The 261,578-nt window shown below is 41.2% G+C and overlaps 10 protein-coding genes across 10 annotated transcripts; 5 read left to right on the top strand and 5 right to left on the bottom strand.

Moving 5' to 3' along the window:
- Positions 1-76,767: 76,767 nt before the first annotated feature.
- On the bottom strand, positions 76,768-85,021 carry LOC308283358 (uncharacterized protein). Its single transcript, XM_080723781.1, has 3 exons — positions 84,963-85,021; positions 77,623-77,924; positions 76,768-77,495 (listed from the first exon to the last, which is right to left on the bottom strand). The coding sequence occupies exons 2-3, from the start codon at positions 77,888-77,890 to the stop codon at positions 77,374-77,376; spliced, it is 390 nt and encodes a 129-aa protein (XP_080579907.1). The 5' UTR covers positions 77,891-77,924; positions 84,963-85,021; the 3' UTR covers positions 76,768-77,373.
- A 3,312-nt stretch (positions 85,022-88,333) lies between these two features.
- LOC308282984 (nuclear factor 7, brain-like) lies at positions 88,334-89,734 on the bottom strand (the record flags this gene model as incomplete). Its single annotated transcript, XM_080723371.1, has 1 exon — positions 88,334-89,734. One exon carries the CDS (start codon positions 89,732-89,734, stop codon positions 88,334-88,336), a length of 1,401 nt encoding a protein of 466 aa, XP_080579497.1.
- A 2,167-nt stretch (positions 89,735-91,901) lies between these two features.
- Positions 91,902-99,594, bottom strand: LOC308284410 (uncharacterized protein). The gene is made up of 3 exons (XM_080725014.1): positions 99,559-99,594; positions 94,113-94,414; positions 91,902-93,980 (listed from the first exon to the last, which is right to left on the bottom strand). Exons 2-3 carry the CDS (start codon positions 94,378-94,380, stop codon positions 93,859-93,861), a joined length of 390 nt encoding a protein of 129 aa, XP_080581140.1. The 5' UTR covers positions 94,381-94,414; positions 99,559-99,594; the 3' UTR covers positions 91,902-93,858.
- Positions 99,595-104,619: 5,025 nt separating this feature from the next.
- On the bottom strand, positions 104,620-106,020 carry LOC308282985 (nuclear factor 7, brain-like; the record flags this gene model as incomplete). Its single annotated transcript, XM_080723372.1, has 1 exon — positions 104,620-106,020. One exon carries the CDS (start codon positions 106,018-106,020, stop codon positions 104,620-104,622), a length of 1,401 nt encoding a protein of 466 aa, XP_080579498.1.
- Positions 106,021-110,389: 4,369 nt separating this feature from the next.
- On the top strand, positions 110,390-201,790 carry LOC308284416 (histone H3.2-like; the record flags this gene model as incomplete). The annotated part of the gene is made up of 2 exons (XM_080725020.1): positions 110,390-110,441; positions 201,372-201,790. Coding segments are annotated over 2 exons (471 nt in total), but the record flags the coding sequence as incomplete, so codon positions are not given.
- Positions 193,673-193,984, top strand: LOC308284414 (histone H4; the record flags this gene model as incomplete). Its single annotated transcript, XM_080725018.1, has 1 exon — positions 193,673-193,984. The coding sequence occupies one exon, from the start codon at positions 193,673-193,675 to the stop codon at positions 193,982-193,984; it is 312 nt and encodes a 103-aa protein (XP_080581144.1).
- Positions 194,993-195,367, top strand: LOC308284413 (histone H2B-like; the record flags this gene model as incomplete). The annotated part of the gene is made up of 1 exon (XM_080725017.1): positions 194,993-195,367. The coding sequence occupies one exon, from the start codon at positions 194,993-194,995 to the stop codon at positions 195,365-195,367; it is 375 nt and encodes a 124-aa protein (XP_080581143.1).
- Positions 196,908-197,513, top strand: LOC308284405 (histone H1-like; the record flags this gene model as incomplete). Its single annotated transcript, XM_080725009.1, has 1 exon — positions 196,908-197,513. The coding sequence occupies one exon, from the start codon at positions 196,908-196,910 to the stop codon at positions 197,511-197,513; it is 606 nt and encodes a 201-aa protein (XP_080581135.1).
- On the top strand, positions 198,638-200,611 carry LOC308284116 (ruvB-like 2; the record flags this gene model as incomplete). The annotated part of the gene is made up of 2 exons (XM_080724653.1): positions 198,638-199,977; positions 200,242-200,611. The coding sequence occupies 2 exons, from the start codon at positions 198,638-198,640 to the stop codon at positions 200,609-200,611; spliced, it is 1,710 nt and encodes a 569-aa protein (XP_080580779.1).
- Positions 201,791-221,034: 19,244 nt separating the features above from the next.
- On the bottom strand, positions 221,035-243,474 carry LOC308284403 (uncharacterized protein). Its single transcript, XM_080725007.1, has 11 exons — positions 243,419-243,474; positions 238,290-238,635; positions 235,661-235,704; positions 234,421-235,520; positions 229,733-229,895; positions 229,443-229,517; positions 228,491-228,652; positions 227,812-227,861; positions 225,155-225,308; positions 222,211-222,273; positions 221,035-221,902 (listed from the first exon to the last, which is right to left on the bottom strand). The coding sequence occupies exons 4-11, from the start codon at positions 234,597-234,599 to the stop codon at positions 221,612-221,614; spliced, it is 1,137 nt and encodes a 378-aa protein (XP_080581133.1). The 5' UTR covers positions 234,600-235,520; positions 235,661-235,704; positions 238,290-238,635; positions 243,419-243,474; the 3' UTR covers positions 221,035-221,611.
- Positions 243,475-261,578: the final 18,104 nt, after the last annotated feature.

The raw sequence follows: 261,578 nt of genomic DNA on the forward strand, positions 1-261,578 counted from the left end.
CCTTAAATTATTATCCCATGATTTTGTAACCCACTGACCTCATGCTTCCTTCTATGCATGAGGAGCCCAAGTTGTTTCTTTTCGCATTGCTATGCATTTGATGTATTTACCTTGTGCCTGTCCTTGCTTATCATAAACTGCTCTGGATTAAGAGCCTTTGCTATAAATGCCTAAATTGGAAATTGACAGCAATGATTGCTATCTGAATATAGAGCTTAAACATTTTACAAAAATTGTTTTAAACGAAACAAATATCACGTACTGTATACCACCTTGAACAGCAGGACACAGTGTTCTTATTAATATAAAATACTATACAACCATCCTCCCATCCATCATTGGGGTGCATTGTATTCAATCTTTATTAGTTTTCCATAGAAATACATTTGCTTCTTATTAGTAACGTGCCAAATGTTTTGTCGTCCTCGGAAACCATACAGTGCCACTATAATGTATAGTATCTTAACATTATTAAATTATATCTAACATTATTGTTATACTATATTGTATACTATCTTACACTATTATATTTACTATTATTGTTACCCCTACTAATTGTATCTCCCTCTCTGTCTCTCCCCTGAAACATGCAATGAGTGTCTTTTGATTGAATACTTTATTAACAGTTCGCATAGGAAAAGCACAGGACAGTACAGTGCAGATCCGAGGTCTACTAAAAGGATTTAACCCCAAAGCACAATGGCTTGCTTATATTGGGGTCCTTTTGTACTAAATTCAGAGACATAAAATGACAGACAAATATACACAGTAATATGCAAAAAAAAAAGAAAAAGAATATCATATAACATTCACAAACCAGGAATAGATTATTATTATTATTATTATTATTATTACCCTTATATTATATAGTAGGGTTAAGATTTGTCTTTTTATCCGTTTCGAGTTGTAGCCACCTGTAAGTGTTAGTTCAGAGTGCTTTTAAAGGAAGGTAGGGATTTTCACTCCTCTAAGGCCGTTGGTAGGGCATTCCACATTGTTTTGGCATAGTAGGAGAATGAATTTGACCCTATATTGTGCAGAATCTGGGTTGAGCGTGATTAATGGAGCTGCCTCTGGTGTTGTGATTTTGAACATTTTGGAAGTAGTTTGATGGGTATCTTAGAGGTGTAGTGTATCTTGTATACCAGGCCCATTAGTAGATGCTGTACTCGGTCTTCTGTCCATGCAACAACACCGTTGAAGTGTCCTTGAGCAAGGCATTGCACCAGTCATCGTTCATTTACTTTGATGTTGCTCTGAATGATCATGTAATTAAAAAGATACAAGTTAAATAATGATTAAACTGCAACCAACCAACTTGTGTTTTGGCCTACAGAAGAAAATACGAATCAGTTGCCTGGATACTGAAGGTATTTTAAGTACATCATTACAGTTCTACATCAACCCAAGATGTTTAGAGAGTACCGTGTCCAGAATACAGAGAATCGATATCATGCTTAAACTAGCATCAGGTCCTTTGCATCTCACTGTATCAATGACAAAACGTGCCTTTTCTTTTTTCGCCTGCATCTCAGCAGCCATCTCCCGCTCAGCATCAGTTAACACCTTCTTTGTAAAAAGCTTGTCCAGGAGATCGTTGAGATTGGGAAGAGAAACACTGTCAATGAAGCTGCTCCTCACAGAAAACAGTCTCTCTTCTGCTGGAAGATTTAGTGTGCGTTGAACTTGTTGCCTTCTTAAAGCAGGAGTTAAAAGGTCTACATACCCTTTCCATATACATATGGATGTGTTACTTTCACTTAGAAGCAGCTTAACCCTTAAGTTCTGTTCGGGTCATTTTGACCCGTTTTACATTTTCATTTGGAAAAAAAAAGGTAGAAGTTTAAATTTTTTCCACCTGAAACTCACTGGCCTTAAAGATTCTTCTGAGATGAACGTGTAAAAAAAAATATTTTTGCACTACACCCATGCTACACCCCCCTCATATTTTTTTAACCTTAAGTGCTGTTCGGGTCATTTTGACCCGGAAGCACATCATTATGCACAGAAATACACAGTATTGTGCCAAAACACAGACACACAGCCCCCCACCTTCTAACACCCCCCTTCCGAAGCCCCCCTGTCTGATTTTCATTTTTTCCTATAAGCATGAGCAATATTGCCCAGTATTAAATAAAGTTGTTTTTTTACATGAATTCCAGCTAAATCAGTAAAAACGACTAGCTCGTTCAGTGTTTAATGTGATATAACAAAGCAGAAATGCAAACATTTACCATATATATCATATGAATTGTTTGGTATTGAGTCAAAGTCAATGTATCATGATGATTTGTTAAGTTAAAATTTATATTAGTGTTGTTTTTTTTAAACCAAATATCCCCCGGGTCAAAATGACCCGAACAGAACGAAGGTGTAGTGAATCTGAACAGAACTTAAGGGTTAACATGCTTAAACCTTCCCAATTGTGATAGGATGATTCATCAACTTCAAATTCTTTACTATCTGGTTCAATTATAATGGAATTGGAATCATCTTCAGGTTGAACAGAGAGGCTGTATTCTTGATTTGGAACTAATTTACAGGGAGGCTTTTCTATGTAAATCTCTTCACTTCCTCGCATCCTCCGTATGTTCTGCACTTCATCCAGTACAACGTTCCCAGGTAGCAGCAATACTCTCAGGGTTGATCTGGGGTCATCATTATCAATCGGTGGTGTATAAAACAGTGACACCAATGCTGCCTGCTTGGCGCTGCCAATATCATTGACAAGACCATGGGGAGAAAATCCATTTACATTTATGATAACATGTGTTTCTGTGATCGCGACCATTTTGATCAGCTCAATGAACCCATCATCCATCACATGGAGAACAGACAAGGATTTGCCTCCGCCCATGGAGAGGATCTCACAATGTGGAAAGTGTAACTGACACACAGACTTCTGAGGACATGTTATGTCAAACAATGGTCCTGCGGGCCTCTTGTCATGCTTGGATAGAAGCCCTCGATCCCAGGGGACTGTCCTGTAAGTCACATCTCCCTCTGCCTTCATCCTAAACACCAGTTTGGTCACGCTGCATTGGAACAGTCCTGCCTGAGTGCTGTGGAACCTGTAGCTTTTCTTGTTTTCTACAACAATGATATCAGGTGTAATTTTCTGTGTTTTGGCCAGTAGTGTAACATCATTTAAGCTGTGTGAGCGCTTTTCTCTGAAACCTGCCTTGCTCTCTATACATGGAATTTGGCTCAAGCTGTGAGAGCGAGGCAGAGAGATGGATTCTTCTATCCTGAAACCATAGAAGCATCTACCAGTTTCATCTTGGAGCTCCAGAGAGGGATGTGGAGAGGAGGACAGTGACTCTGTAACAGGATGGGGTTCCATCTCACTATGCAAAAGAATAGTTCCCTAAAAACAGAGAACAGGGGAAATACAAATCAATATTAAATCAAAATAAGAATTTTAACAGACTGTTCCTTAACATAGTTTGAAATTAACTTTAAGTGTATTTCCAAAATATAAGAATGGAGAGATCAGAGCCTCGCTAGGTAGGCCTATACAAGAACAGTTTAATGTAAGTAGAATACTGTTAATCTCATGCATCATAGCTTCCCCATTCTGAGGCAAACATTCTGTTAAATAAGCAGATCTACAAGATCATACTGAACTTATAGTTCTATGGGACTGTAGAAGGACAAATAGCTGAGTGTAGAGGAACTAAGAATAGACCCCTGAGCCGAGGAACCCCATTCAATATAAAAGGTTTTTAAACTGTTAATAAAGCTAGCTAGCCTGTAGATCTGCTATTTTCACTACTTTTGAGTGACAGTCCTCCTGTATGATGAAGTAGGCATTTATTTACAAATGAAATAAAATAAAAATATTTGAAACATAGAGATATGAGGTTTCTGCCCGACACGACAGCAATGATAACCACTTTATACATAGGCCGGGGTCCCCCAGGGCTCTGTAATAGGTCTGATGCTTTATTCTCTCAACACCAAATAAAGTTTTCCAAAATGGTTGATCTAAAAGTTCACAGCATTGTAAGCCTGTAGATCTTCCATTTTTGTCAAATGTTTACATCAGAATAAGGACGCTAGGGTTCATGTGGTGAATAGTTTAATCTTGGACATTAGTTTGGAATTCACCCTTTGTCAAGTCCCGCCCATTGTCCTGCCCCTCTCCACACCCATTGGTTGCTGTGTCTTGGTGGGACATTCAGTGGGACATTCCATCCACTGCCATGTTAATTCAGTTGCTTCATATTGTTATTCTGTGGGCTCAATTCTAATTTCAAACTTTGTTTCAGTCAATCGGAGCTGCTCAGTGGCAGCATAGTGAATCAGCATGTTTTTAAATGTTTTTATTTCTCTAAAAATTATGTTTTAGCTAATTCAACATAAAAAAGGCGGAACCAGGGCGGGACAAGGCAGATAGAGCCTGCTGGTTGGTCAGTCAGGGACCAACCAGGAGGCTAACAAAGGGTGAATTGCTCATGTTCATATTGCTCATATTGCTCATGTAGTTGCCAGTAATTAGAACATGTAAATACATGTAATGGAGAGACTACAAAGCTATTAGCTGACTTTGTTCCTCTCTATTGTCTTGTCTATGTTCTGAGCATCAGTCACCTGGTCCTCGGCTGGTCTGGGTCTGAGAGAAAGACGATGATAAAAAACAAGACAAAGAAACATAGAAAGAGGAGTGAGAAACAATGAGGAAGAGTGTAGATTTAAAAGGCAAAAATACCTCAAAGCAAAGAAATTACATAGAAATGAGGCTACTACTGTGTGTGTGTGTGTGTGTGTGTGTGTGTGTGTGTGTGTGTGTGTGTGTGTGTGTGTGTGTGTGTGTGTGTGTGTGTGTGTCTCTCTCTTACAGAATATTTTTCCATTGGCATCCCCTCTTCTCTGCTTTTTCCAAGTCTTCATAAGATGTGAGCTTCTGATCCTGAAATAAATAAACTCAGCTCAAAAAGAAAGGAAACTCGACTTTGCTCTATTATGTTTCCCCTTTAACAATCCCATTTTATCGTTGATTCGTCACATTTACAACGAGGTACAGCTTGTAAGCATCGGGCATTCGAGGCATGAGCTACACAGCCAAACGTGTGGGTAGCGCCGACCAACATGTTGCCAAAATGGCTTGCAATATGTTCTGCTGGCATTTACTCTCGTTTTGGGCTTCCCTGACACTGAGCTTAACATTAACAAAGTGTAAAAATTGCCAATATGTGTTTTTTCTTTTCCTTATTACTGTGAGAGAGTGCAATCATTCAATGCTCCAAGCAACAAAGGTGAACACCAAAAGAACAGTAGACCTGCCAGGGCATTTTGACCATTTTTGGAAGGGCGCTACCCACACATTTGGCTATGTTGCTCAATCCACGAATGTACTGTACCTCTATGTAAAGGTGACAAATCAACAATAACAATGATATCAAAAACAATACCATTTGGCATAATGTTTGGCCGAATGTTGGCAAATTTTGGATCGGCGCTACCCACACGTTTGGCTGTGTTGCTCATTCAACGAATGCCCGATGCTTACAAACTGTACCGCGTTGTAAAGTTGATGAATCAACGATAAAAATTATATAAAACACAATACAATTTGGTATTATTAAAGGGGAGATATAATGGACCGAAGTCAAGTTTCCTTTCTTTTTGTAACTGTAAACTGAGAATAATATTAAGATGTTATGATAATGGTTGTTCCTGTTATTCATTCAGGTATATTTCCAATTACAATGAAATTGAATCCTGATGAGGTGGCATGCAAGTATTTTGAAACAATTCACTTCCATCTATGACCCTTTCGCTAAGCCCCACCCACTTCACCCTGCCAGCCCAAGGTCTGGGAAGCTGTGCTTCTCGCTCATTTTCTCACTCATTGAAATACATGTTATAAGACGGATTTTCCCCGTATAAATAACCGATCATTTAAGGAACAAGAGTATCAAAAAATCTCTTCTAAATCTATTCAAACAAAGCCTGCATTAAACTATGCACAGGAATAATGTGCATGACATTATTTCGATTAAAAATACAAGAAAATGTTAGAGGGAGAAACAGTAGCCTATCCAACTCAATCAAGTCATTTATCACCGGTCCTTTTCATGTAACCTACCGCACAGGAAGACCACATGTAGGCCTAGCAGTTAATAGACTATACATTAATTTATCTGAAACAGACAGCACTGCACTGTGATCTGACCAGCATCCCAAAATGTAAGCCCAGTATGGGCAATACTGCCATTCAATTTGGTATGAAATTCCATGCTCCCTGTGTAGGCTAGCCTATTTTTCATCATGCCAAACTTTGAATGAACAACCTGCGAATTGTATTGGCATTGGTGGAGTGCTGCACTCATCTCCATGTGCATTCTTATGTATATATTTACAGACCTATTTATTTATAAATGTTGAAATGTGGATGTTTAAAGTAGGGTAGGGTTAGGTATCCTATCATGAATTAGTTAGTCCGGGCGTTTCGGGCAATATTCTGATGGAATCGTGCACTTAACTATAAAAGCATGACATTTGGCACACAGTTAGAACATGCCAAATGGAACATTTTTGGCAATAGGGGCATCACAGATATGTCTTGGGAAACTTGTGGGAGACAATCAAAGTTGGGGTCTCACTGACTTAAAAAAAAAAATATATATATATATATATATATATATATATATATATATATATACTTTTTGTCTCCCACAAGTTTGCCAAGAGAAATCTCCAATGTCCCTATAGCCATAAATGTTCTATATGGCATGTTCTAACTGTGTGCCAAATGTCATGCTTTTATCTTAAGTGCACAATTATTGCCCGAAACGCTCGGACTAAGTTTAGGTTACCTTAAGAAAATTCCGGCTTCGCAGGCAATAAGGATGTTCAATCTTCTGGATAAGCATATCCATCTGAAAGTGATTTTTTGAACAGTTAAAACATATCTGTTCAAAATGTTAGATTTTATCAAATAAAAATAGACTTTTGCCAGGTCTTTTGATCCAATTCAAGAAGCTGTTTGACTGTCCGTTGTGCCACTATACTACTTCACTGTGTTTGATTTGGTTCAGTCCAAACGTTACTGTCATAATTATAGAGATCACTTCACACATTGAGCATTGACATTGACTTGCTTCACAGCTCATTGTCTCCACCAGCCGAAGGCAGGGGGAGAGTATGTTTTCGCTCCTGTCCGTGCGTCCGTCCGTGCGTGCGTCCGTCCGTCCGTCCTCCGAGTTTGTTAACAGCTAATCTCCGGCGCCGTTGGCCCGGTCGCTGCCAAAATGAACCTCTGCCCCACATTTTTCAAATGGCCCTATTCTAGCGCCACCATGAGGCCGATGTTTGCAAAACACATTTCTGTACACTACTCCTACAGATTTTCTCATGTGATCGACGCGGATCTGTCTGATTGTCCATATTCCATCCTGATTGGCTGATATTGGCTTTCAAAGTTTGTAAGATTGGTCCATTTTGGACAAAATGCCTCAAATCACAAACGCAGAGTGCAATTAACATGAAATCGCGCACACACGTTCCCACTAGGCCGAGGAAGAAATGCCACTTCACATTTTTGAAATCAGCCTCATGGTGGCGCTATAACAGGCCGATTCGTGGTTTTACCTCTAACTCCACCGATCAGTTTCAAACTTTGTAAGCGCACTCCCTGGTTGCCAATTCAGAACCTCTGCCCCACATTTTTCACATGGGCCTGTTCTAGCGCCACCAGGAGGACAATTTGTGCAAAACTACCTTTTGGCCAGTACTCCTACAGATTTGGTCCAAATATCATGCAAATCAGTAGACAGTATCTCTACAGTCATGTGATCAACATGGATCTGTCTGATTGTCCATATTCAATCCTGATTGGCTGAGATTGGCTTTCAAAGTTTGTAAGATTGGTCCGTTTTGGACAAAATGACTCAAATCACAAACGCAGAGTGCAATTAACATGAAATCGCGCACATTCGCAAAAGGCCAAGGAAGAAATTACACTACAAAATGTTCAAATCAGCCTCATGGTGGCGCCATGAAAGGTCTAAGATTGGTGAAGAACACATGCCACCCTTTTTACATTTGCCTATTATAGCAACACCAAGACGCGTGGCCTGGTGGAGACATGTGCTCGGAAGAGCACTTCTTCTAGTTTTACTTTCGGTTTCGGTTTTAGCAACACAACGTCTAAATTCCATGCTCAAAGTTTGTCAGTAAAAGAAAGGTGGACCGCTGGCCTGAAAATCGGCATTTGCCTGATTTTACCTGTCATCTCAGATAACAGGAAAAATCAAGCAAATCCCACTTTCAGATTCCAAAGCAGTCAGTAGAACTGGGATATTTGGCTGGTGGTTTAATTACAAATATTTGTGCTGTAATAAAAAAAAAAAAAATCCCACCACTGATAATTCTTATAGTGACTCTCATGTAAATTAAGGACACATAATTAGGCTTATTAACTAAACAAAAAATAGCACATACATAACAAGACAGTATAGGCTAATTATAAGGGAATAAAACAAAATTAATCAGTCCTTTGGTGTCGCTAGCCTCATCTAAATGAAAGAGGCGGTGAGTGAGAGTCATAGCTGTACATTATAGTAATTCTGTAAAATCTAATTGTCCTATCTTTGGCAAAATGTTGTAGCCTACCAGTCTCTAGTCTAGTCCTGTAGCCCGCTCATAATCAAATGAAAAGTGATAGGCACGCCAGCAGATAGCCTAATGGCGTGCACGTGCATGCCCACGAGAAGAATGGTCAGTTGATGGACTTTGGCACGGTGTGTGTGTGTGTGTGTGTGTGTGTGTGTGTGTGTGTGTGTGTGTGTGTGTGTGTGTGTGTGTGCGTGCGTGCGTGCATGCGTGCGTGCGTGTGTGTGTGTGTGTGTGTGTGTGACCATTACAACAAGTAATAAAATAAAAATAAAAAGTATTAAGCAGAATGTCCTATTTCATTGAAAATAGCAGATCACTACTACAAGCTCACAACGCAAAGTGTTGTGAGCTTGTACATCAGTTATTAGCCAAATAGCCATTATATATGGCTGGAGTGGTTATTTTAACCTACAAGTTTTTGAAATCAGCCTCATGGTGGCGCTATAACAGGCCGATTCATGGTTTTACCTCTAACTCCACCGATCAGTTTCAAACTTTGTAAGCGCACTCCCTGGTTGCCAATTCAGAACCTCTGCCCCACATTTTTCACATGGGCCTGTTCTAGCGCCACCAGGAGGACAATTTGTGCAAAACTACCTTTTGGCCAGTACTCCTACAGATTTTGTCCAAATATCACGCAAATCAGTAGACAGTATCTCTACAGTCATGTGATCGACATGGATCCGTCTGATTGTCCATATTCCATCCTGATTGGCTGATATTGGCTTTCAAAGTTTGTAAGATTGGTCCATTTTGGACAAAATGCCTCAAATCACAAACGCAGAGTGCAATTAACATGAAAGAAGAAATGCCACTTCACATTTTGGAAATCAGCCTCATGGTGGCGCTATAACAGGCCGATTCATGGTTTTACCTCTAACTCCACCGATCAGTTTCAAACTTTGTAAGCGCACTCCCTAGTTGCCAATTCAGAACCTCTGCCCCACATTTTTCACATGGGCCTGTTCTAGCACCACCAGGAAGACAATTTGTGCAAAACTACCTTTTGGCCAGTACTCCTACAGATTTGGTCCAAATATCACGCAAATCAGTAGACAGTATCTCTACAGTCATGTGATCAACAGCTAATTATAAGGGGATAAAACAAAATTAATCAGTCCTTTGGTGTCGCTAGCCTCATCTAAATAAAAGAGGCGGTGAGTGAGAATCATAGCTGTACATTATAGTAATTCTGTAAAATCTATTTGTCCTACCTTTGGCAAAAAGTTGTAGCCTACCAGTCTCTAGTCTAGTCCTGTAGCCCGCTCAAAATCAAATGAAAAGTGATAGGCACGCCAGCAGATAGCCTAATGGCGTGCACGTGCATGCCCACGAGAAGAATGGTCAGTTGATGGACTTTGGCACGGTGTGTGTGTGTGTGTGTGTGTGTGTGTGTGTGTGTGTGTGTGTGTGTGTGTGTGTGTGTGTGTGTGTGTGTGTGTGTGTGTGTGTGTGTGACCATTACAACAAGTAATAAAATAAAAATAAAAAGTATTAAAAGTATTAAGCAGAATGTCCTATTTCATTGAAAATAGCAGATCACTACTACAAGCTCACAACGCAAAGTGTTGTGAGCTTGTACATCAGTTATTAGCCAAATAGCCATTATATATGGCTGGAGTGGTTATTTTAACCTACAAGTAACTAAATAAAGTTTTCAAATAATTGTAGTGGAGTAAAAGTACAATATTTGCCTCATGACATTGTGGTTGCGTAGTGGAATAGAAGTAAAAGTAGGCAACACACATTTAAATCAAATGTGTATACTTAAGTACAGTATAGGCCTACTACATGCACTTAATTACTACTTTCTACCACTGCTAATATTACTATGCGGGGCTCCAGAACAGGTGAACCAAGGTGAAGACACAGAGGAGGAGGCAGGACTGGTTGATGAAATGCTTCATTAACAGTTTGACTAAATTCCGTAAGTAGGCCTACAGGTTATAGGCTACAATAATGATAACACACACACACACACACACACACACACACACACACACACACACACACACACACACACACACACACACACACACACACACACACACACACACACACATGCACATGACAGCACATGACAAGACAGTAGGTTAATTATAAGGGAATAAAACCAAATGAATCAATTAATGTAAAACGTATAGTCCTTTGGTGTCAGGCCGGATTGCCGGAATATCAGCAAAGTTAATTAACAATAGCCTCGTCTAAATAAATCAGAGGCGGTGAGTCAGAGTCATAGCTACATTATATTAATCATTCTGTATTGTAAATATCCTACCTTTGGCAAAAAGAAAGGAGAAAAAAGCCTAGCGGCCCCTCTAGTCCAGTCCTGTGTAGCCTGCTCAAAATCAAATGAAAAGCTGTAACCAACAGGCACGCCAGCACTGGTAATGGCATGCACGAGCTTGACCGCGAGACTGCGTGCCTGCTGCATGAATCGTCAGTTGATGGACTTTTGGCACGAGAGAATTTAGGCGCTTTCATGCGGAGACTGAGTGACACCACTCCACTGGTGACTGGTTCAGCACCACAGACAATGGACAGCGACAGGGCAGATGGACACACTCACACACAGGGGATGTTTTCTGGGGTCACGTGCTGAGTTGATTTATGAGGTGACTGAAGCATTTCTTTTTTAAATTAGTGCGCCCTATCAATCTTTATTCCAAGAATAATACATTTGATTTAACAGTGAGCGTGCCCAACTGCCCATGTGAAAAAAAGGGAACTACAACACCATCATGACAAAAATTCACAAAAAACTTTGCCTATTTCTTATAAAAATAAAAAAGTCCCGATGACACATACATTTGGTGGCCTCCCTACAGTAGATCCCCTGGCCTAGCGGTCCTGGATTAGCCTCATGTTACCAGATTTGAATCCACCGGTGCCACTGTCGCAGAGAACAAGCAGCAACAGACGCAAATGAGTTAAGGAATCTAGTGTGCAAGATATTCATCGTAGTAGGATGAGACTAGTCTCGCAAGCCAGACTGTGCCTCCCACAATTTTCAAATTGTTCTGGTCATGCAGTCTGGAGTAACGGAAGCTCTGTAAATGATTAAGCGCTATAAAGCGGATGTGAAGCCTCCTGCCTTTCCGTTTTGTCTTTACAGTCTCGCAAATGTATCCCAATATAAATCAAAATCACTGTGACATACAGTATATACTGTAGCTCACTGCTTAGCTGAAATGGAAATGGAAATTAAAAAATAAAATGTAAAGATATTTTGAAATATGCTTTTAATATACTGGTAAATGACGGAACAGATGACAGCTTCCTCGGATTTCAAAAAAGTGTAGTTCCAGACTCTATATGCCATTGTGGAGTAGTTGACTGGCTAGGCGAGACTAGGATAAGACTGATATGTGGCTCTGAAGTTGTGTGTGTCTCTATTTATTAAATGTACTATTCATTCTGTATCTGTTCTAATTGCTTATTTTGTGTGTATTTATTTAATAGCCTAAATGTTGTAACCAACCAGGTGTGATCTGCTGTTACTGTGTGCGCTCACTGTGCTGCAAAGATAAGGATAGGATGAAGATGAATGGAAAAACCATGTATAGACATTTAGCTACATTAACAATATGGGCAGATTGTTTATTGATCCCATGCTGGAAGAAACCAGAGGCAGAGACAGCGCAGCAGTTAAGATACAGATACAGAGTAGGAGCAGTACTGTTAGAGCAGGGTAAAACACCATCAATAATGAACAATAGTATATACACCCTCTACACCAGGGGTGGGCAACTTTGATGATGGAGAGGCCCACTATATTTTCACATTCACTCCATAGGACCACAATGCATTTATAGTCAAAAATAGCAAAATATTGCCGATCTACAAGCTCAAAACATGTCGCAGTAGATCTGCAGATTTTGCTATAATGGACTTTAATTCAAATACATTTGACATAAAAATAGACTATAGTGCTAAGTCATTAAGCTACTAATATAGACTGAAGTAATTAAAGCGGGTCATGTTTGCATGGTTGGAATTGGAATGGTTGGAACAGCTGATGAAATCAATCAATAGATCAGTATTCCTATATTAACCAGTGGGCCACATTAAGTGAAGGTGGGGGCCGCATGTGGCCCCCGGGCCGCCAGTTGCCCATGTATGCTCTACACCAGGGGTTTTCAAAGTGGGTGACGGGGCACCCTGGGGTGCCGCGATGGCAGTCCAGGGGTGCCGCGAGATAATTTGATAATATTTGGAATTTATTTGGACACTTGAAACAATATTCAGTTCTAACCAAAATGGCTATTATCTCAACGTTTTCCTCGCAACATAATCACTAAAATATCGTCACTGTCGGGCAGAAACCTCGTATCTCTTCATACCGGTATGTGTGCGTCTTTTGGTAAAGCAAGGCCCTGCTTCATCATACAAGACTGTCACACTAAACTAGTGAAAACAGCCTCGCGATGCGAGGCGTTGTGTGCTTGTAGATCTGCTGTTTTCACTATACTTTAGTATATTTTATAGATGATAAATACATAACGAACGGTTTTGGACATACAAGGTTTCCACCCGACAACGACGATCTGCTATAAATATAAGGTGCTGGGAGTGAAAATTATAATGTAGGGGTGCCTCGGATTTAAAAAAATATTCATGGGGTGCCCTGAGACAAAAAAGTTTGGGAACCCCTGCTCTACACTATGCAATAGATCTATTTGGGCATGATGGTCGACCGTTATGGTGCCGTTATGGTGCACAGGTAGATGTCTTCAACAGACAGATCAGGTAAACTCCAGTACTCCACTGTGTCTGATCTGGATGTAATTGTTAACTTCTGGTCTATGTTGTGGCTCCACCTGCTGTTCTGACAATATCATGACAATATAAATTGGCCAGATCATAATTCATAATTCTTTTACAAAGCACCAAGCCAACAAATTAAAATGATCTACATTTAATCTTTTAAACTTCCTTAGTATGCCAAACTTTGTCTAGAGGAGTGTGATGTTATCAGCACTATAGTATTAGTAACAGGCAACAACAACAGCATTGTTTGTTTTAAAGAAGTGATTAAAGTTAAATGGCTCTACCGGTATATCCTGATTAGTAGTGTTTGCTCAGTAAGATACGTCTTCCTGTCTCTCCAGTTCTGTAACAGAACATGCATTTTCATACACCATTTTTATCCAATCAGTGTAGAGAGAGCAGAGAGCTCATACAGGATAGAAGATATTGAAATTGGAAGTGATGAGCAGACACAATTTTAACTGAAACAGTATACATTTCAAGTTGATGAATAGGTACTCTCTCCTGATTGGATGAAATTGGCAACCTACTTGAAAGTGGATTATTGCAATATCAAAGTAAAATCAAAGAACTAAACTACTATATATATTTTTATAATAAACGTGTATTACTTACAAATAACCAAAAGCCAAACACAAACAGCACAATTGAACAAAAGTTATAAAGCATTATTATTTGTTTTTACACATCTCCAGCTGCCCGTGTCTAATGCCTAATTTATGCTCCATCATACGTCTGTGGCAAGGGGGACACACACTGGCTGCCGACGGCGCACAGACGTTTTTCACCGCACGGCAACACCTGGAAAATAGAACAGTGGCGTATCGGTGCAGCATGAGGCATGAACATGCGCCTGCGCGCGTCTGACACCGCCGGTGTGGGTATGTTCACGCCGGACTACACCAAGGCTTTTCAACACGCGTCTGTGCGCGTCTGTGCATAGAATTTACTGGGTGCGCAGAACGTGTTTGGATAGATCCAATATCAATGAGTCCCGGATACTTATGCTGTAAAAATGGGATTGGTTCTATTTTGTACACACGCGTATGCGTTTTGTACACAGCCTCCTCAGGTCTCCCGCACAAATACTCCCTCCTTGGTGTAGCCAGGGGCTTTTCGCACACGCGCACGGACAGCGCACGCGTGCTCGCACATTTTCTGGTGTAGTCCGGCCGTCATTAGAAATAATGGGGGCGGCTGTTTTGGTGCGCGCCGTCCGCAGCCGGTGTGTGTCCCCCTTTAGGCTCCATGGCTCAGCTACTGTACATCCCTGGCAATGGTTGTACATAAAACTATTAAACAATATTAAAAATGGGTGGGGTAAAACTTAATGTCAAGGTCTTTACTTCTTCTTTGAGGTTGCCTTCCTTGGTTTCACTGCCTTGGGCTGGGCTTTCTTCTTTGCTGGGGCTTTCTTGGCAACTGTGGTTTTCTTTGTGGCCTTCTTGGGTTTCTTGACTGCAGGTTTCTTGACTGAAGGTTTCGTAGCTGTTGGTTTCTTGACTGTAGGTTTGTCGGCTGCAGGTTTCTTGGCTGCTGGTTTCTTGACTGAAGGTTTTGTAGCTGCTGGTTTCTTGACTGTAGGTTTGTCGGCTGCAGATTTGTCGGCTGCAGGTTTCTTGACTGCTGGTTTCTTGGCTGCTGGTTTCTTAGCCCTTTTGGGAGACTCCTCAGCAGCTTTAGGCTTCTTGGCCATATGATGTTTCTTGACAGACTTCTTTCCCTTTGCAACTTTATAGCTTGGCGTACCTTTATTATTAGCTTGGACTAGAATGCCCATATTTTCCATTCTCTTTGTAGAAAGCTTGACTTGTTTTTTTGTCATGCTATGCTCAGCAGCGAGAGTGTTAACAAGGATGGGCAGGTGGACGCCACTACGTTCGTTGGAGGCAGCCACGGTGTTGTAGATGTTCACATTAAGGACTGTTAGGGATAAGATAACATACAATAATGTAATCAGGGGTTTTCCTCTAACATTCAGGCATTCAGTCATTACACAAGTGTAGGTCTACTCCTATTTCATTTATTTATTTAAATTAGTAAGTACAGTCTATTTGTATATGATTAAGTTGGCTCTGACTCTGTAGTGTTCAAATTGTTAATAGATAGAATCCATACAACTAGAACGACTGAAATCTTATGAAAAGGGATTTAGGGTGCAGTTAGACAGAACTTTGATTCTGCCTACAGTATGCAGTGGATTCTGTGTTTTTCAATGGGAACAGATATATATTATATAGTCACTGTCTGGCCAAAACCTCTCAACTCTATTTTTGAGGTTTTTGATTTTTTTTTTTGCATAAATCAGGGCTATTGAAAAACCTGACCCTTTACATCTGAGTGTTGGTTAAAATAATATTGAACCAATGGAAAGTAGTAAAAAGTGCTTGGGACAAAACCTCCTAACTCCATACTTTCTGCCAAAGGGTTAGCTAACTCCACCCGATTGGCCCTCTCTTTTTTCATGAATATGTGCTATTAATCACCCTTTACGTCTGTGTGTTGGCTAAAATAATATTGAACCAATGAAAAGTAGTAAAAAGCCCTTGGTCAAAACCTCCTAACTCCACTTGAGCTCATTTTCCCGAAAATAGGAGGTTTCGGCCCGACAGCAGAGATATATATATATATTTGAATTAACTATATCATTGACTGCACCCTTAGGGTACGGTCACATCGATGTTTTCTTCTTTCTTTTCATTCAAATTCATAAATGGCAACGAACCGTTCCATTTCCTTTGAAAAGCATTGTCAGAATCTTCATAGGAATAAAACTACAGTGTAAACGCACCCTTAGAGTGCAGACACAAGAAAGATGCTTTGGTGTGTGTGACTGCACCCTTCACACAAACTTTAATTCTGGCGGATTCGGCTTATGCTTTTTTCAATAGGAACGGTGCAGTTGCCATTTGCGTATTTCTGCAAAAAAAAAAAGCATTGGCAGAATCCACCCGCATAGGCAGAATTAAAGTTTGATGTGACTGCTTTCTGTTTCCCACATGAGACCATTTTTACCTTCTCGGGACCTACCTTTGGATTCCGACATTTCTGGAGTTGAGCCAGCAGCACCTTTAAGAAAATATGGGGGGAGAGATTTATATTTAATAGTAGTATTTTAACTATATCATATTACGTTATGTTTATGACAATCTTTGTGTGTTGCCATTGATTAGTTTAGATCAATTTGAATTGATTATGTCTGAAATGAAACCAGTAAAAATGCTCAGAATTGCAAGTTTGTGGAATAATAATTTTAGGTCAGCAACTTCTAGAGTTGTAAAACCACAGTGACCCCACCACCTGAGGTGTGTGTGTGTGTGTGTGTGTGTGTGTGTGTGTGTGTGTGTGTGTGTGTGTGTGTGTGTGTGTGTGTGTGTGCGTGTGCGTGCGCGTGCGTGCGTGCGTGCACGTGTGTGTGGGTTGTGACGGTTGCCTGTATTATTAGAGAGAGAGAGAGAGAGATTCACCTGTGAATCCATTGTTGTGTGTGGTTGGCCTGTCAATCTCATCTGCAGGTGCGGACTGATGCAGCTGTTCACAGAGTTCAGTGTCCAGCTGACCAACGATGTCAATCAGTTCGGAACACGCCTTGTTTCCCTTTTGCCGCACCAAGTCGATCATTTCCCGTGCTTTGTCTGACCTGAGCTTGTGACCTGTACCTTTAACCGACTCCATCTCTGCCTCATTGATCACTTTCCTTAACAGGAGTTCGTCCAGCAGAAGGTTCAGGTTGGCATCGGAGATTCCTTGAATGAACACATTCCTCTTTGACCGCAACTTCTCTCGAGCAGATTTGTCTTCCTGCGTCTTTGTCTTAGTCTGAGTTGCAGAAGCACCTTGAAGACAAGATGGGGGATTAATAATAATAACAATAATAATAATAACAGCAAACAAGTATATAGCCTAATATATTCTGGTAAATGTTATCCTTCCGTGCCTTTGCTGCCCCCACCCACGCTCTATAGAACAGCCTACCCCATCCCATTAGAAGTGCTCAGACCATGGGGTTTTAAAACTCTCCTCAAGACTAATTTTCTCTAGCTTTTAATGTTGTTTCAGTCAGTCTTTTATCTTGTTTCATATGTTTTTATTTTTTTGCATGTCCTATGACTATGTTGTTGCACAGGCCTGTTCTATTGATGCCTTCCATGTACAGTACTTTGGTAAATTTTGATTGCTGTTAACTTCTACATCTATGACAAATCATTTAATGTAACCAACAGCTACAAGGCCTTGATGGATTTGGTCTTTTCGCGTGGCACTTTCGCCGTGGAGGAGAGCCTTTTCACCAGGCCTGTCTGGTCGATTCACCACAGTTGAAGAGCCATTTCGCCTACCCTCAGTCCCTCAGAATGTCCATGTTAGCCTCACCTGTCGGCTGTCGGTGACCATTACACTATCCTATGCACTCCATAGAAATCAAATTAATACAGATTAGAGCTATTGGAATCAGGTGCCGCTCTCTCTCTCTCTCTCTCTCTCTCTCAACCCCCCCCCCCCCCCCCCCCCCCCACTTATTGAACATGGAGGTGATGAAAAACTTAGATCAGACAGGAGAGGAATGTACTAGCGCAAAACTTCTGTCGTGCGCAAAGAGTATGGTCGTGCGAGGGGGGGAGAGTGCAGGGTTCTCAATACAATACAACAATCTTTGTTAGGCAGCAGCTTGTGGCTACAGGGAGACCGCGCTGCATTTTGGGAAATGTAGTGTTTTTCCCATATTGTTGGTTTTTGATCACCGTGGTAGATCCTTCATTGCGGTAGCAAAGTACAGTAACTACAGTACAGTATAGATATTGTAAAACGCGGCAAACGCGTCGTGGGCCTCCAGAGACATCAAAGAGATTGGCATGTAGACACCTTGTGGGCATCCTATGTGTTAACTATATCATTGACTGCACCCTTAGGGTACAGTCACATCGATGTTTTCTTTTTTATTATTATTATTATCTTTTTTTACAGAAATTCATAAATGGCAACAAACCGCTCCATTTCTTTTGAAAAGCATTGTCAGAATCCGCCTTCATAGGTAGAATAAAACTACAGTGTAAACGCACCCTAAGGGTGCAGACACACGGAAGATTCTTTGGTGTGTGTGACTGCACCCTTCACACAAACTTTAATTCTGGCGGATTCTGCTAATGCTTTTTTCAATAGGAAGGGTGCAGTTGCCATTTTTTGCAGATTACTGCAAAAAAAAATTAAAAGCATTGTCAGAATCCACCCTCACAGGCAGAATTAAATTTGGTGTGACTGCTTTCTGTTTCCCACATGAGACCATTTTTATCTTCTCGGGACCTACCTTTGGATTCCGACACTGTCATTTCTGGAGTTGAGCCAGCAGCACCTTTAAGAAAATATGGGGGGAGATATTTATATTTAGTAGTAGTATTTTAACTATCACTCCATAGAAATCAAATTAATACAGATTAGAGCTATTGGAATCAGGTGCCTCTCTCTCTCTCTCTCTCTCTCTCTCTCTCTCTATCTCTCAACCCCCCCCCCCCCCCCCCCTCTCTCTCTGCGTCTTTTGTGTGAGGGATGCTGCGCGCATTTACGTACACAGCTGCAGGGATGCATTTAAGCGCATGTCATCTCCCCGCAACAATTGACAAATATTAGAGACAGAAATTGTGAAAATAGCTGATCTACATGCTCACCCCAGTTAAAATATGCACTGCACCTGCATAGGGCATATAACCATGCAACCATGCGCTTCACACTGCATATTTCCCATATGGCTAATTAATTCTTTGGACGCACCTGACCTGATTCCAATAACTATATGTATTGATGTGATTACTATGGAGTGTATTGCATAGCCGTGCGTAATGGTCACCGTTTAACAGGTAACACCCACTGTCACAGTCACTATAATATTTAAGGGATAATATGCCAGGACAGACTGACAGCAGAATTGAGCATAGACATACAGATTAGAGCTTTGGAATCAGTGTCCAAATAATTAATTAATTGATACGTGCACTGCTGCGCAAGGTCATGAGTCATGATGTCCTCCTGATATACATCATAACATCTGATTTGGAAGATAGCCTACTACTGCTGCTTTATGGTGAAGAAGGTTTGTAAAATATATAGGATATGCAGCAAAATTGTTCTGGTGGGAGGCGTGCAGATCCCCCCGCAAGCATAAACTTTCTGTGTCTGGTTCTGGTGCGCTCTCCTCTGCTCTGTGCCAAATTCTGTCTGTCTGTCTACCTGTCTGTCTGTCTGCCCACAGTGTGGCAGCCCAGCCATCCATGTGCGCTGCATCGCGTGTCATCGTTGCTTAGTTAAAGACACCCAACTTAAAATTTTAAGCCAGGCAAAATGGATAAAAAGACAGACCCTAGAACATTTAGGCGAAATGGCTCTTCAACGGCGGTGAAAAGACTCTCTTCCACGGCGAAAGAGCCAGGCGAAAGGACCAAATCTGGCGAATAAGTTATAGGCGAATAGGCTGGTGACCCAGTAGGTGTACTTAATTAAGTGGCTGAGTATAATGACTCCCATAGAAACATGCAACTATAAAGATTGAAATATTATAATATCCCTCTTATAGTATTTCAATCTTTATAGTTGGCATATATGTATGTATATATGTCACGGTTTGTTAGAGAAACAGTACGGTCGAGAAACGGAGCACTCGCCGTGCGGCACGGGGCGGAACAAGCGGTCGCCACAACAACGTCCTCCAGGCGGAGCCGCTCGATTGTCCACGACATTGCAAGCGGCGCGAAGGCCAGCGGACCTTGGTCCTGCTCTTCGCCCCCGAGCGCCGCAGGCGCGAGTGGCCGCGAAGAGCGGCCGGCCGCGCGAGTTACGGATCCGTGGTGAATGCAGTCGTTATATTTATGCCCAGGCCGTAAGGCCTGGGCAAGCCCACGATAAACGCCCTGTCCAAGTGACTACAATGGAGCTAATGGCTAATGGCTAAACACTGCCGAGCTAGGCTAGTAAATAAAGAAAGAGAGTCGCAAACGAGTGACGTCAGCGCCTTCACTAGTGAATGGCTGTCGTCGCCATCTGGTGGTGATTGGTGTGTGGTGAACGACAAAACAAGCGCTCTTACAATGAACGTACTGAGTTACCCAAACGTACTGTAACATATATATATATATATATATATATATATATATATATATATATATATATATATATATACAGTATATTGATCCTTATTTCATTAGATAATTTGTATCTTCTCAGGAATAAACTTTGGATTCTGGCCCTGTCAGCATGGGGGGAATGATATGATATGATATGATATGATATGATATGATATGATATGATATGACAATTACATATTGCATTAAATTACTTTTGGATGCTGAATCTGACCCAGTGTTTGAAAGGTTCTTCACTAGATCATTCCTTGCGATCTTTTTCAGAATCCTTTTCGTGACCTCCAGAACTTCATCGCCTTCATATGTCTGGACCATTGCATCTATTGTTTGCTCCCTGTCTGCATTGTCCAGCTGGGCTTTTTTTAAAACGCCCTCGTTGCGCAGTTGCCATTGGAATTTCCCGAATTCCTTACCATCCAAATCATCAAAAATAGATGATAGACGATCTTTGTGGTCTGCCATCGCTGGTTAAGGTGTTGGAAGAAAGATTCAGGATCTGAAAAGAAGTCAGAAGAAAAGGTTATATTCAAATTCTCAATCCTAAAAAAACATTAGTATGACATCAAATCATTCTAACCTTTTTTATAAATACCGGTACTGTATTTCAGAAAACTCAGATATCAGTTTATATAACAATGAATATTGTATATCAACAAAATTATCCACAGTGAATCAAAGACAAGGAAGGTCCTTCAAAGAAAGACTCCCTCGTGTGTATGGTTATGTAGGGGCTTGTTCACTTAAGATGATTACAAACAATTTCTCAACTGGGTGGTACAGACCACCAGGGAGAATACAGAGAAGGGGCAGTTTAATATATACATGTGCACATTTTGCACTATTTTTCATTAAATCAGTATATCAGTATCATTTTCATTATCATGCCAGTATCATGTCAGCCCTGTCAACAGGGATGTCAGCGCTGTCGACATGGTGATATGGCCCCCGGTAAAAAAAAAGGGAATTTTTTTGAGTACTTTATTTACAGTTTAGTAGTGGTACGCACTGTACAGCTTTTTATGACGCAATCATGACTTTTCAGCATGTTTCAAAATGTCACAAGATCTAACAAAGTTGGCCCTATTAATACATGGCATTGCACCTACATTAACATGCTACAAGCAGAAGCAGAACGCTATTCTTTTTAGATCTTTGTCTATTTTAATTGTGGAGGAAATAGGGATGGGACGATATGAACATTTCATATCACGATTATTGTGACAAAAGAAATCGCGATTTACAATATTATCACGATAATCAAATCCATTATCCTGGGGTGGAACATTTGCCAAAAAATAGCAGATCTACAAGCTCACAACCCGTTACAACGTGACGTGCTGTGAGCTTGTAGATCGGCAATTTTTTGGCAAAGACATTTGATAGAGAAAGAAAAAAAGACTATCAAGGATGTATATTACAAGTATCTTTTACCAATTCTAGAGGGCAAATAAAAGGTGAATTGATCCCAGTGCATGACAGAGGACGATATCACGATGAATTAAATCTCCACGATACGATTATCGTGAGTGTTTGTCCCATCCCTAGGAGAAACTCTCTCTTCCTCCCTCTGTCCCTCTCTCTGTCTCCGTCACTCTCTTGCTCGGTGCCTGCTGCTATTTGTGCATCATGGATTTCAAAATGTACTTAAAGTACAAAAAGTAAAAGTACTCGTTATGCAGAATGTCCCATTTCATGTTTTCAAAATGTGACTCACATTTGAGCAAATAATATCAAAAATATATTCAGCATTATGTGAGCTAATATTTTGAAAATAGCACATGCACATCTACAAAGTAAGCTTGTAAATCGGCTATTTTCATGTATATATGTATGTATATATAGGGCTGAAGTGTTAGTGGTTAATCTATGTTTTGTAATAAAAATCCAAAACTGCAAGGACCAAGGTAACTAGTAACTAAACCTTTCAAATAAATGTAAAGTAATAAAAGCACAATATTTGGATCTGAGATGTAGTGGAGTAAAAGTGAAAGTATTGGAAATTGGAAACACTCAAGTAAAGTACAAATACCTTAACATTTTACATAAGTAGGCTACAGTATTTCAGTAAATGTACTTAGTTACTTTACTTTCAGTCTTTATCACAGTATCTACTACGAGAGTGTGGGGGCTGTGCCGCTGTGCTTGTTCCCCCCAACAAAAGGACAAAGGGAAGGTGTGAAAATCTGTCCAAGTTGTGGATAAGTGAGAACTGGCTATTGTAATGGGTTGCCCAAGCTCTCAGGCACTCTTTACAGTATATCTCCGCCAATGCATGGTAACATGATAACAAACATCAACGTGGTACCATGGTAACATGACTGGGCCGGGGCCAGGGCATGACAGTCCTGCCATTAAGCACTGTGAGAGGGGCCTGATGTGACATGGCCTGATAATTGTAACAGCCTTTTTTAAGTAGGCCTAAGTAGGCTAGTAATTACATAACAGTCACATATTAACAGTCCAATTTAATGTCAAATCTGATATTTGGAAATCGATTAGATGTTTTTTAATTATATAAGCAATAGGATAAAGGAAGTATTCGCACATCTACTTAATTCGGATGCAGGTGCATTGGACAGTGAATAGCCTACTGATGAAAAACTATTTAACCCATTTAGGCCTAGAATTATTGAATGCTTTAACCAGTGAAAAATAGCAGATATACAAGCTCACAGCGAGCTTGTAGATCTGCTATTTTTGAAAAAGTTGTGAAAATGTGTGCAAATCTTTGAATATATGTATTTTCAAAGTGAACGTTTGTAACTCAAATTTTGCTTCTGGGGGGGTCCCTGGAACTAGATATTTTGAAATGCGGGTCCGTAGCCAAATAAATATCATTTTGAGGGTCCTTCACATGAAAAGGTTTGAGCACCACTGACATAGTAGTCTCTCAAGAACAGGCTGACTGAGCTCCAGTTAAGTGAAAAGGACCTTTTCTTTGACGATGGCTGGCCAGATTGCTGACATAGAAACATAGGTTTTTTCCAAAAATCTTAGAAGGATTCAAAAGACACTTATAGAATCGGGTCAAAATTCTAATTTTCACAATTTTTCAAAAATAGCAGATCTACAAGCTCGCAGCGCGGCACCGAGTTTGTATATCTGCTATTTTTTTATATTTAAAGCATAAAATATTGCGTCATAATGTGTTCAGGCCAAAATCCCGCACACTGCTCTTGCTCAGCAGCTCCTTTTTATTAAAGGGATATTCCACTTTCAACAGGGAGCAGTGGTAGGGCTTCTCTCCACATACACACCCATTGTAACTTCAAACTCCATTTTAACCATGATAGATTCATTAAAAACACCCATTGTTTTTTTCTGGAGACTCATTTTACCTTCCTAATACGTGAGCAGGCCATGTTTTTTTCGATAACTTTTTTCATTTATTTTTAATAATTATTTGGAAAAATGGAAAAAATGAAATACAAAAAAAATATTATTAAAAATAAAAAAAATTAAGTTTGAAGTTACAATGGGTGTGTGTGGGGAGAGGCCCTGGGCCTGGAGGGCCTGGTAACATTTACATCAAATATCTATAATCAAGCTAATTAAAAACTGTTCAGGGTGTTCATAAAAGCCTGATTAGATGATAAAATTACCAAAAGTTTTTTTGAAAGTGAAATACCCCTTTAAGTTGACAGACGTTTCGGTCCCACTGGACCATCATCACGACAAGAGTGTCTTACACTAGAATTTCGCCCGCCTTCGGCGGGCTCATCCTAGTGCTCACATGCACACACGCACAGCTGCTCCAAGCCATGTTGCCCACAAAAAGCACAGTAATGCTTCTCTCTCTGTGTGCGCGCTTCTGCACTGACTGTGCCTGTGAGGGGCACGTGCCTCTCTCTCTCTCTCTCTCTCTCTCTCTCTCTCTCTCTCTCTCTCTCTCTCTCTCTCTCTCCACGCGCTTCTGCACTGATAGTCTCTCGGAGGGGCTGCGCTCTCTAGGGGCTGTGTGTGTGTGTGTGTGTGTGTGTGTGTGTGTGTGTGTGTGTGTGTGTGTGTGTGTGTGTGTGTGGCTACGCCCCCCTCGGTTGAAATAGGATCCGCCGGTCCCATAGCTGGGAATGAGCCAATGATGGGCGGTCACCATGGCGACGGGGGGCGAATCAGCGGACGGCTGTGCCGTGCATTCTACCGAAATCTGAGCTAGCTATGAGTTGAAGTCGATGTAAAGGGGGCATGAATGGGCTTGGAAGTGGGATGCGGCTCTAAGAAAAATGTAATAGTAGATGCATGCGTGAATCAAAACACCGTTCCGGTTGAGCCAAGGGCGGAGCTACCCACACTTTTGGCTGTGTAGCTCATGCCTCGAATGCCTGATGCTTACAAGCTGTGCCTGTACCTCGTTGTAAAGGTGACGAATCAACGATAACAATTATATAAAACACAATTCGAATTGGTATTATTAAAGGGGAGATATAATGGACCGAAGTCAAGTTTCCTTTCTTTTTGTGCTGATGAGATGTGTGCACTATGGATGTGTAGGACACTTGTGATGAAGGTCCAGTATGTGGGACCGAAACGTCTGTCAACTAAAATAAAAAGGAGATGCTGAGCAAGAGCAGTGTGCAGGATTTTTGTTCATGAAATAGTTATGATTGCTTTTATATAAGCAACACAATAAAATACGCAATAAAATGTAAAGCTTACATTTTATGTCTTGGGCAGGGGCCTGCGTAATGGATAAGGTGCACTGGCCCAAAATAGGTTGAGAAACACTGCTTTAGACAATTTAATGTAATCTCAATCTAAACATCTTTTCGTATAGGGTCCCTTGACTGAATCATTTTTAAACGGGGTCTTTTTTTACTCATGTCAATAATGAGTCATTTGGGGATACCATTTGGAATTGGGGCTCTGTGACGTGAACGCAGTAAATATAAAATACTGGTAGGCCTATGAAGAGAATTACAAACTTGTCTTCCGGTGTGCCTATACCAGAGGATGCAATGAAAAGATTTCATAAAATTAGGAATTAGTCAAATGTTAATTAGCCTACTAGAAATGTACCTGATGTGTAATAGCAGAAAACAAATAACATTAGCCTACACCATCTAATATCCTACCACAATAATATTTTAGGACCTCCAACGGAAACAAGACCGCTTAGGGCTTTTTTGAGGTGTTTCTTTTAGGCAGGGTGTTTTCAGTTTGACTGCACCTGTGTCCTGTGCTGTACTTTTTCCTTTTCTTTTTTTTAATGTAGGCTACTTCCTAGAAGTTCCTACTGTTCTTAATTTTTGTCTAATAAATTATAGGCCTATATTCAATTCAAAAACGTTCTCTCTCTCTCTCTCTCTCTCTCTCTCTCTCTCTCTCTCTCTCTCTCTGCTCTGCACTTGTGCGTGCGTGCGCGCGTGTGTGTTCAAAACCCATACGCATGAAAGCCTTGCAATGCAAATCACACTCACAGCTTCCGTGACAGTCCTCAAAACTGCCAACAATTTGCCATCACCCTTGTGCCAGCATTATCCACAATTTGTCATTGCTACAGGCTACAAACGACCGGAGGGCGCTTTTTTCCCCCAGTTGATTTAATCGAAAACCACTTAAGGCCCTCTTATCTAACAACTTTGAAAAGATTTCTCAGTCGTAATAAAATCGGGGCTATTTGCGGCGCGCTCCCGTGACTCAGTCGTTACTCAATCGTTAAATGTGAGGTAGTGGTCCGACTCGATTTTTACCCCAACTTGAGAGCCAGATTCTGTTACGAGAATATCAAACTGGTTTAATATTTTCACAAATCGGGGCTGAGTCTGAATGAATACAATGACGCAGCCTAGCCTACAACCAAAACAGAACAAGCCAAAAGCCAAGCCATTTATTCCTCAAAAGACGCTGCCTGAGCTGCCAGCCTGGTCGTTGTTGGTGCGGCTACTACCACAGCCCTGTATTTCTCCGCGTTTCCATTATTCCAAACATTCAACGTTGATAATACGTTGATAGGATTGATCCGCGCCGGCTGAGAGGAGAAAACTAGAGAGGAGAGGGCTGGGGGAGGAAGGCGGAGCTCGGTGTGTGTGTGTGTGTGTGCACTGTGCAGTGATGTAAAAAGTAATCAAGTAAAAGTATCAATACTGCAATACTGTGATGCGACGCGCTGTGACTGAGCTTGTAGATCGGCTATTTTCATTTATGGTTAGCCTAATGCTTTATAATAATATTATAATTTATTTAGGAACATATAATAGGCATATTTCAGCAATTAAAAGGGAATCTTGAACCAGTCTTTACAAAATCTTTAGAGGCATAGCCTACACATCTAACAACTGAAATCTTTGAAAAATCATCCTACAGTCTTTGGGGAGTCTTTTTCAAATCTTATAGTGTGAGGGGTAGTCTTTAAGAAATCTTTCCCAAATCTGTCCACAATCTTACCAAAGTTGTTAGGTGTAAGGCTAGCTTTAGACGAAAACATTTCAGCTCAAAGTAACTGAGTTTTTTATGAGCACGTTGTCATCTCGACTAGCATAGGCCTACCTTATTCCGACATTGAAATCATTGAAATCAGCAAAGTTATGGAATTATAGATTAATAGCCTGTTGCATAACTTGCATTAATGTCCCCGTTAGTAGGGTTAGAGGTAGCCTCGTAAAGAGGAGTCAGTTTACTAGGCTAGGTTAGAGGTATTAATTTATTTACCTTATTATAGCCACGCAGAAGTCGCCTCCTCGCGCCAATGAAAACGAAAGAAACTTTGCGTCACAAAGGCTTTGACTACAGGACAATGGGACCTCCCCATTATGACTTCACGTGGGTGGATCACAAACTTGATCATTCACGTCATCATGTCATAGTCATAGAGCATTGATACTCAAACTCAGACTAACCATGCAATCAATCAATCAATCAATCAATCAACCAATCAATCAATCAAAACATTAAATAAATAGCCTACAAAAATTAAAAACAAAACTGTTTTAGACAGTGTTTTAGAAGTTATTATATTTAGCCTTACATTACTATTGATCATCCAGAAACTGCGTGCACAGTGTGCACTCATTCAGAGCAGCAGCAAATCCATAATTTGAACAACATCATCAGAACAATTTTTCTTTTGCAACACATTCAAGTTTATGCTTCAACTTCTTTGCCCAAAATGATTGGATATGCTGGTTTTGAAGCAATTTGTAGCAAATGTAGAAATATTAGACCTTAACCCTTAAGTTCTGTTCAGATTCACTACACCTTCGTTCTGTTCGGGTCATTTTGACCCGGGGGATATTTGGTTTAAAAAAAACAACACTAATATAAATTTTAACTTAACAAATCATCATGATACATTGACTTTGACTCAATACCAAACAATTCATGTGATATATATGGTAAATGTTTGCATTTCTGCTTTGCTATATCACATTAAACACTGAAAGAGCTAGGCGTTTTTTACTGATTTAGCTAAAATTCATGTAAAAAAAAACTACTTTATTTAATACTGGGCAATATTGCTCATGCTTATAGGAAAAAATTTAAATCAGAATGGGGCTTCGGAAGGGGGGTGTTAGACGTGGGGGTGACTGTGTGTCTGTGTTTTGGATTAATACTGTGTATATCTGTGCTTCCGGGTCAGAATGACCCGAACAGCACTTAAGGTTCAAAAAATATGAGGGGGGTGTAGCATGGGTGTAGTGCAAAAATATTTTTTTTACATGTTAATCTCAGAAGAATCTTTAAGGCCAGTGAGTTTCAGGTGAAAAAAAAATAAACTTCTACCTTTTTTTTCCAAATGAAAATGTAAACCGGGTCAAAATGACCCGAACAGAACTTAAGGGTTAAAGGACAACTTTGTTTTTTTACAACAAGGGTAAATATTTTAGATCGTAATGGGAGAAAATGAAAAGTGAGTGTTAAAATGTTTTCATTTGCTTCGTTCTATTGTTTTATCGCGTTTATACCGTGCTAAAATGTGGGGCATGCGTACGCATGCATGGGGGCATGCGTACAAGTGGCTAAATATGTCTTTTTAGACACAGTAAGCCAGCAGTTTCTTTATTGCTATTTACAGTAATATGTCTAGCCCCCATAAGTCACATCCAACCATGAAAGGTTGCGTTGTATCTTGGGAATGGGCTTATTCTGTGTAAAATTACATATTTAGCCACTTGTACGCATGCCCCCAACCACTGAAATAAGAATCTCTAAAACAATAGAAAGAAGTAAATGAAATGATTTTAACACTCATCTTTTATATTCTTTAATTAATCTAAAATATGAACCCTTGTTGTAAAAAACTAAAGTTGTCCTTTAATGGTCTGATGTCCAACCATGTTCTAATCAGGCCTATACTTTACATTAGACCATTATCCCTTCTTTACATTTTGGAAAGAATTTGACAGTTTTACATCGATGGCCCACTCTTGCTTTAGTGGCCATGCAGTGCCCACTCTTCCCAGAGCTATCCAACCAGATATCTTAACCTGTGTCTCCCGCATATTTCTATGATGAGCTTCAAGATGCTGCCTACTTGTCATGACAAGTAGGCTGTGGGCTATGTTGTGTCATGTCTTACCATGATGATACCAACTTTCTCAAATTATAAAAGCAGGAAAGACTGCATACTTCAGACCACTGCAAATTAAATGAAAATAATGTTTTATTAGGCTATTATCCGGATTGATGAGAGAAAGAGAGAGAGAGAGAGAGAGGGAGAGAGAGAGAGAGAGAGGGAGCGAGAGAGAGAGAGAGAGAGAGAGAGAGAGAGAGAGAGAGAGAGAGAGAGAGAGAGAGAGCAATCTATTATTTTAAATCATAAAATATAGGCCTCATGGTGGTTGTGGAGGAGAGAGGGGCTCAAGAGAGTGTAATAATTTGTAGTGTGTAGTAATTTGAATAGCCTAATATTGAAATGTTGTGTTTCATGACACGAGTATAGGTCGCTAGTAAACCTAGCGGAGGGAGAGGGTCCAAATGGAGCTCTGCCTGTAGTCCATATGCCTATAGGGGCCAGAGCTAACTCAGTTCACTTTACACTTTACAACATTCAAGTTGCCTCTATTGTATCCAAGTGTATTTTGGGTCAAATCGTCATGCAGCATCAACAAAATCGGTGAATATAAATTAAAAATCTAACTAAAATCATAAAAAAATAGGGAATAAGCAATCTAAAGCCCACATTTGGATGCATAGGCCTATTTTGAATGTGTTGCTTGTTGCAACTCCAGTGTGAGACTTGAAATGTAATTTGTACTAAACATTCTGGCTATTGATAATGTATAGTAGAGAACACCTGTTGGGACATTGGTGCAAAAAAACAAAACAAAAAAAAAACATGTTTCTTTCACCGACACAGCCATGGTGGTGATGGGGCATGGGGCCTTTATAGATTCTTCCAAACTAACTGTATTCTAGATGAGCAATGAGAGAAGTATATTTTGCTTGTTTGTTTCACAATTTGGGGACATGGGTCCCAAGTAGCCCTGAAACATGACTGTCATATTGTGACAGACAACCGTCATGTGAACCATGGCTATTGGCTAGGTCCCAAGATGACATGACCGCTGTCCGTGGTGCTGAAGTCTTTACTCTCATGCTGAACTGTGTGAAAAAGAATGTAGAGGCTCTAAATTAGAGCTGGGTGTGTATATGTTACAGTTAGTTTGAAAAAAAAAACAGTTAGATTGGGAAATGAGCGCTTGTTTTAGTTCACCTATAAGTGGAAGAAGCCCACGTCTCAGTGGTCCCACGTCTCATTGTTCCTCCATTGTTCCCATTAGTCCCACGCTGGTGAATGCTAACCTGGTGAATGCTACTATGCCTAAACCTAACCCTATAACCTCAGTAAAACTATGCCTAAACCTAACCCTAACCCTGACCCTAACCTCAGTAAAACTATGCCTAAACTTAACCTAACCCTAATCCTAACCTCAGTAAAACTATGCCTAAACTTAACCTAATCATAACTCTAACCTCAGTAAAACTATGCCTAAACCTAACCCTAATCCTAACCCTAACCTCAGATTCCTAGTTCCCAGAAGGAGCGGTTGCTCCACCTTGTGCCCAAAAACGAGCACTCCTGTTCTCAATCTAACTGAATCTCAAACAAACTGTGACACATATACAGTATATTATTACACAAATAACAAGCTTTGAAACGTATACTGCCATCATGTCTCTTTCTGAACATGATTACACAATATAATTAAAAATAGAATTATTATTGATACATATCAGAAAGTAGGAGAACATTTTAGGAAACGTCAAGAGATCCATATTAAGGGAGCGCGGTCTCGCACCGCGCTACCGAGGAGTTGACCCGTAGTTGGACAGGCCGACGCGCCTATGGTCTATTTGATATCATACTGTTTGCTCAACTTCGCTGTGTCGATGTTCAATGATATAAGATGCAGGCCAGTTCTTCATGCATAAGTGTATTTATTACTTCACCGTGACAAAGCAAAAACGTACTGGGCTCCAAGCCTCCAATAGACAGATCAGGTGAATATAGTAATCAAACATTTACAGCAAATAACTCGCGCCGCAGCGACTTGAATAGCAGTATGGTAACTTGCGGTCAAAAACCTTTGCCCTTCCGGGTCAAAACCTCCCACAGGTGCCCTTGAACTTGGCCCTTTTATAGCGCACAGCGCCACCCCAAGGTCACACCAATTAATGGAACATATTTTAACGATTTGGCTCTTACACACCGGCCCCTAATTGTTGAGGCCGGCAGCCGAAACAATTCAACAATAAACAAAACAAAATAAAGAGCCAAAACATGTTAGAGATTCATACAAATTTCTTGAACCAGACAGGTACTGAGCTTTCAATAGCTCAGCCTATAAGTCTGCAATTTCACGGAACGTGCCATACTTTATACGTCTGAAAAGACCTCCAGATCCCGGCCATGTTCTCACGCAGGCTCTGCAGACGATTCTGCAGAGAGGTCACTAACCCGTCTCTCCTTGACACCTCTGCTTCGAGGCAGCTGCTCTCCTCAATAAGAAGATGCTGGATGCGCTTGAGGTGAATCCCCTTCTCTGAATGCATACGCTTGTATTCTTCTGGAGCTGTGTCTTTCTGCCGTCTCACCATGACCTGAGTATGGTTCTTCCAGTGTTTCATTTCTTCTTCCAGAATCTTGCTCCCAGCTTGCATCATACTGCTCCTCTCCCTCGACTCAGAGTTTGCCTGCTGCCTCGGCATGATGTCAGCCTCCAGCTTAGGCACCCTGGACTGGGCCTGTTGAAGCTCCTGCTCCATCCCGCCCTTTTCATGCACCATCTCGGTGGTCTCCATCAGGACACTCATTTTTTCTGTGTTCCTCTTCAGCTCGTCGTGCTGAGCCAGCGCATTGTCCGTAACCTGCATTCTCTCCTGCACTGCATTCAGGCTGTCCTGCACTTCTTTCAGTTCTAGCTCCAAGTGCTGCATCCTCAGACGGTGACGCAGGCTCTCGTTTGCAGCATGTTGCAGATTAGCAGCCATGTCGCTGCACAAGGTCTGGATCTGCTCATGCAGGAGTGGGTCCTGTCGCTGCAGCTCCTCAGAGTGAGTCTCCAGTTTTGACAGCTCTTCCTTGAGGCTCTTGTCCTGCACCTCCCAAGACACCTTAGCCTCCAGTAGCTGTGCACTGGCTTTCTGTGCCCTCTCCTCTTGAAGCACAGACAAACTTTCCACCTTTTCTAGAAACCTTAGGTCTTCTCTGGACCTTTCCTCCGCCTTCACGGGTACCTCATTGAAGTCCTGATTGTTCTGGTTGCCCAGCATTTCTTCCAGTCTACCCACTGCAATTCTGTTCACCATGGCAGAGCAAGATTCAGCCCCCACACCACCACCGGTTCCACTCAGTGGTCCATTAACGACCCAACCCAGCACTGTTCTTATCGCATACGGGCCATGCCCGTGGCTGTTACAGACCTCCCAAGGTTCCAATAACTTGGGAGCACTGGTTCCGATTAACAGGTCGACGTTTGCCTTTAAGTGTGGGATGTGTACACCGGACAAGTACGGCCATTTGACCAGTTCCTCAGGCGTCACCATATTTTCAGCAGTAACTGGCATTTTCCTCTGCGTAAGAACTTCCGGCAGAGCGTAGAAATTGCTGCTTTCCAACCCAGCTACCTCCAACCCTGTCAAAGAGTAAGCTGGAACAACAGCCTCCTGCCCCATGGTGCTCAACAAGATGTTAGTTCTTCTGCCTGTAAGGTTCAACCTCTGCATTAGGTGTTCTGAGCAGAAAGTGGCTGAGCTACCGGGGTCCAGGAAGGCATATGTTTGGATGATGTAATTTCCTTTCGCTACTTTCACTCTGACAGGGAGGATGGGCAATGCACACCGGTCCTTACCGGCCCCTGTATGTCCACATGTTTCCTGTGAGGTTGGTTTGCTGTCGACTGGTTCCTTGTGTTCTGGAGGTGATGGTTTGATATGAAGAACTGTGGGGTGAGTTTGACCACAAACCTTGCATGTCAAGCGCCTGTCGCAGTGACGGCTCATGTGACCAACACATAAGCAAGCAAAGCAAACACCCCTTTCCCTCAGAACAGCAATCTTCTCCTTGTGAGTCTTCTCATTAAACTGTTTGCACTCCTCCAATGAGTGACTGCAAGCACAGCACAGGCATCCAGCTTCCCCGACATTGCCTGAACCTGCTGATAATGATGTCAGCTCATCTGCTCTCTCAGGTAAGTCCATGGATGTTAATGTGGTGGCGACGATATTTCCTTTCAATCTGTTGGAAGAATATGCACTGAACCTTGTGAGAGTCTTTGTGCCGTCAACCACACCAGAGGTTGGATCCTGGATGTCCCCAAATAGAGGGTCAGACAAAATACTGACATGCCGCTCCACAAACATAACCAGATCCCAGAAGTGAGCCCTTTCCTGTGTGTTTTCCATAATGCCATGTGCCGTGGACCTCCACTGCTCCCTCATTTTGTATGGCAGTTTTGCTATTAAGGCCCTCATGTGGACAGGCATATCCAGCTCCAGCATGTACTGCAGCTCCTCCATTGTGTTGCAGCATCCACGTAAGAATAAGGAGTAGGCTTGGAGTGCCTCTACATCCTCCGAATTGATTGACTGCCATGCCAAGGCCCTTTGCATGTATGCATTTGCAATTTTATATTTGTTTCCAAAATGTTCTTGGAGAAGACCTTTCGCCACTGCGTAGCCACGCTCAGCAGCCATATGCTGGCAGCTACGGATCAATTCCTGTGGCTGTCCTCTTGTGAACTGCTCTAGATAATATAAAGCATCAGCTTCTGTGGCCTTTTCCTCCACACCTTGTTCAAAGGCCTTAATGAATGCCCTATATTGGAGAGGGTCACCTGCGAATACTGGAATCTCCCTTGGTGGTAAAGATCTTAACTGTTGTTGCTGCACCAGAGCAGCAGTTATTTCATTCTGTTTCTCCATAATGGTAAGTAGAGTTGTGGATTCTTTTTGATTGAATTGAACATTGTTTTGGTGATTTATTGATTGCTTTTTCCCATTGAATTGGACGGTTGCAGATGGTTTCACATGTTGTGGTGTTTCCATTTTGTTTGTCTGTTGTTCCTTGGGGGTGTGGTTAGATGGATGCTTGACGGATGGTTTGTACAATTGGCCACGTGCCTTTGGTTTCACATCTATTGGTTTGGTTGTTGGGATTGACAGTGGTGGTAATTTATTTTGGTGACTTGAATTTCCAGGTTGATATGAGTTGGCCATAGGATTTAATGCATTGACATTGGAAACCCTTTTCCTCTTTTCCTTTTCCAAATAGGAGTTAATTGCATTGGAAGGTGCTTTAGATTTATTTTCAGAGTGCAACACATCTATCTTCGCGGCAGTTGCCGCCAATTCTGCTTCCAACTCCAATTGCTCTCTTTTTCTCCTCAGTATTTGCTCTTGTTCCTCCAAAGCGTGTCTTTCTTTTAGAGATGCTGCACGTGCCACGAGTGCAGCTCTCTCTGCTTCCGCTATTCTCTTTGCAGAGGCAGTGCTTGACCTGCCACTTTTTCCACTCACTTTTGAATGCCTACTTGGCACATTGGAAATGCTGTCATGCGGAGTAATACCATCATCCATTAAATCAACACCACCTCTTGTACCATCATGTTCGTTAATTTCATTTCCAACCTTGATTTCAATTCCACCATTGAGTTGATTTGTAATTGGACCATCGATTTCATCATCATTACCACCTTCATCAACAACCTCATCATCATTACCACCTTCATCAACAACGTCATCATCAGCATCATCACCACCTTCATCATCATAATCTTGTGAAACCCACAACTTTGCATTTAACATGCATTCATTGTTTGATAACATTTTTGCTTTAAACCAGATTTCTTGCTTTTCCCGTTCATCACCTGGCATAAAACCCAACATATGATCATGCATGTATTTTGCCTCATTGCAAACTTGAACCAGCTCAGCAAGAGCATTTTGAACCTTGTCTTTCTCATTATTTCCCATGAAACCTTGGATTGAATCCCTTATTTTTGCTGCCATGTTCAGCTTGGCTTTTCTGCCCGTTTGCAACCTTTCATACTTATCGGAAAGCCCCTTTGCAGTCATTTTCACCACACGCTTTTTGGTTAGAATCTCAACCCTGTCCGTGACGTCACCGCTAGAGCCAGAGCGCACAGAGCGCACACGGGTGTCCATGGCAACGTCAGACGCTGCTCGGCGCGTCTCCATAATAAATAGTCAGTGAGTCAAAACGACAACAGATAAAAGCCAACAAAGTCAGTGGGAAGAAAGTCAACGCGACAACGATAAAAGTCAATTGTCTCCTCTTCAGCAACCATGGATTTACGCTCACCCCCAGTTTAATGTGCGCGCACAATATGAATGGCCATGTTTACCAGTAGCGCTACGTTTTTGCATACCTCGGTGCAGCCGTTGGGCGCCGTGCGGTGATGACGTAGCCGTCCACTACTGTTCCACAGCCGTCCTCCGGATCTCCGCCGCTCCTCCGTTCACCGCGGATGGCTGGCGACGTTCCCGTTCTCCCAACGCAGCAACAAACACAGTGGAATCCAGGGACGTTGAAGTTTCAAAATTGAGCTGGGTGCTCGTTTTTGACCCCGCCCCTTTTTAAGTAGGTATTTGTACTTTACTTGAGTATTTCCAATTTCCAATACTTTTACTTCTACTCCACTACATCTCGGATCCAAATATTGTACTTTTACTCCACTACATTTATTTGAAAACTTTAGTTACTAGTTACTTTTCGGATATAAGTTATAATATTTTAAAACACACATTAACCACTTTAGCCATTATACCTAGGTTGTTTGAAAATAGCCGATCTACAAGCTCCAAACGCATCATATCACGACGCCTTGTGAGCTTGTAGATCTGCTATTTTCCAAAAAATTGTACTTTTACTTTTGGTACTTTAAGTACATTTTGATGCCAATACTTTCGTACTTTTACTCAAGTTCATTTTGAATTGAAGTACATCTACATTGCAGTATTGATACTTTTAAGTAAAGAATGTGAGTCCACTGGTCTTTGCCATCTCCAGGCAAACGTCACAATGCAGTGTCAGCCTGGCTTCATCAAAGTCGTCTCCATAGAATTGCACCATGCGTTTGCGGGCGCTGTTTCCGACACACAATCCTCCACATGTGTGTTGACCATTTCCACACGTGAGAAAAACTAATCATGCAGAATAGCATGATTCTCAAAGCAAAAAAACGTGCTAAAAGTGTCTAGCTGCATACGCAGGCCACGGGCTGAGTGCAATGTAGTTGGAAGCAATGGACTGCAGTCTGCAGCGATGCCGTTTTAGTGGTCCAGCGTGTGGGGCACAGGGGTCGCAGAGACGGTGCGTCTTCGTCTTGGTAGGCTACAGTATAACAGAGCTACATCATACAGCCAGGATGTGGGGCGGTCTTTGACGCTGTGTTAGCCCTATACTCTAATTGAAAGGGACAAAGCCAACATGTGATATCGGCCGAGTGCCAGGAATGCAGTTTGGCCAGTTTGGGAAAACTTGTGAAAACGACTGAGTGCTAGGAATTGTCGGCGAAAAATCAATGGGCTCTCATAACTGTACGCTCAAGCTCTCAGGCGCCCCCTATGATTCCGCCCCTGGTGGAATCCTCTTCAATCCCCGGCAACAGCAGCTCCCTCCGTTCGTCCTGTTGCCGCCGCCTCCGCCACATCCAAACGCAGCGCAGCTCCCGCAGCATACAAAGCCACAAAGCTCCAACTGGTGCTTCGGTTTTTGACTAGTATTAAGGGAGCGCGGTCTCGCACCGCGCTACCGAGGAGTTGACCCGTAGTTGGACAGGCCGACGCGCCTATGGTCTATTTGATATCATACTGTTTGCTCAACTTCGCTGTGTCGATGTTCAATGATATAAGATGCAGGCCAGTTCTTCATGCATAAGTGTATTTATTACTTCACCGTGACAAAGCAAAAACGTACTGGGCTCCAAGCCTCCAATAGACAGATCAGGTGAATATAGTAATCAAACATTTACAGCAAATAACTCGCGCCGCAGCGACTTGAATAGCAGTATGGTAACTTGCGGTCAAAAACCTTTGCCCTTCCGGGTCAAAACCTCCCACAGGTGCCCTTGAACTTGGCCCTTTTATAGCGCACAGCGCCACCCCAAGGTCACACCAATTCATGGAACATATTTTAACGATTTGGCTCTTACAATCCCTTTTACAGGACATTATGTAATTATATGTGGATATAATACTAGAACTGAAAGCAATGACTGAATTGCAAGTACACATTTTAGATTTGATTCAGAAGGAAAATGTTTGAAGGAAGTATTTACAATGTTACAAAGTTTCTCTAGATTGGATAATAGTAAAACAATAATTGATAGATAGTAGATGAAGAAGCGCTGTGTGGGTCCGTGAGTATGGCAAACTGCAAGCAGGTGCTCTTTGGATAGGGTTTAGTTATTTAGAGGACAAAATAATCCAAGTTCCATTCCGTTATAATGGGTAGCAAAAAAGTGCACAGATGAGGTGGAGAACTTAGAAAAGATCCAAGGCAGCTCTGTTCTGTTCAAAGTAGAAAAATATTTTATTATAATCTCATGGCAAGGAAAATGTAAAAAACGCAGATGACCAAAGCGTTTCGGCCTGAGGCCTTCATCAGGGTCAACTAACAATTAACAGTGATAGAGATCATAAGTAGTGCCTGCAATCATCAAACAATAAGACATCAACACAATGCATCAATCTATAATACATTAGAAAAACTGCCAAATAGAAAAGGTAAAATACATCAGGATGGGTAACAGAGCCCCAATGGAAAAATAGAAAAGAAAATTACAAAAGATTAAATACATGGACCCCAGTACAGGCCGAGAAGCAGTCGGTACCAAGGAGGAGGAGTAAAATGTGTCAGATCAGACGTTAGACGTTAGACCAGGAAACAACCTGCTGAACCCTGTGGCCTCAGTGCAGAAGTAACTGAGTCCTCCTGCTACCAGCCCTTAAAATTGCCAGGTGCAAAGGTATTTGGTATTTTGGAGGTATTTCGAGAGAAAAATGAACTCATGGACAGACAGGGTGTAAAATGCGGGCTGGCTCTCACAATAACATTATTGTCATAATTATCTTGCTCGTCATCATCATCCCCCTCCTCATCTTTGTCTTTGTTGCCTCCCTGAGAGATTTTACGATATTCCACCATATCCTAGACAGACAGACAGACAGACAGACAGACAGACAGACAGGCACGCACGCACGCACGCACGCACACACACACACACACACACACACACACACACACACACACACACACGTAAATGGAATGTGCATAACAAGTGTGTACATTATGACCTCTGCTGAACTGATGATGAATTGTCATGGTCAAAATTTATGAATTCACTTTAATTAAATAAAAGCTCAGATTTCCCAGCTCAGATTTTGATCTATCAATCAATCAATCATAAATACCATGTAATATTTATCTCGTCGTTCTTGGGCTTTCTTTTCATATGGTTGTTTATCAGATGGGGTCAGTTTTCTCCACATCTCTCCCAGTATCTTGGCATGGTCTTGCGGAGACAGACCTGGGTTCTGCTGCTTTACACTGAGACGACACTCAGAGCAGAACGAAATGTATGCAGACCTGCACATGCAATACATAACACGCACGCACGCACGCACGCACGCGCACGCGCACACACACACACACACACACACACACACACACACACACACACACACACACACAAACAAAGAGACAGGTTAGTAAAATGCTACTAGTAGTTTGGGTGTGTTTGATATATATGTATGATTTCAGAGGTTGTTTGGGTGCCTTTGGGTATGCTTGTGCTTGATATGTAAGTCTTACGGAGGTCGTTTGGGTGCATTGGGATCTTTCCTTTTGCGTCCCCTCTTGTCTGCTTTGGCCAAGACCTAGAATAAATAAATTAATGAATGAACAAACAATAATACGACTATAAACCGATATCGATTGCTCAGAACAATATTACGATGATATGGAATTTTGTCCAAATGAATGGTTGTCTTACACATGTACTGTACAGGGGAGAGGGAGGGGAAACATATTTGATAGATTAAAAATGGTAAATATATCTGTACAGGGTTTGATCGCGCCATTCAGCTCTTGCCAGTGGGAATAGGATACTCATTTCAAATTCTACACTTTATGTCTGAATGACCACTAGAGGGAAGAGCTTTACTAGAATTGGCCCTCCAGAGGCTATTCAGAAAATAGCCTTATTCTTCAATCACTCACTCCCTCTGCTTGGAGACCATGGGAATAAGTTCACAGCCTCAGAGAACCAGCATGGCTGTGAACAAAAGGTTACTGCCCAGCAGGGGTGTTGAGAGCTTGTAGATCAGCTATGTTTGTCGAATGTTCGTCCCCAAAATAAGGATTCTGGGTTTCATGTTGTTAAAGGCCCACTTCACCTCTGGGACAACCAGATCTTATTTTATGCAGCATGATGCAGCATGATGCATCATATGATGCAAAATGCATAGTCATGCTGAAATACTAAAATATTTCAAAACACAGATTGAAAAAAAAAAAAAATAAATAAATAAGAATTGTGTTGATCGTGACCCAAACAACAATAACATAAGATCTGGTTGTCCCAGAGATGAAGTGGGCCTTTAAGTTGGTGGTGTAAGTGATATTATTTTTGTTCAAATAAGTGTTCATGTGTTTGTCTAGTAACAGGGGTCTCTATAGGTCTTTAATAAACAGAAAATATATTATCGGGCAGGGATATGAATTATATCCAAGCAGGAGAGCGAACTTTACAGTGTAGATTTCCATATCTGTTCCAGATAGTCAGATCTCCATATCTGTTCCAGATAGTCAGATCTCCATATCTGTTCCAGATAGTCAGATCTCCATATCTGTTCCAGATAGTCACTACAATAATTCTACATCAATAATCAAGGAAGGTGTGATTTTAAACTATATATTCTTGGACCCAGGGAGGACGCAATTCTAAATTGTATACATAAAAGTATATGCTCATTCACCATACTTCTACTGCTATTACCTTAGGGGGCAGTTTTCTATTTGGATCAATAGAGCTCTGCGGAGCAGTTTTCAAATCCATTCTGAAAAACAAAAACATCAAAAATATCAAGTTAAACGATTAACGATTAAACCACCCAAAACTAAACTACTAAAATATTTTGGGTCAGGGTTACTTCTAGGGGTGTGACTCACCCACTTCACAATCACCCACTTCACAATAACATATTGATTATTCATATAATGATTTTATATTTATTCATTTCATACATTTAGCCACAATACACCAACACGGAGCTAGAAAGGAACGCCCATAAACGTCACATCCGCTTTGAGCGTGGGGGAAAACAAACCGCCTTTCCCCATTGAGTTAATACAGCGTAAACAGTACACTATCGTTTTAATCACGTTCAGAGCGATTTTTTTGGACGATAAAACACTCGACAGCCAAGAAAAATCCATCAGAAGGACTTCTGGAACGCAATCGTTCACTCGCCGTCGTAAAGTTCACTTATTATTAAGATAACAAGCCTATTATGGATGACTGATGATTGATTGAACAGACCGCTGTGCAGCACGGAGCTACTGTACCTCGCCACCTCGTCTAAACTACTACTCCTGCCTCATCAAAACCTCTGGAATAAAACGGGACCCAATTTTACTCTTTATACGTTCACATATTCAGTCTACTACACCAAATCTATTTTTGCCAATCTATGCCGTGCCTGGCATATAGGATATAGAAGTCGGAGTTCAAGTGGTTTGTAATCAGAGTCAGATTAATATATTCCCCGCAACACCCGCTTCGAACGTTATCAGAACATAGAATGTCCATTATCAGCCTTTATTAACTGCATAGAATGCGCCCATTATGGCCATATTGCCCATACTGAGGAACTCATTATGCTGTTATCAGACATAGTCTCCGTTGATGATGTTCACGTCCCATGGAAAATGCCCATACTCTCGTTCAGGCACTATGTTTTAATCAGACATTCTGTCTGTTGATAATGTAATCACATCGGCCGATATGTCAGTCACGTGACTGCTGTTTTTTTTTTGTTTCGTTTTTTTCAACACTGCTCCCATAACCTTTATTCTCAGTGTTATATGCAATATTTTACGAAAGTTTCTGCATTATATTGTTCACTGATACAAGACTGACAGTCTTATTATAATTATCTTCAAAATAGCGTTGGTACTTTCTCCCTTTTTAGTCCTTACGTCAACATAAACATTCAGATTTCAAAGATACGGCGTTTGCTCAATAGCCAAGGATGTTACAATTATGGACGGCCCCTCACATGTACGCATAATGTTCCGTGTTGTTTAATAATAATCATTTTTGATCCGATCGGTGGCTTTTAACAACGCGACCCCATCGGCCGTTGGGGTGTATTGCACCTTATAACTCCTATCACTGATCTGATTAAAATGCTTTTTTACTAAACAATACAGAATGCACTCGTGCCGAGGTTGGGCCGTATATAATTGTAACATCTGTAGCCCCGGGGAAATAACTCTATATTTGAAATCTGAACGTGGTAGTAGTGGAGGCGGAGCACAGATTCCCCTCCGCCGAGGGTTTCCAAGGAAACAATATAAACAGCCGAACCGCCATGTTCTTTTTAACGCTGTATTCTCTTGGACTTATTAAACACTCTCAACGTCTTTTTGTGGCATGTGATTTACTGCTAAGAGATTTTAGGATAGTATTTATTTATTTGAACGTCATATGTGCGGTCAATTCACCTATTTAACGTTTCGCCCTGACGTTGTTGAAAATAAAAGCTCATCAGGTTTTATTTTGATATTTTCAAGCTTTTATTTTCCTAAAATATTAACCCAAGCAAGAAGGTGATCCGGTGTCAGTAGTGAATACTGCATCCGCCTCCTCACCCCATTATTAAGGTCCCCATCAAGAAAAGAAGTAGTTTGTTTCCGTTTCCGCTCTTGACGTTATGGATTCTTTTTCTTTTTTTTTCTTGTTTTGTTTCGTTCAGATATAGCTGCAGCGTCATGGATGGATTTATGAACAATATCTGCACATAGACATAGCGAGTCCATACAGGTAAGATACAATATCAATATCTTTACATCTGCGTTTAAAACATAGAGCCTCGCAGCGGAGCTTTTGTTGTTGTATTGTATTGGTGTAGAGTTCTGTATTTGCGACATTAGCTAAGCTAGGCTAACACAACAAAACATCGGACCCCCAGTCCCCAGGGACCCCTTAGCTGAGAGAGATGAAGCAGGGACCCCTTAGCTGAGAGAGAGATGAGGACCCCTTGTCTGAGACAGATGAAGCAGGGACCCCCATAGCTGAGAGAGATGAAGCAGGGACCCCTTAGCTGAGAGAGAGATGAATCAGGGACCCCCCTAGCTGAGAGAGAGATGAAGCAGGGACCCCTTAGCTGAGATGGAGATAAAGCAGGGACCCCTTATCTGAGAGAATTGAAGCAGGGACCCCTTTAGCTGAGAGAGATGAAGCAGGGACCCCCTAGTTGAGAGAGAGATGAAGCACGGACCCCCTAGTTGAGAGAGGTGAAGCAGGGACCCCTTTAGCTGAGAGAGATGAAGCAGGGACCCCCTAGTTGAGAGAGAGATTAAGCAGGGACCCCCTGGTTGAGAGAGGTGAAGCAGGGACCCCTTTAGCTGAGAGAGATGAAGCAGGGACCCCCTAGTTGAGAGAGGTGAAGCAGGGACCCCTTAGCTGAGAGAGAGATGAATCAGGGACCCCCCTAGCTGAGAGAGAGATGAAGCAGGGACCCCTTAGCTGAGATGGAGATAAAGCAGGGACCCCTTATCTGAGAGAATTGAAGCAGGGACCCCTTTAGCTGAGAGAGATGAAGCAGGGACCCCCTAGTTGAGAGAGAGATGAAGCACGGACCCCCTAGTTGAGAGAGGTGAAGCAGGGACCCCTTTAGCTGAGAGAGATGAAGCAGGGACCCCCTAGTTGAGAGAGAGATTAAGCAGGGACCCCCTGGTTGAGAGAGGTGAAGCAGGGACCCCTTTAGCTGAGAGAGATGAAGCAGGGACCCCCTAGTTGAGAGAGGTGAAGCAGGGACCCCTTAGCTGAGAGAGAGATGAATCAGGGACCCCCCTAGCTGAGAGAGAGATGAAGCAGGGACCCCTTAGCTGAGATGGAGATAAAGCAGGGACCCCTTATCTGAGAGAATTGAAGCAGGGACCCCTTTAGCTGAGAGAGATGAAGCAGGGACCCCCTAGTTGAGAGAGAGATGAAGCACGGACCCCCTAGTTGAGAGAGGTGAAGCAGGGACCCCTTTAGCTGAGAGAGAGATGAATCAGGGACCCCCCTAGCTGAGAGAGAGATGAAGCAGGGACCCCTTAGCTGAGATGGAGATAAAGCAGGGACCCCTTATCTGAGAGAATTGAAGCAGGGACCCCTTTAGCTGAGAGAGATGAAGCAGGGACCCCCTAGTTGAGAGAGAGATGAAGCACGGACCCCCTAGTTGAGAGAGGTGAAGCAGGGACCCCTTTAGCTGAGAGAGATGAAGCAGGGACCCCCTAGTTGAGAGAGAGATTAAGCAGGGACCCCCTGGTTGAGAGAGGTGAAGCAGGGACCCCTTTAGCTGAGAGAGATGAAGCAGGGACCCCCTAGTTGAGAGAGGTGAAGCAGGGACCCCTTAGCTGAGAGAGAGATGAATCAGGGACCCCCCTAGCTGAGAGAGAGATGAAGCAGGGACCCCTTAGCTGAGATGGAGATAAAGCAGGGACCCCTTATCTGAGAGAATTGAAGCAGGGACCCCTTTAGCTGAGAGAGATGAAGCAGGGACCCCCTAGTTGAGAGAGAGATGAAGCACGGACCCCCTAGTTGAGAGAGGCGAAGCAGGGACCCCTTTAGCTGAGAGAGATGAAGCAGGGACCCCCTAGTTGAGAGAGAGATTAAGCAGGGACCCCCTGGTTGAGAGAGGTGAAGCAGGGACCCCTTTAGCTGAGAGAGATGAAGCAGGGACCCCCTAGTTGAGAGAGGTGAAGCAGGGACCCCTAGCTGAGAGACAGATTAAGCAGGGACCCCTTATCTCTCTCTCAGCTAAGGGGTCCCTGTTTGGGGTCCCTTAGCTCAGCGGTCCTCAAACTGTGGGTCGGGACCTCCAGGGGGGTCGCCAGATGACTAACCTAATTTCTCTCAACAGTAAACAAACCAACATAAAGTTTAAGTGTATAGCAGGTATTTGCACATTTCTAAATTGACAATTTAAGGACTTTGTAATACTTTTTAAAATGACAAATCAAATGTTGGCCAAATTGTCAACTACATACAGTATTAGAGGCAGAAATTGTGAAAATATATTTGTGAGCATGTAGATCTGCTATTTTCACAATAGAGCCATGTTATACAACATGCCTCAACTGTTAGTGCTCATCAGGGGGGGGGGGGGGGGTATATCAACCACTTGAATCCTAGCGTCCATATTCTAAGAACTTTAGCTCACAACACCTCACAGTGAGCTTGTAGATCGGCTATTTTTGGCAAAGAGGTTTGGTGTAGAGGGGAAAAGAGCAGACTAAGTACGATATATATGATAGATGGCTTTATTGCCATTCAACATATACATGAAATGCATAAATGAACGAAATTTCGTTTCACTGGCTCCTAGTTAAAAGAAGTTAAAAATACTAAAAACTAGAAAACAGCACTTAATCAATAAAAACACAAGTCAAATTCATGGAGATATGTCCCACAGGATTCTTAAGTATTATATGGAGAAAGGTCAGGGGATGTGCACTTTTTAACTCTCTCTCAACTAAGGGGTCCTTGGCCTGAAAACATTGAAGACCCCTCGTATAGATGGTATCTGCAGTTATCTGCAGGTATCTGCACATTTCTAAAGTTACCTCTAAAATAACAAATGAAATGGCCAAAACGTCAAATATTAGAGGCAGAAACTGTGAAAATAGTTGATCTACCTGCTCATGTCGACATGTTACTAATACAGCCTTTATCTTTTGTTCTGCATTCAAGTGTCACCAACCAGAAGAAGCTGAAGAAGACCAAAGATCTCACTAATCCGACTAGCTGGGATGCATCTGGCACTGTGCTCCCAATCGAAGCAAACTCTGGTTGCCATAAACAACGCTCTGGGGACCATAATCGGCTGCTTGGAGCATTGGAACATTTTGGACCTGACTGCTTAACGTTTGGATTACGATTTGTGGATTATTTATCATTTTTTCAAACACATTTTTGGAAAAGAATTTGCGACCTCCCAATTAGGGAGTCTTACTGGTTTTATTCAATACTTCTTTTTTAGGATTAGCCTATCATATGCATTATGGATGTTTTTCCATTGACCATTGACATTTTAGGAGAATATGAACTGTCTGATCTATGAACGGACAACGGTCCATTTGGTTTTTGGATTTGCACATCCACCGTTTAGAACGGGTACACATTATAGTCTATTATTATTTTATGCTTTAACTATTGAAAAATAGCAGATATACCAAGTGCCGCGCTGCGAGCTTGTAGATCTGCTATTTTTTAAGAATCGTGAAAAAGTGTCTTTTGAATCCTTCTAAGATTTTTTGAAAAACCTATGTTTCTATGTCAGCAATCTGGCCAGCCATCGTCAAAGAAAAGGTCCTTTTCACTTAACTGGAGCTCAGTTAGTCTGTTCTTGAGAGACTACTATGTCAGTGGTTCTCAAACCTTTTCACGTGAAAGACCCCCAAAATGATATGTATTTGGCCACGGACCCCCATCTCAAAATATCTAGTTCCAGGGACCACCCAGAAGCAAAATTTGAGTTACAAACGTTCGCTTTGAACATACATATATTCAAAGATTTGCACACATTTTCACGACTTTAAAAAAAATAGCAGATCTACAAGCTCGCAGCACGGCACTCTGTGCCGCGCTGTGAGCTTGTATATCTGCTATTTTTCACTGGTTAAAGCATTCAATAGTTCTAGGCCTAAATGGACTCCTAATGTGCCATAGTCATAGTACATCAGTGTCATACTTAGTCAGCAGTTCAGAGGTCCGGTCCAGGGTTAGCTCTGGTCCAGAGTGTCAGCTGTCAGTGAAACCTCTCAGCACCCCACCCTCTCTGTAAAATACATTATTTTTGTCATGAAATAAAATGCAGCCACCTCGAGCCGGAAATAAGCGGCAGTCGAGTTGGATGCATTTTATTTCATATAACAATAATGTATTTTACAGAGTGGGTGGGGTGCTAAGAGAGGTTTCCCACCGCGGAGATGTATGTCCATACATAGACGAATGTGTCCCTGGCAAATCTTTGATTTCGTTTTTAAACACCATTGTAATCTCCAGACTTACTCTATAAATGATCTAAACTAACTATTTAAGAAAGGACATCTTTGTGAAACGTGTTAATAGTGTTTGTTTTAAGGGAAAGTCTGGAAACACTGTGATTCTCTTGCAAATACATGGACATTATATCCCCCCTTTAATTATGCCAAATGGTATTGTGTTTGATATCATTGTTATCGTTGATGTGTCACCTTTACAACGAGGTACAGCTTGTAAGGCAAGCTGTAACCACACTGAGCAACACAGCCAGACGTGAATGATTGCACTCTCCCACAGTAATAAAGAAAAGAAAAAAACAACACATATTGGCCATTTTTACAACTGTCATGATACCGTTTATCTGCATTTTTGTAAAACAATACGATACACAGCCAAACGTTACGATATATATATATATTTTGTAATTCTCTGTTCTCTGTTTACTCTACTGTGTGGAACGACTTATCCTTGTGAAAGACCTGTCTTGAATGTTGTGTTTTATAATTATAATTCAATCCTTCCTTCGTATTTTGTGTAAGAAATAAATATGCCGTGTTTTTAGGCTAACTTGGATCCCTGTGTGTCTAATAAATACTCTACATTAACACACACACACACACACACACACACACACACACACACACACACACACACACACACACACACACACACAGCCTTTAATAAATAGTGGGTAATACTGTGTAATAGCCTAATTAATAGTTAATACACAATGACAATGATCTTGTGCCACTAATCCATAGTTTCTACAGTGTTGTTAGCCAAACTGTTGCGCCACAGTGCATCTACGTAGGTGGTGCGCTTCTTGCCTCCTGGCTTTACCCTAGGTTGGCTTCCATAGTGTCAGTTTGCTTGCCTCTAGTTCTGGGTGCCTTACTCAGTGTCCATCCAACCTCATCGTTCTGTCCTTGTCACAGATGGTAGGTCCCCAAATAGAGGTCCACATTTCTGATGGTGATGGTGGTCCCTTCTATAAGACTTTTTTGAATGCAGCTTTAGCACCACACTACACAACACTACACTGCACCACACCACCACACTACACCACATCAAAATATAAAAAAATGCCCACTAAACAAAAGTACCCCTGTCGGTAAGAAACAGATTAACCCTTTTAACTGTGATTATAATAAACTGTAAAGTATTAATGTATTACTATGATAATTATACACTATAATAGATAATAACAGTGATTATATCACAATAGAATCTATTATCATGTATTACAACTATATCCTGGTGGTCTAAATGAAAAGTCAGTGAGTCATTATGAAGTCTTTGGCCCTGTTTGGCCTAGCTCAGACCTACTCTTTCACCCACTTTCACAGAGTGCTACCCAGGTCCTTGTAGTGGAAAACCTGGCACAAGTGGGTGGTGTGGGATGGTGTGGTGTTGGGCCATGTCAGTCGAAAAGGGGCTTATGTGAAACCTACATGGGGCTGAGACATGTACCCTCACGGCAAAACAGGAAAGATACCTGGATGAAGTCTGCACAAGAATGCTACTAATGTCACTAGGTGTCAGATAGTGGTCCACATTACTGATTATGTCATGTGGTCCCTCACCAAGTGACATTTGCATCATCTCTCCTATCCTATCCTTGTTACTAAAGACTGAATCACCACCAACACCACAGCTGACAAACCCAGACACATTAAATGGACCTTATTCTCCCAGCTGGAAGATCTTGATTTCACTGACAATCTTGCTCTCCTTTCAACCAACCACAACAACATACAGGAAAAACGGACAGGCTTAATAACTTTGCCAGACAGGTCGGACTCAGTATCAACACCTCCGATAAACAGGTGTTGTGTGTAAACTCCATCCCCACAGGACCCAGAAATATTTCCCTTATAGACAGACAGACAGACAGACAGACAGACAGGCAGGCAGGCAGGCAGGCAGGCAGGCAGACAGACAGACAGACAGACAGACAGACAGACAGACAGGCAGGCAGGCAGGCAGGCAGGCAGGCAGGCAGGCAGGCAGGCAGACAGGCAGGCAGGCAGGCAGGCAGGCAGACAGGCAGGCAGGCAGGCAGGCAGGCAGACAGGCAGGCAGGCAGGCAGGCAGGCAGGCAGGCAGGCAGGCAGACAGACAGACAGACAGACAGACAGGTAGATAGACAGACAGACAGACAGATAGATAGATAGATAGATAGATAGATAGATACCCTTATTATCCTAAGGGGGAAAATCAGTTGCCCTGAGGCAGCACAGCAGTATAAGGTCATTTACAAAGTTACAGAGAAGTAAGAAAAATATAAAATGAACTGTACAAAAAAAGAAAGGAGCCAGAGCATACCAAGGAAATAACACACATACACCCGAGATGGCTTGGACATGTGCTTAGAATGGAGCAGGGCAACATCACAAAGGTGGCCTTGAGATGGACTGGTGCAGGACTGTGACATGAGCTGGAACAGATGAACCTGTCATGGGGAGAGGCACAACATGCTGCCAGGAACTGAATGAAATGGAGATGGCTCATTGAAGCTGTATGTCCCATAGGGGACGAAGAGGAGCATGTGGGAGCTATTCAGTATTTTGCTATTTATTTACTATATTATTTGATTTCTATTTGTTATTTAGTTTTGCTTAATTAATTTAGTTACAAATGTCATTATTTTCAGTTAATTTAAGTTAATGTTAAATATTTAAGTTCATGGGTGGAGTTCAAGTTCATTGGGGAGCACAGCAGGGGTTACTTAGCTAATGAGCACACAGAGGCAGCCAGATTTCAGTTTCAGTAGCACCGGGAGGGTATATGGTTTTTTACCAGCAGTCAGGGACATGTTTGAGCAGACAGTTTTTACATCTTTTATACTGTAATCCGTGATCCAGAGCTGAAATAAATGAAACAAACACCAATGTACTTTCTGGCTGGACAATGGACTCCTTCCCTGCACTCTGTGTAAGATTCGCTCATCCTGGTGCTCTCAGTGGCCCTTTTGATTTTATTGTTGTTTAGCCACTACAAGCAAGTTAGTAAGACCTCACTCTCACCTCGTCCAGCCCTTCTTATTCAGACTGGCAGCCTTTGATTACAATGGCTACACTGAAGCGTCACTTTACCATGATAATTTGTTTTATTAAAAAGGTATCAGGCCTACTAGTTAGTTGTGAGCTATGATTGGCACAAGATTAAATTAATAGTTTAATTAATAGCCTAATTAAACTATTAATTAGGCTATTACACAGTATTACCCACTATTTATTAAAGGCTGTGTGTGTGTGTGTGTGTGTGTGTGTGTGTGTGTGTGTGTGTGTGTGTGTGTGTGTGTGTGTGTGTGTGTGTTAATGTAGAGTATTTATTAGACACACACAGGGATCCAAGTAAGCCTAAAAACACAGCATATTTATTTCTTACACAAAATACGAAGGAAGGATTGAATTATAATTATAAAACACAACATTCAAGACAGGTCTTTCACAAGGATAAGTCGTTCCACACAGTAGAGTAAACAGAGAACAGAGAATTACAAAATATATATATATATCGTAACGTTTGGCTGTGTATCGTATTGTTTTACAAAAATGCAGATAAACGGTATCATGACAGTTGTAAAAATGGCCAATATGTGTTGTTTTTTTCTTTTCTTTATTACTGTGGGAGAGTGCAATCATTCACGTCTGGCTGTGTTGCTCAGTGTGGTTACAGCTTGCCTTACAAGCTGTACCTCGTTGTAAAGGTGACACATCAACGATAACAATGATATCAAACACAATACCATTTGGCATAATTAAAGGGGGGATATAATGTCCATGTATTTGCAAGAGAATCACAGTGTTTCCAGACTTTCCCTTAAAACAAACACTATTAACACGTTTCACAAAGATGTCCTTTCTTAAATAGTTAGTTTAGATTATTTATAGAGTAAGTCTGGAGATTACAATGGTGTTTAAAAACGAAATCAAAGATTTGCCAGGGACACATTCGTCTATGTATGGACATACATCTCCGCGGTGGGAAACCTCTCTTAGCACCCCACCCACTCTGTAAAATACATTATTGTTATATGAAATAAAATGCATCCAACTCGACTGCCGCTTATTTCCGGCTCGAGGTGGCTGCATTTTATTTCATGACAAAAATAATGTATTTTACAGAGAGGGTGGGGTGCTGAGAGGTTTCACTGACAGCTGACACTCTGGATCAGAGCTAACCCTGGACCGGACCTCTGAACTGCTGACTAAGTATGACACTGATGTACTATGACTATGGCACATTAGGAGTCCATTTAGGCCTAGAACTATTGAATGCTTTAACCAGTGAAAAATAGCAGATATACAAGCTCACAGCGCGGCACAGAGTGCCGTGCTGCGAGCTTGTAGATCTGCTATTTTTTTTAAAGTCGTGAAAATGTGTGCAAATCTTTGAATATATGTATGTTCAAAGCGAACGTTTGTAACTCAAATTTTGCTTCTGGGTGGTCCCTGGAACTAGATATTTTGAGATGGGGGTCCGTGGCCAAATACATATCATTTTGGGGGTCTTTCACGTGAAAAGGTTTGAGAACCACTGACATAGTAGTCTCTCAAGAACAGACTAACTGAGCTCCAGTTAAGTGAAAAGGACCTTTTCTTTGACGATGGCTGGCCAGATTGCTGACATAGAAACATAGGTTTTTCAAAAAATCTTAGAAGGATTCAAAAGACACTTATAGAATCGGGTCAAAATTCTAATTTTCACGATTCTTAAAAAATAGCAGATCTACAAGCTCGCAGCGCGGCACTTGGTATATCTGCTATTTTTCAATAGTTAAAGCATAAAATAATAATAGACTATAATGTGTACCCGTTCTAAACGGTGGATGTGCAAATCCAAAAACCAAATGGACCGTTGTCCGTTCATAGATCAGACAGTTCATATTCTCCTAAAATGTCAATGGTCAATGGAAAAACATCCATAATGCATATGATAGGCTAATCCTAAAAAAGAAGTATTGAATAAAACCAGTAAGACTCCCTAATTGGGAGGTCGCAAATTCTTTTCCAAAAATGTGTTTGAAAAAATGATAAATAATCCACAAATCGTAATCCAAACGTTAAGCAGTCAGGTCCAAAATGTTCCAATGCTCCAAGCAGCCGATTATGGTCCCCAGAGCGTTGTTTATGGCAACCAGAGTTTGCTTCGATTGGGAGCACAGTGCCAGATGCATCCCAGCTAGTCGGATTAGTGAGATCTTTGGTCTTCTTCAGCTTCTTCTGGTTGGTGACACTTGAATGCAGAACAAAAGATAAAGGCTGTATTAGTAACATGTCGACATGAGCAGGTAGATCAACTATTTTCACAGTTTCTGCCTCTAATATTTGACGTTTTGGCCATTTCATTTGTTATTTTAGAGGTAACTTTAGAAATGTGCAGATACCTGCAGATAACTGCAGATACCATCTATACGAGGGGTCTTCAATGTTTTCAGGCCAAGGACCCCTTAGTTGAGAGAGAGTTAAAAAGTGCACATCCCCTGACCTTTCTCCATATAATACTTAAGAATCCTGTGGGACATATCTCCATGAATTTGACTTGTGTTTTTATTGATTAAGTGCTGTTTTCTAGTTTTTAGTATTTTTAACTTCTTTTAACTAGGAGCCAGTGAAACGAAATTTCGTTCATTTATGCATTTCATGTATATGTTGAATGGCAATAAAGCTATCTATCATATATATCGTACTTAGTCTGCTCTTTTCCCCTCTACACCAAACCTCTTTGCCAAAAATAGCCGATCTACAAGCTCACTGTGAGGTGTTGTGAGCTTGTAGATCCGCTATTTGTAGCTAAAGTTCTTAGAATATGGACGCTAGGATTCAAGTGGTTGATATACCCCCCCCCCCCCCCCCCCCCTGATGAGCACTAACAGTTGAGGCATGTTGTATAACATGGCTCTATTGTGAAAATAGCAGATCTACATGCTCACAAATATATTTTCACAATTTCTGCCTCTAATACTGTATGTAGTTGACAATTTGGCCAACATTTGATTTGTCATTTTAAAAAGTATTACAAAGTCCTTAAATTGTCAATTTAGAAATGTGCAAATACCTGCTATACACTTAAACTTTATGTTGGTTTGTTTACTGTTGAGAGAAATTAGGTTAGTCATCTGGCGACCCCCCTGGAGGTCCCGACCCACAGTTTGAGGACCGCTGAGCTAAGGGACCCCAAACAGGGACCCCTTAGCTGAGAGAGAGATAAGGGGTCCCTGCTTAATCTGTCTCTCAGCTAGGGGTCCCTGCTTCACCTCTCTCAACTAGGGGGTCCCTGCTTCATCTCTCTCAGCTAAAGGGGTCCCTGCTTCACCTCTCTCAACCAGGGGGTCCCTGCTTAATCTCTCTCTCAACTAGGGGGTCCCTGCTTCATCTCTCTCAGCTAAAGGGGTCCCTGCTTCACCTCTCTCAACTAGGGGGTCCGTGCTTCATCTCTCTCTCAACTAGGGGGTCCCTGCTTCATCTCTCTCAGCTAAAGGGGTCCCTGCTTCAATTCTCTCAGATAAGGGGTCCCTGCTTTATCTCCATCTCAGCTAAGGGGTCCCTGCTTCATCTCTCTCTCAGCTAGGGGGGTCCCTGATTCATCTCTCTCTCAGCTAAGGGGTCCCTGCTTCACCTCTCTCAACTAGGGGGTCCCTGCTTCATCTCTCTCAGCTAAAGGGGTCCCTGCTTCACCTCTCTCAACCAGGGGGTCCCTGCTTAATCTCTCTCTCAACTAGGGGGTCCCTGCTTCATCTCTCTCAGCTAAAGGGGTCCCTGCTTCACCTCTCTCAACTAGGGGGTCCGTGCTTCATCTCTCTCTCAACTAGGGGGTCCCTGCTTCATCTCTCTCAGCTAAAGGGGTCCCTGCTTCAATTCTCTCAGATAAGGGGTCCCTGCTTTATCTCCATCTCAGCTAAGGGGTCCCTGCTTCATCTCTCTCTCAGCTAGGGGGGTCCCTGATTCATCTCTCTCTCAGCTAAAGGGGTCCCTGCTTCACCTCTCTCAACTAGGGGGTCCGTGCTTCATCTCTCTCTCAACTAGGGGGTCCCTGCTTCATCTCTCTCAGCTAAAGGGGTCCCTGCTTCAATTCTCTCAGATAAGGGGTCCCTGCTTTATCTCCATCTCAGCTAAGGGGTCCCTGCTTCATCTCTCTCTCAGCTAGGGGGGTCCCTGATTCATCTCTCTCTCAGCTAAGGGGTCCCTGCTTCACCTCTCTCAACTAGGGGGTCCCTGCTTCATCTCTCTCAGCTAAAGGGGTCCCTGCTTCACCTCTCTCAACCAGGGGGTCCCTGCTTAATCTCTCTCTCAACTAGGGGGTCCCTGCTTCATCTCTCTCAGCTAAAGGGGTCCCTGCTTCACCTCTCTCAACTAGGGGGTCCGTGCTTCATCTCTCTCTCAACTAGGGGGTCCCTGCTTCATCTCTCTCAGCTAAAGGGGTCCCTGCTTCAATTCTCTCAGATAAGGGGTCCCTGCTTTATCTCCATCTCAGCTAAGGGGTCCCTGCTTCATCTCTCTCTCAGCTAGGGGGGTCCCTGATTCATCTCTCTCTCAGCTAAGGGGTCCCTGCTTCACCTCTCTCAACTAGGGGGTCCCTGCTTCATCTCTCTCAGCTAAAGGGGTCCCTGCTTCACCTCTCTCAACCAGGGGGTCCCTGCTTAATCTCTCTCTCAACTAGGGGGTCCCTGCTTCATCTCTCTCAGCTAAAGGGGTCCCTGCTTCACCTCTCTCAACTAGGGGGTCCGTGCTTCATCTCTCTCTCAACTAGGGGGTCCCTGCTTCATCTCTCTCAGCTAAAGGGGTCCCTGCTTCAATTCTCTCAGATAAGGGGTCCCTGCTTTATCTCCATCTCAGCTAAGGGGTCCCTGCTTCATCTCTCTCTCAGCTAGGGGGGTCCCTGATTCATCTCTCTCTCAGCTAAGGGGTCCCTGCTTCATCTCTCTCAGCTAGGGGGGTCCCTGCTTCATCTGTCTCAGACAAGGGGTCCTCATCTCTCTCTCAGCTAAGGGGTCCCTGCTTCATCTCTCTCAGCTAAGGGGTCCCTGGGGACTGGGGGTCCGATGTTTTGTTGTGTTAGCCTAGCTTAGCTAATGTCGCAAATACAGAACTCTACACCAATACAATACAACAACAAAAGCTCCGCTGCGAGGCTCTATGTTTTAAACGCAGATGTAAAGATATTGATATTGTATCTTACCTGTATGGACTCGCTATGTCTATGTGCAGATATTGTTCATAAATCCATCCATGACGCTGCAGCTATATCTGAACGAAACAAAACAAGAAAAAAAAAGAAAAAGAATCCATAACGTCAAGAGCGGAAACGGAAACAAACTACTTCTTTTCTTGATGGGGACCTTAATAATGGGGTGAGGAGGCGGATGCAGTATTCACTACTGACACCGGATCACCTTCTTGCTTGGGTTAATATTTTAGGAAAATAAAAGCTTAAAAATATCAAAATAAAACCTGATGAGCTTTTATTTTCAACAACGTCAGGGCGAAACGTTAAATAGGTGAATTGACCGCACATATGACGTTCAAATAAATAAATACTATCCTAAAATCTCTTAGCAGTAAATCACATGCCACAAAAAGACGTTGAGAGTGTTTAATAAGTCCAAGAGAATACAGCGTTAAAAAAAACATGGCGGTTCGGCTGTTTATATTGTTTCCTTGGAAACCCTCGGCGGAGGGGAATCTGTGCTCCGCCTCCACTACTACCACGTTCAGATTTCAAATATAGAGTTATTTCCCCGGGGCTACAGATGTTACAATTATATACGGCCCAACCTCGGCACGAGTGCATTCTGTATTGTTTAGTAAAAAAGCATTTTAATCAGATCAGTGATAGGAGTTATAAGGTGCAATACACCCCAACGGCCGATGGGGTCGCGTTGTTAAAAGCCACCGATCGGATCAAAAATGATTATTATTAAACAACACGGAACATTATGCGTACATGTGAGGGGCCGTCCATAATTGTAACATCCTTGGCTATTGAGCAAACGCCGTATCTTTGAAATCTGAATGTTTATGTTGACGTAAGGACTAAAAAGGGAGAAAGTACCAACGCTATTTTGAAGATAATTATAATAAGACTGTCAGTCTTGTATCAGTGAACAATATAATGCAGAAACTTTCGTAAAATATTGCATATAACACTGAGAATAAAGGTTATGGGAGCAGTGTTGAAAAAAACGAAACAAAAAAAAAACAGCAGTCACGTGACTGACATATCGGCCGATGTGATTACATTATCAACAGACAGAATGTCTGATTAAAACATAGTGCCTGAACGAGAGTATGGGCATTTTCCATGGGACGTGAACATCATCAACGGAGACTATGTCTGATAACAGCATAATGAGTTCCTCAGTATGGGCAATATGGCCATAATGGGCGCATTCTATGCAGTTAATAAAGGCTGATAATGGACATTCTATGTTCTGATAACGTTCGAAGCGGGTGCCCGCAAATTACACAAGCACTGACTGAGATGGAGATCTGTCGTTTCTGTAGGCTATCCAAGTTACACAACCATGAGATGAGATCGGAGATCTGTTTTTCTCTCCATCTACTCTACTCCCTGTGTTACAAAAAAAACATGTTTGCACATGGCATGCAGTGTTCATTTCAATCCTGGTAGAGACACTAATATTAATATGAGATATGATCAATTAAACGTGCCACAATATAAATCCAACAGCCAGGCCCATTAGTCGTCAATAGATTTGAAACGTGAATATGGTCTAAATCCATTCCCATTGCCTAATACACTTACAATGGCATCCTCCTCCTGTGTCCTTCCCGTACGTGTTCCATGAACATCATTGCTGAATTAATGGCCTTTGTTTTTTGATATTGTGATTAGTGTAATTGATCATGTTCATGAAAATGTGAAAGTGTGTCTCTTACCAGGTGATTAAATCAGTCAGATAACCATGGCATTGATCCGACCAGTCCTATAAGGACAACAATTGCAGATAGTTTTTTGTCCAGGCATTTGCAGTAAGGAAAGTGGTTTATAATCAGACTCAGATTATCCCCCGTGCATGTGTCAGAGTTGCACAATATAAGCACCCGTGGTCCCCCTCTTCCCTCTATGCTACAAAACCTGTTTACATTATGTCTTTAATCACCTGGTAGAGACACAATTACAATATATGATCAATTAAACTTAATATCAAAAAACAACAGTCGTTAAGTCGTCAATGTTGTTTATAGAACACATCGTAGTGAGTTCAAGTAGGATAGAGACCTGATCTTTGAATATATGGCAGGATCGACGCCAGTTTAAAAGTATTTTCTGCAGGTTTGAAACTATTTAGGATAGGATTGTGTTGTGTTGTGTTGCGTTGTGTCAGTGTGTAAATCCTTGCATGATAACAAGCTGTTAATGGCTGTAGACAACTGGAATTCATTTAATGTGCTCTATAACCATCATTGATTAATTAATGCTTTTCGTTTTTTGATACGATAAGTTTAATTTATCATAAAAAAAAAAATGTAACAGTGTCTAATACCAGACGGATAGTCTAGATAACCCATGGTCTTTGATGATGCGACCTGTCCTTAATAATATCAGACAATATTAATCCCAAAGCTGTTTAATTTTAAATGCATCATTTTTTGTCCATTGGCAACCAAGGAATCAATGTAAGACATTGCAATTAATTAAAACATCGCTATACTATTAAAAAATCGGATTTGAAAACACGGAAAACCCCATTCTACTAATGGGGGTTGTTAAATATTTCCCCCACCCTTGACTCCGCCCCCAGCTATGACGCGCTGATGACAAAGCTCCGTGTTGGTGTATATGACGAAATATATATCACACACACACACGCACGCACGCACGCGCACACGCGCACACACACACACGCACGCACGCACGCACGCACGCACACACACACACACACACACATTTCGATTCAGGGACCTATACATACCTATCTGAAATTGTTCTTCAATGTTTTATGTTTTTATTTTTCTGCTTTATTGTATTCATGTGTATTTTATTTTTTTCTGTTAAGCACTTGTGCTTCATTTTCTGCTCTGTAAAGCACTTTGAGCTGCATTTCATGTCATGAAAGGTGCTATACAAATAAAGCTTTATTATTATTATTATTATTACAATTGAAATGAGATGATATCATTTCATTTCATTCATCACTGAATGTTATTACTAGAGCTATACATTAATGATTGTCTAGACTCTAGATTAGAACATTAAATCACTGTCATGTAATTAGTCATGTAATTGGTACAATTAATAGCCTTTTCACTCAGCTCGCAATGTTGACAAAGACATTTATAGTGTTCTGATATTCCATTACAGACACTATCTAGCCTTTTTTTTTTTGGCGGGGGTGGAGGGTGTCTTGACAGAACAGTGGAGAGAGTCAGGAAACAGGGACAGAGAGAGTCAGTAAGCGACATGCAGAAAACGGTCTACAAGGCCCAGGCCAGGAATTTAACTGAGGACTGACTGTGAGGCATCATATTACCTTAACCACTCGGTTATTGAACACTCTATTACTTATGGATAAAGTCTGAAATCTTTAATTCACTGTATAGCATAAATGTATTGAATTGTAATGAATAAAAAGTATATTTTGCATGTGGATGCTGATTAGCACTATCTGCCTTCACATTGACAGGTCATTTCTATTATTTTGCTTCACTTGACCTCGGATTTGACCTCATCAACCGCCCACTTTTTGACTCTGGCACAGGAAGATAATTTCCCATGTGTTTACTCCGTAGACATAGACATTTTCTGAAAATCTTTATTGTAATATTAAGAGTTTGAAAGAGTTGGAAAACGCAAAAAGGCAAAGGTTCAAGACTGTATTTTAAAAGTGATGGAACTACTCTCCCCACTGCACATGCGTGTACAATGGTGTCAACCAAAAGATTGTTTAGTTTGCTTCATCTTAATTTTATTTACTTCATTTTTAACTGTTATTATTATTATTATTATTACCCTTATACTTTTTATATTAAGTTAGTAGATTAAGTTATTTTCAAAACAATCAATCCTGTTCATGTATGGCTATGGATCACATAACACAAGCTCCACCAATCAGACATTGTTTCAAGGCTTTAGGATTGCACATAGTGAACTATTCTCCATAATCTCATGAATAAAAGGTTTTAGGAGCATATAAAAACTATTATTTTACATGTTTAGCATGCTTTTATTTGTGAACCATTTAATTATTATGTTGTTTTATAGTTTGCTAGCTTAAACAAAAATTAGGACATCGATGTGTTTATCGTGGGAAATCCGAACATGAAAAACCTTTTGCTTAACCATTTATTGAAGGTGCTTCAGCGAAAGGTTAAGAGTAAAAAGTAAGATTAAGATGTTTACTTCTTGGAGATCGCCTTCCTTGGTTTCCCTTTCTTGGGCTGGATTTTCTTCTTTGCTCGAGTTTTGTTGGTTGATGGGAGCTTCTTTGTGGCATGCTTGGTCGCTTTCTTGCAGTTGTTGCCTACAGGTTCCTTCTGTGGTGCTGGTTCCTTTGCCACAAACATATGAACATCAGTGACATAAACAGACCACAAAAATCGGCTGTTTATTGTTCTAGCTATTCTATCAAGACAGACAAACTTTGTTACCTTTGCTAGTTTATAGCCTGTTTTCCTCTTAGCTGAACCAGGACCTTCAAGACAACATGGATGGGTGGGAGGGTGGGGTACAATTATTATTTGATTAGAGGTACATTAAGGTTTTGTTTTTAGATTTGATTAGATTAGATTATATCTGACAGTAAATCAGAAAAAAAGATCTTAGCAAGATATGTAGTATTTAACGTCTCAGTGACTATACTACTAAAGGTGTACAGCCACCTCCTGAAACAATCATTCATTGGAGTACTGATTTTATGAGGCTTGAGTTGAGAATAGCAAAATAATGAGAGTTGCTCATCAGTCTGTGGCTGTGCAAGCTCAAGAGCATGTGCACGTATTCTTGGATTTTGAACATCTCAGTGATAGAAATACAAAGAGAGTGAGCTATGAGCTTGTAGATCTTTTCATTACAATTTTGTGTGACACGGTCATACAGCGGAAAATAATGTGTAGGCCTACATTCATTCATGGAAAAAACATACAGAGATACAAGGTTTCTGCAGCGACAATATATAATATTATTGTATTATAATTTACTCTTTTGCTAATATTATTAGCGAAAGAGTAAATATGAGATTCTGGTACAGTCTATCCTGGCTTTAATTTGATTACCTTTAAATCCTGACCCAGTGTCTGGACGTTTCCCTGCCAGGTCATTCCTATGGATCTTCTTCAGAAGCCTTTTTGTGATCTTCACAGCTCCATCACCTTTATGTGTTTGCACCAGCAGATCTACTGTGTCCTCCCTAGTGTTTGCCTCTTCTAGCTGGGATTTTTTAATTTTGCCACCGGGGTCATGGAGCAGCCACCATTTGAATTTATTGAATTCTACAGAATTAAGCTCCTCAAGAAGCCCAAATAGAAAATGGTGTGCCATCATGGATTAAGGAGGTGCATCTGAAAAGAAGTCATAAAAAAGGTAAAACTTTCAATAAAACTATTTTACAAAGATAAATGACCACATTAGAGGATCAGCTTTGAATGTTTGGGGATAAAACAAGAAAGGCGAGGTTGAGATGGTTTGGACCAGAGCCATCTATTGTAGAGTATAGTGACAAAGCGCTGAACCGAAAGTTCATAGAATGCATTGGAGTCCATGGGGAAATATTGACATTTCAAGTTACATGCAATGGGCACTGTTTTCTACCCCCGCAATGGTGCAACTCTTCAGTAGATGGCTCTAGTTTGGACATACATGTGCAAAGGAGGGGTGAGGGGTATTAGGAGAAGGATGCTGAAGATGGTGTTTACAGGCAAGATCATAGGAGGAAGGCCAAAGAGGAGGTTTATGGATACAGCAGGAGACGACATGTAGGAGAAGGCTGGAGTGACTGAGGAAGATATCAGGTATAGTAAGTAGTTACATTGACTATTTCAATATCAGCACTACATGTATTCATGATGTAGGATAGAATAAAGTCTGCAAACTGGGCCATGCTCCAAAGCTTAATAAAAAAAAAAGTGTGTGTGTGTGTGTGTGTGTGTGTGTGTGTGTGTGTGTGTGTGTGCGTGCGTGCGTGCGTGCGTGCGTGCGTGCGTGCGTGCGTGCGTGCGTGCGTGCAGCGTGCGTGCGTGTGTGTGTGTGTTTGTGTTACAGTTAGTTTGGGTAACTCAGTTAGATTGGGGTAAGAGCGCTCGTTTTGTAGTTCACCACACCCCCCTACCACCACCTGGATCAATTCACTTTGATAGTCACTTATCAACACACCTGTGTAATTCTGCATAATGACCACAAGATTGCGACAACACCGCCATTCACTATGCCACTATATGTGACGTCGGTGACGTCTCCTAACCCTAACCCTAACCCTAACCCTAACCCAAACCCAAACCCAAACCATAACCCTAACCCTTCTTTGTTTACCTACTACCAGCCTAGCTCAACTGTGTTTAGCCATTAGTTTACTATGCCTAACCCTAACCCTAACTCTAACCTTAACCTCAGTAAAACTATGCCTAAACCTAACCCTAACCCTAACCCTAACCCTAACCTCCGTGGGGTGAGGCGCTATCCTGCCAACACTACGTTGTCTCGTTGTCGTTGTTGTGGATCAAAGCGACCGCTTGCTCCGCCCCGCGCTGCACGACGAGCGCTCCTGTTCTCAATCTAACTTAATCTCAAACTAACTGTGACATATATATATATATATATATATATATATATATATAAAACAAAAAAACATCGCATGGATGCACCTGGGACATATCCTCAGTGATGTAGCCCAAGCTCATCTGGGTTTCGGGTCTCGCAACATCATACCCCTCACCTAGGTGACCCTGCCGGGGTTGATCAAGTCCCGATTTACGTCCCAGTAGCTTCCCACGATCAGTCCCATTAGGGAAAGACAGGACCATTCACTCCACCACTCCAGAACTACTCTGCCAAGACTAGGAAAGGAAGTCTGGCGCTTGGAAGGACTAGGCTCGGTGGATTTACTCCTGTCCGGGCCCCTCCTACGTCTCACCAGGTCCACTCCTGCTCTCACCAGGTCCAGGACCTGTGCGTTATATATGTAAGCAATTTACCCCGAGTGAGAGGACATTATGCTCTCATAATGTCCTGAGTGCGGGTGTTATCGGACGAGGCGCAGCCGAGTCCGATAACACCCGCACTCAGGACATTATGAGAGCATAATGTCCGACCCCGAGTGGTAAATAGCTTTTCTACCACTTTTTCCCGTATACATGAAAGAAAACACATAGTTGTAACTTGCAAGGATCTTAAGTTACAATCATTATTGCCTATAAAACTTCCGCGACGACAGCAAATAGTTCCACAAACAACATCTTCTACTCACCACCAGATGACGCCAACTCCATGCAGAGAAAGATGTCTAGCATACAGCTAAGCTAACGTCAGTTAGAAGGACCGTTCCGGCCGTAAATAGAGGCTGTTCGCTTCCAGAAAGGCATAGGTTCAGAGAAAAGGGGCTTTAAAGTTGGCGGATTGCATTGGATCCAAATAAATCGGCGACGATAGTACGCACGTTAGTAAACATAGGACCGCTGCGACCTTCATTTGTTGGTTGGGGGAAAGTCCCCGGATGTACACTGAGGCGCATTGATCTCGGACACACAACTTTGCGGCAGTGGTCCTCTCATAACCTCCGGAATTTAGCCAATCAGAATCCAGTATTTGAACACGTGACTCGAAAAAGTGGTAGAAATATATATATATATATATATATATATATATATATATATATTTATTTATTTATTTATTTTCACCATCATAAAAAAGAACCACACTTTTTTAAAACTTTGGCCCAGTGTGCAGACTTTATTCTGCACACTGGATTCTTTCTGACCTCAACCCAGCACCTGTTTTTTAGGGAGTGGATGTGTGTGCTTTATAGTTTGTTTAGCCCTACCCTCCCCTGCCCCCTCAAACAAACCTAGCCGAGCCCAGCCCTACCCTCCCCTGCCCCTTCTTTGTATATACTTATTGTTTGTATTGACTTACTGTATTTTGTTCTTTAATTAAAAAAAATAATAATAATGTACTGACTATATCTACTGCATAGTACTGTGTTCTATTCGTCTGTCATTCAATGTTATATGAGATACTTAAATGGTTTCCTGTCTTTTCTAGGATCTCCTTTTAGTAGACCTTGTACCAGTGAACTGTACTGTGATGAAACTTTACCTATAAAAACTTCTAATAAAGTCTTCAATCAATCAATCAATTGTACTGTATTCCTACTTTTATTGGAGTCATTGAGAGTTTAACCATGGCCAGACTGTTCCCGGCTCCGCCCACAACAATTCAAATTCAAATGTTCCTGCCCACAACAATTCAAATTCAAATGTTTCCGCCCACAACAATTCAAATTCAAATGTTTCCACCCACAACAATTCAAATTCAAATGTTTCCGCCCACAACAATTCAAATTCAAAATTCAAATGCTGCACACACATTTACTTTCGTTTTACTTTTGAGGGCAATCTAACAATAGTAGAAGTCTAGACTTTGAAATAAAAATGACATGGACAAAATTTGTCAGTTAAAGGAAGATGCATGGACCCTGAAATCTTGAATCGGCATTTGCTTGATTTTAATTGTCATCTAAGATGACAGGTCAAAACAAGCCATTTTACCAATCATCTCAGATGATCAAGCAAATCCCACTCTCAGATGCCAAATAAATCAATAGAACTATGATATTTGGCTGGTGGTTTGATTACAAATATTTCCGATGTAATTAAAAAAAAATAATAATAATTTTCTTAATAATAAATAATAATTTCCAGTGTATTTAGCTGCGGTTGAGTCTGACATCACTGAAATCTTGTGTAAATTAGGGACACAAGAATAAAACATATATATTTTTTTGTCTTCTTTCTTCTTCCAGGCCTAAAAACAAAACAAAATAGCTCATAATAAGGGAATGGGATAAGGTAAATGAATCAATTCATATATTTCCTACCTTTGACAGAAAGTCCTCCCGGATTCCCGGTCGTCTCATCAAAATCAAAAAAGTAACTGGCGTTCACATGAATGAGTCAGTTTTATTATTGTCACATCATAAAAACAGTGGACTTTGGCATGTGCATGCAGGTAGAAAGTAGGTGTGGCACAGTTATGTCTATAACACACAATACAAACACAATAGGTCTTGCACATGCATCACATTTACTGTAACATGGTTGTAACAAGTTATATTTATACCATAATCACAAGGAAATTAAATACAATGCTTCAGCCATACACCAGATGTATTGTTTATGTATGTTACATTGGCAGTTGTTTGCAAAATGTGAAAAAGTAAATAATAAAAGTATGCTTTGAAAACGGTATGCAATAATGTCAAATAGGCTATACATGATTGGAACCTCCAAAATGTTCACTTCAACTTATTGTTTATGCCATATGATATCCACCGGTTTTATAGTAGCAATTGTTGAAATTAGGCCGTAAATGTGAAATACGTGTTCTACAAGCATGTTAGGGTTCCCCAATTAGTTTTCCCCAAAGGCCATATTATGACTAGGGTACAGTGCAGATACTTCTGTTATTGGTATTAATAATTTAGCCCTGGGATTCCTAAATCCTGTGTTGAGGTTCACACAAGGAAAAAATGCACTCTTGGAAGTTGAGAACCAACCATTTATTTGCAAAAAAAAAGTATGTAGGTCGAACCAAATGAAGACTGAGGGACAGGGTTTCTGAACATGTCTATGCTATCAGATTCAGGAAGGGTAATGAGAAGTACCCTATGGCAAAACATTACATACAGACTGGTCATGTCAGCCCTATAGTGATGGCTATTGAGGTGGTCCCCAATTCCAGGAGGGGTGGGGATAGACTAGCCTGATCTCAGACTCAGCTCAGAGAAAGAGTCCACTCTGAGAGTGGGCGGGGTCTATGGTCTGGAAGCAGGCTAGCACCTCTTACAAAGGGAAACCTTTTGGATTTTTAAACTTAAAGCTATGGAGTTTCCAGGTCTCAATGAGGAAATAGATTATTCACCCTTTTTTTATAATTGTTTGTTCTTCTAAGTGATTTGGAGTTATTGTAAAGTGTTTATTTTTTTTTACAAACTGTATATTTGTTTATTTGTTCTTTTAAAGTGGTATTGGGAACATTGTTCTGTATAAGTCTACATCTTGTCTTGGTGTGGTTTTGGCCTCCCAGACGTCCCAGTCAACCTGCATATGAGCTTGTGATGTCATATCCTGTTTCCTATAAATGTTTGCCTATAAATGCCATGTTTGTTCAATTTTTGTTTAGTTACCCTGAAGAAGGCATTATGTGCCACAATGAGTATAGGTGCATTTTTAATCTTTTCTTGCTGTGCATTAGCCCTAAAATAAAGGCTTTTTAACTTTCCCCCGAGAGTGCCTTGGTCTAACTTTTTTGCATCATTTGTGTCACCTGGCCACCAAAGAGCATCTTGTGTGGGAGATTTTTGGAGCTGTGTGGAACACAAGCTCCCTATACGTGGCCGTGTGTGTGGGTCTGTCTGTCTCCGTCCGTCCGTCCGTCCGTCCGTCCGTCCGTCCGTGTAGCCTAAACTTCGGCGCGTAACTAGTGCCGCACCATTTACGCCACTTGCGCAATATATACATCAAAACGTGCGGCTCGGCCGGGAATGGTGTAGCCTAGTAAACTGACTCCTCCCATCTTCAGTTCGAATCTGCAGAGATTCCTTCGCATTCGAATGAAGGCAGGAAGAGAGACTGGTTTACGAGGCTAGGAATGGTGTTCTATTACCTTTCGTTCCGATCCGCCATACCATGCCGACGTAATCGGCAAAAAACGACGCTTAATTGTCCCCCACACACTTTTTGCTCCTTTTCCTACATATTTTCTTCAAATGTCACAAAAATCGGTACACATGATCCTGGGTGACCAGAGAGGTGCTGTTGAGTCTAGCCTGCCCTGAGCATCAACTGCAATACACACACACACACACACACACGCACGCACGCACGCACGCACGCACGCACGCACGCACACACACACACACACACACACACACACACACACACACACACACACACACACACACACACACACACACACACACACACAGCTCCACTTCGAACAGAGGTTCGATTTTACTATACAGCCAAACAGATGCACTCCTTACTCTCTGTCTTTAACCATTTATTTGGTTGTTACAGTCTGCTTGAAAAGCCACCCAGTGTGGTAGCCTACAATGGAACTAAAAATAATTCAAGAACAAAGAACCAACGATTTACTTTAAAGAGGTGGACAGTGAGTCTGTTTGAATCATAATGCAGATTTATGACTGCATCCAGCAAGCTTGATTTGTGCTTTGGCGTACACTGTATTACTTTTATTGGAGTCATTGAGGGTGGCCATGGCCAGACTGTTCCCGCCCACATCCCACAATTCAAATTCAAAAATCAGATGCTGCACACACATTTACTTTCGGTTTTATGCAGCCAGTTGTACATACTGTACAAGCTTGATTTGTGCTTTGGCATACAGCGGGTTGTGCGTCGAAAATAACAGATCTACAAGCTCACACTGCTTCAAGCTTGCTATTTTCGGCACACTACACCGCCCTACGACAACGTAGGCCTATAGGTATATTCGACGACAACTAACATGACAGCGCGCTGTCAATGAACGGAGATGAGACAATGGGACTCTCTTTCTGCTCCTGACTGTGCACCTCTAACTCACAGACCAAAACTTGTAAAACATATGACTTCCATTGGATATTCTTTTCAGGGACCCCTGCGAAGGCCCTGAGGCCAATCATTTTTAGAGTACACTTTTTTGAGAAAAAAATAATATTACTAATAATAGTCTTCCTCATACATTTTCATGTAGTGCTTCTGTTGTAGCTACAGACAGCTGAAACATTTGAAAATTGTGTGAGCCAAATATCAGTCCAGAGACCAGCTCCAGAGTGGGATCCAAGTGGGTCTGGGGATCTTGTGATCTCCCACATGGCACAAACAACGTGGATACACTTAGGCCCCTCTCCCCGGTGTCACAGGCAGAGATTATAATAGTGCAATCTCCATCTTTACACCAAGGATGTGGGCATGAGTCATGACTCCATCTCGTTTCATGATTACGGAGATTTCTTATGCTAGTGCCACCATGCACGTTTGTAAAAGGAAAGTAGGGTTTTTTTTTTGTTTTTTTTGAGCGGTGGTTACACCGTCTCCTATACGTGGCCGTGTGTGTATGCGTGCGTGTGTGTGTGCGTGTGTCCGTGTCTGTATGTAGCCTGCAGAGCCTGCAGTACCTTTTCCGACCACACATGTTAAGGGAGGGGCGCTGTTGTTCAGGCCAGAGACACACACACACACACACACACACACACACACACACACACACACACACACACACACACACACACACACACACACACACACACACACACACACACCGACCACCGCTCAGTTCACACGGGTGTGATTTTTTTTTTGTTGTTGCATATACTACATTGAATGAGCAGCAATAACAGACTGGATAAGATATTTCCCCAGTAGGGCAGACCAAATAAATAAATAAATAATAGAAGGCACCTCCACAGTCCACAACATTTTGACATCAAATTATTGGGTCTCAGCATGAAAACTGGGATGATGTTGTTTGTTGCGACCGAAGGTCGCATATACTCTGAAGAACCGTGTCGCTTGAGTGTCCTTCCTTCCTTCCTTCCTTCCTTCCGTAACCTCTGTGATGTCAGTGTGATGTCAGCGAGTTGTGACATCACTTCTTGTACAGGGCGGCTACACGAAATGTGGATAACACTATATATGGAGATAGTCCAGTCCATCATGTCATATGGGACTACCGTCATAGAAAGCTCAACGTTGGGCATTTGGACATATACATGGAGAAATGGAGCGAATCTGTTTGGCCTAAACATGGTGATGTGGATAACACTATATATGGAGATAGTCTAGTCCAATATGTCATATGGGACTACCGTCATAGACAGTAGCCATTGTTAATCCGGAGTCAATGGCTGACTGTCTGTACAGGAAGTGATGTCACATGACATACTTTTTATGCCCATATATGAGTCCTAACATGGAGATGTGGATAACACTATATATGGAGATAGTCTAGTCCAATATGTCATATGGAACTACCGGCATAGACAGTAGCCATTGTTAGGTCGGAGTCAATGGCTGTCTGTCTGACTGTCTGTACAGGAAGTGATGTCACATGACATACTTTTTATGCCCATATATGAGTCCTTCTGTACCAAATCTCCATGTTTAGGCAAACTCCACACAGAAAGGCCCTATCGCCAACCCAACCTAGGGTGTGAACGATAGGGCCTTTCTGTGTGGAGTTTGCATGTTCTCCCCGTGTCTCCTAGGGTTGATACCCTCACAAAAACATGAACAAACTCCCCCCAGAATGACAACAACTAGAATCGTCAGAGAAACGCTGTGGTTGGCCAGATGGTCAAGAATTGGCGCGACCTCGCCCTTTAGGGCGAGGTTGCATGTCACCCTGAGGTCGCATTCCACCCTCAGGTGTCTTACTAGTAGTTTACAAGTAAAAAAAAAATTACATAATCCTTGTAATGTGCAAAGAAAAAAAAAGAAGAAAAAAATCTGCTGCGATGTGTTTGACGTCCATCTTAAAGTGGGTAAAAAGTAAAAATTTGTGAATTTTACATCAACTTTAAAATTATGACCATAATCTAAACAAATTATTTGGAAGAAGAAATGGACATAGAACTGTGGGAAAGAAATAATAAAAGAAAAAGGACTATTGTTATTTTTTTTTAATCAGGATTTGGTTTGATTGAATACTTTATTAGACAGTGCAAACAGTACGAGTACACTTGGTCTATAAGGACAACCCAAAAAAGGCCTGAGGACCCACGGTATGTATTCAATTCTTCAACATAGCATAAAAAATAACACCAAAATATATCATCAACAAATATAAAACACTATAGGGCCCTATTTTCATCCATGCTTTACCCCTTATCCCTAAACTTCTTTGACTTTTTTTCCTCCACTATTTTGAAAAACATTTTTAAATAGTTCAAATAGCTGATCTACAAGCTCACAACATGTCGATGTAGATAGGCTATTTGAAGTATTTTAAAATGTTTTTTTCAAAATAGTAAGAAAAGGCAAAGAAGTTTAGGGATAAGGGCCGGGGTAAGGCATGGATGAGAATATAGCTCTATGTGTATAGAGTGAAAAGGGGAGAAGAAGGGGGTAAAAGGGGGGTTGGGGGTAGAGGCCAGAGTGCCTTCAACTTTCTATGGAAGAAGTGAAATTTAGGATCAAAGGGGGAGACCCACTGACCTCCTGAATGGTGGATTTTCAGGCCCGTATTGAAGGAAGCCACTGAACCACATTTTAAGGGATGGTGTCAGGGCATTCCACACTTTGGTGGCAGGATTGTAGAAATAGAATTTGCCCATGTTTGGGTATTACCAGATTGTTGTTGTTGCTCCCTCTAGTATTGTGGCTGTGGATGTCACTCACTGTTGTGAGGTATTTAGTCAGATATGAGGGTAATGAGGGCAAAGCCCCATTGACTATTTTGAAAGCTAATCACATTTTTTGTTGCTTAACCCTGTCTTCTACCCTGAGCCATCCTAGGCTAGCAACATTGAAAAAAAAGGTGGGTCATGGACCCCAGGCCGAGAAGTAGTCTGTACCAAGGAGGAGGAGTAATATCAAAACATGTGTCAGATGACATGTTAAGACGTTAGACGAGGAGGCAACCTGATAAACCCTGTGGCAAGACTCCGTCTTCTCCTGTTATTCTCCTCCTCCTGAAAAGCAGGTTGGCGAAGAAGCCGATTGGGTGGATGGGGAAAAAACTGAATGGGTGGATGGGGAAAAAACTGAATGGGTGGATGGGTAAAAAGCTGAATGGGGAGATGAGGAAAAAAACGAATGGGTGGATTGGGAAAAATTCGGAATGGCAAATGGGGAAATAACCGAATTGGCAGACGGACAGGGTGTAAAATGCGGTCTGGTAGAGACCATAAAATTGTTAGAATTATCATCGTCGTCTTCGTAGCCTCCCCGAGAGTTCTTCTGATATACCACCATGTTCTAGACACACACACACGCGCGCGCGCGCGCGCACACACACACACACACACACACACACACACACACACACACACACACACACACACACACACACACGTAAATGGAATGAGCTTATCTACAGTAAGTATCACCTCTGCTGAACAGATGATGACCTCATTGTCCGCTCAAACTTAATGAATTCACATTAATTAACTAAAAGCTCAGATGCACTATTTCCATTGACCTCACCAATCCATCTGAAATTATCTGAAGAGAACTGTCTACTTCTATTATCTATCTATTAGTTTGATTTAACTTACACACTTAAAGCAGCACTCTGTAAGTTTTTTTAAAAGAATAAAATGCAATTGTGTGCATCCTGTATGGTATAGTATGTTAAAACTCAATTGGGGTGGTTGTATTTTGACTCTCTGCTCTTCTACACAAAATTCAATGTATCCCCTGACACACACACACACACACACACACACACACACACACACACACACACACACACACACACACACACACACACACACACACACACACACACACACACACACACAATGTACTGTATATTATTTAAACTAAATAAATACGTAGTAATATAAGTAATATAAGTTAAATCAAACCATTAAAGGACACAAAACTAAACTGCTAAAAGTATTTTGGGTCAGGGCTACTTCTAGGAGTGTGAATCACCCTCTTCACACAATGCATATTGATTCTTCAGGTAATGATTTTATATGTATTTATGTATACATTTTGCCACAATATGATAAAAATGTGATTTAGATTCAGTGGCCTATACAATTGAATTCATGTACAATCGTGGCTTTACTTACGGCTATGGATCTGGTAACACAAGCTCCATCAATCAGTGCTTCTACTCTTAGGATTGCGGATAGTGAACTATTTCTCCATGATATAGTAAATAAAATATTTTATCTTTACAGGAGCATATAACAATTGTTTTAAAAGGGGCCTCGTGTTTTGCTTGCTTTTATTTGACTATTTGTGAATCAATTAATTATTATGTTTTATAGTTTGCTAGCTTTTACAACAATTTGGACATCAATGTGTTTCTCGTTGATAATCCGAACAGGAAAAACCTTGTGGTTAACCCTTTATTGAGTGGAAGTGTGCTTCAGCGAAAGGTTAACATTCTGACAGATATCATCCATTATCTACAGTACAGTATACTGTCTACACTGGTTGTACACACTATTAAACAGAGGTACAATTGAGGATGAGAGTGGAGTAAAAAGTACTATTAGGACGTTTACGTCTTTTTGGAGATCGCTTTTCTTGGTTTCACTTACTTGGGCTGGGGTTTCTTCTTTGCTTGAGCTTTGTTGGTCGTTGTGGGCTTATTTGTGGCTTGCTTGGTCGCTTTCTTGCTGTTCTTGACTACAGGTTTCTTCGATGCTGGTTTCTGTGCCTCTGGTTCCTTTTCAACACATGTATGAACATTAGTGACATCAACAGTCCACAAGAATCTGCTGTTTATTATTGTTGTTAGCTATTCTATCAGGACAGACAAACTTCTTTACCTTTCCTAGTTTATAGCCTGTTTTCCGCTTAGCTGAACCAGGACCTTCAAGACAACATGGATGGGTGGGAGGGGGGTACAATTATTATTTTGTTTAGAGGTACATTAGAGTTTTAAAACATAAAATATGTAGTATTTTATGTTATTACTGAGTACTCATTTCATGATGTCATGTTTCAATAATGTGAGAGTTGCTCATCAGTGTGTGTGTGTGTGTGTGTGTGTGTGTGTGTGTGTGTGTGTGTGTGTGTGTGTGTGTGTGTGTGTGTGTGTGTGTGTGTGTGTGTGAGAGAGAGAGAGAGCATGTGCATATGTTCTTGGATTTTAAACATCTCAGTCAATGATAGAAATACACAGAGTGAGTAAGCTTGTTTTTGTTTTGTTTTTTCATTACACTACTTCTGTGTGACGACATGACATGACATGACAAGTGTGTGTGTGTGTGTGTGTGTGTGTGTGTGTGTGTGTGTGTGTGTGTGTGTGTGTGTGTGTGTGTGTGTGTTTAATTATTATTGTAGCCTATAACCTGTAGGCCTACTTACGGAATTTAGTCAAACTGTTAATGAAGCATTTCATCAACCAGTCCTGCCTCCTCCTCTGTGACATGACCCAGTGTCTGGACGTTTCTCTGCTAGATCATTCCTATGGATCTTCTTCAGAAGCCTTTTTGTGATCTTCACAGCTCCATCACCTTTATGTGTTTGTACCAGCAGATCTACTGTGTCCTCCCTAGTGTTTGCCTCTTCTAGCTGGGATTTTTTAATTTTGCCACCGGGGTCGTGGTGCAGCGACCATTTGAATTTATTGAATGCTACAGAATCAAGCTCCTCAAGAAGCCCTAATAGAAAATGGTGTGGCATCATGGATTAAAGAGGTGCAATACAAAGTCAGGATCTGAAAAAAGTCAGAATAAAAGGTTAGATACTCAATAAAACTACTTAAGTCTTAACCCTTAAGTTCTGTTCAGATTCACTACACCTTCGTTCTGTTCGGGTCATTTTGAACCGGGGGATATTTGGTTTAAAAAAAACAACACTAATATAAATTTTAACTTAACAAATCATCATGATACATTGACTTTGACTCAATACCAAACAATTCATATGATATATATGGTAAATTTTTGCATTTCTGCTTTGCTATATCACATTAAACACTGAACGAGCTAGGCGTTTTTACTGATTTAGCTGGAATTCATGTAAAAAAACTACTTTATTTAATACTGGGCAATATTGCTCATGCTTATAGGAAAAAATGAAAATCAGACAGGGGGGCTTCGGAAGGGGGGTGTTAGAAGGGGGGGGGGGGGCCTGTGTGTCTGTGTTTTGGCACAATACTGTGTATTTCTGTGCATAATTATGGGCTTCCGGGTCAAAATGACCCGAACAGCACTTAAGGTTCAAAAAATATGAGGGGGGTGTAGCATGGGTGTAGTGCAAAAATATTTTTTTTACACGTTCATCTCAGAAGAATCTTTAAGGCCAGTGAGTTTCAGGTGGAAACATTTTTAACTTCTACCTTTTTTTTTCAAATGAAAATGTAAAACGGGTCAAAATGACCCGAACAGAACTTAAGGGTTAAACAAAACAGAAATTACTACTGTACATTAGAGGATCAGCTCATCTTACAAGGTTTGGGGTTGAAAGAAAGGCGAGGTTTAGATGGTTTGGACATACATGTGCAGAGGAGAGTGAAGGGTACATTGGGAGAAGGATGCTGAAGATGGAGATGCAAGTGGCTGGAGTGACTGAGGAAGATGCAGAAAACAGAAGCAGATGGAAACAGATTACTGTATCTGCTGTGGCGACTCCTGAGTCCTGATGGGAATGAGCCGAAAGAAGTACACTCAGATATCAGGTAGTTGGATTAATTATTATGTATTTAAATGTCAATGTCACCACTACAAATCTATTAATGTAGAGTAGGTTTAATCTAAACCAAAACAATGTGGGGAATAAATATTGAATAAATATTTGATGTTTTTCAGAAAACAGGACAGGATTTAGAAGGCGTTTTCAGAATTGCCTTCAGGTCTAAATGGGTTAAGAACTGTCTGAGTCAATCACCTATAACCAGAAGCGGGTGCTCCTTGTCACTATTATACTAAGTTGTAATAATAATAATGGTCATATGCTTCTGTAGGCCTAAGTTTGTTTGCACCTATTTACAAAATACAATATGCAGAGGTTGATGCAATGAGGATGTTATTATAGCACTCAGTTAAGTAGATTTTTTTTGCTAGTAAAAGTATCAGTACCACCTCAGAACTTATAGAAACTTAAGTAAAAGTATTGGCACCAAAAGATAAAAGTAGGCTACGAAAAGTAAAAGTAGGCTATAGGCCAACTCATTATTTTCAAATAAATGTTGACAATTTTTTTTTTTAAAGAATTGCAGATAAACCATGCAGAAAGTTGCAGTGTTAACAGGTAGGTTTTCCTACAATACAAAAGTCGGTAAAGTCGGTCGCTATATAGGCCAGTAGGCCTATATAGTATGAAATTAGCATGTTCAGCATAGGATCATGCGGTTTAAAAAATAAATGTGGCTAATCTGGGATGAGGCGGTACAGTGTTAGAGTGAGAGGGTGAAATGATCATTATTAGGCTACTTATTAGCATGTTTAATCGGAACCATCTAGGCATCAGGCATCAATTAAATCAAGACGGAACATGTTTTAAAGACAGTTCAGATTATTAGATTATTAGAAGACCTATAGCTAGCAACAACAACCCGATCGGAGTGCTGTGGAATCTCTTGATAAAAGTCGATTGACAGACTGCGCAGGTCAGAAAATCTGTTTTAAATTAACAGCAGCCTCATCTAAATAATAGTGGCGACGAGCCTTCTGACTGTAGAGCTATATTAATTGTAATTGTAAATGTGTCCTACCCTTGACAAAAATAAACAAGGAGTCCTCTCGGTCGTCTCCGAGTCCCATGCAGCCCGCGCTCCAAAATCAAATGAAAACATAAGTACATAAAGTAGCCAATGCTGCCAATAGTAGCCTAACGGCTGCAGCCTGCGGGAAAGGCGTCTGCGAGAGCAGACCCGCGTCTGCAGACTTCCCGCAGGCTGCAGCCGTTAGCTTCTCTAGAGCATTGATACTCAAACTCAGACTAACCATGCAATCAATCAATCATTCAATCAATCAATCAATCAATCAATCAATCAATCAATCAATCAAAACATTAAATAAACACAAAAAATTAAAACAAAACTGTTTTAGACAGTGTTTTAGAAGTTATTATATTTAGCCTATTATTACTATTGATCATCCAGAAACTGCGTGCACAGTGTGCACTCATTCAGAGCAGCAGCAAATCCATAATTTGAACACCATCATCAGAACAACATTTTTTTTTTTTTTTTTTGCAACACATTCAAGTTTATGCTTCAACTTCTTTGCCCAAAATGATTGGATATGCTGGTTTTGAAGCAATGTGTAGCAAATGTAGAAACATTAGACCTTAATGGTCTGATGTCCAACCATGTTCTAATCAGGCCTATACTTTAGACCATTATCCTTACATTAGACCATTATCCTTTCTTTACATTTGGGAAAGAATTTGACAGTTTTACATCGATGGCCCACTCTTGCTTTAGTGGCCATGCAGTGCCCACTCTTCCCAGATATCCAACCAGATATCTAAACTATGTCTCCCTCTTTCTATGACGAGCTTCAAGACATGCACCCTACTTGTCATGACAAGTAGGATGTGGGCTATGTTGTGTCATGTCTTGATACCAACTTTCTCAAAGTATAAAAGCAGGAAAGACTGCATACTTCAGACCACTGCAAATTAAATGAAAATGAAATGTTTTATTGGGCTATTATCCGGATTGCTGAGAGAAAGAGAGAGATAGAGATAGATAGAGAGAGAGAGAGAGAGAGAGAGAGAGAGAGAGAGAGAGAGAGAGAGAGAGAGAGAGCAATCTATGAAATCATAAAATATAGGCCTCTGGTGGTCGTGGAGCTAGAGGGGCAAAAGAGAGAGTAATAATTTGTAGTGTAGTGTGTAGTAATTTAAATAGTCTAATATTGAAATGTTGTGTTGCACGGCAAGTATTGGTTTATTTGCACTCTCAAACTTATCTCCAATCGGAACCTCTCTCACCACTAGTAGGCCTATGCCTATATAGCGGTGCATGTACAGTAGTCCATGGGCCAGAGCTAACTCAGTTCACTTTACAACATTCAAGTTGCCTCTATTTTCTCCAAATGTATTTTGGGTCAAATTGCTGCAGCATCAACGGAATCGGTGAATATAAACATCTAACTAAAATCATAAAAAAGAGGGAATAAGCAATCTACAGCCCAAATTGGATCCAAATTTTGAATGTATTGCCTTTGCAACTCCAGTGTGAGACTTACTTGAAATGTAATTTGTACCAAACATTCTAGCTATAGATTGCGACCGAAGGTCGCAGTTTACCATGAGAAATGTTGCAGCTTGTCTCTGTCTGTCTGTGTCAGTACACATTTTACAGGGTTGGTTCCCATGTCACGTGACATCACTGGTTATATCACAGGTGACATCACCTATGTAAAAGTCCATATATGGGTATTCCCCAGAATCCCTTTTATACCCATATATGTAGATCCCTGATGTCATCGATATATATCAAAGGCCAGATGCCTGGCCAAGACATGGCCCATATCTGTATGGCTGGTTTAGATAAGGATCTCCATGTATGGGCACAACATATATTGTACCGGTATATATGGATACATATTATCATTAATAAAGTATAAAATAAAATAAAAAGTCCATATATGTGCATTCCCAGAAACAAAATCTCATTTATGCCCATATATGGAGATTTCTGATGTCATCAATCCCAGGCCCCAACTGGCCTAAGAGCCTGCTTTGCTCTGATTTACACCCTACCTTCCCCGAAAACGTTAATAGTAAGTCCATATATGGATATATATTAATAAAGGATAAAATTAATAAAATGTCCATATACAGTATCCCCAGATGATGCCCTGTTAGGGTACCCCCTTATGCCCATATATGGAGATCGTCAGGCATCAAACCCAGGCCCTAACTCGCCAAGGCCCTGCTTGGCTTTACTAATTAACATACGTTTTATGCCCATATGGAGATCCCTGTTTCAAAGTAATCAATACTAAGGACATCTGGGAATGCCCATATTTGGTAATGCCCATATACCGTATGGGCATGTTTTGTCATGACTATCATGCAGAGGTCTCCATATATGGGTAACTGGTCCAATATACATCACTGGCCAGATGGCCAAGAACATGCGACGAGGTCGCAAGTCGCCCTGAGGCGTCTTACTAGTAATTTACTTTAGAGAACCCCTATTGCTCATTAGATACATTTTTGGACATTGGTACAAAACAAATGTTTCTTTCACCGACACAGCCATGGTGGTGATGGGGCATGGTGGCTATATAGATTCTTCCAAAATAACTGTATTCTAGACGAGCAATGTGAGAAGTAAATGAAATTGCTTGTTTGTTTAACAGTTTGGGGAAAGTAGCACTGAAACATGATTGTCATATCGTGACAGACAACTGTGTGTGAACCATGGCTATTGGCTAGGTTCCAAGATGACACGACTGCTGTCGCTGTCCGTGGTGCTGAACTCTTAACTCTCATTCTTCGAACTGTGTGAGAACAAGAATATAGAGGCTAGTAGAGCTTGGTTATTTATATCTAAAATTTGTATATAATATTACAGAAATAACAAGCTTTGAAACATATACAGAATCAGAATCAATCTTTATTGTCACATCACATTACAAGTAAAGTGGGTGAAATTCTTGATTGTGTAGGCTCCTCGTTGCAGTTAAAAGATAGGGGGTAAAAGGGGGGTTGGGGGTAGAGGCAGTGAGTGCCATCAACTTTTTCAGGCATGTTTTGAAGGAAGCCAGTGAACCACATTTTAAGCGATGGTGTCAGGGCATTCCACACTTTGGTGGCAGGATTGTATAGAAAGAGAATTTACTCATGTTTGGGTGTTACCAGATTGTTGTTGTAGCTCCCTCTAGTATTGTGGCTGTGGATGTCATTCACTAGGTATTTAGTCAGGTATGAGGGTAATGAGGGCAAAGCCCCATTGACTATTTTGAAAGCCAATCCCATTTTTTGTTGCTTAACCCTGTCTTCTACCCTGAGCCATCCTAGGCTAGCAAAATTGGAAAAAGGTGGGTCATGGACTGATGGACCCCAGGCCGAGAAGTAGTCCGTACCAAGGAGGAGGAGTAATATCAAAACATGGGTCAGATGAGACGTTAGACGTTAGACCAGGAAACAACCTGCTGAAACCTGTGGCTTCAGCGCAGAAGTAACTGAGTCCTCCTGCTACCAATGAAATCGGCCTCCTGAAAAGTAGCCGGACGGGGAAGAAACCGAATTGGTGGAGACAGTAAACTTGTTATTATAATTATCTTGGTTATCATCATCATCTCCCTCCTAATCGTCGTCTTCATCATCTCCCTCCTCCTCATCGTCGTCTTCATCATCTCCCTCCTCATTTTCGTCTTCATCTTCTCCCTCCTCCTCATCGTCTTCATCTTCTCCCTCCTCCTCATCGTCTGTCAGCATGGGGGGAATGATATGATATGATATGATATGATATGATATGATATGATATGATATGATATATGATATGATATGATATGATATGATATGATATGACAATTACATATTGCATTAAATTACTTTTGGATGCTGAATCTGACCCAGTGTTTGAAAGGTTCTTCACTAGATCATTCCTTGCGATCTTCTTCAGAATCCTTTTCGTGACCTCCAGAACTTCATCCCCTTCATATGTCTGGACCATTGCATCTATTGTTTGCTCCCTGTCTGCATTGTCCAGCTGGGCTTTTTTTAAAACGCCCTCGTTGAGCAGTTGCCATTGGAATTTCCCGAATTCCTTACCATCCAAATCATAGAAAATAGATGATAGACGATCTTTGTGGTCTGCCATCGCTGGTTAAGGTGTTGGAAGAAAGATTCAGGATCTGAAAAGAAGTCAGAAGAAAAGGTTATATTCAAATTCTCAATCCTAAATGAACATTAGTATGACATCAAATCATTCTAACCTTTTTTATAATTACCGGTACAGTATTTCAGAAAACTCAGATATCAGTTTATATAACAATGAATATTGTATATCAACAAAATTATCCACAGTGAATCAAAGACAAGGAAGGTCCTTCAAAGAAAGACTCCCTCATGTGTATGGTTATGTAGGGGCTTGTTCACTTAAGATGATTACAAACAATTTCTCAACTGGGTGGTACAGACTAGCCTAGTAAACTGACTCCTCCCATCTTCAGTTCGAATCTGCAGAGGAGTCTAGCCTCCAAGCAACACAAGTCATTCGGGCGGAAGCAAGCGCTCTTCCTCGCCAATCAGCATTCGAGCTCAGGAGCTCTGTGATTGACAGTGCGCTTTGGCCAATCAGGGAATTCTATGACGTCGCTTCGGTGCGGAAGCGATCTGTTTGTTTTTCTCTGCAGTCTGCAGTCACCGTTAACACAGTAGCTTTTTTGATACACTCGGACTGAACGACCTGCACAAAACACTCTCCCGTTTTTCTCTATGGATGTTTTTCTTCAGATGAAAGGCAACTGCAACAACGTTTAATTTCGAAAGGTACAGTAGACTAATAATATGTATGGCTTTGCAATCTCGGTTCTCTTGCTAATGTTTTCGGTCTGAAAATGATTTAATGGGACAGACTGTGCTAACAGGTAGCCTAGCTATTCTCCTGTGTACTCGTTGTATTTTTGTGGAAGGAACTAATCATATCATTTTTTGCACTCACCATAGCTTTGGCTTAATCTAAACCATTTCCATATAGAGACAGTCATTCTGGCAGGAATATCGCCTGTGACTTGTGCTGTTTGTCCTTAAATATATCTGTAACATACATCTAGCCCTGAAGCATGGTCACTCATGACCGTCATGTTTCAGGGCTACTTTATATCAAACCTAGTTTTTAAGCCACTATACTGTTTGCATAATGGTGGATGTTCAGTTTCTGTTGTTGAATACTAATTGATTGGGCAATAGGTCCTGACACATCTGTGATCTAAATGCACGTATTCACAACTTAAATCACACCAAGAACTAGGCTACAAGTTAAATTTAAAAGACCATTGTCTGTTATTTTTGTTGTGATTGGGCCGTTCTTTGTAGATGAAAATACATGAATTGACCCATACAACTAATTAAATGTATCCTTTAGCAATGTAAAACATTTGTGATAGAATTGTAACTTTTGTGATACATCATTAACAAAAACGTATGACAATCAATCTTGTCTCTTTCTCCTCTAGGAAATGGAAGCTGGCGGATGACTGCATCAATGGACAGAGTTTGATCCACACATGCATTGGCTGTCATCAAGTTTATTGACAATATTTGTATGGTCTCAATAAAATAATAAATACAATTACAGAAATCAATTATAGGAATCATTCGTTCCTCTTAGGAATACACAGAGATGATGTCTACTTTCTAATTTCATAAGAAGTTGACTGTATCTTTGCTTTAGTGTCATTTATTAAACACTTTTTTATAATATCACAGTATTAGAGGAAAAGAACATCAACACAGTAATCAGTCTTCTAAAGAAATTATTCTGTTTTGTTTAATTAATTTTCTCAGTTATATCTAAAGTATTCATCACTTTTCTGCTACTTCTCTTCAGCATGTACATGTACAAACCAGTATACATTGTATACACTTATTATCTGAATACCCACTGATGGACTGTAAACATGTGTAAATATGCTGCTAACCTTATATCATGGTTGACAAGGTTTAAATGATTATTTTGATCAGCTGAAAATTAAATGTATATGTAATGATCCTGTAGTGTTTACTACACAATTACTTTGTCCTCGGCGTGTGAAACATTTACATTAGAGGAACCATAACTATTTAAAATAAATGCAATAAGGGAGATGTTGCACGGAGGTCTGGAGTCTTCAAGTACAGCAAGAGGATGAGCCATTAAGATGGACGACAGACAGCAAGGAGATGTGTGCTCTCTCCAGTTCCATGTATTGGTGTTGACCTGTTAGAAAAATAAATAACAATGGGTGTTGTTACTCTTAAGGCAAAACCATTTTCTTAGATCGGTCATGTTGGCAGGCATTTCGCCTGTTGCTTAGGCTTTGTTATTCGTGTCCTTTATATCAATCTATAACAAACCATTATATAATTATAACCATTATAGATTTTTAAACCACTGCTGTGTTTATATTGGTGGACAATGGACATACAGTAAGTAGCCTCGTAAACCTAGACATACAGTTTCTGTTGAGCAGTAAAGGAGTTGCATAAAACACAGTGGTTGATATAATGACTAGTTAGTTATTTTACATTGATAAAAATAGAAAAGGAAACCCGCACACTCTGCTCCAAATGACGAGCGTTTATTGACGACATTTCGAGCTACAAGCTCTTCATCTGGTCTGGATGAAGAGCTTGTAGCTCGAAACGTTGTCAATAAATATTCAGTCATTTGGAGCAGAGTGTGCGAGTTTCCTTTTCTATTGTGATATTTCTCACCCAGCACCTCATTAAGAGATGTGCGTAATATTTTCTACTTTTGATCACATTGATACAAATGACATGGTTAACAAAGCGAAGTATACACAGGGAAGTTAGCAATATTAGCATTGCTAGATTCCATTAGCCACATCTTGTTGTAAAATGCAAAAGACATAACCTCAGCAAGGCAAAAGATCGCAAAGTTACTGTCTCTTGACTATACCTTTTGAAATGATGTTGCCTTGGTTTCATCTGGAGAAGTCCATGCCGGTCAAACAATATAAACATTAAAACGAAATGGAGGCGCAGGAGGGAGAAAGCAGTGCTTCAGCGTCTTCTTGCAAATATATCCGGCTAAACTAAGCAGACAAACACCAGGCGTCCCTGATTGGCTGAAGGGGTTGTCTGTCAACGCTCTACTCCCGCCCATGCTCCCGCCCAGCCCAATCGCTCTGACACTGCTGGAGGCCAGTCTCTCCTGCTCGCATTCGAATGAAGGCAGGAAGGGAGACTGGTTTACGAGGCTAGGTACAGACCACCAGGGAGAATACAGAGAAGGGGCAGTTTAATATATACATGTGCACATTTTGCACTATTTTTCATTAAACCAGTATAACAGTATCATTTTCATTATCATGCCAGTATCATGTCAGCCCTGTCAACAGGGATGTCACAGCGCTGTCGACATGGTGATATGGCCCCCGGTAAAAAAAGGGCATTTTTTCCTTCATTGAGTACTTTATTTACAGTTTAGTAGTGGTACGCACTGTACGGCTTTTTATGATGCAATCATGACTTTTCAGCATGTTTCAAAATGTCACAACATCTAACAAAGTTGGCCCTATTAATGCATGGCATTGCACCTCCATTAACATGCTACAAGCAGAAGCAGAACGCTAATCTTTTTAGATCTTTGTCTATTTTAATTGTGGAGGAAATAGGGATGGGACGATATGAACATTTCATATCACGATTATTGTGACAAAAGAAATCGCGATTTACAATATTATCACGATAATCAAATCCATTATCCTGGGGTGGAACATTTGCCAAAAAATAGCAGATCTACAAGCTCACAACCCGTTACAACGTGACGTGCTGTGAGCTTGTAGATCGGCAATTTTTTGGCAAAGACATTTGATAGAGAAATATATATATTACAAGTACCTTTTACCAATTATAGAGGGTTTAAGCTGTACCGGATATGCAGCTCGGCAAATAAAAGGTGAATTGATCCCAGTTCATGACAGAGGACGATATCACGATAAATACAATCTCCACGATACGATTATCGTGAGGAAACTCTCTCTTCCTCCCTTGGTCCCTCTCTCTGTCTCCGTCACTCTCGTGCTCGGTGCCTGCTGCTATTTGTGCATCATGGATTTCAAAATGTACTTAAAGTACAAAAAGTAAAAGTACTCGTTATGCAGAATGTCCCATTTCATGTTTTCAAAATGTGACTCACATTTGAGCAAATAATATCAAAAATATATTCAGCATTATGTGAGCAAATATTTTGAAAATTGCACATGCAGATCTACAAAGTAAGCTTGTATAAATCGGCTATTTTCAAAGGGACAAAATGTATCTATAGGGCTGAAGTGTTAGTGGTTAATCTATGTTTTGTAATAAATATCCAAAACTACAAGGACCAAGGTAACTAGTAACTAAACCTTTCAAATAAATGTAAAGTAATAAAAGCACAATATTTGGATCTGAGATGTAGTGGAGTAAAAGTGAAAGTATTGGAAATTGGAAACACTCAAGTAAAGTACAAATACCTTAACATTTTACATAAGTAGGCTACAGTATTTCAGTAAATGTACTTAGTTACTTTACTTTCAGTCTTTATCACAGTATCTACTACGAGAGTGTGGGGGCTGTGCTGCTGTGCGTGTTCCCCCCAACAAAAGGACAAAGGGAAGGTGTGAAAATATGTCCAAGTTGTGGATAAGTGAGAACTGGCTATTGTAATGGGTTGCCCAAGCTCTCAGGCACTCTTTACAGTATATCTCCGCCAATGCATGGTAACATGATAACAAACATCAACGTGGTACCATGGTAACATGACTGGGCCTGGGCCAGGGCATGACAGTCCTGCCATTAAGCACTGTGAGAGGGGCCTGATGTGACATGGCCTGATAATTGTAACAGCCTTTTTTAATTAAGTAGGCTAGTAATTACATAGTCACATATTATATTAACAGTCCAGTTTAATGTCAAATCTGATATTTGGAAATCGATTAGATGTTTTTTAATTATATAAGCAATAGGATAAAGGAAGTATTCGCACATCTACTTAATTCGGATGCAGGTGCATTGGACAGTGAATATAGCCTACTGATGAAAAACTATTTAATGAACAAAATTCCCGCACACTGCTCTTGCTCAGCAGCTCCTTTTTATTAAAGGGATATTCCACTTTCAACAGGGAGCAGTGGTAGGGCCTCTCTCCACATACAAACCCATTGTAACTTCAAACTCCATTTTAACCATGATAGATTCATTAAAAACACCCATTATTTTTTCTGGAGACTCATTTTACCTTCCTAATACGTGTGCAGGCCGTGTTTTTTCGATAACTTTTTTCATTTATTTTTAATAATTATTTGGAAAAATGGAAAAAATGAAATACAAAAACATAATTATTAAAAATAAATGAAAAATGTTATCGAAAAAACACGGCCTGCTCACATATTAGGAGGGTAGTATGAGTCACCAGAACAAAATTATGTGTGTTTTTTTATGAATCTATCATGGTTAAAATGAAGTTTGAAGTTACAATAGGTGTGTGTGGGGAGAGGCCCTGGGCCTGGAGGGCCTGGTAACATTTACATCAAATAATTAAATATTCAATCAAGCTAATTAAAAACTGTTCAGGGTGTTCATAAAAGCCTGATTAGATGATAAAATTACCAAAGGTTTTTTTGAAAGTGAAATACCCCTTTAAGTTGACAGACGTTTCGGTCCCACTGGACCTTCATCACGACAAGAGTGTCTTACATGCGTGAATCAAAACACTGTTCCGGTTGAGCCAAGGGCGGAGCTACCCACACTTTTGGCTGTGTAGCTCATGCCTCGAATGCCTCGTTGTAAAGGTGACGAATCAACGATAGCAATTATATAGCCTAAAACACAATTCGAATTGGTATTATTAAAGGGGAGATATAATGGACCGAAGTCAAGTTTCCTTTCTTTTTGTGCTGATGAGATGTGTGCACTATGTATGGATGTAGGACACTGTGATGAAGGTCCAGTACGTGGGACCGAAAAGTCTGTCAACTAAAATAAAAAGGAGATGCTGAGCAAGAGCAGTGTGCAGGATTTGTGTTCATGAAGTAGTTATGATTGCTTTTATATAAGCAACACAATAAAATGTAAAGCTTACATTTTATGTCTTGGGCAGGGGCCTGGGTAATGGATAAGGTGCACTGGCCCAAAATAGGTTGAGAAACACTGCTTTAGACAATTTAATTTAATCTCAATCTAAACATCTTTTCGTATAGGGTCCCTTGACTGAATCATTTTTAAAAGGGGTCTTTTTTTACTCATGTCAATAATGAGTCATTTGGGGATACCATTCGGAATTGGGGCTCTGTGACGTGAACGCAGTAAATATAAAATACGAATTACAAACTTGTCTTCCGGTGTGCCTACCAGAGGATGCAATGAAAAGATTTCATAAAATTAGGAATTAGTCAAATGTTAATTAGCCTACTACTAGAAATGATGTTTAATAGCAGAAAACAAATAACATTAGCCTACACCATCTAATATCCTACCACAATAATATTTTAGGACCTCCAATGGAAACAAGACCGCTTAGGGCTTTTTTGAGGTGTTCCTTTTAGGCAGGGTGTTTTCAGTTTGACTGCACCTGTGTCCTGTGCTGTACTTTTTCCTTTTCTTTTTTTTAATGTAGGCTACTTCCTAGAAGTTCCTACTGTTCTTAATTTTTGTCTAATAAATTATAGGTCTATATTCAATTCAAAAACGTTCTCTCTCTCTCTCTCTCTCTCTCTCTCTCTCTCTCTCTCTCTCTCTCTCTCTCTCTTCTCTCTCTCTCTCTCTCTCTCTCTCTCTCTCTGCTCTGCACTTGTGCGTGCGTGCGCGCGTGTGTGTTCAAAACCCATACGCATGAAAGCCTTGCAAATCACACTCACAGCTTCCGTGACAGTCCTCACAACTGCCAACAATTTGCCATCACCCATGTGCCAGCATTATCCACAATTTGTCATTGCTACAGGCTACAAACAACCGGAGGGCGCTTTTCCCCCTAGTTGATTTAATCGAAAACCACTTAGACGAAAACATTTCAGCTCAAAGTAACTGAGTTTTTTATGAGCACGTTGTCATCTCGACTAGCATAGGCCTACCGTATTCCGACATTGAAATCATTGAAATCAGCAAAGTTATGGAATTATAGATTAATAGCCTGTTGCATAACTTGCATTAATGTCCCCGTTAGTAGGGTTAGGTATTAATTTATTTACCTTATTATAGCCACGCAGAAGTCGCCTCCTCGCGCCAATGAAAACGAAAGAAACTTTGCGTCACAAAGGCTTTGACTACAGGACAATGGGACCTCCCCATTATGACTTCATGTGGGTGGATCACAAACTTGATCATTCACGTCATCATGTCATAGTCATAGAGCATTGATACTCAAACTCAGACTAACCATGCAATCAATCAATCAATCAATCAATCAATCAATCAATCAATCAATCAAAACATTAAATAAATACAAAAATTAAAAACAAAACTGTTTTAGACAGTGTTTTAGAAGTTATTATATTTAGCCTATTATTACTATTGATCATCCAGAAACTGCGTGCACAGTGTGCACTCATTCAGAGCAGCAGCAAATCCATAATTTGAACACCATCATCAGAACAACATTTTTTTTTTTTTTTTTGCAACACATTCAAGTTTATGCTTCAACTTCTTTGCCCAAAATGATTGGATATGCTGGTTTTGAAGCAATTTGTAGCAAATGTAGAAACATTAGACCTTAATGGTCTGATGTCCAACCATGTTCTAATCAGGCCTATACTTTACATTAGACCATTATCCTTTCTTTACATTTGGGAAAGAATTTGACAGTTTTACATCGATGGCCCACTCTTGCTTTAGTGGCCATGCAGTGCCCACTCTTCCCAGATATCCAACCAGATATCTAAACTATGTCTCCCTCTTTCTATGACGAGCTTCAAGACATGCACCCTACTTGTCATGACAAGTAGGATGTGGGCTATGTTGTGTCATGTCTTGATACCAACTTTCTCAAAGTATAAAAGCAGGAAAGACTGCATACTTCAGACCACTGCAAATTAAATGAAAATGAAATGTTTTATTGGGCTATTATCCGGATTGCTGAGAGAAAGAGAGAGATAGAGATAGATAGAGAGAGAGAGAGAGAGAGAGAGAGAGAGAGAGAGAGAGCAATCTATGAAATCATAAAATATAGGCCTCTGGTGGTCGTGGAGCTAGAGGGGCAAAAGAGAGAGTAATAATTTGTAGTGTAGTGTGTAGTAATTTAAATAGTCTAATATTGAAATGTTGTGTTGCACGGCAAGTATTGGTTTATTTGCACTCTCAAACTTATCTCCAATCGGAACCTCTCTCACCACTAGTAGGCCTATGCCTATATAGCGGTGCATGTACAGTAGTCCATGGGCCAGAGCTAACTCAGTTCACTTTACAACATTCAAGTTGCCTCTATTTTCTCCAAATGTATTTTGGGTCAAATTGCTGCAGCATCAACGGAATCGGTGAATATAAACATCTACTAAAATCATAAAAAAGAGGGAATAAGCAATCTACAGCCCAAATTGGATCCAAATTTTGAATGTATTGCCTTTGCAACTCCAGTGTGAGACTTACTTGAAATGTAATTTGTACCAAACATTCTAGCTATAGATTGCGACCGAAGGTCGCAGTTTACCATGAGAAATGTTGCAGCTTGTCTCTGTCTGTCTGTGTCAGTACACATTTTACAGGGTTGGTTCCCATGTCACGTGACATCACTGGTTATATCACAGGTGACATCACCTATGTAAAAGTCCATATATGGGTATTCCCCAGAATCCCTTTTATACCCATATATGTAGATCCCTGATGTCATCGATATATATCAAAGGCCAGATGCCTGGCCAAGACATGGCCCATATCTGTATGGCTGGTTTAGATAAGGATCTCCATGTATGGGCACAACATATATTGTACCGGTATATATGGATACATATTATCATTAATAAAGTATAAAATAAAATAAAAAGTCCATATATGTGCATTCCCAGAAACAAAATCTCATTTATGCCCATATATGGAGATTTCTGATGTCATCAATCCCAGGCCCCAACTGGCCTAAGAGCCTGCTTTGCTCTGATTTACACCCTACCTTCCCCGAAAACGTTAATAGTAAGTCCATATATGGATATATATTAATAAAGGATAAAATTAATAAAATGTCCATATACAGTATCCCCAGATGATGCCCTGTTAGGGTACCCCCTTATGCCCATATATGGAGATCGTCAGGCATCAAACCCAGGCCCTAACTCGCCAAGGCCCTGCTTGGCTTTACTAATTAACATACGTTTTATGCCCATATGGAGATCCCTGTTTCAAAGTAATCAATACTAAGGACATATCTGGGAATGCCCATATTTGGTAATGCCCATATACCGTATGGGCATGTTTTGTCATGACTATCATGCAGAGGTCTCCATATATGGGTAACTGGTCCAATATACATCACTGGCCAGATGGCCAAGAACATGCGACGAGGTCGCAAGTCGCCCTGAGGCGTCTTACTAGTAATTTACTTTAGAGAACCCCTATTGCTCATTAGATACATTTTTGGACATTGGTACAAAACAAATGTTTCTTTCACCGACACAGCCATGGTGGTGATGGGGCATGGTGGCTATATAGATTCTTCCAAAATAACTGTATTCTAGACGAGCAATGTGAGAAGTAAATGAAATTGCTTGTTTGTTTAACAGTTTGGGGAAAGTAGCACTGAAACATGATTGTCATATCGTGACAGACAACTGTGTGTGAACCATGGCTATTGGCTAGGTTCCAAGATGACACGACTGCTGTCGCTGTCCGTGGTGCTGAACTCTTAACTCTCATTCTTCGAACTGTGTGAGAACAAGAATATAGAGGCTAGTAGAGCTTGGTTATTTATATCTAAAATTTGTATATAATATTACAGAAATAACAAGCTTTGAAACATATACAGAATCAGAATCAATCTTTATTGTCACATCACATTACAAGTAAAGTGGGTGAAATTCTTGATTGTGTAGGCTCCTCGTTGCAGTTAAAAGATAGGGGGTAAAAGGGAGGTTGGGGGTAGAGGCAGTGAGTGCCATCAACTTTTTCAGGCATGTTTTGAAGGAAGCCAGTGAACCACATTTTAAGCGATGGTGTCAGGGCATTCCACACTTTGGTGGCAGGATTGTATAGAAAGAGAATTTACTCATGTTTGGGTGTTACCAGATTGTTGTTGTCGCTCCCTCTAGTATTGTGGCTGTGGATGTCATTCACTAGGTATTTAGTCAGGTATGAGGGTAATGAGGGCAAAGCCCCATTGACTATTTTGAAAGCCAATCCCATTTTTTGTTGCTTAACCCTGTCTTCTACCCTGAGCCATCCTAGGCTAGCAAAATTATATGAATCCCCTAATTTTAATTATATCATTACCTTTCAAATTCAAATAATCCTGTTATTATTGTTGGCACTAGTACGATTACTGATGATTAATATATCATCATCATCATCATCACCATCATCATCATCATCATCATCATCATCATAATCATAATCATCATCATCATCATCATCATCATGTCTAACTACGTGGTTCCAGACTTACACTGATCTTCCATGGTAACATCTTCAGAGGGACAGTACGACCAGTGTCAATGAATGGAAAGAGTGTTTCAGTGAAAGTGTGTGTGAAGGTGTGTATGTGTGCGTTAGTATTAGGATCAGAGAAGGACAGCTTTTCTCTGTTCCAGTCCAGCTGGACTCTGATCTTCTTGGGGTTCTGCTTCACTGAGAGAACAGTGGTTGACCCTGAGGAGACTGCTATGAATTTACCTTCATACAACCATATGCTCCAGTATCGACCCTCTCCCTTCCCCTTCCTCTGAAAAGACTCTGCTAACACACCCAGTACCCAGAATGTGTTGTCTCCAACCTCAACATCCCAGCTGTGAGTCCCAGAGTTAAAGCCCTCAGAACCCAGGACACGGAGCCGTTGGTCAAACCTCTCTGGGTTGTCAGGAAGCTGCTGTTCATCTCCAGATCTCACACTGGTCAAATCATCAGACAGGATGCGTTGTGGATGGGCAGTGTTGGGGTCCAGAATGACAGGAGTGTAGGAGACAATGTCCTTCATCTTGTCCCAGACTCTGAAGGTCAGGTTCTTCAGGTGTTTGGCCTCGTCTATCCGTGCTCCTGAGACCGGCTGTGGGTCCTGCAGTGTGAGCTGGACTCTTTCCACTGTGGTCTTGTAGTTCTGCAGGAATGAGATGTGTCCAGCTCTCAGATCCTCCTCTATGGCTCTGATTATGTCTGAAAGGGTTGATATCTCTCTGTTCAGGGCATCAGTCTTCTCCTTCACCATCTGAGTCTTCTGCAGCTCTTCCTCCCTCAGTGCAGTGATCCTGACCTCCTCTTCCTCTTGTAGAAACTGATGCATCTTCTTAAACTGTTCCTTCATCTGCGTCTCTGTGTGCCGGGCCCGTACCTTAATGTGTTCTGCTGTTTGGTCACAGTTTGTTTTAACTTTATTAAAGACCTCCAGTTTCTCCTGTAAAGTCTTCAAAGATTTCTGGACGTTCTCCTTGTGATGCAGTGCAGCTTCATCGATGGGTCTGAATCTGTGGTTGATGTGTTTTTTTGAATCTCGACACACAAGACACGCTGGCTCTTGACACTCCAGACAGAACAGTTTGAGTTTCTCAGCATGCAGACTGCAGAGAACCTCAGACCCTGTTGAAGCTCTCTGATGTCTCTCCTGTATGAAGGCCTCACACAGGTTCTTCAGAGCCAGGTTTCTGGGTGGATCCACTGAATGTCTCTCCTTACAAACTGGACATTCTTTTATTACTTTCTCTCTCCACCATTCCTGCAGACAGGCTTTACAGAAGCTGTGGCTGCACGACAGGAGAACAGGATCTTTAAAGATGTCCTGACAAACCGGACACGAAAAATCCTCTTCTGAGAAAGACGACTTAGATGCCATTTTGTCCGTGAATGAAGCAACAAACACTCTGCTCAATAAAGGAAATGAGCCACTCCCTCGAGTCTAGAATGTTCCCTGAAGTTTACTTTCACTTTGAATCGTGGTTCTTGTTAAAGTCCATTCAGCTGACAGAGTCAGCAGCAGGTTCCAGTGGTCTGGGTCAGTATTCCCTCCTGGTAAGACAGTCTGTCCTCCTCCACTGGAAGTTGTGTTTGATCTGAACGTGAATCTTTTGTTTTTCTCTCTGTCTGTGTTGACAGACAGGAGTGTGCAGTAAGTTTCTGTTTCCTGATTTCTGAGTCAGATACGGAGCTTTGACACCACAAAACTGTTGCAACACACACACGCACGCACGCACGCACACAAACACACACACACACACACACACACACACACACACACACACACACACACACACACACACACACACACACACACACACACACACACACACAATGCCGGAAATATTAATTGCAAAAATAGCCTCTAAACTGTAGAGGGAACAAAGCAGACCAAGTACAGAGCCAACAGTGAAGGTTAACTGTCTGGAAATGCACATTAAAGCTCTTCTGTTCCGGATTTGAACCCGGTTTCATGCGCAAGTGCTGCCATTATTACCATTGAACCATGAGCTCAATGGTAAGCCGGCCTGCTTGCTTAGGGGATCAATTGAATCTTGACTATCAGGTCGATATTCGATGTCAGATCCTGTGTCTAGGTGAGGTGACCTTTGACACCATCTAAATGTCTCAATAGAAGAGCACATAAGCTCAATATCATACTACCTCCCCAATTGTATAAGTTATATTATATTAACATACTCTAGATTGGACAAAATACATTTGTATTCATAAAAAAGTGACATAGTGTCACTTTAACATGAATCCAACAATAGAAAAGATAATATGAGAATAATAATACAAAAAAGACCACAACACTGCTGTCTATGAAATGTATGAACAAGTTTAATCTGCAACACAATTTTATACAATATGTAGTGGGGGTCCCTGCTTTATCTCTCTCTCAGCTAAGGGGTCCTTGGCCTGAGAAATGTCAAAGACCCCTGTTCTAGGGTATAGAATGTGACTGAATTTGGAAACTTTCTTGAACAAAGTACTGATATAATACATGTTTTGTATAGTTGTATATGTTGTATAATAATTTGTGGCTGACACACCTGGGCTTGTTTCAAGGCAGGCCAGTGTTCCTCGTTTGGGAGACACTGTAGACATGTCATCATAATTCATTCTCTAAACACCACCAGCACAGCGGTGCAGTATTGACAAAGAAGTGCTGAGCTCCCTGTACGAGCTAGTGTGTTTTCTTTTTATCACTTTTTTTTGCATGTCCATTGTCCATAGTAAAACCTAACCAACATAATTGTGTGTGTGTGTGTGTGTGTGTGTGTGTGTGTGTGTGTGTGTGTGTGTGTGTGTGTGTGTGTGTGTGTGTGTGTGTGTGTGTGTGTGTGTGTGTGTGTGTGTGTGTGTGTGTGTCCACAGCTTCCAGGGTCCAGTTCCTGACCTGCAGACTGTCAAACTGCTGGCCTTCCAGAGCAGGGACGTTCCTGTCACCTTTGCTGTGGTGGACCATTGGTGACATCTCCTTCTACACCTTCAAAGACTTCCATCTGCCCACTGACGTGTTCCACTGAGGACAACAATCCTCTGGGATGTTCTGCCCACATTGACTAGGAGTACTGTACACATGCACTGTACATACACATTGCATCTGAAATAACAGCTCTTTATGTCTTATTCAGGATATACTGTATGCAGTATCTTTATATACTGTATGTACCTTTAACAGTTAACTACTTTACGGGATATTTCACTTTCAAATAAAAGAAACCTGGAAAAACCACAGCCCTCACGCATTAGAAGGACATTCTAATGTGTGAGGGGGGCATGATTTTTCCATTACTTTTTCCATGTATTTTTTTATATATTCTTTTAAAGCTTATTTTATTTGAAAGTGAAAGATCCATTTAAGACCTACTCAAAAATGTTCACTTTGAAAACCTTTGAAACTTTTCCAAAAATACTTTTTGACATGCAGTCTTCGTCTATAATGACATGCCCGAAATACAGACATCACTCCAGGGTGAATAATGGTTAATATCCTACTTTCTAAAATCTCCATTTGTATCTGCCTACAACTGTATAGATTTTCTAGTATATAATAATTAGGAGTCGTAGTTTGTTACCTTTGTTTAAACTCGGGAATATAATTGAGGGCAGGCCCTTACAATGCAGCAGAGATACAACAATGATCAACAAAATATATACATTTACATACCGGAACATCAATATTAAAATATAATCAGGAAACATAATCCTTGAAAACTGAAGAAAGTTCAAGGAACTAAAATCCGAAACAAAATTAATTAAAGCATTTACAGTCTAGAACAAAGGTGTTAGTTAAGCTGTCACTGTGTAAAAAAAGAAGAGAAAAACGCTTAAAAATAAAGAGGGCCTTGTGGTTTCTGATTGAAAAGAGAAGAGTTGTTCAAGAAATGCGTTCTGAAATGTACAGGAAAAGGTTTTAAAAAATATCAGAATTTTTTTGAAGATATTCATATTTCATATTTCAAATGATATCACTCCTAGTGAAATTACAAAAGAAGTGGTTCAAATTATTTTCAAAAAATCAATCTCACTGCAGCTTTTAATCAAGGGATTAAGAAAGGAAGATTCAGCTAACTCATTTTACCATGGAGTGATGGCGATGTTGCATAAAACAGGAGTTCGGATCAATTCAGATAATTATAAACATTTGACATTGAAAAATACAGATTACAAAATACTGGCCAAAGTAATAATGAATGGATGTATTAACAGTTTAGAACACATTTTTGAACAACAATGTGCCATAAAAGGCTGTGTTATAGAGCACCGAAGTCTGACATTACGAGGGTGAGTGCTTTCCCCCCTGGATCACAGTGTTATTTTCTCTATTGGAATTCCATAGGCATATCTTAGATAAAGTCATGTCTGGACATAATATGCTCGGTAAGAATTTGTTAAAAACAAGCTCCTCGGAGGCTCGGAGCACTGGTCTCCGCCAGGCCAGTTGATTATTGTGGGCCATAAATCTTTTTGAAAGACATGAAATTGAATGACCTAAGGTGTACTGATTTGCAAAATCAGGATTTGGTTGATTGAATTGATTTGATTTACAGTCATACACTTGATCTAAGGACAACCTAAAAAAGTCTGAAGGATCTATGTATTCAATTCATCAACATAGCAGTAAGAAATAACACCAAAATACCATATCATCAACAAATATAAAACATTATTAGGGCTCTATATTCATCGATGCCTTACCCCTTATCCCCAAACTTCTTTGCCTTTTTTTCTCACTATTTTGAAAAACATTTCTAAATAGTTCGAATCACTGATCTACAGCTATTTGAAGTATTTTAAAATGTTTTTCAAAATATTAAGAAAAAGCAAAAGTTTAGGGATAAAGGCCGGGGTAAGGCATGGATGCAATATAGCTTTATGTGTACAGAGTGAAAAGGAGGGTTGGGGTATAGGCCAGAGTGGGGAGATCCATTGACCTCCTGAATGGTGGATTTTCAGGCCCGTTTTGAAGGAAACCACTGAACCACATTTTAAGGGATGGTGTCAGGGTTGTAGAAAGAGAATTTACCCATGTTTGGGTGTTACCAGATTGTTGTTGTCGCTCCCTCTAGTATTGTGGCTGTGGATGTCATTCACTAGGTATTTAGTCAGGTATGAGGGTAATGAGGGCAAAGCCCCATTGACTATTTTGAAAGCCAATCCCATTTTTTGTTGCTTAACCCTGTCTTCTACCCTGAGCCATCCTAGGCTAGCAAAATTGGAAAAAGGTGGGTCATGGACTGATGGACCCCAGGCCGAGAAGTAGTCCGTACCAAGGAGGAGGAGTAATATCAAAACATGGGTCAGATGAGACGTTAGACGTTAGACCAGGAAACAACCTGCTGAAACCTGTGGCTTCAGCGCAGAAGTAACTGAGTCCTCCTGCTACCAATGAAATCGGCCTCCTGAAAAGTAGCCGGACGGGGAAGAAACCGAATTGGTGGAGACAGTAAACTTGTTATTATAATTATCTTGGTTATCATCATCATCTCCCTCCTAATCGTCGTCTTCATCATCTCCCTCCTCCTCATCGTCGTCTTCATCATCTCCCTCCTCATTTTCGTCTTCATCTTCTCCCTCCTCCTCATCGTCTACATCTTCTCCCTCCTCCTCATCGTCTGTCAGCATGGGGGGAATGATATGATATGATATGATATGATATGATATGATATGATATGATATGATATGATATATGATATGATATGATATGATATGATATGATATGACAATTACATATTGCATTAAATTACTTTTGGATGCTGAATCTGACCCAGTGTTTGAAAGGTTCTTCACTAGATCATTCCTTGCGATCTTCTTCAGAATCCTTTTCGTGACCTCCAGAACTTCATCCCCTTCATATGTCTGGACCATTGCATCTATTGTTTGCTCCCTGTCTGCATTGTCCAGCTGGGCTTTTTTTAAAACGCCCTCGTTGCGCAGTTGCCATTGGAATTTCCCGAATTCCTTACCATCCAAATCATAGAAAATAGATGATAGACGATCTTTGTGGTCTGCCATCGCTGGTTAAGGTGTTGGAAGAAAGATTCAGGATCTGAAAAGAAGTCAGAAGAAAAGGTTATATTCAAATTCTCAATCCTAAACGAACATTAGTATGACATCAAATCATTCTAACCTTTTTTATAAATACCGGTACAGTATTTCAGAAAACTCAGATATCAGTTTATATAACAATGAATATTGTATATCAACAAAATTATCCACAGTGAATCAAAGACAAGGAAGGTCCTTCAAAGAAAGACTCCCTCGTGTGTATGGTTATGTAGGGGCTTGTTCACTTAAGATGATTACAAACAATTTCTCAACTGGGTGGTACAGACCACCAGGGAGAATACAGAGAAGGGGCAGTTTAATATATACATGTGCACATTTTGCACTATTTTTCATTAAACCAGTATAACAGTATCATTTTCATTATCATGCCAGTATCATGTCAGCCCTGTCAACAGGGATGTCACAGCGCTGTCGACATGGTGATATGGCCCCCGGTAAAAAAAGGGCATTTTTTCCTTCATTGAGTACTTTATTTACAGTTTAGTAGTGGTACGCACTGTACGGCTTTTTATGACGCAATCATGACTTTTCAGCATGTTTCAAAAGTTGGCCCTATTAATGCATGGCATTGCACCTACATTAACATGCTACAAGCAGAAGCAGAACGCTAATCTTTTTAGATCTTTGTCTATTTTAATTGTGGAGGAAATAGGGATGGGACGATATGAACATTTCATATCACGATTATTGTGACAAAAGAAATCGCGATTTACAATATTATCACGATAATCAAATCCATTATCCTGGGGTGGAACATTTGCCAAAAAATAGCAGATCTACAAGCTCACAACCCGTTACAACGTGACGTGCTGTGAGCTTGTAGATCGGCAATTTTTTGGCAAAGACATTTGATAGAGAAAGAAAAAAAGACTATCAAGGATGTATATTACAAGTATCTTTTACCAATTCTAGAGGGTTTGAGCTGCACCGGATATGCAGCTCGGCAAATAAAAGGTGAATTGATCCCAGTGCATGACAGAGGACGATATCATGATAAATTAAATCTCCACGATACGAGTAGCTTATACATTTAGAAATTTATTTATGGGACATATCCATGACCCCCTGCACTCCACACGCAAGAGTTCACTCCAGGTCTTTTTCTAAAATAGCAGCAGAGCAACAGACAGAGAGAGTGAATGGAGGGCCAACAGGACATTTAAGTAAACAGGGATGATATTCTGCAAACAGAGAGAGTGAATGGAGGGCCAACAGGGCATTTAAGTAAACAGGGATGATATTCTGCAAACAGAGAGAGTGCGTTGACCTTGTTGGAAACACTCTGCTAGAGATGAGGAAGTCAGGAGCTTATACAAGCTCACAGCGAGCTTGTAGATCTGCTATTTTTGAAAAAGTTGTGAAAATGTGTGCAAATCTTTGAATATATGTATTTTCAAAGTGAACGTTTGTAAATCAAAATTTTGCTTCTGGGGGGGTCCCTGGAACTAGATATTTTGAAATGGGGGTCCGTGGCCAAATAAATATCATTTTGAGGGTCCTTCACATGAAAAGGTTTGAGCACCACTGACATAGTAGTCTCTCAAGAACAGGCTGACTGAGCTCCAGTTAAGTGAAAAGGACCTTTTCTTTGACGATGGCTGGCCAGATTGCTGACATAGAAACATAGGTTTTTTCCAAAAGTCTTAGAAGGATTCAAAAGACACTTATAGAATCGGGTCAAAATTCTAATTTTCACAATTTTTCAAAAATAGCAGATCTACAAGCTCGCAGCGCGGCACTCGGTGCCAAGCTGTGAGCTTGTATATCTGCTATTTTTTTTATATTTAAAGCATAAAATATTGCATCATAATGTGTTCAGGCCAAAATCCCGCACACTGCTCTTGCTCAACAGCTCCTTTTTATTAAAGGGATATTCCACTTTCAACAGGGAGCAGTGGTAGGGCTTCTCTCCACATACACACCCATTGTAACTTCAAACTCCATTTTAACCATGATAGATTCATTAAAAACACCCATTGTTTTTTTCTGGAGACTCATTTTACCTTCCTAATACGTGAGCAGGCCATGTTTTTTCGATAACGTTTTTCATTTATTTTTAATAATTATTTGGAAAAATGGAAAAAATGAAATACAAAAAAAATATTATTAAAAATAAATGAAAAATGTTATCGAAAACACACGGCCTGCTCACATATTAGGAGGGTAGTATGAGTCACCAGAAAAAATCACACCCGTGTGAACTGAGCGGTGGTCGTGGAGGCTGTGCAACAGCACTACTGGGTGGGTGCAGCGGGGTTAGTGTGCTTTACAATGCTGTAGTTTCTTCACACACTCTAATTTATTTGACCCTATAAAACATTCAGTTTGTTAATAATAATAATAATACTTGACCACACATGCTGACCCACCCTTCCCCCCTGTGTGTGTGTGTGTGTGTGTGTGTGTGTGTGTGTGTGTGTGTGTGTGTGTGTGTGTGTGTGTGTGCGCGCGTGTGCGTGTGTGTGTGTGTGTGTGTGTGTGTTTGTGTGTGTGAGAACAGCGCCCCTCCCGGCCGGACACACACACGGCCACGTATAGGAGACGGTGTGACCACCGCTCAAAAACAATAAAAAAAACAGTGGTTAAGTGGTTACGTTATGAGTAAAAAAAATCAAACCTCGTTTGAAGTGGAGCGTGTGTGTGTGAGCTTGCAGATCAGCTATTTTCGCCGTGCAACACACATGACAAAGTAGTCAGGCTTTACTTGCGAGAGGAGGAGATTCACAGTGCAGCTGCAGACAGCACCGCATAATCAACGTTCACGAGGAGCTGCTTGAAGTGCGTACTATTGGAGCATGTGAATGAAAAGAGAGACGAGAGGACAGACGACCGCACGGAGGCGCGGACCGCCGCATGAACGACCGCCGAACGACCGCCGAACGCCGACGAACGCCGTTCACGGGCGTCAGAATGATCGTGTTCGACAATTCGTTCATCAAGCGAAAACAAAGGACGTTCAGTTCATGTTCGCCCTTCACTGCGTGTGTCTGTGTGGAGCTGCTGCTGCTGCTCTATATCTCTTGACTGAGTCTGTGTGTGTGTGTGTGTGTGTGTGTGTGTGTGTGTGTGTGTGTGTGTGTGTGTGTGTGTGTGTGTGTGTGTGTGTGTGTGTGTGTGCGTGCGTGCGTGCGTGCGTGCGTGCACGAGAGAGAGAGAGAGAGAGTGTGTTGTCTGCCTGCCCTGCTCAATAGCGCCCCTCCTTTAACGTGTGTGTGTGTGTGTGGTCTGTGTGTGTGGTCAAGAGAGGTATGGCAGGCGACAGACATACACGGCCGGCCAGCCAGCCAGTAACATCTTGAAAGCGAATCACAGGAGCGGCGGGACCACCGCTCAAAAATAATGTGTGTTTTTAATGAATCTATCATGGTTAAAATGAAGTTTGAAGTTACAATGGGTGTGTGTGGGGAGAGGCCCTGGGCCTGGAGGGCCTGGTAACATTTACATCAAATATCTATTCTATAATCAAGCTAATTAAAAACTGTTCAGGGTGTTCATAAAAGCCTGATTAGATGATAAAATTACCAAAAGTTTTTTTTGAAAGTGAAATACCCCTTTAAGTTGACAGACGTTTCGGTCCCACTGGACCTTCATCACGACAAGAGTGTCTTACATGCATGCGTGAATCAAAACACCGTTCCGGTTGAGCCAAGGGCGGTATTATTAAAGGGGAGATATAATGGATACGCAATCAAATGTAAAGCTGTTATATGTTATGTCTTGGGCGCGAGTATTCCTACCGTAGGAGAGTTCGTTGAGGCGCGGCTTGTGATTGGCTGGAGCGGAGGTCTGGAGCGCTCGGCTGTGGTCACTTGGACTGCGCGGGCGGGTGTGAATGCGTTTATCGTGGGCTTGCCCAGGCCTTACGGCCTGGGCATAAATATAACGATTGCATTCACCACTGCTTCGTAACTCGCGCGGCGCTCCGCCGGCCGCGCGGCCCTGGCCCGCTCTTCAAGGTCCGCTGGCCTTCGCGCCGCTTGTAATGTCGTGGACAATAACTGTGACATTTAACCATAAAACGAGCGCTCCTTCAAACGAACTCTCCTACGTTTGGATTATCAGCGTCTTGGGCAGGGGCCTGGGTAATGGATAAGGTGCACAGGCCCAAAATAAGTTGAGAAACACTGCTTTAGACAATGTAATTTAATCTCAATCTAAACATCTTTTCGTATAGGGTCCCTTGACTGAATCATTTTTAAAAGGGGTCTTTTTTTACTCATGTCAATAATGAGTCATTTGGGGATACCATTTGGAATTGGGGCTCTGTGACGTGAACGCAGTAAATATAAAATACTGGTATGAAGAGAATTACAAACTTGTCTTCCGGTGTGCCTACCAGAGGATGCAATGAAAAGATTTCATAAAATTAGGAATTAGTCAAATGTTAATTAGCCTACTAGAAATGTACCTGATGTTTAATAGCAGCAAACAAATAACATTAGCCTACACCATCTAATATCCTACCACAATAATAGTTTAGGACCTCCAACGGAAACAAGACCGCTAAGGGCTTTTTTAGGTGTTCCTTTTAGGCAGGGTGTTTTCAGTTCGACTGCACCTGTGTCCTGTGCTGTACTTTTTCCTTTTCTTTTTTTTTAATGTAGGCTACTTCCTAGAAGTTCCTACTGTTCTTAATTTTTGTCTATTCAAATATTCAATTCAAAAACTTTCTCTCTCTCTCTCTCTCTCTCTCTCTCTCTCTCTCTCTCTCTCTCTCTCTCTCTCTGCTCTGCACTTGTGCGTGCGTGCGCGCGTGTGTGTTCAAAACCCATGAAAGCCTTGCAAATCACACTCACAGCTTCCGTGACAGTCCTCAAAACTGCCAACAATTTGCCATCACCCTTCTTGTGCCAGCATTATCCACAATTTGTCATTGCTACAGGCTACAAACGATTTAATCGTTAATCGTTGATTTAATCGAAAACCACTTAGACGAAAACATTTCAGCTCAAAGTAACTGAGTTTTTTATGAGCACTTTGTCATCTCGACTAGCATAGGCCTACCGTATTCCGACATTGAAATCGTTGAAATCAGCAAAGTTATGGAATTATAGATTAATAGCCTGTTGCATAACTTGCATTTGTCCCCGTCGTTAGTAGGGTTAGAGGTATTAATTTATTTACCTTATTATAGCCACGCAGAAGTCGCCTCCTCGCGCCAATGAAAACGAAAGAAACTTTGCGTCACAAAGGCTTTGACTACAGGACAATGGGACCTCCCCAATATGACTTCACGTGGGTGGATCACAAACTTGATCATTCACGTCATCATGTCATAGTCATAGAGCATTGATACTCAAACTCAGACTAACCATGCAATCAATCAATCAATCAACCAATCAATCAATCAATCAAAACATTGAATAAATACAAAAATTAAAAACAAAACTGTTTTAGACAGTGTTTTAGAAGTTATTATATTTAGCCTATTACATTACTATTGATCATCCAGAAACTGCGTGCACAGTGCACTCATTCAGAGCAGCAGCAAATCCATAATTTGAACAACATCATCAGAACATTTTTTTTGCAACACATTCAAGTTTATGCTTCAACTTCTTTGCCCAAAATGATTGGATATGCTGGTTTTGAAGCAATTTGTAGCAAATGTAGAAATATTAGACCTTAATGGTCTGATGTCAAACCATGTTCTAATCAGGCCTACTTTACATTAGACCAACCTTTCTTTACATTTTGGAAAGAATTTGACAGTTTTACATCGATGGCCCACTCTTGCTTTAGTGGCCATGCAGTGCCCACTCTTCCCAGAGCTATCCAACCAGATATCTTAACCTGTGTCTCCCGCATATTTCTATGATGAGCTTCAAGACGCAGCCAGTAGGCTGTGGGCTATGTTGTGTCATGTATTACCATGATACCAACTTTCTCAAAGTATAAAAGCAGGAAAGACTGCATACTTCAGACCACTGCAAATTAAATGAAAATAATGTTTTATTATTAGGCTATTATCCGGATTGCTGAGAGAGAGAGAGAGAGAGAGAGAGAGAGCAATCTATGAAATCATAAAATATAGGCCTCTGGTGGTCGTGGAGCTAGAGGGGCTAAAGAGAGAGTAATAATATAGAGTAGTGTTAAATAGTCTAATATTGAAATGTTGTGATGCACGGCACGAGTATAGGTTTATTTGCACTCTCAAACTTATCTCCTATCGGAACCTCTCTCACCACTAGTAGGCCTATAGCCAACCCTATATAGCCTATATAGTGGAATATAAACATCTAACTAAACTCTAAAATAAAATAAAAAGTCCATATATGGGCATTCTCAGAAACAAAATCCCATTTATGCCCATATATGGAAATTTCTGATGTCATCAATCCCAGGCCCTAACTGGCCTAACAGCCTGCTTTGCTCTGATTTACACCCTATACCTTCCCCGAAAACGTTAATAGTAAGTCCATATAATGTATATGGATATATATTAATAAAGGATAAAAGAAGTAAAATGTCCATATACAGTATGGGCATTCCCAGATGATGCCCTGTTAGGGTACCCCCTTATGCCCATATGGAGATCCACAGGCATCAAACCCAGGCCCTAACTTGCCAAGGCCCTACTTGGCTTTACTAATTAACATACGTTTTATGCCCATATATGGAGATCCCTGTTTCAAAGTCATCAATATTAAGGACATATCTGGGAATGCCCATATTTGGTAATGCCCATATATGGGCATGTTTTGACATAACATTGTTGACTATCATGCAGGGGTCTCCATATATGGGTAACTGGTCCAATATACATCACTGGCCAGATGGCCAAGAACATGCGACGGGGTCGCAAGTCGCCCTGAGGCGTCTTACTAGTAATTTACTGTAGAGAACCCCTATTGCTCATCTTTATATTACAAAAGAGTAAGTGATCTACTTCCGGGTCATGTATCGCTAACTTAAATACCAAACCACTTGGCCAAGATGTACTACATATGTACTAAATATAGCTTAAAAATTCAAACACCCATGTCACCTTTGCAAGATGTCGTTTCCAAACCTCTGTATACAGTTGTATTCGTTATTACCCTCATATTTTGCCTCTGTATAAAATAGTCCGCCGGTCAAATATGTCCGACCGGAAACGTGCGCTGCGGCACAATAGTTCCGACACAATAGTTCCCCCCCCCCCCCCCCCCCCCCCCCCATTTTTTTTTTTTTTTTTTTAACGTTTTTTCTTTTTTTCCTTTTTTTTTTTTTTTTTTCTTTTTTCTTTCCTTTTTTTTTTCTTTTTTTTTAAACTAGATGTGAGCGGCCCGAAGGGCCGCGACCCTCTAGTTAGATACATTTTTGAACATTGGTACAAGAACACGTTTCTTTCACCGACACAGCCATGGTGGTGATGGGGCATGGTGGCTATATAGATTCTTCCAAAATAACTGTATTCTAGACGAGCAATGTGAGAAGTAAATGAAATTGCTTGTTTGTTTCACAGTTTGGGGAAAGTAGCCCTGAAACATGATTGTCATATCGTGACAGACAACTGTGTGTGAACCATGGCTATTGGCTAGGTTCCAAGATGACACGACTGCTTTCGCTGTCCGTGGTGCTGAACTCTTAACTCTCATGCTTCAAACTGTGTGAGAACAAGAATATTCACCATATTCCTGGCCATTCTATGGAGGCTGCCATTTTCCTTTTACAGAGGGCGCTGGAGCATTTTTCTTTGTGTGCTGCTTCATAAACATCTTTTCACTTCCTCCCAAGTAAGGAAGTGACATATTATTGTCTGTTGCCAGATTTTGCCAAAGAAATAAGCCCAACAGAAGCAACTACAGTAGGCTATACTACTTTACATTCACATTTGAAAATAGCAGATCAGCAAGCTCACAATGTGTCACATTGCGACACATTGTGAGCTTGTATATTTGCTATTTAAAAAATATTTAATATTGAAAACATTTTTTTTGTGAATATTTTTGAAACATTTTAACAACATAAATCTGTGTGGAGGTCCCTGGCACCACATATTTTCAGATGGGGGTCTGCGACTGTGGACAAATATGTAATCTGGGGTCCTTGATATGAAAAGATTTGGGAACCACTGGTTTAAAAAATATTAGAAAGTAAGCCCAATAAGCAACATTTTTTTAAAGACACAAATTGCTTATTATAAGCAGACATGGCAACCCGGGTACATTCAGAGCCCAGAGCGCCTCCACTGACACTTTAATGCAAGGACAACAGGAAACCAAATGATGTTTTTCAGGACAGCTTTTTCAGCCTCCGCCTCTTTCAGGATATGAACAGGAAGCCGGGGGCGGGGCCAGGAATAACGTGAATAGAGGCTATGGTTATTTATATCTATATAATATTAGAGAAATAACAAGCTTTGAAACATATACATAATCAGAATCAATCTTTATTGTCACATCACATTAAGTAAAGTGGGTGAAATTCTTGATTGTGTAGGCTCCTCATTGCAGTTAAAAGATAAAGATCAATGTTCTCAAATGCATACATGACAATTGCATTTTAATACAATAATATGTGGCAAGTCAGATCACACTTGCAAACGAATTACGTCCTTGTCCGTTCTATGACCATATATGGAGATCCCTGTTCCGATGTCATCAATATTAAGGGCAATGCCATTATTTGGTAATGCCCATATATGGGCATGTTCTCAACAGTGCCTGTTGAAATTGGGTAACTGGTCCAATATACATCACTGGCCAGATGGCCAAGAATTGGCGCGACGTCGCATGTCGCCCTGAGGCGTCTTACTTATATATTTAAAATAATATTATGCACGTATGCACTGTCTCTCGCTAAACATGATTACTCAATAGAATTAAAATTAGAATTATTATTGATACATATCAGAAAGTAGGAGAACGTGTTTAATTAGGAAACTACAATAGGCCTAGATCACCTTTACTGGACATCACGTAATTGTATTTGGATATAACACTAGAACTGAATTGAAAGCAATGACTTCATTGCAAGTACCTTTTAGAGTTGATTCAGAAGGAAAATGTTTGAAGGAAGTATTTACAATGTTGATTTAGTGGCTGTAACGACAGGTTTCTCAAGATTTTATATAGTAAAACATATAATATATATTTTTCATAAACTGTAATACCCTCAGATAATTCTGGTCATTTGGTAATTATGTCCTTTTTGGGAGAGGGAAAAAAGGTTACTGGAAATCTAATGTAAAGAAAAGTTGAACAAAGGATTTGGAAGAGGAAATGGATATAGAACAGTGGGAAATAAATAATGAAAAAAAGAATGCAGGACTATTGTTATTTCATGTCTAAAGAGATTCACTTTGAACGCAATTCCAGAAACGTTTCCTAGAACTAAATCTTTTAAATATATTGAGTGAGTGAGTGAGTGAGTGAAAAGAAATGTAATAATTACAATGAGTTTTTGTTTAATCCTACAATAAATGCGAGAAGTCTCTGTGAGTCTATCTGTCTGTCTGTCTGTCTGTCTGTAATCCGCGTAACTCGAGAACCGTTCGTCCCACCGGTCAGATTCGGCACACGCGTTCCCCGCCACGGCACAGAGTGCCGGGCCTCGACCCGACCCGATTTGCGTTTTTTCCTGAACCGGCGCGAAACATTCGGATTCTCCATATGCGGAGATGATTGTTGACATCAGGCTGTTTCTGAGGAAACCGGCAGAGGCGCTGACTCATTGTGACATCACATCATAAAAGGCTCTGACATCACGTACCCCACATGAGTCAACAAAAAATGCAATGGTTACGTATTGAATGTCATCAGTATGACATGTTTTGATGTTCCTATATGGGCATAAATGGACACAGGCAAATGGTCAAAAGGTATAATGGGGTTTGCAGGGTAGGGCATTCACAGAGATCTCCATATACTGTATAATGTCATAAAGAGATTCATCCAACGTGATGATTCTATATTAGGAAATAGTGTAAAAAGTAAAGTACTGTGCAAGAGTAAAAGTATCATAATAATAGGCTGATACATTTTAGAGTAAAGTATCTCGATGTTTAATACTGAGATAATTACATTATATGAATCCCCTAATTTTAATTATATCATTACCTTTCAAATTCAAATAATCCTGTTATTATTGTTGGCACTAGTACGATTACTGATGATTAATATATCATCATCATCATCATCACCATCATCATCATCATCATCATCATCATCATAATCATCATCATCATCATCATCATCATGTCTAACTACGTGGTTCCAGACTTACACTGATCTTCCATGGTAACATCTTCAGAGGGACAGTACGACCAGTGTCAATGAATGGAAAGAGTGTTTCAGTGAAAGTGTGTGTGAAGGTGTGTATGTGTGCGTTAGTATTAGGATCAGAGAAGGACAGCTTTTCTCTGTTCCAGTCCAGCTGGACTCTGATCTTCTTGGGGTTCTGCTTCACTGAGAGAACAGTGGTTGACCCTGAGGAGACTGCTATGAATTTACCTTCATACAACCATATGCTCCAGTATCGACCCTCTCCCTTCCCCTTCCTCTGAAAAGACTCTGCTAACACACCCAGTACCCAGAATGTGTTGTCTCCAACCTCAACATCCCAGCTGTGAGTCCCAGAGTTAAAGCCCTCAGAACCCAGGACACGGAGCCGTTGGTCAAACCTCTCTGGGTTGTCAGGAAGCTGCTGTTCATCTCCAGATCTCACACTGGTCAAATCATCAGACAGGATGCGTTGTGGATGGGCAGTGTTGGGGTCCAGAATGACAGGAGTGTAGGAGACAATGTCCTTCATCTTGTCCCAGACTCTGAAGGTCAGGTTCTTCAGGTGTTTGGCCTCGTCTATCCGTGCTCCTGAGACCGGCTGTGGGTCCTGCAGTGTGAGCTGGACTCTTTCCACTGTGGTCTTGTAGTTCTGCAGGAATGAGATGTGTCCAGCTCTCAGATCCTCCTCTATGGCTCTGATTATGTCTGAAAGGGTTGATATCTCTCTGTTCAGGGCATCAGTCTTCTCCTTCACCATCTGAGTCTTCTGCAGCTCTTCCTCCCTCAGTGCAGTGATCCTGACCTCCTCTTCCTCTTGTAGAAACTGATGCATCTTCTTAAACTGTTCCTTCATCTGCGTCTCTGTGTGCCGGGCCCGTACCTTAATGTGTTCTGCTGTTTGGTCACAGTTTGTTTTAACTTTATTAAAGACCTCCAGTTTCTCCTGTAAAGTCTTCAAAGATTTCTGGACGTTCTCCTTGTGATGCAGTGCAGCTTCATCGATGGGTCTGAATCTGTGGTTGATGTGTTTTTTTGAATCTCGACACACAAGACACGCTGGCTCTTGACACTCCAGACAGAACAGTTTGAGTTTCTCAGCATGCAGACTGCAGAGAACCTCAGACCCTGTTGAAGCTCTCTGATGTCTCTCCTGTATGAAGGCCTCACACAGGTTCTTCAGAGCCAGGTTTCTGGGTGGATCCACTGAATGTCTCTCCTTACAAACTGGACATTCTTTTATTACTTTCTCTCTCCACCATTCCTGCAGACAGGCTTTACAGAAGCTGTGGCTGCACGACAGGAGAACAGGATCTTTAAAGATGTCCTGACAAACCGGACACGAAAAATCCTCTTCTGAGAAAGACGACTTAGATGCCATTTTGTCCGTGAATGAAGCAACAAACACTCTGCTCAATAAAGGAAATGAGCCACTCCCTCGAGTCTAGAATGTTCCCTGAAGTTTACTTTCACTTTGAATCGTGGTTCTTGTTAAAGTCCATTCAGCTGACAGAGTCAGCAGCAGGTTCCAGTGGTCTGGGTCAGTATTCCCTCCTGGTAAGACAGTCTGTCCTCCTCCACTGGAAGTTGTGTTTGATCTGAACGTGAATCTTTTGTTTTTCTCTCTGTCTGTGTTGACAGACAGGAGTGTGCAGTAAGTTTCTGTTTCCTGATTTCTGAGTCAGATACGGAGCTTTGACACCACAAAACTGTTGCAACACACACACGCACGCACGCACGCACACAAACACACACACACACACACACACACACACACACACACACACACACACACACACACACACACACACACACACACACACACACACACACACAATGCCGGAAATATTAATTGCAAAAATAGCCTCTAAACTGTAGAGGGAACAAAGCAGACCAAGTACAGAGCCAACAGTGAAGGTTAACTGTCTGGAAATGCACATTAAAGCTCTTCTGTTCCGGATTTGAACCCGGTTTCATGCGCAAGTGCTGCCATTATTACCATTGAACCATGAGCTCAATGGTAAGCCGGCCTGCTTGCTTAGGGGATCAATTGAATCTTGACTATCAGGTCGATATTCGATGTCAGATCCTGTGTCTAGGTGAGGTGACCTTTGACACCATCTAAATGTCTCAATAGAAGAGCACATAAGCTCAATATCATACTACCTCCCCAATTGTATAAGTTATATTATATTAACATACTCTAGATTGGACAAAATACATTTGTATTCATAAAAAAGTGACATAGTGTCACTTTAACATGAATCCAACAATAGAAAAGATAATATGAGAATAATAATACAAAAAAGACCACAACACTGCTGTCTATGAAATGTATGAACAAGTTTAATCTGCAACACAATTTTATACAATATGTAGTGGGGGTCCCTGCTTTATCTCTCTCTCAGCTAAGGGGTCCTTGGCCTGAGAAATGTCAAAGACCCCTGTTCTAGGGTATAGAATGTGACTGAATTTGGAAACTTTCTTGAACAAAGTACTGATATAATACATGTTTTGTATAGTTGTATATGTTGTATAATAATTTGTGGCTGACACACCTGGGCTTGTTTCAAGGCAGGCCAGTGTTCCTCGTTTGGGAGACACTGTAGACATGTCATCATAATTCATTCTCTAAACACCACCAGCACAGCGGTGCAGTATTGACAAAGAAGTGCTGAGCTCCCTGTACGAGCTAGTGTGTTTTCTTTTTATCACTTTTTTTTGCATGTCCATTGTCCATAGTAAAACCTAACCAACATAATTGTGTGTGTGTGTGTGTGTGTGTGTGTGTGTGTGTGTGTGTGTGTGTGTGTGTGTGTGTGTGTGTGTGTGTGTGTGTGTGTGTGTGTGTGTGTGTGTGTGTGTGTGTGTGTGTGTGTGTGTCCACAGCTTCCAGGGTCCAGTTCCTGACCTGCAGACTGTCAAACTGCTGGCCTTCCAGAGCAGGGACGTTCCTGTCACCTTTGCTGTGGTGGACCATTGGTGACATCTCCTTCTACACCTTCAAAGACTTCCATCTGCCCACTGACGTGTTCCACTGAGGACAACAATCCTCTGGGATGTTCTGCCCACATTGACTAGGAGTACTGTACACATGCACTGTACATACACATTGCATCTGAAATAACAGCTCTTTATGTCTTATTCAGGATATACTGTATGCAGTATCTTTATATACTGTATGTACCTTTAACAGTTAACTACTTTACGGGATATTTCACTTTCAAATAAAAGAAACCTGGAAAAACCACAGCCCTCACGCATTAGAAGGACATTCTAATGTGTGAGGGGGGCATGATTTTTCCATTACTTTTTCCATGTATTTTTTTATATATTCTTTTAAAGCTTATTTTATTTGAAAGTGAAAGATCCATTTAAGACCTACTCAAAAATGTTCACTTTGAAAACCTTTGAAACTTTTCCAAAAATACTTTTTGACATGCAGTCTTCGTCTATAATGACATGCCCGAAATACAGACATCACTCCAGGGTGAATAATGGTTAATATCCTACTTTCTAAAATCTCCATTTGTATCTGCCTACAACTGTATAGATTTTCTAGTATATAATAATTAGGAGTCGTAGTTTGTTACCTTTGTTTAAACTCGGGAATATAATTGAGGGCAGGCCCTTACAATGCAGCAGAGATACAACAATGATCAACAAAATATATACATTTACATACCGGAACATCAATATTAAAATATAATCAGGAAACATAATCCTTGAAAACTGAAGAAAGTTCAAGGAACTAAAATCCGAAACAAAATTAATTAAAGCATTTACAGTCTAGAACAAAGGTGTTAGTTAAGCTGTCACTGTGTAAAAAAAGAAGAGAAAAACGCTTAAAAATAAAGAGGGCCTTGTGGTTTCTGATTGAAAAGAGAAGAGTTGTTCAAGAAATGCGTTCTGAAATGTACAGGAAAAGGTTTTAAAAAATATCAGAATTTTTTTGAAGATATTCATATTTCATATTTCAAATGATATCACTCCTAGTGAAATTACAAAAGAAGTGGTTCAAATTATTTTCAAAAAATCAATCTCACTGCAGCTTTTAATCAAGGGATTAAGAAAGGAAGATTCAGCTAACTCATTTTACCATGGAGTGATGGCGATGTTGCATAAAACAGGAGTTCGGATCAATTCAGATAATTATAAACATTTGACATTGAAAAATACAGATTACAAAATACTGGCCAAAGTAATAATGAATGGATGTATTAACAGTTTAGAACACATTTTTGAACAACAATGTGCCATAAAAGGCTGTGTTATAGAGCACCGAAGTCTGACATTACGAGGGTGAGTGCTTTCCCCCCTGGATCACAGTGTTATTTTCTCTATTGGAATTCCATAGGCATATCTTAGATAAAGTCATGTCTGGACATAATATGCTCGGTAAGAATTTGTTAAAAACAAGCTCCTCGGAGGCTCGGAGCACTGGTCTCCGCCAGGCCAGTTGATTATTGTGGGCCATAAATCTTCGTTTGAAAGACATGAAATTGAATGACCTAAGGTGTACTGATTTGCAAAATCAGGATTTGGTTGATTGAATTGATTTGATTTACAGTCATACACTTGATCTAAGGACAACCTAAAAAAGTCTGAAGGATCTATGTATTCAATTCATCAACATAGCAGTAAGAAATAACACCAAAATACCATATCATCAACAAATATAAAACATTATTAGGGCTCTATATTCATCGATGCCTTACCCCTTATCCCCAAACTTCTTTGCCTTTTTTTCTCACTATTTTGAAAAACATTTCTAAATAGTTCGAATCACTGATCTACAGCTATTTGAAGTATTTTAAAATGTTTTTCAAAATATTAAGAAAAAGCAAAAGTTTAGGGATAAAGGCCGGGGTAAGGCATGGATGCAATATAGCTTTATGTGTACAGAGTGAAAAGGAGGGTTGGGGTATAGGCCAGAGTGGGGAGATCCATTGACCTCCTGAATGGTGGATTTTCAGGCCCGTTTTGAAGGAAACCACTGAACCACATTTTAAGGGATGGTGTCAGGGTTGTAGAAAGAGAATTTACCCATGTTTGGGTGTTACCAGATTGTTGTTGTCGCTCCCTCTAGTATTGTGGCTGTGGATGTCACTCACTGTTGTGAGGTATCTAGTCAGATATGAGGGTAATGTGGGCAAAGCCCCATTGACTATTTTGAAAGCCAATCCCATTTTTTGTTGCTTAACCCTGTCTTCTACCCTGAGCTATCCTAGGCTAGCAAAATTGGAAAAAAGGTGGGTCATGGACCCCAGGCCGAGAAGTAGTCCGTACCAAGGAGGAGGAGTAATATCAAAACATGTGTCAGATGAGACGTGAGACGTTAGACCAGGAAACAACCTGCTGAAACCTGTGGCCTCAGTGCAGAAGTAACTGGGTCCTCCTGTTAACAAATACATCGGCCTCCTGAAAAGAAGCAGGGCGGGGGAGAATCCGATTGGGTGGATGGGGAAAAAAATGGATGGGTGGATGGGGAAAAAACTGAATGGGTGGATGAGGAAAAATTCGGAATGGCAAATGGGGAAATAACCGAATTGGGAGACGGACAGGGTGTAAAATGCGGGCTGGTGGAGAATATAAAATTGTTATTAGAATTATCGACCATGATGACATGGTCGTCTTCATCATCTCCCTCCTCATCGTCGTCTTCGTAGCCTCCCTGAGAGTTCTTCTGATATACCACCAGGTCCTAGACACACACACACACACACACACACACACACACACACACACACACACACACACACACACACACACACACACGTAAATGGAATGAGCTTATCTACAGTAAGTATCACCTCTGCTGAACAGATGATGACCTCATTGTCCGGTCAAACTTAATGAATTCACATTAATTAACTAAAAGCTCAGATGCACTATTTCCATTGACCTCGTCAATCCATCTGAAATTATCTGAAGAGAACTGTCTACTTCTATTATCTATCTATTAGTTTGATTTAACTTACACACTTAAAGCAGCACTCTGTAAGTTTTTTAAAAAGAATAAATGCAATTTTGTGCATCCTGTATGGTAGAGTATGTTAATACAAATCAATTGGGGTGGTTGTATTTTGACTCTCTGCTCTTCTACACAAAATTCAACTTATCCCCTGAGCAAGCTGGCAGGCTCTATTAGTCTATTAGCTCAATGGTAAAATTCTCAGCTCTTGCGCAGGTAACCGGGTTCAAATGTATGTCTATCTGTCTGTCTGTCTGTCTGTCTGTCTGTCTGTCTGTCTGTCTATCTATCATAATTACCATGTCATATTTCTCTCGTAGTTCTTGGGCTTTCTTCTCATATTGTTGTTTGTAATACTGGTTCAGATTTCTCCACTTCTCTCCCAGTATCTTGGCATAGTCTGCCGAAGACAGACCTGGGTTCTGCTGCTTCACACTGGAACGACGCTCAGAGCTGAACAACAAGAATGCAGACCTACACACACACACACACACACACACACACGCACGCACGCACGCACGCACGCACACACACACACACACACACACACACACACACACACACACACACACACACACGATCACAGAGGTTGTTTGAGTGCCTTTGGTAGGTGTGTATGACTTATAGAAATATTTTGGGTGCCTTTGGGTGTGCTTGATATGTATGTCTTACGGAGGTCGTTTGGGTGCATTGGGATCTTTCCTTTTGCATCCCCTCTTGTCTGCTTTGGCCAAGACCTGGAATAAAGAAATACATGAATGAACAAACAATAATACAACTATAAACCGATATTGATTTCTCAGAACAATATTAAGATGATAATGGTTGTCTTACACATGTAAGTGCGCACATCATATTTGATCATATTTACATTATTTTCTACAGAGGGTAACTTTACAGGTTTCGATCGATGTATTGTCTGCCAATTAATAGGGACAATGTTTGCATCAATCCTTATATGGGGCATTTTCATGTCTGCATTTGCCGCGACCGCAGTTTTCCCGGTGAACCTGAGCACAACCGTGGGGGCCGATGGGCAAGGAGGGTTGCGAGCTTATGAGAAACAACTAAAATAAGACCTTAAAACCTGGCGAAAACAGTTGCTTGCATTAGTGCTAGTTGACGATAAAGGAAATCATTAAATAGAAAACATTAAATGAACTTCTGAAAAGCCTACTAGGCTTTATGGCAAAAGCAGTTGCGTAAATTAGCACAAGATTAGATGAGGATAAAGGAAATCATTAAATGGAAAACATTAAATTAACTTCTGAAAATGCTTCCTAAGCCTACACTAGCCTACAAGTAAAACTAGTGGAACCGCGATCTTGCCACACGTGAATAATTGTCGTTGTAAACAATAACACAGACTGAATATAAATCCTTAGTCTAGTAGTGGGAAGAAGAGGTAATCTTCGTGGCCCCAAATATCTTTTAAATATCTTGCAATTGGCGACGAGAAATCAGCAAGAGTGCCTCTCAATACATGAAGCTATATAACCTCTCCATCATGGGCAATAATATGTGGTGTGTTCCCCACACTCCCGCGCCCCCACCGTTTGCGCTCAGGTTCACCGGGGGAAACTGAGGTCGAGCCTTTGCCAGTGTCAAGAGGATACTCAGTTCTACTAGTTATTTTCTGAATAGCCACTAGAGGGTAGACTTTTACTAGAATTGGCCCTCCAGAGGCCATTCAGAAAATAGGCTTGTTCTTGAATCACTCACTCCCTCTGCTTGGAGGAGACGGGTCCGACTGCAGTACCCAGTAGGAGGCGGGCATTGGAGGAGGCGGGCATTGGAGGAGCGGGAGGCGGATTAGAAAGGTTCATAGTATCCAATAGAATCATGGCAATAATGTCACGTGCACGCTGCTCTGTCCCAGGTGGGCTTTGAATTCCTCTTCAAACCTTTATTGAACACAGAAACCAACATTCCCAAAAAATAAAACGTTTTTTTAATAATGAAAAGTAACTTTTAATAATAAATAACTGTATTGCATTCATTCTTATTGCCGAAAATGACTCTTCAAACCATTATTCAACACTAGAAAATAATATTACAAAAAAAGAAAACGTTTCCAAATGAAAAATAACTTTTAATAATAAATATTAGCGGCGAGGGATCCCCCCTGAGGACCGGCGGTCCGCGAGAGACACCCCGGTGGAGGGTTGACGTGAGTCGGCCACCCTGCGGGAGTGTGGGGGTCTCACGCCGCTGACCACGGGGTGACCGCAGCGGAGGTCCGTGAGTAGTGGTCTCCCGGTGGTAGCCGTGAGTCAGCCGCAGCGGAGCCGCAGCGGAGCTGCAGTGGAGGTCCGTGAGATGTGCGGGGGTCTCGCTGCTGATCCCCGCACGGTAGCCGTGAGTCAGCCGCAGCGGAGGTCCGTGAGAGGTGCGGGGGTCTCGCTGCTGACAGCTGACCCCCGCACCTCTCACGGACCTCCGCTGCGGCTGACTCACGGCTACCGTGCGGGGATCTGTCGACCCTCCACCGGGAGACTACTACTCACGGATCTCCCGGCCACGATCTCCCGACCACGGTCACCCCGTGGTCGGCGGCGAGAGAACCCCGCAGGGCGGCTGACTCACGGCTACCGTGCGGGGATCCGTCGACCCTCCACCGGGAGACCCGATGGTCACCTCGCCTCGCCGATGACCGTCGCCTCGCCGGTGACGGTCAACGGCTCAACGGCTCTGCCGGGGCTATAGCGGCGGGGGCCTCGCTGCCTCTCACCGCTGATTTATTATTAAAAGAAACTTACATATTATTAATATAGAAACTATTTACTGTATTATTATTATTACTATATTAAAATAAACGATTTACTATATTATTAATATAGTAAATCGTTTCTTTTAATAATATTCTTAAAGAAACGTGTTATTTTCCTGTGTTCAATAAGAATTAATAATCCATGTCGTTGTAGTATTTTAAAAACGACTGGGCACCGGTGGCTGTGTTGGGTGGCGAAAACAGCCGATCTACAAGCCCACAAAGCGTTGCGCTTGCTTGCGTTGTGAGCTTGTAGGTCTGCTGTTTTCAGCACCTCCAAGGCCCGCCTCCTCCATGATTCTATTGGATACTATGAACCTTTCTAATCCGCCTCCAGCTCCTCCAATGCCCGCCTCCTCCAATGGCCGCCTCCTACTGAGTACTGCAAGCGGACTCTTATGGAGAGGAGACCCTGGGAATAGTTTGTTGACAGCCTCAGAGAACCAGCATGGCTGTGAATAAACGGTTACTGCCCACCAGGGGTGTTGTGAGCTTGTAGATCAGCTATGTTCGCCGAATGTTCGCCCCCCCCAGATTAAGGATTCTGGGTTCATGTTGTTAAAGGTGGTGTAAGTAAGTGATATTCTTTTTGTTGAAATAAGTGTGAAAGAAATTATACTGTATACAGTAGGCTAAACACAGGATACAGGATAAAGTGAAGTAATGAGACAGAATTTGTACTGGAACATATATTCATTTTAAGATTGTTTGTTATAAATGTTTACAGTATAATTAAGCATAACTACTTATAGTTTATTTGTGTCTGGGTAGCTCAATAGGTACTGTAGAGCGCATTTAGACCACAATATCATACACTCAAAACCATTAAAATCCAAATACCTTTCGGCCAAATGATTGGTCTCTCCCTTCTCCCCAATGTCCAAATGTCAGGACCATCTGGTGAGGCCGTGGCAAATCATTTTTAATTCTACTGACCACGTTTGCAATCCAAGGAACTAACATGACGTGTAGGATCTCACCTTCCACAAATCCAATCACTCGCTGTCTTATTAGTCTCATGTAGCCAGAGAATTAATGTACTGTATATTATTTATCCATTATTTTCGGTATATTCTACCACACTTCTGCTACTATTACCTTAAGGTGCCGTTTTTTATGTGCCTTTTTAGGGCCCTCCAGAGCAGTTTTATCCATTCTGAAAAACAAAAACATAAACTAAATAAATACAGGTAATATAATAAAATCAAACAATTAAACTACACAAAACTAAACTGCTAAAAGTATTTTGGGTCAGGGCTACTTCTAGGAGTGTGAATCACCCTCTTCACACAATGCATATTGATTCTTCAGGTAATGATTTTATATTTATTTATTTATCATACATTTTGCCACAATATGATAAAAATTTGATTTCGATTTAGTGGCCTATACAATTGAATTCAACAACGATGTACAATCGTGTCTTTACGTATGGCTATGGATCTGGTAACACAAGCTCCATCAATCAGTGCTTCTATTCTTTAGGATTGCGGATAGTGAACTATTTCTCCATGATATAGTAAATAAAACATTTTATCTTTACAGGAGCATATAACAATTGTTTTAAAAGGGGCCTCGTGTTTTGCTTGCTTTTATTTGACTATTTGTGAATCAATTAATTATTATGTTTTATAGTTTGCTAGCTTTTACAACAATTTGGACATCAATGTGTTTCTCGTTGGTAATCCGAACAGGAAAAACCTTGTGGTTAACCCTTTATTGAGTGGAAGTGTGCTTCAGCGAAAGGTTAACATTCTGACAGATATCATCCATTATCTAAAGTACAGTATACTGTATATACTGGTTGTACACACTATTAAACAGAGTTTAAGTAAAAAGTGGAGTAAAAAGTACTATTAGGACGTTTACGTCTTTTTGGAGATCGCTTTTCTTGGTTTCACTTACTTGGGCTGGGGTTTCTTCTTTGCTTGAGCTTTGTTGGTCGTTGTGGGCTTATTTGTGGCTTGCTTGGTCGCTTTCTTGCTGTTCTTGACTACAGGTTTCTTCGATGCTGGTTTTTGTGCTGCTGGTTCCTTTGACACAAATGTATGAACATAATGACATCAACAGACCACAAGAATCTGCTGCTATTATTGTTGTTACTTGTTAGCTATTCTATCAGGACAGACAAACTTCTTTACCTTTCCTACTTTATAGCCTGTTTTCCGCTTAGCTGAACCAGGACCTTCAAGACAACATGGATGGGTGGGAGGGGGGTACAATTATTATTTCGTTTAGAGGTACATTAGAGTTTTAAAACATAACATATGTAGTATTTTATGTTATTACTGAGTAGGCCTACTCATTTCATGAGGCTTGAGAATAGCAAAATAATGTGAGAGTTGCTTATCAGTGTGTGTGTGTGTGTGTGTGTGTGTGTGTGTGCGTGCGTGCGTGCGTGCGTGCGTGCGTGCGTGTGCGTGGTGTGTGTGTGTGTGAGCACGTGCATATGTTCTTGGATTTTAAACATCTCAGTATATATATATATATCTATATATGATAGAAATACACAGAGTGAGTAAGCTTGTTTTTGTTTTGTTTTTTCATTACACTACTTCTGTGTGACGACATGTCATGACATGACAATATAATGTAGTGTCTTTGATTTGATTACCTTTGGATCCTGACCCAGTGTCTGGACGTTTCTCCGCCAGGTCATTCCTATGGATCTTCTTCAGAAGCCTTTTTGTGATTTTCACAGCTCCTTCACCTTTATGTGTTTGCACCAGCAGATCTACTGTGTCCTCCCTAGTGTTTGCCTCTTCTAGCTGGGATTTTTTAATTTTGCCACCGGGGTCGTGGTGCAGCGACCATTTGAATTTATTGAATTCTACAGAATTAAGCTCCTCAAGAAGCCCTAATAGAAAATGGTGTGGCATCATTAAGGAGGTGCAATACAGATTTAGGATCTGGAAAAAAAGTAAAAAGAAAAGGTTAGCTTTTCAATAAAACTGCTTAAGTCTTAAACAAAACAGAAATGACTACATTAGAGGATCAGCTCAGCTTAGAAGGTTTGTGGTTGAAAGAAAGGCGAGTTTTAGATGGTTTGGACATACATGTGCACTGGGAGAAGGATGCTAAAGATGGAGATGCAAGTGGCTGGAGTGACTGAGGAAGATGCAGAAAACAGAAGCAGATGGAAACAGATTGTCTGCTGTGGCGACTCCTGATGGGAATGAGCCGAAAGAAGATCACTCAGATATCAGGTATAGTTGTATTGATTATTATGTATTTAAATGTCACCACCACTACAAATCTATTAATAGTTGATTTAATCTAAACCAAAACATTTTCAAAATAGGGTTGCTTAAACTGATCTAATTTGAAATGGGGTCCGTGGCCTAATGAAAGTCACTGTGGGGAAATGGCTTTCCCCATATATACAAAAGACCAGGCAGGAACCCCTCATATGTAACGATACCTTTCAATCAAGGACCCCCTTTTGGGGTAGTTGTTATGTATATAGCAACATATGTTATTATTTTTTGAGAGGTGCTCCTGGAAGGAGCTAAGCTCCAATATCTGGCTTTGTCAGAGCCCCCAAAAAATAGCACCACTCACTTCACTTTTGGTGTGATTTTTGAATAAATATTTGATGTTTTTCAGAAAACAGGCCAGGATTTAGAAGGCGTTTTTAGAATTGCCCTCAGGTCTTAATGGGTTAAGAACTGTCTAACTGTCAAACACCTATAGAAACATGTCAGCAAAATCCTCACTTATAGGCTACTTGTCACTAGTACACTGTCACTAAGTTGTAATAATAATAATGGTCATATGCTTCTGTAGGCCTGTGCGTGAACTTGGGGTGAAATAGTGTTTGCACCTATTTACAAAATACAATATGCATAAGTTGATGCCATTAGGATTATAGCACTCAGTTAAGAAGGCTATATTTGTTTTTGCTTAAGTAAAAGTATCAATACCACAATATAAAAATACTCAGTTTGTAAGTAAAAGGCTATATTTAAAACTTGAGAAAAAGTATTGTCATCAAGGCTAAAGTAGGCTACGAAAAGGCTAATCTGGGATGAGGCGGTACAGTGTTAGAGTGAGGGGTGATCATTATTTAATAGCATATAAGCCTCATCTAAATAAAATAGTAGCGACGAGTCACATAGCCTTCTAGGCCTACATTAATTGTAAATGTGTCCTACCTTGACAAAAATAAACAAGATCAAGTCCTCTCGGTCGTCTCCGAGTCCCAGCCCGCTCCAAAATCAAATGAAAACGAGGAAGTACATAAAGTGTGAGAACGTGTTGATAAAGTAGCCAATGCTGCTGCCTCTCGTCAGTCAGTCGTCTTGCCAGTATTATAGGACCGTTAGACGTGTCACGTGACTGTTGATCAAAAGCATGGAGCTATCAAATTTCATCGTGGTGTGTAGGCCTACCATAGGGGTCTACTATTTATTTATTTAGCCTACACACTGAATTAAAAATATTACTTTGGTTCACACTATAGGCTACATCTTATTGAATATAGTAGGCTAATAACAAGCACACAAGAATATAACATCATAACCTTTCTATAAATTAACACAAATATCAATAATAGCCTAATACCATTCGGAATGATACAAAATATAGTGTATAGCTAAGCCTATCATGATCAACATTTAAAGTCAATATATAATGTTCTCTGAAATATATAACTTCAAATTACATAAAAATCACACCCGTGTGAAGTGGAGCTGTGTGTGTGTGTGTGTGTGTGTGTGTGTGTGTGTGTGTGGATCATGTGTACCGATTTTTGTGACATTTGAAGAAAATATGTAGGAAAAGGAGCAAAAATGACACAATTATCTTTTATTTAATCCTTGAAATCATTATGAACCTCCTCTCCAAGTCTTGAAACTCTAGCCCCTATGGTTTGCGAGAGACAAATAATTGAATGTGAGTTTTTGCGATTCCCATTATAAGTCAATGGGGAAAATTAATTCACTAATAAATTAATATCAATTAAACTATAGAACCTTTCTCTTAGAAAAGTAATAGCCCACGATTCCCGAGTAAGCCGGTCGATTTGACATATGGCGCGAGTGTGTGGTGGCAAAACTGTGGGACTAGTGGCGTGCCGAAGTTTAGGAAGTTCAGGCTACATACAGACACACACACAGACAGACAGACAGACACACAGACAGACCCACACGGCCACGTATAGGGAGCCTGTGCTTCACACAGCTCCAAAAAGAAATGTTTTGTTTGTGTAGAAATGAAAAGAACAACAAGAGTGGAACAACACAACTGGGTCTCACTCTCAGCACAAAAACTTGGACGCTGTTATTTTCAGTTTAAATTAAAATAAAATAAAAATAAATAATTGACACAATCCTTATAATAATTATGCAAAAACATACACTTTTTTCTTTTTTGCTGCGATGTGTTTAATGTCCATCTTAAAGGGGTCATGACATAAAAAATAAATAAAACAAATGTGTGGCTTTTTTCATGTTTCCTGACCTCAATTACACCTAAAACATTCAACATTCAGTGATTTTTCCGTAATCTGTAGTTTTATATATATATATATATATATATATATATATATATATATATATATAATAAGGCTCAGAAAAGTGAGTTAATTTTCCTCCGGACTAACGCATCATCATCCAGGGGAGGATGTGGTTGTAGGGGAGGGTGTATCACCTTTGATGTTACTTTCCACTGTGTTTGTATCGTTCCAGTGCACCATTTACCATTTACCATTTACCAGTTCAGTTGTTGCTTTAGTGGAGTTCTCCCTAGGGGGAAATCCACTAACGCTATGGACCAGAGCTAAGCAGCCACTCAACCATGTTTATGTTTATGTTTAGTTTATTTTACACCGACAACTTTGTTTCATTGGTGTCAGTCATAGAATAGATTTTATGAATTGAGTACAAAAAGGACACCAAAACAAGCTTTATCCTATACTGTTCTGCACTTTTCCTATGCAAACTTCTAATAAACATTCATTCAATCATTTATAATTCCATCAATTCATTTGCTTATGTTTTTGATGTCATGACCCCTTTAAAGTGGGTAAAAATAAGTAAATCCAGGAACATTTGTGAGTTTTACATCAACTTTGGAATTATTACTTATGACTTAGAATTATAATACAAATATGTAGACAAATAACACAATAACATAACACAAAACACAGTGTGGATGCTAATATAATGTCCAATCAGTGAGGATTGGTCATGCTTCACTTGACATCACAATATATTATTTAAATGGTAGACGGAATTCATTTCCCAGTGGATTCCTCGCGACTCGTGTCAGTGCAACCACACTTGCAATTTCTCAGAATTGTAGGGTTAGGGTTAGGGTTTTAGCTTTTGTAATAAAAATAATGTTAAAAAATAATCTGAAATATATACAAGAATATACACTGCAATACACAGCCTTTTTTACATGGGGATAAAATACACAAGAGTGCAACGCACTGTGAAGATTTTGCCAAACACAAATGTATCTTTAGACTCAAAACATAAGATAAAGTAGATAGTTAAGGTTCAAAGGACAATTTGTCTACCTAAAACAAATGGTAACCAGAAGAGTGGGCACCTCGATGTTCACTATTCTTTCCAAAATGTAAGAATATATAATAATGGAAATATTTAAGAAATGTCAAGTATGCACAATTAAAACATGCTTGAACAATAGGCCTATTATTTACAAATTGCTACAAAACCTAGCCTATAATAGCCAGTCATTTAAAAATAAGTTGAAGTGTGCATTTAAGTCTGACAATGATATTACTTTGCATTACTTAAAGGAGGACTTTACCACTTTTCAACCTATCTTCATATAATTGGTCCTCACTAAAAAATAGCTTTTTTTTTCTCAGAGGAGGGCTGTGGGCAGGTCAGAAACTTCTTGTGACATCATCGATTGGGAATCCAAGCTAATAGAAACTGCAGGCTTTCTATTCCTGAAAAGTTGCAATGTTAAAGTGGAAGCCATTGTTCTCGCGATAATAAAAATCTAAATATCTTTTTCAAAAATATATATATTTTTTGGGGGAAAATGATGATGTCACAAGACGATGGATTCTGAACTTCCCACAGCTCTCCTAGGAGACTTGGACCGAGTAGAAAAAAATGCGCTATTTTATTATGAACATTAGTGAGGACCTATTATATGAGGATTGGTTGAAAAGTGGTGAAGTCCTCCTTTAAGACCATTTTCCAATTGGCGAACAAAATGCCAATTTAACATCCTTGGTGTGGTGCCCACTCTTCCTTTATCCAATAAAATAAGCAATACACTGAACTAAAGCTAATTTCAATTCCAGAAGGAGATAAGAAGGTAGATAGACAGAAGATGAGGAGAGAGGGAGGCAGGGAGCCCACATGTTTTGCATGAGTGTTGACTTAACCTTTATGACAGGTCAACATAAAATACTTACTTGTGTGTAAACATCACAAGCTTAATATGTCTTGGGCCTATTTTCTATTAATCAAATTAAATCCATATAACACAACTTTTACCCAAAGAGAATGTGCCTACTTGATTCCAAACTAAAACGTAATTAAATTGAATCAAACTGAATTCAGAACTGACATGAATGTAATGAAGTTGATGTTGAACATGCCATGGTCTTATGGCATGTTATCCATTATAGTTAGCATAGATGTTGTCCTGCTCGTCTTCATCACACTGACCCTCCACTGCTCTCCATCCAGGGTTGAGGTGTTTGTTGGTGCTGCTCTCAGGGTACATGTCTGTATTGGCATAGATAGCATCATTCTCCTCCTCTTCCTTGTAGTCTCTGAGGAAGACAAGAGAAGACATGAGTTCGGTATGTACTGCAAGTTGGTGAACAGCAAAGTAAACGGGAACACACTTTGCCCGCAACTTGAATTTCAAAAAGAAAAGACAAGACAAGACAATAACGATGATGTTAATAACGATCTTAACCTCTTAAGCCCCAGGGGGGTCCAGGGGAAAAATCCGCCTAAAATGTATGCCCAAATTGGAACAGTTGTGGACACAAAACTACAATGATTGTGGCTAATCTTGTCCCACCAAATGTCAGCTAACCCCTGACAATTCACAAATGCAGTGTAAAACATCACATTTCTCTTACCAAATTGTCCTGCTGTGATTATTTAGCTAGGAAAATAGGATTGAAAAAGACCTCCGCCTATGGAAAATTTGCCTTCTGAATAGTGAATGAGCCTCAAGACCTCATTGAAAACATAAATATTGAATAGAGAAATTGTTCACCAAGGTGTCATCAATTGATAGGCAAAATTGTATGAATATATTCCAAACTATGTAAACTCTACAGATGTTTTAGTGAGAGTAGTGCTGTAATATTAGTAATGTTAAAGTATAGGGTGAAAAATGATAAAAACGAGTAACAATAAGTAGTAATAATACTGTAATATGAGTAATGTATGGATGAAAAGTACAATGGCAGCTGATTACTATACTGTAGGACCACTGTAACAATAATCAACAATGAAATTGTACTTTTATTTGGTCTCTATTGATTTATTGACATTTATTGACAGCTGTTCAGAGGTCAACACCTTTTGCCCCCGCCGGCGGGGGCAATGGGGTTCGATCGATCTAAAGTTCTTCAAGTTACCAATGACAACTACAAAGGTCCAACACTATGGGTACTGATCATAGACACAATTTGCTTGAGTAAAAGTACAAAAGAATATCTATCAAAATGTACCAAAAGTAAAGGTACTCAGTACGCAGAATGTCCCATTTCAAATCTTCAAATGTATAAAAATCTTTTGAAAATAGCTGATCTACAAGCTCACAATGCATCCCATTTCGAGGCATTGTGAGCTTAATCGTCTATTTTCAAATGGCCCAAATGTATATAGGGCTGAAGTGATTCATTTATGTTTTGTAATAATATTCAAAATCGACAAAGTAACTAGTAACTAATGTGTTCAAATAAATCTAGTGGAGTAAAAGTGCTGTAATGGAGTATAAGTATAAGTATTGGAAATACTTAAGTAAAGTACAAATATCTAAAAATTGTACGGTACTTAAGTAAAAGTAGTTACTTTACACCACTGGACAACAGTGGGTAGCCACCCACGCCCCTCCTACAGCATACCCTACTTTATCATCAATTCTAAAATAAATGGGACCAAATTTAACCAAAATGCATATCATATTGAATGAAACAAGACTTTAAACTATAGACTGGTATTTAAATGATGACAATGTCCGCCAAAAATCCATTCACTTGAATGGATAATCATTTTGGTACCAGCAGGGCGGAAAACAGCAAAACTATTGGCCATTTGTAGGAACTTCTTTCAGGATTTGTTTCATCTTAATTCTGTGGAACTATCCCCCGATACTGACCCATCATCTTTGCCATCACAGGTGGAGACACCTGTATTGACGTAGTCTGCTTCGTCATCATCATTGGCTCTTCCTGTGTTGTAGGCATTCAGCACACCTGGGAATACATTTTACTGGTTGGGAGGTAACAGGTGTTGAGCAGTAACAGGTTCAGAGGCAACAAGTTGAACACTGCAAAAGGGTTGATGCACCAGATGGAATGAGAGATGTTGATAATATTCATGACATTTCTTTTATGATTATCTCAAACAGCGAAGAAAAAGCTACAATCAATATTTTCAGCAAATATATTGGGGTTTAATTCACCCTTTGTTAGCCTCCTGGTTGGTCCCTGACTGACCAACCAGCAGGTTCTATCTGCCTTGTCCCGCCCTGGTTCCGCCTTTTTTATGTTGAATTAGCTAAAACAACATTTTTGGAGAAATAAAAACATTTAAAAACATGCTGATTCACTATGCTGCCACTGAGCAGCTCCAATTGACTGAAACAAAGTTTGAAATTAAAATTGAGCACACAGAATAACAATATGAGGCAACTGAATTAACATGGCAGTGGATGGAATGTCCCACTGAATGTCCCACCAAGACACAGCAACCAATGGGTGTGGAGAGGGGCAGGACAATGGGCGGGACTTGACAAAGGGTGAAGGTTGAGGGTGCAGTCACACCGAACTTTGATAATTCTGCCTACATATGCGGGCGGATTATGCCAATGCTTCTCAATTGGAACGGAGCGGAAATCCTCTAATGGCAACGAACTGATTTGTTCCTTTTGAAAAGCATTGGCAGAATACGCTTGCAAAGTTTGTGTGACTGCACCCTATTAAGGTGTGATAATAAACTCTGTGTGGCATCATCTTTATGAACTGCGTTTGAATCAATTATCTAGCACTCTATCAGACACAGTCCCCATTAGGACTATAATGAAAACCATCAGTTATCCGCAGCTAGAGGACTGGAGTTGGAAATCTGTGGATTATATTGATGTATCAAGATGAAGATGATTGGATTACTCACAGGCTGTGGGATCAGGATCAGTCTTGACTGCTGGCCTTCTGCGTCTCCGCCTCCACATCAGACAGAGACCAATCAGCAGCAGCAGTAAGAGCAGGAGAGCACCTCCTACAGTCCCACCCACTAGCAGAGGGATTGGAGAGGCTGAAACAAACAAACAAACAAACAAACAAACAAACATAAGTAAGTGTACATAGATCTACATGAAGATGTGTCTTATCTTGACCCTTTACATTAGTCACTTACTGTTGACTGAGACAGTGAGCAGCTCTGAGCTGTTGGAAGTGAACGTGCGTGTGGTGACGACTTCATAGACACAGCTGTAGTTGCCCTGGTGTTTGTACTCTGCTGCAGGGAACTGGAAAGTTGCAGAATGGCTGACATTCAGTGCTGACTGCTGCTTGATATTACTGTTGGAGCCAAAGAAGTTTAGGTAGAAGTTGCCTCCTCCCCACTGGGTGAAAATGGAGCAGGTGATGGAGAAGCTGTCACCCCTGGTGACCTCTGAATGACCAGGACCCCAGACCAGCTCTGTGTGTGGAGTCGTCAGGGAGATGTTCGGCTGCGGAAGCCTCACTGATCACACGGGAAAATAAAATATAAATATTTCATGTACAACAAAGACAAAGTTCACCCACTTCGGAATGTGATCGTGACAATAAAGTCTGGCATAAAAGAAGTATAGATTGTCTGTCATCTTTTACTGTAGAAATGGTGTGTAAACCACTGCAAATGTTGAGACAAAAAAATACAAAAAACTCTGCATATTGTTTGGCTGGATTACTATCAATTCTGAGGACGTACGGTAGCGAGCTGTGCGTTTCTTCATAATGTTGTCCATTTTAATTATTGGTATTGTATATATTTGAGAAATATGTACAACATGTGTAGTTTATAGAAGCATATCAAGCCAAATTTCTGGATTTTTATGTCACTTTTACAAGTGATGTAGGACAGATGTGTCTTGACCCTTTACATTAGTCACTTACGGTTGACTGAGACAGCGAGCAGCTCTGAGCTGTTAGAAGTGAACGTGCGTGTGGTGACGACTTCAAAGACACAGCTGTAGTTGCCCTGGTGTTCATCCTCTGCTGCAGGGAACTGGAAAGAGGCAGAGTGGCTGACATCCAGTGCTGACTGCCGTGTGATATTACTGTTGTTGGAGCCATAGAAGTTTAGGTAGAAGTTGCCTCGATACTGGGTGAGAATGGAGCAGGTGATGGAGAAGTTGTCACCCCTGTTGACCTCTGAATGACCAGGACCCCAGACCAGCTCTGTGTGTGGAGTCGTCAGGGAGATGTTGGGCTGTGGCAGCCTCACTGATCACACAAGGGGAGAATAACATATTTCATGTACAACAAAAACAAAGTTCACCCACTTCTGAATGTGATCGTGACAATAAAGTTCATTCCGACTCTCAAATCTGTCATAAAAGAAGGACTAGATTGTCTGTCATTTTATACAGTAGAAATGGTCAGAAATTTTGTTTTGCGACCGTAGGTCGCAGTTTAGTATGTGAACGTAAAATGTACAGTATAACATTTGAACTTAATAAAAGCATATCAAACCAAATGTCTGGATTTTTAATTCACTTGGATACAAGTACAGGACAGTTTGACAGAAGAGTGACGCAAATTGTTACAGTATTTTCCATTTTCCTCTCATTTCCATCAAAAGGCAAAAATACTTCATAACTAATGCTCTCTTCGAAACCAAACTTTTCGTCGGAAAGGTCCGGTTCAATGGAGCAATGGAGCGTCGGCAGGTATCGCTACTCACCCCACGGAGGTTAGGGTTAGGGTTGGGGTTAGGTTTGGTTGTCGAAAAGATGACTTGTAGAAATATCGACAAGCTCCCCAAAATGACGTCACTCTTCTGAAAACCATTACCCCGAATTAAAGTTCGGAAAGCTGCACGTCGGAAAGTCGGAACTCTCCGACGAAAAGTTTGGTTTCGGAGAGAGTATGGACTGGCCTATTAGTCCCACTCCAATTAATCCCATTTGTAATTTACTTGGAGTTGGAGCCTCACTGCTTCAGCACTGTGGAAAGTAAAGTTTCTACCAATTCTATGACTTTTGGCTTCAGAAAAGTTCACATAAAAACTCATGACTTACCAACAAAGATGTATACTGGGCTGCTGTAGGGGCCGTTGATGCTTAGAGTTGAATATTGACATGTATAATCTCCCTGGTCGGAAGTGTTAACATTGGACAGTGTTAACATCCCACCATTGGTCTGTTGGGGTTCTAAATAGGTGTGACGTCCAATGGAAGATCCATCCTTGTAAAAGTTAAAATTAAGTGTTGTACAGGGCTGGGGTGAAACTGAGCAAGTGAGGATCAACTGCTCTCCTGGAGAAAGAACTGAATTGGATGCAGACAATCTAGGAGATGGTCTAGCAGATGGTCCAGTAGATGTTTGTCCTGCGGAAGAAAACATCTCACATTGAGCGACTGCTGCTTCAGATCACTGTTTGCAGGAACTGCAATCATGAATTACTGTGTTACTGCTTTTGTGAAGATTGAACTCCACTTGTTCAGTGAATTGGAATGAAATATTAATCCTGGTCCTACCAAAAGTGATGCAATCTCAACAAGATAATTTCTAGTACATTTTACATTATCTTACCTGAACAAACAACACCAACATCTTTTGAATGGCCACAGTTATGGGTCCCAAATCCTGGATGTGAGCACTGAGTCACAGAGCATTCACTACCAGAACAAGCAACATCATCCATCCAAATCGGACCAGTGCCTTGTCCATAGTTCTTTGTGACAGTGGTTGTAACTCTCCCACAACCCAGCTCTCTACAAACCACCTCAGCATCATTGCTGTCCCAGCCGTCATCACACACCGTCCCCCACTGACTACTATGATAGACCTCCACCCTGCCAGAGCACCGTCCACCACCTACTAGCCTCACCACTGGACCTAGACAGAAAGAAGGAAAGAATTTCATTTTATTAACTTTTTCTTTTTTCTGAAAATTATGTTTCTATTTTTTTCAGAGAAGGCGCTGACCTGTATGTGAAGGTGTGTACAGGAAAGCAGACACTGTAGAAGGAAAAACAGAGCATACTGAATTACTTTCCTGTTTTTCTATGTCAATATATCACATAAAAACATAAGGTTACAGTTACAAAGGCACTTTGCTGCTCATCTTTGTATAAAGAACAAAATATATGTCACAAATACTCTGTGATAGGTGCCAATCAAAGCCGGTCTCTTTCTCTCTCTCTCTCTCTCTCTCTCTCTCTCTCTCTCTCTCTCTCTCTCTCTCTCTCTCTCTCTCTCTCTCTCTCTCTCTCTCTCTCTCTCTCTCTCTCTCTCTCTCTCTCAAAGCCGGTCCAAGGACCTTTATCTCATTAAATATGCACATATGTTTGTACATTTTTTCCCCCCTAAAATGCAATTGACAGAAGGGGGCACGGTGGCGCAGTTAGTAGTGGTGTTGCCTCGCAGCTAGAAGGTCCTCGCTGGGGGTGCAGGCAGGAAGGAAGGAAGGAAGCAACATCAGCAAGCACATCAGTGCAGGACAGGTGGTTTCAAAGAGTTAATTCTCTGAAACAAGAGTTACAGTTAGAATTTCTCTTTACTCTTACTCTTACTTTTAGTTACGTACATTTAAAAGCATGTACTCTTGACTACTTGAGTACATTTTAAAAAGTCTTTATCCCACGATTTTTGTAACCCATTTTTCAACCAGTGCCAATTGCCTAAGCCAGTGTTTCTCAATCTTTTTTGGCTAGAGTACCCCCTTTCGCAGATTTTTTAATCCAAGTACCCCCTTTACCCGACAACAACATTTTCCCAACTGCAATTAAAACCATAACTAGCGGTATATAACGGTATAACCCCCCTTTTCAAGAATCTAACATCACAAAAAATAAAAAAAGGGAGTGAGAGTTTCAACACTGTGGCCATAACATCTTAGTCGGGAGTTAGACATGACAAAAAAAAAACACAACAAGCAACCAGGTCTATAAAAATAAGCCAAAAATAAGCAACTAGGGCTTGTGAAATGTGAAAGAATTGTGGTGTTTCTCTGGAGGAGAGTTTCGCAAAATACCTAAAATATCTCAGAATAGGGAAGAACAGAGAAACATAGCCCACAAGTGAAGATTCAAGTGCAGATAAACAATTTCTTTCATAATTTTTGTCTCACAAACATTCAGCTATCAGACACATTAACGTTTACACCCTTCCTGTCAATTTGTCTGCAGTTTTGTAAGCTAAGCCTCTCTTCTAACTTGAATCTCACACCTGCCTTAAATACAATTTGTACTTTGCCTAATTTGACACTGACTACTGACAAACTACCGGTACTATTAGTCCCATTTAAGCTAACTGTTCTGTCATGCTGATCTCACTCTGCTCATTGATACTTTTAGTATAACATGTGAGTACTTTTTTTGAGTAATCCTGGGCGCTGCTCTCCCTCTGCCAACCTGGGGAGATCCCCGAACTGAGATCATGCTTCCTTCAGTGCATGAGGAGTGAGCAGGCTGCTTCTTATCACCTGAAAGGGGAAAGCTTCCCCGGTTGGATGTAGCGCGGGGAAGGATCACGTTATTCCAACCAGTTACCCTCCTCGCGGGCCGCCCTCCATCAGGCGCCCCCTGGTAGTTATAATGTGCTGTTCCACTGAGTTTACCATGCATTATATATATGACCAACATTTAAACACGTTATAAACGTTGTTATAAGTTGTCATACATGATTATAATATTTTTAATGAGTGTTGTTATAATGCCCTATAAGCGCATTATAATGCATTACAAATGCGATTATAATGCATTATAAAAGCGACCTTTAAGTAAAGTGTTACCAATATTTTGTTTGTGAAAATCACATTTTTTGTTAGGGGTCCTAGCAGCAAAGCTCCAGGAACCCTATTTTGGTTTTGGTTTTCATTATTATTTTAGCACCGGCTCTGTTAGGACCACAATGGAAGTCCCAAGGACTATTTTGTATTATCTTATTTGGACCAAATGTCTGACTGTACCTCGTGCTGTTTGCAGTTCTGTAATAAAGTATCCAATCAATCAATCAATCAATCAATCAATCAATCAATCAATCAATCAATCAATCAAACTGTGTTTGAAGACAAGAATAAATATGTTTATTGTTTTATCAATCTAGCTGCAGGCAAGGCACTACACAGATACCGGTATACTCTTCCAGTGATCTTTGTGAAACCACAAGATACCCATGTAAGTGGAAGTACATATTTTGGAAGTACAAAATACTTCCAAAATGTCAAGGATGTTCACAATTACAACGCCAGAGGAAGCTCCACAGATTATGTCCAACCCAGATTTGGCACAAAAAAAGTTCTCCTGCTATGCCACTAAAATGTGGAATGCCTACTATTTGACATTTGAAGCAATACTCTCTTGTCATTATTCAGTGCAACTATTCTAACTTCTGTCATCTTCCTCTTTTCACAAGATTATATTCATGATGTCATGGTTATGAGGAAATCACCACATGGCCGGCCACAAAAGGAGCCCAATTCTCATCTGTAATTCTATTCTACAATATTATTCTATTATGTTGTCACTCATAAACAGTATATTGAAACGTCATAATCAATATAGTAATTCTGCTAATTCTGTGATGAGGCCAATAACCTATTTAAGATTTATGATTGTTAACATTAACATGTTTTACTAACTGCAACTGTATTTTTGGAGAGACTACATGGGTACATGGTGAAGCAATGTAACCATGCTCAACAGCTGCTGTCAAAATGATCAGACCATGTTCTACTTAATGGTGCAGCACAGTCTATATGCAATATTAGAGGACAGACAAAGTCTAAAATCACAGCAGATTATATATATATATATATATATATATATATATATATATATATATATATATATATATATATATATATATATATATATATAATACAATGTGTTTGAATACTGTACAACTACATACAGAGTAAAGGGCTGTCCTGTCTACACCAAGATTGACAGATAAGGATAGATGTGAGCATCCGCACTGATGAATGATAATGATGTTGAACGTGGGTGATGTGTCAAACCAAAATCGCTCTGATTTGTTACTGTTCTATCATTGTTGGTGTGTAACTTAAGCATTGTGTTCCCAAGCCCACGACCAGCACACAATATCAATGTCACAATGTATTTCTGGGATCTATCAAACAGCAGACAACACTGTGCCGAAAATATGGGCTGTGAATTGGCTTAATATTCATACGTACTCAAGTCAGTACCAGCTACTATACTATCATAAATACTTCTAACTTATTTAGCTATACAACAGTGTTGATTTCGTCGACTAAAACAATGACGAAAAATGTTTGTCGACTGCGTTTTTTTCACTGACAAAAACTAAATAAAAACAAAATAAAAACTAAGCTGTGATGACTAAAACTAAAATATATTGACAATTTCATCAACAAAATAAAAACTAGACTAAAACGTTAACGAGGGACTATTGGTAATTTTATGTTTGGTAGCTCTCAGGTATTGCGCTGCGACGCGTTGTGAGCTTGTAGATAGAGCTATTTTCAGCACGCAACCACGTGTAAAAAATCAGTCATTACGATGCCATCAAGGCCCGCCAAAATACATTTCAGTTGACAAAATCAACTGTAGATTAAGTTGCCTAAAAACGTATGATATTTAGTTGACTAAAATTAGACTAAAACTAAAACTTTTCAGGTGACTAAATTATGACTAAAATTAAATGACAATTTATTCAAAAGACTATGACTAGAACTAAATCAAAATGTGCTGTCAAAAACAACATTGCTATACAATACTTCTCACTTCAACAAGATTACAATAGAAACTTTAAGAAGAGTCATACCATTATTTTCATTACTGTATATTAATAATGAATACACAGGAAACATCAGTTGATGGAATAATAAAACCAGGCACTCACTCATGTTCAAGTATAGGATCTTTCTCCTTATTACGAGTTCCATGGTGAGAGACTGATAGTCTTCTCTGTCAGACTCCGCTGGAGTTGAAGACTGAATTAGGAAGATGCGGTGAGCTCTACAAATACATACCGGTATACTGTATGTGCAGGAAACCATGAACTGAGACTTCCTCTTGACATCCATTGACATCCAGTTCTCTTCCATTTACATTGTCTATAGTTATTTAGTTCATAATCATTGATCACCAATAACAAACAATGAACAGTATGTGTTAAAGGTTGTCAGATCAAACTGATTGTGAACAAGGTATAGAAGGCAAAATGTAGTTTCTACTGTTCTGGGAGAAAAGCCATGATGACACTATAAGTAACAATAACAAAGTATTATCAGTGTATTCCTGTTTGTTGAAGGATGTTTTTTATTGACAGCATTATGCTCACAGTGATTCCCAACCTTTTTTTGACATCCTCAAGCTACCATGACATGCAAAGACACTCTAAAAGTACCGGTAGTTTGTGTGGTTATGTGGCTTACAGTCTTGGGTCTGTATACTGCCTACTGTCAATTTCACAGCTCAATGCAATAGCCCATGAGGAAGTGAGAAACACATTCTCAGCCATAAACTCCTAATGAAATGTGCTAAGGGTATTTGTTAGCAAAGCTAATGAGTGAGTGTATTTTGGATATGAAGAATGTGAAGGAAAAGGGAAAATAGACACACAAATGTGATTCCTATGTTGTTGACATCGATGTTCATCTGCTGTGTATATCCAGAGACTTCACTTTACAAACTGTCACTGCCATTGTTTCCCTCAAACTCACAGCAACTTGGTTTGCCAAGGTATTACTGAAGACATTAATTAGTCAGCAGCCAGAGTAGAGTAAGCAATCCTCATCATGCGTTGCACTCAAAGCTCATCCGTTGCAATATTAGCCAGCATTTTGTAAAATGTTTTCTATTCACAGATCCATCCGCCTAACCTTTCAATTATCTTTATGCTATGTATTTACAAATACATTCATTGTATTATTTGACACAATGTTTGCGTTTCCAACATTCACTGAAGTTTGAATTTTACATAGCTACCCATACTAAATAAAACTATTTAAATGTGAACACAACAGGGTTCCATAGCAGAGGAGCAGGGTGCACAGGGCCGGTTCTAGCCGTTAGGCGCCCTGGGCGAACAACCCTTCAGAAATTCCCTGGTAGTAGCCTGTATAGCTTACAAACTACAGTCAGGGTGCCCATTCTAACAAGGTAAGTAGACCCAAACACTGATGTGATGTGCTAATGATGTGAAAAGATTATTTTGTAATTAATCCCCATGTGTTTTCTTAAACACATGTGTTGCTATAACATCAGTGGTTCTCAAAGGACCCCCAAAAGTCGATTTGATTTGGCCGCGGACCCCCATCTCAAAATATTGAGTTCCATGGACCCCCAGTAGCAAAGATTTGAGTTTAAAAATGTACAGTATGTACAAATGATTTGCACAAATTTTCACAATTTTCACAAAATAGCAGATCTACAAGCTCATAGCGCGGCACTCGGTGATTAAAGTGGTTAAAATCTAAAGTGACAGAGATGGTCTAAATGGGTTAATAACGACAAATCTGCTCCTCACAACTGAAAATGACAAACATGTCATGTAGGCCTATATTCTATTAATCAAATTAAATCAATACATACAACTTTTATATTAGAGAAAATGCCTACTTGATTCCAAACTAAAATGTAATTAAATGTAATCAATCTGAATTTGGAACTGACATGACATCTAATACCAGTAAGACTCCCTAATCGGGAGATAAGCGACCGTTGGTCGCTTATCTCCATAAATAGAGCAAAAATGTGTTTTTCCAAAATCTTCCTGATCCATGTTGTTGACATGAGTGTAGACATACTGTGTAGTGATTTTCGTGATTTTAGGGCAAAATCTGAATCGGCCTCATGGTGGCGCTAGAGGGCCATGTGAGAAATGAGGGGTGGGGTCTCCGCGCCGCCAAGGCGGACGAATAGGTACCGGCCCCGGCTCTCCCGGTCGCTCCTAGCCCGAGTTACGGCATTTTATGTGAGCTGCAGTGGCAGGGGGTCCTCCACTGGGGGCGCCACCACTTTTGCATCCGTTCTGGAGCACCAGGAGTGGGTGGTCCCCGGGAATGCCCCGTGAGCAGCCCCGTTGGGGTGGTCATTTGGTCATTTTTGCACATTTGGTAATTTTTTACACCTGGGGGTCCCCCAGGGACCTGGGGGTCCCCGAAACTCCGGGGGTCCTTGGAGGTTGTAGTTTGGCAGGCAAGGAGTGTGTGTGCAAAATCTGTCATGGATCGGGGCAACGGTTGCAGAGATATGAGCAGGGCAAAAGTGTGACGTGTGACGTGTGACAGAGGGAGTGACAAAGTGACGGAGGGACAGCCGGTGGAGGTTTGGATAGTGTGCAAGTAACTGCGACCTACGGTCGCAATCATGTTATTCATCACAGTAAGCATAGATGTTGTCCTGCTCGTCATCATCACTCTGACCATCCACTGTTCTCCTTCCAGGGTTGAGGTGTTCCTTGGTGCTGCTCTCAGGGTACATGTCTGTATTGGCATAGATAGCATCATTCTCCTCCTCTTCCTTGTAGTCTCTGAGGAAGACAAGAGAAGATATGAGTTAAACGTAATGTCTGTAAGTTGGACCGAGCATGGAGATGGGAAAACATTTAGCTCCCATTAAAATCAACTTGAGCTTTAAAAGAAAAGATCTGTACATCTGTACTCAATCTTGAGAAGAAGGAAAAAATCTCTACTCTAAACTTAAAATACACATCATCCGCAGAATTTCCTAATATATTTAGCCCCAAACTTTATATAAATAATGATAAAAGTGTACATTATCCGTTTCACCAGGCCTGGGATTTTCTCGTTTCCATTGATAAATCAAACACACAAATTGCAGCTTCCAGATCAAACACCTGACAAGACATACTCATTGTACTGACCCATTCTCATAGTCATCGCTGTCATCATCATTCTCCTCCTCGTCCTCACCAGGATTGTAGGCGTGTTTGTGCATGTTGCTGGCTCCCTTGTAGTCTCTGAGGTCGACAAGAGCAGACATGAGTTCAGTATAAAAATTGGTGAACAGCGAACAAGTAAATGGGAACTCACTTAGCCTGCATTAAAACCAAGATATATTATAATTATTATCTCTTAAACCGTTCTTCAAATGAGGTACAAATACTAAGGATACAGACCCATTCTCATAGTCATCACTGTCAGCATCAACATTGACGTAGTCTTCTTCTTCATCATCTCCGTCATCATCGGCTCTTCCCACTGTGTTGTAGGCGTTCATCACACCTGGGAATACATTTTACTGGTTGGGAGGTAACAGGGTTGAGCAGTAACAGGTTCAGAGGCAACAAGTTGAACACTGTAACAGGGTTGATGCACCAGATGGAATGAGAGATGTTGATAATATTCATGGTCAAGGACATTAGGGATTTTCTTTTATTGTTTTGAGTTTCTAAAACAGCGAAGTGAAAGCAACAATCCGTACAATATTTTCAGCAAAGATATTGCATTCACAACAAACTTTGCTTCTCAATTGGAACGGAGCGGAAATCCTCAAATGGCAACAAACCGCTTTGTTCCCAATGAAAAGCATTGGCAGAATTTGCTTGCATAAGCAAAATCAACGTTCGGTGTGACTGCACCCTATTAAGGTGTGATAATAAACTCTGTGTGGCTTCATCTTTATGAACTGGGTTTGAATCAATTATTGATTGATTGAAGACTTTATTAGAAGTTTGCATAGGAAAAGGTACAGTTTCATGACGGTACAGTTCACTGGTACAAGGTCTACTAAAAGGAGATCCATGAAAAGACTAAGCTTATTTCCACTGGAAACCATTGAAGTATCTCATATAACATTGAATGACAGACAAATAGAACACAGTACTATGCAGTAGATTTGTAAAGAAAAACAAAAAAGAAAACAGTAAGTCTAAACAAACAGTATATACAAAGAAGGGGCAGGGGAGGGTAGGGTTGGGCTAGGTTAGTTTTTACCAGTTGCGAACGGCTGCTGCCTGTAAGTGATTTTTCAGGGCAATTTTAAAGGATGCTAGTGATCCACACTCCTTTATGACCTTCGGTAAGGCTTTCCACATTTTGGTGGTATAGCAGAAAAAAGAGTTTGACCCTTTGTTGGTTTTGACTCTGGGTTGAAAGTGATCTGTGGCGCTGCCTCTGGTGTTGTAATTATGGACATCCTTAATGTTTATAAAGTATTTTGACAGGTACTTGGGTATCATAGTGGTGTAGTGTATCTTGTACACCAGGCCCATTGCAAGTTGCTGTACTCTGTCATCTACTCTGAGCCACCCCACTCTTAACTGGTGAGTAGCGGTGAGGTGAGTCTGATAGGGAAGGTGAAGTAGGACCCTAATTAGTTTATTTTGGGCTGTTTGGAGTTTAGTTTTCAGGGCTTGTGGGGCGTCACGATACCATACATGGACTCCGTAGTCAAAGAGGGGCTGGATTATTGCACCAGCTATGGTCTTCAGTGTGTTGAAATTGACCATTGGGGCGATCCTCTGTAGGAAACGAGTTCGTTGGTTGATTTTATTTATTACTTTAGAAGTCATCTTTTCACTGGAAAGATTAGCTTCAAGGATACATCCTAAGTAAGAGATTTCGTTTTTTCGTGTTATGACCTTGTCACCCACTTTGATTGTGAAGTTATCGACTTTTTTGAGGTTATGATTTGATCCAAAGAGGATGGACTCAGTTTTTCCCAGGTGAATTGATAATTTGTTGTCATTAAGCCATGTGCAGATCTTACTTAGTTCAGAGTTAAGTGTCTTTTCGACCTGCAAGTGGTCCTTGCCCGAGACTAGCTCTCTATCAGGCACAGTCCCCATTAGGACTATAATGAAAACCAGCAGTTATCCACAGCTAGAGGACTGGAGTTGGAAATCAGTGGATTATATTGATGTATCAAGAATGAAGATGATTAGATTACTCACAGGCTGTGGGATCAGGATCAGTCTTGACTGCTGGCCTTCTGTGTCTCCGCCTCCACATCAGACAGAGACCAATCAACAGCAGCAGTAAGAGCAGGAGCACACCTCCTACAGTCCCACCCACTAGCAGAGGGATTGGAGAGGCTGAAAGAAAGAAAGAAAGAAAGAAAGAAAGAAAGAAAGAAAGAAAGATGTAAGTGATCTCTGATCTACATGAAGATGTGTCTTGACCCTTTACATGAATTAGTCTCTTACTGTTGACTGAGATGCTGAGCAGCTCTGAGCTGTTAGAAGTGAACTTGCGCGAGGGGACGAATTCATAGACACAGCTGTAGTTTCCCTGGTGTTTGTACTCTGCTGCAGGGAACTGGAAAGTTGCAGAGTGGCTGACATTCAGTGCTGACTGCTGCTTGATATCACTGTTGGAGCCAAAGAAGTTGAGGTAGAAGTTGCCTCCTCCCCACTGGGTGAAAATGGAGCAGGTGATGGAGAAGCTGTAACCCCTGGTGACCTCTGAATGACCAGGACCCCAGACCAGCTCTGTGTGTGGAGTCGTCAGGGAGATGTTGGCCCGCGGCAGCCTCACTGATCACACAGGGAAAAATATATATTTCACGTACAGCAAAATCGAAGCTTCTTTCTTTACACTTGTAATGCGAATGTGATCGTGTCGATGAAGTCTGATTATTTGTGATCTCAAATCTGGCATAAAAGCAGTATAGGAAGAGAGGAGGAGACCCTTGCGCTGCTGGTTGGTCTAGCTGTAAAGTCAGTCATGGTGTGTAAACCACTCCAATTGTATTTTGTGATTATCATTCATGTTCAGTTGACTCTGAACATTTTCCGCATTCCGCTTGTTGTTTTGTTTGGCTGAATTACACTCAATTCAGAGGACGTAGCGAGCTGTGTGTTTCTCCTTAATCCCAAACGCAAACGCAATGTCTTGCAATACTGTTTATCCATGTTTACTGATTTGAATGAGCCTGTAACTGTATGTTTTGTGGGACATAGGGACTATAGGCCTATGTTGTCCATTTTAATTATTAACGCTGTAGATTATTTTACTAGTTTGACAAACATGTAGTATAACACTTGTAGTTTATAAAAGCATATCAAGACAAATGTCTGGATTTTGATATCACTTGGATACAAGTGATATAGGATAGTTTGACAGAAGATTTTTTTTTTTTAAGCATAGATTTAGAATGACACAATTTGTTACAGTACTTTTTATTTTCCTCTAATCTTTCCAAAATTACTTCATAACATCTACTTGGAGTCAGCACTGTGGACAGTAGAGTTTCTACTAAATCTATCTCTGGCTCCAGAATAGGTCACATAAAAACTCCTAACTTACCAACGAAGATGTTTACTGGGCTGCTGTAGGGACTTTGAGTTGAGTATTGACAAGTATAACTTCCCTGGTCGGAAGAGTTAACACTGGACAGTGTTAACATCCCACCATTGGTCTGTTGAGAATCTAAATAGGTGTGACGTCCAATGGAAGATCCATCCATGTTAAAGTTAACATGAAGAGGTGTACAGCGCTGGGGTGAAACTGAGCAAGTGAGGATCAGCTGCTCTCCTGGTGAAAGAAATGAATTGGATGCAGACAATCTAGGAGATGGTCTAGCAGATGGTCCAGTAGATGTTTGTCCTGAGGAAGAAAACATCTCACATTGAGCGACTGCTGCTTCAGATCACTGTTTGCAGGAACATGCAATCATGAATTACTGTGTTACTGCTTTGTGAAGATTGAATTGGAATCAAATATTCATCCAGGTTCTATCAAAAGTGATGCAATCTCAACAAGATCATTTCTAATGCATTTCAAATATCTTACCTGAACAAACGATACCAACATCTTCAGTATGTTTGCAGTCATGTCTCTCAAATCCTGGATGTGAGCACTGAGTCACAGAACATTCACTACCAGAACAAGCAACCTCATCCATCCAAATCTTACCAGTGCCTTGTCCATAGTTCTTTGTGACAGTGGTTGTAACTCTCCCACAACCCAGCTCTCTACAAACCACCTCAGCATCACTGCTGCCCCAGCTGTCATCACACACCGTCCCCCACTGACCACTATGATAGACCTCCACCCTGCCAGAGCACCGTCCACCACCTACTAGCCTCACCCCTGGACCTGGTCAGAAAGAAGGATTGAGTGATTTTTCCATATAGAAGCATTTATTTGAAATGAGTGACACAACAACGACTCTTACCTGAACAGGTGACACCAGCATCCTCACTGTGACCACAATTATTTACACCAAACCCATTGTGTTTGCACACAGTCACAGACATTTCACTTCCTGAACAACCCACATCATCCATCCAGATTGGACCAGTCCCTTGGCCAAAAGTGGCACCTTCAGGAGCACTCTGTGCCGTCCCACAGCTCAGCTCTCTGCAAACCACCTCAGCATCATTCAGGTCCCAGCCGTCATCACAGACTGTTCCCCAGCTGTTGTTGTGATAGATCTCCACCCTTCCAGAGCACAGAGAAGACCCAACTAATCTAATCTGGGCACTATCTATAAACAAAAACAAAAAATAAATAAAGTTTCATTTCATTAACTTTCAATATATATATATATATATATATATATATATATATATATATATATATATATATATATATATATATATATATATATATTGAAAGTTAATGAAATGAAACTTTATTTATATATTTATTTTGTTTATAGATAGTGCTCAGATTAGAAAAGGTGCTGACCTGTATGTGAAGGTATGTACAGGAAAGCAGACACTGTAGGTCAAAAAACAGAGCATGCTGAATTACTTTCATGTGTTTCTATGTCAACATAATCACCAGTGGCATTACACTTTGGAAATTGGAATACATTGATAAAAATGAATTTCACCAGGGACAATAAAGGAAAAAATATGGTTACTACGGCACTTTGCTACTCATCTTTGTATAAAGAAAAAATGTTTGGAATAACTACTCTGTCATAGGTGCCAATCAAAGCCTGTCTAGGGACCTTTATCTCATTAAATATGCACATTATGTTAAGTCATACCTGCCAACCTCAGACCGTCAGAAATTATATTAATGACCACGGGTGGTCTGGGGGTCCCCTCCCCCCGGATTTGTTGATACTTTTATCAGGCCTGCTTCACTAGCATGGAAAATGATGGGTACAATTTAAGCCATTAAAACACAAAAAGTAGGCGTACAGAAATTGATTTGATGACTTGATAATAATGCAGTCATGACAGCCCCACCCCTTAAGCGGGGGGTCTGGGAGTCCTCCCCCCGAAAGATTTTAACCTAGTAGATGTCATTTTTCCAGTGTTCTGGTGAATTTTGGGAGTTTGACAACTCCAGGAGAAATTCCCACAATTTGAGCTGATTGTGGGCAGAGTTAAACAATCAACCGCTCCCATTGGGGGCAGTGTTGAAGTAGCTAGTTTTAAGTCCCCCCACAACAGTTTATTATTTTCTGCAGGCAAGGCACCATACAGATATACTCTTCCGGTTACAGCATTCTTTTTGAAACTATGAAGTTGTAGGCTAAGTATAGTATTCTATTCAAGGGCAATACTCTCTTTCGTTTTGTCGACTTCTGTCATCTTCCTCTTTTCACAAGTTGATATTGATAATGTCATGCTTATAAGGAAATCCCTACATGGCCGACACAAAAGGAGCCCGATTCTCTTCTGTAATTATCTTATAGTTAAGTTAGTAGGCCTATATAGTATGACAAAAGTGTGTCAGTTATCGCTCATATACAGTATATTGAAACTTCATAATAGTAATTCTGTGATGAGGCCAATAAGTTCTTTAAGCTTTATTAGTGTTAACATTAACATCTTTAACTGTAGGCCTAACTGTATTTATTTGGAGAGACTACGTGAAAAGGGCAAGAGGGCAAAGGCCTCAACAGCTGCTGTCAAAATGATCAGACCATGTTCTACTTGGTGCATACATGTACACTGTGCAATGTAGATGTCTAAATTCACAGCAGATTGAACCCGTCTTAGGAAATATATGAAAAAAATATACAGTATATATTTTTAAATCCTTTTTCACAATGTGTTTAAATAATGTAGCCAATATACAGGGCTGACATGCCCTGTCCACACCAAGATTGATATATATTGATAATGATGTGAGCATCCATACTGATGAATGATAATGATGTTGAACATGGGTGATGTGTCAAACCAATTCGCTCTGATTTGTTACTGTTGTATCATTGTTGCTGTGTAACTTAAGCATTGTGTTCCCAAGCCCACAACCAGTAGAGTCGTTCACTCTGTGAATTTGACCAAAGGAATATCAAGACTGAAACAGTCTAGCAATTTTAACACCACACGATATCAATGTCATGATGTATTTCTGGGATCTATCTAGCAGCAAACGACACTGGGCCGAAAAGCTGGGCTGTGAATTGGCTTAATATTCAGACATACAATGATGCCCTCAAGTCAGTAACAGCTACTTTACTATCATAAATACTTCTAATAGTCTAGAATGGACAGGGGGCATAGGGGTGGATTTTTTTTCTTCTTTTTCTTAATCCTTGAAGGGTATATTTTAAGATTCTGCCCGGTACCAAGCTGAAATATGTTCTCATGGGGTTCATTTTGAATGATTTCTTGACCCATTCACCCATTCACTTACTATACAGGAAAAAAAGACCCCCATAAAAATCTTCTTTAAGTAGCATGTGAGGGGTCTAACTAGGGTTTTTTTTTTTCATGATTCTGAATCCATTGCAAAAATCCACCCTATGCACGCGGACCCCCTGTCCATCTAGACTGAGATTACTTCTCACTTCACCAAGATTTCAATAGAAACTTTAAAAATCTGAAAGCACACCTATAGTCATACCATTATTTTCAATATATTAATGATGAATACCTGTATATTGAGCCAGGAAACATCAGTTGATGGAATAATAAAACCAGGCACTCACTCATGTTCAAATACAGCATTTTTCTCCATATTACGGGTTCCATGGTGGAGAGACTGATAGTCTTCTCTGTCAGTCTCCGCTGGAGTGGAAGACTGAATTATAGGAAAATGTGGTGAGCTGTATGTGCAGGAAACCATGAACCAGACTTCCTCTTTATCAACATTCAGTTCTCTTCCATTTACATTGTCTATAGTTATTTAGTTTATAATCATTGATCACCAATAACAAACAATGAACAGTATGGGTCAAAGGTTGCCAGATCAAACTGATTAGGAACAAGGTACAGAAGGTAAAATGTAGTTTCTGCTGTTCTAAACTGGGAGAAAAGCCATGATAAAGCCAAACATGACACTATAAGTAATAATAACATTGTATAAATCAGTATTCCTGTTTGTTGTTGGACATTTTCTATTGACAGCATTATCTGCTCACAGTGGGTCCCAACCTTTTTTTCCATGACGTCCTCAAGTTACCATGACATGCAAAGATACTCTAAAAGTAGTTTGTGTGGTTATGTGTCTTGGGCCATACTGCCTACTGTCAGTTTCGCAGCTCAGTGAAATAGCCCATGAGGAAGTGAGAAACACATTTTCAGCCAAACTCCAATGAAATGCACTATCCATGGTGGAGAGACGGATAAGAGTCTCTCAATGGTCTCAATGGTTTGGCACCTTCGTACCTCTATGACTGCCTGCCTAGATACGTTCCAAACCGCCCTCAGGTCTTCTAGTGCACACCTGCTCGATGTGCCTAAAATGGCACATAAAAAATACAGTGAAGCAGCATTCTGCTTCTACGGGCTGACAGCTTGGAATGGATTAACAGCAACTGAATATGTTTCCCAAGCAGGGAAATGTACAATGGAAGGCATTATAAGTAACACAATGAATTAAAAATGTGAGTTCAAGCTACAGTTTATTGAATAGTAATAATAAACACATAACAAGAATATACATTTGTAACCTTTTTATAAAACATCATCAACAGCAACAACACTCATGATGTTATATAGGTCTATCATGAGTGTTACTACTAGTGTATGTGTAGAAATTAAAACAAGAAAAGAGATTCCCTATTTGGTCACAAGGGGGCTCCCTTGGTCTTTTTAGAGAGCAATGACATCATGCAGCACACATAGAATTCAGTCTCAGTCACATAACATTTTGACATCAACACCAAAATCAGCCACCAAATATGTAATTGATATCGACAACTTGAAAATATTTTTTGTGCAATGTCATCTTTGAGACATTAAAAAGCTTAGGTTCAGATTCAAGTTTTCATCCTAATACATATTTAATTTCCCACAGTAATTGAGTGATACATTGAAATGGAAGTATGGGGTCTCATGCACAGTCAAACTTTTGGGCCTCATTAGAGAATCTCATAATATCTATAAAGTACATAAACTAAACACAAGAAAGCAACAGCAGCAGTAATAAAAGCACAATTACAACCAAAATCAATTCCTTTTGAACATTTGTGATTCTATCAACTTTAATATGATGTACTGTAGATCATAAAGTTTCCTGAAAATGCTTGCAACCTAAATAACAGAAACCTTTAATTTACATCTTCCAAGAGATTATACTAGCCTATTTTGGTCAGCTCTCAAATATTTTGCCGTTCCATTAGCTCATTGTAATCAAGGTTCAGTTCATAATTTTCTTTTTATCAGAAAGAATGTTTCAAAATATAAAAACCTGAACTAACTGGAAAGTTCTACCAGAGGAGATCCAGACCATCTCCTTACATCCATATGTCTTCATAACTCAAAATAACAAACATGTATGGTACAGTAGTGCTTTAAATCTGTATAATTGTAACTCACATTTGAAGCAACTAAATGAACTGAATTTTGAAATCATAGTTAGCATAGGTGTTGTCTTGATGAACATCACTCTGACCCTCCACTACTCTCCTTCCATAGTTGAGGTGTTCCTTGGTGCTGTTATGGGGGTACATGTCTGTATTGGCATAGACAGCACCATTCTGCTCCTCCTCCTCTACCGCACAAGGGTTGTAGACGTATTTATGCATGTTGCTGCCTGCCACGCAGTCTCTGCGGTCGACAAGAGAAGACATCATTTTAATGATGGCTAAAATGAGGTGCTAAATGTTGCACGCCTCTTGTTCCTAAGGTGACTGGCTGTATTGGATCCCTCAAAACCAACCTCAGAAACCTTTGCATCGGTTTTGATTAGATGCAAGTTGGTGACTGACCCATACATGTTTTTGTTCCATCTTAGGAACATTGCAAAGCTCAGGTTGCTTGTCTCACACCCTGAGTTAGCCTCCATTAATACCAACTTAAACTTCAAAAACTTACCTCATGTGCTGATACTGATGATGCTGATGATTATTATTAGGGAATGTTATCAGTATAGTATTGCATTGTTATCTCATTTCACTAAGGTTAATTGCGACCGTAGGTCACATTTAGTATGAAAACCTGCAGCTCATGTGGGTGCGTGTGCCAGTCAGTCAGTCAGTCAGTCAGTCAGTCAGTCAGTCAGTCAGTCATGCTCCATATATAGCCCCTTTATGCCCATATATGGAGATCCATGATGTCATCAATATTAAGCCCATATCTGGGAATGCCCATGTATGGACATATTGTGTCAGGCTCTGTTGTTTCAGTACAACTTAGGGTGAGGTCGCTTCTCACCCTTAGGGCGTCTTACTGGTTATCTTGGTTGAAGGTTAATTTCAAACCCTCAGTGAACTGACCTGTTCTCATAGTCATCGCTGTCATCATCGTCACTTTGGTGACAGGTGAAGGCCTCTGCATTTCCTCCATCATAGGCTCTGCCCACCTTGCTGTATGTGTTCATTACACCTGGGGAGAAATACATACTGTGGAGTCTCTGCTAAAATAAACCAAACAGGTGATCACAATACTAATAGTGATGTGTCCGTTTCTCTGAAATCTGGAAAAATGAACGTCAAATGTTTATGGAACCCCATTGTGAAACTAATGTTTTGTTGAACGGGAAGAACTTTATTTAGATGTCTCGAACTGCCCCTTTGAATAAAGCAACACAAACTGATGAACGCCCCGGCCTCTACGGAGCTGTTATGTATGTGGCCAGAAGGACTACATTTCCTGGGCCTGCCTGCACCGGGACCGGGATGTCTCCATGTGCTCCGTTGCCAGCTCGCAATATCGACACGCTCCCAGCGCTGACACCCCCGGTGTTACGATCACGCTACCCTGTTAGTAAGAGTCTGCGTCATCGACACACACGCCCTGATCGACTCGGTGTTGCAGTGTAGTCACATTGGTGCGTGCCGACCATACAGCCACCATCACCTCGATGACCGTTCCAGTGACATGACGCCACTGGGGTCGAGACTCCTCCGCTCGATGTCGACCCCTTTGCAAAGTTCTCTTGGATCGCAATGGACATTGTGGGACACCTGCCAATCAGCACGTGGCAACAGCTACATTCTGGTAATTGTTGACTATGTTACTTGTTACCCTGAGGCCATCTCATTGCGCATGAACTGATGATGTGTAGCCATTTGGGCATAGACAATGAGATCTTGAACCTGTTTTATGTCCTGAGTGATGACCACCCTGTATAAATGGTTGAAGGTAATATAATGTACATACCTCTGTTTACCACCCTCAGATCGATGGCACCAGCACCATCCCGCACGACATAGAAACCCCGCCAGCCCGGGTTGTGAGGCAACGGCCCTACCGAATCCCCGAGGCATGGAGAGACGTGATCCGGGAGGAGGTAAAAAAGATAAACAATACATACATAATGCATATAAGTGTTGGTGTCGGTGATATAGGCTTTATGTTATATCAGCTTGATCTCATGGAATTCCAAGTACTGGTAACTTATTTGTTAGCTCCCAGAAAGAGCAAATCTTAGTTACACAAAACTCATTCTTTCGAGACAGAGTCATGATAGCTTACGCAGAGGGACAACCCGAGTGGGTGTTCCCTTTTCTTTGACGATGGCTAGCCAGATTGCCCAAAACGTGATACTTGGGCCGGGATCTAAACCCAGACCTTACATTTCAAATGTGATATTTTGAAGACATTCATATTGATTATTATGAAGTGGCCTATTATATCGCCATTTTGAAAAAAAATCAAACCTCAGTTCGAAGTGGAGCCGTGAATTTGAGCAGTTCCAGGTCTATGTTTTTGATTGAAGTGATTTGTAATTATAATCAAAATCTACAAAGTATTTACAAAATAAATAACTTTTGAACGGCTCTTTGAAAAGAACGGATCCCAGAGATTCGGCTCACTTCAAAGTGACATAAATCCCATCCAAAAAATCGGCTCACTTCAAAGTGACATAAATCCCATCCAAAAAATCGGCTCACTTCAAAGTGACATAAATCCCATCCAAAAAATCGGCTCACTTCAAAGTGACATAAATCCCATCCAAAGAATTGCGCATGGGCAGATCCTGTTCATTCTTGACTGGACACAGACTCTGGTGAGGACACACATTGCCACTCACAGGGAGCTCATGTGCTTTGCACACGGCTCCAAAAAAATGGTGCCTTCTTTGGCCTACTGGGAGTGTGCATGCAAAGTTTCACGTCAACTGGTCCAGCTGTGTCCGAGGTTCGTTGCTCACAGACACACATATAGGCCTAGGCCCTACACGGACAGGGTCGAAAACATGATCTATGGCGGAGATAATTACTCACGGGCTGTGGGATCAGTCTTAGGCTTTCTGTGTCTCCGCCTCCACATCAGATAGAGACCAATCAGTAATGGCAGTAAGAGCAGGGGCACACCTCCTGCAGTCCCACCCACTACCAGAGGGATTGGAGAGGCTAGAAGAAGGGGAAGGAAGGTAGAAAGAAAGATGTTTTTGAAATATACAAGTAACAGAGATCTAGTTTGTGAATGTTTGTGCATTTGCTGATCCTTTAAATAAATAATCTTCTTACGGTTGACTGAGACACTGAGCAGCTCTGAGCATGTAGAGGTGAAGTTGCGTGTGGAAATGGTGACTTCATAGACACAGCTGTAGTTGCCCTGGTGTTCGTACTCTGCTGCAGGGAACTGGAAAGAGGCAGAGTGGTTGACTGCTGTCTTCATGTCAGTCATGTTGGAACCAGAGAAGATGAGGGAGAAGATGCCTCCAGGATACTGTGATAGAATGGAGCAGGTGACGGTGAAGCTGTAACCCCTGGTGACCTCTGAGTGACCAGGACCCCAGACCAGCTCTGTGTGTGGAGTCGTCAGGGAGATGTTGGTCTGCGGCAGCCTCACTGATCACACAGAAACATATTTCATACTTTTATGTCTGTAACTCTAAGAAAATAAATGTCTTAGTTATCAATTCTTTCGTTCATCATCTCACCTGTAACAGAGAATCTAACGGTGTCACTTTGAGGAGAGTTGAAACGTCTTCTTGAAACAGTTTTTTCATAATGACATCGGTAGGACCCCGCGTAAACAAAGTCCACATGAGGGATGTTGAAGGTATATGATGAGCTACTGCTGGTTTGGATGTTTCTAAATGAACCGGAGGTCTGCCGCAAAATGAAGGTTCCACCCAAATGCTGAGTTGAGAGGGAACAGGTGATGTCAACTGTGTTACCCCAGGCAACCTCACTGACAGGATTCATCGAGATGCTGGGCTTTGGGAAACTCACTAAAAAAATGGGGAAGAAAAGAAAAAGCATTTCATATTATTAGCGGCTGAGCAGCTATGCTGCCAGTCATTCTTGATCTTTTCTCCTTTCTTTCGCCTTCCCATGGGGACCGTACCTATGTTCCCCAGGTTCTATGTTCTCCAGGTTCTATGTACCCACTTACCCCCACAAAAAAGGTTCTATGTTCCCCACTTACTCCCACAAAAAAACGTTCTATGTTTCCCGCTTACCCCAAAAAGCTTGTATGTTCCCCAGGTTCTGTGTTCCCCACTTACCCCCACAAAAAAGGTTCTATGATCCCCACTCAATAAAAAAAGGGTTCTATGTTCCCCGCTCCTCCAAAAATGCAGGAAACATTAATTTCTAATTATTAATAACAACTACATTTGTCATGCAATAGTTATCTCCTTACCTGTAACAGAGACTTGAACGGGGTCACTTTGGGGAGATTTGAGTTCACTATAGAACCTAGTTAATGTAGTTATATATATAGAACTATACAATCTTTCGAAATCCGAGGCAAGAAGCTGTCATCGGTTCCGTCATTTACCAGTATATTAAAAGTATATTTCAAAATATCTTCAAATGTATTTCTTTTTTAATTTCCATTCCCATTTCAGCTAAGCAGTGAGCCATATGTCTCAGTGATTTTGATTTATATTGGGATACATTTGCGAGATTGTAAAGAAGAAACGGAAGGGCAGGAGGCTTCACATCCGCTTTAGTGCTCGATCATTTTCAGAGCTTCCGTTGCTCCAGACTGTATAGGCGGTATTGCATTATAAGGAAAAGTGCTTAGAAAATGAATTTCGTTCCCACGTCTGGGCACTACTCATTCAATGCATTTTTGCATAGACAATACCCTTGTGGACTTTGGGTTAAAAGTTCTCCGCACAAAACCTGCACGACTTTTGTCACCAGCCAGAATTGTATATAAAAGTGAATATCAAAAAAAAAAAAAAAAAAATCTTGTGCTGCTGTTTTTTCTTATAAAATGTACTATATTGATTTTGGCAACACAAAATCTTTCTCAAATGTCATAAATACATCTACCGTACTTAACATCTGAAACAAGTATTGGTGCCTTGGTATCAGGCCTAGATTTCTATTTCGTCTTTTTAGGGGCAAGGACACTTTGGTGTTGTACATTTTTTGAGGGCGCAAAGGCCAAATGCTAGGGCAGGAAGGCCATCAAATAAAACAAAGTTTAGTCCACTGAAATAATGAATTGAATTTAATCGAATTTAAGGGTTAAACTTACTGCATTGGTTTAAAGATGATGTCTTAAAAAATGTATATATCAGTTTAGTTTAGTTCAATATCATTAAACCTTTCTTTCCTTTTTTTACTATTTTGAAAAACATGAATATTTGAATATTGAATATTTCAGATAGCTGATCTCACAACATGCTGATGTACAGGGGTCATCACCATGTCAGCTTGTGATGGACATATTGATACATATTTTATTTTTGTCACAGACATACAAAATAACTGTCCAATAATTTTACAAAAGAACATATATACAGTATCATATTTGGCAAAATGGTTGAAATTTCAGTTCCTTAGTTTATTTCTTTTTCTCAGTTCTCTGTCTGCTGGAAATGTCTCGTCAAATGATGTGTGGTTTGTCCACAAGTTCTCTTTCTTCACCATCTTGCTGATGAGACAAATACTTGACAGAGCTCCATCCAGTTCCATGTATGGTACACAAATACCACAAATATATCACTTCCTTCTAGTAGTCAAATGATTTGTGGTTTGTCAGAAAGAGTCTTTCCAAGTTCCCTTTCTTCACTATCACGGCATAGTTTTTGCAATTCATTGACCCATCAACAAATATTGTTTTATTCTTTTGTCTTTTGCCAAACTCATTCTACTGATCTCTTGTCTCATAAGTTGTGGTTGAAAGATAGTAGTAGCTTAACAAACAGGTAACAGTCCACTAAAATGTATATGCTGCCAGGGTCAATCCTCTGTTAATTTACACGGTGAACAAGTATTATATGATGATGAGAAAGACAGTGCGTAAGTGGTGTGATGTAAGGTATACCAGTGGAACCAGTATTAGCAAACATTACTTCTCTCTCTGTCTTGTCTTGTCTTGTCTTGTCTTGTCTTGTCTTGTCTTGTCTTGTCTTGTCTTGTCTTGTCTTGTCATTGCATCCTCACTTGATGCAATCATGTAGCCAACACAACATATTAATCATCCTGACACTTATCATCATCCAAAATAATTAAAACAAATGCTTTATTATTATTATTGAATATTTAGGATAGATTATGTACACATGATAACCAAAATACTAAATGTGCCACGGACATGGACAAGTCTTGCCACGGACCCATTTGTCCGTGTACAGAGTACAGACATGTTGATGACCCCTGCCGATGATCGGTTATTTGAAGTATTTTAAAATGTTTTCAAAAATATAAAAAAGAAGTTTATAGGGATAGGGGTACAGGTAGCTGCAGTAAGGCCACTGTGGCCTCAGGTCATGCCATTGGTTTGAGGGGCACAAGGCCAAACTGAGGGGCAACGACGGCCATGGCCTTCATGGCCTCCCTGAAATTCCTGCCCTGCTTAGTATTCTCATATGTGAATTTAGGTCATGAAATATAGCTAATTTGTTGAAGAAAACGCCTCAATGTACGTGATTGGCACCCAGCAAAATGAAACATACACATTGTAAATTTAGCTAAACGCTTATGTCTCATACATAACACATCTCACAGCCAACTGTGTAATGAAAGGTACCTTGGCCAGAAATGGATGAAAATCAACCAAACTGCTATCACAACCCCCTAAATTGGAAAAAAAATCCCAAAATGGACAAGACTATAATAAATGCACAAAAGGTCATGTCAGGTATAAAATATGTATTTAAGTACCACAGAGTGTCCCAACATCTGTCATTTGTAGGCTACATCAAGACAACCCCCAACCAAAACAAAAACGCATACACATGTTGGCAGCATAAGTAAACATAAGGCTGTGCTGTGACAAAATACAACAAATGCTAAGCTTTTTCCTCCCACATGTATGTATTGCATTTAAATGTGATAAAAGCAAATCTTGAAATAAAATTAGTATTTAGCTAATTTTACATGCTGACATGGTGCGTATATTACTCATCCCTATCACTTTCATCCAGGGGTCATCAATATGTCTGTACTACGGACAAAATGTGTCAGTGGCTGAATTTATATATTATAATGTCTTGTTTTTGATCATAAGACCCAATTACTGAATTCGAAGTCGACAGGTTTTCTTCAGAATATCTATGGACATTGTGACATTTTGGCATATTAGGAGTCCAACCAGTACTAGTACGCCCTTAACTCTGAGATTGTACAAATGGAACCAAATGGTTCTCAGAGTTACTCAGATGTTATGGTAATTCAGGGCTTGCTCTTCTATGTGTTTCTGGTATATATTATTGTCCACACAAGTAAAAGGTCTTCAGCCAGGCTATCTGATGAAGTCTCTAGAGTCTCCAACTTCCCAGTGCTCAGAAGACCTGGACTTCTGTCTGTCTTTGCTTGCTGACAAGAAACACTTGGGAGTAGGTGGTTCAGCAATGTGATGAATTAAAAATTACATCTTTAAGATACATTTAGCTGTATGTATGTTTTCTCAGATTTTTCTCCACAATCATCCCCACAACTCTTGATAGAATCTGAGGTAAAACTGACCAAATGTGTTCATATTGCTTTTGTCATAACAGCCAGCTGTCACTGTAAAAGTCATAGTAAAGCTCATTTTCGGGTGGCATCCATCTTGGAAATATGTAAATTATAGATCCAGACACACCCAATCATGAAGATAAGTATTCCATTGAGTTTCTCTTGATGTGAATGAAATAGACACCAAGTTTACGTCATTATAACAAAATTACAGTCACTGACAATCACTTACATTGAAGCGTTTCCTTCAACAAATTTACTACATTACATGATCTAAATTTGCATATGAGTATACTAAAGCACCAATACTTGTTTCAGATGTTAGGTAGATGTATTTATGACATTTGAGAAAGATTTTGTGTTGCCAAAATCAATAGAGTGGAGTAGAAGTGAACATGGACTTTAAATGATTTTGAGATGGAAGATAAACACAGTAGGTCAGTAGTGGACAGTTCATTGAAATGAAATGTCAGTTAAACATTACCTCCACAAATGATAGGACTTAAAAGTTACTGAATCAAACACATCACGTACAGCAGAATGTTTTATTTTATGGAAGAAATACACACACAAATGTGGCACCGCTTCAATACAGCATGGAATTGTGGGCAAAATCTTCATCCAATAATGACAAAATATTCTCTGAGAGGCCTGAGAGGCTAAATCTCATCAAATGGTGGTCCGTGGCTCAAATTCAGAATAATGGTCCTTGATTGGTTGGAAACCACTGCTCTATTTCAACCAGTTCAACCACCATGATGTTTAGTCTTAGGCAGTGCTCTCTTTTGACGTTACTGACTAAAATATATATATATATATATATATATATATATATATATATATATATATATATATATATATATATATAAAATATATATGGTCTCCATATATGGTCCGATATACATCACTGGCCAGATGGCCAAGATACAGTATGGCGTGAGGTCGCTTGTCGCCCTGAGGCGTCTTACTAGTAATAGTAGAAGTAGTAGTAGTAAGTAATATTGTGGGGCCTCCAAGAAATGTCAAACGTCACAGAATGAATATTCTTTCTCATATTAAAAATTATTGTTATTTTGATGCATTAATAAAATGCACTTGCTATCCTCAGGTTCTGTGTCTGTGTTTTATTTTGTAGTGTCATTGGTTCCTGTTTTTATTAGAAACCATAAGGTCTTTGCTGAAGAAGATCACGTGTCATGATGGTGTAGTTCCCTTTTTTCACATGGGTATAGACTTACTACAAACCTATGTTTTGACAGAGGTTTAGGTCCAGCTGACGAACTATGTCAATCATATCTGAACTCGCGTTGTCTCCCTTTGCCCGCACCATGTCAATAATCTGACGGGCTTTGGCTTTCCTGCCAATTTTGTCTATGACTTCGTCCATTTCACCATCGTTGATAACATCCCTCGACAGAAGCTCATCCAGTAGAGCAAGCAGGTTGGCCTCTGAGATCCCTTCAATGAAGCCACACCTCACAGCCCTCAGCTTCTTGGCGCTTTCAGTTGGCACATTTGGGAGGTTTGGCAGATTTGTCACATTTTGCAGAGGTGAACCAGGACCTTGAAGACAAAATGAGGAATTAATTGTATTAGTAAATCTATGACAACACATTTTATTTGTTATATTAATATTATATTTACTGCATGGACATCACCTTAATTCAATCCATGCCTCAAATACTTAATTAGCACAAATAAGTACAATAGGTGTGCTCAATTAGAATACATTATCCCCAGTGTTGAAAATACAATAGTTAAGAAAAACTAGAAAGGTTGAAATATGAAAAAGGGAATGAGAAATTGTTTGATCTTAATCTTATTAGATAATTAGTTTCTCCTCATGAATTAACATTCCATGATTCTGACCCCACAGCTGGGTGGAGCTATATATATGATATATTAGATATGATATGATATGATATGATATGATATGATATAAAATGTAATATAATTTCATTTAATTACCTTTGGGTTCTGAATCTGACCCAGTGTTTAGGAGTTTCCTTGCCAGATCATTCCTATGGATCTTCTTCAGAATCCTTTTCGTGACCTCCAGAACTTCATTGTCATCGTATGTTCCCCCCATTGCATCTATTGTTTGCTCCCTGTTTGCATTGTCCAGCCTGGCTCTTTTAACTTTGCCCTCGTTGCGCAGTTGCCATTGGAATTTTCAGAATTCTGTAGCACCCAAATCCTCAAAAATATCTAATAGCAAATATGTGTGGTCTGCCATCACTGGTTATGGTGTTCGAATAAAGATTCAGGATCTGAAAAGAGGTCAGAAGAAAATGTTAGATTCAAATTCTCAAAACTCTAACTTGAAGTCTTTTTTTTTTATTTTATTTAATTTTACATTGAACCCTATAGCATTCCGTTATTCTGTAGGGGGACATGTGTCAGGCTGTGAGCTTGTAGATCTGCTATTTTGAGTTGAGATGGAAAAAAAAGAGCAGGCAAAGTACAGAGCCATGGTTCAAGAGTATTATTGAGGGTTCAAGTGGTTAAATGTTTGAAATACTCCTGGAGAAGAACATATTAATCCAACATTTTAATAGGAACATTATGCAAAACAAACAAAAACCATTAATTTACATTGATGTTGGTTCTTCAAAATCTATGAAAATGTTGAAGCTCCAACACTCAATACAATGTAATGGTGGTCTCTAAGGGGGCCTTGGCCTGAAAAATGTTGAAATGTTGTTCTGACCTTTATATATTTCAGATATCAGTGTGTATGGTCATGTACTGTACAGGTAAGATTTTTTCACTTGAGATGAACAAATAATATTTAGTATTGACAGTTATATATTCATCACGTAAAGAATATGACATTTAATTCAATTTAAATCTAAGCATCTTTTCGTATCAGGGTCCATTGAACTGAATATTGACCTGATATGAAAGTCATTTTGGGGTCTGTGTATTAGGTCTGAAACATAACCAGAATGAGACAAAGTGTACATAGTTTGCACTTCTTCTAAATAAAATAAAATCTGCTAATCATTTATGATTAGACCCACTGACCGAGCAAGCATGAGACTTTGTCTCACTCTCTAGCAACTTACCCTAGCCTAGCCAGACTACTCTATAGGATGTGCGAAGTTGCACTTTCACAGACAATAAATAGTCCTACGACATATTTGTACAGACATAAGGTTATAGTCTATTATTAATAAATATAGTTAACCAAGGAGGATAAATATAGTTAACCTGGTTAATGCCACCTGAATTTAAACACTATCCCCTGCTGCCCTAACGGAGGTTTGAATATTAAATATTGTATTTTAGGCTTTGTAGGTAATCTATGCAGAATAAAACAAAACTTTACAAATCATATAACGCCAAAGTTTGATAAAGCAGGACAAGGTTGCCTAGTTTAGGTTTGCCATCATATTTAGAAGTTAGAACAAGAAAAGAACACCCAGCCAAAATATCTTTTTTACATCGTAAATCAGCAGCCTGATCTAATGCGTCATCATAGCATTCTGCAAAATGTAATTGTCCTCTTACCTTTTAGAATAGAAAGAACCACGTCGTCGTTGTGCAAACGCCAAGTGAAACCCAAAGCACTCAAAAGACAGAAATGATGCTGCTATTTATGTGGAGCTCAGGGTGAGGGGCGGTCACATGTGACGTAGGCTATAGTTCTCATCTGGATCCAGTCTTCCCAGTTCATTCTCACATCAGCTTTCAGATGGTAAATACCTCAGTATTGGTTTCTAGAGAGAGAGAGGGAGGGGGGGAGGGGGGGGGCGTTATTTGGCTCCCACATCTCTAATTTTTAGGGATATCCATATAAAACCTACCCAGACAGCACAGCGGCGTCGCGCCTATTTAGCTTCGGCGCACAATTGGTTCTAGCGCGACTTGGACGCAATGGGCCTCATTGGACCTCGCTACGTCCGCGATCGAGACGCTGTGCAGCAGCGCTGTGTGATGCTCATTGGGAAGATGCATTTGCTACGTCGCTGGCGATGCGGCAACGACATATCTACGCTCTCTGCGCGATATTAATGCCTACGGTTCGACGCTTATTCTCCCTCCCCCCTCTCTTCTCCCTCCCGTCACCCCTTCTCCCCTCCCCTCACGCTCCCTTCTCACCCCATCCATTCTACACTTGCAAATGATGTTACTATGGTTTGTATTCTTACCTGCTAACTGCTGTCCTTACTGGCTGCTGCACCTGGTAATGGAAGACTTTCCTATGTTCAGTTAAAACGCAACCATAAAAACCCTAATAAAAAGGGGCATTGTTGTGTCTGTGAAAAATCAGACCATCACGTACGTCCTAATAAACTTTAACTCCAAGTGCAGAGCAGCACCAACAGCAGCAGTACTAGTGTGAAAACGTACATCAATCGATCCCAGAGCATCACAACAGGGCAAAAAAAAACATCTTAGCCGACTTATGCAGCAAGCAACACTGTGACGTTCTCTGCCTGCAAGAGACGCACAGAGGGAGTGAAAACAACCGCCCCACCATACCTGGAATGGTCCTGGCCACTGAGCGACCTCACCGGCAGTACGGCAGTGCTATATTTGTAAAAACAGGCTTAGCTATAGAAGCTACAGACATGTCAGATGACCATGATATTGAAGTCCTATCTGTTGAGCTAAGCAGTGTTGTAGTAACATCTGTCTATAAACCACCACCTGTAGACTTTATATTTCCCCAGCCAATCCCCAAAGTACACAGCAAACCACAGATCATTATTGGTGACTTCAACAGCCACAGTACCCAGTGGGGGTACTCTGAAATGAACAAGGATGGAGAAGCAGTAGAGGACTGGATGGATACCAACCAACTAAGTCTTATCCATGACCCCAAGCTACCACCCTCATTTTTCAGTGCCCGCTGGAAACGTGGCTACAATCCAGATCTCACCATGGTCACAAGTAACATCGCTGGACTGTGTAAAAAGGCTGTGCTGGACCCTATTCCATCAAGCCAACACCGTCCCATTGGGATCCTAGTCAATGCGGCTGTAGTCCCAACCATCGTGCCCTTTAAGAGGCGTTTCAACTACAAGAAAGCAGACTGGAAAGGTTTCACCAACGAGCTGGAAGAGAAGATCAAAAATATAATGCCGGGTAGCAAGAACTACGACCAATTCTCTACCCTGGTGCTGAAAACTGCTCGGAAATTTATCCCACGAGGCTGCAGAGTTGAATACATTCCAGGACTTTCAAAGGACTGTGCAGGACTATATGACGACTACGTCGGTATGTTTGAAACCAATCCCTTCTCAGATGAAACAACCGCCCAAGGCGAGAAGGTGATGGAAAGCATTGCCCAAGAGCGAAGCAAGACCTGGAATGCTCTTATTGAGTCCACAGACATGTCCAAAAACAGCAAGAAAGCATGGACACTTATTCACAAGCTACGGGGTGATCCCAAAGCAGCTCCTCAGCACCCAAAAGTCACTGCCAACCAAGTCGCCAACCAATTGCTCGAAAATGGAAAGAGTAGAAAGAGAGGCAAAAAGACCAAGCTGAACCGTAAGAAATACAACGAGGACCCTACCTTTACAAGGCCGCTCACAATGGAAGAGCTGGAAGGGGGAATCTCTCTCCTCAAACCAGGAAAGGCAATTGGATTGGATAAAATCGCTACTGAACAGATCAAGCACTTCGGTCACAAGGCAAAGACTTGGCTTCTACAGCTATACAATGAGTGCTTAACAACACACAAGCTCCCTAACATCTGGAAGAAAGCCCACGTTATAGCACTGCTGAAACCTGGTAAAGATCCATCCGCTCCCAAGAACTTCAGACCAATCTCACTTTTGAGTCACACCTACAAGCTCTTTGAACGTCTGATCCTCAACAGAATTGGTACCTTTGTTGATGAACACCTCATCCCTGAACAAGCAGGTTTCCGCCCTGGCAAGTCGACAACTAGCCAAGTACTCAACCTCACCCAGTACATCGAAGACGGTTATGAGGAAGGGATGGTAACCGGGGTCGTGTTTGTTGACCTCTCAGCTGCTTATGACACAGTCAACCACAGACGTCTTCTCAGCAAGATCCTGGAGATCACAAGAGACACCCGTCTGACAGAGCTGATTGAAAGCATGCTTGAAAATAGGCACTTCTTTGTTGAGCTTGGAGGAAAGAAAAGCCGGTGGAGAAGACTCAAGAATGGCCTTCCACAGGGAAGTGTGCTTGCACCACTTCTCTTTAACATCTACACCAACGACCAGCCAAAAAGTGCAGACACTCGTCGCTTCATCTATGCAGACGATCTTGGCATAGGTGCACAAGCCACCGATTTCAAAGTTGTGGAAGACAGACTCTCGAACGCTCTGGCAGAGCTAACACCGTACTATGAAGAGAACCACCTTCGTGCAAATCCATCTAAGACACAGGTGTGTGCCTTCCACCTGAGAAACCGGGAAGCCAAGCGCCAACTGAAGGTCAACTGGTCAGGAACCCCCCTTGAACACTGTGAGCACCCAGTCTACCTAGGGGTAACCCTGGACAGATGTCTCTCTTTTAAGACACACATTGAGAAGACCAAGTGTAAAGTGAGTGCGAGGAATAACATCATCCGTAAGCTCACTGGCACAACCTGGGGTGCCAACCCACAGACTCTAAAGTCAACCGCACAAGCTCTCTGCTACTCAGCTGCTGAGTATGCATGCCCAGTATGGGAACGATCTGCCCATGCCAAGAAGTTGGATCCCGCCCTCAATGCTAGCTGCCGCCTTATCACAGGCTGCCTGAAATCTACACCTACAGACCGTCTGTACATCCTGGCAGGCATAGCCCCGCCAGAGATACGACGAAATGCAGCAAGCAAAAAAGAGCGCCAACAGCAGTCTAATGACCAAAGACACCCTCTCTTCGGCCATGTGCCAGCCAAAAGCCGCCTTAAATCCAGGAAAAGCTTCCTGAAGAGCGTCCAGCCCCTCGGAACACAGAGCATCAGCAGTGAAAGAGTCACTCAGTGGGAAGAAAGACTAAACAACCTCCCACCAGCAACAACAATGGAGCTAAAGGCGAGCGAGGCACTCCCCCCTGGAGCAGACACCAACTACGCAGTGTGGAAATGCCTTAACAGAATAAGATCTGGTGTTGGACGCGCAAAAGCCACTCTCGCTAAATGGGGATACTTAAATGACGGGGATGCTGTGTGTGACTGTGACACTGAACAGCAAACCATGCAGCACCTCCTGATATGCCCCCTGCTGGAACAGCCATGCACAGCATCGGACTTGGCAGAGTTTAATGAGAAGGGACAGCAATGTGTTCAGTTGTGGCTGAACCACATCTAGCCAAGCCTTGTAACTGACTGTCTTGTGGACACGACAAGAAGAAGACAACAGGGCAGGCAAAGCTAGTCAACAGATGCACACATCGAACGGAGGATCTAAACAACAGTGAGACATGATGCAGTATTCAATATTTCATATTTATTTAACTGTTATTGTATATGCAGCAATAAACCTTCAAGCAATTGATAGAAAACAGATAGGCCTACATTTAAAATTGCCCTATTTAAGTTCCTATCACACAAACATTTGGAGGACCCCCGGTAGTAAATCTGAGGACCCCCTGTTGAAGACCCCTGATATAAGTTTAAAAAAAAACAGTATTCAAACATTTATGTACCAGAACAAATGTAGGCTATATACCATAATTATATAATGCACTTAACCATTTCCAATCAAATTTGAATGGAACAAGAACTCTTCACAGAGTAAAAACATTCACTGAAAAGGTAGGCCTTATGTTGGTGAAATGATCAGGCCATCACATAGTTTCGCAATGAACTTTACTTAACTAGCAGCAGCAAGAGAACGATGCCCCAAAAAAACCCACAGAGCAGAATAGAACACCAGTCAGACAGTAAGACTTAACAGGCCTAGTAACATTATTAAATTAACTGAAAAATGATGCTTATATTGTGTAGCTCATTAGGTGTTTAAAACTCATTCCTCATTTTGCTGTGGGCCGCTTGACAAACCCCTCCAGGATCACTGCATGTCACCGGACCACCAGGCACATTTTGAGAACCACTTCCTTACGATATTCACATAAAGAATACAGCCTGTTCTAAATGAAATGATCAAATATCTATAATGTCTATAATAGAGACACAAATTGCCTTCGGTATTCTGTCCTCCCTTATTTAAATTATGTATTTACCCAAGTGCTGCTTGGGTTCAGTGGCTGGTTAATTACAACATATAGCCTTCTGTGAGCCCATCATTATGAGGGTAAATTCATGTTCCTGGGTCAGTAGCTACGATGGTGGGGCCATCAGAGATCTTGAAAAGGCACCGGCCCAGAGGACCCTTAATGTCTAACCCTGATGTATTATCCTCATATCTCCATATTTCAAGAAAATATATTTCAAGAAAATATTTCAGAAAAAGAATGACCTGCTAAATCATATACAACTATATATATACAAAGCCAGCCCAGTCTGTGTCTCCGGTCATACACAGCTTGCTAGCCATGGCGGGCCAGAGGCCGGCTCCGGAAGACTGCAGGGGGACTTGCAGCACCCCATGCTGCGGTGTCGTCCATGTGTTGATGGGGCGCACAAGCTGGATCTCACCGAGAACGCTAGCAGTCGCAGAACCAGGGGCTGAGGGCCAGCTGCACACAAGTGCAGACCGTGTGCAGGCTGCTGAAGATCTGGGGGAACGCACACGCCACACACGCACGCACGCACGCGCACACACACACACACACTCACCCACCCACAGACGCACACACACAGAGAGAACAGTGATATTTAATTATCTGGATAAAATAAGAGTTAAATGGCTCTATATTGTGAAAGTGATTTTGATCGGCATTAATACAGAGAGCATTGATGGACTTGATCATTACACCAAAGGACAAAGAGATGGAGAATGAGTATCTCTTTAAGGATTGTAGCACAGTATTCAAGATCAAGTGTTTGTGTGTGTGTACCTGATAGATGTGGTTGAGTTTGAAGTGTTTGAGAAGCAACAGCAGGATGGCAGAGATGGCCTTCACGATGATCTCTTTGTGGCGATTGACATCAACACAGAGATTCATGTAACAGCCCCCCGGATTGATAGAGGACGTTAATGATGAGACAGTAGAGTTCCAAACAGATGCTGCTTTATTGTGGTGAAGCACCTGGTAGCACCGTGAAACTAGACAAATATGACAAAAAGAAATATGCATATTAAAGTGAGTCTAGTTACATAAATAATACAAAAGGTTGTCAAACAGTTGACCAAAGAAATAAACTACAGTTTGGCCTGACAACAGACAAGATGCACTTTAAACTGTACAAATTGGACCTCTTAATACAATAAAACAATATTAATATGAAATTCACCATGAAAGTAAACAAACATAACCCTTAAGACAACCTGCAAGTTGCATTCATTTAACATGGCATAATTGGGTTAGGGTTTGTAAATGAGTGAAAACACAGAAGAAATGGGGGTACTCTGCCACCTAGTGGACCTTTTAAAACACTACATACCAAAACTGCAGAAATCAGATCAACAGTAATTAATCAATAGAAAAAAGGACAACTGTGACCGCAAGCAAATAGTAATAACCTTTAGTTGGTGGTCATATACAATTCATGCTCTGCAACACTGTGGTTCTGCAGCCACAAATACATGTTCCCATAAGTTCTACAGTTTCACTGGGATTGTGAGTGCATCACATTATCAACAGGCATATTAACAACCATTTAGGCTTGAGGCTGATTCTAAAACACTTTCTAAAGCCTGACCTAAGTTTTCTGAAACCACAAATAGTATTACAAATTTACAAAAACAAATGTTGCTACATACTGTACAGTACATGCACTACACAACAATGTGTTCCCATCCATAATGGGTTAAATCCATAAAAGACTGTGTCACCACTTTAACCATTATTTTTTGGCTACTGGTATTCAAAAATAGCAGATCTACAAGGTCATATCTGGGGGTCCCTGGAACATATTTTGAGATGGGGGTCAGCTGCAAAATACATATAATCTTGGGGGTCCTTGACATGAAAAGGTTAAAACTAACTACTATTAGGCAGCAGAAATTAAAGGAAAGGTCCAGCCAAGTTTGTGTTTACATATTCAGGTCTTTGAGCAATGGAGTATTTAAGTTTAAATCACACCCAAAACTATGTCTTGAATGCCATGGCCTCTTGTGTATTATTGCTTTAATTATTACATTGCAAGGAGCTCTCTACTGGAACCGTTGACTCCCCCCCCGACCCGACTCTGGATAAGCGGAATATGGGTGTGAAACGAATCAATCAAAGATTAAGTCATCTTTTTACTGGTTCATTTTAACATTGGTTGGAGAGGTGGTTGCTGACATTACATCATTATCTTGTATTTCTGTATTATAGCTGTAGGAAAGAAAGAACTTAGGAATACACTTGCAGTGGAGTGTTATTGGTCCAACTCTCAGAACCTCAGTCTGTGTATTTTTTTAAAATATATATTTAGGGGGGCTTTTTCCGCTTTTATTGGTATACAATAGACTGATATGACATGGGGAGAGAGAAGCTTGTTAGGATCTTTACCAGCCTAGGTGCCCTGACTGCTACGCCAGCTGTCTGAATTAGGAGTCCAGGGCAGCCTGACGGAGGGTGTGGGATGGGTGGAGACATGACCTCGTCCCTCTCCAGGGGGAATGGCTCTGCCTCTATGGAGTTGCCGTTGTCATCTTTATCCTCGTGGGGTCGTCGGCCTTGTAAGGGTCTTTATCGTTGAATGTGTCCAGGTTGTCTTGCTTTATCAGGGACTGTAATTCCAGAGGACAAGGTGATGAGCACTGAAAACAGCCTGACGACATGTCATCAAAGCTGTTCCCGTACGGTTCTTTGTTTTGAGACCGGGGAGGAGGTGCAGGAGTGACGCTTACCTTGTGCCTGTTTCTGCTGCTGTTCTATGAAGTCTGAAGCAGATGCAGGGGGAGACGCAGCTCCCATGCTCCTCACCACCCTGATGCTGTCCTCCAGCAGTGGAGGCAAGCCCAGCCCCTGGCGCTTAGGCACCTTGATGTTTTGGTAGCCATACAGCCTACCAGAAATTGCATAGATTGAGGCTTTAATGTTTGCTTTTATGAAATATCTGAGATAATTAGGGTTTTCTGGAAGATTTAATGTATATACCAGTTTGACCTCTTAGAATACACGTTCATCCCTAAAATAACTAATACCTGTTGGGTTGTAAGCTTGTAGATAGCCTATTTTTGCTGCGCAACATGCTTCCATAGAAGGCATGCTGCTATGGAAACCAAAAGAGAAATCTGTCGAGGCGACCATGGGGCTTGATAATGGATTTTCAATGTAAGCAAAACGGTAAGAATGTCAATGGCATCTCACCAGTATACGTTTCCAAAGCAACAGTAATGCCTTCTTCATGGCGAAGTGTGGGGCGTGACCACTGTAGAACTTGATGACCATCCCAAAGAGCATGACAGAAATGGGCTTGTTGTACAGCGGAGACCCTGGTTGAAGAGAGGAAATGGTCGAATTAGATTTAAAATGGGACTTGGACACAGTCAAACATTACACACAGTATTGAACATCACACATAATCACACCATGATGTGTGCATCCACAGCATATACTGTTATTGAAGCTAATCGTCTCCCTCTCACACAGTCACACACACCTCTCTAGTTGCATAGATACCATTTGTTTTATTTAATTGAATTACTTGTTATATGATAGCTAATGCTCTTCTTGATTATTATATCCACCCGTTTCCGCAACAATATACTCGAGCATTATCTGTAGGACACTTCAGGTTAACAGCAGACCTCCAAGTCCAAGCACACATCGCATCTTCAACAAGCTGTGAGCTTGTTGCATGTTCAATGATGTGTCTCACTTGACTGGAAAAATAGCGCCACGACTGCTTATTTCAAACTATATCTCCCAAAAATCACATTTTATCAGTGGATGGAAACAGGCTAAATTAGCTTTGCCTTTTTTTTTGATAATTTCTGATAATTTGCTTCCTATTTTCAAAAAAAGCTTTATGGAAACGCAGCTTATGTCTATGGTCCAGGGTGTGTACCTGTCTGTCTGTCTGCCCCCCTCCCACAGTGTTTACCTGTCTGTGTGCCTGTCTGTCTCCCTCTCACAGCAGTCCTCTGGTATCCAGGGTATGGATGAGTCTTGCAGACAGCTTGATGTTGTTGTGGAGTACCGGTTTGTGGTGCGTCAGACCGTTGCTCACAGTCACGCAGCTATGCACACGCACACAAAAAAACAGGTTGAGAACCACTGTCCTAGTACAGGGGTAGAGCAGACACAAGGCCCGGCAACTTTATTCATAGAGCACCTTTGGTACATTGAGGTAATTCAAAGTGCTTTACAAAATAACAATGCAATCTAAAAATAAATTAAAAATACAATACATACATTGAAAACGAGAAAAGAGTATGGGGACAGTGAGCCCCCTTTGATGTCTATGTGCCTGGTGTTCAGACTCACAGCATATTCACGTCCTTGGACACCTCAGGACAGATGTTCGAGGTTCCTCCTCTCTCTCCTTTCCTCGCTCCTTCCCACACACACACACACACACACACAGAACATTCTATTTCACTAATGCATATTCGTATCATCTCTCTATATATTTCATATGTCTCTGCCTGTGTGTCGGACCATAAACTCAACAACACACCAGAGATTCCATGCATTGGGTTGTGTTTCATACATAGCGGTGCAATTTGTATAGATGGTTTCAGACATCCAGACAGTTAAAGCTGTCACGATTATGACATTTTACATGACGATTAATTGTCACTCAAATAATGGCGATCATATTTTTGTCGTTGACAATTACATTACTCTTTGGCTTTTAGGCTTTGAAGTTGCACATGGCAAATATGACACCTAACCTAAATATACAAAGAAATTACGACATATTTGACAACTTTATACTTAAAAAAGAACACGGATGGTTGAAATAGCCGATCTACAAGCTCACAAGTCGCGATGCAACGTGTTGCAAGCTTGAAGATCTGCTATTTCCACTATTTTTTACTTAAAAATATATGACAATTTTTAAACATGGAAACGATTATGACGATTATGAAAAATAATCACGATTATGTCAAATAATTGTGATTTGACGATGTAATAATTGTGACAGCCCTACCAGTCAGTCAGACATTCATTAATTGACAGATTACTTTTTGATTGACATACCGTCCTCTTCCTCCTTCTCTCCGTCATAGTGTGAGGAGTCAGAGTCAGAGCCACTCCCCTCCCCGCTGTCCGCCGACACGCTGCGCTTCCTCTTCCTGCCCTGGTAGGGATGGGAGGATGTCACAATTATTGTGACCAAAAAAAATCACGATTTACGACATTATAGCAATAATCAAACTATCCCCATCATCAATTATCCTGGGGCGGAACATATGCCAAATAATTGCTGATCTACAAGCTCACAACGAAGGATTTAGAAGACACTGTCGAAATATTCAAAGAATTTCAAGGTTTTTCAAAAATAGCAGATTTACAAGCTCACAGCGTTGGACTTGGTGCCGCACTGTGAGCTTGTAGATCTGCTGTTTTTCAAAAGTTAAAGCATAGAATGATGTTTAAAGTAATGCGTTCCAGGTCTAGATGGGTTTATACTTTAGCTAATCAAAAATAGCAGATCTACATGGAATTCTGGGGGTCCTTGACATGAAAGACATTTATAGAATGGACCTCTGGTATTAAAGGGTTGTGCTTTTCCTCCAGTAGGTTTGTTCCAACACTTACTTTCTTTCTCTTCTCTCCTCCTTTTCTCCTACCCTTCCTCTCCTTCCTCATCCTCCTCTTCCTCTGCTTGCTGCTCCCTGTTCTCCTTCTGCGCCTCCTCTGTCTGCAAACACACCACATCATTATTACATCACTGTAACACCACCTTCTGCTGCTCCTCTGTCTGTTCAGCCTGGAAACACAACATGACATCACTAACACCACCTACTGCTCCTCCTCTTGTCTGCTCAGGCTGGGCTCCCGTTGCATTGTATTCATCCTAGCTGGATGAATTTTATATTATATGTGGATATAAGAAAGACGCAGGAGCATAAAGCAACAACGAGCTGGCCAGATGTATGGAGAACCGGGACGACTGGAAGCGACGATGAAAGGCTCGTCTCGTCTGAGGACGACCTAGACAGAAAGCTTAGACACGGATCATCGCGGTTGTATTTTTTCTTGTCCGCGTGAAAGTCACCAGTGCCACAGAAAAACTTTGACAAGGGAGGACTATTACTCCAGGACAATGAGCTGAAACGCTAGTTTTTGCTGTTTGTAAAGTACGTTCCCCTAGTTACAAATGTAGCGGTCCCCTTGTGGTCATGTATTAAGGGGGGGGCTTTTGAGTTCTTTTAAATATATTTAAAGCTATACTGTGTAAGATTCTCAACTAGTGGTCAGTAGCCATATAGCAAACCGCGGTCGCGTTCGCGTCTTTCGCCCGTTTTTCGTACCTTCACACCCCCGCGTCTGCCTCCACAACGCCGAGAGCTATCTTTAGAGGGGTCCCTGGTTCCTGTGCGTTCAGGCATTCCGGAGAAACGGACTACTTCACCCTGCCTGGTAGGCGAGATTAGCTTTTGAGTAAAGAGACACACGGGCGACTACAAATATGGCGACCCCACTTCAAGATGCGCTGCATTGGCCGGTAGTGTACCATGTGTGCATGATCGGCGATGTGATTGGGCAACGTATACACAACGTATACAGATGATGCAGATTACGTCATCATGGCGCGAAAACCGGTCCACGGCCAGGATCATAGAAAACATATAAAGAGAAGGCTTCAGAAGCTGAAAATAACGGAGTGGGTGTTCTAAAACTTTAGCGATTTAACAGTTAGGACAATTTTAAGATTTGTTTTATAAAAAAAGTTACATAGTAAAACTTTAACTTAACTCCAATTAACTCAGTATTAATTAGCTTGGATCTCTTTTTAACTAATAAACGCACAAGCAGTGTTTTAAAGTCACAATATCAATGAATTACCTTTTTAAGTACTTTTATATTAAAATTATATAAAATGAGTATTTACTGGCCTTAGATTATAACCAGTAACCATGACTTCTAATCTAGTAACCAAATGGACCCTTTAAATACCAGAAAAGGGTACACAATAAATCCGCACAACTCAATAATTCTCAATTATTTAGTTAGGATCTTTTGTGCAATGATTGTGCAAAAGTAGTAAATATGAATATGAATAGAAAATAATAAAATAGAAAATGTAAACAACAGTTTAGCAGATTGAAAACCTGAAATGTGAACCATAAACCTCTTCTTTCAGGAATACTGTCACTACTGTAAGTGCAAAAAATAATATTACCTTCTCAAAGTTAATATTCAAAATAAAGACCCTTGAGTTGTCACCCTTCAGTCACTTAGAAACCAATTAAATAATTTGTGGGCCCACACACTCACACAGTCCCTAAAAGCCGGCAAAATTAACTACTACCTAAAGTAATTAGTTAACCCCCAAAACCTCCTCTTTGTGTCCTCCAGTCGAAAACAACAGACTACCACTTAATCAGTCCAACTGTGGAAGTTAAAACTGTGTCTAGAAAAACGTCTGCTCATGAACTGACTATACTCACTGAGCTTGTTAGCTTAGCGTTAGCATGTAGCACAACAAAACAGTCTCTTGTCTGAACCTCGTGGAGAAATTCCTCTTTTCTTGCAAACTGCAGCTTGTCCTCCTCTCAGAACGTTGTGTAAACACTCACAGGACTAAAAACTAGGGTTTCAGCTCATTAGTCCTCCCTTGTCAACGTAACTTAGCATGGCACGGCTAGCAGCATCAGTAAATTACAACATGTAAACATAGCTAGCTAGCATGTCAAACCAGCAGAAAGATTAAGGTGTGTTTTCAGCTCGATATAACATTAAACATAAAAACCTATTTGACATGTCATCAATGAAATTATGAAGTTTAGAAAATATCCTAACTAGTTCTAGTGCAAAATGATGTTTTACATATACAAACCTGTTTGAAACGAGGGGAGCCAACGGTGCTGCTTGGGGAGTTGTTGTGTCGAGGCCAGCTGAGCTGTGAGTCAGCTGTGAGTCATGTGACGCAGCTGAAAATAGTCCTCGGTCTCGCCAGAGAGCTCCCTGTGACGCGAGTTACGCTACAGAGCATAGACGCAGGCGCTATGCAAGAAAAATGGCTCGCTCTTTTCATCTCAAAACGACCCAAAAGCTATGAACAAATATAGGCAGCAACCCTAACGCTACGAAGCTTCCTAAAAGCGACCTCGCGAAGACCAATTGTGCTGTCTGGGTATCCTAAAGTAACTAAAGGACATTTAATCAAATAGCCTACTTTACAATTTTGAAGTACTTTGCCTCTTTGATCTTCACATTGCTAATTGGATCTAGATACTTTTTGTTATTATTATTATTAACTGTTTGCACAAAAAAGCACAGAGGTACAGTTTCATACAGCAGAGGTAAAGTTTCATACAAAAGGATGTTACAATTTGCTCTTTTCGAACGGTTTTGTACAGTAGAAGGGTAAGGAGTCACACTTTTGTATGCCTGTTGGTAGAGAATTCCACATTCTGGTGGCAATAGAACAAACGTGACCCCATTTTTGTGCCGAAACTGGGTTCAGTGTAGCCTCGTAAACCAGTCTCTCTTCCTGCCTTCATTCGAATGCGATTCGAACTGAAGATGGGAGGAGTCAGTTTACTAGGCTAGGTTCAGTGTGGTTCAGTCTCGTCTGACAGGTAATGGGTATCCCCGTATTCTCGCGTATATTGAAGACCTGGCCTATTGCAAGTAGCTTTTGTCCTCCATCCTGAGCCATATCCCACCCTAGCATAGTGGGCAGGGGTTACTGGGGGGGCGCTCCATTCCGACATGTCGCCACTCCGACAGTGACTTCTTATTGTCGGAGTGGCAACACTTCCACAGAGGTTATGGTTAGGGTTAGGGTAAGAGATATGGTTAGTGTCGGAATGGAGACATGTCGGAAAGGAGAGATGCACTCGGGTTACTGTAGGTGAGTTCTGGGTGTAAGGCCTGGTAGCGGTGACCGGAAGGGCTAAACACTCTCGCCTCCTGTTTAGGAGCAGACCACTCACCCCAGGTCCGGTACCGTCACCCAGGGCCGGATCTACAATATGGGCACTTTGGGCACATGCCCAGGGGCCCTTGGCATCAGGGGGGCCTAAAAAAATATATATATATATACCGGTATATATATATAAAATTAAAAATTAAAAATTAAAAAAGAAAAAAAAAAAAAAAAAAAGAGAGAAAGAAAACCCCCGGCCATTTAATTGTTATCTAATCCAAATGAAATGAATTAAATTATGCCCCCAAGGACCCCAATTTGGTGGTCACAAATGGTATTTTGTAATTTTTTGGGGGAAGGATATGGCTTGTTTTGACCATATAGTAGTACTATAATAGTACATTGTTATTTATTTTGATTGTCAGTGGCCACACTGCCACTGTTTCTTACCTCAGACTGTTATTGTCTTAACCCTAATTGTGCCTATCCCGAACAAGTCCGGGATATTTTCAATCCAATACAATATTTTATTTGCTATTTTACTTACCCTGAGCTGCTTGGACCAACGTGGGTGGTCCTGGCTCGTCCAGCGCTTACCAACGAGAGCCGCTAGATGGTCCGACGATTTATTCCATTGAAAATGGTTTAAAATAAAGTTTAGAGCCCCCCAAAAAAAGCTCAATCTATACTGTCGGCGGTGCGACGTATTCCGGGGTGCCTATCCCGATCTAGTCCGGGATATTTAATAAAACTAATTAATTAATCGGAGGCCTCAACGAAGCCCCGGTCTAAATGTCCATCCATGGCCCGGGCCGACACTCGGCCATCCACGGGCCGTAATCGCGCAACGGCGCCGCATCGGGCCGCCCACTCCAATAATAAGTCACATCTTTAGAGAGGATTTTCTCTGATTTGTGTTCCCAGACCAACCAGAACGTTTTTTTGCGACTGAAATAGCTTTAGATCGGGCTTCTAAAAAATAAAAAAGTGAATGGCTAAGTGTAAGCTAACTTCCTCCTCTCGTCCCCCATAGCAGTGGCTGCAGTGAAAACAAAAGGCAGTACTGTCTTCTTCTACGGTAGCTAGAGCGAAGGCCTATACAGATATTTCTGGCACTCTAGCGGCCACTTGTGGCCCGGGGCACTGTATGAGTTAAGTGTGATCACTGGCTGCTGATATCGTTAAGCTACTTTTTAAAATATTGAAAAAGGTTAGTCTACTCTGGAGCCCTGTAGCGCGTACGTAGAGGGGGGCCCTTGGGGCTTCAGTGCCCAGTGGCCCTCAGAGGTGGCAATCTTGGCCTGCCGTCACCCTCAACCTCACCCACTCACCACGCCGGTACTGAACCCTCGCCCAGAACAGCGGAATGCTCGCCCCTACAATTCACATCATAGGGTCCATGGTTGTGCACAAAACAACATTAATCTAAAATATGGTGTAATTTGCATAGATAGACTACAGCTATCGTGTTTTACTATAACAGGACACATTCGACCTAGAATGGTTTTCGTTTACCATACGAATACCTTTGCATCTGCTCCAAGACAGCTCATGGTATGCATATTGTTACACCATGCTTGGCAAGAATTGCTAAGTTGATGATTCAGTTGATTGATGATGAGCCCTAAGACAAGGTGAAGAGATTCTAATACACACATGACTTCTATTCTATGTTTGGGCACTTGTGGCCAGTGCTGAACAGTGAGCACCTGTATCTTCTCTCTTGTGATGCATTTGGCAATAAAGTGTTTCTGAGGTTCTGAGGTTCATACATTAACCACTTCAGCATGCAGCCCTATTGTAGATCTGCTATTTTATTAAAATATATATATGTCACGGTTTGTTAGAGAAACAGGACGGTCGAGAAACGGAGCACTTGTGGTGCCGCACAGGGCGGAACAAGCGGTCGCCCACAACAACGTCCTCCAGGCGGAGCCACTCGATTGTCCACGACATTGCAAGCGGCGCGAAGGCCAGCGGACCTTGGTCCTGCTCTTCGCCCCCGAGCGCCGCAGGCGCGAGTGGCCGCGAAGAGCGGGCCAGGGCCGCGCGGCCGGCGGAGCGCCGCGCGAGTTACGAAGCCGTGGTGAATGCAATCGTTATATTTATGCCCAGGCCGTAAGGCCTGGGCAAGCCCACGATAAACGCTCATAGTAAGCTAATGGCTAAACACCGCCCAGCTAGGCTAGTAAATAAAGAAAGAGAGTCGCAAACGAGTGACGTCAGCGCCTGCACTAGTGAATGGCTGTCTATGGGCTGTCGTCGCCATCTGGTGGTGATTAGTGTGTGGTGAACACAAAACAAGCGCTCTTACAATGAACGTCCTGAGTTACCTAAACATACTGTAACATAAATATATTTGAAAAGTTGTGAAATAAAGAGTACTTTCTACTTTTAATCAAGTAGCCTACATTGAGAATTTCTGACTTTCACTTGTAACAGAGTATTTCTACATTGCAGTATTGACACTTTCACAAACTGTAAGTAAAAGTCTGAGCAGGTAGTAAGGGAAAGTTAGCTGAGTGCTGGACCAATCTGGGAACTAAATCATTACCAATAGCTTTCTTCACAAATGTGTTCATAAAGATGTCTACTATCACCTCTGAACTTTTTCATTCACAACTCCCTTGGGAAACTTTGTGGGAGCCAATCAAAGTTTGGGGGTATCCCGAGGGCCCAGGATTAAAGCCGGAAAAATAAAAGATGGCCAATATGAGCATATGAGGTGTGTAATTAGGGTATTTTGGGGCTGCTGAATCCATTCCAACCATTAGTTATCTGTAAAAATGACTCCTTTGCCATACAATAGGCCACACCTACCGGTACTTTGGTGTGTCCACGAGACGTAGGCCTAATATTGGCATAAAAAAATGGTTGGAGTAGGGTTTGAATTGATGAAAACTCTTCAAGATCAGGCAGACACGTACAGGATAACATGACACAGGATAACATGATACAATCTGACAAGGAACACTCAAACACAGGGTTTATAGGGACTAACAGGACACAGGTGAACTTGGCTAAGGCTAAGCCTTGCTTAGTCCCTGCTTCATCTCTCTCTCTCTCTCTCTCTCTCTCTCTCTCTCTCTCTCTCTCTCTCTCTCTCTCTCAGAGCTCTGGTTCCCAAATGGGACCCATTTGTGGTTTTGCAAAAAAAAAAAAAGAAAAAAGAAATCATTCCCCAAAGCAAAGCTTAGATTCTTTTCATGAATAGAAAAATCTATTTGTACAGGAATCTATTACTAAACTAGAAGCAGTGCTCTTCCGAGCAAAGGTCTCCACCAAGTCAGGTAGGTTATTGTGGGCTCCCGGTGGCGCTATAATAGGCCAATGTTAAAATTGTGCCATGTCTTCTTGGGCCTTTCACGGTAATCGGATGCTGCATGCATGATTTGAGTAATTTTGTTCCAAAAATGTATTTTGCTAAAGTCAATCTGCTGGTGGTGCTATAAAAGGCCAATGCGAAATGGTCGCATTTGTTCCCTGACCTAGTGGAAATCACAGAATGCGTTAATGATTTGAGGCATTTTGTTCAAAACGGACAAATCCTGCAAACTACTTTGGAAGCCAATGTTAGCCAATTAGGATAGAATATGACATTTTGGAGAAATCTGCCTTGATCACATGACTAGAGATGACTAGAGATACTGTGTACTGATTTGCAAGAGTTCTGGATAAAATCTGATGCATGGTGGAAAAATCAAAAGGTCATGATGATAGGAGATCCCTTTTGGCTGCTGTGAGAGCCTTTTTAGATTCATTTTAAAGAGGTTGTGCCATAGTATTGAACTGTTTCTGCTTTGTATGTGCCTATGGAGTTAACATTACTCTAATAGACCCACAGGTATTATGCAAATGTGTCTTCCCTGTGTATTTTTGGTTACTTTCTAAAAGTTGAAAGCCAAATCTCAGATTCACTGCCTGAAAAGGTTGAGAACCACTGAGCTAGAAGAATACAGGACATGCATTGTAACTCGCCACTCCTGGTTTCAACACACAGAAATAATAAGGAACACAGACGTTTGAGTGCTCCTGCTGTCTGCTTTATATTCACCTGGAGTAGAAGTGTACATGGAATTTAAATGAATTTGAGATGGAAGATTAACCAACACAGTATATGTCAGTTATATTACAACCTATAGAATAGTAGTGGATAGTTAATTGAAAGTAGTTTGTATAAAGGTAAACACTTTATGTCAGTTACACTTCCCACCTCCCCTCCCCAAACGATTGGACTACAAGGGTTACTGAATCAAACACATCAAGTACAGCAGAATGTTTTATTTTATGGAAAACATACAAATATAAAAAGTAACTGTTGCTATTAACACAAACATGCAAGACAGGCACAGATTATCCCACTTAGTTGTTGTTGGGGCATTAGTCAAGGACAAATGCTTCCTCTGCATATTCTTATACAAGGTTTTGAAGGTTTGGGTCCAGCTTATAAAGTATGTAAATCATATCTGAAATCTCCTTGTCTCCCTTTGCCCGCACGATGTCAATAAGCTGACGGGCTATGGCTGACTTGCTAATGAAATTGTTTCTGACTGCCTCCATTTCACCTTCGTTGATAAGACCCCTCGACAGAAGCTCGTCCCCTAGAGCATGCGCGCTGGCCTTTGAGACCCTTTGAATGAAGCGCAACCTCACAGCCCTCAGCTTCTCAGCTTCATTTTGCAGAGTTGCACCAGGGCCTTGAAGACAAAATGAGGAATTCATTTTATTAGTAAATTTATGACAACACGTTTTATTTGTTATAGTAATATTATATTTACTGCATGGCCAGAACCTTAATTCAATCCATGCCTCAAATATATCAAGAGCACTAATAAGTACAATAGGTGTGCTCAATTACTATGAATTACTCCCATAGTGTTCAAAATACAATTCTTAATAAAAACATGAAATGTGCTATAAAAAAGGGACTGAGAAAGTGTTTGATCTTAATCTCACAAGGAATTAACATTGGATTCTGACCACACAGCTGCGGGAATTATGATATGATATGATATGATATGACGACAACAACAACAACAACAACAACAACAACAACAATAATTATATTATTATATTGCATTAGCAAAAGTGTAGCCTATATATTATAATCTTGCTATCCTTGTCCTTCCATCTAAATCAATGAAAAACCTTTTATTTAGCCAACCTTATGCTGCAAGGACAGCAACTATTAATTTAATCCACAAAATACACATTGGAAATATGGAGATGCTCGAGTTTCTGTCGGACAGCGATGGACTAGCTCTGCACTGCTCATTCAGGACTAGTATTGAAATAATGCATAATGAATTGTCATGGATGAAAGTTAATGAAAGACTAGCATGTAGCTTGATTCTGTTCTTTAAAAATATATATACTTTACATGAACCTGTTTATCTGTATTCAGAGTTATTGCTTGCTAGTGATAGCCATAACTATGGCACCAGGCATGCCCTGAGAAGTGCTTTCACGGTTCACCCAGCTTAAGCCCAAAAAAGTGATGCTTTGAAAAAAACTATTTTTCTATGTATAGAAAAATAGATTATTGGAACATACTTCCAAATTATTGTCGTTTTAATTCACAGCAAAGCTAGGTTTCTGATATGTTTATTTTGAGTTGCACATGAATCACTTATTATAATCTGTTTATTTTTATTTTTTTACCTATTTTTTATGTAAATTAATTTGTTCTGGGTATGTGTATTTTTAGGTACTTGGGGTATGCGGCCAGGTTTAGGCTTCGCTCAGGGAAGAGGACTTGCATAGTCCAACATGAGCACATGATGGGCACTAAATAATGTACTTTTTATTAACTGTTTTCTATCGTATGTAATGTAAATGTGTATGTAGTCATTTAATTGCTATTTTATTTGTGCTTGTCATTTTTTATTTCACTGTAATTATGTAATATGACCCCAGGAAGAATAGTCACTGCTGAGTCAGTGACTAATGGGGATCTAAAGCAATGCAATGCTAAACAATGTGATATAATATTATAATATAATATATATTATGATGCAATATCATTTAATGTAATTTAATTACTGTTGCCTCCCGACCCAGCGTCTGAAAGTTTCCCCGCTAGATCATTTCTCTTGATCTTCTGCAGAATGGTTTTTGTAACCACCACAGCTGCATCACCAGGATAAGTTTGTATTATCAGGTCTACTGTTTCCTCCCGCCTGGTTGCAGCTTCCATCCTGTATTTCGGAATGGAGCCATTGGAGTCATGTTGCAGGTGCCATTGGAATGACTTGAACTCCTCATTACCAAGCTCCTGAAGGATCCCTATCAGACGATTATGTGCCATGATTAAGGGGTGCAATGCAGATGCAGGATCTGAAAAGAGAAAAAGATGGGAGAAAATGTCAAGTACTGTATGATAACAAACCATTTATCTAGTCACACAGTAGGCTCTATGTATATCATATCAAATCAGTCAGATATCAGGTGGTCAGATATCAGGTGATTCTGCATTCTTGTTTGATTTAAAGGCCCATATTAAATATTGTATAATAATACATCACATTATGCTAGGCTATCTGCAGTGAATTGAAGACTGTGCGGTTGTAGGGGCATGTTGTTCACTTGAGATTATAAATTAGTAATATTAATTGATATTAATATTACCAAATCTATGCATCATGTAAAAATATTACAATAGTTCCAGTGTTTTTCAACACAGTTTACATATGTTATAAACCTTTACTCCTTTAGGCAATTACTCTGCAATCAGCATGCGGTGGTGGAAAGTAATACATTTACCAAAATACTCTACTTAAGTACACTATTGAGGTATTTGTACTTATTATTTGTATTTGTAGTATTTCCAGTATTCCAGCTACACTAACCACTTCACCTAGTGGTTAGCTAGACCGTGCCCCATAGCAGCAAATGCAATTGCCTCTGTACTCGCTGACAATGGAAGATGGAAAGACCGCTCATCTGAGGCAAAGGCCTTCACCAGAGAAGTAGTCGCAGATATCAGGAAACTCACCCGAACAGTTCCTCAGTCCAGCCACCTCTCCCAGCCCATTTCGTCAGAAGAAATCATTGCAGCTCTGAAATCCCTTAAGGAAAATAAGGCCCCTGGAAATGACAACATCCACACAGAGTTCCTGAAGAACATGAGCCACGAGTCACTGACCTGGGTCCAGCATTTCCTCTCCAACTGCCTGGAAAACCTGACCATACCATCCAGATGGAAGCAGGCAAAGGTGATGGCCATACTTAAGCCAAACAAGACACCAGATGAACCAAAGAACTACCGCCCAATATCCCTTCTGTCACACCTTTACAAACTGCTTGAGAGGGTCATTCTATCAAGAATAAACAACATCATTGAAGAGAGTCTTCCCCATACTCAAGCTGGTTTCCGTAAAGGTCGATCAACAACAGATCAAGTGACCAGGCTGGTTCATGACATCGAGTGTGCCTTCCAGAGGAAAGAGAAGTTTGGATCAGTCTTCATTGACCTCACTGCGGCATATGACACCGTTTGGCACAGAGGCCTCTACCGTAAGCTCCTGAAGACTTTGCCTGATGTTAAGCTCGTGAAGTTCATCATGCTGCTTATACAGGACCGTACCTTTGTACTGGAGAACTCAAACGGCCAACGCAGCAAGAGGAGAAGACTGAGGAATGGACTCCCTCAAGGCTCTGTTCTCGCCCCAACACTTTTTAACATCTACACCGCCGACATGCCTGTTGGAGAGTGCTCGCAGTACACCTATGCCGACGATTCCGCCATTGGATTTGCTGACAAAGCTTTCAGTGTGGTCGAGAATGCCCTTGAGAAAGATCTCTCACTACTGAGCAGGTACTTCCACAAATGGCACCTAAAGCTGAGCCTGCCCAAGACAGTATGCTCTGTTTTCCATCTTGCCAATCGGTGTGCCAATACCACGCTCAACGTTACACTCGATGGGACCAACATCAAGCATGACCCCAACCCCAAGTACCTTGGTGTCACACTTGACCGAAGCCTCACCTTCAAGCCACACATCCAACAAGTCGCTGCCAAGACTGCTGCTCGCGTAAACCTCCTGAAGAGACTTGCTGGCACGGGATGGGGTGCAAACTTCACCACCCTACGCACCTCTACCATTGCACTTGCATACTCCACGGCTGAGTACGCCGCCCCTGTATGGAGCCATAGCAGCCATACAGCCTCCATTGATGTTGTGCTCAACACCGCCATGAGGCTAATCAGTGGTGCCCTACCATCAACCCCTGTCGAGTCCCTCCCCATACTGTCTGGCATTCCACCTCCAGAGCTCCGTCGTAACTTTCTGACCCTGAAGCTGGCCTGCAAGAGTGCAGATGAGCCAACAAGTCTGATCCCCCCGCCTGCTGAATTTGGCGACCAGAGACTCAAACGCAGACACTTTTCCACCGAAGCTAGGAGACTCCTTACCACGAGCCCTCCACACCCTGGATGGACCCTTGACCACTGGAACAAACAGTGGTCTAAGTCAACATCTACGTTGAGGAAGTTCATCAACTCTCCTTCAACCAATCCTCCTGGGTGCGACTTACCAAGAAATGCCTGGGTCAATCTCAACAGACTTCGCTCTGGAGTAGCTAAGACCGAATACTATCTGCACATGATTGGAGTGTCTGCCACTGACCTCTGTGAATGCGGAATACCACAGACTGTTGAACACATCATTGACGAATGCCCAATCTTCAAATCACCACATGGAGTCAGTGGCCTAATTGAACTGGATGACGATACCACTTCTTGGCTGATGTCTCAATTGCCTGTGTAGTCCTACACGAACGAACGAACGAACCACTTCACCAATTGTTGATTTGTGTATGTGTGTTGGCAGTGGCTGCTAACTTTCACTAGGAGTAGCTGGATGTCCCTTAAAATCACTTTAACATATAGGCTATCTGGTCTTTATCCAGAGTTACTTTAATATAGGCTATAGTTAATTAATTCAATTACACTCTGCACTCGCTCCATTCCACTCTTCGGAGCTACCCCCCCCCCCCCCCCCAACTCCTCCTCCTCCTTCCTGCCAGCGCCATAGACGGACTATGAAGAAATGGGCCCCTGGGCACCAAAATGCAAAGGGCCCCCCCTTCTTACGACCACACGGTGACGCAGCGGTGGTGTGTGTTCCGTGTGCACGGCACAGCCGCGCCAAAAAATATTTTTCGTTTTTGAAGTCACAAAAAAGACCCCCTAAAATGTATAGAATAGTTATAACTATACACAATATTGTGTAGCTTATGTATGCTTTGCCGTTTGAAATTGGCAATTTAATTGTTTCCAAAATAAGAAAAAGTCAATTGTATGAAATAATGTAAAGTATGCATGATTTGAACCTGCTACTTCAACTTATTGTTAAAGCCTGTCCTTGCTTAAGCAATCACCTTAACCCTAACAGATAATTTCTGCAGAAGTAAGATTGAGAAACAATGTTACCATGACCACATCATCATCTCAAAGGAAAGTTGTGTCACCCTTATTAGGAAATGTGCCCACAGGCAGTGGCATGTCTGTGCTGGCTCACATAACGTACGTTGCAATTAATCACTTTACATTAGTTTAACACACAGAGTGCCCATGATGAAACAATATTTAATCGCCCAGTGCCCAATTTTGTATTGATTTGACCTTTTTCCGGAGGGTAGGAGTAAAAGTAATCAGTGCTTTTGTAACGGCCGGTAGAGAAGGGCTCGTTTTAAATATGAACGTGATTTAAAAGTTAGATTAGGAAATGAATGCAGTTCAAATATGATTATTTTAGGGGGGTCCCCTGTTCAAATATGATTGGTATGTGGGGGAATCCCCTGCAGTTCAAATATGAAAAAAATGGGCCCCTGGGCACCAAAATGCAAAGGGCCCCCCTTTCTTACGACCGCACGGTGACGCAGCGACGGTGTGTGTTCCGTGTGCACACACTGCGCCAAAAAATATTTTTAGTTTTTAAAGTCCCAAAAAAGCCCCCCTAAAATGTATAGAATAGTTATTGTTGGCGACTGCAGGAGAACTAAATTAAAAGTCGCTGAGAGGCGGTGAGGTGGGCCTATTGTCAGACGTGCTTTCCAAACAAAACAAAGAGCTGGATCCAAAAGCGTACGTTTAAGGGGTTTTATTAAAGAAATGTAATAGACCGTGAGCTAGCACAGTACATATGGGGTCATCGGTACCATCTGGGGGGATTAATTCTCATAGTGATTTTTGGGAAGGTATACACCCCTAGTACTAGGAAAAATGTGATAGCCTTGCAGTGGAGGTAGCTTTTTGTGTGTTATCACTCCTTTTATAACCACATGCCAAAACACAGTTTTCAAAATCCGAATGGAACATTCTACTTCAAACTGATGGTTCTCTCTTAATATTGACCCTATCTCTTTGAAAAATGGTTGGGATAAAGCTCAGACTATACATTCTTCACTAATGTTGTTAACATTTGCATATCTATAATTGTTTTTTATTACAGGCAGTGACAACATAGTGACTATAATTATGACATAATCCTCTGTGAACCATGGCTCCACATAGTGATAGTGATTTTTGGGAAGGTATACATTCCTAGTATTAGGAAAAATGTGATAGCCTTGTATCTGTGGTAGCTTTCTGTGTGTTATCACTCCATTTATAATAACATGCAAAAAAAACTTTTCAAAATCCGAATGGAACATTCTACTTCAAACTGATGGTTGCTTCTCTCTTATTATTCATCCTATCTCTTTGAAAAATGGTTGGGATAAAGTTCAGACTATATATATATATTGTCCAGTAAGGTGGTTAAAATTAGCATATCTAGAATTGTTCTTTATTACAGGCAGTGACATAATAGTGACTAATTATGACATAATACGCCATATTGACTTTTGGGAAGGTATACATCCCTAGGACTAGGAGCTAGGAGCCTTGCATCTGATGTAGCTTTCTGTGTGTTATCACTTCATCTATAATCACAAAATCCAAATTAAGCATTCTACTTCAAACCAATGATTCTCCCTTAGTATTGATGCTCTGTCTTTGATAAATGGCAAGGATAAAGCTCAGACTATATGTTTTTCATAAAAGTTGTTAAAAGTAGCATCTCTAGAAATGGTATCTATTACAGGCAGTGACAACATACTGTAATGTAGTGTAGTGACTACATTACATAAGATGTACTTTTGTTTTCATGAAAGATGTAACACAAAGGGTTCCTTAAACCATGTTTACATACATATATTCTAAGGAAATGTATTGTGAAATTCATTAAACAAAATATAGTGCAAGTGTGTAAGAACATATCCAAAATGCCCACTATTTGATCCACTTGTCCTAGTATAGAAAACCTGGGTACTCTAATTTCTTGGTTTTCATATGTGTAGAATCCATACCTCACATGTTAAAGGTCAGGTCAAGGTAACATTTGACCTCTGCGAGAACAACAAATAGAAATATTCATCTTTCACTTAATAAAGTGTTTGTGAAAACTGTCATTGGCATGACACAGAACTGGCATTAATAATAATAATAGTAACATTATATAATAACATGGAAATATGTATCTTTGGCAACTACATCTGTATTCTCCAACTCATAATCAGGACCAGAAAGTCCACCCACCACAACCTCCTGGCCTTCACCCTCCTGACAGGCACACAGTAAGGATGTAAGGATGAGGTTCCAGATGTGGCTGCATCAGGGTCATAGGAATTTAGGAGGTCTTTGTGATGTCTGCCTAATCATGACTAAATGCAGTTGCCTATCTATCACCAGCACTGAAGGTGTCCACCATGCTCAACAGCTTCTGCTCTGTTCTTGCTCTTCAGGATGACATCTTATGTGGTTAAAGGATATTACCATGCACATTGTTGGGGACATTTACCAATAATGGGATTGAAGAGATGATGGCAGTGATCTTTCTGTGTGTGGATACACCCCGATATTTTACAACCAAGACACACCAGTGCTTAGACTCCCTACTACTGTTACTGCACATTTTGGGTAGGCATCAGTCAACTCTACCCACATATGTCATGACAGCATCATTCCTGCTCTTTATGGCAGTCTGCTCCCCAGACTGGTGAGCAGAGACAGTGATCCAGAATCCATTATGGTGCTGACAGCTAAGTTCTAGCTTAGCCTCTATGGCATGGAGACCATGCATCTCAGCAGGCACTGGGTGAGATATCAAGCATATTGCACATGGCCAGCACGGAAGAAGTACTTCATCATGTGAGTCATGAGAGAAAAGGTGACAACCTATTGACAAGGTGTCTCCCTGCATGTTCAAACTGGTGAATGGGAAGTGTACAGTAGGAAGAATTAAGTTGTCTACCCAAAGTCAGCTAGTCGGATGCACAGTGTCCAGGTAGACTGCTGCTGTATCTGTTCAAATGTCTTTGGTCTAGTTGATACAAACCACTTCAGAGTGCAGCTGATACACTCAAGACTATTACCACTGAACTTGCCTGTCAGCCCTCCATATGCAAACACATGCATTTCCAGTGCTGAACTTTGCAACAGTATTACAATGCAGCTGAGGAATGACTGTATAACATGTCAATCGTGAGGTGAACACTCAACATGTCAACCAGTGACCATAGCTGCTGCCTGCTTGGACACCTGGATAAGGAGTGATAAGATGTGAGAGACCTTAACCTGACCTTTAGCACATAGGCCTAAGCCTGAATGGCAATTGAATATACGTATAACTGTAATCTACAGTACACCTATGCCCCCCAGGTACCCATATGAATCACCATAAATTCACAGATTCCCTCACACAACTGCAATACAATTTGTTATTTTTAACAAAATGTTGTACAATCATTGGATCATTGCAATACAATGGATTTGGCAATAAATAATTAACTGATGGTAATTTCACTGATTGAGCCACATTTATTGAACTCTAAAACCTTGGGTTAGATAACCAATACCACCTTTCTATAGGTTGAACAGTATCATAACGCTATTTAAGCTCCAGGCAGCCATCTTGGACGCCATCTTGAAAATGATGGCTTTATAAGACATATAAATTCCTACATCTTTAGTGTGTTCTTAAGCATGCCTAGATGTACCAGAACTAGTTGAAAAACCTTTTATATAGGGGGGTTAAGTAGTATGTTTTCATATATTGACCCAAGTAATTTTCGCCTAGTGTTATAAAATAAAATGCATGATAGCACCCATAAAGCTACCTCTGGTGCAAGGCTATCACATATTTTCTAACTCTAGACATGTATACCATGACAAAAATCACTATGAGCATTAATCCCCTCAGTTGGTACCGACCAACCCCAGTGGCTTACGGTCTATAAGGGAACTTAATGGTACTTAAACTCATAACAACAGCAAAACAAATAACGCAAAATAACCGAAGCAACTAAGGGAAAATAAGGCAAAATAAAGCGGTCAACGTAAATGTGGCTTCCCAGTCACCCACCCCCCTCTCTCTCTCAGTGCTCAGGTGAATAGGTGGCAACTTTAAGGTAACCAGGACCGCCCCTATGCCCGTCACCCAATCATCCACACACACTCCAGTGACAGTACATTCATTGACCAAGTAAATATAATAATAAACCAATTCATGGCTCCTACAGTTATAATAACTATACACAATATTGTGTAGCTTGTGTGTAAAATGTCTTTACCTAACCTACACTATGGGACCACTGGCTATACAGTTCAGTTATGTACCCCTACACCAGTACGCTGATTAGAGCATAAGGACCAGACCATTTAGCATTTGAAGCTGTTTATTGTAGACATGAGAATGGAGATGAGGATGATGATGCTTTTGACTGCATAGAATAAAAGAAAACAACAATCAGTGACTCAAGCAACCAAACACATACACATAAACCAGTGTAAAGAAACTTAACAAATACATCAAGGAAAACAATATCTAATGAACTGAAAACAAACAAACTTACTATAATGCATCATGTCAAACTCCTAGCCGTGGGTCCCATAGTGTGGCTTGTGGCAAATGTTTGCTCTGTGGAGCTGCCTGAGCCTATATGGGCTCACCACAGGTGAGCAGCCTGGTACCAATCACTTGGGCCACACCCACTACTAAGTGAAACATGATCAGCAAAGTAAGAGGTTTTTTACAGTCGCCCCATCAAATGTAGACTTAGTCTAATTTGATAATTAATAATGAAACAAAATAATCGACAGTTCAAGGGTTATTATATTTGTAAGCAGGCTCAGGGTTGGCTAAAGTCTGGTGATGCTTCCACTTGCAACAGCCAATAAGTTCTGAATTGTTGTATGCCACCTGAGGGAGAGAAGCATCTTGTCGCCCCACGAGGTGGTGGTTTGGCGTCACAGGGTCAGCCGGATATCCTTCCCCCACACTTCCATGTTTAGCAGGGTCCTGAAGGTGTTGGTAGGTGGCCTCCACGAGCTCTGACCTGAATTTTCTCGGGTCAGGGGGGTCAGGCGGTACGTTACTCTGTGGCACATCATCCATTTCTTGGCAGTAGAGTTGGGCCAATTCGGATTTTTGGGCAGGGCATCGCACAGTCTGGCGCAAGAGAGGCATAACAGCATCTTGGGGAGGTTGCAGCTTCGGAGCGTTAGAAATACAGGCACAGCGTTGAAACCCATCAACTTCCACTTTGAGGGTTTTAGCTTCCAGCCAATTCATGGTCCCTTTGTCCTGTTTGGATCTTCTGATTAATTTCTCGTTCTTAACGGGGAGAGCGGCAGAGGTAAGGAGAGCTTGGGCAGCGCTTGAATGTACCTGGAAGGAAGTTGGCCCTTGGAGTGTCCAGCCTAGCTGGGTATGGAGGGCTATGGGTGTCCCTGGTGGCCCTCGCCTGACTCTCTTCGTTGGGGTTATAAGGTGAGAGTTATCTGCTCCTATCAGAAGAAGGGGCTGTACATTTGCAAAGGACTGGAGAGGAAGGCCCTGTAGGTGGCGATGGCAGATTTTAAGTTTATCCACTGGATAGCTCTGCTCCAGCAGTGACAACTTAGCTGACGTGAATGCGTTCGTAATTGAGAATGTTTTCTGGGGGTTACAGGAGGGTGAGATCTCAAAATTAACTGAAGTGCCGTCTAGTGCCTCAGTTTGTTGTCTGATGGTGCGTACAGCCAGCCGTTCGGGGTCTCCTTCAAGCTTTAGTTGCTTGCCTGCTGCTGGTAAAAGCATTGTACGCTGAGATCCATCGTCAAGAATAGCGTAAGTATCCAAAGTATGATGTTGATTACGTAATATCACCTTAACAACCTTTAGGAGGACTTTGGGGGAACTAGGCTGGGGGCTTACGTACAGGACCTTGGATTCTGTGTCCCTATTATTAACATGGTGTAGAATACCTAGATGTTTACCTTTACACTGGGGGCAAGGTGTTCTCAGGTTACAATTCGTGGCCATGTGAGGTCCTGCGCACCTCCAGCACCTCCTTTCTTGCTTTATCCATGCCGTTGCATCTTCCATCTTCAGCTCTTTAAACTCTTTACAATGCATAAATGGGTGATCAGGGGAATTGCAGTACCGGCATGCTCTAAATGTACTCCGTTTACTGGTAGGGGATGGTGGAGGGGGATCGTGGCTGGTACTGTGCAGTATGGTAGCTGTAAAAGGGGGGGACTTCGGCACTGACGGAGGCTTCGGCACTGACCTCATGGCTGGTGTAGGAGCGTCAGTTGTCAGGTTCTGAACCTGAAGAGCTACTGACTGGCATTCAGCCTCACGTTGGAGCCATGCAGCAAAGTCCACTAGAGTGTAGTGAGTTCCTGGCCGAGTTGAGCGTGTATGGCGAATGAAGTTGGCCACGAAATCTGCTGGTAGCTTGCTCAGAAGATGCTGCACATGTGATGAACAGGCAAGCTCGGCCGCACCCTCACTCTGACCCATGGCTTGCAGCATTCCTACCAAGGACTGAACCCTTACTGCAAAGGCATGGAATGCTTTAGGGTCCCCGGGTTGAACCCTTGGGAGGCTTGTTATCGCTGTAATCTCTCTTAAGGCCAGGTGGTGGGGCTGCCCGTACTGTTGGTCTAAAGCGGCTAGGGCCTTGGTATAGGGCTTGGGGTCATGAGCGTAGGCCAGTGCTATATGGCGTGCTGAGGGTAATTTTAGGTGATCTAGCAAGATATGGTATTTGTAGGTTTCAGTTTCCCAAGGGGACAGTAGGTTTGAAAGGGCCATCTTAAGCATTATGTACTCATGAGGGTCTTCTTTATCTAGGTTGGGAAATGTAGGTCCCTCAACCCTAGAGGGCGTGTGCCCGAATGGTTGGCCCGTGTACATTTGTGGGACGTACATTAGGGTGGGGAGAGGTACTGGATGAGTCCACTGCTGTGGTGGGAAGGGCATTGAAGGTACCTGATGGGGAGTGGTCACTGGAAACTGCTGTAATGGTGCAGGGGACCACAGCTGTGGCTGAGGGGGGTCTGGTTGAGGCCAGGCAGTTGGTGCTGGAGGGGGTGCCGGGGTCCACAGTTGTGGCTGGGAGGAGGCTGGGGGCCTTGGTTGAAAGGAGACTGGGGGCCACTGCTGAGAAACTGGGGGCCATGGTTGGGAGGGTGCTGGGGGCCACTGCTGCTGCTGAGAAACTGGGGGCCATGGTTGGGAGGGTGCTGGGGGCCACTGCTGCTGCTGAGAGACTGGGGGCCATGTTTGGGAGGGTGCTGGGGGCCACTGCTGCTGCTGAGAGACTGGGGGCCATGGTTGGGAGGGTGCTGGGGGCCACTGCTGCTGCTGAGAGACTGGGGGCCATGGTTGGGAGGGTGCTGGGGGCCACTGCTGCTGAGAGACTGGGGCCCATGGGTGGGAGGGTGCTGGGGGCCACTGCTGCTGCTGCTCAGAGGAGGCTGAGGTCTGCGACTGATAGGAGGCTGAGGGCCATGGTAGAGAGGAGGCTGGAGACCACTGCTGCGACTGAAACTGGGCTGGGGGGCACTGCTGCGACTGATAGGAAGCTGTGGGCTGCAGCTGATGGGAAGCTGTGGGCTGCAGCTGATAAGAGGTCGGGGGCCAAGGCTGCTGAAGGGAGGAGGCGTGTGGCGGCGCTTGCTGGTTGGGGGGGCCGGGTGGCAGCGCATGCTGGTTGGGGTGGCCGGGTGGCGGCGCATGCTGGATAGGGGGGCCGGGTGGCGGCACATGCTGGTTGGGGGGGCCGGGTGGCATCGCATGCTGGTTGGGGGGGCCGGGTGGCGGCGCATGCTGGATGGGGGGGCCAGGCGGTGGCACATGCTGGATAGGGGGGCCGGGGTGGCGGCGCATGCTGGATAGGGGGGCCGGGTGGCGGCGCATGTTGGTTGGGGGGGCCGGGTGGCTGCGCATGCTGGTTGGGGGCGCCGGGTGGCAGCGCATGCTGGATAGGGAGGCCGGGTGGCAGCGCATGCTGGATAGGGGGGCCTGGTGGCGGCGCTTGCTGGATGGGGGGGCCTGGTGGCAGCGCTTGCTGGATGGGGGGGCCTGGTGGCAGCGCTTGCTGGATGGGGGGGCCTGGTGGCAGCGCTTGCTGGATGGGGGGGCCTGGTGGCAGTGCTTGCTGGATGGGGGGGCCTGGTGGCGCTTGCTGGATGGGGGGGCCTGGTGGCAGCGCTTGCCGGTTGGGCGGGCCTGGTGGCAGTGCTTGCCGGTTGGGCGGGCCTGGTGGCAGTGCTTGCTGGGTGTGGGGGCCTGGTAGCCCACGTGGTGTCGTTGGCTCGTAAGAAGGGCTAGATGATGACACCAGCTGGTAAGGTGTTAGCACCCACGGGCTCCGGGCAGGTGACGAGGGAAACCTGGCCCGAGGGTCCAGGAGGGGCTCTGGGGAGTGGAGGACTAGTTCCAAGACACCACTCCCGTGTCCAGTGCTCGTGCTTGTATGTGGGATGGGCTGGTCATTCTCTTGTCTGGTCTGGTCCATATCTGGTGGCGGGGTACCCTGCTCGAAGGACCATGTAAAATGTCTTTACCTAACCTACACTATGGGACCACTGGCTATACAGTTCAGTTATGTACCCCTACACCAGTACGCTGATTAGAGCATAAGGACCAGACCATTTAGCATTTGAAGCTGTTTATTGTAGACATGAGAATGGAGATGAGGATGATGATGCTTTTGACTGCATAGAATAAAAGAAAACAACAATCAGTGACTCAAGCAACCAAACACATACACATAAACCAGTGTAAAGAAACTTAACAAATACATCAAGGAAAACAATATCTAATGAACTGAAAACAAACAAACTTACTATAATGCATCATGTCAAACTCCTAGCCGTGGGTCCCATAGTGTGGCTTGTGGCAAATGTTTGCTCTGTGGAGCTGCCTGAGCCTATATGGGCTCACCACAGGTGAGCAGCCTGGTACCAATCACTTGGGCCACACCCACTACTAAGTGAAACATGATCAGCAAAGTAAGAGGTTTTTTACATTGTGTATGCTTTGCCGTTTGAAATTGGCAATTTAATTGTTTCCAAAATAAGAAAAAGTCAATTGTATGAAATAATGTAAAGTATGCATGATTTGAACCTGCTACTTCAACTTATTGTTAAAGCCACAATGACATACCGGTACATATTTCTTGAACATTAAAGAAAAAAGAAAATCTAACAATACTTTATATAAAATTGGGTGCTGACTTATTTATTTTAGATATATTATTATTATCTATATTTTAACTTTTTCCCTGCCAGATGTTGTTATTTATTATTGGGTTTTGTGCCAGCAAAAGCACCTTACCTTTGCGATGATATAGACAAAGATGTATTCATTTTTTTTTTTTGAATTTTCTCTTAAAGAGGTGTACCGTGGTTCTACCAGCAGTAGGGGGCAGCCTCATGCAAGAATTAATGTGAAAATGGTTTCAGATGGGCTCTCACTTGTCAAGGCTGCTCAAGGCTGTGCAGTCGCTACAGAGCAATAGATCCAGAGAAAAACACATGGTGTGTTTTGTTACTCCATTGATGCTAACGTCCAGTAGGATTTTGAGAGTACTTTTACGGGAGCTGTTTCAACGGTACACACCCGCGCGACCCCTCATCAGGTTACAGACATCAAACCAAGGTACAAAAGAACGAGCCAAAGAACGTACAATTGGCGTTCCGCCGCCGTCAAAAATGGGGCGAACAGGAACGTTCAAAGCGTTGATAGAGTTAACTCATACAGTGCCTCTCCCGAACTAGTTCGGGATATTCGGGATCAAAAACAATTTTTTATTTGCTATTTTATTTACCCCGAGCTGCTTGGAGCAACGTGGGTGGTCCCGGCTCGCTAGCCGCTAGCCAGCAAGCCATTCTACTCTGTCCGACGATATATTCCATTGAAAATGGTTTAAAATAAAGTTTAGACCCCCCCAATGTTCACCCAATGTTCATTGTAGGCGGCGCGACGTATTCCAGGGTGCCTATCCCGAACTAGATCGGGATATTTAATGAAATGAATAAAAATGATAAGAGGCCTTCTGAAGCCTGGCTTGATTTTTGTAGCTACTAGCCGAAAGCTAACAACGTCCCGGCCGGCCGTAATTTGCGAACGCAATCGCCAATCTCCGCCTAATCCAATGAAAGACCGCATCTTTAAAGGCTTATATCTCTTTTTTGTGTTTTAGGGAAGCGGCGCGAGGTTTATTTACGGCGAAATCGCCCAAAAATGATCTTTTAGATGACAAAATGGGAATAGCCATTCTGTTAGCATCTTCATCCGGGACATTTCCATGCCGTGCATGAACGTGAGCACGTCAGGTCCTGGAAGCTGAAGTCCTGGAAGCTAAAGCGCTCGCCTATGAGAGATGCGCTGGCATTCTTTGGCCCCTAGAGGGCGCTGGCACTCAATGAGTTAATAATAAATTATTCATTATACATAGAGTACATATAGAGTTTGGCTCCTATACATTTGATAGGGCTTTTTATGTTTATGCAAAGACTCTCACTTGTCCCAGGCAGCCAGGTAAGGCTGGTGGTAACACATACTTAAAGGACCATACAGTCAAGTGTTATATGATGCTATGAATGAGGGGGCACATTTAGATTAATCGGGGTAGATAACATAACAGTTATGTTAATGGCCCCTTCATTGTTGTAATGTGTGGACATTAGAACATCAAATGTTGTTGTTTTGCACTTGCTTTTTGGATCCCTCACTCTGAAGTCTTATAGATAAACTGAGGAGTTAAACACTTACATTAACATGTATCATGGTGGATTAGGAATATTTGGGGTTATATTATTGACATGAACGAATAAATTCGTATTTGGCAAAAAGTGGAACGTTAATAACAGGGCCCCGGCACACGGTGGCTCAAGCTCAGGGGCCCCCTAGCTCAGGGGCCCCTGGGCCTGGGCCCACTGTGCCCGTTAGGTAATCCATCCCTGGCCAGCACTAAAGTTCAGCCCTAGGACTACGCATTCTGTTATTTGAAAATAGCCGATCTACAAGCTCACAATGCATTGCAATGCCAGGCATTATTGCAGACAGTATAGGCCTATTGCAGTATTGGTACTTTTACTCAAGTATTGGTAGCCTACTTTTACTCAAGTAAGAAAATGTTGTAGGCCTACTTTTTCCACCTCTGCTCAGCTGTGGTGGTGTCTGTGGTGGTGTCTGTCTGTAGCCTAGTAAACTGACTCCTCCCATCTTCAGTTCGAATCTGAAGGCAGGAAGAGAGACTGGTTTACGAGGCTAGTCTGTCTGCGCTCTGCGCCGCACTTCCTCGAGCGCAATTACGCACGACTAAACACCAGCCTAGTGTCCTTAGATGTTCTCTTCTTACAGTTCTTTGAATCATCTGTGCAATTCGCAGCGTGACATGATCGGAGTATCGTTGTCTTTAAAAGTTGCACCAGCTACGTTATGCATATTTATGCAAGGCACGGTGTTATTTATTGTCTAATATTAATAAATAATAACGCATTGTGACAAATCAGGAATAGGCTACCAAGAATGCAGAAACGCCCTAAACCCTACATGTAGACTAGACATACGCCTAACCATTCTGAAAATAAGCATATAGTGACCTGTGGTGGAGACTATTAGGAATGATTAAAATGTGTTAATTGGCTTCCATTAGGTCTAAAGTAGCCTATAACATTAACAACAACAATAGTCCATGGGCCAGACGGGTTGTCGGTATCAAAAAGGTGGCAAAGGTTACCATGCATTTTTGAAAAGCTCTATATCTGTAGATTATATTTTGGTATGATAACCCTTTCTTAGACACAGCTAAATTGGTGTTATCAGCCGCTGGAGTTGGTGTCCCATTAACTTTACATTACAAGGAAAAAAAGCAAAAAAATAATCTGTTTTTAGTAGCATAAGAGGGGTCAAACTAGGGGATTTGTCATGATGCCGAATCCATTGCAAGCATTTGTTTTGCACAAAAAACATTCCTTGGGCTAGAAAACGGACCAAAATAACGGTGAAAAGTGATGACTCATCACTTTTCACAGGTTTGAGAGGCTGAAATCTAGCCCAAGGAATGTTTTTCATGCAAAACAAATGCTTGCAATGGATTCGGCATCATGAAAACCCCCTAGTTTGACCCCTCTTATGCTACTAAAAGCAGATTAATCTTTTTACCTTTTTTCCTGTAATGTAATGTTAATGGGACACCAACTCTAGAGGCTGATAACACCAATTTAGCTGTGTCTAAGAAAGGGTTATCATACCAAAATATAATCTACAGATATAGAGCTTTTCAAAAATGCATGGTAACCTTTGCCACCTTTTTGATACCGACAACCCGTCTGGCCCATGGACTACAATGACTACCTTTCCATTAAGGCACTACACGTCCCCTGGCCCTGCTGCTGCCTTGACCGAGGTTTGAATAATTGGCCTATAAAAAATTCATTACAAATAGGCCTAATAGCCTATTCAACTTTTGTTTTGTAAAAGTTTGATAAAGTAAAGAAGGCATAACTGGGTCGTCTAGTAGGCCTAGTTTCGTTTTGCCAACATGTTGAGAAGTTAACACGAGAAGAGAAGACACCGGCACTATAAATGTAGGTTATATATAGGCTAATAATCAGTATTGTTAAATTAACGCAAGCCTGATAGCTTAAAATGAAATATACAGTGAATTATCATAGAAATTGTCCTCTTACCTTTAGCAAAGGTCTCACGTCGTTGTTCTGCAAATGCAAAGTTGAAAGTGAAAACAAACACGGAAATAATGCAGCTATTTATGCTATGTGGGGAGAGAGAGAGAGAGAGGGGGGGGGGGGAGGAGGAGGAGGAGGTGGTGGTGGTGGTGGAAGAGGAGGAGAAGGATATCAAATGGAATTCAACCACCTTAAAGACTACTGATCATGGTGGATACTTTCCTGCACTGTCTGCGTTGAGTAATCTCGATACATGAAAACTGTTTCACCCCGTTCAATTGTACATATTTTATTTGTGATTGATTGTATTGTAGCCTACTTTCATGCCAATAAAACCCTTTAATTGAATTGAATAATTGAATTGAGATAATTGAAAGAGAGAGAGAGGTAGAGAGACACACACACACACACACACACACACACACACACACACACACACACAGATCTAGAACACATAGAATCAAAAACATAGATCTAGAACACATACAATTTATAGATCTAGAACATAGAATTAATAGATCTAGAACACATAGGAGCTACAAAATAGTCCTAGAACACATATAATGTATAGATCTAGAACACATAGTTAATTTATATTTTTTCAATACTATTTTTTGGGACGGTTTACATTCATTTGGGGACGGTTACATTTGTATTTTGGGACGGTCCTGGGACGTTTGTTAAAAAAGTTAGCCTGGAGCCCTGCTGGCACCCACTTTATTCACTTCTTTTTTTGCGACGCTTCTTCTTCTGAGTACAGAAGAGTAAGTAGTAAGACGCCTCAGGGCGACATGCGACCTCGCCCGACCTCGCCCTAATGGCCACCTGGCCAGTGATGTATATCGGACTAGTTATACCATATATGGAGATCCATGTACTGTATATAGTGCATCCCTTTTATGCCCATACATGGAGATCCCTGTCTGAACCAGTTGCACAGATATGGGCTGTCTTCCTCCAAATATGGGCATTCCCATATGAAGTCCTGTTAGATATGGGCTTAATATTGATGACATCAGGGATCTCCATAATGGGCATAAAAGGTATTCTGTTAGAGTGGTTCCCATGACATCACAACATACAATAGCCTATATGTTATGCCCATACATGGAGATCCCTATCTGAACCAGCCACACAGATACGGGCCATGTCTTGGCCATCTGGCCAGTGATATATATATTGATGACATCAGGGATTTATCTTCATATATGGGCATAAAGGGACTTCTGGGGAATACCCATACAGTATATGGACTTTTACATAGGTCACCTGTGATATCACCTGTGATGTCACAGTGATGTGTGAAGGGAACCAACCCATATACTGTAAAAATATGTACACACACACGGCTTCACAGAGACAGGCTGTGACATTTCTCATAGTAAACTGCGACCTTTGGTTGCAATTATTTGGGTAACTATAAAAACAGTAACAGATTGAGAAGGGCACTGTTGCGCAGCCTAGACACACACACACACACACACACACACACACACACACACACACACACACACACACACACACACACACACACACACACACACACACAATGATTTTTATTTGCGCATTAAAAAAAAAAATTGAAACAAATTGACTTGGGTTGTGCAGGTGAGATTTAGAAAACCCAGTTGGGTTTATAAGGTTAATCTCACCTCATTAAACAGCATAGTAAAAAATATAGAAATACAAAGAAATAAAAATAACAGACAACATAGCGACATCAAATAATACAATAAATGAATATAGGCTAGCCTACAGTATGAAAAGTAAATTTCATTAATAAAAGAAAGAAAAGAGTGTGGGTGTGGGAGACTACGTGGATTTTTATTTCATCAAGTGGGTTCTAAGCTTATATTTAAATTGATTGAGTGACCAAGTAGACTTTGATGAAATTAATTGCAATATGGTATTTACCATCTGAAAGTTGGTGTGAACTGTGAAGACTGGATCCAGATGAGAATGTGACCGACCCTCCCTCCACATAATTAGGCTATATAACAGCATATTTGTACGTCTTTGTAAGGCTTCAGAAGCTGAAAATAACGGAGTGGGTGTTCTAAAACTTTAGCGATTTAACAGTTAGGACAATTTTAAGATTTGTTTTATAAAAAAAGTTACATGGTATAACTTTAAAATTGTCCTAACTGTTAAATCGCTAAAGTTTTAGAACACCCACTCCGTTATTCTCTCTCCCTGGCTGGTAGCATCTGTAACAGTTGGGCTACTGAGAGTTTAATGACTGCTTTAGTAGGCTACACTCGTTACTGTGGAAATTAGCGGACAATACCATAATGTTTATTATTATGATGATTATCCAATGTCTATACTCTCCGCTCCGCCACACTGTGTGATCATCATTATCACCTCTACTCTACCGCAGCAGTGGTAGAGCAGTTAAACTTAAATAAAAAGTATCGAAAAAGGTATCGAAAAGGGTATCGTATCGATTCCCAGGTATTGAAAAAGATATCGTATCGATTCAAAGGTGAACGATACCCATCCCTAATTATAATTAGGATAGTGGTAATACAAATGTATATTGTATTATAATCACAGTTAAAAGAGTACATTTGTTTCTTACCGATAGGGGTACTTTTGTGTAATGGAAAATATAGATATTTGTATGTGGTGGGGTGTGGAGTGGTGTAGTGCCGTGTAGTGTGGTGCTAAAGCCGCGGTCAAAAAGGGGCTATATGTGTGTGTGGTTAAGGTGACATGGATAAATGCTTGAAACAATCTACACAGTGGAAAAAGCGCCATAATGGACGAAAGCCATTGTGTTACAACGCAGTAATAATAAGAATAACAATAATAATAAGCATCGGCTGTGATGTGAGTTTTAGATCCTGATAAGGCCCATGCTTAATAACATTTTTGTTAACAGTTGTATTAATAATGTATCAATTATTAATAGGCATGTTTAATCGTTAATGGACTCTATGTGTAGATGCATGTTGGTATGTTAGGTTTTATTTAGCTTCCCCATTAATAATGAGCCAATGGCCATACTTAGCAATTAGTAATGTGATGATGTCACCATCAATAAATGTGACCTGATTGTGACCGAAGGTCGCAGTTTAGTATGTGAAATGGCGCATGCTGATTCCGTCTGTCTGGACACGTACACTTTTTTAAGGTCTATGGGCTCTGACATCATGCTCTGACATCACTGTGGTGTCAGGGGAACCACTCTAACAGAATGGATTTGCTGCTCTGACATCACGCTCTGACTTCACTGTGATGTCACGGGAACCACTAACAGAATCCCTTTTATGCCCATATATGGAGTTCCCTGATGTCATCAATATTAAGTCCATATCTAACAGGACTTCATTGGAATGCCCATATATGAGAACAGAACAGAATATGAACATAATCCATATATGGCCAAGACAGATGGCCAAGACAGCCCATATTTGTGTGGCTGGTTCTACAGACAGGGATCTCCATGTATTGGCATAAAATAAATCGTATGTATGATGTCAGATGTCATAGACGTCATAGGACCTTTACATAACGAATAACTGAGTAAGCATGTTTGGGCTCTCACAGCTTATCTCCATATAGACTACAGTACATGGATCTCCATATATGGGTACAAGGGGTCTCCATATATGGGTAACTGGTCCTATATACATCACTGGCCAGATGGCTAAGACATGGCGCGTCCTCGCCCTTTAGGGGCTTGGGGCGTCTTAGTTGGCCTATATGATCATATGAGCTATGCAAAGCTTTGTATGGCTCATATGACGTCATGATCACCATCAACAGCTAATGAAGGATCAGCATTCAACAGCCAATGTGGGATCGGCATTCTTGGTCTGACTACAGGAAGTGTAGATGGCCAGGTGTCATGTGGCCCCCTGACCTATTTATGATCGAATATCCAGATTGTCATGTGAGGCCCCGACCAATCCTCGAGCTAGCACTCCCCATGGACTTACTTTTAATAGTCTGGATTGTTTATCTGGGAAAATAAGAAAGCTACACTATAGAACTAGTGTCCTGTAGGCAACCACACTAATAAGATACACTTGCTTAAGCATTGTTAAGTTACAATTTCGCCAGTGTATCTTTATTATGTATAAAAAGCTATTTCCAAATGCACAAAGGTTAGTCACATATTGCACTTGATTAAAGAACACATTGAAGGTAGTAAACAAGGAATTATGTGACTAAAACGAGAGCCAGGGCAGCCATTATATAGCCTATTTTACAGAAGTGTTTGTGCGTGTTTGGGTGGGCTGCAGTTTTGGGCAACGCCCATGAGGTCTACCCTGTGTTCCCTCACTTGAAAATAAAATGCATAATATAATAATAGTAATAATAATAATATATTTGTTATGTTTACTGCTTGGTGGAGATACATTGTACCCTTATTCCTGGCTCACTGATTTATAATATGGTATTCTAAAAAAGACACATACTTGAAAAGTGGGAATCAATTCAATACTTCCACCAACCAAGTCTCTCATCTGTATAAGTAACCATGGCCAGCCCTATAAACCGTTGGAGAGGTCATTGTCATGCAGAACCAAGAAGGGGGTGGGGTCGGGGCTGCAGCTTCTTTGGCAACGCCCAGTGTAGAGCAGGCTGCCTGTTCTCCCTTACGTCCTCAGAACGCGGATATAAAGAGAGGGCTCTGGGTCCAGTAGGCATTCAGTTTTGTATCTACACACACAGCTGCAGCAAAATGTCAGGCCGAGGGAAGGGCGGAAAGGGACTTGGAAAAGGAGGCGCCAAGCGTCATCGTAAAGTGCTTCGTGATAACATCCAGGGAATCACCAAGCCCGCAATTCGCCGTCTGGCTCGCCGTGGCGGTGTGAAGCGTATCTCCGGTCTGATCTACGAGGAAACCCGTGGTGTTCTCAAGGTTTTCCTGGAGAACGTGATCCGTGACGCCGTCACCTACACCGAGCACGCCAAGAGAAAGACCGTCACCGCCATGGATGTCGTCTATGCTTTGAAGAGGCAGGGACGCACTCTGTACGGCTTCGGAGGTTAATAATTTCGACTTTATCTACCAACAACCCAAAGGCTCTTTTAAGAGCCGCCCACACAATTCTTCAAAGAGTTGATTCTATGCCAATGTGTTGTCCTGCACAAGTTTAATGTAAGTAAACATGGATGTGACAGTAAGTACAACTGTTACATGGCTGGTCAGTAAGCACGATAGTGCATTAAAGAAATCATTTGCATTTAAAATCACGAATACATTGTATTGAATCTGATTAAATGTAGACCAAATTCACGCCCACTTTTGCCAGCACTCTCTCACTCCCTGACTCACACTTTTATATAAATGAATAAAAAATGAATAAACTAAACTACGTTTACTTTTTACTGGGCTTCGGCGCCTGGGTGAAAACCATAGGACTGTAGAATGAGTCACCTTTCACCTAATTTCATCTCAAACGATTACACACATCTTTCCGTTGGTGTTTGAAGTCAGACAGCGGCAGCTACACATAATAAACGTGATTAAAGTATGTGGTTAAAAAGAACTGGAAGGGAAATGGGAATCAAGCTAAGCAATAGTCTGCTTTGCAGTTATAGTGACACTAATTTACAGATGAACACAGACCGTTCTAATTAATTATTATGTTCTGCATTGAAAGACACTGTGTTACAACTGGAATTGCCTATGGGCGTGTTGCATATCATTATTCAATGAAATAATAAATATACCCTAAATGTATATAATATACTTTGTCCCAACCTGAGACTTTCCACATAGGAGGGAAAATTTGTCCCGCTCATTTTGAGGGACAATAGAGCATGTTGTAGGGCTGGGCTAGCCTCGCGTAGCCAGGCTTACTCATCTCCGAAGAGAAAAGGGGCTGGGCAGTAAAACATTTTGCAGAAACTAAGACACCTCCCTCCTTGTGGCAGAATCACCCAATCCTGTGCAGGGATGTGAACCCTTCATTTACATGGGGTTGGTATAAATAAGGGTGCAGAGCCACATTCGGGGTCATTCCTTCTTCAGTATATCTACTAGAGAAAGAGCGAAATGCCTGAGGTAGCGAAGCCAGCGCCCAAGAAGGGCTCCAAGAAAGCCGTCTCCAAGACCGCCGCAAAGGGCGGCAAGAAGCGCAGAAAGTCCAGGAAGGAGAGCTATGCCATCTACGTGTACAAGGTCCTGAAGCAGGTCCACCCTGACACCGGTATCTCTTCCAAGGCCATGGGCATCATGAACTCCTTTGTCAACGACATCTTTGAGCGCATCGCCGGTGAAGCCTCTCGTCTGGCTCACTACAACAAGCGCTCCACCATCTCATCCAGGGAGATCCAGACCGCCGTCCGCCTGCTGCTCCCCGGTGAGCTGGCCAAGCACGCCGTGTCTGAGGGCACCAAGGCTGTCACCAAGTACACCAGCTCCAAGTAAACTGTCCTGCCTGCTCTAAACACAACGGTCCTTTTAAGGACCACCCATCTTTTCAACAAAAGAGATTAACCTTTTACTGGCGAATGAACAGCATTTCTTACAGAAGAGGCTTTAATTGAGTTTTTAAATGCAGTTTATGTGTTTGTTAGCCTTTACACTTGCAAAATACAGGATACCCCTATCGTAAACTGTTTTGTCTAGTATTGTAAGGCCAGAACTGAATTTAGCTCATGGCACCGAGTTTGTGTTGCACTGTGGTTGTTCTTGACAATCATGCAAATGTTTTTTATGTTCGAAAAAAACTCATTCATATGCAAATGTCATACTTGTCTTGTTTTATTTTTTATTTTATTACTGACAGTCAACAAGTATGAGCATGATAGTAGCCTCTGATCTGACCTAAATATTCTTCCTTTTTAGCTTGTAGTGAGGTCGAATCCATAAGCACTGATCATGGTGTGTATAATATCCTATATTTTGTGTATATTACCCCCAAACTGATAGAGAAAAAACAAAACAAGAAAAAGAGACGTTGCCAAGTTTTTGAATAGTCAAAGTATGCAAGTGGTTGAAATAATTGTGATACTATATTAACTTATTTTGCTGGGGAGTGGTCCCCAGACCCCTCTTGGCCACTTGCACTGTGCAGTGTGAAACTCAGCCTACAAGCCAAGGCCTACAACGCTACAAAAGTGCCTTGACATACAACCATGGATTTGGGGAGGGGGGGGGGGGCATAATATATAGGCTATACTGTATGTATATTGACAAATTCGTTTTGCTACATCCACAAACAACACTGACATATAGACGTATAGACATATCATACAATTTGAGTATAAATGTGGTACATGTACACAATTAAAGTGTGTCTTGTGTGTTTGACCTATGTATTTCGTTGTAAATGGCACCATTGGAAAACAATATATAATTGGACTTTCTTCAATAATTACAGGTGTGAAATGAGTCAAAATTAATAATAACAAAAAAAGAGCTTATGACCACAGTGTCCTCTCATAAGTTGCCATGCCACTGGACAGGTGTGCTTGCAGACACTGGGAAATGATGATTTTAAAACAAAACACTTTGACACAGATTACTTGTTTTACTTGTAATACATTGCCAGACATCTCCCCTTGCTGTGCAGTGAATATTTGCCAGGGTAGTGTATGTTGGAAATATTTTAAAAGACAAATAACAAAGGAAAGTTGGTCAACATCTCTCCATGTAGCGAGGTTATAAACGTCCCAAAACAAAACTCAGGAGTCCCTAGGGCTCTACATGATTTTATTAGGACGTGGAACTAGTCTGCTATCTGCTCCACTTGTTCTTTTGACTTAAAAACTTTTATTCACTTGTGTTTTATGTGTTTTTTGTTGAGGAGAAAACACAACTGTCTCAGTATTCCAGCACACAGAGCACTGACCCAGTGGGTTGAGTCTACATGGTTCTCATGTAGTGTTTAAATCCAGCCCCTTCAGCGCGTTCACTGTCAGTTTGTCAGTGTCAAGTTTCGAGAAGACAGGACTAAGTTACTATAATGGCAGAAGTCGCACCAGCTCCAGCTCCGGCCAAAGCAGCCAAGAAGAAGGCAGCCCCACGACCCAAGAAGACCGGCCCCAGCGTCGCTGAGCTGGTCGTCAAGGCCGTGTCCGCCTCCAAGGAGCGGAGCGGTGTGTCCCTGGCTGCGGTCAAGAAGGCTCTGGCTGCCGGTGGATACGATGTGGAGAAGAACAAGGCCCGCGTTAAGATCGCCGTCAAGAGCCTGGTCGCTAAAGGCACCCTGGTCCAGCTCAAAGGCACCGGTGCGTCTGGTTCTTTCAAAATGAACAAGAAGTCTGAAGCGGTGAAGGCGAAGAAGCCTGCTGCTAAGAAAGCCGTCAAAGCTAAGAAGCCCGCTGCCGCCAAGAAACCCGCCGCGGCAAAGAAGCCCAAGAAGGTGGCAGCAAAGAAGCCCGCAGCCGCAAAGAAATCACCGAAGAAAGCCAAGAAGCCTGCTGCCAAGAAAGTAGCAGCAAAAAGCCCGAAGAAGGCCACAAAGAGCCCCAAGAAAGTGGCGAAGAAGCCCGCAGCAGCCAAGAAATCTCCCGCCAAGAAGGTTGCCAAACCCAAGGCAGCGAAGAAAGCAGCCCCCAAAAAGAAGTAAACTGTCAGTTCCAATTTATACCCACAAAGGCTCTTTTAAGAGCCAACCACCTTGTTTTATAAGAGTATCCTCAATTGTACTTATGCGCCACGGACCACGGTCACATGTGAGATGACACAAATGGGGCCCCTGCTAAAATATATTTAATGTGTTACAAGGTTAAACGTTAAACATCGTAGCTGGCCTGTGTTCTAATCCAAATCACCTTTTCCTTGCCTTTTCCTTACATGCTTACAAACCCAACCACGTTAGATATTGTGTTAAACTTAACGACCTTTTGGTTCAACATGAAAACGACATGAATAGTAAGTACCATTACACATAATAGGATTGGATATACATCAATTCAACTCAAATGAGCTTTATTGGCATGAGAAAAGATACGTTTATATTGCCAAAGCAAGTGTCAAAAATAAAATAAAAACAGATGAAAATGGGGAACAATACAGTTGGAGAGGGTACAGCATTCTATAAACAGACTAGAGCTACTGTATGTTGCATTGTGTCATTTCATACAGGGTTTAAACAAATAGCACTGTCCTCATATCAATTTAGATAGTATAAGAACATAAATAAAACAAAGAGAAAGACTCATATCATATCGATAAGAAAAGTTGACTAGTAATATTACTGTAAACTGCCGTGACCAAAAACGAATAGGGGATTGAATTGAATCGTGTGTGTGTGTGGGGGGGGGGGGGGGGGGGGGGCTGCTGATCTGCCTGTCCTCCCTTACGTCCTCAGACTCAGAGGAACCTCCTTCTTTGTGGGCCGGGATGAACCCAAAGTTTTTAGACAGGGGGCAGGACTCTGGGAGGAGCCATAAGGAGGACGATGATGCTGATTGGAGGGGAGCTCAAACACACTCACCCCGCGCTCTCATTCTTTGTTGTGATTGGTTGGGGCGCACCCAGACTCTCCTTTCCTTTCTTTAGTCGAAGATATAAAAGGTCTCGCGCGCCTCTCAACCAGCACATTTCTTTGAGCTACTACTCCAGAAAAACCAACTACACGATGTCAGGACGAGGCAAGACCGGCGGCATCTTCAGCTTGGAGGAGCACAGTGTAACACACTAGATGTAAAGTCTTTTACTGTTTAAGGGCACATCGTTGCTTGGATCATCATGGACATCGCGCTGTACCTGATCGCCGCTGCGATTCTCATCGTGCTGTTCGTGTTCGCGGTGAAGCGGCGCGGTCACACCAAGAATGAGGGCAATGCTGCGGAGGAGGTGGCGGCTGCTGTGGCCCATGGGAAGATGGCACCACCGGATCCGGAGGTCCGGGACATCACACGGATTGAAAGACAAGGTGCACATTCTCACATTCGTGGCCTTGGTTTGGGTGATGATTTGAAGCCAATAAAGGAGTCTCAGGGGATGGTTGGCCAGTTGGCCTCCCGTCGGGCAGCTGGCATCATCCTGGAGATGATCAAAGACGGAAACATCGCTATCGCTGGCAGGGCCATACTGATCGCTGGCAAACCTGGCACAGGAAAGACTGCCATCGCCATGGGTATTGCCCAGTCTCTTGGCCCTGATACCCCATTCACAGTGATGGCCGCTAGTGAAATCCTCTCCTTGGAGATGAGCAAGACGGAGGCACTCACCCAGGCTTTTAGAAAGGCCATTGGAGTGAGGATAAAGGAGGAGACAGAGATCATTGAAGGAAAGGTGGTGAAGATCAAGATTGATCCAGCCACTGCGGTGGGCAAACTTACTCTAAAGACAACAGATATGACGTCCATCTATAACTTCGGCAACAAGACGATTGAGAGCCTCACTAAGGAGAACATTAAGGTTGGAGATGTCATCACCATAGACAAAGCCACTGGTAAGATTAGCAAGCTGGAGCGTCCCTCCACCAAAGAACACCAGCTTCAAAAGAGGAAGGAGGTGGTATCCCTCCATGAGATGGACGTCAACATGAGCCGCCCGCAGAGCTTCCTGTCCCTCTTATCTGGAGACACCGGAGAGATCAAGCCTGAAGTCCGTAAGCAGATCAATGCTAAAGTGTCTCAGTGGAGGGAAGAGGGCCAGGCCGAGATCATTCGAGGGGTGTTATTTATTGATGAGGTTCACATGCTGGACATGGAGTGCTTCTCCTTTCTGGACCATGCCCTGAAGAGTGACCTGTCCCCTGTTCTCATCATGACCACCAACAGAGGCTTCACTCGTATCCGCCTAGACCGTCTCATCATCATCCCCACCTACCCGTACACAAAGAATGAGACCCAACAGATACTCAAGATCCGGTGTGAGGAGGAGGATGTGGAGCTAAGCGATGAGGCTCTCACGGCCTTGACCAATATTGGACTGAAGAAGTCCCTGCACTTAATAAGCACTGCAGGGATGGTGTGTCGCAAACGCAAGGGGACACAGGTGGAGGGGGATGACATCATCTTAGTTTCCTCCCTGTTCCTGGATGAGTCTCTCCTCTTCAATGAAACAGAGCAGACCCATATGTGCTGATGAACGGCTCATCCCGTCAACTTCACACTCAACACAGCACTTCCATGTGTGTCCTGAGCAGTACGCCTGCATGGTGTGAAGTTTGGACAAACACAGATATCTCAAGAACAGGCATACATAGAGATTCCTTGAATTCCCAGATATTTAAGTTTATTGAAACAGCAAAGACGATTAGCTGGCATGGTGTTGACTGCTTTATTGTGACATTTACTGAGAAAACTAATAAACGGTTTTGCCTGTAAAAAAAAAAAAAAAAGCAAGACCGGCGGAAAGGCCAGGGCGAAGGCAAAGACCCGCTCATCCCGTGCTGGGCTCCAGTTCCCCGTGGGTCGTGTCCACAGGCTGCTGCGTAAAGGCAACTATGCTCAGCGTGTCGGTGCCGGCGCTCCCGTCTATCTGGCGGCTGTGCTCGAATACCTGACCGCTGAGATCCTCGAGTTGGCTGGAAACGCTGCCAGGGACAACAAGAAGACCCGTATCATTCCCCGTCATCTCCAGCTGGCCGTCCGCAACGACGAGGAGCTCAACAAACTTCTGGGTGGAGTGACCATCGCTCAGGGCGGTGTTCTGCCCAACATCCAGGCTGTTCTGCTGCCCAAGAAGACCGAGAAAGCCGCCAAGAAATAAACCTGCTTCATTCGTTTGACAAACCCCACAAAGGCTCTTTTAAGAGCCACCCACTGTTTCAGTTTAAAGATGTTTTCCCCAGTTCTTGAACATGCACATTTTATATAAGCTCATTTAGTCATGAGCATATTATGATATTGGCATTTGTAGGCAATGTAATAGGTCTACATTGCATGGATCGTGCCACGTTAATTCAGCATTGAAAGCTGATTTTTATCTAACACATTAATTACATTCGTGTTAAATATTGAGACAAGATGCCTTCTCAGTCAACAATTCAATATAACTGCATAGCGGTTTATACTGGTGTATTTATTTGTAGGATTAATTGACTTTCTACAAAAAAATAAGCATAATACATGGTCCATGATGGCAGATCTTTGAGCACATTGATATACTTGGAAAAATGAATTAGAGTATGATTTTACTATATGCATTACATATTCTTTATACAACAAAGCATCCTTGTGTCAAGTGTTATTTTGTCACTCAAGTAGACATGTTTGTTTCTTGGTCATATCATCTCATATGACACACAATGTATTTTCAGTTTGCTGGAAAGTGGTATTCCATAGTATTATCTATTACAGCAGCTCCAGTGTGAAGTGTTCCCCACCAATCGGTAGAAAGTGACTTATGGTACCTCCCCAAAGAAGGAGGTTCCTGACGACTGACCAATCATAGAATGACGGCGTCTTGCAGACACTAATAAAAGGCAGCCGTTTGCGCTGTTCTCACATTCTAAACTCAACTAAGTTAGAAGAAGCCATGGCAAGAACTAAGCAGACTGCTCGCAAATCCACCGGCGGTAAAGCGCCCAGGAAGCAGCTCGCCACCAAGGCGGCTCGTAAGAGCGCGCCGGCGACCGGTGGAGTGAAGAAGCCTCACCGTTACCGCCCTGGTACAGTGGCTCTGAGGGAGATCCGTCGCTACCAGAAATCCACCGAGCTGCTGATCCGCAAGCTGCCCTTCCAGCGCCTGGTGAGGGAGATCGCCCAGGACTTCAAGACCGACCTGCGCTTCCAGAGCTCCGCCGTCATGGCTCTGCAGGAGTCGGCCGAGGCTTATCTGGTCGGTCTGTTCGAGGACACCAACCTGTGCGCCATCCACGCCAAGAGGGTGACCATCATGCCCAAAGACATCCAGCTGGCCCGTCGTATCCGTGGAGAACGTGCTTAATCTTTCCGTCGCTTGTCAAACCCCCAAAACGGCTCTTTTAAGAGCCACCCATCTATTTGTAAAAAGAGCTAATCTCTGCTATGCGATGAAAATGTGTATTTTAAATGCTTATAAAAACTATGAATCACGGCCACTATCTATCCATTTTTGAGCGGTGCTAACTGCTCCTATAGACCGCTTAAAAAAAATGATGTCACAAATGATGTCACAAATGATGATGACATGAGTCCGCTAGACCAATGAAACACTTCGATTCTGTTGATCTGTCCATGATGTCATAGTCACATAGGCACCCGATTGGTTAACTCTGATTTAGAACGCGTTTAGGCCGCCTAAATTACGTCATAAAAAATTATTGAGCGGTGCTAACATTGAATTTCAAAATAGTTCATTTGAATTTCTCAATTGTATGAGTCATGTATTATCTATAATACATGAAAACAAACCACACTTTTAGACAGAGCGCTTTAATCACAGGGCCCTGTCTAAAAGTGTGGTTTGTTTTCATGTATTATAGAGATATCCAGCTCAAGACAATTTTGAAATTCAAAGAATATAAATAAACAGCTTATCACAAATGATGATGACATGAGTCCACTAGACCAATGAAACACTTCGATTCTGTTGATCTGTCCATGATGTCATAGTCACATAGGCACCCGATTGGTTAACTCTGATTTAGAACGCGTTTAGGCCGCCTAAATTACGTCATAAAAAATTATTGAGCGGTGCTAACCTTGAATTTCAAAATAGTTCATTTGAATTTCTCAATTGTATGAGTCATGTATTATCTATAATACATGAAAACAAACCACACTTTTAGACAGAGCGCTTTAATCACAGGGCCCTGTCTAAAAGTGTGGTTTGTTTTCATGTATTATAGAGATATCCAGCTCAAGACAATTTTGAAATTCAAAGAATATAAATATTCTTGTACTTCAAGAAAGCTTGTACTTCATGTAGATCGAAGTACAAGCTTTACCACGCCTAACCAACTCCATATCCTGGACACTTCATGGGAGCGAAAATACAGTAGAACCTCCTTCTCCTCTTTGGATCTGCAACTACTGTTGAATTTTGTACAATCGGTCTCTCATCTTGCCGGCCTTCTGGCTAAACTGGGACAGTGATCATGAAGGTGATACCTATAATAATGTCATGTTTGGCAGATCCTTGCGGATGTCAGCACTGAGTGACAGAGAGAATGTTTGCAAGATGTCTAGAATGTCTAGAACCACTCCACAGCAGATGTGGGAAAGTCTCGACCAAACAAGTCCAGTATTTGTCTGCAACTCTACAGATCCTTTTGTCATTGTGGTTAAAGTAAAGCAATAGAAACTGTGCATGACATTCCAGCTGCTCTTCATGCTCTTTGGTCTTGGGCTTCTCAGCCATCATTTGCAAGAAGACATCAAATATCGTCCCAACAGAAATAACACATGCCAGACTTGTCTTTTCGAATGACTTTGTCTTCAAAGTATCTTAACATGACCTTTCAGGGTCATTAGAATGCACTATCCTCATGTATTCTAATATTTAGGTACCGGTATGTAGACATGGCAAAGTCCAGCTTATGGTCCTTATAGTACCAGTACTCATCCAGACACCACAGCTCCACACAGAACACCTGGAACACAAAGAAGGGGGCGGTGGCTCTCTCCCTGAAGAGCTCCAGGAAATCAGGCACCATCAACAGTTGGGTCTCTCCTTAGGTCCTCTGTACAGGTGGGTCTCTCCTTAGGTCCTCTTCCTCAGGTGGGTCTCTCCATAGGTCCTTAGGTCCCACTTCTCCAGGCTCACGGGGAATTCCTGGGGACCACCCACTCCTGGTGCTCCAGAACGGATGCAAAAGTGGTGGCGCCCCCAGTGGAGGACCCCCTCCACTGCAGCTCACATAAAATGCCGTAACTCGGGCTAGGAGCGTCCGGGAGAGCCGGGGCCGGTACCTATTCGTCCGCCAAGGCAACGCGGAGACCCCACCCCTCATTTCTCACATGGCCCTCTTCTAGGGCCACCTGCAGGCCGACTTTTAAAACACATTTTTGGACACTGCTCCTACAGTTTTTGCCCTAAAATCACACAAATCGCTACACAGTATGTCTACACTCATCCCATCAACATTAATCTGTCCCATATAGCGCCACCTTCAGGCCGATTTTTAAAAAACACACTTTTGGACACTGCTCCTACAGATTTTGCCCTAAAATCACGGAAATCACTACATAGCATGTCTACACTCATGTCATCAACATGGATCAGGAAGATTTTGGAAAAACCCATTTTTGCCCTATTTGTGGAGATAAGCGACCATCTCCCGATTAGGGAGTCTTACTGGTACTCCCTAAATATTTCTGCACCGCTCACTTCGCACGGGTGCGATTTCAGGTTCAGATTTCAGATTGTGAATACTAAACTGCTCATGTTGAATTCGGCTAATTCATGGTTAGAACAGTTATTGAGCGATCACGGCCATTTGATTGAAGACACACAAAGCATTATTATTATTATTATTATTATAGATTATTTAAAGAAAAACAAGGCTTGAAAATTGTCCACAATGTATCTCCCTAAATATATTTGCACCGCTCACTTCGCACGGGTGCGATTTTTAAATAAACTATTGAATTTTTGCAGGGTTTACAATCATCCAGCATGTACAATAAAGTGACAATAGTCATACAAATACAACAAACGTAATAGAGCAAGTACAAGGAGTATATGTATATATGTAATAAGAGCATTACTTTGTTTTTCTCTTTTCTCCCCTCTCTTTACCTTACCTCAACGCCACAAACTGCCACAAACGGCCTTTAAATATTAATTACAAATGAGTATAAATAGACAAAATACAAAAAAAAAATATGAACATGGACAGATATTACAATAATAAATTGTTTCTTTTTTCTTTCTTTCTTTTTTTTTTTCTTCACAGTGTCAACAGGTGCCATGGCTTTAGTCTCTTTTGTCGGGAGTCAAGTGTTCTTTGCCTTTTAAGTTCAGTTTTGATTTGCTTGAGAACCACCTCTCCTGGGATGAACTCCTGTTTAATAACTATGGCACATCTTGTGTTCCAGATTTTGTTCACAACAGTGCACACAATGGACCACATGAACTTCTGGTCCATGGCAGACAGCTCTTCTTCAAAAACTCCATACATAGCAGCATTATACATAACCTTCACATTAAGACAACTCTGCCATCTAGAGGTAGACATCATGATCTGCTCAAAAAACATGAAGCAAGCTTCTGCAAAAATAGGTCTATGCTTTTACAGTGGTTCTCCACCTGTGGGTCGGGACCCCCAGGGGGTCCCCAATGAAGTGACAATTTAAGGACTTTTTAAGACCTTTTTAATGCTTCAATAAATCCTCTATAAAAACTGGTCAAACACTGGCCGAATTTTCAAATAATATAAGAAAAAGGCACGAAATGTGAAAATAGCTGATCTACAAGCTCACAAGCTTCACAACGCAAGGTGTTGTGAGCTTGTAGATCGGCTATTTTGACATGAGGTGGACTTGATTCTACATCATGAGCCATGGTTAAGTGACACCCAAATGCTGGACACTAATAGTGACAGTTTAAGCACGTTAAACACAACCTTTTCCCAAATGTGAATGGAAGGACAAATCTTAATCATACATAGGATATCACATTAATAATACATTTGGTAAACTCAACTGTTTAAAAATTACATTCACCCATCCCCACGATGCATAACTAATTCTGTTTAAAGATCACAAAACAACCAAAAACGTTTATAACAACAAATTACTGGCCAGTGACCAATTGATGCAAGAGATCATGGAATTTATGTTTGCATTGTATGATGTCCATATGCAAATTCTATGGTTAAAAAAAAATAACAAGAAAAAAGAATAGCATTAATTATGCCAAAATAAGAATATGGATTTCTCTTTAAATGGTCATAATTATTTGTCTGTTTGCTTGTTATAATATGTAGTAGTTCTCATTCCTACATAGGAGGACTGCGTACAATCACAGCTGTTCACTAAGAAGAGGTTCCAGTAGACGGACAATATCAAGCATTTCGGAACAGGCCTTGTTTCCCTTTCTCCGCACCATGTCGACAAGTTCCCGTGCTTTGTCTGACCTGACCTTATGAACTGAACCTCTAACCCACTCCATCTCTGCCTCGTTGATCACGTTCCTGAGTGAGACTCCTTGGATGAACACGTTCCTCCCAATCCTCAGCTTCTCCCCTGCAGATGTGTCTTCTTCATGGGTCCTTGTCATAGCCTCAGTTGCAGTTGCAGAAGCACCTTGAAGATAAGCTGGGGGATTCATAACAATAATAATCAGTAATCACCATCATCATCCTCATGTGTTGTATTATAACAGCAAAGGGGAACACGTTATATTCTGAATATTCTGGTAATTCTTCTATTCCTTCCTTCAAAACAATGTATTGAGACAAACAGCACATAATTTAATGTGTGTCCCAAATACTTCATGTCATGAGCACCCTGAACCACCCTGAACCACCCTGAAGCATGTGAACCCCCACAATCGGCTACAAGAACATTTCGGTTACTCAAGTCTTCCCGACACGGTCTGACTTTGCACCGCGCTGTTATCACAGGTTACATTTGAGAATGGCACTTATCTGTTCTTTTCAAATCTTGTGGGTTTTGCACAGAGAGTAGCAGACAGTGATGTGATTGACACTGTTACTATATTATTTGCAGAGCAGAGATTTTGTACCTGGCAGTGGCACTGTGGCATACACTAGGCATGTGTTATGTTTATTCTTTTTTGAGATCTCAGAATTGCACTGTATTTTTCGTAATCTTTTTTATTGTGACCGAGTAACAGACAGTAGAAGATAATGACTTGTTCAGAGTTGTGTCTTTATATTTAGCCTAAAGGACTTAGCCTAAAAGATGAACACTAAAAGACCAGACTAAACCCAAAAGACTAAGACTAAAATATTTTGATATTTAGTTGACTAAGACTAGACTAGACTAAAACAATTTCAGAAGACTAAGACAGGGTTAAAATTTGCTGAAAAGATTAACACTGACTGATGTTGGGAACCACAGGTGTCCAGCTGCAGGTGATTCCAACAGGGCTGAGAGGCTCCAGGGGTGGGGGAGCAGAGCTGTGACCAGCGCCTCAATGTCTTTGTCTATCCTAGTGCTGTTTTACAAAAACATTTTAAAAATAAATGTAACCACTGTTTTATAAAGGCCAATTTGTAATTTTAAAATGAAGCTACAAAGGCTCTCACAGCAGCCAAAAGGGCTCTCCTATCATCATGACCTTTATCTTCCAGTCTGTAAAGGATGCAGTGAATCCATCTGCTATCACCTTTCTAGTGTCTTCGTGCAGAGATGTTGTCTATTTAACTTCATAATAGTAAAGCAATCAACAATTAAATCATACATTTTGAAAACAGGTTTTGAATTGTTAGAGGTTTCTTTGATCCCCTTCTTTGTTGTGATATAGGTTAGAGCGTATACATATCCTACATGCTATCATTGTTTGGTATCTCTAGTCTAGCATCTACTGTATCTACATCAAAACATAATATAACATAATATTCATTTTAAAATGGAGATAACTTTAAAAGATGAAAATTGCAGTGTTAGTTAGAAATAATCCTTCAGGATTACACCCCAGCGTGGAACCTGTAGGTCTTCTGATGTGGGGCTCCTCACCATCCCTCACAGCAAAGAAGCAGACCCTCGGCTTAGATAGAGCTTTCAGTGTGGCAGCCCCAAGTTAACCTCTGGAACTCACGCCCCATGGGGACTTGCCAGACGCAAACATTGGACTGCAGAGACATTTGTTCACTCAGGCTTTTGGCAAATTGTTTGTTTATTTTTGTTATTATTATTACAGCAAATTAACCGATTTAAGAGAACTCTATGACCAGAGCGCTCTGAAATCACGCTGCTCTGAAACAGAGAATGTAGTATCTTGACTATCTTCCAAATGCTCTCATGCCATCATAACTGTGGTTCCCAAACCTTTTAGCTCAAGACCCAAACGCCATCATTGTTTTAATATGGTTACCAGGAATGCTTTTGGCTGGGAACGGTCACGTGCAACCGTAGGGATACATGGGACATTGTCTTGAGCTTGCCGAAAATAAAGCACGCGAAGAAGAACCATCACAAGCCCTTATAATCACAAGCCCCTCCTACAGCATACCCTGCTTTAACATCAATTATAACATGAATTGGACCATATTTTCACAAAACGCATATCATGGTAATTGAAACGAGGCTTTAAACTAGCGACAGGAATCATATGACAATGTTTATTAAGGTAAGATCATCAAATGTAAAAGTTCGGGGGAAATTAATGGAATCCTATGGAGAACTAGCAGACAATCATAGGAACTTTTAGTTCTGTGTTTAGTTCTGCGGACAACTTGCCCCCTGGTTTAGCCATTCCGGTTACCGCTACTAGGCCTTACACTACTACACCTAGAACTCACCTAACCCCTGCCCATTATGCTAGGGTGGGATGGTTCAGGATAGAGGACAAAAGCAACTTGCCATAGGCGTGGTCTTCAAGATACACAAGATGAGACTGAAGCCCTTGTTATACGGAGACGCTGCAAGCTTTTTTTTTGAAAAATCTTGAAAATTGGTGCAAGTCTTTGAACATTTCAAAAAACCTATGTTTTTTGAAAAACCTATGTTTCTATGTGGTTCTATGTCTCAAACTTTTTCATGTCAAAGACCCCCAAAATGATATGTATTTGACCACGGACCCCCATCTTAAAATATTTAGTTTCGGGGATACTCAGATGTAAAGGGTGTTCAATAGCCCTGATTTATGCCAAAAAATCAAAAACCTCAAAAATGGAGTTAAGAGTTTTTGGCCAGACAGTTACGATATATTCTTTTTAATGAGACATGCATTTTAATTACGCTCCCAAATCCATTATCTATCTATTTTCGCGTATTGAATGAGTCCCGCAGCGCAGTCAATCTGCTGAAGCCACTTGGAAGAATGCAGTTTTGGCACAAAAATGTGGTCAAATTCGTTCTATTGCCGCCAGAATGTGGAATGCCCCACCAACAGGCATAACAAAGTGTGACTCCTTACCCTCCTACAAAACCGTTCTAAAGGAGCACATAAAGGTTGCTGCAAATTGTAACTGCAGACCACAGGTTAATATCGGAATATGAATATACTGATATATTATATTAATTCCAAACATGCAAAACAGGACCTCCTTTAATTACTTCAGTCCATATTAATAATTTTTGATGGCTAGTATTACATTTGTAGTCTTTTTATGTCCAACTTATTTGTAATAAAGTTCATAAAGTTTACAGATTGTAAGTATAGTATAACTAAATAAAGAACACGCTGCATTGCGACACGTTTAGCGCTTGTAGACTGGCTATTTTTAGCTAGGTCTGGTTATTCGTGACAGTAGAGTGATGGAGTGGGACATCAATTTACGAAATAAGTTATGTTCAAATATGGAGATAAGAGGTTTCTGTCGACAGCAACAATATGCAATGTGGCCCCCTGAGTGAGTGTGGAAATACAGTGGCCCCCTCTGTCATCAAAGTTGCCCAACCTTGCTCTAGGCTATAATACCCCCTCCCCCCCCCTCTCCTCTCTCTAGAAACCAATACTGAGGTATTTACCATCTGAAAGCTGGTGTGAGAATGAACTGGGAAGACTGGATCCAGATGAGAACTGTAGCCTACATCACATGTGATCGCCCCTCACCCTGAGCTCCACATAAATAGCAGCATCATTTCTGTCTTTTGTGTACTTTGGTTTTCACTTGGCGTTTGCACAACCGACGACGTGGTTCTTTCTATTCTAAAGGTAAGAGGACAATTACATTTTGCAGAATGCTATGATGACGCATTAGATCAGGCTGCTGATTTACGTTGTAAAAAAAGATATCTAGGCCGGGTGTTCTTCTCTTGTTCTAACTTCTATGTTGGCAAACCGAAACTAGGCAACCTTGTTCTGCTTTATCAAACTTTATATGATTATATGACATTATATGATTAGTAAAGTTGTGTTTTATTAGATTCCCTATAAAGCCTAATATACAATATTATTCAAACCTCCATTAGAGCAGCAGGGGCGAGGGGCGTAGTAGCCTAGTATTAATGCATGGAAAAGTGATCATTTTGGTATTGTTATAGGCTACTTTGTTGCTGAAATGAGCCTAATGGTCTCCAGGCCATTCGACTACATGCAGCTTTTCAGAATGGTTTCGTATAGTCTGGAAATAACATTCATTCGTTAACCACGAATGCACTATCTGCATTCATGGTTAACTATTCCTTGGTTAACTACCGGTATATTTATTAATAATAGACTATAACCTTATGTCTTGTACAAATACCGGTATGTGGTAGGCCTAATTATTGTCTGTGAAAGCACACTTTGCACGTCTTCTGTTTATCGCGTTTACCGTGCTAAAATGTGGGGCATGCGTACGCGTGGGGGCATGCATACAAGTGGCTAAATATGTCTTTTTAGACACAATAAGCCAGCAGTTTCTTTATTGCTATTTACAGTAACACTACTAGCCCCAATAAGTCACATCCAACCATGAAAGATTGCATCGTATCTTGGTGATGGGCTTATTCTGTGTAAAATCACATATTTAGTACTTGTACGCATACCCCCAGCCACTGAAATAAAAATCCCTAAAACAATAGAAAGAAGTAAATGAAATCTTCATCTTTTATATTCTTTAATTACAATCTAAAATATGAACCCTTGTTGTAAAAAAAACAAAGTTGTCCTTTAAAGGTGCTAGAGAGTGAGAGATTGTTTGTTTGTTTACATATTATGTTCCTATTAAAATAAATTGTATTAATATGTATTTTTAGACATTTAACCACTTGAACCCTCAATATTACTCTTGACCCGTGGCTCTGTACTTGGCCTGCTCTTTTTTCCCTCAACACCAAACCTCTCCACTCAAAAAAGCTGATCTACAAGCTAACAGCCTGACGCTTTGTCCTACAGATAATCTCTAAAGAGTCAAGACAGACTCTGTTGCTAGGGAAAAACAGAGTGGGCGTTCCCTTTTACTTGACGATGGCTAGCCAGATTGAGCTACAGAATATGGGGATGCTATAGGGTTCAAGTGGTTTAATGTGAAAATATATATATATGTTTAAGACTTTGATATAGAGGTTGGTGGATTTGACTCTAACATTTTCTTCTGACTTCTTTTCAGATCCTGAATCAACACCATAACCAGTGATGGCAGGCCACACGTATTTGCTATTAGACCTTTTTGAGGATTTGAGTGCTACAGAATTCGGGAGATTCCAATGGCAACTGCGTAACGAGGGCAAAGTTAAAAAAGCCAAGCTTGACAATGCAAACAGGGAGCAAACAATAGATGCAATGGGGGAACATACGATGACGATGAAGTTCTGGAGGTCACGAAAGGGATTCTGAAGAGGATCCATAGGAATGATCTGGCGAGGAAACTCCCAAACACTGGGTCAGATTCAGGACCCAAAGGTAAATTAATGAAATGATATTACATTTTATATCACATCATATCATATCATATCATATCATATCATATCATAATTCCCTCAGCTGTGGGGTCAGAATCCAATGTTAATTCCTTGTGAGATTAATATCAAACACTTTCTCAGTCCCTTTTTATGGCACATTTCATGTTTTTATTACAGGAGTAATTCATAGTAATTGAGTACACCTATTGTACTTATTAGTGCTCTTGAAGTATTTGAGGCATGGATTGAATTCAGGTTCTGGCCATGCAGTAAACATAATATTAATATAACAAATAAAATGTGTCATAGATTTACTAATAATATTAATTCCTTATTTTGTCTTAAAGGTCCTGGTGCAACTCTGCAAAATGTGACAAATCTGCCAAACCTCCCAAATGTGCCAACTGAAGGCGCCAAGAAGCTGAGGGCTGTGAGGTGTGGCTTCATTGAAGGGATCTCAGAGGCCAACCTGCTTGCTCTAGTGGATGAGCTTCTGTCGAAGGATGTTATCAACAATGGTGAAATGGAGGCAGTCAGAGACACTTTCATTGGCAGGATAGCCAAAGCCCGTCAGATTATTGACATGGTGCGGGCAAAGGGAGACAAGGCGAGTTCAGATATGATTGACATAGTTCGTCAGCTGGACTCAAACCTTTGTCAAAACATAGGTTTGTAGTGAGCGTGCCCATGTGAAAAAAGGGAACTACAACACCATCATGACACTTGTGTGGTCTTCAGCGAAGCCCTTAAGGTTTCTAAAGCCAGCTTTTGGTTTTTGTGTGTTCTTGTGTGAATATAGGGAAGGAAAAAAGTGAAGAGCAAATTGTAAATTGCAAATGTATCATTCTTTTTTGTAAATACTATGTTTTGTACACATTTTGTGTGTATTCTTTCCACAAAATAAAACATTCTGCTGTACTTGATGAGTTTGATTTAGTAACTTTTGTAGCCCCATCGTTTGTGGAGGTAAAGTGTAACTGACACTGACACTAATTTCAATCAGTGTTATCTTCCATCTCATGTGTAGTTCTACTACAGATGAATATAAAGCAGCCAGGAGAAGTCTGTGTTCCATATTATTTATATATGTTGAAACAGTGGGTGGTGAGTTACAATGCATGTCCTGTATTCTTCTATCTCAGTGGTTCCCCCCCACACACACACACACACACCAAAAATAAATACATAATAATAATAATCACATTTGAACTGGGGACCTCCCACTCTGATAAGCATGTGGAATTGTAGTAGTTGAGGCATTACATTTAGTTTGACTCGGTTCCACAGATACATATTGTGAAAATAGCAGATCAACAGAGCTTGTAGATTGTCTATTTTCAAAAACAAAAACATTGCCTATTTCTTATAAAATGAAAAAAGTCCCTATGACACATATATTTGGTGGCCTCCCTACAGTAGATCCCTTGGCCCAAGGGTCCTGGACTCACAGATATAAAAAGCTAGATACCTCCTCCGCCGCTGCAGTTCATTAGCGCGACTGGTCAAACACCTCTGGCGGAAGTGCATAACTGTGGAACTGCGGAAGGCACTCTGCCCCCTCCAATGGGAAAGAGGGAGTCCTGCCAGTCCTGCATCTGATTGGACTACCGAGCTTCCCATTCTGTGACGCACAAGGAAGCCTCCTTCAGAATTCCCAAGAGCCCCGCCTCAGAATTCTGGAGGATTGCGTAGAGTTTGGGAGGCTTGCCAGCGGTCTTGGACCAGCACCCCCCAGCCGGAAGAGGCGTCTACCTTTCTATGTCTGTGCCTGGACTAGCCTGGTGTTACCAGATTTGAATCCACCAATGCCACTGTCGCAGAGAACAAGCAGCAACATATAGACGCAAATGAATTAAGGAATCTGGTGTGCAAGATATTCATCATAGTAGGATGAGACTAGTCTCGCAAGCCAGACTGTGCCTCCCACAATTTTCAAATTGTTCTGGTCATGCAGTCTGGAGTAACGGAAGCTCTGAAAATGATTAAGCGAAAGCGGATGTGAAGCCTCATGCCCTTCCGTTTTGTCTTTACAGTCTTGCAAATGTATCCCAATATAAATCAAAATCACTGTGACATACATTATATACTGTAGCTCACTGCTTAGCTGAAGCTAAAAATTTTAAAGATATTTTGAAATATACTTTTATTATACTAGTAAATGACGGAACAGATGACAGCTTCCTGCCTCGGATTTCAAAAAAGTGTAGTTCCAAACTCTATATGCCATTCGGAGTTTGTGGAGTGTTTGAATGGCTAGGCGAGACTAGGATAAGACTGATATGTTATGTGGCTCTGAAGGTGTGTGTGTCTCTATTTATTAAATGTACTATTTATTCTGTATCTGAAACCAGAGGCAGAGACAGTGCAGCAGTTAAGATACAGATACAGAGTAGGAGCAGTACTGTTAGAGCAGGGTAAAACACCATCAATAATGAACAATTTAGAATACTAGAAGCTCGGCCACCCTTCGGGCGGCCGAGTGTCTTGTCGGCGACCTGGCCAACTCGGGAACAATGTAAATAGGGAATGAATGCCCCGCCCTTTAATGCAAACCCCATTATACCTGTTGTCATAGGATCCGTTTTGACCATCTGTTTGCGTGTGTCCATTTATTCCCATATATGGAGATATCTGTCTGTCTACGTCCATTTTATGCCCATATATGGAGATCTTTGTAGGACCCGTTTTGACCATCTGTTTGCCTGTGTCCATGTATGCCCATATATGGAGTTACCTGTCTCTAAGCTTCCATTTTATGCCCATATATGGAGATCAATGTAGGACCCGTATTGACCATCTGTTTGCCCGTGTCCATTTATGCTCATACATGGAGATATCTGTATCTGTCTGTCTGCATCCATTGTATGCCCATATATGGAGATCTCTGTTTGTCTGTGTCCCTTTATTCCCATTATGGAGATCTCTGTATCTGTCTGTGCCTCCGACTGTGTTGCAGACACAATGCCGGTTCCCCCTTTAATGCAAACCCCATTATACCTGTTGTCATACTGTATATGGACACAGGCCATAAGGCCATATGTTAGCCTGTGTCCATTTAAGCGCATATGAACATCAGAACACGTCATACTGATGACATTCCATACGTAACTATGGCATTTTTTCTTGACTCATGTGGCGTACGTGATGTCAGAGCCTTTTATGATGTGATGTCACAAGGAGTCAGCGCTTGTGCCGGTTTCCTCAGAAACAGCCTGATGTCAACAATCATCTCTGTATACGGAGATTCCGAACGTTTGGCGCCGGTTCGGGAAAACCGTGCGTCGTGTCGGGTCGAGGCCGGGCACGGCACTCCGCGCCGCGGCGGGGAACGCGCGTGCCGAATCTGAAGCCGGTGGGACAAACGGTTCTCGAGATACGCGGGGCACATACATACATACAGTACATACATACATACATACATACATACATACATACTCACAGAGATTTCTCGCATTTATTGTAAGATGACAGTATACACCCTCTACACCAGGGGTGGGCAACTTGATGATGGAGAGGCCACTATATTTTCACATTCACTTAGGACCACAATGCATTTATTTTATAGTCAAAAATAGCAAAGAATTGCCGATCTACATGTTTTGAGATTGTAGATCTGCTATTTTTGCTATAATGGACTTAAAGGGGAAGACCACCCATTTTCAATATTGAACTATATTCTGTGTTGCCTAGAACTGGAGGATTGATTTTGGGGTTTGTATTGCAAATCACAATGTGATGACATCACACCATTGTACTTTACAATACAAACCCCAAAATCAATCCTCCAGTTCTAGGCAACACAGAAGAGCGGGAACTTTTTTTTTAAATTTCCACACAAGGACTAAGGTATATTAATGACATAGTTCAATATTGAAAATGGGTGGTCTTCCCTTTTAAATTCAAATATATTTGACATAAAAATAGACTATAGTGCTAAGTCATTAAGCTACTAATATAGACTGAAGTAATTAAAGCGGGTCATGTTTTCATGGTTGGAATTGGAATGGTTGGAACAGCTGATGAAATCAATCATTATATCAGTATTCCTATATTAACCAGTGGGCCACATTAAGTGAAGGTGGGGGCTGCATGTGGCCCCCGGGCCACCAGTTGCCCATGTATGCTCTACACTATGCAATAGATCTATTTGGGCATGATGGTCGACCTCTTGCCGTTAAGGTGCACAGGTAGATGTCTTCAACAGACAGATCAGGCAAACTCAGTACTCCACTGTGTCTGATCTGGATGTCTTCTGGTCTATGTTGTGGCTCCACCTGCTGTTCTGACAATATCATGACAATATAAATTGGCCAGATCATAATTCATTCACTCTTTTACAAATCACCAAGCCAACAAATTAAAATGATCTACATTTAATATGTTAAAACTTTGTCTAGAGGAATTTGAGGTTATCAGCAAATCTTATCTATAGTACAGGCAATAACAGCATCACTTGTTTTAATGATTAGTTAAGTGATTGAAGTGTCAATTGGCTCTAGATTCTGATAGAAATAAATAGTAGTGTTTGCTCAGTAACATAGGTCTTCCTTTTTTCCCCTTAAACCTTTATCCCACGATTTTGTAACCCATTTTTCACCCGGTGTCAAATACCTGATATTTGGTACCAGGGCCGGATCTAGCCATAGGCAAGGGGGGGCAATGCCCCCCTAAATGCCCTGTCTGCCCCACCTAACATGATGGCATGCAAAAATCTAGAATTTCAAAAATATTAAACTATTTGAAATGTTATGCTGCAACTAGGTAGATGGATAGATACACTGATAAGACATGTTGTTTGTATTGTGTGTTATAGGTATAAGTGTGCCAAAATGCTTAGTTTTCTATGCATTTCGGTTGTTTTAGGCGGTTTGTCCCCCCATTTTTGTGACACCCCTATTATTTCTTCCTGCCCCACCTAGTGCTAAAGGCTAGATCCGGCCCTGTTTGGTACTACAGTACACTCCCTCTGCCAACCTGGGGAGACAACGGACTGACCTCATGCTTCCTTCTATGCATGAGGAGCCCAAGTTGTTTCTTTTCACCTGACAGGGGGGGAGTTTCCCCGGTTGGACGTTGCACGTGGAAGGAACACGTTATTCCAACCAGTTCCTATCCCCTCCATCAGCTGCCCCGGCTGGCCAGGATTATAGAGACCAGGATTACTGCATTTCTTTTGTGAGGGTACCTACCCTAGGAGACACGGGGAGAACATGCAAACTCCACAAAGGTCTTCCTGTCTCTCCAGCTATTAACAGAACATGCATTTTCATTTCACCTTGACACTAGACTGAATAGTCTGTATAGTTTCAATGTACAGATTATTGATTGCGACCGTAAGGTCGCAGTTTAGTTGCGACCGTAGGTCGCAGTTTAGTATCAAAACCTCCACCGGCCGTCCGTCGGTCGGTCACACGTCACACGTCACACCTTTGCCCTGCTCATATCTCTGCATCAGTATGACATCACACCACATGTGTACACAAACCTTTGTGTATGTTGCTGTGGCAACAGTGTGTTGTTGCTGGTCTGTTAGTGTACGTTAGCAACCACCTTAGCAACCATGGTTTTACCCTAGCAACCAACTGTTTACCATAGCAACCATGTTTTTTTACCCTAGCAACCAACTGTTTACCATAGCAACCATTTTTTTACCCTAGTATCAAAACCTCCACCGGCCGTCCGTCGGTCACACGTCACACGTCACACCTTTGCCCTGCTCATATCTCCGCATCAGTATGACATCACACTGCTGACATCAGTATGACATCACACCGTACACAAATGACCCTTATATAAGACCGGCATTATCTACCGACAGCTGCTATAAGCCAACCCTGGCGATAAGGTCTGAGTCGAAGAAATGCTTCTTTCCTGGCAAGAATTGCCCCTTTATACTGTAGGGCTCGTTTGTGTATTGTATGACATCACGCCACATCATCGGCTGAGGACTGTGTGATGTCATCATATCTCCATATACGGAGACATAAGTTGCTCATGCCCAAATATGGGCTGGTGAGGTCAGTGTGATGCGTAGGTTATCTCCATATATGGAGATTCAACTTCAATGAGTAACCATGGCAAACTGTCAACTGCCCGTATGTCTTGATAATTGGTAAAACAAACTTTTGGCCTATTTGTGGAGATAAGCGACCACCGGCCGTCCGTCCGTCACACGTCACACGTCACACGTCACACCTTTGCCCTGCTCATATCTCCGCATCAGTATGACATCACCCCACATGTGTACACAAACCTTTGTGTACGTTGCTGTGGCAACAGTCTGTTGTTGCTGGTCTGTTAGTGTACGTTAGCAACCACCTTAGCAACCATGGTTTTACCCTAGCAACCAACTGTTTACCCTAGCAACCAACTGTTTACCATAGCAACCATGTTTTTTTACCCTAGCAACCAACTGTTTACCATAGCAACCAGATACGCAGAGCAGGGATCTCCATATATGGGCATAAACAGGTGACATCACACTGATGTCAGATACTCAGAGCAGGGATTTCTCCATAATATATGGGCATAAAAAGGATTCTGTTATGGATCTCCATATATGGGCATAAAAGGGATTCTGTTAGGGATCTCCATATATGGGCATACAAGGGATTCTGTTAGGGATCTCCATATATGGGCATAAAAGGGATTCTGTTAGGGATCTCCATATATGGGCATAAAAGGGATTCTGTTAGGGATCTCCATATATGGGCATAAAATGGATTCTGTTAGGGATCTCCATATATGGGCATAAAAGGGATTCTGTTAGGGATCTCCATATATGGGCATAAAAGGGATTCTGTTAGGGATCTCCATATATGGGCATAAAAGGGATTCTGTTAGCTGTTAGTGATCTCCATATATGGGCATAAAAGGGATGCTGTTAGGGATCTCCATATATGGGCATAAAGGTGTCTACACACCAAACAGCCTACAGGAGACTCCTTCTGACTGTACACAGACTGCAAAGAACTGCAAAAAACTAAGCACTTATTTTTTATTTTATTTTTTTCAGACGACGCCGACTGTAGTTACTGTATGGCAGTGGTGCCAGGTCTGCTCCTTATAAGCAACGTTGATCCTGTTTTCCTATAATGTTGCTAGTTGTGGGTTGCTTTTGTTTGGGCTTGTTTCTGAAGTGTAGTTGCTTATTTGGCCTTGCTTTCAACATTATTTTATAAAATAACTAATGTAATAGAGTTCAGAGGTGAAACTGGTCGCGCTTTTGGGCTTATTTTCATAGACCTGGTCGCGTATTTCACTCACAGAATCTGGCAACCCTAACCCGGCCGGAGGCAGCTCTGTTCTCCGTGCAGAGGAGGAAAAAAAAGAAAACAACAACACGGGCACTTGATGGACTATTACTAGCCTACTACTAGCTTTGCTTTGGATCCGATTGGAATAGGAATTGAGAGTTGAGATTGAGAATATGGTATTTAGTAAAAATATGCGACGGGAAAATGTCTCTGGCTTGTTTTGGCTTGGTTTTGGAGCAGTAGTAAACTATTCTACAACTCCCTCAATCTTACCGACGGCGAGGGGCGACTGAACAAAACTGAGCAAGTCCAGTTTTCCAGTTTTCGGTCGATAAGGTTCCCGACCCGCTGCCGAAAACCTGACGATGAGCTCCCGTTCGGCAACAGACGCTTTCCGCCGCCTTCCGCCGCCGAATCGTCGCCGAATCTGTGCGGTTAAAAGTGGCCTTAAAAGGGATTCTGTTAGGGATCTCCATATATGAGCATGAAAGGGATTCTGTTAGGGATCTCCATATATGGGCATAAAAGGGATTGTATCCCAGATGATGCCCTGTTAGGAGATCCACACTAACAGAATCCATATATGGTCCTACCGACAGCTGCTATAAGCCAACCCTGGCGATAAGGTCTGAGTCGAAGAAATGCTTCTTTCCTGGCAAGAATTGCCCCTTTATACTGTAGGGCTCGTTTGTGTATTGTATGACATCACGCCACATCATCGGCTGAGGACTGTGTGATGTCATCATATCTCCATATATGGAGACATAAGTTGCTCATGCCCAAATATGGGCTGGTGAGGTCAGACTTAGTGTGATGCGTAGGTTATCTCCATATATGGAGATTCAACTTCAATGAGTAACCATGGCAAACTGTCAACTGCCCGTATGTCTTGATAATTGGTAAAACAAACTTTTGGCCTATTTGTGGAGATAAGCGACCGTTGGTCGCTTATCTCCCGATTAGGGAGTCTTACTGGTCTCCCGATTAGGGAGTCTTACTGGTATCAAAACCTCCACCGGCCGTCCGTCACGTCACACGTCACACCTTTGCCCTGCTCATATCTCCGCATCAGTATGACATCACACTGCTGACATCAGTATGACATCTGATGTCAGCAGTGTGATGTGTACACAAACCTTTGTGTACGTTGCTGTGGCAACAGTCTGTTGTTGCTGGTCTGTTAGTGTACGTTAGCAACCACCTTAGCAACCATGGTTTTACCCTAGCAACCAACTGTTTACCCTAGCAACCAACTGTTTACCATAGCAACCATGTTTTTTTACCCTAGAAACCAACTGTTTACCATAGCAACCATTTTTTTACCCTAGCAACCAACTGTTTACCATAGCAACCATGTTTTTTTTACCTTAGCAACCAACTGTTTACCATAGCAACCATGTTTTTTACCCTAGCAACCAACTGTTTACCCTAGCAACCAGCTGTTTACCATAGCAACCATGTTTTTTACCCTAGCAACCAACTGTTTAACATATGGAGTTATATGTTGTTCGTGTCCAAATATGGGGCTTGTGAGGTCAGACAATGCCGGTCTTATATAAGGGTCATTTGTGTACGGTGTGATGTCATACTGATGTCAGCAGTGTGTGGAGATATCTCCCGATTAGGGAGTCTTACTGGTTATTTTGGTTATTGTACGGTTAGACTGACTTAGTTTACCTACAATCCTAGATTACTTTTTCTATGCATTTGATGCATTACCTTGTGCTGTGCTCATCGTAAACTGCTCTGGATTAAGAGCCTTTGCTATAAATGCCTAACTTGGAAATTGACAGCAATTGCTATCTGTATAGTTTACAAAAATTGTTTTAAACAAATATCACGTACAATATACCACCTTGAATGGCAGGACAGGACACAGTGTTCTTATTAATATAAAAGGTTACTATACAACAAACCACTCTCCCATCCATCAGTGGGGTGCATTGTATTCAATCTTTATTAGCGGTCCATAAAAATACATTTGCTTCTTATTAGTAACGTGCCAAAATGTTTGTCGTCCTTGGACACCATACCACTATACTGTATATTATCTTAACATTCTTATATTATACACTATCTAACATTATTGTTATACTATATTATATGATGTACTATCTTACACTACTATATTTATTACTATTATTATTGCTACTAATTGTATCTCCCTCTCTATCTCTCCTCTGGAACAGCCAATGAGTGTCCATGCAACATCATGTGTTTAATCCTGAAACAGCCAATGAGTGTCTTTTGATTGAATACTTTATTAACAGTTTGCATAGGAAATGCAAAGGACAGTACAGTTCAGTTCAGAGCGGTTTTAAAGGAGGGTAGGGATTTGCACTCCTTTAATGCCATTGGTAGGGTAGGGCATTCCACATAGTTTTGGCATGGCAGGAGAATGAATTTGACTCTTGTGCCGAATCAGGGTTGAACTTGATTAGTAGAGCTGCCTCTGGTGTTGTGATTGTGGATGTTTTGGAAGTAGTTTGACAGGTACATGGGTATCTTTTCATTCATTCAACCTTTATTTATTTCTCGGGAATACATTGAGGGCAGGCCCTCATTTTCAAGAATGCCGAGATTACAATAAGAACAAGCAACAACAATAATAGTAAAAGTAAGAACTGCAGCAAAACAAGTTATGTTATACAAAACCATAAGCAAAGAACAGTACAAAAACAATAAAACAGACAACTTAATTAAAACAATGACAATCAAAAACAATTAGGTTTGTGAGCAGATTTTTGAATCGTCCCAATGAAATCAAGGATTCTAATTTTAAAATGCCTTGTAACTCGTTCCAACTAAAAGGAGCACTAAAACCAATCTTAGTGGTGTAGTATCTTGTATATCAGGCCCAATGAAAGATGCTGTACTCTGTCTTCTGTCCATGCAACAAATAGTCGTGCTGTTGATGTGTCCTTGAGCAAAGCATTGCACCTGTCATTGTTCATTTACTTTGACGGTGATCTGAATGATCATGTCATAAAAAAGATAAAGGTTAAATAATGCAGAAAAAAATCAGTAAGTTGCCTGGATACTGAAGGTATTTTAAGTACATCAGTACAGTTCTACATCAACCCAAGATGTTTAGAGAGTACCGTGTCCATTTCACAGAGAATCGATATCATGCTTGAACTTGCATCAGGTCCTTTGTGTCTCACTGTATCGATGACACAACGTGCCTTTTCTTTTTTCGCCTGCATCCCAGCAGCCATCTCCCGCTCAGCATCAGTTAACACATCCTCTGTAAAAAGCTTTTCCACGAGATAGTTGAGATTGGGAAGAGAAACACTGTCAATGAAGTTGCTCCTCACAGAAGACAGTCTCTCGTCGGCTGGAAGAGTTAGTGTGTTAGTTCCCTAAAAACAGAGAACAGGGGAAATAAAATCAATCCATGTATTTTAAATAAACACAAATAATGATAAAATAAAGAAATAAGATGGCATTTAGCAGTCGCTCTTATCCAGGGTGAGGTAATCACACACATCACATGCAGAGAGACAGTGTAGTGCCAGTGTAGTAAACCAAGAACCTAGCGTCTGTTTGTGAATGCATAAGAGGAATATAAAGTGAGTATTTGGTCTTGACATCTCTCTGGATGTAATGCGCTCTGTAAGAATTCTTTAATAAAAAATACAATTGTTGTCATCATCAATATATACTGTACCTCCTCATCACCTCCCTGAGCAGAGGAACCAGGATTCTGAGAGCAACGATATGCCACCATGTCCTAGACACACACACACACACACACACACACACACACACACACACACACACACACACACACACACACACACACACACACACACACACACACACACAGAGAGAGAGACACACGTAAATGAAATGTGCGTATCTACAGTATGTATCACCTGAACTGATGATGTCAAATCTCTATCTATCTATCTATCTTTCTATCTTTCTATCTATCTATCTATCTATCTATCTATCTATCTATCTATCTATCTACAGGTATCTCTGTGTGAATGGAAATTTACATGTGGTTTGGTTTTAGTTATTTATTATGTGATCTTCTGTTGTATTTTCTATCTTGCTTTTAAGTGTGCACAAAACACCAGACCTCCTCAATCGTATTCACCAGGCACAGTGTCACAAACGTTAAGTGATGGGAGAAATGTACTCCTTCGCCATATACCTCTGTCAAATGTCTATGAGGCCTCCTACGGGTCACTATATACCAAATTCATGTACCTCTGCCTTGACAATACTCAGTCAGCACTACAGTGGACAACCATAAAATAAAAGATGTACCATATTTAATGATAAGGGCATAAACCTTTATATGGGTGTTAAAGAAACACTCAAATGACCCTTAATAGTCAGAACAATCCAATCACTATGACATAAGGGCTTCCCTACACAGCCCACAAGACGGGGGTCAGAGATCAAGAGGGGACAACCGAGCACAAGTGAATCCAAGCCATTCACCACTAGCGCTCAAAAGGGAGGATGTCTCTCTCAACAAAGAATTCCCTAGAAACAGCAGATGCTGAACCAACACTAGTAATTTTAGAAACATTATCAAATTATCCAACCAGTATTTGCCATTATGGAACAAGTTATCTGTGTAACATCTTCATGTCATACTACTCAAGAAAAGCAGAATGTAAAATACTCTGGTAAACTATATCCTAACCTGAGTAAACACTAACGTAATAATGTCAATACTTGATTCACTCAAATTTTGCCCTGAGTCAACCTTCACCTCTAGGTCAATAGTTTCCCAAAAATATTGTCATGTAACCCATTCTGGAGTTGTATCAATGAATTGCCTAACACCTTAAACCGCTATCAATTATGTGAGGTCATATTAAACTGTATCTCTCAATAGATATCGAAGGAATAAGTCAAAATCACGAGACAGAACAATCACTCAATCATAAATCTTGAACCATACGTTGTCAACTATGTAACTCTCCTCTCACACTACCTGCATTGCTGGAAAGAAAAACTCAATATTGGCCTTCTTTTCAAATCCATTACAAAGTCACAAACAGTCCATCTGCTAGTATGCGTATATATATGTACGGTGCATAATCCTATTGAATCAAATCATCTGGGGATTTGATACGTAGGACATACTGCAGGTCATAAATGACTAGACTATCAACATGTCTTAGGCCTTTGTAATATTCTATTCTTGCTAATAACTGATCCTCATATCCTAATAATCCATAATATTTTTACACTAATTGAATGTGTTATCAAGATAGGTTTCATTACCATTATTTGAGCTGACCAACTTGCCATGTCCTTAAATCAAAACTCAAAAGTGCATTATTTTAAATGTCAGCACAATTATTAGACTGGAGTCTAATCAGTACACCTTGAAGACTGTTATCACTTCATCACATACAGATCATAGTTGTGTGCCTGCACTTAATCCATAAACAGTCACTAAAACATCTCTCATAGTCAGCGACAGTTACATGCTACTCAGGTGTTTTGACAAATTCAATGTCCTAATAGGTAAGTCAAACTACAGTACACGTCCAACTTTAGTTATTGTAGGCAATTTTCCTTTTTGCTGTGCTACTCAACTCACAATTCACCGTATTGCACGTGTCACACGTCAATCAACACAGTTCATCAGGAGCCACATTCATTTCAAGACATACTAAACGACCTAATTCTATGCAAATATCCCCAAAAGAAAATGTCTTTCATCGTTTTAAAATCCGAAAATATTAACCCATATCCAGAAGTTCCCTTTATTTATTTTTTTTATTTTTTTCATCCACTAAGTGGAGGATTTCAACACACTGTTGCAAACGCATAAACAGAATTCCGAATAGAATAGCACAGCACTAACTTACATTTTCATGTTCATTACATTTTCTCACATGTAAACAGTTGTCCACACAAACAAAATCAATTTGGTGTACAGTATATTGTCAACCGATAGTATGCTCAACGGTTGTGGAGAGGTCAGAAGTCATAGTCAAAAAGATCTAGTGTTGAAGGACCTTCAAACAAACGTCAGTCAAGTTAAAAACAAACACACCTAACTATCAGTTGTACTCCCAGAAAATACTAACACTTTAGTCCATATATAGAGTCGCAACAAGTGAACAATAAGCTGAATTTTAGACAGGGTCAACGTCCTAACAACAATCAGAAAAAGTGTGACAATGTAAATGGTTTACATAATTCATTGGGAGGAGCCTCGTAAATTTCCCAAATTGTATTTAAACTGTCTAGCTAAACATCATCATTACGATCCGGTTGATTTCCTTTTTGTTACCCTCGTGTAATTTTACCATTGTAATTTAATGCCCACGGTCTGGTCAGACACTTTAATCATAGTAAGAGCTATGCTTTCAGATACAAACATTCATTTGGAATTCAGTCAGTTTAAACTCTAATTAGTCCACAATACAACGTTCATGCAAAGCATCAATTTTCTCTACGCACATTTTCTATTTACCTTTAAACCTCTATATTTTCCCAATTTCTCCCGTCTTAATCCTCTTTTGACCCATGGTAAACCTCATGTACAATATTTACAGCACACTTGCCCTGCTCTACCTACTGTTAAACTGTTCTGCAGCAATAGAGATGTACTAAATCAGTGACTGCATAAATACCATGTTATATTTCTTCTCATATGGTTGTTTTTCAGATTCGGTCAGGGATCTCCACATCTCTCCCACTTTCTTGGAACAGTCTTCAAAAGACAGAGCTGGGTTCTGCTGCTTCACACTGCGATGACGCTCAGAGCTGAACAACATGTATGCAGACCTGCACATGCAAGACATTACACACACAAAAAATACAACCCATTACACACAAAACATAATGTACACAAAACACACAAAACATTACAACACTCAAACACATCACACAGACAAAGAGACAGGTTAGTAAAATGTTACTTCTAGTTGTTTGGTTGTGTTTGATATACATGTATGATTACAGAGGTTGTTTGGGTGTTGGGTCATCTACTCCCATTATTACCACTATGATCAATTATTAGTCAATTATAAGTCAATCGATGGTTGCTTTGCTCGTTCAATAGACTATTTAGCTCGGAAGTAGTCTCTCGAGAACAGACTAACTGGGCTCCCATTCAAAGGACCTTTTCTTTGAGGATGGCTAGCAGATTGGCTCGGAAGTAACAACAGTTCATTACAGTAAGGACACTATCTGACATGTTAACTGTGTGTACTCTTTTGGTCTTGCGTTAAGTATGCACTGTTGAGGGTGTTTAAATTATGTATATTTAGTTCATTAATGATGGCATTTCTTTTGATTGTGATCTATTTTACCCTGCTGTAACTACAGTACTATTCCTGTCCTGTAAAGTGTATTTTAAGCTGCTACAGTATGCTACTTTTGCCAAGTGAATTTCCCTCGTGGGATCAATAAAGGTCATGCCAAAGACTATAATAATGGGACCCAATGCCACTTGGCACTCAGCATCAAGGGTTATTTGGAATGGAGGTCCCTGCGACATACTAGCGTATTATCCACAGAGTGTACTTACATAGTATATCATGGCTGGGGGATGTATTTGTACATCAAGCCGCCTCACACTACAGAAACAGGAGATAGGCTCCTGCTGTATGGGCCACATTGATCGTCAAGGATGAATTATCAACACAACGATAACATCAGGCTGCATCCTGTCTGACTCCAAGTCAGCCAGAGTAACAAGAAACCAAATCTTGGCCCCCCTCAACATCCAGACCTACAGATCAGTATCACTAACTGTTGTCTTTTCCAAAACTCTTGAATGAGTTGTTGTTGTTGTTGCAGTTACTATCAAAACCACCAATGGGTGTCAGTCTGTCTGTCGGTCCGTCCGTCCGTCCGTCAGTCTGTCCATCACGCCACACTTTTGCCCTACTCATATCTCCACCACCGTTGCCCCTATCTATGCCAAACTTTGCACACACACTCCTTGGCTGCCAAACCACAACCATTTATCACATGGCCCTCTTCTAGCGCCACCATGAGGCTGATTCTTGCAAAACACATTTTTGGCTCCAACAGATTTTGCCCGAAAGTCAGGCAAATCGGTACACAGTATGTCTAGACTCATGTCATCAACATGGATCTGTCCCATTTAGCGCCACCATCAGGCCGATTTTTTCAAACCCATTTTTGGACACTGCTCCTACAGATTTTGCCATAAAATCACGCAAAGTGGTACACAGTATGTCTACAGTCATGTCGGATCTGTCCCATTTAGCGCCACCATCAGGATGATTTTTTCATGCGAGCTGACGGTAGCTTATCTTCCCGTACCCTCCTTTTCTCTTGCTCACAAGCTCTCCTATCATTCTTATGCTGATAAAAAATAAAAAAAATAAAGTATGCCTGGTTGGTCAGGTGGGTGGTGATCCGGCTGAAGTTAGCCACACCCACAGTGTTGGGTGAATGGTAAAAGGGGAGGGGATGATTATATGATGTCACTCTATCTGTGTCTTTGGATCGGCCCACAAGGTGGCAGCCTCGAGGAAAAAACCCCAAATATGGGAATACATAATTGCTCATAACAACCACACCAGGGGGTCTAATGAAATACTGTCAACCTCCTAGATACATGAAAACCAGAAAAAGTACAAAACTATGGCACCACCTCTTTAAAGGAGCAGTTCACGCCCAAAATCACTTTTTTTCTATTGATTACTCACCCCATTGAGACTTCATGGATTTTTTTTTGTATTTGACGCATTCCTAAGACGAAAAAAATGATTACAATAAATGTACCCCCATTGATTCCGGATGGGGACCCAAATGCACTTGGGTCCGGAATCAATGGGGGTATATTTTCCGGAATCAATGGGGTACATTTATTGTTATTAAATTACTGTCTTAGGAATGCGTCAAATACAAAAAAATAATATATATATATATATATATATATATATATATATATATATATATATATATATATATATATATATATATATACTGTATATACTGTGTGTATATATATATATATATATATATATATATATATATGTTGAACTCCATGGGGTGAGTAATCAATAGAAAAAAGTGATTTTGGGGGTGAACAACTCCTTTAACCTCCAGGGTGAACAACTCCTTTAACCTCCAGGGTGAACAACTCCTTTAACCTCCAGGCTTTACTACTGCAACTCCCTCCTTGCAGGTCTGCCGGCATGCTCTCTCAAACCCCCTAAATGATCCAGAACTTACTTACTGTAGTAGATAGTATGCTTTTTAAACAGTGTACCGGCATGTGTTTGTGTCTTGTGTACTATGCATGTCTTACAGAGGTTTTTTGGGTAGATTGGGATCTTTCTTTTTGGGTCCCCTCGGAGCCTGAAATAAATAAATAAACAATCCAGAGGCTATTAAGAAAACTCCCTCTGCTTGGAGACCCTGGGAATAAGTTTGTTCACAACCTCAGATAACCAGCATGGCTGTGAACTAGCGGTCATCTTTCCGCCCTAACGTTTTGTGTTCAATTATTGTCTTCAATGTAAATTAACTAACGAAACAATGCTACCACGGAGAGTTAAATACAGCAAATTAATACAGTATACAAATAGCTGATCTCAAGTTTATTAATCTATTATCTGTTCTTTCAAGAGCTGAGTCAATCACCAAGAGAATTAAATGTGTCTCCATTGCCATTTCTTAATATTTGGTGTTGAGGTTACCCATTATTTATGTTTATCACTGATTGGCCCTATAATAATGGGCCAATAGAAATAATGTGTAATAATGTATTGATTGATTGATTGATTGATTGATTGATTGATTGATTGAAGACTTTATTAGAAGTTTGCATAGGAAAAGGTACAGTTTCATGACGGTACAGTTCACTGGTACAAGGTCTACTAAAAGGAGATCCATGAAAAGACTAAGCTTATTTCCACTGGAAACCATTGAAGTATCTCATATAAAATGTGTATAATGTACTGACTGTACGCCTATATATTATTTACCTCAACTTCAACGTTGGTGGTGGTGGTGGAATTAAATGTCAGTCCATAAGGTGTTGTGAGTTCCGCTCTGAGATGGGATATTTTTACATCCATCCCCTCAGCTAAAGGTTTCTTGGCGGCCTCTCTCCACAATGCAATCGATCCATCCATTTCTACCCCATCCTGCAAAAACAAACAAACTTAAAAAGGAGAAACATACATCTTTAAATGTTGGCCACACTGTTATAGTGTTCTGTATGTCTATCTATCTGACTGTCGGGACGTGCAGAGAATGTTAGAGAGGCTGGGCTGAAATTTCTAAAATGGTGAAAACATCGAAAATAGCAGACTTCCAAGTCCAAGCTCACAAAGCGTCGTGCTACAACATGTTTAAGCTTGGAGGTCAGCTATTTTCGGTAATTGATACCACACTGAACTAAGCATAATCAAGTGAATACTGGAGATATGGCGTAACAGCATTTCTACACAGAAAGGGCACTTCTTCCAACATGCTGCATTCAAGTTCAGGAGTGTTTGGACATGGCAATTATCTTGAATGCTGCCTTCAGGTTTGCATTTCTTTCACCATAGCAAAAAATGCATTCATTGTCTGGAGAAGACACTATTTACAGACGGATAAAAGGGCAGGGGCTCAAGCCCCCTTTGATGTCTATGTGTGCACACAGCTGACTATCTCAAAATACAAGGGCAATATTGCCATAAAATTTGGTATGGAAATTAATGCTCCAGTGTCACACGTGGTAAAATCCTATTGCTTTTCGTGATGACAAACCTTTAATGAGCAACCTGGGAAATACTGTATTTAGGCATTGGTGGAGTTCTGCACTCCAAGTGCATTCTTATAAATAAAATATTTTACTAACCTATTAATTTATAAGCTTTGACATGCAGATATTCAAAGAGCTGATAGCATTATGGCTAGTTAAACACTAGTATCAAGACCAAATTATACCTCACGTAATTTCAGTTTTCGCAGGGGATAAGGATCCTCATCCTTCTTCTTGGGATGAATCATCCGGAAATCCATCTGAAAGTTATTTTAAAATAAAATAGGAAGTATGACAATTTTGAACCTTTTTAAAGATATTTGTAACATTTAATTTCATGTTCAAAATTATAGATAACCCAGGACAGCATCTTTGTCTCTGTAGATTTCAGCCACACACACACACACACACACACACACACACACACACACACACACACACACACACACACACACACACCACTAATTAGACTTACCGATGTTATTTGGCCCTGTAGTGAAACGTAACCCCCTGGGAGTTTTTCACTTTTGATGTTCTTGATTTTCAGGAGTGTAGATTCCGACAACTGTTTGGCCTTTGAAGGCTGTAGTTTTTTATGTGGCCCTATAGGGCCCTCCGTTACAGTTTTCAAATCCATTCTAAAAAACAAAACATACAAAGATATTAATAATACAAATGCTGATATGATTTAAAGATCATGTTTAAATTAAACCTCATCTACTTAACTTCAACTATATAAATACATAAAGCCATGCCTAAACTTAAAGGTAGGGCAAGTCATTTAATTCAAATAATAACAAAATACAGTCATATAACACTCTATAGTACTAGTTACTATAGAGTGTTTGGTCCATATTTGGACTTGAGTCTTGTGAGGAGAAAAACAAACAGTACAGTTTTGGTGGAGGAGACAGGTTTTTCTTCAATAAGGATAGAGTGGGTCCTTCCTCCAATCATGGTCGAGTGGGGGTGGGTGTTTTACCATGAGAAATGTCGCAGCTTGTCTCCGTCTGTCTGTCTGTCTGTCTGTCTGTCTGTCTGTCTGTCTGTCTGTCTGTCTGTCTGGGTCAGTACACATTTTACATGCTATGGGTTGGTTGGCCAGCAGAGCAGAAGCTCTCAATGTTATTACCATAATAAAACAAAATGTACAGTAACTAAATACAAATATCACTTTATTTGGATTGCAATACTTTAAAATTTAAAATGTGTTTATATATATATTTTATTTATGTATGTATGTATGTATGTATGTATGTATGTATGTATATGTATGTATGTATGTATGTATGTATGTATGTATGTACTGTTTGTATGTATGTGTTGTCTTTACTCTGAAAGCGAGGTTGCAGGTTTTACCATCTAAACTTAACCTCTCCATCTGGTTTCCAGGCAATCATGCTCCTTACTGTATACATCATGGTCACGAACAAATAGCTGAAACCATGTCCCACATCTTAAATGGGTGCCATGTATACAGGGGACTCTACATAAGTAGGCATGACAGAATAGTGGATTTGATATCAAAAGATATCTCATCCATCTTCAGGTCCTCTATTATGCTATATAAGCATTCTACTGTGAAGCCGAGCATGTTTAGCCTTTGTAATGATGATTCTGCGTTCTCTAACATTTCAGCTAACACCCCTGATGTCATTGTTGTTAATGAAACCCATAGGGAGGTGTTTATTCTCGAGGTCGGCTGTACCTTTGACTACAGCTTAGAGGAAGCTTTCTTAACCAAAGTGTTAAAATATCATCAGCTAGAGCAGACCATCGCTCAGCTAGGCTACAGATGTAAACTCTTGGTTTTTATCTTTGGGAGCCTAGGGCATGTGCACAAGCTGGTTGTAAGGGGCCTTCAAATGGCCGGCCTCCCCAAAAGGAGAGCCAAACAATTAGCAAGGTACTGCTCTGTATCAGCTATTATAGGAAGTCGCTCCATTTGGAGGAGGCGTTGTTATCTTTACCCATGATTGTTGTCTGCTGTGCTTGACATCTATGCCAACAGTATTGTGTGTAACAATGTTCTGCCCTACCTGCACTTTGTAACTGGCAGTTTTCCTTGATTATCTGACTGCACTGATATTGTTTATGTCCTTTGTACGAGGAATTCTTGTACTTCTGCTTATGTGGACATAAATAAACATTTCATATGTATGTATGTATGTATTTATTTATTTATTTATTTATTTATTCCCCGCGGCCCCCGGGCACGTGCCCACGTGCCCACCCTTGCCCAATGGTAAGTCCGGGCCTGTTGAAGAGGCCAGGAGGCCTGCTCCTCTGATGCTGTGAATGCTGTTACTCTGTTGCTGCAATCTTCAATTGTCAACTTCACCCTGACTGGATATTAATATTTGTCCATCATACTAAGGCTAAAAGACATGATATCGACTGATATTTAGTCGACTAGACTAAAACAATTTCAGAAGTCTAAACCAGACTAAGACTAAATTGTATGATTTAGTCTTAGTCTGGCCCTTTCCTGTTCTCCCACTCTCTGCTCGCCCCCTCCCTTCCTGTGAGTAACTGATTGACAATCTGAGCTCGTCGTTTTCACAGCTACTGTATGAGCTGTTTCCTAATGACTGCCTAGTTGGCCAGAGACAAGGGCCATTTATAGTTACGTATGGTTGATTTTGTGTAAGTTTGGGGGTGACAGTACGTACGGTAATTGCGTCGACATGCATAGTTGCTCTCTCCGTTATTTATGTGCCGACCCGCTCTCCGCTCCAATTCTGCTCCCGTTTGGGCCGCGTGCCACATGGAGGTGTTTTTTTAGCCAAAATAGCCAATGTAGAATGACAGAATTTCTTGACCCGACGACCGACGTGATGTTTGCTGTCGGCAACGGCAACGTTATCGCGTATATCGTTTAAATGCAACTCCGCGAGGGACCGAGGTACAGATTGAGATTAACCACCCGGACTGAGTAATTATAACAAAACACACTGCACCCCTCTTGCTGTTGGAGGACAGGCGGTGTGAGTGTGTGTGCGCGCGTTTGTGTGTATGTTTTCTCATGCCAATAAAGCCGTTTCAGGCTGTGACTGTGAGGAGTCCAGATGTCCTCGTCAGTGATTGCAATGATGTTCCTTTTTTCACGTTTCTTGCTAAATTATATTTCTTGTTGGGACACATAGTTTAAGAACCGCTGTCATAAGTAATTTTCCTAACTACTGCCACGGTTGACAAAAGTTCACCACGGGTAGTTCAAGCGTACGTACTTCTTTATCGGTTTTGATCCGTCGGGTTGAGTGCTGTCCGTAAGGTTACGGACAGAGTCAATTGGGCTTGCAAAGCTGGTGTCATACTGGGATGCCCCTCCCCTGGCAGCCATTTTGAGAGGGTCGGGGGATATATATACTAGCTATAGTAGCAGGGCTTGACATTAACTTTTTGAGGCACAGTGTCATCTGGACAGTACATTTCCCATTCACTTGTCCAGGCACAAAAGTCACTGGTCAATTTGCCATTTCAGTCTTTTTTATTATTTTTGTTCCCCCTTTTTTTGACAAATAAATAAGACCTCCTTGGCCCCCTCCACTCCACAGTCCATAGTCTGCATACAGCACAAAGCTGCTAGGAGCATCACAGAAAAAGTGAAACCAAAAGCCACAAGTATATTTAATTATTTTTCCTTAAATCTTTATTCCACGATTTTGTAACCCATTTTTCACCCAGGGTCAAGTACATTTTTAAGTACATTTTTAATTAACTTGTTCATAAGGATGTAATAGTTGTCCCGGACAACAGGACAAGCCTAATGTCTATGAGCCTTTCTGCAGTGCAAAAAAAACAAATAAAAAATAAAGTTGAGCCTCAATGCATGCATGCAGCGTACTAGCTCTAAGGAACATTTTTAAATGTACTTGTGGCTTTTGGGTTCACTTTTTCTGTGACGCTCCTAGCAGCTTTGTGCTGTATAGACTATGGACTGTTGAGTGGAGGGGGCCAAGGGGGTCTTATTTATTTGTCCAAAGAAATAAAATAAAAAAGAATGTGAAATGGCAAATTAACAAAGTGACTTTTGTGGCTGGACAAGTGAAAGGGAAATGTACTTGTCCAGAGGACACTCTGCCTCAAAAAGTTAATGTCAAGCCCTGCTACTATAGCTGTGGCTTTTGGTTTCACTTTTTCTGTGACGCTCCTAGCAGCTTTGTGCTGTATGCAGACTATGGACTGTGGAGTGGAGGAGGCCAAGAGGGTCTTATTTATTTGTCAAAAAGAAAAGAGGAAAAAAATAATAGAAAAGACTGAAATGGCAAATTGACCAGTGACTTTTGTGCCTGGACAAGTGAATGGGAAATGTACTTGTCCAGATGACACTGTGCCTCAAAAAGGTAATGTCAAGCCCTGCTACTATAGCTAGTATATATCCCCCGACCCTCTCAAAATGGCTGCCGGGGGAGGGGCATCCCAGTATGACACCAGCTTTGCAAGCCCAATTATGTACAGAGCTACGGAGCAACCGGATTAAATGACTCTCCCCCTCCGTTTCTTGTGTATTCCTGCGGTCCTTGTGTACTACTATGCATGGTACTTATGCAGGTACAGTATAACCCTATCTGTGATTGCTCTCTGTACTGGTTCATTGTATTGCTGTCTGCTGCTCTGGGTTTCAGTATGTGTTGATCTGTTGTGTATGATTTCTGTGTGTGCTTGTGTTAACCTTATTTTAAGTCAGTAAAGTCTTCTTGGTTTCCTGCAATTACTTTGAAGTTAAGTTCTGCATTTGGGTAATCACCTCCATACCACCAGATCGAGACAGATTATGGATAGTAAACTATTTCCCCATGATATTGTGAATACAAATAAAACATTTTACCTTTACAGAAGCATACTGTAACATTGTTTTACAAGAGGCCTCATATTTAGCATTCTTTTATTTGAATATAGTCCAACTTGTGAACCATTTAATTATTGTGTTTTATTATGTTGTTTGCTAGTTTATACAACCATTAGGACATCAATGTGTTTTCTTGTGGGAAACACATCTCAAACAGGAAAAAACATGTGGTTAACCCTTCATTAAATGGAAGTGTGCTTCAGCGAAAGGTTAACATTCTGACAGACATCATCCATCTAGCTATAGATTTACACACTATTAAACAGAGGTACAGTTGAGAGAGGAGTAAAAAGTACTGTTAAGATGTTTACTTCTTTTTGGAGATCGCCTTCCTTGGTTTCGCTTCCTTGGGCTGGGCTTTCTTCTTTGGTTGGGATTTGTTGGTACCTGTAGATGTGGGCTCCTTTGTGGCTTTCTTGGACACCTTTTTCAAAACCACTCTGAAAAACAAAACCATAAAGATATCTATAATAAAAATTCTGGTATGCATTAAAGATCATGTTTAACTAAATTAAACCTCATATACTTAACTTCAACTATAGATAAATACATGAAGCTTGCATGCTTTACTAAAAAGAAAAGATTAAACTACACAAAACAACTAAACTACTGAAATAAATGGGGGTCAGGGTTACTTCTAGGGGTGTAAATCACCCACTTCAAACAATACCATATTGATTCTTCAGATAATGATTTTATATTTATTTATATCAAACATTTTACTACAATATGATGAAAATGTGATTCGATTCAGGGGCCCATACAATTCATAAGATGATATCCTTTATCACTGAATGTTATTACTTATAGCTAGCAATGTTAGACATTGTCAACTTGGTTATAGTGTCACTTGACCTTGGATTAAAATCTCATCAGTGACCGCCCACTTTTTGGCTGTGGTACTGAAAGATCATTTCTCTTTTTTTTACTCCATAAGGAAAATCTTAAAATCCTTACACTTGTATATATTACAATATAAAGAGTTTAAACCTATAAGCCAACCAGCGACCCGATGTGTTATTATAATAACACATCTAATTCATGAAAAGAATTGGAAAATGCAGAAAGGCAAAGGTTCAAGAATGAGTGAAGGAACTACTCTTCCCATAAACTCATTACACATGCGCGTACAATGGTGTCAACCAAACAATCATTTAGCTTGCTTCTTCTTAATTTTAACCTTCAAATTATTATTATTAATTATAATTATTTTAATATAGGCCAACATGTTGAACCATTGAATTATTATTTTGGAGATCGCCTTCCTTGGTTTCGCTTCCTTGGGCTGGGCTTTCTCCTTTGCTGGGGCTTTGTTGGTAGATGTGGGCTGCTTTATGTCATGCTCAGTCGCTTTCTTGCGGTTCTTGCAGCCTACAGGTTTCTTCAATTCTGGTTTCTTTGCTGCTGGTTCCTTTGCCACAAGTTTATGAACATTAGTGACATAAACAGAACTACTACAGCCACAAAATACAGCAACAACATAAAATAATAAAAAGATCTGCTGTTTATTATTGTGTTAGCCATTCTATCAAGACAGAAAAACGTATTTACCTTTGCTAGTTCATAGCTTGATTTCCGCTTAGCTGGACCAGGACCTTCAAGACAACATGGAGGTGTGGGGTGGGGTGGGGTTGGAGGGTACAGTTATTATGTGTTTAGAGGTACAATCAGGTTTTGTTAGATTGGATTAGATTACATTTGATCTGAAATTAAATCAGAAAATTGCTTAGAATGGCAAAATATGTAGTATTGTATGTGTCAGGGACACTCCTTAATCCAGTGCCTGGCCTGTACACCCACAATTTGGTGTTTTCTCACTTGAAATGAGTCAGTGGGTCCCTAGTGCCACGAATGGCACAATGGCCAAATCAAATATGGCCGCTATTGGCTATGACAAAATTATATATATTTTGACTAGGCCTAATTGTAATGTGTGGAGTGTCCGCCCTGAGACTCGGAGGTCGGGGTTTGAACCCCGGTCGGGTCATACCAAAGACTAAATGGGACCTAGTGCCTCCTGTTTGGCACTCAGCATCAAGGATGCTGAGTTGGATTGGGGTAAGTCCCTGTGACATACGGTACTAGTGTCATGTTCAGGGGGTGTACTTGTACATCAAGCTGCCTCACTTTACAGAATCAGGAGATAGGCTCCTGCCCTATGGGCCTCATGACTCGGCAAGGCTTACTTAGTAATGTGTGGAATTCATTTCTGATATTGTTTTGACCATTTTGGGTGATTTTGACCTTGAAAGGTCATGGTCAAGGTGGTCATTTTGCTATTCCAAAGACCTTGGTCATAACTTGGCAGAGCAGTGCAATAAGTCTAATTCAACTAATTCTGACATTTATAATTATCTTTTAATATTCTGATAACCTCAAAGTTCCCTTGGGGTGTGGACACACCGAACATTGATTCTGCCAATGCGGCGGATTCTGCCAAAGCTTTTCAATGGGAACAGAGCCATTTGCGGATTTCAGAGGAAAAACTAAACAAAAAAAGAAACTCTCCATTCCCTTTGAAAAGTATTGGCAGAATCCACCCGCATAGGCAGAATTTAATTTTGGTGTGACCACACCCTTAAAAGTGCTTTCCCCAACTCTAAACTCCTCCTATGATCTTCGCAAGTGAAGAACCAGCCATCGTGAGTGTATATGTCACGGTTTGATAGAGAAACAGTACGATCGAGAAACGGAGCACTCGTCGTGCGGCACGGGGCGGAACAAGCGGTCGCTTTGAGCCGCAACAACATAGCGTCGGCAGGAATGATAGCGCCTCACCCCACGGAGGTTAGGGTTAGGGTTAGGGTTAGGCATAGTTTTACTGAGGTTAAGGTTAGGGTTAGGGTTAGAGTAAGGCATAGTAAGCTAATGGCAAAACACTGCCGAGCTGGGCTAGTAAATAAAGAAAGAGAGTCGCAAACGAGTGACGTCAGCGCCTTCACTAGTGAATGGCTGTCGTCGCCATCTGGTGGTGATTGGTGTGTGGTGAACGACAAAACAAGCGCTCTTACCATGAACGTACTGAGTTACCCAAACGTACTGTAACATATACATATAGCTCTAACTAAATCCATTTAATCTAATAACAAGCCATGATCAACTCATATTCCCATAAAGCACCAAACACACAAGATAATTAACGCTCTCCTCTTCATGCTGTTGTCCCTCTCCCTCCCCAGCTCCCCTGGCATGGCCTGTTTCAGAACCCTGAGAGCGAGCCAACAAATAACTAACAAATGAAAAGCTAATGAAAAATAGACATTTACCTAAATGAATATTATACCTACCATATCTTATTATAACCCACCAGCATAGTGAGAAACCCATGGGTGACCTACCAGGTCAAACCATAACAAGCCACCCTCTACCTGAGGGGTTTGTATACAGGCTATATTCTAGGCTACTGAGAGCTGCGTAGAGGCCCAAACCTCTAGTAGTGTTCAAATTGCAATAGATTAAAAAAAATGCAACAGGGACTGATAGGCCTAATGATTTTGATCTTTATCTCATAAGATAATTTTTATCTTCTGAGAAGCAAACTTTGGATTATGACCCTGTTAGCTGGGGGAAATGATATGATATATGATATCGTTGTTGTCCAATGAAACCTTGTATGTCCAAAACAGTTTGTTTTGCATTTATCATTTTAAAAATGATTTGAACAAGTGAAAACAGCCGATCTACAAGCACACAACGCCTCGCACCACGAGGCGTTGTGTGCTTGTAGACGGGCCTTGTATGATGAAGCAGGGCTTTACTTTTCGAAAGAACGTACAAATTTGAAACTTGGAGATACAAGGTTTCCACCCGACAACAATGATATGATATGATATGATATGATATGATATGATATGATATGATATGATGAATACCAGATGAGATCATTAGCCCAAATTCACATTCGCCTCTGGCGTCTATCCGGCGGAACGGTATAACGGTCTCTACCTGTTATTCCTAAACATAACCTCTGTAAACAGTTAAACCAAACCTTATTCCTAACCTATTCCTAATATTAACTTCAGTAAAACTATGTCTAACCCTAGACGTATTTTCCCTTAGTAAAAAACGCCCCACCGAGCGGTCGGCGTGAGGATGGCAGAAAAGATTAGGGTGAGTGTGAATTGGGGTGAGCTATCTGGTGAGCTATATGATATGACACTTAAATATTAAATTAAATTACCTTTGGATCCTGAATCTGACCCAGTGTTTGGGAGTTTCAGCACTAGATCTTTCTTATCGATCTTCTTCAGAATCCTTTTCGTGACTTCCAGAACTTCATTGTCATCGTATATTCCTACCATTGCATCTATTGTTTGCTCCCTGTTTGCATTGTCAAGCTTGGCTTTTTTAACTTTGCCCTCATTGCGCAGTTGCCATTGGAATCTCTCGAATTCTGCACCATCCAAATCATCAAAAATGTCTAATAGACAAGATTTGTGGTCTGCCATCACTAGTTATGGTGTTGGAATAAAGATTCAGGATTTGAAAAGAAGTCAGAAGAAAATGTTAGCTAAAAATCCTCAATCCTAAAAAAAGAAAAGAAAAAAGAAAAGAAACATTAGTAGGCAGGCCATCAAATCATTCTCACATTTATAGTTACAGTATTTCAGAAAATCTGTGGTTGAGTATAAATAACATTAAACATCGAGGGACAAGGCCCTTCAAACAAATCATGTGTATGGTTATGATGTATGGTCATGCAGGTAGGGGTTGTTCTTGAAAAGATTAGCCAAGTCATGTGACACAGAGGAAATCTGGCACAAGAAAAAAGAATATGCTCTACCAAACGGTTGAGATGTATGTTAGTGGTAAAAGAGTAGTGTCCAATCAACATACACAGTACACCTGTTCACCTATTCAACCCTAATTATCAAAGTTCAACATATTATCTAAAGTTCATCATCTGATATTTGTTTTGTCACTAATATGTCAAGAAAATGAAAAAAAATGTTTTTGAATTTGACATTATCCAATAATATGTCCCCAAAATACATGACAATTAGGCATTTTTGCGCATATAATGCATAATTTGCATATTTAAAAATAAAGTTTCTTTAATGTAAGTAATCAACTGGAGAAGTTTCATTGTTCTAGCTATCAGTTAAAGTTTTTTCTATCAAATGCACCCTTAACGTACATCTCTACCATTTGGTAGAGGCTTATAGTTTAAAAACTGGTGGGTGTATTGTAAAAGAAACAATTGATTGTTGTTATTAATGCCTAAAGGGAATAGAAAATCTAAAGAAATATTTTTTTGACAGCTTCTTTCTTGGTGCAACCTTCAAAGGGTTAAATCAGTATCCTGGTCTGTATCTCATGCGATTGATTGATTGATTGATTGATTGATTGATTCATTGATTCATTGATGCATTGATTAATTGATTGATTGAACCAACAAACAAACAAACAAACAAATGAGACAGTGAATGTCAGGTCCAGTTCTAATTTGTTATTGCTATATCATGACTTCATGGAAGTTTATGCTGCCACTATCTACCTGAGTATGAAATAAAGACCCATTTTCTGTCGATTTGTGGACACTGACAATCGGTTCAAATTCTAAAGAGTGTTAATTAATCCATAGCCAAATTTGTGTAGAAAGGTATGTCATTGTATACTTACAATACTTTGATCATGGTTTGTCATAACCAGAATGTGAAGACTTTTACCAAACTTTCTTCTTTGAACCTACAGTATGTGTGTGCATTGTAAAACTTCATTTTATAGTATTATATTGTATTGCATTGCAGTGAGTGAATAAAAAATACAATAAACTAGTAGTAAGACGCCTCAGGGCAACATGCAACCTCGTCCTGGTCGCGCCAATTCTTGGCCATCTGACCAGTGATGTATATCAGATCAGTTACCCATATATGGAGACCCCTGCATGATAGTCAACAATGTTATGTAAAAACATGCCCATATATGGGCATTACCAAATATGGGCATTCCCAGATATGTCCTTAATATTGATGACATTGGGACAGGGATCTCCATAATGGGCATAAAACGTATGTTAATTAGTAAAGCCAAGCAAAGCCTTGGAGAGTTAGGGCCTGGGTTTGATGCCTGGGGCCATGTCTTGGCCAGTGATATATTGATGACATCAGGGATCTTCATATATGGGCATAAAAGGGATTCTGGGGAATACCCATATATGGACTTTTACATAGGTGATGTCACCTGTGATATCACCTGTGATGTCACAGTGATGTGTCTTGTGTCAAGGGAACCAAGTCAACCAACCAAGTAGCTGTAAAAATATGTACACACCAAGCCCCCAGAACGGCTTGTAAACGTTGAAGTGGCTGCCCTACTGGCCAAAGTTTGAATTTCAGGCGGGGTGAAACATACATGCACGAGCATAAGAGCACGCCGCTGGAGTCTAGGGTTCAATGGACGTCGACGTCGTTCGTGACGTCATTACGTCTCGGCGTCAAACATTTTGGTCTCTAGGTAGAGACCAATTTCCCCCAGAATGCACCTGGATTCACCCACAATGCACTGGAATTCAGCTACTTCCGCATGCTTCCAAACGCCACTGAGCACTTGCATTGAAATGATAGCTGGGGGCGGGGCTGGTCCGCTCTCTATTATATATATATATACTCTATGGTACACACACGGAGACAAGCTGTGACTTTTCTCATTAATTTGCAATAAATACAATAAAATACATACAGACAAATGTGCCATTGGTTCCACAGACTAGAGTAGAACCTGACAAAACTATGTATACTGTTAGTTATGACAGCAATGTTGTCATTTACTGACTCAGATGCCCTACACATAGGGTTGCCACCCGTTCCGTAAAATACGGATTCGTCCCGTATTTGAGAATGAAATGTTGTGTTCCGTATTGAACCAATACGGAACGCAGTTTGTTCCGTATTTCCCAAATGCCCCATAAAGGTCTGTCACTCAAACACTGAATTTAACAATAATGAACTGGCAGCACTCGTGGGAGGCAAGCAGGACATCCTGTGTGCGTAAACATAAAACATCCAGTGGCTCGGTGCGGTGGCTGTGTCTGGTCACGGTCTGTCAGTCTGTGTCCTCCATCCACTAGTAGCCCGGCCGGCAGTCGCTGCCTGCAGTCATTTACACTGCGTTACGGTGAGCACCGCGGATTTACCCCACAAGCGAGCTGCTCTACAAGCTCGAGTGTTTCGTTATTTAATAATAACACTCTAATAGTTCACAGAAGAGAAGTGTAAATTCAATAGGAGACGTTTAAATACACAAAAAGCACGAGCGCACCAAACTCTCTGTGTGCGCCTCTGTCAGGTTGGTGGGAGGAACCAGCAGCCACCAGTAACCCCTCTACCAGTTCAAGATAAGATACAATAAGGTGACATGAGATGAGATAAACCTCTATTGATCCCAAGAAGGAAATAACACAGGAGAGGTATTTTAAGCATACAACTGGTTGAAATGTGATATGGTGTGAGCTTGACATTTTCAAAATGTCTTTGAATTTGAACATTTTATTTTTGAAACACAAATCTTGAATGACCTGGCAAAAAATATATATAAACTAGAAAAATGCTCTATGGAGCACGGGTCTCCGCCAGGTCAGGTAGGATATTCATGCAATTTAATTTGTCATATTTTGGAAACAATTGCCGATTTCAAACTGCAAAAAGCTTACACAATATTGTGTGTTAGTTATAACAATTCTATGTATTTCTGGGGTTCTGGATTTTAAAACACGCATTTTCTTCCCGGCACGCGGCAGTGCCGCGCGCCCGGAACGCACGCCACCGCGCGGCCGGAAGAGGTGTCCCTTATTTCAGTTTCTGAAAGGTGGCAACCCTACCTACACATAAATCTATACATAAGATTGCTAAAGAGCAGAGCAGGTGGGTACTGGGTACCCCAACACTAACAAACATCTGGCTTGCATTGGAGCTTCTTGGAGCTCTCAGCAGCAGCCTCATACAGCAGTGGTGGAAAGTAAAAGCACATTTACTCAAGTGCTGTACTTAAGTACAATTATGAGGTATTTTTACTTTACTTGAGTACCGTATGTCCAATTTTCAGTACTTTTACTTCTATTCCACGACATCTCAGAGGCAAATATTATACATACTCCACTACAATTATTTGAAAGCCTAATAGTTACTTTGTAGATTTTGATTATTACAAAAACATACATTAAGCACTTCAGCCCTGGCTGCATCACATTCTCAATATACATATTTTCAACATATTTTAAGCTCACAACGCATCGCATTGCGACACATATTGTGCTATTTTCAAAAAGATTTTTAAACTATAGGCCTACGTGCGAAAACTTCTAATCAATCAATCAATCAATCAATCAATCAATCAATCAATCAAACACAGCATTGTCTGATACTTTTTCCACCACTCTCATACAGTTATATAAGCCACTATGAGTCGTCTGATGCTGTCTTGTTTGTAGGCCTACTGGTGGCCAGTGAATAGTGACAGGGCAGGGCACTGCATGGGCACTTGGGCAGTACTACGCAGTAGACCTATACAGAGGTGTAGCCTGCAGATGTGAAATCTTCACCTGAATGCCTACACTGTTACATGTGCAACACGGCATCCCTTGAGCATATAGGCCTAAAGCTTTCTCATGATTAACGTGGACATGGTCAAAAGCTCACCTCTCTCTCTCTCTCTCTCTCTCTCTCTCTCTCTCTCTCTCTCTCTCTCTCTCTCCAGTCTGTCTGTCTGACTGTGAGACTGTCTGTCTGTTCTCGCCAATTTACGCCAATGACACGGAGAGAGAGAGAGAGAGAGAGAGAGAGAGAGAGAGAGAGAGTGAGCTCACTGAGCTGTGGTCAATTCATTCATAAAAATACGCGCGCTGCGCGCAAAACCAGATTTTTTGTCTTGTTTTTCTCCTGCGCGACTGGATCACATTAGGCGCTCATGCACGTTAACGTGCGGCCGCACATCACAATGAAATTCAAAGGACTATAGGAGCTTTTATTTGTATTGGCATGAGAAAATGTCACTTGAAAACAAGTAACATAAATATACACAAATACAGGGGAAACGTAACAAATGTAGCCTAAAGCCTGCCTATAACAATCGGGAGGGATATTAAGCTGAAGACATCGCAGATAGATTTAGGCTATTTTAATAGAAGAAGACCACTTGCCTATACTGTCTAGACCTGCAAACAAACGATCGGATGAAACTCTTGATAAGTCTGTCCAGCCGGAAAATCAGCAAAGTTTTAAATGAACAGTTAGACTCATAGACAGTCATATAACAAATAATTGCGTCGAGTCATATCATATAGCCTTCTAGTCTATATTTAAAATGTCCTACCTTTGGCATGAAATACAAAAATAAAATAAGTCGACTCGTCTCTCAGTCGTCTTTTCTACTTTCCTTTTCCAATGAAAAGGAAACCTAAAATGTAAGCACACGGAAATAGTCAACTAGATGCTGCTGCGCCTGCGTCACAATGGAGCTGGTCTGCTCTATTTTCCCCATGATTTTCCCTCTTCAAAACTCTTTGCCAACAATAGCCGATCTACAAGCTATAACAAGCTTCACAACAATTGCATTTTTGGCAAAAGTTTGCCAAAAATGGTAGGGTCCAACAAACAAAAAAATCAATCAAGGTCAGGTTTATTAATCATAAATTGGGCAATTAATGCTACAGCAGATAATACGAACTCTAATAACACACTACAGTAAACATAAACAATAACATAGACGTCCATAGATCTAGATAATAATAGTGTCCCCAGCAACAAGGTAACAGTATAGTATAAAGTTTGCATTCCTGGTAAACTTTGAGTAGGGGTGGGAGCAAGAATTGAGTCAACAAAAGGAAGAACACAGCAGCTAAAGCAGTAGTTCTCAACCCTTTTCAGGCCGTGACCACCCAAAATAATATTTGAACTCTGGGGTTATTCGAGTCCTTCTCCTTTAACACCAATTCAGGCCGGGAACACATTTTAGTGTAGTACAGTACATACATTATGTAGCAACATATTTGTTTTTGTAATTTTTGAATAATATTTGACTTTTTTCAGAAAACTTAGGTCAGCCCTAAATGGATTAACATTCATGAAGGGTTTAGTTAACATAAAATATTTTGCATGCTTTCATAAAATATCACAGGATTAATGTGATGACAGGCTCCTCTCACAACTGAAAATAACATGTTTAACATGTTTTTTTTTTTTTTATCCCACGATTTTGCAACCCATTTTCACCCAGTGCCAATTGCCTATGTAATCCTGGGCTCTGCCCTCCCTCTGCCGCGCCTGGGGAGACAACGGACTGACCTCATGCTTCCTTCAATGCATGAGTAGTCCAAGTTGTTTCTTTTCACCTGACAGGGGGGATTTTCCCCGGGATGGACGTAGCGCGTGGAAGGAACACGTTATTCCAACCAGTTCCTTTCCCCTCCAACAAGCGCCCCGGCTGGCCAGGGGGAGGCATTATTGAGACCAGGATTACTGCATGTTTTTGTGAGGGTATCTACCCTAGGAGACACAGGGAGAACATGCAAACTCCACACAGAAAGGCCCTATCGCTGACCCCTCCTAGGGTGTGGGCGCTGATGACGCGGAGGGAGAAACACGCCCCCAGCATTCACAGCGTCCCCCGGCGGGAATCGAAAACATGTTTAACATGTTATAACATTATTAGTAAGGGGGGTAATAATAATAATAATAATAATAATAATAATAATAATATAATAGCTTGAATTTAAATATTGTCTTTCATGAACCCAATTATGCTTTACATCAAAACAATGAACAACCAACAAACAAACAAAACAACAAACAACTATTTGCCATAAGCCTGAGAGAATAGGTGTTGGTGTTGTATTCTAATCGTGAAATGAAATCAATATTACACAAATTGAAACCAGCTAATTATGCCAAGTTAAAACAGATTGAAACTGAAACATTAAGATGACGTTGAACAGCCAACTATAGCCATCATTGTTAACATAGATTTTGCCGGGCTCATGTTCATCACAGGGGTCGGGGACATGTAGTGGCCTTCTTCTTCATCGTCATCACTCTGACCCTCCACTGCTCTCCATCCAGGGTTGAGGTTTCTGTGGTGCTGCTCTCAGGATACATGTCTGTATTAGTATAGGCAGCAAACCGCAGCATCATTCTCCTCCTCCTCCTCTTCCCCGCCAGGGCTGTGGGTGTGTTTGTGCATGTTACTGAGGTCAACAAGAGAACACACAAGTTTAGTGTAAATGATGAGACCCAGGGCTCTGTTTTCATTGGTGCCTTTAAAAATATTTTAAATACTTAAAATAGCTGATCTACATCAATTGGCTATTTGAGCTATTTAAAAATGTTTTTCAAAAAAATAAAAAAATAAAATGTCAAAAACGTTTAGGGATAAGGGGTAAGGCACTGGCGAAAATAGGGCCCTGCGTGTGCAATGACGATGATGATGTTGTTGATGATCATCAGTATAACATTGCATGCTCTTTTTACAGTCAGGTTAATCCTATTAAGAGGTTCTTCAACTTTCAGTGTACTGACCCGTTCTCATAGTCATCACAGTTATCATCATTGCCATGGTGACAGGTGAAGGCTTCTGCATTGACGTAGATTACTTCATCATTGGTTCTTCCCACTGTGTTGTAGGTGTTCATTACACCATGGAAGAAATGCATACATACATAATAGAAAGGGGAACATAAGAAAATCTGCTAACTAAATCGTTACCAAGAAATCTCTTCACCAATGTGTTTCTAAAGGTGTGTAATAATTTGAAATTCAACTCCCGGGGGAAACCTGATTTGTGTTTGTGTCCCATTAACTTTACTATACAGGAAAAAAATACAAAACATAGATCTGCTTTAAGTAGCATGTGAGGGGTCAAACTAGGGGTTTTTCATGATGCTGAATCCATTGCAAGCATTTGTTTTGCACAAAAAACATTCCTTGGGCTACAAATAGCCCCCTCAAAACGGTGATAATTGATGATTCATCACTAAACCATCATTTTGTGGGTCAGTTTTTAGCCCACAGAATGTTTTTTGTGCAAAACAAATGCCTGCAATGGATTCGGCATCATGAGAAACCCCTAGTTTGACCCCTCACATGCTACTTAAAGCATATTTATTATTATTCTTTTTTTCCTGTATAGTAAAGTTAAGGGGACACAAACACAAATCAGTTTTTTAATGAGGTTTCCCCCGGGAGTTGAATTTCAACCTAGTACATATTATTACACACCTTTAGAAACACATTGGTGAAGAAATGTCTTGGTAACGATTTACTTCGCAGATTGGTCAAATATCTTATAAAATCCCCTTACTATAATGTGTTGCTGTCATATACAGATATGCAGTATCACTTTGATCTCATTCAATTCCTGTACTGAACTGTCTTGTGCTTTTCCTAAATAATAATACAATATTAAAGTAATAAAGTATTCAATCAATCAATCAATCAATCAAAATGTAGACCGTGCACCCATATATATTACACCCTCCTTCATTGTAAGGGTCGATCCATACCGTTATAAGGAGCCTAACTAATTTCGGTTCGGCAGTAGGCGAACCCAAATATGGTTCGCATCCCCCGGTTCGGGGGGGCGTCAACCGACTAAATTCGGCTCTACGGTGCTGACGAAATGTTGTGACCTCCCGACTTAATTTCGGTACTCAGCGGTGTCTTCTCATTCATTCATCCCGGCTTCACGTTCATATTCTCGACTGTGAATCCAAGGAAACAGCCGTCGTTTGTGTGGGAGACACGCCGACTTCCAAATGCTTGTGTGGCCGTGTATTGGGCATCAGAGAGCGGATACTGGAGACGAAGAGTGGTGGACTGGGAGGCGCGCGCGACACACACACACACACACACACACACACACACACACCCCTTTGCTGCGTGTATCGCTGCTAACGCGTCGCCGACCGTTTTAAAGAGAAAAGAAGAGCTTAAACACAACTTTGCTAATTGCTAGTGTTCCGTGTTTATGTTTTTTTTTCCACGACGAGTTGTGTGACTGCGTGATGACATGCATGCAGCAAGGGAGGCGGCACGTCTATAATGTGAGCTTGTAGATTAAATGTTTTTGACAGAGCTCGAGCCGAGCGTTTGTGAGTGTGAATGAGAGAGAGAGAAGAGACCCCGCTGGTGCTGCTGCCTGCTGGAGCTGCTACTCACTGGACCGTCATTCAGTGTGCAGCGCGAGGGCAAGTCAGATATGTATATCCGCCCTGCAACGCTCATTCATCGGCCACAAACGTCGTCATGCCACGGACCTCCAATATTTACAAGCGACTTGGGCACTAGCCGTTAAGAAAGTATGGATGAACTCCCCCCAAACCTAAATAATATCGGGTCGGGGCGTCCTCCCGAACCGAAATTAGTTAGGCTCCTTATAACGGTATGAAACGACCCTAAGAAACACACAATAAGCAGAATGCACTTTGATAAATGCAGAGTGTGTGTGCGTGCGTGCAATATATACTGTAGCTGGGCTTGTCGATCTGTGACAAGCTTTGTGACAAACAAAGCTAGGTAGTAACATGATTCATGTATTAGTTTATGTTTATAGGCCTTCTTAACCACTTATTGATTATTATTTTATAAGACAAAAATGGAGAACAGAACAAGTATAGTCAATACAACTGAAATGTAGTACAGTACAAGTACAGTTAACCACCCTGCCTAAAAGGAACATCCCAAATAAGACCTTTTACGGTCTTTTTACGTTGGAAGCCCTCTGTATATATTTAATTCATGGACATAATAAATAGCAAGCAAATAAGACATTCAATAATATTGCAGTTATAAAAACTATATAAAAGGGCCCTATACTTAGTTAACTGGATTCCTAAGGGCTCTACAGTAAATATCTGTGCCAAAAAACAGATTTGATCTGGAGACACATGTGAAGAGGTTTATGTGTTATTTAAGGAACCAGGACATGTGCATGACATTCTGGAAACCTAGGACTACAGTTATGAGCAGAGTTTTTTCAAATGCTTCCTCCATGCAGTCTTTGCAATGGAAGCACAGAAAAAGTGCAAGACTGTCCCCCAGATGTTTCGTCTTTGAAATCATGCAAATTTGTCCGATACTGTAAATCATTCAAATGCTTAGCAGAAATGAAAATCTTATTTTAAAGATATTTTAAATTATATTTTCATGAAATGACAAATAAAATAACTTCCTTTGCACCACTTTTAGGGGCGTAGTTTCAAACTATATCCACCATTCAGAGATTGTAGAATTGTTGTCTGGGTTGAGATAATAATTACTCACAGAAAGTGTGATTGGAGTTGGCCACAACGCACATTCCTGGTCTGCACCTCCACATCAGCAACGGACCAATCAGCAGGAGAAGTAAAACTAGGAGTATGTGTACTACAGTTACAGGGATTGGAGAGGCTGGATGGAGGGGAGAAAGAAAGAAAGAAAGAAAGAAAGAAAGAAAGAAAGAAAGAAAGAAAGAAAGAAAGAAAGAAAGAAAGAAGTGAACAGAGATGTAGTTGGAAGATGTGTGTATTTCATCACATTTACATTAATTAATCTCTTACTGTTGACTAAGACGGTGAGCAATTCTGAGCTGTTAGAAGTGAACTTTCGGGTGGAGACGATGACTTCATAGACACAGCTGTAGTTTCGCTGGTGTTCATACTCTGCAGCAGGGAACTGGAAATAGGCAGAGTGGTTGACTGCTGACTGCTGCTGCTGCATGACATAGCTGTTGGAGCCAGAGAAGATGAGGGAGAAGATGCCTCCAGGATACTGGGGGAGAATGGAGCAGGTGATGGAGAAGCTGTAACCCCTGGTGACCTCTGAGTGACCAGGACCCCAGACCAGCTCTGTGTGTGGAGTCGTCAGGGAGATGTTGGGCTGCTCCAGTCTCACTGGTCACAGAGAAACATATTTAATAATTGTATACTGGAACTTTAAGAAACGTCTTTGTTGTTCATTTGAATGTATTGTCCAGACTATTTATACACTTTGGTGTGTAGTAAAACAATGCCCAGGGTGTGAATTCATTGTAAGCAGCTAACATAATTGAACTGAACTGGTTGCACTGACACTAGTCGGGAGGAATCCGCTGGGAAATTAATTCTGTCTTACCATTTATATTACATAATTGTGATGTGAAGTGAAGCATGACCTTCACTTATTGGACTGTCTAATTGGACATTATATTGTCCAATCAGACTTTTGGGGTTACAGAAAGGTTAAATGGAAACAGGTTTACTTTTGACATAAAAGTCCTCTGAAAACTTTAGACCTAACAATAGTCTGGATGCCTATATACAGTAGCAACCACACTAATTCATACAATAGCTAATTCATCACCTGTAACAGAGAACCTAACAGGGTCAGTTTCAGGAGAGTTGAAGCATCCACTAGAAATTGTTGTGTCATACTGACATCGGTAAAACCCCTCATGAACAAAGTCCACATGAGGGATGTTGAATGTATATGACGTGCCACTGGTGGTTTGGATATTTCTTGAACCGGAGGGTTTCAGCAAAGTGAAGGTTCCACCCAAATGCTCAGTTGAGAGGGAACAGGTGATGTCAACGGTGTTACCCCAAATAACCTCACCGACAGGATTCACTGAGATGCTAGGCTTTGGGAGACTCACTAAAACAGTAGAAAAAAAAGAAGAAAAAGATATTAATGTTTACAAGGGACTTTACACGAAAAAAATACCAAAGTGGGTCATTTATGGCACTTCCGTGACCACGAGAGCAAAGGTCCGTTTCTCAATGGGAGGAAAATTGATGACTCATCACTAAACCATCGTTTTGAGGGGCCATTTCTTGCCCAAGGAATGTTTTTTGTGCAAAACAAATGCTTGCAATGGATTCAGAATAATTAAAACCCCCTAGTTTGACCCCTCACATCCCACTTAAAGCAGACTTTTTGGGAGTAGTGTAGTGTATAGTAAGTGAATGAGACTGAACATTACCCTAGCTGTCAAACATTTTCCCGACGATTTTGAAAAATACACCCCAGCCAAATTTGTTTAATAACCCTTCTAGATGACAAATCCATTGAGAAACGGACCTTTGCTCTCATGGTCACGGAAGTATCGGATTTGCCCCAACTAAGCTGACCTGGCGACACTGGCAGGCTAGCGTTGCTGGCTACCAAAGGTGTCATGTGAATGCAATATTCCGTCGCCCGACTTTGACAAATATGCCATGTTAGTAACTAAAAGGTCCAAACTTTTTGTCCGGATCAACTGCAAAGCAACTTCTGAAAAGCATTACCCCGAATTAGAGTTCAGAAAGCTGCAGGATGTCAGAAAGTTGGAACTTTCAGTTTGAAGCTGTTGGAAGGAGTCTGTTTGGTGGAGAGAGGCCTTAACCCTTAAGTGCTGATCGGGTCATTTTGACCCGTTTTACATTTTCATTTGGAAAAAAAAGGTAGAAGTTTAAATTGTTTCCACCTGAAACTCACTGGCCTTAAAGATTCTTCTGAGATGAACATGTAAAAAAAATATTTTTGCACTACACCCATGCTACACCCCCCTCATATTTTTTGAACCTTAAGTGCTGTTCGGGTCATTTTGACCCGGAAGCACAGATGCACAGAAATACACAGTATTATGCCAAAACAGAGACACACAGTCACCCCCACTTGTCACCCCCACTTCTAACACCCCCTTCCGAAGCCCCATTCCGAGCCCCCCCCCCTTTCCGCACCCCCCCCCCCCCCCCTCCCCACACTTAGCCCCTGATGCACAGAAATGCAAGGAATCATGTACAAACACAGATACACAATCACCCCCTAACCCCTTCCACCCCTCCAACCCCCCTCACCTCGCCCTTACCCCCTCCCCTCCAAACCCCCCAACCCAACCCCTCCCCACCTCCCTCCCACACCCCCCCCCCCCCCCCGCCACTCCAGATGCACAGAAATAAAAGAAAGCATGTATACTAACACAGACACACAGTCACCTCCTTCCCCCCCTCCCCCCTCCTGTCACCCTCACCCCCCCACACCCTTCACCCCCTCTCCTCCTCACCCCTCCCCTCCTCACCCCCTCTCCTCCTCACCCCTCCCCTCCTCTCCCCTCACCCCTCCCCTCCCCTCCTCACCCCTCACCCCTTACTTATCTGAAGTTTTCCTTGTGACTGTACTGTACTATCTTAGGGGAAAATGTTACATTATTTTACATAAACATAAGGTGCTGTAAAGTAACACTGTATTTCAGGGGTGCTGTGGATGAAAATGTTGTTTACAGGGGGGCCCTGAGACCAAAGTGTTTGAAAACCTGTCCAAGTGTATATTCATATGTGACGTTCATGTGTGTTCACATGTGTGTTCAGCTCTATGAGAGAATGATGTCCTGTTGAACCACAAGTATTCAATTAATGGGCATGTTGTTCATAACAATATTGTCTGATTTTCATTTTGTCCTATAAGCATGAGCAATATTGCCCAGTATTAAATAAAGTAGTTTTTTTACATGAATTTCAGCTAAATCATTAAAAACGCCTAGCTCTTTCATTGTTTAATGTGATATAGCAAAGCAAGAATGCAATCATTTACCATATATATCATATGAATTGTTTGGTATTGAGTCAAAGTCAATGTATCATGATGATTTGTTAAGTTAAAATTTATATTAGTGTTGTTTTTTTTAAACCAAATACCCCCCGGGTCAAAATGACCCGAACAGAACGAAGGTGTAGTGAATCTGAACAGAACTTAAGGGTTAAGAAGTTTAACAGTTTAACAAGAGGCTCACAGGGCTACACACACATTTGAATTATTTTATTTGGATCTGCACAAAAGGCGCAACACAGATAGATCCAAATACTGATCAGAAGAAGGTTACATCATATGGACATACCAGATACAGCTGCTGCTCATGCTTATTAACACACAGAGGAAAGAAAAAGATATCACATTGATGACATACTGTATACAGAAATGTAACAGATGTTTTTTTTTTTTTAATCTTTAGCCACTCAGGGATAAACAAAACATCGCCTTCTCCAGATAGACAGACTGCCCATTATAGCTGAGACAGAACAATATTTGGCCAACTTTTTTGCGTTTGTCTTTTGCAATCCTCCCAATTGCAGGCCGCGGAACACAGGTTTGTGTATGTGTCTCAGACTCCCAAACACAAGGACAATAAGTTGACAGTTATATCCCATGGCCATAATATGTTCCACCAAAGGCTGATATTTCATACGTTTGGATGTAAAACAGATGTGTTAGATTTACCTGAACAGACAACACCAGCATCCTCATCATGTCCACAATTGTGTTGAGAAAATCCTCTGTGGGGGCAGTCAGTTAGAGACCTTTCACTTCCTGAACAACCTACGTTTTCCAGCCAGATTGAACCAAATCTTGGCCAAAACAGGCTCCTCCAGGAGCTCTCAGTGCCGTCCCACAGCTCAGCTCTCTGCAAACCACCTCAGCATCTTTCAGGTCCCAGCTGTCATCACAGACTGTTCCCCAGCGGTTGTTGTGAGAGATCTCCACCCTGCCAGAGCACTCATCACTACCACCCACCAACCTCACCACTGGATTTGAACAGAAAGAAGCAAAGAAATAGTGTTGCACCGTTGTGATTGTTTTGATATAGCCCACAATTATTTATTTGAAATGAGTGACACGACATCCACTCTTACCTGAGCAGACGACACCAGCATCCTTGCCATGTTTACAATTGTGTTCACCAAATTCACTGTGTGGGCACTGAGTTAGAGACCTTTCACTTCCTGCACAACGCACATCATCCATCCAGATTGGACCAGTCCCTTGGCCAAAATGTGCACCTCCAGGAGCACTCTGTGCCGTCCCACAGCTCATCTCTCTGCAAACGATGTCAGCATCTTTTAGGTCCCAGTCGTCATCACAGACTGTTCCCCAGCGGTTGTTGTGATAGATCTCCACTCTTCCAGAGCACTGTCCACCACCACCCACGAGCCTCACCACTGAACCTGGACAATAAATCAAGTGTTAGAATGTTGTGATGTTTAAACAAACATTTATCTGTGATGAGTTCCATGATATCCACACTTGATCTTACCTGAGCAGACGACACCAGCATCCTCACGGTGAGAACAAGAATGTACAATTGTGTTGTGTTGGCATTCAGTTAGAGACTTTTCATTTCCTGAACAACGCACATTATCCATCCAAATTTGACCATTTCCTTGGCCAAAATAGCCACTTTTATGAGCACTCTGTGCCGTCCCACAGCTCAGCTCTCTGCAAACCACCTCAGCATCATTCAGGTCCCAGTCGTCATCACAGACTGTTCCCCAGCTGTTGTTGTGATAGATCTCCACCCTCCCTGAGCACCGTCCACCACCACCCACCAGCCTCACTGCACCTGAACATGACATGAATAGTGTTAAAACTTTGTGATGATTTTACAAAGATTTATCTGTGATGAGTTCCATGACATCCACGCTGCTCTTACCTGAGCAGACGACACCAACATCTTTGTCGTGTTTACAATCATGTTCACCAAATCCACTGTGTTGGCACTGATTTAGAGACATTTCACTTCCTGAGCAACGCACATCATCCATCCAGATTAGACCAGTCCCTCGGCCAAAATGGGCATCTCCAGGAGCACTCTGTGCCGTCCCACAGTTCAGCTCTCTGCAAACCACCTCAGCATCTTTCAGGTCCCAGTCATCATCACAGACTGTTCCCCAGCTGTTGTTGTGATAGATCTCCACTCTTCCAGAGCACCGTCCACTATTCACCAGTTTCAACACTGAACATGAAATAAATAGTGTTACATCTTTGTGATGTTTAAAAAACATTTATGTGTGATGAGTTCCATGACATCCACACTGCTCTTACCTGTACAGACGACACCAGCATCCTCATCATGACCACAGTAATGTCCACCAAATCCTTTGTGTGGGCACTGAGTTAGAGACATTTCACTTCCTGAACAACCCACATCATCCAGCCAAATTGGACCAGTCCCTTGGCCAAAATGGGCATCTCCAGGAGCACTCAGTGCCCTCCCACAGCTCACCTCTCTGCAAACCACCTCAGCATCATTCAGGTCCCAGAAGTCATCACAGACTGTTCCCCAGGTGTTGTTGTGATATACCTCCACCCTACCAGAGCACCGTTCACCACCCACCAGCCTCAATGGACCTGAACATGAAATAAATAGTGTTACAACTTTGTGATGATTTTACAAAGATTTATCCGTGATGAGTTCCATGACATCCACACATCTCTTACCTGAGCAGACGACACCAACATCATTGTCGTGTTTACAATCATGTTCACCAAATCCACTGTGTTGGCACTGAGTTAGAGACATTTCACTTCCTGAACAACGCACATCATCCATCCAGATTGGACCAGTCCCTTGGCCAAAAAGGGCACTTCCAGGAGCACTCTGTGCCGTCCCACAGCTCATCTCTCTGCAAACCACCTCAGTATCATTCAGGTCCCAGTCGTCATCACAGACTGTTCCCCAGGTGTTGTTGTGATAGATCTCCACTCTTCCAGAGCACAGAGAAGACCCAACTAATCGAATCAGGGCACCATCTTAAAAAAAAACAAAAAAACAACAACATCCCAATTAAATGATCATTTCATTACCTTTCCTTTCTTTTGCTTTATTTCCAGAGAACATTCTTACCAGTATGTGAAGGTATATACAGGAAAACAGACACTGCAGGGGGAAACAGAGTGAGCTGAGTTACTTTCATGTGTTCATGTGTCAGCATATCACATATCACAAGTGGCATTACACTTTGAAACACATGGATACAACATCTGCTGTATAGAGACTCATCTTGAAAATGACTTTCACCATGATTGCAAAGAAGCAATAAAGTAAAGTAAGATTTTTGAACTGAACTTGATTGGACTGGACAGGACAGGACTGGACTGGACTGGACTGGACTGGACTGGACTGGACTGGACCGGACTGGACTGGACAGGACAGGACAGGACAGGACAGGACTGGACTGGACTGGACTGGGCTGGGCTGGGCTGGGTTTGGGTGAACTGAACTGAACTGAACTGAACTGAACTGAACTGAACTGAAGTATACGTGACAGATCTTGGCATCAGCCACAGTTTTTCCTTATACAAAGGGGTTAATTCTGATGTCACCTACTTCAGTTCAGTCCTTTGTAAAGAAAAACTGGGGGCTGATGCCTGATGCTTGCCAACATATTTTGTTTTTATTAGCAGTTTATCATTAAGGATGGCATGAATGGGCTTTTCTAAAACGTCTAGTTCCATTCCTTGATTCTGATTGGCTGTTTTCCCTTTAATTGCTATGGTATATGAGACTAATAATCCACACCTTGAATCAGTTTATATCAAACCCAGGTGCGTTATTTCTTTCCACAGTGTTCCACAGTGCACCAATTATCTGCACCTGTGTTGTTGCTGCATTGTTGGCAAAAAAGTAGCTTGTAGCTGGGAACTACTTTCTGGCAGACCTTGTAGTGAATTATTAGTGAAATAGAACAGTTTTAATTGGTACATGTCTATGATTTTTCATGTTGCCATATGGTAACCGTTTTAGAAAAGCAATAAGCCACACGAGGCATGTGGTTACCTGTATTTTATAATGGCTGAGAGGGTTGGAGAAACACGGCTGCGCCTCGTGTCTCACCATGCCTCTCAGCCGTTATAAAATACCAGGTAACCACATAATCGGGGGATATCTTTAGAAATAGTGTCAAATCCTGGAATAAATTCCTTACCAAAAAAAATCTTCACCAATGTGTTTGTAAAGGTGTCTAGTAACACATCTCACAAAGACTGAAATTCAGTTTCCCTAGGAAAATCTTTGACAGCTAGGGTAATTCTGGGTCTCATTCACTCACTATACACTACAATAGGGGAAAAAATGTGCGTGAGGTGTCTAACTAGGTGTTTTTAATTATTCCGAATCCATCGCAAGCATTTGTTTTGCACCAAAAACATTCCTTGGGCTAGAAATGGACCCCCATACCACTGTGAAAAGTGATGACTCATCACTAAACCATCATTTTATGGGCTGTTTTTAACCCAATGAATGTTTTTTTGTGCAAAACAAATGCTTGCAATGGATTCAGAATAATTAAAAACACCTAGTTAGACCCCTCACATCCCACTTAAAGCATATTTTTTGGGAGTGATTTTTTCCCTTATAGTATAGTGTATAGTGAGTGAATGAGACCCAGAATTACCCTAGCTGTCAAAGATGTTCCTAGGGAAACTGAATTTCAGTCTTTGTTAGATACACCTTTACAAACACATTGGTGAAGAAATGTTTTGGTAAGGAATTTATTCCAGGACTTTTTAAGATATCCCCCGATTAACATGCCTCTTGTGGCTTATTTCTTCATTTCACCCATGCAGCAGCCTCCCTCCACCATAGCCTAGTAGGGGACTGATCTAAACGCAAATGAATGCATGTTTGAGAAGTTTGTAATAAATCATTATTTAAAGTATATATATATATATATATATATATATATATATATATATATATAGAGAGAGAGAGAGAGAGAGAGAGAGAGAGAGAGAGAGAGAGAGAGAGAATTTAATTCACTAAATATGTGTTCATGATCGGTTCAATATTTATACAGCATGGTTTTAAATGATGAATCAACTGACAAACATTGAATTAATTGACAATGAATTAACTGACAGTTTGTGTCAGGATTCTGACACATCAATTGATAGAATAACAAAACCTGGCACTCACCCAAGTTGAAATACATGATTCTTCTCCATATTACAAGTCCCATGATGGAGAGACTGATAGTCTTCTCTGTCAGTCTCCAGCGGAGTTGAAGACCCCAATTCCCCAAATATAATGTGGTGGGTTTTTATCTAGAATCTGTGCAGGAAACCATGAATGGTGAGACTTCCTCTTTAATGACGTTGTGTTCTTCCGTTTACTTTCCATGTAAATTCCATTTTAAATGCCATCACCAATAACGAGCAATCAACACTAATGGATCAAAACCACAGCAGTCAGAGCAAACTCATTAAATTAAATTAAAACACATTTTCTACTAGGGTAAACCAGAAGAAAAGCCATAAATCCAATCATGACACTATACGCATTGAGATTTTATTAAAGGTGATACACCATGAAATTTCACTTTTCCTATTTTAAAACCTTTTTTTGGGGTCCCACTAGCACCTTCAAGTCCCATTTCTGACCGTTGTGTCTTTCTCTGGTTTTGAGAAGGCGAAGGTTAAAAGTATCCCACGGGTTCTCAAAACAGGGGGGGGGGGGGCAAAGGTGGTACTGCAGCTGAAATAAAAAATGAGAGAGGTTCTCTATTCAGGAGTGGTAATTTAGCCTCAAACCTTTTGAAAAACGTTTTTGGGACATAAACAATATGACATAAATACTTTTTAAATGCATGGTGTATCACCTTTAAGTTCTCACTTAAAAAATAAAGTTTATATCCTCGCCTAACGTAAAGAGACTAAACTAAGGTTCGGGCAGCTTTGTCGCCCTCACCTCTAGTCGCCGTCGCCATCATATCGAGTAGTGTAAGATATAGCCATGTGCTGTTTAAATAATATAAACAGCACTATAGGCAGATAACGTATTTTGTAGATGACCAGAAAATTATAGAAATATGAACACAGCTCAGGCCCTAAGTAATGGAATGAAGACACTGAGACTGCAAACCTACTTTGGAGGCACGTGAGCAGCAGGAGCCAATGAACAGCGCTTCCTAACAAACTAAAAAATACCTGTAACAGCATGAATGTGGCCATGGAATGGGTGTGGAATTTTAGCTGATGTGGCGTTGGTTATAGTTTTTAAGTGCTCGTGTGGCCTAGATAATATCACTTTTTGGGGCTTATTATCGTACACCTGGTTGCTTATTTCTCTCTCAAAATCTGGCAACAATGGTCTTTACTTAACTGCTATGACGTTCATGCCGCCACAATGGTCTAGTTTTACATCTATACCAGCATTCTCTCTGCCAATGAGGGCATGTGAAAACACCCCAAAAACAAAAATTCCAGTGTACGTTATGCTAATTATTTTTCAGGAAAACTTCCGGAACTGCAGTGAAAATATGCTCCATGGTACATTTCTGGTGTGAAATGGCACAAGGGATGCCCACAAAAAGACCACCCCAAAAATCCCCTTTTGAGAGGTTTGCTCTCTGCATGGCCCTGCCTGCTTCTCTCTCAAACTGCACAGTCCACAGTTTAACCACCAAGTCCTAAAAAAATAACAAATATCAACCAAACATGCATCAAGATGAAGGTTTTTGATTGATTGATTGAAGAATTTATTAGAAGTTTGCAATAGAAAAAAGTACAGTTTCATGACAGTACAAATCACTGGTACAAGGTCAACTAAAAGGAGATCCTAGAAAGCCGAGGCGTATTTCCACAGGAACCACACTTTATCTCATATAACATTGAAAGACAGACGGATAGAACATACCGGTAGTACTTTATCTAGGATAATATCAGTTTCAAAAGCATAACATCAAATACAAAGGCAGAAAAAAAGAAAAGGGGGGGGGGAGCATGGGGGCTTAGTCTATTTACAAGTCACGGGTAGCAGCTGTCTGAAGGTGACTTTTCATACCAATTTTGAAGGAGGCTAGGGATTTGCTCTCCTTTAGGGCTTGTGGAAGGGCGTTCCACATGTTGATGGTATAGCAGGAGAACGAGTTAGAGCCTTGTTTAGTGTTAAATCTACGTTGATGATGATTAGTGGAGCTGCCTCTGGTGTTGTGATCGTGAACATCCTTGACCTTTAAGAAGTAGTTTGTCAGGTACATGGAAATCTTGGAGGTGTAGTGTATCTTGTACACCAGGCCCATTGCAAGATGCTGTACTCTGTCAGCTACTTTGAGCCACCCCACGCTTTCGTGGTGATGATCGGTATGGTAGAGTAGAGTAATAAAGGTGTGAAGATAACTGAAAATGTCTCCCTCACTTCTTGGAAACTGTTTTCAGCTGAATGGTTAATGACGTTGTGTTCTTCCGTTTACTTTCCATGTAAATTCCATTTTAAATGCCATCACCAATAACGAGCAATCAACACTAATGGATCAAAACCACAGCAGTCAGAGCAAACTCATTAAATGAAATTAAAACACATTTTCTACTAGGGTAAACCAGAAGAAAAGCCATAAATCCAATCATGACACTATACGCATTGAGATTTTATTTCTCACTTAAAAAACAAAGTTTATATCCTCGCCTAACGTAAAGAGACTAAACTAAGGTTCGGGCGGCTTTGTCGCCCTCACCTCTAGTCGCCGTCGCCATCATATCGAGTAGTGTAAGATATAGCCATAGTGCTGTTTAAATAATATAAACAGCACTATAGGCAGATAACGTATTTTGTAGATGACCAGAAAAGTATAGAAATATGAACACAGCTCAGGCCCTAAGTAATGGAATGAAGACACTGAGACTGCAAACCTACTTTGGAGGCACGTGAGCAGCAGGAGCCAATGAACAGCGCTTCCTAACAAACTAAAAAATCACACCCGTGTGAACTGAGCAGTGGTTTACCCACCTCATAGATCATGTGTACCGATTTTTGTGACATTTGAAGAAAATATGTAGGAAAAGGAGCAAAAAGTGTGTTTTGGAGAAAATTCAAGATGGCGGAAAATCTATCCTGGCGCAAATGGGCGTGGCCTATATGGGGAGATGCGTCTTGACCCAAGGAATCCAGGGAAAAAAGTTACGGGGCAAAACGCAAAGTGGGCCGTTATAGCGCCACCATGAGGCCGAGTGACGTAATTATTTTTGGATTCATTCTTAAAATCATTATGAATCTCCTCTCTGAGGTTTGAAACTGTAGCTCCTATGGTTTACGAGAGAAAAATACTTGAAAGTGATTTCTTGCATTGTCCCATTATAAGTCAATGGGGACAATTAAGCGTCGTTTTTTGCCGATTCCGTCGGCATGGTAAGGCGGATCGGAACGAAAGGTAATAGCACACCATTCCCGGCCGAGCCGCACATTTTGATGTATATATTGCGCGAGTGGCGTAAATGGTGCGGCACTAGTTACACGCCGAAGTTTAGGCTACATACAGACAGACACGGACGGACGGACGGAGACCCACACACACGGCCACGTATAGGAGCGTTGTGACCACCGCTCAAAAATACCTGTAACAGCGTGAATGTGGCCGTGGAATGGGCGTGGAATTTTAGCTGATGTGGCGATGCGTATAGTTTTTAAGTGCTCGTGTGGCCTAGATAATATCACTTTTTGGGGCTTATTTTCGTACACCTGGTTGCTTATTTCTCTCGCAAAATCTGGCAACAATGGTCTTTACTTAACTGCTATGACGTTCATGCCGCCACAATGGTCTAGTTTTACGGCTATACCAGCATTCTCTCTGCCAATGAGGGCATGTGAAAACACCCCAAAAACAAAAATTCCAGTGTACGTTATGCTAATTATTTTTCAGGAAAACCTCCGGAACTGCAGTGAAAATATGCTCTATGGTACATTTCTGGTGTGAAATGGCACGAGGGATGCACACAAAAAGACCACCCCAAAAATCCCCTTTTGAGAGGTTTGCTCTCTGCATGGCCCTGCCTGCTTCTCTCTCAAACTGCACAGTCCACAGTTTAACCACCAAGTCCTAAAAAAATAACAAATATCAACCAAACATGCATCAAGATGAAGGTAGAGTAATAAAGGTGTGAAGATAACTGAAAATGTCTCCCTCACTTCTTGGAAACTGTTTTCAGCTGAACTTAACAGCGGAGGGGCGTCAGCGTTTTAATAAGAAATATAATTTTGTCAATTATGATTTTTTTCTCCACCACAGAATATTCTGTTGTACCGTAGCTACAGACTGTCATCGGAAGCATTTGAAAATTGTGTGAGGCCAGGGACTATGGGCAGTTAGAAACTGAGGACGCAGCTCCAGAGTGAGATCGCATTGGGTCTGGGGATCTTGTGATCTCTCACATGGCACAAACAATGTGGATACACTTAGGCCCCTCTCCCCGGAGTGAAGTTCTGTGAACAATCACACGCAGGCAGAGCTTATGATAGTGCCATCTTTACACCAAGGGTGCAAGCATGACTCCAACTTGTTTCATGATTATGGGCTTTTTTATGCTATATAATATTGTACATTGAATGAGCAACAATAACAGACTAGTATAGTATAGTAGGCAGCATAACACTGAATTCAAAATATTACTTAGGTTATACATCTTATTGAATAGCAATAACAACCACACAATAATATAACATCCTAACCTTTCTATAAATATAAAAGAATTATGAATGAAGGAATACACCCACACACAGGCGCCACTTGCACGTTCCAGAGGTACATTTTATTGCAACGCTTCGGGCGTGAGAAAGGTCACAACCGAAACGTTGCAATACAATTGACCCCTGGAACGTGCAAGTGGCAGTGCAAGTGTCAGTGTGTAGGTGGGGGGCGGGAACTTTTTTTAGAGACCAAAATTCAAAATGGCTACAATCAGCTATGACGAAAATGAACTTTTCAGTGGTTTGACCTACA

The sequence above is a fragment of the Nannobrachium achirus genome (assembly GCF_963921795.1).
Source record: "Nannobrachium achirus genome assembly, chromosome: 4".
Classification (NCBI taxonomy): domain Eukaryota; kingdom Metazoa; phylum Chordata; class Actinopteri; order Myctophiformes; family Myctophidae; genus Nannobrachium; species Nannobrachium achirus.

What these genes read in the sequence shown, in the direction of transcription:
- LOC308283358 (XM_080723781.1), bottom strand. Translation starts at nt 77,890, where the DNA reads ATGGCAGACCACAAAGATCGTCTATCATCTATTTTCTATGATTTGGAT. An exon ending in GTCAGATTCAGCATCCAAAA is followed by an intron (nt 77,496 to 77,622) that starts GTAATTTAATGC and finishes CCATGCTGACAG; the next exon opens with ACGATGAGGAGGAGGGAGAA.
- LOC308284410 (XM_080725014.1), bottom strand. Translation starts at nt 94,380, where the DNA reads ATGGCAGACCACAAAGATCGTCTATCATCTATTTTCTATGATTTGGAT. An exon ending in GTCAGATTCAGCATCCAAAA is followed by an intron (nt 93,981 to 94,112) that starts GTAATTTAATGC and finishes CCATGCTGACAG; the next exon opens with ACGATGAGGAGGAGGGAGAA.
- LOC308284403 (XM_080725007.1), bottom strand. Translation starts at nt 234,599, where the DNA reads ATGCATACCAGAATTTTTATTATAGATATCTTTATGGTTTTGTTTTTC. An exon ending in CCACCAACGTTGAAGTTGAG is followed by an intron (nt 227,862 to 228,490) that starts GTAAATAATATA and finishes TATTTATTTCAG; the next exon opens with GCTCCGAGGGGACCCAAAAA. An exon ending in AATCTACCCAAAAAACCTCT is followed by an intron (nt 225,309 to 227,811) that starts GTAAGACATGCA and finishes TTGCATGTGCAG; the next exon opens with GTCTGCATACATGTTGTTCA.